Raw genomic sequence first — 236258 nt, forward strand, 5'->3', positions numbered from 1 at the left:
TTGCCTGAGCCCAGCCCTGCGGCTCTGAATCAGTGGGAGCAGTACCTGATTAAGGCCTGCAGGGTCAGACCCCAAACGTTGCTCAGACAGTCTATGACTCCAACAGGTGAGAGATGGTTTCATTGGGGCACCTAACTACACTAGGCTCTGTGGACAGTCACAGCCTCTCCTAACAAATACTGTTCCATGACACAATGGCCTCAGCTGGGGTAGTCCATAGACTTCGCTGGAGCTGCCTGATTTACACTAGTTGGTGATTTGGCCCCTTGTGTTTTGACTGAAGCAATCAGGTAGCTGGTCGGTGTATCCTGGATTCTGTAACTATCTTCAGGGAATCCAGGCTTTATTAATTCACTGGGGGGTGGAGCTGGGCACTAAGCACAAATCCCCCAGCTCTTCTGTCCAAACTCCCACCAGGTTCTCACATTTGTATGGCAGTTTGCTCTGCCCCCTTTGCTTTAGCTACAAGAAGCTCCCCCCACCCCACCCCCTGGGCTCACTGATGTGCTCTAAAACACGGCAGGTCCCTTGCTCAGAGCTAAAAGTGCAAGGAAGGGTTAGCCCGGTGGCTGCAGGCCAGGCGCGATCAGCTGACTGGCACAATTCCTAGCTACACTAAGGAAGTTCAGATCCATCTTTGTGAAATTTCAGTCGCCTCCAGGTAAATCAGCAGATCGGAAGATCAGACTTGCAGTTATATTGCCCTCGGGGAGAAAACCACTTAGAATCTTAAGGCTTGAAAATGTAGGGCCTGGTCCAAGCAAACATACCCCTTTCCTTCCACGCAGCACACACTGAGGGCTTGGCTCTACAGCTGGCTCAGATATACAGCGGAAAGGTCAGCCTGGCTCAGATGGGCACAAATGGAGCAGGCTGCTGGTGAATGGAAGACGGCAGGTCAGTGGCATCTGTGAAATGAGTTGGCAGGTCTCAGTACATAGATCTGCTGAGCATGGTATAACAACCCATATAGAATAGAATACAGAAGCCAAGTAAAGCACCAGGTGGCACCATTCCTGGCAGTTGCTGCTCTTTCCAGGTGGATAGATTTTATTTTTGCTTAAACCTGGGTTCCCCCCACCCCCCCGAACCTCCCACCTGCACAGCTTTCAGTGCAGAATCAGAGCTTGCATAGCTCTGTGCCTCAGTTTTCCCATCTGCAAAATAAAAATAATATGCCACTTAATTCCCTCCCGGGGCATTGTGGGGCTTAAATCATTTCTGTTTGTGCAGCCCAACAGAAAGGCAAAGAAATAATAAAAGAAGAAGGAGCGAAGCTCTCATCACGAGGAAGAGCCTGATCCTGCATATTTTGCCTACCCAAAACACCCTGTGGAGTGCAGCAATACAGAAATGCAACAAGTATCGGTTTAGCCTGGGGCTGTTGTTCCATGCAGCATTGTATTCGATTTCAAGTTTTTTTGGATTGTCTCTTAATGATGTTTTCTGTCATGGTCCAGTCCTGCAAACGGAGGTGACTTATCTTCAACTGGGGCTCCTCAAATAGACAGCTTCCAGGACCAGCCCCTTAATGGGGTCAGAGGCTGAACTGGCATAGCAGGTTGACTACCAAAGTGCCCATGGCCCATTGAAATCCACAGGAAACTTTTCATTGGCTTCTCTGTGCTTTGGATCGGCACCTCAGTGAATCAGCCTGTACTGTACAGAAGAATTGCATTCAAGTCGAACATATCAGGAATCTGCATCAACATACTGCGCCCCCCGTAAGGTGGGTTCCGATACAATTTCACACACATGATTAATATAATGGTTTCAAATCTCACCACTTTTATTGCCCTTTAAAAATGTATTTGTTTTATGCATGTTAGAGAAAGGTTCCTTTAGCCCCACGAGCAGGACAGGGTCCAGTATGACAGTCCCGTCCAGTCCTATCTCATTGCAGATATAACCTCTGCATTACAAAGCAAAACAAAGTATTCAACACCAGCTATTTTGTTCAGTGTCTTCATCTTCTCAAGTGTATACAAAATTTTCCTGGAACAGGGGAAAGACACAAATACATCAAAGGGAGACAACAAGGCACTTTTAGCAGGTCCATCTGAACCTATCTTTCCAGGTTGCTGGGCAAAGCATATTCTCCGGAGCGAAGAGGGCCTGGCAGTTCAGAGCGTCAAGTGTCACTCCTGTTGCTTTTTTCTGGTGCCGCACGTGATCACATTTAAAAAACAAAACCAGATTAGCACCAGTAGACAACTGATCAGCTCTTGCATTTACTAGGAATCCAAATACTGATCACGCCATGTCCTGATCCTGCAATCAGGCCCACAGACCAGAGCACTGTGAAGAATCTTGATGTCTGGGCTAATGTAACCCTAATTTACGCCCCTCTCACCTGCTACACTAGCAGATCTGATTGCACAAGCAGGGTCTCCAGCTGATGAACCCATGCTTACCTTTGAAAAAAGGCCTTCTGTTTTTTTATTCCCCAGATGATGGACCCATTACACATTTCTTCTCTTTGTTAAAAGCTCACAATGTTCTGCAGTGCGGATCCTGCAGTGGTTTCACTCCAGGCTAACATACTGTAACTGAGAGCAGGTTGTGCCCCTCAGTGTCTGGCCCATTTCTATAATACCAGCTATTTCACTTATATTTGGGCAGGAATGGTGTCCCTAGCCTCTATTTGTCAGAAGCTGGGACTGGGTGACAGGGCATGGATCACTTGATGATGATCTGTCTATTCACTCCCTTTGGGGCACCTGCCATTGGCCACTGTCAGAGGACAGGATACTGGGCTTGATGGACTTTTGGTCTGACCCCACATGGCCGTTCTTATTTGTCAAATAAGGAGGGAATTTTCAAAAGCTCTCTGCATTGGCCTAACCCTACTCCCTTTGAAATCAACGGGAGTTTTGCCACTGACTTGAATGGAGAGTGGAGTTAGGCCAATCAAAACTGAGTGCATTTGAAAATCCCACCCTATATATCTAATGATGAGCCTGCCCCATTGTTACATGGTCACCTAATGACTGACCCTACTGCAGTGTACATGAGGATGGTGGAATGGTTCCTGTGGGAGTCTCTTCAGGCATAAGTGGCTTTCAGATCCCAGCTTTTACTGTTGCATTTAACATAGTTACTGGCTTTTAACTTCCCTAGTTTAAGATAAAAAAGAAAATATTTGAAAGCATCTTGAGTAATAAAATCTCATGCTTCAGGGCTGCTGCTGATCACTGATAGGGTCAGGAAGGACACTTCTCTCCTGATCTGGCACTGAACATATGATATTATGGGAGGGAAGGGTGCTTCCTTTATTGGATTTAGGGTACTCATAGACCTATGGCTTGCCCTAGTGTGGTATGGTGGGGATTACAGCTTGCTCAACATGTTGTCCTTTGCTCTGAACAGGTCAGCTTGTCATCGAGTCAGCATGTCAGGCGTTCCAGGATGGATGCAATTTAGAAGGCTGATCAAGCTTTTCCCTGGCTGCTGTCCATGATAAACAGCAAAGGGATGAAAAGTTAAGGTGGCTTAGAAGGCTGGCAAGGGCTGTTGATCTGTGTTCATCTACAGTGAACTTTCCCAAAAGCTCTGTAGTAGGCACAGAAAGGTGTTATCTATGATACTGCAAAGGTTTAGTGGGCTCATATGTCTTGCTTTCTGGCTGTAGATTTCCCTAGAGATACTCATCCCCACCTCTTGCCAGGCCATGATGGGCATTCCGCAGAGAAATACAGTTTAATTTACTTGTATACGATTCTTTTGCCCCCCCCCCCCCCCCGCCCTTGCATGAAATCCCATTAGTTCTGACGAGATTCCAGGATGTGACATCACAAATACCGGAAGTCGCACTGCAGCCTGGGTAATCCATGGTAATCCATTGGATGTCGCCAAAAGATGCATTCTGGAATCTCATCAGAGAAGCAGGAAGTACTGAGAGGCTTTCCAAGAGGGCTAGAAAGAATTTGTAAAGGTTTACTTCTTATTATGAATTTGTCCTGCAGTAGTGCCTAGAAGGCAGGGCCCTGCTGTGCTGGGCATCATTTCTGTGCTGAATGCCTCCCACGGCAGTGTGATAAATAATAATCACACTTACAGAATGCACTTCATCGGTAGATCTCAAGGCACATTACAGAGATGAGTCACTATCATAACCCTCAGATGGGGAAACTGAGACATGCCGCATCTGAGTGACTTGCCCAAGCTCACCCAGTGAATCAGTGGCAGAGAGAAGACCGACACCATGACTCTGTCACCCTATTCAGGTGCCTATGCTGCGTTCTCTCAGGGCGGGGGCATAAGGGATCGAAATCGCTGCTTAGCTCAGGTTTCATGCTTGATTTGCAGTTCACCTTTAAGCACCACTATTAAATTACCCCTTCCCATTTCGCACACACTATTCAACCTGCATCAACCCTCCTTTCACCTGACCAGATATCAATTCCAAGGAGCTAGAATGGCTGGACCTAACACCTCTGGCTCCTGCCCAGCCAGGACGTCCAAGCTACTCCAGGGCTGGCAGCTCTAAAGCATAGCAGTGTTGAGCTGTTAGCTAGAGATTCTCATTAAACCTTGTTAAAACTCGGCACAGGGCCCTGCCTACACTTTGGCCTCAGAAAGGCAAATATCCCCTCTAACTCCGTCGCCCTTTGCTCTCATTCCACCTCCCCCCACATCACTTCTGCTCCCCTCTTCCCTGAGCCAGCCACGTGTTTCTCCCCACTACACACTGCTGAGCAGCCTCACTCTCTGCACCCCAGACAGTCCTTCCCCCTGGCTGACTCTGGTCCCTGAGGGCTGCTCCGGTTTCCTTTCCTCTTGCGGTGCCGTGGCTCCTAGGAAAGGCAGCTGAGCTGGTTCTGCCTTGTTTCCAGCCTCTCTGGCTGCTTCCTTACACTGAGCCTGACACCTGCAGAACAGCTGGAAACCAGTGAGCTGGCACGTGAGCAGGGAGCTGTCTGTAAAGCAGCAGCAAGAGCTCTGCACCACTGCCCTGGACGCTGAAGCTCAAACACCCCTGGGGCCCGATCCTGTGAGGCACGTTCAGATGCACAGTTCTTCACCCGAGCCATGCCCCTGATGTCAGTGGGATTCCCGCGGGGGGCAAAGGCCACTCGCGCTGAGAAGGGCTGCGCGATCGGGCCTGCAGGCTGGGTCTAGCACCGAGCTGGAGCATGTGATGTGCTTTCTACACTAGCAGACTGCCTGCATTTTGAATGTGGACAGAGGCAGGACCTCCCCTGGCCACAGAGGAAGGTTTAGACCATGTTCATACACAGTTTCTGTACCCAGGTTACCAGCAGCAGCTCTGATCGTTTACACTGGAAGAAGTTTAATAATTGATTAACTCTCTTCTCACGCTTCCTACTGCTTGCTTATTTTCCACACGTCCAGTGGGGTTGGACTGGGTCCCTTTGTTCCAGTACTGACCATCTGCTGAGCACTAAGATGCAACTTACTAAATACATCACTAAATAGCCATTGCCTTCCATGCTGACCCATATGAACCTCTTGTTTCCTTGTGCCCCCTTGTCTGCCTGCCTGTCTGTCTCCACCTGTTGTCTTTTGTTATATTTAGATTGGAAGCTCCTTGGGGCAGGGACTGCCTTTTTGTTCGGTGTTTGTACAGGGCCTGGCACAACTGGGTCCTGGGCCATGACTGCAGCTCCTTGACGCTGCCACAATGTACATAAATACATTAATTATCCTAATAGTTATTAACAGACGTGCTTTGGACATACTGTAATTTTTCTTTTCTATACAGCAAAGGACAAAAGCGCCAGATTCCTTAATTATTTCTCACTCAGTTCTTTGGGCCAGGACCTCAGCGGGGGAAAACAGGTACAACCTCATATGATTTCAGTGGTACCAGTCTGAGGATCTGAGCTGGTGTGGGGCGGGGAGGTCTGACTACACTGCAGTCACGGGGCATGAGTGCAACTTGAGTTGCAACTTGCAATCTTTTAATCTAGCCTGGGTAATTACTTGCTGGGTTTGCCCAAACTGCCGTGGGTTTACTGCTCTCGCACCGGAGCTAGCTAGCTCGAATCTGTCTCATCAAGCTGCGACCAACCCTACTGCAGTATAGACATACCCTGGGAGCATGTAGGCCAAAGAAACCAAAGGAATAATGATGCAGTGAAAAATATGTCAGAACAAGAACAAATTGCAAAAAAAGGCAAAGCCAAGCCCAATAGCAACTGTTTGCAGTGTCAGGTAAGAGGTTAAGCAGGCAGGTAAGAGCCTTAAGAGTTTAAGCAGGACTTACGTGGTGTACCTTTCCTCTGCAGGGCTGCATTTCACTCAGCCAGCCCCGCAAAGCAGCCAAGAAACAGCTAAGATTTCCCACAGGTCTGAGAACCTATTTTTAAAAATGATTATTGACCCTTTTTGCTAATACTGAAAATACTTGGACAAGTTCCATAACAGCTCTCACAGATTCCCAAGCTGTCACACATGACCAGCCAGGCTGCCCTCCTGCAGGGTAGAAAACTTCCCTGAAATAATTTTACAGTCAGCTTCCACAGCCAGTGACCATAGCCCATAACGCAGCATGCCCTCCCCTTTTCACAGACTCTTTGCTTGACAGGACAAAACAAGCTGGGAGGTGGTATGCATTCCAGCCTTCATGCATGCAGCCCCTTGAAACAGCGATCTTCACAAATAAAAACTAGGCTGTGTGGGTAATTTTTGTAATGCTGACTAGTGGAAGTTTTGTCTTTCAAAGCGAGAGAGTGGGTTTCTCCTGGACAGCATCCGACCAATACAGAGTAAGCAAAAACCAAAATAAAATGATTGTTACCTGGCACAGGGCCCGATCCTGATCCACTTAGTGCTGAGCACATATAACTCTGGTGGCTGGTGAACAGCACCTCCCAGGATCAGGCCCAGCATTAGAATAGTTTGTTCTGTGCATCAAGAAACAGATCAGCAGTTATGGATGAGAGGCTGCTAGGCTAAATCCTGGTCCCTTTGAAATCAATAGCAAAATTCCCATTGACTTCACGAGCACCAGGATGGTCAGGGCTGGTTACATTTAATTAGTCTGGCTATTGCATTCTTCATTCTCATTAGAAACCAATGAGATGAACCAGAAGTGATGTGCCCCGTGCTGTCTTCTTGGTGCACTGTTACCTCTGATTTGCTTTGGAAGCCCAAACATCTGGACAAGGGGAGCAAAGTGTAACCAGCAGGGTCAGGCAGTGGGTCTCTCTCTCCTTTTCCACCACATCTTGGGGACTGGTGTAGGCTTGACTTGTTTTCAAGTATGAATGGTCAGAAATAAATACGCAGTACACATTCATTGAGGGGAAACCCACCATTTTAACCCTCCGTGTGCTGCAGGTTCATTTGGGTGAGGGTCTCACATCCGGAACAAGGGCCCTTTCTCCGGCATGGAAGGACTGAAACTTGCAGCTGGGGAGAACAAAGACTGATTAGGGCTAGGACTTGAATTCATCCCAGTAGGAATATAATATAAACTCTCCATGTAGTTGCAGTCGGTGGCTTGAGTAGCTGGTGGAGCTTCGCCTTTTGGACCAGGGCTGAAGATTTCAGTAACATTTGTATTTTCTTGACCAGGCTGTTGGTTTGGCAGATCGGGGTGGACGGATGGCACAGCCACAGGAGGAGGAGGAAACCCTGGGAATCCCGGATATGGTATGTAGGGCGGTCCATAAACCCCTGGATTCATGACCAGTGGGTTGAAAGGAGTTGGGTAAAGCCTACTATGTGATGCCAAGGGGACTGGTGGTATCAACACTTCAAGGTACTGGCCTGTCTCTGGGTCATAGAGCATTTTCAGCTGCGGCTGTCTGGGAGATTCCATGTAGTAGCACTTCCCGCTGTCTGGATCAACGAGCATTTTCCTGTGAGCCTGGGGCTGGGGAGCAAAAGACCTGGTGGGGCTAGGGGCACTTCTGCTGCCCGGTGAAATGCCATTGTTCCTCCTCAGGAAATTGGGTGAGTCGTTGACTCTGCAGTGGGGCTGGACATGGCTTGGCTGGTCATGCACGGCGTGGTCCGCGGCTGTCTTGCCCTCTGGTGCTTTCGGCTGAGGAGACTCATTGCTCATTGTGCTCATGGGTGCTTCCCTGCCTGGCTGGAAGGACACGTTGGAACTGACCAAAGTGTGGTGTGGATGGGAGGGCACCAAGGGCTTAGGAGCTGCTTCGGGTTTCTGGGCTTTCACAGGAATCGTTAAATAGTTGGCATTCTCAGCATGGGTGGCTGTGAAATATTGCTCGTTTCCTGCCTGCTGTGTGTTCAAGTGATCCCAATTCTCCCTCTGATCTTGGAGCTTTCCAGCTGGGGGTGATGGTGCAGCAGAAGGAACTCCTGGTAGTCTGGTTCCTTTGCTGTATTCCTTTGATCTCAAGGGGGTATTGGAATTGGCACACTCTGGAGACATGCGGGTTGCTGGCACAAACACTTGGCTATCCAACGGCCTGGGGGCATCAAACACTTTGTTCTGGGCCTTCTGCTGATGCGAACTGTTAGCAGACTGATTGTTTGCTGGCGTGTTTGTGTGGGATGTTTGGGTACTTGTCACTGTTGACTTTATGGGCTGTAGATGTCTGTAGCCTTCCTTGGTCGGTTCGGAGACCTTGTTTTCTTCTTTTGGACTGACAGAATAGTCTTGACTGTTGCTAGGTGTCAATGAGATGATCTCAGTGGATAAATGCTTCTGAAATGGCCACTTAGACTCCTTGTGACCTGGCCTGGCAGTGTTGTGATTGATGTCAGTGTGGTTCTTGGTGTCCTTAGGAGAGGCTGAAGATGGAAACAGAACAGCTTCACTTTTTTCTAGTGAGTTGCAATTAGCTTGTGTCAATGAGTCTTTCGTAGCCCTTCCATTCGAAGCGGAGTAAGTTGGAGCAGGGAAGTGGTCAGCTTGTGTTCTATGTGGATGCTTGGAAAGAGAACTGTTGACCTTGATATTAAGCTGGGATTCCATCTGAGGTGCTTTCCTCGTGGCTTTGGAAGATGGTGTTACATTTAGCTCACTCCTCTCATAATGCACTTGTTTATTTTCAGGCTTTAGTTGGGGTTCTTCATTCCCAGCTACAACCTTCTTCTTGGACTGAATTTGAGTGATGTGCATTGAAGATTCACTCACTGCAGTGCATTTGCTTTCAGTAAGACTGGCAGGTCCATCCACGTGGGGCTTAGTGATGAGGTTTAAAGTGGCACTGTGTTGCAGGTCACTCGCTCTCTGATCTGGTATGGAAACCGCTGACACATCTAAGTTCAGCGGCTGCTCCTGGTTTTTTCCATGTGAATGGGTCTTTGTTTGCACATCATCTTTGCGACACACCGAGGTACAGTGTATAAACAGAGGGGAGGTTGCAGTGGACTCCTTTGTTGATAGGCTTACACTATCCCCACTGTTGGTTTCTTGGTCTATATTGAAGCTGTCTGAAGATTTAAAGCACAAGCTATAGGTGTTCTTAACTAACTTTCTGACATCCCTGGGCTGATGTATCCGCCCCTTCCCTTTATTCTCTGTCTTCTTGGCTTTCTGAGTGCATGATGCTTCAGGGGGTCTGCTTTTCTCATCATTGCGTGATCTGCAGGAAGTGGGCAAAATGAGAGCAGAATGCTTGGTGCTCTGCACTGCTGCTGGCCTCTTCTCCTCAGCACCTCCCTCCGGAGTCAGCTGCCTGGAGACATTCAGTATCTTCTGTTGCTGCTCGGGTTTGCTATGTGGGATCAGTTTCATCTCCTGCGTTGTGGACGTGAAGATGTTCCTGGCTGGATCCCTGGGCACCACGAAGCTTTTTGGCTTGAAAGGGACCTTCTCCTCTTTCCGTGACACGTGTTCGTTCTTGCTGATAGCTCGCTGCTTCAAACTGGGCCATGGCTTTTGTGCTTTGGAAAACGTCGGGGTGACACCCAAGCCTTTCACCTCAGCCTGCTTGGATTCAAACAGGGCACGAGCTCTCCAGTATTCTTTCCTCTCTCTGGCAACCTGCTTCCTGCTGTCACCTGAATCCCCGTTCATATCATCTGCCAAGATGGGGAGTGGCTTGGACTGGGTGGCTTCTTGAGACTTCAGTCTTTCATTCAGCTCATTGAATGTCTTTTTCAGCTTGCAGACATTTTCCCTTTGCTGCTCGTTCAGCACTACCCCTTTGGTAGGCCGCAAGGCATCTGTACTTTCTTGGCTCATTGACTCAGACCTTTCACTCATTGAATGACTCTGCAGATCTTCAGCTGAACAGCTGCAGTCGGACTTGGACAGAGAACTTGACTTCCCTTCCGTGAAATCCCCCACAAGGTCCGTACTTACGGAGGATGGTACAGAAGAAGTCAAGCTGCCCTGCATCGATTTCTGCTCCATTCTGATCCTCTGTTCATACTGCATTTTCTTGGCCAGCACATTTTTCACCAGGCAGGAGGCCATCCTGGTTTTGCTGTACGAGTCGTCTAATGACGCTGTTCTCATAAACTGTTTGTAGTTTATCCTGAATTCATCGCTGATGGTCCTGCCCTTCAGGCAGGGGTTATTCCTGGGTGCTGCAAAGGGCTGATGAGCAGTGCAGTCCCCTGCTCTGAGGAAACTCATCTGATTCCTGTCTCTCTGCTTTAGCTGGATCTGCCTCTTGGGCACGGTCCTCTTTTTGGAGTGGCCCTTTTTGCCGTCGGCACTTTCCAAAGCCACATCAACACACTTGAGCGGGTCCTTCCCGAATGAGTAACTGGGCGGATCTTTTTCTGGAACTTGGCTGCCAGCAGGGAATTGTCTGCTGCCCTTTGCCTGGCTGACCACCTCTGCTTTTCTCAGCTCATTACGTGTTGACCACCTGTTCATTCCATTACTGTCTTCTGACAAGGAATTGGACAAGCTAGATGATGTCCTGTTACTAGAACTATACATATGTAGGGAACCACCGTGAGGGCACGAGAGGCTCCGGAACGACAGAGCAGTGAGCTTCTGAACTTCATTATCAGCCTCTTCGGAGTCGCTCCCAGCGCTGGAGTTCTCAGCGCAATACTGGGGGTAGGAGGCCTTGCTAATCACAGGAGCTCTGCTGCCCTTCGTATTGCGCGCTTTGAGGAACATCTCCCTGGGTTTCGGTGCATTGAATCGTAAAGGTGGATCCAAATATTTAGACCCACCGCCTCCAGGCTGCAGCTCTCTTGTGGCTAGACCCATCCTGCTGCTGTACCCTGGAGCAGAGCTATTCTTAGCAGGGCCTGTGATTGACATCTGAACCTGTTGCTTCTCCTTGGCACTGAGGTAGCCTCTGTATCTGCAAACTTGATTGCTTGTGGCACACTCCCTGCCTGCCTGGGGGCTCAAGGTCCTCTCAGCTGTGGCTGTTAAACTCCCCCCTGAAGCCCGGCTTCTATTTAAAGCTGAATGAACTACGGCTGCAGAGGCAGCAGCACAAATATCACCAGCATCTTTGCTGTTCTTATCAGGCAGCTCCCATGTGGCTTTGTCAAAATCGCTTAGCGTCCCATGTAGTTGCCCCGCTGTGTCCTCAGAAGCGCTTGGCCAGAACCCTTTCACGCCAGCCGGGCTCCGTTCAGGAAGGCTCACCGGTGCAGTTTTGTTCTTGCAATGCAGGTCGCTTTCATCATCTGGGTCACCATCAGGCGGCTGGGTTAACAGAGCGTCCCCTTCGTCTTCCAGAGACTCCGTGCAGTCCTTAAAACTCTCAGCCCCCTCTGAGCACAGAGCAGTGTGGTAAGAGGAGACAGAGGAGTCCGATGTGTCCTTTAGGGGGTCTCCTGGGGACTGGCTAGGTGTGTGGCTGTTCTTTTCTGAAGCAGCTTCTTTGCATTCAGAGTCACTGAAGGTCCCCTCCCCACTTAATCCATCAGGCTCAGGGGGCTGCCCCGGCCTAGAGAACTGGACAGTATTTCTTTTCACTGCAGGGATCATTTTTTATTCCCTGCAGCACATGCTAGGTTCAGAGGAGTCCATTTGAAAATGCAACTCAGGCACCTCTTTATATTTGTTGGAGCTGGTGCTATTTCCCCTGGGACTTGAGAACCTGATCTTCTCCGGGGGCGCATTTTCCATCCCCACCGTTTGATATGGTCATAATAAAGAGCAAAACCTGTTATAGGTTGCCAGCCTAGGAAAGGAGAAACAAACAGATATCATATGCTAGCAGCACAACTGACAATAACTGCCCAGAGCCAAGGTATCAGTGATTTATTTTTGTTTTCAAGCAAGGCAACAGAATGAAAAGTTCAGCTCAACAGTATGTATTCAGGAAGCCGTTCCGAAATGCAGCCAGCTATACACTATGCTCTGAGAAACAGCTGTGAGATGCAGTCCTAACAAAATACCCGCATGGTTCTCATGCACGGACTGCTCAGCTGGAGAGGTGCTGTGAGAGGCAGCACCCTTTCCATAATCTAACAGGTCTCTGCCTAGATTGCCCCTTTCATGTACGGCGATTTAGTAGCCGCTCTCCCAAAAAATGGCCAGGATGATGAGAACAATACTAAACATCCATGAATAAATCAGAGATAAAGATCATAATATTATAGAAATGCAGGGCTTGAAGGGACTTTGAGAGGTCTTCTGGGCCAGCCCCCTGCACTGAGGCAGGACCCAGTAAAGCTAGACCATCCTTGACAGATGTTTGTCCAACCTGTTCTTAAAGACCTCCAGTGATGGGGATTCGCAACCTCCCTTGGAAGCCTATTCCAGAGCTACACTAGCCTTCTGGTTAGTTTTTCCTAATATCTAACCTAAATCTCCCCTGCTGCAGATCAAGCCCATTACTTCTTGTCCTACCTTCAGTGGACATGGAGAACCATTGATCACCGTCCTCTTTAGAACAGCCCGTAGCATATCTGAAGACTGTTATCTGGTCATCCCCTCTCTCAGTCTTCGTTTCTCAAGACTGAACACGCCCAGGTTTTTTGTGTTACAAACAAGCATTCACAAAAAAGTTCCCTTTATTATGAGTATTAGATACTCAGGTCCAAGCGGTTTGGATGCCCAATTCCCATTAAAATTAACAAGAACCAGGCATCTCTCAACCCCCCTAGACTGTTCGGAAAGTCTTAGCCTCAAAATTCATTCTGTAACAACACAAGCCCCTTAAAGCTGGATCATTTCCAGCTGTACTTTTCACGTAAATTATTAAAATGTTTTATTAGTGAAAAAATCCGAGCCCTGTTGGGCAGCTCTTGTGCCGTGTAATATCACTGCAGGGTGAAATTTTCCAAAGCACCTAAGTGACTTAGATTCATACCCAGATTTTAAAACCAGAAGGGACCGTTGTGATCACCTCATCTGACCTCCTGCAAAACACAGGCCATAGAACTTCCCAGAATTAATTACTTTTCAAATCCAGTAGCTGTGGCTGATCTAGAGCATATTTTGAAGTATTGAGGGCTGTATGGGAATTTCAAGCTATCACTTTAAGACTGTGGAGGGCTTGTTAGTCCTGCTGGCAGGCTAGGGGGCTTGGTAAGGAAGCCTCAAAGTGTACATTCAGAGTCAGTCTGAAAAGGTCCAGTTTAAAGAAAGGTGGGGTGAGTTGTGCTTCTCGCTGCCTTACAGAGCAGCCTGTTTTCTCTCTCTTGGGATCATGGTACTCATTCTGGATTTTAAGACAGAAAGTAGTGGTATGTTGCAAGCTTCCAGCAAGAGTATGCATATTTTTTATCTAACTTCTCAGTATGTGTGTCATGAACATAACACACAGCTTTTAGAGAAATATCCAGTCTTGATTGAAAGATTTCTAGTGATGGAGAATCCACCACAACTCTCTCCAGAGGACTTAGGCACCTAGGTGCAGATTTTTAAAGGGGTTTAGGTGCCTAACTCCCATTGAGAATTAAGGGCCTAAAAACCTTTGAGGACCTGACTGTTAGGTGCCAAAGTGCAATTGACTTTTAATGAGATTTAGGCCTTGAAGTCACAAGGTGCTTTTGAAAAAACCTGAATGTAATTATAATACTAATGATGGTTAATCACAGATAAGCACTTTCATTAATCAACAGGCTGGGTTTCATTTTTTCCTTTCAAAAGAACTCCCAGTAGGGGAAAGACCCTCTCACAAGCAAGCAGTGCCATTAGCTTTTATCATTTTCCTCCAGGCAAATTGATTTTACTGGGCGTCAGCACCTTCACAGGCATGTCCTCCTCATGCTAATCTGTAGCCCCAGGGTTCCCCAGTGCATATTTATTTTGCTACTATCATTGTGGGATTGCACTCAAAACTGCAAAGACAGTGAAGAAAGCAATTGCAGTGTGAACGGTTGTTATTGATTAATAAGAATGTATTTATACAGCTCAGGATTATAGAGATCTGGCCTTGGCCTGCCAAACTTCACTCGGGCAAGTAGCGGTTGCTCATGCAGGCAGGCCCTTTGGAGTGACTGGATTGTGTGAAAGGATTATTTGTCTGAGGAGGGATTTTTTAGGCTCAAGCCAGAGGCAAAATTTACAGCAAGTAGAAACAGGCCCTGTGCTGGGAATGTGACAGATCCCTTTACAAACAGCAGTTCAGAACCAGCTTCTCAGGGAGGGCCTTGATGGCATTTTAAAATTACAGATGCTTGGCAAACTGGCCCCCCAGGATCACTGACTCAGTGTCTGGAGACAAAGAATGCAGCTATCGATTATATATGGAGGGAAGGTTTCATCTGGAAAGGAGATATTTACTCAACACCTCTGGATTAGCTCATACCCATGACCTCCCCTAGCTGCTCAGGCCCAGACCCTTCCTGGCCCTACAGGGTCTGGATTGAGGGCAGGGTCCAAGGAGATCCCGAGTGAGGGCCAGGTAGAATTATACTCCCTGAGTGCAGGCCTGAGCCCAAAGGGGTGGGGACACCTGGAGAAGAGGTGGTGCCAGGGCTCTGTCTCCCATCCCCCACTATTTTGTGTAGCAGTGGGCACACTGGCTGTGTGCAGGGGCATTCTTCTTACTTGAGGCAAAACGCCTCTCACTCCGCGCTTAGAAAAAACAACAATTATTTGTCATGGGAAATTTTGAAAATTTTTCATTACAATAGTTTTTTTTAAACGAGTGAAAGTTTTGTTGGGTTTCCAACAAAAAACGGGAACCCCCTGCCTCCCAAATGTGCGGTTTTTGATACACAATTTTCAATAAAACATGTTCAGTTTTCAAAAACAAACATGAGACAATCTCTACCAAAGCCCACAACATTTTCTACTGATATTTTTTTCAATTTCCAGGGTTCTCAATGAAAAACTGGCCAACTTTGAGCAAAATAATTTTTTTTAATGCAAAAATATTTTAATGAAACAATGTCCAGCTGCTCCAAAGGGAGCAGTGCCTGTCCCTTGCTGTGGATTTTGCTTACAAGCCACATCAAATCCTCCATTGTTCTGTGCTGCTTCCACTGAAGGCCGGGGGATAGTTTGCCATTGATTTCAAGGAGAGCAGCAGTAGGGTCATTAGTTCTATAGTCTGGAAAAACCCCCATTGTTTGCAGTGGGAACAGAATCGGGCCCTAGGAGAAGAGCATAGGCTCTGGCCCTTAGATAGCTCAGAACAGGATAAAAGTTGGACTCGAAGCCTCAGTCTGAACCCTACTGGGCGTTGAGGTAATTTGGATCAGATCCAGGGCTGAACCCTGCAGTTCAAACCCATCTCTAAACCGAAGGGTCACTTTGCATGGCATTTATTTCCCTTTCTCTAAGAGATGAAGGATAACAGAGCAGCTGCCTTTTTGCTGCCCAGGGCACCCTTGGCAATATTTACAAATGTAAGTATTATCACTACAGATCCTTTGGTTCCATCTTGCCCCCCCAACCAGTAATGGCCTGACAAAAAGCAGGCCTGAGACTCTCCCCAAACCACCCCCCTCCAAAAAAAAAAAAGAAAAAAAAAATAGCCGGGCAATAGATGTTTTGCAGCATGCAAGGGGCAACATATATAGATGCTTTTGGACCAAGCTCTCAAGTTGAGGGCCCTTGCAGACAACACCCTGCTTGGACCCCCCTCTTTTTTTATACATAGGGGGCTCCAGCTTATTTTGCCTAAGCACTGACAGAAGGAAATCCACAGTTAAAATCAGTTGCACCAGGATCATTTATTTAATGTGGCTTTTCTGCATCCCTCATTTCAGAGATGCCTCTCCCCCCCCCCGCCCCGCCCCTCCTCTGAGGACAAAACTATTCACAAGTGACTGCTAAATTAAGAAAGTTTAAATTACCTTTGGAAGTACTCAGGGTACTGTGGCAAGTAACCTGTGTTCTTGTGAGCATTTCACAGTTTCCAAATGCCAAAGGCTTTACCCAGCTCTCCGAACATCAGTGCCATAGTGAAATAAAGCTGAGACTGTTAAGGGTACATCTGACACTGACTTAGACAGTCATTTCACAGTGGAGGGATCCAACCACACCATTCCCAAAGTGGGTGCCAAACTTGTCTCAACGCCAAGAATGAATTCTGTCTCTGCAGAGCTTGAAACCAAATCTGCCTTTGGAGCTGACAGCTCCGAGCTCATCCATGTTTAGAAAAAGTTGTGTGAAGAAAGATCTTCTTGATTGGGTTCAAAGCACGTGGATCTGCATCTGAACATCAATGAGATGCAGAAGTGTCAGCTTCATAGCTATAAAATCAGATGCACTAGGCTGGTCTTACTGGAGATTATGGTCTGGGTTGTTGTTGGTTGTTAATATAGATCAGCAAAATAACAGCGGCAGGTGCTGATGCATCAGAGCTGTGCCAGGTTCAGAAGTAACTGAAGACTCCTGTTCAATTGGGTTCACATAGGGGACTAAATATAACCCTTAGCAATTAAAAAAAGATGTTACTAGAAATAACTCTCAGGGCAATTAACTCTTCTGCGTTCAGACAACCTGAAGACTGTTTGCTTTGCTTGATCACCTGGTTATTTTAGCTGCAGCCTTTGGGGCCTGACCCTCCAGGGTGCTGAAGTCTAGGGGAGTTGCCGGAGGTCATCAATTTGCAGCAGAATCAGGGCTACATACTCCTCAAACTCTTACTGGAGGAGTTGCCTCCTGCAGTCAATTCCTTCACCAGAGACATGCCTGGAGCCCGACAGACATGCTAGCTGCAGTGAACTGTATTGTATGTTTGTAGGAAGGGATTTTCAGACATCTGAGCAATTTGGGTTTGAAAATCCCTCTTGTGAAGCATATGTTTGGGGCACCTGGGTCCTTATGGGTATGTCCTGTAGATTTTAACAAGGAATTAAGAAGTTTCTATAGAAAGGACTCTCAAACCTACAGAGCTTAATAGCGAATAAGGTCCTTTCCATAGTTTTTTTAAACTGTCCTGTAGAATTCTGTAGCGGGGATAGAATTCCCTATTAAAGTCTATAGGATGGTATGACAAGCACTATAGAAAGTTGATTTTCCTCTGTGAAACTCTGCAGGAGATGTCCAGAAAGGACAATATGCTAAAGCAACCAGATCGTTATTGACAGTTCTTTTGGTATTTTTCACCCAATCATTATTTTACATCCAAATAGTTGTATTATTTTTTGAGACTAGAGAAACAAATCCTGCAGGAGCTCAATGCACTGAAGGCCTGCCGTGGGTTGGGCCTATGATGCATAATGACAGTGGGTTAATAAAGCTAAATCACAGAGCAGCATTACTATGCCCTTGTCTTACTCAGCCTAGCACAGGAGTAAGACACCTCATGGCTTTGCTCAGCCTACCTGGAGCTTGGGTCCAGGGTTTCTGAGACTATGGGGATGAGGGCCGTGTAAGCACACGACAGACAGATTGATTAAGCCTGGTGTGGTACGGAGCCCTTACCCTCTGCAATCCTCATGGGTGAGGAAGTGTGAGAGGAGAAGCAGAGCCAAAGCTCCCAACCACTCCCCCCAGAGTGGCTGGTCAGACATAATGGGGGAGTAAGCTGCAGCCTGAGGAACCAGGAAGGGAATTGTGCCTCTGAGGGATGTCTCTGCAGCATAGGACCTCCCTTGGATGCTCCAGGGGGTGCGGTGTGGTGTCATTTATAAATCTCGCCTTGCTCAGGTCTCAGTCTGAAGGTACAATCTAGCCCACAGTAAACCTGCCATAAATAATAAACACCTATTCTGACTGGCCATCAGTCTCCACTCACAAAACAGCCTGGCATATGAGCTGCTGGAATCCTTCTGGCTTTGGAGGACACAAGTCTATGAGAGTGTGGTGAGCCCATATGACCATCTAGCTTTATCAAAAACCTGCAGAGGCTCTAACCATGGGAGTGCCAGAGTGAGATGTGTAAACCCAGGCTCCAGATGGCAGCCACTTTGAACGCCCCAAACTCACAAAGCCCTTGCTCAGGGAAACAGAGGAAGCGCCTAAGCAGAAGGCATATGAAAGGCCCATAAACCACCAGAGGCTGTGCCACACAAGGATGCATGTACAACTAAATGAGTTGGTCGCAGGATCTGTCCATGCAGTTTGGCCCTTTAAAGATCTCGACTATTCTGGGGCAGCCTGGGGCAGCCAGCTAAGCATAAGACAAAGAGAGCCATGCTGGAGTTGAAATAAGAGACAAGCTTGGAGGAAAACCACAGGCCTAAATCCTGTTGATCTCTGCTGCATCCTAGTAAAGAAGACACCTTAAAAAGGCAGCTCTGAGACTGAGTGCCCTGCACACCCATTTCCTTGGGTTTCTTTCAGAGCCAATTAACAAGGTGTCACGCCCGTTCTAGGATCTCAAAGCCCCTTGCAAACATCCAGTAATCTTTGAGAAGGAGGCCAGGCCGGCATCAGTAAGACCCCATCCCTAGAGCAAGCCCGAATGCACCTCAGCACAGGCAGAAAGGCCCATCTGTGCCCTCAGGCTGGGCCGGAGCGGGAGTCTGGCGCCTGCTGAGTCACTGTTGGGCCGAGTACTCGGGGCTTGACGTGGTGCCAAGGAAGCTGTGCTGTGTAAAAACCGATGCCTGTGCCACTAGAGGCTGCAATGGACACAGCTGATACCAACTAAACAAGCACATAAAGAAGTGGGCCTGACCCTGCTACAAGTTGCCCGGGCTTCACTGCGGCGCTGCCAGCACCTGAGCGCTCAGGTGCACACACCTCCGTGCACGGTCAGGGACTATGGTTTTCGCAGCTGCAGGAAATGCAGCACAGAGTGCGTGAGTGACTCGCCCAGGCTTGCACAGCGAGTCTGGGGCAGAGCTGAGCACAGCCCAGGAGTCCTAGTGTCCAGTCCTCTGCCCTAACCACTCGATGACACAGGCAGCAAGGAGTTGTGGCGCTAGCCTGCAGGCCTTCTGGGCATGCCAGGTAGGGCTGGTGGGCAAATGCTTCCCTCAGTCACACTGATGGAAATGTGGCATACAGTGTCCCATAGGCATTGCCAGCATGGACCAGACCCACAGTCCAGCCACTCCACCGCCAGCAGCAGAGGAAGGTGCAAGAATCCCCCTCGTGGAAAATTACCGAATAACCTGCCCCTGGGGCAAGTTTTCCCCAACCATTAGTGCCTGGCTCATATGCTGAAGTCTGGGGCTGAGAGCCTTCCAGCAATGCTTTATGCTATTGTGTGTACCTGTGAATGTCCCCCACCAAATGACCAGAGAGCGTAACTCTGACAACTAAGGGATGCTGCTGGGGGTGGGGCGGGGAGAGGGTCTGGCCTCCGGAAGGTCCAGTCACTGACGAGAGGAGGCAATCAGTTCTGGTCAGCGCTGGAATGTCACTGAGGGAGCCGTATACCTACCGTGTTGTTCAACGTGTATTACACACAAAGAACTTTGACACTGCAGCCTCCTGCCCTTAGCAATTAGGAAGTAACCCAAGTCTGACCCCGTCTGCTCCTGGCCCCTCCCGCCTACCCTTGTCCCAGTCCCAGTCTTCTTCCCAGCCCCCTCAGTTTGTTGTCCTAGTCCCAGTCTCCCCTTCACCCCTTCCCCCTTGGCTCTGTGTCCCACTCCCAGATACCCTCTGCCTCAGCCCAACTTCCCAATTCGAGACCCCACCTCAGCTCCATAGCCCGGGCCCCCATCCTACCTCCTTCAGCTCCTTTTCCCAGCCACTCCCCTGGCTCTTTGTCCCAGTCTCCTCCCATCCCTCTGGCCCCTTGCCCCAGTCTCCCCACCCTTCTTCTCCTTTCTGCCTGGGCACCAGCCAGGGGCATAGACACCAAGGAGACAGGCTTCCAACTCTCACTTCTAGTGCCCAGCCTGGAGCAGCCAGCCGCTGTCATTACAGGGAAAGTCCTGAGTCCTGTAGCCCTGGGCTGGGACATGCTCTGTCACTCTGTGGGCTTGGCACACGAGCAGCCTGGTCACATGCAGGGACTGAGTGTGCTGGAGCACGCTGAATTCCCCAAACATTCTGTCCCCACTGAGTGTGCTGGAGCACGCTCAGTGGGGACAGAATGTTTGGGGAATTTAGCTGCCAAACTCAACCACACCCAAATGGGCTATTTAAATGTAAGAAGAATCATATGACTGCCCAGCAGCCTTGCAGCTGTGGCCTTCGGGGTGACCGAGCCCTTGTCAATCTGTGTTACCTTGAGCTCATCAGACAGTGCCATTGTGAAGTAGTCTCTTGTTCAGCACAAAAGGTGATTTCATGTCACCATCATTGGGGTGGGGAGAGCTAGGAACCCAAAAGTGCTACTGAATGTGATCTTTTATAAACAGCCCTAGAAGAGTTAAGGGCAGAGGCAGCATGGCTCTCACAAGCTTTCAAGGTGGATTCATTGCTTTGTTCAATTCCCGTTTGCCTCTCCAGGATGAATAACATCACGCACAGAGTGCAGAGGAAGAATGAAAGTGGGAGTGGGACATATTTGGGCTTGGGACATACAGCCTGTTACACCAAAAAGGCCCCAGCTGGCTCAGCGCTCAAGCCTTGATCCCCAGCATTTGATTTCTGAACTCAGTGCCAGAAAAAGGGAGAGCATTTTAGAATCTGGCCCTTTTCATCACAAGCCGCTTTTATTCAGCGCTCATGCTGGTATGGTGACCAGACAGCAAGTGTGAAAAATCGGGACAGGGTGTGGAGGGTAATAGGAGCCTATATAAGAAAAAGACCCAAAAATCAGAACTGTCCCTATAAAATCGGGACATCTGGTCACCCTACATGCTGGAGGAATGCAAAATACTTGTCCATAAAGATCTCTCTGTTGCCCCGTCCTTGCTGTGTTAGCAGGACAGACCGTCTGTAACTGGGTCAGGTACTTCTTCGGTAATTATATGTGTGAGCTCATCGCAGCTGGCCATCTGTGAGCGCCTGCTTATGTATTAAATAGTCATCAATGTTCCTTTCTCTGGGGCGTTTCAGCAAAGGCTCTCATGACATGTTACAGACATTAATGAAGAAATCCTCACAGTGCTCCAGGAGGTAAGGCAGGGACAGGCCCCTCTGAACAGAATCTCCTCTGGAGTGGATGTGGTAGCTGTTAACAGCATCTACAACACCACAAAGCCATTTTAGGAATAGTGAGCCAGAACCTCGGCTACTGCATTGCTCCCTTGATGTCCGTGGGGCTACACAGTTGGAGATTTGGCCCCATCTCCAAATGAAAGTGCAAGACTTCAGGTAGCAGATGGGAATTAACCAAGTGGAAATCTGGCCAGGACACTGTTTGTACAGACCCCATATCACATAAGCATGTGCTTAAGACCTAAGGCCCAGATCCTCAAAGGTACTGAGGAGCCCAAAGACCTTTCAGCATGTGGGGGCTATATCCTTTTCTGAACTGGGCCTTAAAGGGCTGGTCTATGTGGGATATTATTGTGCAGCAAGCTGGGGTGTGACTTCCAGTGCACCAGCTTGCCGTGCAGTAACATCCCGTCCAGACCCTGCTACAGAGCACTGAAAAGCCGGGAGTGCGGCTACTACTTGTAAAGTGTTATAAGCCGAAGTCCACTCCAGGCCTTTCAGTGCATTCTAGCCATGCCCACACAGACTGTTACTCCTCAGCAAGCTAGTGTGCCATAGCCTCACAACCTGGCTTGCTGCACAGTAACGTCTCATGCAGACAAGCCAGAGTGCCGCAGGATTGTAGTGAGCACAAGGGACCAGGCTTTGGGGTTTATATTTCTTCTGAAGGAAAGCAGCACAGTGCCCTCTACCCTCCTGCTGGTGCTTTCGTGACTAAGGGTACGTCCACACTACAAAGTAAGCCCATGCTTGAACCTGGGCTCAAGCCTAACCCCCCTCGAGTCTACACTGCAATTGCACTAACCAAGGGCTCAGACCCAGGGTCCCAGGACCCTGCAGGGCTGGAGGGTCCATGCTTGAGTTAAGCTGGGACCCAGGGTCCAAGCTCTATTGCTTTGAAGTGTAGACACTGCCCCGCTTGACTCACGTTCCAGGAGTCAGCTAGAAGTATCCCACAATTCCATGGGATAACTTCCTCAGTCCTCTCTAGGCAAACAATCTGAAATACATGCTGTTGATAACAGGAGCCTGTTTCCACCCTGTGAATGACAGCCACTCCAGTCAGCATTAACACTCTCCTGAGCACCAATCTCTCCTGAGCACCAATCTGCAAGCACACTACAGAGAGCCTCTGGGCTTTGCAATAGAGAGTGAAGGCCTCAAACCTTTTGCAAAGGGAGCTGCTTCAAACCACCTGTGATGCGCAGGGTGGGCAGTAACGTTTTCCCACAGTGCATCACTGTCCTAGGACTAGAATGACCATATTTTGGGGGGAGTGAGAACGCTAGGGACTCTGGGATATGGTTATTTTGACTCTGGTCTGCGCTCTGCAGTGTGGAGGCCAGAGCCCTAGGTTCGAGCACAGGTTTAAAATGTCTTAATGTAGGGTTAAAACACAATGTAGCTGCTCAAGCCCCGGGTTCGCTAATGTGGGTCAGCTGACTCGAATCCGCTAAGCCTGGGCTCATATTGCGGTGGAGACATAGCCTGAGGAAAGTGCTCTGTGCACTGACTCACATGCGTGGCCAAGCCTGTCTGCTGTGAACTCTGCAGAATGCCCTTTGCAGCAATGTGTGTTAGACAGGGCCCTCTGCACAGAGTCTGTCAGAGAAAGAGGGTGACATTATTGTGCTCTAGGTAGCCCAGGGTAATGCTGGAATAACACCACTGAAGTCACTTGTGTAAAGGAGGTAGCCCAGTGTGTTTATGTGAAATACAACCAGTGTGGCAAGGCTGTTTGAACATGCAAGACTCTCCCACTTCTGTGCTGCATGTGTGCAAAGGAACTCAGGCTCAGCCCCCTCAACAATGGAAAGCCCTCTCAGCTGTCCAGTGTTTGTTCTATTAGTTCTATTAGTATTTGCCTCACAGTCACAATATCGCTTCCATTAATTAGGGTTCAGAGCCTACTGGTTCCACCCCATGCGACAAACAGCTGAATTTGGTCCAGACCAGAAACAGTCGATTAGCCTCAGGATTTCTTTATAGGCTGAGCTCTGGCAGGACCTGCAGCGAAGCAGTTTAAGGTATGTCTACACTTGAGCAGCCGAACTACAGAGCTGTAGCTGTGCCCCGGTAGCGCCATAGCATAGACGCTTCCTACATGGACAGATGGGGTTTTTCTGTCAATATAATCTACTTCTCGGAGCGATGGTAGCTGTGTCGCTGGAAGAATTCTTCTCTCACCCTCCTACATCAACAGTGGGGGTTAGCTCACTCTAACTACATTGTACAAGGTACAACATTTTTCACAGCCTGAGCAATGTAGCTAGGTTGATCTAATTTTCACCTGTAGACCATTCCTTAAGGCTTATGCCATAGTCCTCTGTGAGATGGGATCAGCAAGGCAAGGCCATGGTATAACAACAAGCCTCCCTGTGTGGTTAGTCATGTGCTTATCCTAATGGGGCTAGAGTAGGAGGCAGGATGAGGGGGCACTGCCTTAAGAAAGTGCTTTGTCCCACGAGAACTCTGCCCTCGGATACGTGTGTAACCCCCATGGGGCTGGACCTTGCTCTCAGTGAGCCTAGCGCACAGCAGGGGAGTCACTACAGATTTACACAGGGGATACACTCAGATGCTGCTTCCTTAGTGTAAGATTCACACTTGCAACTGATGGCCAAACTGTGTCTCCCCTGGGGAATTGAGACTGCTCCGGAACCATCACCCTTGGGAAAAACGGAAGTAAAATGTCTACTTCCCTCAGCTTTACTTCCCTAAACCATGATCAACTGATCATGTTGCCAACTACCCGCTGCACACGACACATCCCTCAGGGGCTCTGCAGCCATCACCTACGGAGGACCCTGGGTTTCGTCTTACTTGAGCTACCAGGACTCCAGCGTAGCCCCATCTGGTACATCAGCAGCAGTCCCTTGACATCCAGAGTGTCCCACTATAGCTCAAGCTCAGACGGGGGCGGGGGGGGGGAGCTAACAAGCTCCCTGGCCATGAGTAGGGCAGTAGAGGGAAGAGGAAGGGAGGCATTTGTCCATGCGTGGAGAGTCTCAGTTTACTGGGTGTTTGCCATTCCCCTCCACACCCCATCTGCACACTCCAGGGGGGTGTCACTGTGTTCGGAGGCGGCACCTCCGGCTGTGACTGGCAGGAGAGCAGGCACCTGCAGGGTGGAGTTTGTCTTTTCCTTGTTCTGCTCTTCTCCCGCTTCACCCATCTCATCACCCCGCACGGCTGCTCCCTCTCTAGCTGACCCCTCTCAGTTCTTCTCCCCAACTTTCCGCCCCCATCCACCCCAAATCAAGCAATGCAGGGGCCCCTCTGGCTAGGCCACACCATTATCCCATGCAGCTTGCTGCTCCCTCTCAGCTGCTCCTTATGCAGCCCCCCTATCACCACAGGCTTCCATAGGGACTGCAGGGTCTAGGGCAGCCAAAAACACAAGGTTCAGGCAAGGGAGGGGAGTTTGGGGAGCTGGGTTTAACAGGGGTGAGAAGGAAACTGAGAGGGCTCCAGTGCAGCACAATGGAAAGTATGAGGGTGGCAGGGGACAAAGGCACAGCCACGGGAGGCAGGAGCTTAGGGAATGGAGGATGCAGGGCTCTGTGTGTCACCAGGCTTGAACGTGATGCAGAAGCGACTGGAAGGCCAGGGCGATGGCAGCAGGAGGCTGCCAGGAACTGTACTTCAGGAGGAGTATGGGGCAAGGCTTACCCAGAGCATTACGCACCTCTGGCCAAGCCTTTGGGGCTGAATGGATGCAGAATACAATGCAGCTTCTCCTGCCCTCCCATCACAGGCTGTTTTAAAGCAACAGGCACCCCTCCAGCATCTGTCCATCTTGGAGGGAAACTCTGGGGTGTCTCCCTGCTGGGGGCAGGGGAGTCAGAGTCTAGTCACATCCAGCCCTCCCCCCACTGCATCCTGGGTACCTGCACCTGCAAGGCTAGGAGCAGGAATGCAGTGCCAAGAGTCCCAATTGAGTCCAATGGGTCAAGAAGGAAATTTACCAGCAGTTCTTGAAGCACTGAGGAGTCCCATCCTCCCCCGAGAAGCGGCATGGTGCAGAGATGCCGGGTTCAAGACTTCAGCCAGCAAGGGACACATAGGACTGAACTCAGATCATGACAGGGCAGTAAAGGGGAAGCTGATCTTGAGGTATTTAGTATAAAACCATTTATTTGAAGGCACTTGGTCTGTACATGCATCCTGTCACCCTTCTGGGGTCTAACAGTATTTACCAAGCTTCAGGGGACTGTCCCTGCCATTTTCTTGGTGGGTACAGGGGGTCAGACAGGGGAAGCTGTGAGACACAAACAGCACTGGCTAGGAAGGGGCAGAACATGGCTAGGCAATGGGAGCGTTTCCATATAAGCCCCTAGCCCACAGCAGCAGTGACCAAGGAACAGCCACTATTGCAACCCAGGGCCTGCTCTGAGCAGAGACCTAGTTGAGGTGGTGGCTTTGTGAAGCACACAAATGCTTAGAGGACAAGGGGAAGCCCCTCTAATTAATTTCACTTGCACCAGGCTCCAGGGGTGAAAGACCATTGTATTAAACCACACCTGCAGCAGCCTGAGTCTGTCTCTGCACTCAGGTTTGGCCATGACAGAGGGGTAGCTGGGCCAAATTTGAGTGAGCGGCAGCAACGCAAACCCCATGTGCCAGGTCGCACTGCCTGGAATGGGGAGTTGGGCCTAGTCCCACAGGACAGGAGCCGCCAATGAAGGATGAGTGCAGGGTGGGCTTGCTTTCCAACCCCCGCCCTGACCTCCCCCCTGCCCCGGGGGCCTCCCCTCTGCACCAGGCCAGGAAAAGTATGTTTGTGTAAGCCAGGGCCCACTGATGGGTTAACGTGGCGACTCATCTACAACCTTCCTGAGATAGTGATGGATATTGCTAGTGGTCTTGTTGGCCACCAGAGTAACTGTGAGCACCAGAATCTTTTTGCAACAGCGGTTGCATACTGAGGGGATACACGGACGGTAGTGTAATGTCTAATACATTCACTTTAAACCCTTCTTCTGTTTCTTTTCCAGCACTTGTGCTATGTAACTTTCCTGTTGTTTCTGTATTTTTAAGTCTGACACTTGAGTCCTGCAAAAAAAACAACAAAAACAAAAAACAAACCACCTATCAGAAAGTTGCACTGGCAGACATCACACTGCTAATTTATCACCAATTCTCCTGGTTGCTTCCTGGGCAGGTTAATCAGGGATCTTTTAAGCACTTACTAAGGAAATGGCCGCATTAACAAGGATGCTCCATTAACCCAGAGCTAACGGCTACCCAGGTGGTACCACTCAGGAGTTTTTTGTCACTCTATAGCCCGGTGTGTTAGCAAACCAGGGTTACACTGATTTCACTTCTTGGCATTGGCAACGTAACTTTCCTGTTCCTGGCAATCAGTGTCAGGTTGGTAAATCAGACTCCAAGTGTGAAAGGTGAAGGGAAGACTCACTGCTCAGTCAAGAGGTAGCTCAGGCCTGGTCCACACTTAAAAGTTATGTCTGCATTGCTACATTGGCCAGGGGTGTGAAACCCCTGCCCCCCCCCCCCCCCCCGAGCGACACAGCTATGCTGAAAAACCCCCCAGTGCGGACACAGCTGCATCGATGAAAGAGGGCTTCTGTTGATGTAGCCAATGTCATTCAGGAAGGTGGTGTTCCTACACCAACAGAAACCCTGTCTGCCAATGTAGGCTGTGTCCATGCTTGGTGGGTGACACCAGCATGGGCCCCAGGCTGTAGATACACCTGAAGAAGAATGCAGTGCTTTTTATTAAAGAGAATTTCATGCAGATGAAAAGTGCAGGGCTGGCAGCCGCAGAGAGGGTTCGTTCTCCATTTATCCACAGAGCAGGTACAGCATGCACACAGAATGCAAACGTCCCCCAATTAACATGCCTGCCCCTTGATTTGGAGGGACAGTCCAGAGGGGAAGTCTCCATGGACAGCTCAGTCCTTAGCTGCTCTACTAAGACAGCTAGCAATGGGGCCGATGAATGGGTTTCATAATGCAGATACCCATTCCCAGCCACTGGGATCTGCCTGCGTGAGAGATGCCTTGGCCCTTGTGCCATGCTGCCTTGGTTGCAATCTGCAGAGGCACTTGAGCTAGATCTCTCTTGCTTTACACGTTGGGGGTTGACAGGATGTTCTCTGTGAGCGGCCCTCAACTTTGGAACCTACTCCCCTCCCACCTGCTCTGAAACAGCACCAGCCTGCTGACCTTCCAGGCATGCTGCAAGGGCTCTGAGGTGGAAAGGGACTGACAGGGCAAAGGGTCAGTGTGGAGGCAGGTGGCTTCTAGTTGGAATGAATTTAACGGGATTACTTTTGAAGTGACATCAGAGGCTGCTAGAGAGCCAGATGGGTAGATTGTTAAAACACTGAAACAGACAAAACAGACCCCATATTCCCACTGAGGTCAGCGTCAAACTCCCACTGGCTGCAGCGTAGGGCCGATAACGATCTAAGGAGGTAATACTTACTTGAGTATTTGCTTCTGCTTGGTGATGAACTGCTGCAGCTCCTTAATTTCATTCTCTTTGTCATTGAGAAGATCCTCCTGTTTCATAATATGGCTCTCAATTTCTACCAAAAAAATGCGGAGGCGGAGTTGAGGCTTAAAACTCACTTGAGATGCAGCTAATCTTAGGTGCATCTCTATTTCCTCTGGCATCAGCACGGCAGCTGGGGTTTTTTTGGCCTTTGTTTTAAGAATTTCTTATAGTAACAGCTACAAACACAGACACCGAAAACATGGGGAAAATGTTCCCACACCCCCCAAAAATGGAGATCAGCTTTGCAGCAGGTGCTGCTGAAATGCTGACAACAGTGACGTTCGGCTACAGTCAGTTCTGGATTGGTTTCACATAAACACAAACTGTCTGCAATGGCGGCATGAAACCTAACTAGGGCAGCTAAGGTGAGAGGACAGCTTGTTAAACAGAAATACACCAAAAATAAAGGTTATTGGGTCTAACCCCTTCCATCTGCAGGCTTCAGGACACTGCACGGACATCTGTTGGCTTCACCACACCCCCGTGAAGCAGGTATTTATCACTAGCAATATAGTACAGCTAGAGATGCTGAGGCACAGAGAGGTTAAAAGGCTAATCCTATGAAATGCTGAGTACCCCCTGAATGCCCTCAGCTCCCACTAACTTCAGCTGCAGGCACTGGGCACCTCCCAGGAGATGCCTGGCACATCCCAGGATCAGGCTCTAAGTGACTTGCCCCTGATCACATGCTATATCTGTGGCAGAGATAGGCCCAGGTCCCCCTGTGCCTTCAACTCCAGGTCGTGCTTCCTGAAGCTAAACAGTAAGGTGCTTTCATTACAGATGAGAAGACACTGAGTGGAACAAAGCGTTGCCCTGTTAAATATTTTACTGCTCAAACCCTGGATTGGGCCATGCATGGCTCTGACTGCCTGGCCTGGGATTTCAGCCTAATGCCCTGGGAGCACCTTAACCTGACTGGGGAGGAAAAAGTGGGTAGATATTTAAAATGTGCTGTCTGCTTGCGGAGAAAGCCAGCTCTCCTTAGCAGTCAAGCAGGGCCACTCCGAGACTTTGCTCAGTGACTCAGAGAAGCATGATTCCCTCCTTGCTCCTCCCTTTCTCCAGGAGGGGCCAGTATCTGCACCAGGCTTTTCCCAGCCGCAGATTCCTTCCCTCCTGCACCAGCTCAGCTGATATACTAACGGGAGAATGGAACTACGGCTCCACCAACTCCCTGCCCTGCTTCATGCCCATGTATTCGTAGGTGCCTGGGAATAGTGACTACATGGAACCTGCTCCCCCATCCCCTACACCTGGATCTACGGTTCAGAGAGACCCCGTGGCAGGTGGCATGTGTGTGTCTGTCTTACTCCCCTTTACACGCCTGTACAGAGTCTTGGCGGAGTACAATGTTAAGTCACATCACCCTTCCTAATTAAAGTAAATCCTAGTTACTGGGCTTTTGTTTCTAAGCCAGTAGAGCAATGCATAACAGACTTTAGCCTCTGGTAAACTTACCATTGCATTTGCTTATTAGCTTGTCTTTTTTGGTGGATTCTTTTAGCGCTTTGCTCTTAATGTTGGAAAGTCTATAATAGAAGCAACAAAAATGAAGACAAGTGACAAGAGTGTCAGTGTAATTTTAAATGCTGAAGAACCTTCCCATTTTCAAGGGCTGATCTTCCTTCTGCACCCACATGGCATGCAACCCCCTTAGGCAGCTCTGAACATCTCCACCTCCACAGCATTTAGAGATCTCATTACCTGATGTGCACTCGCATGGCATCTACTCTGCTTAGCCTCTGTTTGACAGACTGGGAATGGGTGACAGGGGATGGATAACTAGATGATTACCTGTTCTGTTCATTCCCTCTGGAGCACCTGGTATTGGCCACTGTCAGAAGACAGGATACTAGGCTAGATGGACCTTTGGTCTGGCCCAGCATAGCCCGTCTTGTGTACTCAGGCATCCAAATGACACTGATTGGGACTACATTTTAAGCCCTGATCCTGCAAAGTGATCCACTTGGGCACACCTGTAAGACCAGGCAAAGGCCCAGTGGCTTCAAAATGATCTCCACACACAAATCACTTTACAAGGCTGGGGCCTTAGGCAGAAATGTCCTTTAAAAAACGCTGCTGAACCTCTCCCATCACAAAGCAATACATTTTAGAGGCAATCTAAAGAGTCTTGTCTTCCAAACCCTAAATTCCAGGCCTCACAATGTTGAACTTGGGTCCAGATTCAGCAAAGCATTTAATTACGAGCTTCAAATTAAGCACATGCTTAAGTCCCATTTAAGTCAACTGAATTTAAATATATAGGTAAATATAGTCAACAAGGGAGTTTGTTGTGATGAAGATTTTATTACTTGTATTATTGTAATGGCCAGTTGCCCCAGTCCCTGACCAGGGAGTGCCCCATTGTGCTAGGGGCTGTACAATCAGAACAAAAAAAGCTAACAGCTTTTGGCTCCGATTCAGCAAAGCACTTTAGTATGTGCTTAACTTTTTTCCGATCTCTAATTCTATTAAATTCAGGTAAACACACTCCCCCCCCCGTGAGAATGGAGTCCCTAATTAAGTACAATGCTGTCATACCCAGCCTGGTTACTAACGAGACAAAATACTTGCTGCCTGTTTTCAAATATTAAACACAAAAATCTCTCTCCCCTCTCCCCCAGCCAAACTTACGCTTTTTCAAAGACTTGTTTCTCTCTTTCAAGCTGCTTGGACAAAACCTCAATCTCCCCGAGCGCAAACTGCAGCTTCTCAGCTTCCTTGGCAAGCAGGATTTTGGTCTTAGAGTGCTCTTCCTCTTCTTTCTGTAATACACACAGCATCCCTCTGTTCTCTGCCAGCCCCAGACCAATACAGAGTGTAAATCACAGACTCATAGAAATGTGGGGCTTGAGAGGTCATCAAGTCAAGCCCCCTGCACTGAGGCAGGACTGAGTAAACCTATGCCAGCCCTGACAGGAGTCTGTCCAACCTGTTCTTAAAAACCTCCAATGACAGGGATCCCTTGGAAGCCTGTTCCAGAGCTTAACTACCCGTAGAGTTAACCCTTAACTAGCCTTAAAGTTTTTCCTAATAACTAACCGAAATCTCTTGCTGCAGATTAAGTCCATTACTTCTTGTCCTAACTTCAGTGGACATGGAGAACCATTGATCACTGTCCTCTTTCTAACAGCCCTTAGCATATTTGAAGACTTATCAGGTCCCCCCACCCCCTCAAAATCTAACATGTGTTGATCATTATCTTACAGTTCCAGAGGATTTTTCACTTCAGAAGTTGCCAAAGCACTTTACGAACACTCTAATCATTTTGCCCACTAATGAAAGGCAGCCATGGCTAGGATGGAAGGTGGTAGCTGGTTAACAGTGCACAGCAAAATTACAAAGCAAGTTAGGACAGGATGTGTTAAAAAAAATTACTATAGTCAGTTGAAACTGCAAGGGAGTTGAAGGAGGCAGAATGCAAATCCCTACAATGGCCAGGCCACTGGCATTAACACCCAAACTCTAAGGAAATGTGTCACTGGATCTTTAATGATCACAAGTGGACAAGTCCACCATTTTGTCTTCTCCAAAAGATACCACCTTTGGCAGGACGGTGCCCCTAGCATCACTAAGGAATATTAATTCAATATCTACTCAGAGAGATGAGTGCCACTTACTGAATTATCCAGCCACAATTCTTTAAATGTAAATATTGAAAGATCTTGACTGACCAATTTCATCCTTCTGCTTACAAGCTCTTGAGTAATCAGGGGGTCTATTAGTTACATCTTTCCTGGTGAACCTCAATCAAAGGATGGAAAAATCCATTAATTACACAATATATGTGGGCTACCTTAGCAGCTATGGACTGGGTGTCCCACTTCACTTGCTCCTACCATACACAACTTACCATTCAGGCTAAGTGGCTCTCAACACAACACCTTTTTTCCATTGTTAGATCCCCTCTATCTATCTATGAGCTATCCAGCTCCCACTCATCCTTGACATCTGAACATGCACTCTGCTGTGATCTCCCAGTTACTATGGAGCTGGCATGGAAGAGGCCAACATGTGGCAGATTTTTTGGTGTATTTGATACTTTGGAAAAGTGCATTTAAAATTCACTACTATTTTATACCCATTGGAATTGAAATTATTTTTTAAAATGAAGTAAATGGATTTGTCATTTTAATCACCTTTAAGCAACATCCTAACCTTCATCTTCAACCAGGCATCACATAACAGACAAACTGCTCACAGCTCCAAAGTAAACAGGGTTATTTTCTGTTCTGTTTTTCACAGGTTCTTATATGGCACTCATCATGGTAGTATCTGAGCACCATCCAGTAGTAGAAATGCACATCTCACATGTGTTGTTTGCTCTCTCACCCTTGCCCACTCGGAGCGTTTTTTCTTTTGTTAAAATATACCTGTTGCTATGTATTTATATTAAAGAAGGCAAGGTCAAATAAATGAACCTTGCACTTGGAGTGGAAGGTGGTAAGGTTTGTGATAGTTCTTAGTTTGAGGGAAGGGGGAGGGGAAAGGAGTTCAGTGACCAGCTCCCAAACACTTCCACTGGCTGAACAGGTGTGTGTTCCTCCCCAGATCCATGCTCCATGGGCCTCCTAGTACCCTTTACCCTATATAACCTCAGGAGCCACAAAAAGTTAAAATGTCAAACATCTAAGCAAGCTCCAGGGCACTGACCTGGTTCTTTAGACAGCTCACCACATATGAATCAAGCATGAGCCCCTAGTACAGCACCACTGAACACAAAATAGCTAGACACAAATATTCAAAAAGACAGGAAAAGGGGTGGGGCCCAGGGGTGGTAGAGAGAATACACACCCAGAGAAGACTCGTTAGTGGTACTAAGACAGTTTTTTTATTCTGTTTGTGCCACATGTAGCCCCATGGAATCTTAGTCCACTGACAATTAATAGTCCTTTCCATGAGCTTCACTCTCTTTGGTGTCTAATTAATGTGGTACTCAGCAAGTTTTTTTTAGAACTGCTAAGCTGCATCAAAACTACCCTTGAGTCCAAATGCAGCTCTCCTACCTTTCATTAAGCACTGCAAGGCTAATTTCAATCTGTTTGGCCTAGTTTCCAATAGAAACAGAAATATTACATTATTCATTGAGGCCTCCACCAGGATTAGAGCCCCATGGTACCAGATACTGTTCAAAATGTATGAAGACGTAGTCCCTACCCCCGAGAGGTTACTTACCTCCAACTTCTTCACAACAGCCTCATAATCGTCTTTACGGACAAAATTATCCTCCTGTATTACTATCTGCAAAAAGAATTTGAAGTTCAATAAGTCAGTTACATGCACAGATAGAGTTTCAATGTATGTTGGGCAGACCACCAGAGTCACTAGTGATTTTGACAGGTTTCAGAGTGGCAGCTGTGTTAGTCTGTATCCGCAAAAAGAACATGACAACTTGTGGCACCTTAGAGACTAACAAATTTATTTGAACATAAGCTTCTGTGAGCTACAGCTTTTGAGTGCCCAACTTCACACCCTTCAAAGAAGGCTGCCTTTCCAAGGGCAAATGCTCAGCATCTTCTGATCATCAGCACTTTTTAAGGTGTCTCAACCTGGACACCCAACAACAGACACACCCAAATCACTCATGTTTTTTTAAAGGCCTGGCCATAAAATCCAAGTGTGGTACAAAGACCCTACTGCCTGCCAGCAGCTAGCCAGTCGCTGGGGCAGAGGTGTCGCAAGAGGAATTCACTACCTTGAACACAAACAAAACTAGGGAAAAGGGGGCAGCTGGGGCCTTGCATGCCTGTGAAAACAGCACTGGCAGAGGCAACACAACACACCTGCTCACGTGCAAACATCATAGAGCGGGGGGGGGGGGTGAGCACATGCACCTATTGCTCAAACCCCTGTATCGGGTGCAGCCCAGCGGGCGCCCTACTGCGGGATGAGGGGCCGCAGGAACCTTCTAGGACAAAGAGCAACAAGCACAGGGGTGAGGGGGCGGGGCCTCTAAATGGCCCCACCCACCAACGCTCCAAGCCCCGCCCATCCACGTCGCCGCTCCGCCCATGGGCCCCGCCCGCACCCGGAGCCGCAGCCGCTCTATTAGCGCCTCCTGGGTCGCGACGAGGTCCCGCAGCTCCCGGAAGGCCAGAGCCCCGGTACCCGGCCCCGGCTCCGCCGCCATCTCTGCGCTCCCCGCGCCGTTGGAAATGGCCGCCGCCGCTTCCCCCCGGCCAATCACAACCCAGCTCCCTCACCGCCCCCAGCAACGGGGACAGCGAGGCACCGCCCGCTGGCAACCGGGCGGGGGACACGCCCACTCCTGAAAGGAGCCACGTGAGGGTATGTCTACACAGGGAAGAAAAACCCCTGGCCTAAGGGGCTGTTTAATTGCATTGTAGCCATTCGGGCTGGAGTTGGGGGCCTGCCAGGGGGGAGGGCCCCAGAGGTGGGGCTGCAGCCTCAGCCAGGACATCTACCCTGCAATTAAACAGCCCCTTGGCCAGAGTCAGGTGGCATGAGCTAGCCCATGGCGTCTAACTGCAGTGTAGACATATACAGAAGGAAACACAAAGGGGGGGGGGGAGAAGAGGACAAGGAGAGGGAGAAGGGAGACAGCAAGGGGGGTGAGGAGTTAGAAAGGAGGAGAGAGGGAAGCTGTGCGGGCTGACCCATAAACCCAGGTGTGGGGCAGCCCCAGCTTTGGTGTGTGACCTGTGCACCGGTGGCTAAGACAGATGGGGAAGGGAAGAGTCTCTCTCCAGTGCAGCAGCATTGCTGGGACTTTGGGAACTGGCTGCTAGGAGAGAGGGCCGGGGCATGGCTTGGGGTAGCACAGGCAAGGTGGCAAAAGGCCTGCAGGACAGGCCAGGTGAGGAATGGCCAAGGTGGTAGGGAAGGGAGGCCACGATAAGCCAGAGAGGCCAGCACAGTATCAGCTGCAGGGGCCTGCAAGCCAGAGGAGTAAGCATTCCTGCTAGGCAGCCTGCTCCTGGGAGCACTGACACTAAGTAAGGGAAGCCTGGGCAGAAAGAGAGTGAGTCAACCCTAGGCATGTTGGGCCTAAAACCCATTAACACCTGTCAGTAAATTCAGTGTGGATTCACCTTCCTTATGCCTGTGTAAAGCAAAAGGAACATCAGACTCATGGAGCTGACACTGGAGCCATCAGACAGGTTCAGATGTAGAAGTGAATGGAGGATAAATGGTTATCTGCCTAGATTATAAACTCTTTAGGGCAGGGATCATCCTTGCTGGGTCTGGGTTTGTACAGCACCTAGCACAATAGGGTTCTGGTCTGTGACACGGGCTCAGAGGTGCTACAGCAACACAAATAATAATTAATGCCAATATCTAAGGTAGCATGGAAGGTGCTTCCCCCCTGGCTGTCACACAAAATTACCAGTCAACCAAAAGCACAGTGATATCTCTGGCTTTGTTAATGGAAGCATTGGGTTTTGTTTCTGGCGATGGTTAAAGGCACTGTTGCTATAGGAAAGCATCTTCAAAAAGGTGGATCTTATATTTCACCTGTACAGGAAGCTTTGGGCTTAGTAAACGGTGGGAAAATTGCTAAAATGTCATAGACAAGGCCCCTCCCTGTGATTTCTTCTTAGGATAGGCAGGGCTCTGCTGCTAATAATATTCTGCTCTGATACCTGGTCAAATGGTAGCCATTGCTGTATTGGTGACAGTTGAAAGCATAGCAAGAGATGAGCTCACATGCAGGGGCATTATCTATACAAGACTTCAGCAATTCTCCCACTGCTGGTGCAGAATCCGCGCTAGCACTGATCACAGTACAGGTGTTCTAACTACTGGTCTGAGCAGGAAATATAGGAGAGGAGCTAGGGAACACTGGTGTAACTCTGGAAAGATATGTTAAAGGAGCAGTTAAAAAGCAATGAGAATCTTACAGCAATAAGGTGACATCAAAGAATGTGGGTCTCATAGTCTAAATAGTTGTCATTCTGCTTAAAGCATGTTTCCCTCCCATGTTTCCCCAAAACTCCAGCCCCTGCCCCCAGCTGCATTAATGGCACTGATTCTGTTAAGGAAATAAAGTTGTATGGTGTCTGTTTATACTGAGAATCATTCTCCTTGTTTATTCAGTAGTGACCCACTGGGAATGAGTCCAAGTTCTATGGAAAATGTAGTTGCAAGGGTGCTGATTTACTCATGTTAAATATATTTTTGATCTGTAGCTGGGCTGTACACAATGGATAACCTCTGTCAGCTGCTGATTAACAGGACTATTAAAAGCAAATGGTTTACATTTATGACCTTTGATGCCAAAGCACTATACAATGAAGTATTGGGGTACAGATCAGCAGCCAGCCCTGGCACGTCACACGACAGGGAGTAGGCAATTTTGCTAAGGAGCCTGGTGCAGTCAGCTACTTTGATCATGTGTGATAGGAGAGAGAGCAAGTAGAAATTCAGTTAAAAAGGTACCTTCTGAAAGCTTCCTCCACATAGTAAACTCCAAGGTACACAATTTATCAATATTGGAAGGCTTAAGGGACAAGTCAGTCCTTTGGGACTTAAGCATCTGGCTGTATGGGGGTTTAGGAACTTCCTTATGTGATGTTTCCAGCTGATGTACTTGAGTCTGCTAATGTTAACAGTTTACTGTGTGACAGTTAACTGTGAAATATTTCTCAAAGATTTGGGAAGAGGGAACAGATCAATTATCTTTATAGAAAGGCTAGATTGTTCGTTAGGAGTACTGGCCTACCTGCAACTGGCTAACATCATTACAGCTGGTCAGAAAATTTCCAACAAACCAAATGCTGATTCATTGCAGTGAAACGTTTTGTTGAATCTATTAAATATTCACAAAAACTTTTGCCTCAATGCAAGCAGGTTTTTACTGGACAAGTGCCAGCATTGTAGGGTTCACAGCTCTGGCAGGGAGCCTACCAGTCCCCGGAATCCTGGCAGGCATCCCATGCCACAGAAGGAAACGTGCCAACCCTAAGCAGTACAATGGGTTTGGCTGTTTCTGCACTTCAAACTCCAGTGAGGCATAGGGATAGGGTCAGAAACACATTAAGCACTTATTCAGCTGTTTGGTACTCAGATCTGGTTTTAGGCTTGGCCTTAGCACCTCTTTTTCAGGCCTGACTCTGGCACAGACATAAGCACAAAACCGATGGAATGGTAGCTTCACTTACTACTTCCCATTGATAACTTTTGATGGCACTAGCTTTAGATATAGCCTTGTTAAATCTCATAACCCAAAGGAGTGCTTCAGGGAGCCCAGTAATAGCTCAGATCAACATTCCAAGATGAACAGCGTGACTCCATTACATTTAATACAAAAACTTCATCTTCTGATTAAGAGTACACAAGTCAAAACAAACTAAGGTCTCAAGAACTGAGCTGATTATTCAGACCCAACAATCAAGACAGAATTGATTTTTCCAGAATTCTTACTGTAGTAAGGACAGAACAGCTTATTTTCTAATCATCTAGTGTAACAATACAGAGAGGAAATATACACAAATATACAACTTATGTAAATTAGAACTGTACAGTCAAGGTTCAATGGACTGATACACTATTACAGTATGGCCAATATGGATTTACTTAAGGTAAATGGAATATACATTCAGAAAATAAATACTTTAATATCTCCTACTGAAATAAGTTAAATAAATAGGAATACTAAGATTGCACTTTCCATTAAACAAAAGTTTGAAACCAACAAAATAAATGCTGCATCTTTTGATGCATCATGCGTGCTTAGGTAAGAAATAATTTATAATATCAGGAAATGCAAATCTTTCGTTTACATTACCACCTATATTTACCCACAAAGTGAGCATCTCTTTAGTTGGACAAATATTGAAGAAAATACATAGTTAATCCTGACTATAAATCTGTACGTTGTAACATTACTGCACTTTGCAATTTATCAAAGTGGAAAAACTGTTTCTAGTATCAATTAATTGATTACCGTGGGCTGCTCCTGTCAAAATCCAGTGCATCAGAGAAGATCACACAATAGAGCCATGTTTCCAAAGCACAGGGCCAAATTCTCCCTTTGGATACACGTATGAAACTGCCATTGGCTTAAATTATATTTGTGTGAGTACTCTAAGGATAGAGTTTGTACCTTATGTTGTCTCGGGGGCTGGCAAGAGGAAGAGAGATTGGGACTTTCAAGTGGATCATAGATAGGAAGACAGCGTTAATGGCTTGGTCTGAAAAGGTAATCTAGACTCTCCAAGGACAGCCTTCAAAAACTGCTTTGCTTTCTCTGCTTGGAAGAAAACAGGCTTTTCAAGTGGCAATGCTATGCTGCCCTGCCTTGTTCCCCACCTCTCCCGCTGCTTAAGAAGCCAAGAGTGTTCCATCTTCACAAGAAAACTGAAGAACCACTGCCTCAGGATTATGGCCACCAGTGGGTCAGTGATTAATTTTTCATTACAAGTCTTTGTGGAAACCATTGCACATCATCAATTTCACATGATAAAGCCCAAAACTCCACAACCATGTCTCTTTTCATATTCAGTATCTTTTCACCCACAGTATGTACATAAATTAGAATGTGAAATCCTTCATTTCTAAAAATATAATCATATTCACAAATCTATTGGAATTCTCATAGAAACAGCCCAGAGGGCTTACAAAGCTTCAAGCACCTTCTTAAAAGTAATAAATATCCTTACACAGCTCACATTTATATCATGGCAGGAAATATTAGAAGCCTAAATAAAAATGAACACGCCCTACTTGCTGCTCAGAAAAACACTCTAATTTAGAGACCAGGAAATAGAAGTTGATCACAATTTGGTAAATGCCTTCTGGTTAAAGAAAGCAGTTCATTTAACGAGTTACTGTTACCTTAAGAAATATTTGACTAGATTTGATCTATTTTATCTATTTCCTAGCAAAAACAGAAGTAGCGACAAACATTAGAACAAGACACTTTATGTTGCTAATTGTTTTTACTCACATTCCCTAGAATACTGGCATTGAAGTAGTCTCGGAGAAGGATTTTAATCTCTGATATGACTGGCCATGATTCTGAATACAGAACATCTTACTGTTTTTTAAAACATCTCTTTACTTTTCAGTCTTGTTTTCCACTTAATCATGTTCTCTTCTTGAGTCCTACAGAAGACTCCTAAAATGATGGTGCTTCTTGTAGATCATGTCCTGCCTCTATAAAACACTAAGATTGTTGGATGAAAGGCGAAATATACTGTAAATACAAAATATTATGTAGGTATTCAAGTTATATACAGTACATGTTATATGTCTAACCAGCTCATAGCATTCAGTTTTCCTACCACATTTTTGATAGTACTGGGAGCGTAAATTAGAAATAACTGGAGGATACTAAACTCGGTGTAAACACTGACCTGCTGTTCACATAAAATCTATTGTGGCATATATCAAATTACATATACAATGCTGTTTATAAAGTTTTTTAATATAAAGTCAAGTACAGCACTCAGATTAGGAAAACAGCAGAATTAAGGTCGCCTGTGAAATGTTAATTTGGCACCCTTGTGAGCATGCACGATGATACAATCTTTAATTATATGAGGACATACTATTTTTTCCCCCTGCAGGATCCCTGCCTCATTCAGAGCACAGGATGGATGTTGCTCGCTGAATAAGCAGCTACTCAATATTTTGTTTTATCCTCATTGAGCAGTCTGTGGCGTCCATCCTTATTTATACTGCACGCCATCCAAGCCCTGCATCAAATACAGATTTAATTTCTTTGTGGGTTTTCTATAGAACTCATCACTATAGTATTTGAGTGCTTCACAACCATCAATCAATCTATCTTCACAACACCCTTAGAGAAAAGGGGGTATTATTCCCATTTCACATATGGGGGGGCTGAGGCAGAGAGATTCCTGTCAAAAAAGTGTCCAAGGTGCCTGTAGTCTGATTTTTCAGAAAACTTCGTATTTTATAACACTTTATATGTTCAAAACACAGACTTCATCTACAGTTGTGAGTGCTCAGCACTTCTGCAAATCAGCCCCCAGGTGTCTCAAATCAGACACTCACAAGATGACAAACAAACTAGTGGCCACCTGTGAAAAAAGTTCGGCATAAGTGACTTGCCCAGCACCACACAAAAACTTTATGGCAGAGGCAGGGACAGAATCCAACCTTTCAAGCGCGGAATTCAGTTACCTTAACTATCAAACTATCCTTTCTCTTACTGCAATCCCATTTCATTCCCCATGCACCTTCCAATTTCTACAATAAACAGTCTTACAGACAACTGTCTCTATACAACACTGATTCATTTTTCCTCAGCACTGCATCCTGTACACTGAACGAGGCAGCAGTCCGGTGAGGGAAAAAAAAAAAAAAGTATGTGATCATGTAATTATAGACTGCAAAATAACGTACGCAGAGGCTGCACTAAAGCTGCATGGGCAACCTTAATTCTGCCATTTCTTAATTTTGGAGCCCATGACTTTGCAACCTTAACGTTATTCTCAGGTAGTATTTTGTATGTGATATCTTAGATTTAAAAAAAAAAAAAAAAAAAAGCAAATTGTGGCTACCTGCACTACCTATCGTGAGGTTTAAAAGTGGGTGGAGTATTGGATTAGTTCTTAGTGGAGAGGTGTCAACACATTACAAGAGTCACTATTACTAACAAGATCTGGGCTGAACATGGAGAAGCCTGCACTATCACTACAAGTAATGTACCTAGTCCGTGGAAAAAGGCAATTTCATCCTCTAGAAGAGTCTGTTCAACAAATTTGTAGACAGAAAAAGAAAAGAAAAGTATGATGAGTGCCTACCCCTTCTGCTGTTAAGTCAAGTCAAAGATTAAATACAACAGTCCAGAACATGGGGTGCAGCTAAGCTGCAGAGTCCTATTAAGGGTATAGGCATAAGTGGTTTAAAACCCACCTTTGGACAGCCTTGATCCTCCTGCAGCTGCATGCAGGCTGGTCTCTTTGTACTGTTAGAGCAGCTGAAAGGAAGCTCTAATTTACACCAGACTGAAATAGTTATAAGGGGCCAAAATGCAACTGAGGATTGAAATGTTGCAGAAGCATCTGGGCCATGCCCTCTTTTCCCAGCTACATTGGCTGCAGGGTGGTTGTGTGGAATAAGAGCCTCTACATCAGATCTAGTCCACTGGAGGATCAGCCTTACAGTTCTTAGGCCAGTTAAACTAGATTATAATGGTAATGCAGTACACAGTAGCTGCCCTGCACTAGAGGAACACAGCCAGTAACTTGATTATTTGTAGTAACATTTTGTTCTCTTAACATAAGAGCATAAGAATGGCCATACTGGGTCAGACCAAAGGTCCATCCAGCCCAGTATCCCGTCTACTGACGGTGGCCAATGCCAAGTGCCCCAGAGGGAGTGAACCTAACAGGTAATGATCTAGTGATCTCTCTCCTGCCATCCATCTTCACCCTCTGACAATCAGAGGCTAGGGACACCATTCCTTACCTATCCTGGCTAATAGCCATTAATGGACTTAACTTCCATGAATTTATCCAGTTCTCTTTTAAACCCTGTTATAGTCCTAGCCTTCACAACCTCCTCAGGCAAGGAGTTCCACAGGTTGACTGTGCACTGAGTGAAGAAGAACTTCCTTTTGTTTGTTTTAAACCTGCTACCCATTAATTTCATTTGGTGGCCCCTAGTTCTTATATTATGGGAACAAGTAAACAACTTTTCCTTATTCACTTTCTCCACACCACTCATGACTTTACATATGAGTACATCTCTTCCTCTGCCTTCCATTAAATGTCAGATTTTATAAAAGAGAATTATAAAACAGGAGAGTAATAAATTAGTATTACAAAGAAAAAAATTCAATCTCTAGAGTGAAACATGCATGACAATTGCACATCAAAGCAAGAATGTGTTAAATAAGAACTGTATCAAAAAACTGCCTGGAGAATCTCTGTTGGAGCAAGAAGAAAGAGAAGGCTTGGAGATAAAATCAAACTAGACAATAAGCTTAAAAATAAAAATACCGTGCCACTGAATAGAATACACGAGAACAATGTATCTGGCTGCATCCTCTTCTCCAGTGGCTTGGCAGTCATAAGAATCCACCTAAGATTCCTTTCCTACTGTAAAGTTAACAAATTATCACCTCTTGTAAGTTTCTGATTACAATGAAACTCTCAAAGTTTGAGCTTGTTTTCTTAGTTAGTTGGGGGAAAGCTTCTCCCACTCATTGCAAAAGAGATGGGATACACCTTTGCTTAATTAGATCCACTGGCATCCTTCAAATTTAGCTAAAGAATAGCTGTAATTTTCACAATGAATGTTATCATTGCAAGTTTTCCACGTGAGAGAAAAGGATAAATGGGTGAGTTCAAATGACAAGAGCAGGGACTCCAGGAATGCATCCCACATGCACAGAAATGAATGTTAGCAACTGAAATATGCTATTACAGAAATAAACAATTTCCAAATTCCTACTGGCAATCTGGGTTAATTACATCACTAATTATAAAAGAATAGTATAGGTTTGGATCTAAATTCAGCAAAGCACATAACACATGCTTAATTTTAAGCACATGCTTAAATCTCACTGACTTCAATGAGACCTAAGTACATACTTAGGTATTTAGCTGAATCAAGGCTTTGATGAATACCTGAGGTAAGCACTGGAAAGTAGAATGGAGCAGGGAGTATGCCCTCTCTCAATTTTTTTTCACAAGCCATTTTGGATGCAAGGACATCAGCTTCAGATGAATATGGGAATGCCAGCATATAACTGAAAACTACATCGCCTGAATGACTGAGTGTGGTCTATGTCCAAATAAAATACAGGGTATATGAGATATTATGTACACTTTCCTGGGAAGCAAAGTTGCTTGGGTGGGAGAAAAACTATATCAAATGAAGACTGGTGCCAAACTAAGCTACATTTTAGGGAGTTAATTTACATTGAATACCATTGGTTTTTGGAACCAACCAGAGTATACAGTATATTAGAGCAAATACTGTGTCTATGGCTCAGGGTTGCCCAGTTCGGTGAACATTACAAAGTTACCAATTATTAAAACTCTACATTAGGCTCTTTTTCTTTTCTTTTTTTAATAAATACAAAGGAAAATAGAAACAAGTTAAAACAGCAATAAATAACCCAGGATTTGTCTGGCCTACTCAGCCCCCCTTGTGAAGTCCAATAAGATTGGAGAGCTTTTCACAGTGCTCAAGTTTCAGTGACTCCGCTTTCTGTTTTAATCGCTCATCTCTGTATAATCTGGCCAAATTCGACAAGTCAGATTCTGAAAGATGAAAAAGATAACATTAGAACAAAGCTACTGAGCCTGATGTGTATAATCATGTTTAATGCTTCATTTTCCTCAATACATTTTTATAAGATTAATAAAATCCTATAACTTTTTAGCAGTTATCTTTACGGAGACGTTGTCAGCCCAAATTGGGCTAGGCATTTAGGAAAGTAAAAACAAATATTTCCATCATTATTTAAAATTTTAACTGTATGAAATAAACCATCTCCTGCAGTGTTTGTAATCCAAACACTGCAGCCTTGTGCTAGTGTATGAGAACCAGAAAATGAAACTGAGTAGACATCAAAAATGAAACTGATTGTCTATTTTCATTGTCCACAAAGAAAAATACAAAATGTAAACAAACAGCATAGTGTAGTAGTGCCCAAACTGTGGGGCGTGCACCTCTTGGGGGCATGGAGGAACATTGGGGGGGAGGGGGGGGAAGGGAAATGAACAAGGGAGCAACTACACTGCCTAAATCCTAAACTGCCTAATTCCATTCACTGAAAAATTATTTTTAGTCTTTCTGATTTGCTCACTAATATAATTTTTTCCTTAAGGAAATTACCAATTGAAAACAGTTACATGTACCTATGGAGAATGGCAGACACGGATTTCTGAACAGGTCAGAAAAGTTTCCTTATGCACAAGCTACCTGATGTCATTCAATTTGTTTGAAGAACTTCACACAGCTGTCAGATATCACAGCCAACAGGCTGATTCAGTATGGAAAGAACCTCACAATGGGACAAATCTTGTAGTCGCTACTCTGTCCCATGAAATCTATGGAAGTTTTGATTGAGTAGTGACTGTAGGACTTTGTTCTTTTATTTATTGAATGACTCTATACACTGACAAGCATCAAGGATTTTTATTTTGAATCAGGAACCCATTCCTCCATTCCCAAACACTAAAATACCATCCACTGAGTACAGCATGCACCTGACAGACACACATGGATTTGGAGCAGGCACTTGTATAAGAACATGTTTTCAGATGTCAGCCAAGACTAGGCTGGTCTCAGCACAGCGGGACTCTCAGTCAACTAGTTTTAAAATGAAAGCTTATTGAAATGAAGTCTCTTTGTTACAAGTTCTCTCATGGGGGTCAAACTTCTTACTGTGGGATGTTTACACCTTTGCTGGTATGAATTTCATCATGTAAATCTCCTATACTTTATCTGATTCTTTATGCTGATTTGTCCTTATACCTGTATCTTTTAATATCCAGTTAAAATTTATAAAGGAAAATAATGTAATATGGTATTCATCAAATATGTTGTTTCAATGTCATATTTTAACCCTCTATTTTCAGTTGTCTTTATTTGGTGTTCTTGGGTCCTGAATTTTGTTAACTTCAGTCTTACACAGAAATTGCTCTACCACAACAGACTAACGGTCCATCCAAATCTGGTATCCTTCCTTCAGCCTATATCAGGTGTTTTAAAGGACAAAAAGCCACAGCACACCCAGGCTATTGTGCAATATTAAGCCACAAGAGGAGAAACACTGCCTGCAGCTGGCAATCAAATCTTTTAAAATAAATAAGAGGCACCAAAAAAGTGACCGGCCGACAATGTGCTTTAGTGGACTAGCAGGCTGTTGAATGACTACTTTGTAGTCTCCATTAATGAGGCAGACAGACAGCAGACAGAAACCTTTTCAATGGTCAGATCAAAGACAATACAATATCCATTGTTCCTGTAGTTTTAACTTTGCAAAATTGTATATATCTATATCCATCAGCAACGAAGTAAACTCCAGTAAATAAAACAAACTACCTACTATCAATAAGTACTCATTTAACAAAATGCATGGCCCAAATGAGGCTAAACATCTGAACAGAAAGGAATTAATGGACCAAAGTTACAAAACAGCTAATTAAAGGTCTCCAGAGAACTTTTCTCCATGACTGTGTTTTGCATTCAAACAGTTTATTTTTACAAACTTGGCTGTCTAAAGTTAGCACAGTCTCAGCTGTACTCATTACTGGCTCACCGGACCAGATGATAATCATTCTTAAACGGTTTTTAATTACTGTGGTGTCCTCAGTCAACTGCTAATCTCAAACACTGTAAATATAGTTGCAGATGTGTTTCTAACGTATACCATGGCTAATTATGGGAGCATATGTTTTTGCTCTTTAGTTAACAGAATGGCAAAATTGTAATGTTTTCCTTTGCTGGGCACAATGGTCCTAGGAAACATCTCTCTTAAATTTGTGGATTTTAGAGAGGTCCTAGATCCTCAACTGCTATAAATCTGCATTGAAGTCAATGGATCTCAACCATTTACACTAGCTGAGGATCTGGCTCCTATTACAACCATATGTTATCAAAGAGAAGGTTTTGGAGTGACTTGATGACAGTCTATGAATACCTATATGGGGAAAAGAAATTTTACAATCAATGGCTCTTCAATCTAGCAGGCAAAGGTACAACAAGATCCAACGGCTGGGACTTGAAGAGGGGCACATTCAGACTAGAAATAAGGCACACATTTTTGACAGTGAGAATACTTAACCACTGGAACAACTTAACAAGGGTTGTGGTGGATTCTCCATCACTGGCAATGTTAAAATCAAGGTGAGAGGTTTTTGTAAAAGATAGCTGTAGTTGAACTAGAGCATATTGGACTTGAAGCAGGAATTAATTCAGGGAAGTCCTATGGCCCTCATCATGCAGGAGGTTGGACTAGATGATTACATTGGTCCCCTCTGGCCTTACAATCTATTAACCTTAAATATGGAGCAACCATTGCCATCTCATAATACATACAGCCCTACTAGAGTCTGAAGCCTTGTTTACACTAGCACATTCCATGTCAGCAACAGGCATATTCCTTCTCCCCATGATTGTGCAGTGTACTATCCACTGGCTGGCTTCCCCTCCCCACCTCACCTTAAGATGTGCTTTGGGCTGAAAGCTAATGTACAAATGTAAAATGATGAGTGGAAGATTATTTGCATTTATGAACTTGGATCTTCTCCTCCCTCTAACTCTCAGACCCTTTTAGACTTGCAAACTCTGGGGCATGTAATTTTAGAAATGTAGGGTTAAAAGGGACTGCAAAAGGTCACTGAGTCCACCCCCTCAGCAGGACCAAGTATACCTAAACCATCCTTGACAAGTGTTTGTCCAATCTGTTCTTAAAAACCTCCCAATGATGGGGATTCCACAATTTCCTTGGAAGCCTATTCCAGAGCTTTACCATCCTTACAATAAAAGTTTTTCCTAATATCTAACCTATATCTGCCTTGTTGCCGATTAAGTCCACTACTTCTTGTCCTATCTTCAGTGGACATGCAGAACAACAGATCACCGTCCTCTTTTTAAACAGCCCTTAACATATTTGAAGACTGTTATCAGGTGCTTCCCTCCCAGCCCCCCAGTCTTCTTTTCTCAAGACTAAACATACCAAGTGGTTTTAACCTTTCCTCATGGGTGAGGTTTTCTAAACCTTTTATTACCTTTGTGGCTCTCCTCTGGACTCCCTCCAATTTATCCACATTTTTCCTAAAGTCCAAAATTGGACACAGTACTCCAGCTGAAGCCTCACCAGTGCTGTGCAGAGTGGGATAATTATCTCCCATGTCTTACATATGACACTTGTGTTAATAAATCCCAGAATACTAGCCTTTTTTGCAACTGCATCCCTTTGTTGATTCATATTCAATTCACTATAACCTCCAAATCCTTCTAATCCATACTGCCACCAGCTAGTTATTCACCATTTTGTATGCCTTTGATTTTTCCTTCATAAGCTTAGTACTTTGCATTTGTCTTTATTAAATTTCATCTTGTTGATTTCAAACCACTTCTCTAATTTGTGATGGTCATTTTGAGTTCTACTCCTGGCCTCCAAAGTGATTGCAACCATTTCCAGCTTTGCATTCCTTGGCTCTGGAGACCTTTGTAGAACTACATGAAGGAGATCAGCTATGTGCTTAATGTAAGTATCCTGAAGCCAACTGAAGTATTTGACAGCACAAATTCTATAAAACAATTATTCGCTGAAGAAGAATGTTCACGTAAGGAAGATACTGTTCTTCTTCGTTTAAAAACTTGAAGGTCCCAGGGTGCTGGTTAAACAAGAAATTGCATGGTGCAATGGCTCTAAATCTTAAGAGTATGAGAAATGATAATCCCAGGATCATCAGCACAAGATAAGCAGACTAAACTAGACATTTCTTCCACCCTATGCTGTGAAACCAAAAGTACCATTTCCTGTCCAGAGACAGACAGACAGACAGGATTGGACACAGCTAGGGACTCAATATAGATTCAACTGAGACAAAGGACTGAAAGGTGCATGCAGACTGACGTGTTCCCCTACCCTGAAGCACAAGACTGGAGCAGACTGTGGAAGCTTGCACTGCCACAACCTCTGGTGTAGCCCATTCTGTGCACAGGGATTTCGGTCTTCAGCACAGGGCTCTTCATCTGGCACATTTCACCAGCACCAAGTCATTTTATCAAATCTTTTTATGTAAAAGGAAAAGACCCAAACCTGTATTCAAGTATACAACTGAAATAATTTGCAATGCCTTATAAAATGCCATAGATGCCTAAAGTCAATAGTGGACCAGGAAATGGTAGGCCACCATCAAATAAGCCAACAGCCAATAGCAACCTAGAGAGACATGTGATTGCCCTTCCAAAAGTAACTCTGGAAAGGTGGAAGACTCACAAGGGGCCAAGGACATTCACTAGGAGAAAGAACTCAAAATGTAAACCTGCATCCATGTTTGTTGCGCTTACTCGTTGCAATTTCTGTACCAGAACAGCACATGGCTTGCATGGACAGGAGAGTGGGACGGGAACTGCACACACCTTTCCCTCTAGACCCCAATCACAGTGCAGGTGATTCAACAAGGCAATAGTGACTCTGCAATCTCTTAATCCAAGACCTGTAGTGAGGGGGCATGGCAACAGGGACAGGCAGAGGATGCTGTTGGAAGTCCTTAGTCACAATCCTGCACACAGGTTGAATGGGAGTGATTGCCATTAGTCATAGCTGGATGCCACGTTTGTATCCTTCTCAAGTGTCAGAGCAGCCCTATCTAGGAACAGTGCTGCTCGTTTCAAAGGGGGAGTGGGATGGAGAAAGGACCCTAAAAAATGCTTGCTCCACCCAAACCTGTTAGTGTCCCACATGACTGGTCACCCAGCTTTTCTGCAGTCAAAATATAAGGAAGACAAACAACGTTTGCAACTTGGAATATTCACATGCTCCTCAACAGAGGCGATGGACCTGAGCATAGGACCACTGTATTTGGCAAAGTATTGGTGCAGTACAATACAGATGTTGCTGGGCTCAGTGAGACAAGACTTACTTCTTCTAGCTGCAACTCACCAGCGAGCGCTAGTTACACTTTTTACTGGATTGGCAAATCTGAGGATGAATGCCGATGCACTGGGTGGGATTTGCCATCCAGACTTTGATTGCCTGCAGATTTGAGTCACTGCTGGAGGGTGTTAATGACACATTTATGCTCCTTTGCACTGGCTTGCTAACAGTCATGCTACTGTCACCAGTGTATAGGCACCAAACAATGATCTACCCAGATGAGGATACGGAGGACTTCTATCAAACCCTTGATAACGTTGTCAGGTTGGCCCCACAGAATAATAAACTGATGGTTCCAATCATGCCTGTCATTAAAATGGCCCAAAAACTATGAATCATGGGGAATGTATAGAGTTCGCATTGCCAACTCCATGACGACCTAATGGTTTGCTACTACTTTCCAAATGCACTGAATACAACCTAATCATCACCAACAACGTTTCAACAGGCCCACAAGTATATGACCTGAATGCATCCTTGTTCAAAACACTGGCACATGATTATGTTACTATATGGTGAAGAAATCTCTGCCATGTCAGGCTCACTTGCATCATGAGAGGCGCCGACTTCTAGTCAGCCCATAGACTCATGAGAAGTCAAATGTTCCTCTGTAGTGTTCTCAGCAACACTGATAGCAACTCAAGCCAGCGAAGAATATCAGTATTTCAAGCCTGGAAAACCGTGACAAACAGTCTGAATTCCAACAGAAACTCATGGGAGCATTTCCCTCAGTTACAGAAGCCTCAGTGGACATTGAGGCAGTCTGGAAACATTCTGGGGACACAATATATAACATGGCTGCTAAAGTTCTCTGCTTCATTAAGAGGAAATATCAGGACTGATTTGTTGAGAAAGACCCCAAAGTATGTCAGCTCTTGAACTCACTGCATGCTACCCATCAAGCCTACATAGAGGACAAGGATTCAGCAGCTAGAAAAGCTGCATCCCACCAAACAAAAACAATGGTTCAGACCAGAATTCGGCAAACAACAAAAACAGTGATGAGAAAATAAAACTGCAGAGTTACAACTGGCAGCAGACTGCAAAGACACCAAAAGCTTTTTTTGCTGGTGTTCACGTTATATACGGCACCATGTGCAACAAGATAAGCCCTGTATGCAAACTGCACTGCAATCGACCCTTAGCTGGAAAAAAAAAAAAAAAGAAATTCTTGAGTGATGGACAGAATATTTCAGTTTGCTTCTTAATCACCCTTCCCAACATTTCTTAGGAAGTAATTAATGCTCTTACACAATGCTTCTTAAAAGAAAAAACTAGCAATAACCCCCACTTTACATGAGACCACCACAGCCACAGGAGATGTCACAAGGGAAAGCACCTGGACCAGATGACATTCCAACAGGGTGGCTATCACTATGCAAAGCACCTCAAATGGCTCTTCCATATTATCTGGGAGCAAGAGTTGGTGCCACAGACTCTCAAGGCTGCCAACCTCATCTACCTCTATAAACATAAAAATGATAGGGCAAATTGTGATGATGACTGTGGCATTTCCCTACTCTGTTGCTGGGAAAACTCTTGAACAGGTCATATTGAAAATATGATATCGGACCCCTTTCTGCTCACCAATGCCACCAAAGAAGGTTGCATGCTGGTGCCCATATTCTTTTCCATTCTTTTTTGGCTATGCTTATGGATGCATTTCATGACATTGACAGGAGTATTTATCCAGTTCCATGCAGATGGGAAGTTGTTCAACCTGCAATGCTTCTGTGCTCACACAAAAGTGGCAGATTTACTTTTTAAAGACCTTTTAATTGCTGATGCTCCCTCGGTTGACAACATTCAACTTATATCTGATCACTTTGCTCATGCAATCATTTTGATTTCACCATCAGCCTAAAGAAAACTGACATACCATACCAATTTGTTCTGGGACATGTGTAGGTCTACCCAATTGTTAGGATCAACAATGCTCCTCTCAAGTCCATGGAGAAGTTTTGCTACCTTAGGTGTATGATTTCACAGAATGCCACATTTGATAATGAAATTACCCACTGCATAACCAAGGCCAGCACTGCATTTGGAATGCTGTCACACCACCTATAGAACAATAGGAATGTCAAAATAAACACAAAGCTAAAAGTCTATCAAGCAGTCATGCTTACAATGCTTCTATATGATTGAGGGACATGACAATATAGTGCTGCCACATTAGGTCACTTGTTCAGTTCCATACATGCTGTCTTTGGTCTATTTGCAGGATCAAGTGGTTGGACAGGATTCCCAACATTGAAATCTTTAATTGTTGTTGGATGTCTGGCATTCAAAGCACGCTCATAAAAACTCAGCTGCCTTAATCTGGGCATCTCATTCGTATGTCCAACTTGAGAATACCCAAGGCCATATTTTAGGGCAGGGGTAATCAAACTTTTTTTTTTCGCAGACCACTTGAAAATTTTGCTGAGGGTCTCGGCGGACCACTTAATGATCTTTTCAAATGTTGTTTGTACCAATTTGTTCTACAAATTAAAGCACACAACTCATATGTTAATATCAGTAGTCTTACCTTTCTAATGCAATAGATGTGCCCTCTCTCCCCCACTGCAGCAGCCCCAGAGCTGGGGCTGGGAAGGAGAGGGGGTCTCTCCCCAGCAGCCGCAGCCCTGGAGCTGGGGAAAATTGCCTCTTTCTCTGGCCGACGCAGCCTTGCATGTCCCAAATTCCCCACACCTCTTCTTCTCACCCCCCAACTTCTTTCTCACCACTGCCCCTTACCCCTATTTCCCCCAAGGCCACCACCTCACCTTACATGTGCGTCTTCTCAGGGTCCAGGCACCTAATTAGTGGAGCCACGCCTGCACAGCTCCACTAATTAGGTGGGTAGGCCTTCATTTTCTCGTGCGCGACTGCCCAGGCGCGCACCTTAGAGGGAACTATCTGAGGACCACCTGAATGGAGCTTGTGGACCACTGGTGGTCCGCAGACCACAGTTTGAGAACCTCTGTTTTAGGGTCAGATAAAGCAAGACATCTGTTCTCCTGGTGGTCAGTATAAATTATATAAAGACACACTGAAGTCAAAGCTGAAAGCATATCAGGTTGACCTGAGCAACTGGGAAGGAAGAGCCCACAACAGAGCAAGGTGGCAGCAGATTTGTCATGTCACTGTTATATGCTTTGAAGCAAGGCCCATTAACACCTTATGTGAAAAACAAGAATAGCACTAAGCAAGGAATAAAAGCAATGGTATTGGATAATCCTGTGTGTCTCATATGTAACCATGTTTGTGGTTCCTGTATTGGTCTGCCTCACATATACGTGTTCACCTACAGTGTTTGCTGAATCCTTGTATGTAGACATTGACATGAGACTCCATTATCATTGTATTCAAGTTCATAGACAGCCATGTTGTATATACAGGCTGGTATTGTGTCCACAAGTACCCAAAAATCATGAGTTGGGCCTCTCAAAATCATGAGTAGCAGCTTAAAAATCATGATATTTGAGAAACAAAAACAAAAAACAAACTTACATGCCTCTTGGGTTCTTTCAACTTGATTTCTGGTTTTTGGGCCTTCAAGATTTTCTCTGCAGTCAAAACGGCTAGGTTTTTGTTTGTTTTTTAAGGAAAGCTGAGAGTCTCACATAAATCACCTGAATCCAGGAGCTGGGGCTTTTTAAAACACCAAATATTATGAAACTTGTGAGAAGATTACCAGAGTTGGCAACATTGTTGTTGCCTCTTTGTTGATACAGCAAATATTGTTTGGACAAGGCATGTGCTCTACAATGTTTGTGCCATATTGACCTGATTGCTGGACATAATAGGAGATCAATCAAAAGCAAAAAGTTTGTTAAAACATGTTCAGGTTGACATTTATAGGGATACTATTAACTTAAAAAGAAAAACTTCTATGTGAAAGTGGTTTAACTTACTATTACTAAAACACTTATGATGATAAATGTTTCTCTCTTTTTTTCAGTATACTATGCACTTTGTCTAGTTATTTCAATTATGGAAATTCAAACTTGTGATTCCACATATAACTTGGTCCCCTTGTGTGTGTATATTTTGTTAAAATGTAAGAAAGGGACAAGGACTGCATCTTTGTTCTATGCACATCAATTCAGATATCAGTACTATACGGTGTTAAAGTTTATGCCTTAATATATATGTGCCATGTAACCAAGTTAAGGTTGATGTGAGAATAATAATTTTGAATTTCCTAACTTTTTTGTGCATTTTAAAGTCTCAACATTTTATTGGATTGTCACTTTTTGCATTGCATTTTCTTAAAGTAAAATAAATGCTTGACTATGGTAAAAAACATGACCTCAGACTCAAATAGAGGTGGCACATTCAAATAAGCACATGCTTTCTGCCTCTCTCTTTTTAAAATGTGATACAAAGTAACATGGTATGTGAATGCCATTTTCAAAAATTTTCTGAATCTGTCAAAGATTGGATGAATAAATGTGGTGGATTTCATGTTTAAAACATTACTATCCCGAGTTATTCAAGTGTAAAAGAAAGCACCTGAAAAAAAAAAAAGTCCACTGGTGAAAAACACTTCAGACTCATCTCTTAAAATTAGCCAAAGAGAACTGTGTCAAGCTTTCAACAACAAATTCACCAGGTGACAAAAGAGAGCAGGTGTGACAAAAAACAGTGCAAGGGTAATTTAGGCTGAGAACCACTGTTCTAAACATTTACCACCGTGGGTAGCATATGCAGCTCTCTACGTGTTATGTGGGCCGCATCCACACCATATATATACTACCTGTATGGCCCTGAGGATGTCACATGGGCCACAGCTCTGTTCTGATTGGGCCGCAAGTTGAGAACCAATGGTTTAGGAAGTTATATATTTCCATAAGCTAGGGCTTATAATAGAAATACCTGCTCAAGCAAAGCCACGCTCTGGCTTTTATGTGATGTGTACCTATACACTTATAAACAACAAAGATTACTTACTTTGTTGTTTCTCCTTCCAGCAGCTGGTCTGGATATAGTCTATATAATCCTTTTCAACGGTTTTCTCTAGCTCTTGAAGTTCTGCTCCTTTATAACTATTTTCGAAGTTTTTATCAACATAATAAGGCACCTGCAGGTTTTGTGTTTCTCTAGGAATGGTATGGCCTATGGACCTGTGAAAAAAGCATAGAGACAAATGTGTTCAGAAATATCAAGGAATGTTAAAAAAAGGCAAGGAGAGAGAAGTGCTCGTTCATTCCAATATTCCCAGCAGGAAATACTTGTAACTTCTTTACAGCAGCTATTGCAGAACTACAGCGCCCTCAATCATTCACTAAAGAAATTACACTTCTCCCTGCTCCATAATCAACCTTACACCTTCCTAACACAGCTGATGAAACGTGACTGGCTAGAAAAACACAATGAAGACACACTATCTAAAGAGATTTAACATGAAAAATGGAATCTAAAAGGAGCAACCTCAGAATTGACACTGCCCAAACTCAAGTACAGTATGCATTAATGAGACTGCATTTTTCTGGGGAGTTCTTGGTAACTTGGTCAAGTCACTTCCAAGACAAAAAGGCCCAAACACAGCTTTGTTTGTTTGCCTGCACTTTCCAGCAGCCTCCTGTCAACATCAGTGGGAAATGACTGGACAAATTTGAAAGGACAGCAGTCTTCAGGGTGCATTTAGGGCACAGGGCCAAATATCTTAGGGTGCAATGTGAGTGTAGTCATTTAGCCCATTCCACGTAGATTTCCACTGCCTCACATTTTAGGTACCCCAGGGCAAATTATAGAATGTGGAATTCTGAATAAGGGGTGATCCTGGTTCCACTTTCTTCAAATGTTTTGAAACTGCCCTGCAGTCAGGAGAGCTGTGTGGAGCTAGCCTCTCTGTCTCCTCCGCTGGTTTAAACCATATTCTTCTTTCTAATCTCCTTGGCTCCTCTCTTTGCATCTTTAGAATTGTTGCCCTGGATGAGGAGAAAGCAGCCAAGAAGGGAGGGTCACACTCCATCTGACATGCCTCTCCCTCCTTCCACAGTTCAGTTTGTCCCTTCCTTCTTGGTTTATTAAAAACCCTCTTTCCTTCCTCTCTTAAGGTCTGGGGTTTTTATTCTCTGCATTAAGAACAATGAAGTTTGTAGAGTTTAATTCCTAAAGATAAGGTTTAGAGGCAGAGCATATGTGCCTATGTGCAGGACTGAAGTGTGAGTCTCTTGGATCAAAGGGCACAGAGGCAACAGGAAGGACTGCCTATTCTGGGAGCAGCCAGTTTCACTTGGGATTGACACAACTCAAAAGACTCAGTGGGGGAGTCTCTTGCTGTCTGCCAGACATGCAGGCTGACATCTTGTAGTAACAGTGATAAGAATTTTGGGGCAGCTTGAAAAACAAACGCCCCATGGAAAAGGACAGAATGCGAGTCCAACCTCAGCGAGTTCCAATTACTCTACCCCCAATAGGGGTGCCATTTAGGAGGGGCAATTTCCTCCTTCCCCCATGAAGCGCCTCAGCCCCAGCTGAAGATAAAGGAAGCATGTAGCTGAGGGCAGGCAGAGGCAGAAAGCAAAGCTCTCCCACAGCAGCTCCTCCTTGGCATCATTGTCCTTCTGCATTGCACTGGGGAGAGACTAAGGACTAAAGCTCATCCGCCTGGGCTCCCGACCATCGGGCTTGCCAGTATCTTGGAGCAGGAGCCATCTGCTGCTGGCAAAGCCTGTGCGGTGGGTACCTTCCTGCATGCTGAACAGCCTGTCTGCCAGGCATCTGTCCCGTTGAAGGGGTACAAGGGAGCAAGTGCTGGGAAAGGCAGGCAGCAAAACCCCCAGAAGTTCACTGAAAAGTCTGGAAACTCCACCCCACAGGCAGCAGGATAGGGAGCAAGCCGCCCACAACAGGAGGGGTGGTGAAACCTTATCCTGCCTGTTCCTGCTGAGCTGACGGGGAAAGCTGTCTCTGCTAAGGAGGTGGGAGCAGATACAACCCACAAGAAGCCTGACAGTCGCCTTGTGGCACAGGATTCACGTATTCATGTGATGTTCTTGTGATCTCTCTCTGAAGGAGTCCCTCAATCTCACCACTGCCTCTGTTCCAGCAGTACAGTGACTGGATTCGTACTCCTACCTCACTAGCCCCTAAAACATGCTTTAATCAATATGTGTTCCCTTTTGTGACCAACGCCAGACTGCTGGCCCCTCACTTGGAGCTTGCCAAGAAATGGATGGCAATGCAAATGCACAGCCTCACGTTTTTTTCTTTCCTCCACCCCCAGTTATTTTATCATTAGATCTTCACTTTTGTTATCTTGTCAAACAGCAACTGAAGTTCAAGTTTTTCTGTCACATTTTTCAAATGAAAGCACAATATGTTTTATGTCAAGGGCTTAAGACGTTTGTTTTTTGTTGTCGTTGTTGTTGGAGTCTTGCACTAAGCCAGGAAGGTATTGGGATGAAAAGAAGGTTTTAAAAAGTATGGTGTGAGCACTAAATTTCATGCTTTTATGTTTTAAAAACTGAAGATGGGTGATCCTGCATAGTCATTGCAGAGATATCTGGCAAGCAGCTGTAGGAGTAGACTGCTGTGTGACTGCACTGCTATCTGGAATTAATAATATTTTACTGTATTTGTAGCCTGTATGGTCTGAACTTTGCTGCTTTATAAGCTTGAAAGTTAGGTTTTATTTGGCAGTGGGTCCTAGGTGCAGATTGCTTAGCTTTAAAAGTTTCCTGTTTGTCCTGTGTTGATAATTTTGTTTTAGAAAGCCTATATAAATTATTATTAACAATATAGGAAATAACCACAACAAATGAAACAGACTGATTTTTACCTTTTATCCTTCAAAACATCCAACAGCTGCCAGGGGCCAAAGCAGCCCCTAGACTCCTGCAAGAAGTTGCCCCCCCGAAATCTGAAATGACCCCCGTTCTTTAAAGGGAGCAAACCCAGACCTTTCAAACACTGGATTTCATCCGAAGTGAATGCTTTGTGACTATGCCCCTCCTCTCACACATGCTCCAGTTTGTCACCTAACCAACAACTCTCAGCATTGGGAAGGCCCCAGTGAAGGAGGAGACAACGTGTGACAATGCCCCAAAAGGAGGGGGGAATTTTGTTGCAAAACAGCTATTTGCTTTTTAAATGACAAAACTGCAAGGAGGCAAATGCCTAAACCCTCAAACTCAATTTATTCCTGATTAACAAAGCAGAACCCCCGTGGGCTGAGCGTTCAGTACTGCTGGTTTCTTTCCCACCTACTTGTTCCAACTCCCCTTAAATATTCCTCCACAGTCATGATAAGCCTTTTGAGCCAGCAAGGATTGAACACCAAGCTAATACTATTCCAGTACCGGCATGAGAGAACTGCTTTGGATTGAAAGGAGGGTTTGCAATGTTTCCCTGACACCTATTCATCCAACTGAAAAACACCTGCAGTCCACAAACCCAAGCCCATGGATATCGAATTTACACTGGTGTATAAATCAACCATCCACATCCTACCATTCAAATCAACAATACCTTCGCAACTCCAGAACTTTTGCAGGTTCCTTTGCTGCTGCCATCCTGAGGACACAGGTCTCATGCCTTACAGCTCCACCTAGCTACGGCTCCTTTCCCCAAAAAAACAACTAGCGGTACTTGGGGGGCTCTACTCTCCCACAAGGGAAAATCCCCCACCAGCTCTCCATCCCGAATTGGCCTGCTCTCTTGGACAGCATTTCTGCTTGCGCTGGATGAACAGGCAAGTGGGTTTTCCCCAAGCCCTGATTAGAACAATGCTAGACATTCCCCACTCCTTCCAGGGCTAACCAGGTTGTTCTGTAATGCTCCAGCTCCTGCTGGCTTAGAAGGTGCTAATGCTACTAGCCCACTCTATGAAAGTGTTTTAAACCAGATGGTGAGCTCTCTGGGGCATAGCCTGTCACAATGGGGCCCTGCTCCTTGATGGTTTTGTATTATGGTAGTGCCTAGGAAAACCAACCAATAAAAATTGAAATAGCCCTAGTCCCTTAATTCCAAAATGATAATGCTTTCTGCAGAGAGCGGATAGGAAAAGTTGGTGAATTCTTTATTAAGTCCAACATCCCTCTACCTCCCCACCCCAAGTAACCTAGATCAGATAAACAGTTTTTTAAAAATTGGACTTACGATTTGTAGAACAGGCTGTACGGTGGATTAGTGGCCATCAGCTGAGTTATAACTGACACAACTATGATCACCAAAACCGGCAGCAACTGAATAAATGCAGAGTACGTATTCTGAAATGGACAACCATAGTGAGTGGATGATAAAAGTTAGAGATGGGAATAAGACCTACTAGCTCATAAAAGGCAGGATGCAATGCTGTCTCTAGGTAGAGAACGTATCAGATGTTAAACAGACAACAAGAACAGAGACTACACTTGAGTTTACAGAAGAAGTGTGACATTTACATTTCAAACTAGTTAAATTTCAGAATTACCTTTATTAGAAAAACACTTTAATAACTTAAATTTCAAATAAATAAGTTTTCTCCAAATCAAATTTTTGCAAAGTTTCTTTAATGCACAATTCCATTTATAAGTCAAATATCTTTTCCCTCATAAAGTATGTGCACACTGTGCTGCCAGGCGGCAATGCAGTTCCAGGAACACCCTGCTTGGATACAGTTTACATCTACCCTGTAGATGCCCTGTAGTTTCTAAAATTTACAATTTTTTTTCTCAAATCCCATAAAATACTTAAGATTTATTTTCTACCCAATGACTGAAACTTTTAAGAATAAGCAGGTATAAATACACCACATATAGAAGATGGGAGTTGCCTTGCCGGGGGGGGGGGGGGGGTCAGTGAACGAGCCAATTCAATTAAGGTGGAAGTGGCCCATTCTCAACAGTTGGCAAGAAGGGGTGAATACCTAGGGAGGGAAAATCACTTTTGTAGTGCTAATGAGGCCAATGCAATCAAGGTGGCCCATTTCAAACAGGTGACAAGAAGGTGCGAGTATCAGCAGAGGGAAATTAGTTTTTGTAGTGACCTATCCACTCCCAGTCCCAGCAACTACATACCACAAAACAAAAACACTAACCCAGGAACCAATCCCTGCAACAAACCCCATTGCCAACTCTGTCCGCATATCTATTCAAGGGACACCATCATAGGACCTAACCACATCAGCCACACCATCAGGGGCTCGTTCACCTGCACATGTACCAATGTGATATATGCCATTATGTGCCAGCAATGCCCCTCTGCCATGTACATTGGCCAAACCAGAGAATGTCTCTACGCAAAAGAATAAATCGACACAAATCAGACATCAAGATTTGTAACATTCAAATATCAGTAGGAGAACACTTGAGTCTCCCCGGACACTCAATAACAGACTTAAAAGTGGCAATTCTTCAACAAAAAATATTCAAAAACAGACTCCAACGAGAAACTGCAGAACTAGAATTAATTTGCAAACTGGACACCATAAAATTAGGCCTGAATAAAGGCTGGGAGTGGATGGGTCACTACAAAAACTAATTTCCCCCTTCTGATACTCACACCTTCTTGTCAACTGTTTGAAATGGACCACCTTGATTACACTGGCCTCATTAGCACTACAAAAAGTGATTTTCCCCCCGCCGTTGGTATTCACCCCTTCAACAGTTGAGAATAGCCCACTTCCACCTTAACTGAATTGGCTCATTAACACTGACTCCCCACTGGGTAAGGCAACTCCCATCATTTCATGTGCTGTGTATTTATACCAGTCTACTGTATTTTCCACTCCATGCATCTGATGAAGTGGGTTTTAGCCCACGAAAGCTTATGCCCAAATAAGTTTGTTAGTCTCTAAGGTGCCACAAGAACTTCTGGTTGTTTTTCCTGATACAGACTAACACAGCTACCACTCTGAAACTCTTAAGAATGTTACAGGTTAATAAACAATACACAGTGTAGTTTGGAATTATATACGTGTATTTTCTTTTATTTGTTTGAATATGTTTTTCAAAGTAAGTGAATTTAGTGCAAGTGAAACAGTGTTGGCTCTAGGGACAAAAGTCTTCTGTTACTCCATAAAACAAACCGCCCAGACAGTAACAGCATAAGTTTCTTTTTACATTGTCTTGCCCACCTGCCTCAACTTTGGCCCTTACGGGGAAGAGCAGAAAGCAGTCTGTAGCTATTCAGTCCTTGGTGTCTGTATCAAGATTACCAACAAGAATGCTCACTGCAACTGCATGTGATATGAACACTTGTCTGTCCACACCACAAATGTATTTTCCATTAGGCTACACAACTGACATTGGATGGTAATGATTTTCAGCCACTACTGATCCATTTCAACTGATGAAAGACTGTAGCTCTTTTCTGAGCCCTCTCGCAATAAGATACATGTTGGAAGTAGCAAATAAAGAGACAAGTACAGTGGTCCCACATAAAAAGTCCTTTCCGATTGTAAAAATATTACTGGTTCTAGAGACATTCCCCATTTTAAGAACTGTAGAACCTCAGAGTTACGAACACCTCCAGAATGGGTTGTTTGTAACTCTGAAATGTTCATAACTCTGAACAAAACATTACGGCTGTTCTTTCAAAAGTTTATAACTGAACATTGACTTAATACAGCTTTGAAACTTTACTATGCAGAAGAAATATGCTGCTTTTAACCATCTTAATTTAAATGAAACAAGTACAGACACAGTTTGCTCACATTGTCAAATTTTTTTTTTAAACTTTCCCTTTATTTTTTTTGGTAGTTTACATTTAACACAGTAGCGTACTGTATTTGTTTTGTTTCTGCTGCTGCCTGATTACATATTTCTGGTTCCAAAAGAGGTGTGTGGTTGACTGGTCAGTTCATAAGTCTGGTGTTTGTAACTCTGAAGTTCTACTGTATAGGGAACATTGCTGAAACCAATATGATCTTGAAGTGCACCCACTGTAGCCATGATCAATATTTAAAGCTAACAGCTTCCTCCCACGGTACCTGAGGCCTGTTCTCGTCCTCCTCTTTGTCCTGCATCCAGGCTCTCTCATTTCGGTGTCGTCGCTGATAATAGTGGGTGTCTGGTGTCACATTTGAAAACATATGAATATTTCCTGTTTTAAAAAAACCCAAAGAGGTGAACTAGCCATTTTCATTCAATTGCAGGTATCTAATATTCCTCAGAAATTCTAGCTGGCTATACCATCTTACAGTAAATGGCCTGAGTTACCAGGCATAGTCATGAAAGGCCAGATTGTAAACTTCAAATAATACAACTCAGAACTGAAATTCCAAAACAGCACATGGGAGCTAGCCAGTATGCAGCATGTTGGTGTATTGGTGTGCCAAGAGAAAATGAATGTTTTTAAAAAAAAAAAAAAAAAAAAAAAAAGGAAAAACACCACCACAAAAGGCAAAGCAAAACTTGGTGCAAAACCATCTCAGTTAATTTTCTAAAAAAAACCAACAACCAGAGACTCATTAGGGTTTTTATACTGCAACTCTTGCTTTCACATGAGTTTTAACATGTCCCATTGAGAGACTATTTTGCGTGGGAACCTGAGGCTCCAAATATAAGAAATAGGCTTTATCATTCAGTCCATAAATTAGGCTGCTCTTAATTACTAAATTTGCCCTTCTGTAATCATTTCTGTTCTCTTTCTTTGAGCTCTTTATTGCCTCATTAAGGATTTTGTAATGAGAGAAGAGATTAAGGAGAAGTACTACTTGATAAAGAATACAATTCAGGATTTCCTTTTCTTGTAGGCTAAAGAGAGACACAGTATATAGCTGATTTATTTTAGAACTTCTAAGATGGGGGAAGAAAGAAGCACAAGCTATTTTGATCAGAATGATGCTGTTAAAAAGCTCTACCAATTTTTAAAGCTATGAATTTTACATCACATGAACACCGGAATAGCTATGCTCTTTCCTTTTTAATTCAGAACTGTTTTGTAGTAGAGGCTTCAAATTCAAAATGTTTGTCCTAATCAGAATCATAGAAATATGACTCCATCTTTAAGCCCGCATGAAATTAATATAACTTTACACTTCTATAACATCCCTCATTCAAGATTCTCAAAGTACTTTACAAACATGGACAAGATAACGTTGTTCCAAGACACTGAACTTAAAATAAATTCTTGACTTTTATTTATTAAAGTCTAAATAACAAAATGCCCATACACAAAGCTTGAGGCACCCTGCCAATTATTTACAACAGCATAATGACCATCCAGCAGTATTAAAAAAAATCCCATTGATACCATAAACTCAGCCTACTTGCAGCATTCAAACAAACAGTAACAAATTAATTCAGGGCAGGTCTACACTCTGGGCGTTACAGTGGCACAGTTACGTAGACGCTTCCTATATCAGCAGAAGGGGTCTTTCTGTCAATGCTGGTAATCTGCCTCCCTGAGCGGCAGCAGCTAGGTTGATAGAAGAATTCTTCCGTCAACCTCGCCGCATCACACTGGAAGTATGGTCAACTTAACTATGGCATTCAGGGGTTCATCTAAAAGTGTAGACCAATAGGGCTCAGTTGGCCAGCAAATGGAAAGGAACAGAAATGTTCCTTTCCATTCCCTTATGCCTCTGGGTCCATATCTTCAAAACCCGAATGGCTTTTGTGGCATGCACAGAAGGACATCAAGTTCAGAATATTTCAGACAAAGTGGAGGGAGCAAGTTCCAAGATCCCAGGACCCTCACGCAGAATGCCTTACCAGCATAAGAAAAAGTTAGGTATGGAACTTTAGTTTTGCTCATCTCCAAAGGTTTTCAACTCCGATACCCAAAAAGACTATGCTGCAGCTTACAACCGTTTTGGTGCACATGGGGTTTGTGCATGGGCACCAAAATAGCTGGATGGATTTTCCTCAATTAAAGAGAAAAATAACCTTTGAGCTAGGAAAAGGTACAGAAAGTTCATCTCAAAAGTGAGGTGGAAGTTACGATTTGGTTTTAATTTAATTTAATTTGGTTGGAGGAAGTTATGATTTGGTTTGAATATCAAAACAATTTTAAACTTTAAGCTTGAAGTAGGCAAAGCATACACAATTTCTGCTTTGCAAAAGAATTGCAAGGAAGATGTTTAGTTGTATAGCAAACGGGAAGAAAAAAATGTTCTAAAATCATAGCTATTTAGTTTTAATAGGGAGTTGTAATGAAAATCCCTGTGCTCCCTTATTTTTCTTTGCCACAGAATCTGTAACACCCTCATTTAGGCCTTGTCTACACTAGAGTTTTTTTGATGCAAGTTACACCAATGATCAAAAAATGGTATAGTTACATTGCTTTTGGATGTTCACACAATGTTCCTTTTGTTGGTGGGGCACATCCACAGCTTTAGCATCCACAGTGAAAGCAGTGCTCTGTGGGTAACTATCCTACTTGCCACCTTCTGCAGCTAGGAACTGTGGAATGGTGGAGTGGATCACAGTGCATCATGGGTGCGGGCTCTATGTCCCATGACTCATTTTTCCCTGTCCCATCATTCCATGAGGTTCATAGAATCACAGAATAGCAAGGTTGGAAGGGATCTCAGGAGGTCATCTAGCCCAAACCCCTGCTCAAAGCAGGACCAATCCCCAATTTTTGCCCCAGATCCCTAAATGGCCCCCTCAAGGATTGAACTCACAACCCTGGGCTTAGCAGGCCAATGCTCAAACCACAGAGCTATCCCCTCCCAGGTTCTGACTGTTTTTCATGGCATTTTTCAATGGCCCCTGTTTACTGTGTGCCCAGAGCCTGCACTGCTCTCTACTGTTGTGGTCACTGTTATGACCACATCACCGCTGGTCATGCAGTATATCATAAGCACCCAATCTGAACAGGAATCAGAGGTACCTGACCTGCTGTGCGCCATGGAAAGAAACACCACCAGACTACTTTTGGCATTAATGGAGCAGCTGCACACAGTGGACTGTTGCTTCTGGGTTCAGGAAACAAGCACTGACTGGTGGGATCGCATCATTACGCAGGTCTGGAATAACGAGCAGTGGCTGCAGAACTTTCAGATCATAGAATATCAGGGTTGGAAGGGACCTCAGGAGGTCATCTAGTCCAACCCCCTGCTCAAAGCAGGACCAATCCCCAACTAAATCATCCCAGCCAGGGCTTTGCCAAGCCTGACCTTAAAAACCAAAAAAGAAGGAGATTCCACCACCTCCCTAGGTAACCCATTCCAGTACTTCACCACCCTCCTAGTGAAAAAGTTTTTCCTAATATCCAACCTAAACCTCCCCCACTGCAACTTGAGACCATTGCTCCTTGTTCTGTCATCTGCTACCACTGAGAACAGTCTAGATCCATACTCTTTGGATCCACCTTTCAGGTAGCTGAAAGCAGCTATTAAATACCCCCTCATTCTTCTCTTCTGCAGCCTAAACAATCCCAGTTCCCTCAGCCGCTCCTCATAAGTCATGTGTTCCAGTCCCCTAATCATTTTTGTTGCCCTCCGCTGGACGTTTTCCAATTTTTCCACATCGTTCTTGTAGTGTGGGGCCCAAAACTGGACACAGTACTCCAGATGAGGCCTCACCAATGTCTAATAGAGGGGAATGATCACCTCCCTCGATCTGCTGGCAATGCCCCTACTTATACATCCCAAAATGCCATTGGCCTTCTTAGCAACAAGGGCACACTGTTGACTCATATCCAGCTTCTCGTCCACTGTAACCCCTAGGTCCCCTTTTCTGCAGAACTGCCACCTAGCCATTCGGTCCTTAGTCTGTAGCGGTGCATGGGATTCTTCCGTCCTAAGTGCAGGACTCTGCACTTGTCCTTGTTGAACCTCATCAGATTTCTTTTGGCCCAATCCTCCAATATGTCTAGGGCCCTCTGTATCCTATCCCTACCCTCAAGCATATCTACCTCTCCTCCCAGTTTAGTGTCATCTGCAAACCTGCTGAGGGTGCAATCCAAACCATCCTCCAGATCATTTATGAAGTTATTGAAAAAACCGGCCTGAGGACCAACCCTTGGGGCACTCCACTTGATACCGGCTGCCAACTAGACATGGAGCCATTGATCACTACCCGTTGAACCCGACAATCTAGCCAACTTTCTATCCACCTTATAGTCCATTCATCCAGCCCATACTTCTTTAACTTGCTGGCAAGAATACTGTGGGAGACCGTGTCAAAAGCTTTGCTAAAGTCAAGGAACAACACGTCCACTGCTTTCCCCTCATCCACAGGCCAGTTATCTCGTCATAGAAGGCAATTAGATTAGCCAGGCATGACTTGCCCTGGGTGAATCCATGCTGACTGTTCCTGATCACTTTCCTCTCCTCTAAGTGCTTCAGATTTGATTCCTTGAGGACCTGCTCCATGATTTTTCCAGGGACTGAGGCGAGGCTGACTGGCCTATAGTTCCCAGGATCCTCCTCCTTCCCTTTTTTAAAGATGGGCACTACATTAGTCATTTTCCAGTTGTCCGGGACTTCCCACGATCGCCATGAGTTTTCAAAGACAATGGCCAATGGCTCTGCAATCACATCCGCCAACTCCTTTAGCACTCTCGGATGCAGCGCATCCGGCCCCATGGACTTGTGCTCATCCAGCTTTTCTAAATAGTCCCGAACCACTTCTTTCTCCACAAAGGGTTGATCACCTCCTCCCCATGTTGTGCAGCCCAGTGCAGTAGTCTGGGAGCTGACCTTGTTAGTGAAGACAGAGGCAAAAAAAGCATTGAGTACATTAGCTTTTACCACATCCTCTGTCACTAGGTTGCCTCCCTCATTCAGTAAGGGGCCCACACTTTCCTTGACTTTCTTCAGATGCGGAAAGCCACCTTCCTGGAACTGTGTGCAGAGCTTACCCCAGCCCTGCGTCGCATGGACACCAAAATGAGAGCTGTCCTCTTGGTGGAGAAGCGTGTGTGGATTGCTGTGTGGCATCTGGTGACTGGGAAGTCCATCGTTGGGGCTGCATTAATGCAAGTGTGCAGGGTCCTTAATCACATCCTGCTACAAAGGACTGACACTCTTGGCAATGTGCGTGAAATACTGGATGGCTTTGCGGCAATGGGATTTCCTAACTTCAGTGGGGCGACAGATGGCACACATATTCTAATTTTGGCCCCGGACCATCTTACGATGGAATCATGGTGGATATTTCACGGATGTCAATGTGGGGTGGTCCAGGAAGATGCATGCTGCACACATCTTCAGGAACACTTGTCTTTACAGAAAGCTCCAAGCTTTCTTTCAAGACCAGAATATTCCAGTGGGGAATGTTTAAATGCCCATAGTGATCCTGGGAGACCCAGTGTACCCCTTACTCCGATAGCTCATGAAGTCATACATGGGAAACCTGGACAGCAGTAAGGAGTGCTTCAACAATAGGCTGAGCAGCTGCAGAATGACTGCTTAATGTGCCTTTGGCAGACTAAAAACACACTAGCACTGTCTTTATGAGTGGTTAGATTTAAATGAGAAAAATATTCCCATGGTCATAGCAGCCTGCTGTGCGCTCCATAATATTTGTGAGACTAAGGGTGAAAAATTTCCCCTGGAGTGGAGCATGAAGGTGGATCACCTGATTTTGAGCAGCCAGATACCAGGGCAATTAGAGGGGCACAATGAGAGGCTATTCAAGACACCATTTTGATATACTCCTGGCGCAAGTGCTCGAGGAGCCAACTAGGGGGGGCGCTTTTCTTGACCTGCTGCTCACAAACCGGGTAGAATTAGTGGGGGAAGCAAAGGTGGATGGGAATCTGGGAGGCAGTGACCATGAGTTGGTTGAGTTCAGGATCCTGACACAGGGAAGAAAGGTAAGCAGCACGATACGGACCCTGGACTTCAGGAAAGCAGACTTCGACTCCCTCAGGGAACGGATGGCCAGGATCCCCTGGGGGACTAACTTGAAGGGGAAAGGAGTCCAGGAGAGCTGGCTGTATTTCAAGGAATCCCTGTTGAGGTTACAGGGACAAACCATCCCGATGAGTCGAAAGAATAGTAAATATGGCAGGCGACCAGCTTGGCTTAATGGTGAAATCTTAGCGGATCTTAAACATAAAAAAGAAGCTTACAAGAAGTGGAAGGTTGGACATATGACCAGGGAAGAGTATAAAAATATTGCTAGGGCATGTAGGAATGTTATCAGGAGGGCCAAATCGCACCTGGAGCTGCAGCTAGCCAGAGATGTCAAGAGTAACAAGAAGGGTTTCTTCAGGTATGTTGGCAACAAGAAGAAAGCCAAGGAATGTGTGGGCCCCTTACTGAATGAGGGAGGCAAACTAGTGACAGAGGATGTGGAAAAAGCTAATGTACTCAATGCTTTTTTTGCCTCTGTCTTCACTAATAAGGTCAGCTCCCAGACTGCTACGCTGGGCATCACAAAATGGGGAAGAGATGGCCAGCCCTCTGTGGAGATAGAGGTGGTTAGGGACTTTTTAGAAAAGCTGGACGTGCACAAGTCCATGGGGCCGGACGAGTTGCATCCGAGAGTGCTGAAGGAACTGGCGGCTGTGATTGCAGAGCCATTGGCCATTATCTTTGAAAACTCGTGGCGAACGGGGGAAGTCCCGGATGACTGGAAAAAGGCTAATGTAGTGCCAATCTTTAAAAAAGGGAAGAAGGAGGATCCTGGGAACTACAGGCCAGTCAGCCTCACTTCAGTCCCTGGAAAAATCATGGAGCAGGTCCTCAAAGAATCAATCCTGAAGCACTTGCATGAGAGGAAAGTGATCAGGAACAGCCAGCATGGATTCACCAAGGGAAGGTCATGCCTGACTAATCTAATCGCCTTCTATGATGAGATTACTGGTTCTGTGGATGAAGGGAAAGCAGTGGATGTATTGTTTCTTGACTTTAGCAAAGCTTTTGACACGGTCTCCCACAGTATTCTTGTCAGCAAGTTAAGGAAGTATGGGCTGGATGAATGCACTACAAGGTGGGTAGAAAGCTGGCTAGATTGTCGGGCTCAACGGGTAGTGATCAATGGCTCCATGTCTAGTTGGCAGCCGGTATCAAGTGGAGTGCCCCAAGGGTCGGTCCTGGGGCCGGTTTTGTTCAATATCTTCATAAATGATCTGGAGGATGGTGTGGATTGCACTCTCAGCAAATTTGCGGATGATACTAAACTGGGAGGAGTGGTAGATACGCTGGAGGGGAGGGATAGGATACAGAAGGACCTAGACAAATTGGAGGATTGGGCCAAAAGAAATCTGATGAGGTTCAATAAGGATAAGTGCAGGGTCCTGCACTTAGGACGGAAGAACCCAATGCACAGCTACAGACTAGGGACCGAATGGCTAGGCAGCAGTTCTGCGGAAAAGGACCTAGGGGTGACAGTGGACGAGAAGCTGGATATGAGCCAGCAGTGTGCCCTTGTTGCCAAGAAGGCCAATGGCATTTTGGGATGTATAAGTAGGGGCATAGCGAGCAGATCGAGGGACGTGATCGTTCCCCTCTATTCGACATTGGTGAGGCCTCATCTGGAGTACTGTGTCCAGTTTTGGGCCCCACACTTCAAGAAGGATGTGGATAAATTGGAGAGAGTCCAGCGAAGGGCAACAAAAATGATTAGGGGTCTGGAACACATGAGTTATGAGGAGAGGCTGAGGGAGCTGGGATTGTTTAGCCTGCAGAAGAGAAGAATGAGGGGGGATTTGATAGCTGTTTTCAACTACCTGAAAGGGGGTTCCAAAGAGGATGGCTCTAGACTGTTCTCAATGGTATCAGATGACAGAACGAGGAGTAATGGTCTCAAGCTGCAGTGGGGGAGGTTTAGATTGGATATTAGGAAAAACTTTTTCACTATGAGGGTGGTGAAACACTGGAATGCGTTACCTAGGGAGGTGGTAGAATCTCCTTCCTTAGAGGTTTTTAAGGTCAGGCTTGACAAAGCCCTGGCTGGGATGATTTAACTGGGAATTGGTCCTGCTTTGAGCAGGGGGTTGGACTAGATGACCTTCTGGGGTCCCTTCCAACCCTTATATTCTATGATTCTATGATAATAAGCACCAGTAATGTGTTTTTCTATACACAGCACTCTGCCATGCTTTATTTATTTGCCACTTTGCATGAAAATGTTGATGATTCCTGACCAGGATTTGTACTCAGCAAACGATCAAATTGCACTGTGTATTAATTCCAGCTGCAACAACCGCATATAGGAGACAAAGACTGGTTATCTTTCAGAGAGTATGTTTTTATTAAATACCAATTAAGTAGATAACAGTGAAGGGCAGTATAGGTGTGTAAGTCCAGCTATAATTCTGGAAGCTGTCCGAAGGGATGAAGTAAATAGGGTATTGAACACAGGCCAGGAAGTTGCAAGGAACTTGTGGAAGGCATTTGGGAGAACATGGAACACAGTTCTGTTATATCGACAGTGTGTAGACACTGTGCTTGGTTATGCAGGGAGGGCGAACACGCATGTGTTCTGCCTGCAGCGTGATTATGGACTTCAGCATCTCTGTTTGCTCCTCCATCAGTTTTATCATCTGCTCATGGCCCATTAAAATTTGCTCCTGGCTCTCCTTTCTGTCCTGTCTGTCTATTTTAAAATTTTCCTTTAAAGACTCGCTCTATACCCTGCGTTCTTGTTTTTCAGTCTCCGAGTATTGGAACACCTCTTGAAATATGTCCTCCTTGCTCCTCCTTGGTTGCGTCCTTATCTGGCGGAGGTGCTCCGCCAGTGTGTAGGGGGTTCCCCTGACAGCCAAGTCTACAGAAGCACAACAAACAGAAGCATGCACACACAGCATCGAATCATTGTAGTAAAATACACCTCTTATTACATATGAATGAGTTTCTCACTGTCCCTTGGCAAGCACACAGTTCCACTAATACCCTAACCATGGTGAGTTTGGCTGGGGGGGGAGGACGTTCAAGATGGGGCAAAAGATCTAGGAAGTGTTTTTTTAAGGGGATCATTGCAGGCAACTAGGGACAATATTGTAAATTCTGCCACCATTTTCCACAGGTGGGGGGTCACTGAAGCAGTTATCTCACTCCTGAAGTTAAGCAACAATGCATCTGCTGCATGCGTGTGGCTTCAGACTGGGTCCATATGCTGCTCACCTGTGTGCTGCTTTGGTCCCTGCACAGTGATTGCTGATTGGCGCAAGAAAGTTTCCTACAATGGGGGAAGGAATAAAGCACCTCTGCCAAGGAACCTTCGGCAGAGGATTGAAGGGACCTCTAGGAAAGTTTCCTAGAGAGTTCTCTGGAGGCTTCTCGTGATGTTTCGGTGTGTATTAACACAGTGTTCCACCACCCTACTTAGCTGCACTGGGGAATGTGAAGCACACACAAACACAACTAGCCTAGTACATTGCTATCCCTTCACCCACTTCTGGAATATACAAAGCAAAGGACAGCTCTACCTCATATAACCAAGCAGCAACAACTCAAGAAGATCACTCACCAGAGCTCTCCTCTCCTGCATCATGTGCACCAGAGACGGACTGCTGGGACTGGCTAGACCTCTCTGGAGTGGAAGAGAGGTCCTGACTTGCTGCACCACCGGATGACCCTGCCGTGTGCTCCACATTGTTCTCCAACTTGACCTCCTCGTCCATGACTCTGTCCTCGGGGTTGAGTCTGCTGTCTCTAGCCCCACTGAAGTATCCACAGGGCTCTTGGGGTGGAGGCAAGGTTGCTGCCAAGTATGGAGTCCAGCTCCTTATAGAAGCGGCAGGTCTCCAGTGCAGGACCAGAGCGACGGCTTGACACCCTTGCCTTCTGGTACGCCTCCTTTATCTTCCCACGGCACTGATGGGTATCGCATTTGTAGCCCTTATCCAACATGCCATGAGAAATCTGACTGTAGGTATCCAAGTTCCTACAGCTGGAGCGGAGCTGGAACCGCACAGTGTCCTCTCCCCACAGAGCCAGCAGATGCAACAACTCAGGTGTGCTCCAAGCGGGAGAGCATTTGCTGCATGGTCTGCTGGAAAGAGGTGATGTGAGCTGTCCAGGCCGAGCAAACAGGAAGTGGAGTTTCAAAAATTCCTGGGCATTTAAAGTGGGAGAGACAGGTGCTTGTGTACCTGAGTTCAGGCAGCAGAGTTTGAACTGCTGACCAGAGTGGTCAGGACGGGCATTGTCGGACACCTCCTGGAGACCATTTATAGTGACATAACCAAGCACAGTGTCTACACACTGTCGATATAACTTTGCTGCAAAAAGCTCTATGCCTCTCACTGAGGTGGTTTTATTTTGTCGTCAAAGCAGGAGAGTTTTGTTGGCAGAAGGAGCATTCTAGTGTGTACACCTCCACTGTTTTGTTGATGAAAGCTGACTTTTGTAGACAAAACTCTGTAGTGCAGACAAGGCCTTTGTTATCTGTCAAGAGCTTAACTCGGTACTCTGTTTCACCTGTTATATCACTGACATCTAAATTCCTCCTGCAGTTTCAAATGCTGTTCCATTTCTTGTTCTAAACTGCTGTATAATGTTGCTGGGTGCTGTTGAATAGCTGCCACATGCCAGAAGTGGTTGTTTTTCAGTAGTGGATAAAGTGATTCGTGTAAGCAGGTGCAACTTTCAGCAAAATCAATGGGAATTGTGCCAATACTGGGTTTGGCCCAGAGTTTGTAAATTTGCTGGTAATGTTTGTTGAGTACTTTAGGATTCTTTTAGATGAATGAGGCTATATTAAATCACCATAATTATAATCAGTATAAGTAACATAGATCCCTCCTCTGCTTTAGGTGTTAGTGATCACTGTGATGTTTGTATGACACTTTGAAGGTGAAAAACACAACACAGATGCTAAATACTGTGTCATCAAGAGATCGCTGAACTCCAATCTTAGCAGGGAAAATACCAGGGCATCTTTAAAATGTATTATTTTCTACCCAAGTCCGCATGTGTATTCCACTAATCATTTGGAAATCTCCGTTTTTAGTTATTTTAAAAATGCAGGAGCCCAAAAGATTTGGATTCAGATACGCACACAGCACTGCTACAAGTCTTGAATCTACGGGTATGTCCACATGTTGAACAGGAGGTATAAATTCTAGCTTGAGACACACCCGCACCAGCTCTGATCAAGCTAGTGTGCTAAAAACAGAAGCATAGCTGCGGTGGCGCAAAGGGCTAGCTGCCCTGAGTGTGATCATGTCCAGGACCCTAGGTATTTACTTGGGTAGCTAGCCTCTCCCCAAGCTCGAAGTGCAGTTGTATCCTATGCCCAGGTATGTAGAAGACATGTGGTGACGCCTTCCAGTGAATCTGAAGGTAGACCTATGACCTTTTGTTCTTTATTTCTGCAGTTTACAAGCCAAATGTATGGAGCTTTTCCTTTCATATGCATCTGTGGTTATGGATCGATGCAATACTCTATTGTACCTGGAGCGCTCACAGCAGCTGTTGTGGCACATCTGCATTTACTCAGTGTATGTCTACACTGGCAGAGTTACAGCGCCGGCAGTTACATCGCTGCTCAGAGAGCGCTGAAGGGAAACCACTGTTATGTGTTCACACTGTCAGTTGCCTGTGCAATAGTGTGTTCACACTTGCAGCACTTGCATCGGTATTCAGAAAGGTGCATTCTGGGTAGCTATCCCACAGAGCATCTCTTCCTCTTCTGCCGGTAGGAGTTGTGGGAAGGTGGAGGGGGTCACGGGTCATCCTGGGTCCTGTCCAAATGCCCCGTGATGCATTACTTCGCATCCCAGCAATCCCTGTGCTTCTGTCCACATTTGGTGCCATCTTTCAGTGGTTTGTGTACTGCACGCTCTGCAGGAATGGATCCCATACTGTTGTCCAATATGCTGCTCGCTCTCACTAACAAGACATGAGTGGCAGTGGAGTTATTCCTTAAACTACAAAGGCAAGAGGAGTTCAACATTGACCTCGCCATGCGTACTATCTATAACATGAGATTGCTTGTGGCATTCTCAGAGGTGTTGATCACAGTAGAACGCTGGTTTTGGGCTCGGGAAACAAGCACTGAGTGGTGGGATCACACTGTCATGCACGTCTGGGATGATGAGCAGTGGCTGCAGAAATTTTGGATGAGGAAAGCCACATTCATGGGACTGTGTGATGAGCTCGCCCCATCCCTGCGGCACAAGGACACGAGAATGAGAGCTGCTTTGCCGTTGGAGAAGCGGGTGGCAATTGCACTGTGGAAGCTGGGTACTCCAGACTGCTACCAATTGGTCGCTAACCAGTTTGGAGTGGAAAAGTTGACTGTTGGACTTGTGTTGACAGAAGTGTGCAGGGACATTAACCACATCGTGCTACGAAAGACTGTGACTCTGGACAACGTGCGTGACATTGTGGATGGCTTTGCACAAATGGGCTTCCCTAACTGCGGAGGAGCGACAGATGGCATGCATATTCCAATTCTGGCACCAGACCACCTAGCCACCAAGTACATTAATCGGAAGGGGTATTTCTCTATGGTTCTCCAGCCGCTCGTGGATCACCGTGGCATTTCACGGACGTTAACACAGGCTGCTCTGGAAAGGTTCATGACTCACACATCTTTTGGAACACTGGCCTGTTCAGGAAGCTGCAAGCAGGGACTTTCTTCTCGTACAGAAAGATCACCTTAAGGGAAATCGAAATGCCCATTGTGATCCTGGGAGACCCTGCCTAGCCCTAATGCCGTGGCTTATGAAGCCATACATGGAGAACCTTGACAGCAGCAAGGAGTGGTTCAACAAAAGACTGAGCAAGTGCGGAATCACTGTTGGGTGTGCTTTTGGCCGTTTAAAGGCCCTCTGGCACTGCCTATATGGGAGGCTGGACCTGGCCGATGACAATATTCCTATGCTTTTAGCCGCATGCTGTACACTCCATATTTGTGAAGGGAAGGGTGAAAGCTTCACTCAGGGCTAATTGCTGAGGCTCAGTGCCTGGAGGCTGAATTTGAACAGCCAGAGACAGGGTTACTGGAGGGGCGGGCAGCGTGGGACCATAAGGATCAAGAATGTCTTGAGGCAGCAATTTGAAGCTGAAAGCCACTAATATTTGTTGCTATGCTCGGGAGTGCAGTGCTTGTGAGGCTAGGAGGTCATTGTGACTGGTGCAGATGATGCGCTGTGAAGGTTTAAGAAAATTGCCTGTTGCTTCGCAGGGCTTGGTTTGCTTTCAATTAATGGAATAAAGATTGCTTTCAAACCAAAACAATTATTTTATTAAAAAGCAACAACGGGAAGGGAGAGACAAACAAAAAAAACCACATCAGCTGTAGAGAGTGGGGGAAGGGAGGGTCCCAGGAAAAGGTGGGGTCCGTGGATGGTGAAAGATTTGTGTATATCCAGGTGTCATATACAACCTTGTCTTTTGGAGTATAGCGCAGCGGGTACTGTAGTTCAGCAGGGCTAAACTGCAGAGGGACGGGTGTTGTCTGCAATGGGTACTGGGCGTCCGCAGGGCTGGACTGTGACAGGGCAAGAGTGGAATGCAGAGGGTACAGTCTGGAGCCAGGAGGTTCATAAAACTGTGTTGGCAGCGTCTGGGGGTGCATGGGAAAGAGTTTTGCAACAGTGGTTGCAGGGGAGGGTGGGTGCACAGCTGCTTGGCTTACAGTGCTAGTAGCACCTGGAGCATGTCCGCTTGGCATTCCATAACCTTTAAGAGCCGCTCCGTGGCTTTGTTCTGGCGCGTCGTGTTCTCCTTTCGGTTCCTCTTCTCGCTGTCCCGCCACTCCTTCAATTCTTGTTTTTCGGCCATGGAATGTGTCATGACATCACAGAAAATCCTCTTTAGTTCTTCGTGGCCACTTTCTAATTCTGCGCAGCTGTTCAGCTGGCAATAACAAAGAGGGAGGCTGAGCTCCCAAGGTCATCTCTGTGAAGCCAAAATGCAACATTTTACAGAAACATTTATTGTTTGCAATACACAGACCACTGATTCAGTCATTTAAAACAACCACTATTCACGTACCTGTCACTAACTGGCTGACGCCAGGCAAGCACACTTGAGACACAAGACCCCCAAAATGGTGAGTAACCTCAGGGGCAGGGAAAATCAGTGTTCCAGGACCATACTGTAGACTGGGCATGTGGCTCTCGGGGAGAGCCAGCATTGTAGCAGGGGCTTTACAATCATTACTGTCCCCACATTTTCCACAGGCTGTGTTCATTATGGAAGATATCTCACTGCTTAGGGTGAGCAGGGATTCAAGGGAGGATCTTCGCCAAGACTGCGGCTTCCGGCCTTGGCCCTTATGTGGTCCCACAGTGACGGCAGATTGGGGTGGGAAAGTTACCCTTAATGGGGCAAGAAACAAAGCAGCTCGGTCAAGGAACCTGTGGCAGCGGATTGCCCAGTATCTCCATGAGAGTTTCCTGAAGAACTCTGAGGCAGATTCCTGTGAAGTGAGGGAGTCAATCAACACTGTTCCATCACTTAGACAAGGCCTGTGGTGGTATGTGCATCATAGACACATGCCTGCTTTCTGCAACCCTCCTGCCCCCAACAACTCGCTTCAGCAATTTCCAAAATCAAAGCCACTTACCAGGGGCCTCCTCTCCTGTTTGCGCTTCGCCAAGTTTTGACAGCTGTGAATGGTTAGCTTACTCCAGAGTAGAGAAGAGCTCCTGGCTGCATGCATCTCTGACTTCTGAGTTGTCCTCTGCCTCTCGGTCTCCCCGCAATACATCCTTGTCCAAGATTTCCTCCTCCTGGCTCAGTCCACTTTTGACTGGCATGCAAGCCACCGAAGTATCTACAGTGGCCTTTGCAATGGAGATGGGGGTCACCACTGAGTATCGCGTCCAGCTCTTTGCAGAACGGGCAGCACTAGAGCAGCGGTTTGTCTCCCACGGCTTATGGTAGGTACTCCGCAGCTCCTTCACTTTGACCCTGCACCGCAGTGTGTTCCGCTCATGGCCCCTTTCTGTCATGAAATCTGACCGTAGATCTCATAATTCCTATGGCTGCAGCGCAGTTGGGACTGGACAGCCTCCTCTCCCCAAATGCTCATGAGGTCCAGCAGCTCAGCACTGCTCTAAGCAGGGGATAGCCTAGTGCGTGGAGCAGGTATGGTCACCTGGAAAGATGCGCTGAGACCACTGTATGCGTCACCGAGCAAACAGGAAGGGAACCTTCAAAATTCCCAAGGAATTTAAGGGGCAGGGCTCATGGTTGGTCACCTGAGGGCAGGGCCGTACAGTTCAAACTGATGACCAGAGAGGTGAGAACACGCGTTGTGGGACACCTCCTGGAGGCCAATCGCAGCAGTGTAATCGACCAGGGTGTCTACACTGGCACCGCGGCACTGTAACCCTGTAACCGGTACGCCTCTCGTCGGGGGTGGTCTTTTTACAGCGCTGCAACTGCTCAGTTTCTGCGCACTAAGTGGCTTGGCAGCGTGTGCACCTCGGGAGTTACACTGCAAAAAGCTGCTTTACTGCGCAGAAACTTGCCAGTGTCTACAAGGCTTCAGTGAGCTGTCTATGACAGTAGCACTACAGTTAATGTGGTTGGCAAGCACACTCCTGATCCCTGGAGATAAATACCGCCTCCCCATCTCCAAACCATTTCTGGCTTCAAGCAACAGGGAGAGAGAAGAAGCAGTTTTACCAACTACAGCTGGAGTTAAAAATGTGGCCCACAAGGAATTCAACCTGCCTCAGCCCTTCCTGCATTAGTGGTTCTCACCCCTGGAGCTCAGCACTGGTTAGGAACTTTCAGGAGAGGCAAGAAGACACAGGCAGGGGTTGGTAGTGTGCTGGCTGGCCACACCAGAGCAGCAACAGCATGAGTGGTTCACTGAACCATGTGGGAATGCTGTTGAAGTAGCACATGTGAAGAAAGCAAGGTTAGGGTAGGTTTTCACATTCTGAAAATCTGAAGTCAACAAACTCAATTTAAAATTGTGTATCTCAGGAGTTTTGCTAGACGTAAAAAGGAAGAAGTGAGAAAAGTAACAGCAACTGTCACTTTAGTTATCAGGTTTTACTATTCTGAAAAGTACAGTTAGGCTATGTCTACACTACAAAGTTAAGCTGACGATCATCCACCGCTGTAATTAAACCGCTTTTGCACATCCACATAATGCTCCTTGTGACAGCAGAAAGTGTCCACAGTTAGTGCTATTGCATCAACAGAGAGAACAGTGTATTGTGGGTAGTTATCCCACTGTGCAACTCACCACCAGCCGTCACTCAGTGGTCCATGATGCAGTTCTCTGTCCAATCATTCTATGGGCTTCCTACTACATTTTGCACCACTTTTCAACAGCCCCTGTAAACTTCCTGCTCATCTCTGTCTGAAAGCAAGGATCCTGGACTGTTCTCTTGTATTGTAATGAGCATTATGAACACAATGTGGCTGATCCTGCAGTATTTTATGAGCTACGAAACTGATGACACCGTGGTGTCTGCCCCCGTGTGCCATGGAAAGAAACAATTCCAGGCTGATGTTGGCATTCATAGAGCAGCTGCACACAGTGGACTGTTGGTTCTGGGCATAGGAAATAAGCACTGAGTGGTGGGATTGCATCGTTATGCAGGTATGGGATGACGAGCAGTGGCTGCAGAACTCTCAGATGTGCAAAATCACTTTCCTGGAACCGTGTGCGGAGCTCGCCCCTACCCTCTGGCACAAGGATACCAAAATGAGAGCTGCCGTAACGTGGGAGAAGCAAGTGGTGATCGCTGTATGGAAGCTGGCAACTCCAGACTGCTACCGATCAGTTGTGAAACAGAGGTCTACCATGTGGGTTGTAGCGATACAAGCGTGCAGGACCATTAATCTCCTCCCGCTACAAAGGACTGTGACTCTTGGCAATGTGCGGGAAATAGTGGATGGCTTTGCGACAACGGATTCCCTAACTGCAGGGTGTGATAGATGGCACGTATATTCCCATTTTGGCCTCAGACCACCTTGCAACGGAGTACATCAACAGAAAGAGCTATTTTTCTGTGGTATTGCATGATGTGGTGGATCATTTCACCGACATCAGTGCATGGTGGTCCAGGAAGGTGCATGACACACATGTCTTCAGGAATACTGGCCTGTACAGAAAGCTGCAAGCAAGGACTTTCTTTCCAGACCTGAGGAGTCTAACTGCGGATGTGGAAATGCCAATAGTGATCCTTAGGACCCAGCCAACCCCTTGCTCCCATGACTTATGAAGCCATACACCAGAAACCTTGACTGCAGCAAGAAGCACTTCAAGAACAGGTTCAGCAGGTGCAGAATGACTGTTGAATGTGCATTTTGCTGATTAAAGGGTCGTTGACGCTGCTTTTTTGGCAGGTTAAACCCGAAAGAAGAAAATATTCCCATGGTCATAGCAGCCTGCTGTGCTCTGCATAACATTTCATAGAATCATAGAATATAAGGGTTGGAAGGGACCCCAGAAGGTCATCTAGTCCAACCCCCTGCTCGAAGCAGGACCAATTCCCAGTTAAATCATCCCAGCCAGGGCTTTGTCAAGCCTGACCTTAAAAACCTCTAAGGAAGGAGATTCTACCACCTCCCTAGGTAACGCATTCCAGTGTTTCACCACCCTCTTAGTGAAAAAGTTTTTCCTAATATCCAATCTAAACCTCCCCCACTGCAGCTTGAGACCATTACTCCTCGTTCTGTCATCTGCTACCATTGAGAACAGTCTAGAGCCATCCTCTTTGGAACCCCCTTTCAGGTAGTTGAAAGCAGCTATCAAATCCCCCCTCATTCTTCTCTTCTGCAGGCTAAACAATCCCAGCTCCCTCAGCCTCTCCTCATAACTCATGTGTTCCAGACCCCTAATCATTTTTGTTGCCCTTCGCTGGACTCTCTCCAATTTATCCACATCCTTCTTGAAGTGTGGGGCCCAAAACTGGACACAGTACTCCAGATGAGGCCTCACCAATGTCGAATAGAGGGGAACGATCACGTCCCTCGATCTGCTTGCTATGCCCCTACTTATACATCCCAAAATGCCATTGGCCTTCTTGGCAACAAGGGCACACTGCTGACTCATATCCAGCTTCTCGTCCACTGTCACCCCTAGGTCCTTTTCCGCAGAACTGCTGCCTAGCCATTCGGTCCCTAGTCTGTAGCTGTGCATTGGGTTCTTCCGTCCTAAGTGCAGGACCCTGCACTTATCCTTATTGAACCTCATCAGATTTCTTTTGGCCCAATCCTCCAATTTGTCTAGGTCCTTCTGTATCCTATCCCTCCCCTCCAGCGTATCTACCACTCCTCCCAGTTTAGTATCATCCGCAAATTTGCTGAGAGTGCAATCCACACCATCCTCCAGATCATTTATGAAGATATTGAACAAAACCGGCCCCAGGACCGACCCTTGGGGCACTCCACTTGATACCGGCTGCCAACTAGACATGGAGCCATTGATCACTACCCGTTGAGCCCGACAATCTAGCCAGCTTTCTACCCACCTTATAGTGCATTCATCCAGCCCATACTTCTTTAACTTGCTGACAAGAATACTGTGGGAGACCGTGTCAAAAGCTTTGCTAAAGTCAAGAAACAATACATCCACTGCTTTCCCTTCATCCACAGAACCAGTAATCTCATCATAAAAGGCAATTAGATTAGTCAGGCATGACCTTCCCTTGGTGAATCCATGCTGGCTGTTCCTGATCACTTTCCTCTCATGCAAGTGCTTCAGGATTGATTCTTTGAGGACCTGCTCCATGATTTTTCCAGGGACTGAAGTGAGGCTGACTGGCCTGTAGTTCCCAGGATCCTCCTTCTTCCCTTTTTTAAAGATTGGCACTACATTAGCCTTTTTCCAACATTTGTGAAGCTAATGTTGAGATGGTTTTATTATGTCAGCATAGCAAGAAAGTTAAATCAGCGGGAGGAGCATTGCAGTGCGTAAACCTCAACAGTGAGGTTGACGTAAGCTGCCTATGTTGAGTTAGCTGTGTAGTGTAGACAGGGCCTTAGGTTCTTGAGCAGTATCAAATAAAGCTAACTTTCCAACTCTTTACACTTCAAAAACACTATAGACAGAACACTGACCTGTAGGGAAGTGCCCGCCAAAAAACATGTTGAATATTTCTTCTGGTGTGATGTCTGCTTCAAATTCCCTGTAATAATCATAGTTCCTAGCCCGGGGAGTGCTGAAAGTCTCTTGCTCATCCCCAAATTGATCATATCGTGATCGTTTTTCAGGGTTGCTCAGAACGGCAAAAGCAGTGCCTATTGCTACAGAATAAGAGAGAGCAAAATTACACATTTATGTCATCCAATCTTTTCAAGTCATGCCTTTCATAAGCTGAATTTTAGAAGATGAGTAGCAACAAGTTGATAGAGACACATTTTCTGTTGGACAAAGTATAACACAAAACCATCTGGACAGAGAGACTATGTCCATTGGAGATGTCATTCTTAAAGCAAAGTGAGTGCTCCTTTCAGTTATTCTTGTGGATACTGGTATTAGCACTGATGAAAGCTGCTCACTCATCGTGGATAGAAGCAGGAAGTTAAAACATTTCCTATAGCATATGGAAAGGTTGAAAATACTCCGAAAACTGGAGAAGAGACCATTCTGGAAATCTGTTAAAGGGCTGAGTGACAATACAACTTTTTACCAAGTCTGAAACCAGTTAGTGACATGGTAGGTATGAGTGTGTGTGTCCACACACCATATGGTTAATTACATGACATTGCATCCTTCCTGTAGGATGTACACTTTTAACTTTTAACTGCTATTACCAGCAGGACAGTGGGGTGGGAGGAGGTATTGTTTCATGATTTCTGTGTGTATATAAAGTCTGCTGCAGTTTCCACGGTAAACATCTGATGAAGTGAGCTGTAGCTCACGAAAGCTCATGCTCAAATAAATTGGTTAGTCTCTAAGGTGCCACAAGTACTCCTTTTCTTTTTGCGAATACAGACTAACACGGCTGTTCCTCTGAAACTTTTAACTTTGTATTAAGTTAACTTGAGTTACATTCCTACGAGTTGGACAAGATAAACACTATGCTTCTCCTAGGATTTACCTCAATCAGCTGAAAGGTTACAACTGCCTTGTCTTCACTAGACTTGTAACACAGGTTAGCTTAGCATGGGTTAAAAATATATCTTTTTCCCTAGTGAAGACAAGGCCTTAGTTAAACAAGTGCAATTGCGTGTACAGCATACCACAGAGAGCTAGGTGAGAATGGCAGCAATGTTAGAGTGATCTCATGCACCAGTGGAAAGAAAGGAACTGAGGGTGGGGGATGGCCATTATCTTACAAATGCCCACTTGCTGGCAACACCATTCAAAGGCACAGTAGTTTTGAGCTAAGGGAGTTCCACCAGTCGCCTGAGAGACTATCAAGAATAGGGCTCGATCACAACATTTGGGGAATGAATTCTCAAATAAGGATCAAGGAATTTACAATAATTGCCTTTATATTAATAAGTGGTAGCTTTCAAAATTATCCAATATGCTTTTTAATGCCAAAGGCAATCCACTAACCATATTATGTTTTGCACTGAGATAGCCCTGGAGAATGAAAACCTCTCTTCATAGAATAAATACATCCCTGGCAGTTTCCCCTCTCCTCTACACTCGTCTCAATTCTGACCTGAAAGAGCCACCGATAGACCAGTTTGGTGTCCATGGTCATGCCTATTCAATCTGTAGCCACTTCGCTGAGACTGAAAATACAGGTACAAACTGATACACTTAGGTGTCTACCAGGACCTGAAATAGGAGAATTGTTTCACACTGGCCACCATACAGCTAGTCAGCTGGCAATGACCTCATCACTAGCCACCTGAGCTGGCTCTAAACTAGTGCCCCAAAGATGAAAGACCCCAGATTTTATTACCAAACCCTTCAGCCACCATGTCTCCCAGAACACACCAACATCTTCAGATATTAATTTCTGAGAGTCAAATAGCTGCAACAAACTCAAGTATGCAACAACTTTCTCTTCTAAAGTTGTGTTCATATAGTTTTTTCAAATGTTCAAGGTATCTAAATAATAACGCAACTAAAGAACATTGAAGTTTGATTTTAAAATTTAGAACTTTTGTATCACCTTAATGCTGTTTGAAATATATTTTTCATAGGCAAATTGACACTGAAAACCAACCCAAAGATGAAAAAAAACAAACAAACAAAAAACTTTGCAACTTCATGTCTTCTCTCTCTTAACACTAGCTAATTGAAAGCAAGGCTTTGCCAAGCTCTGTGTTAAGATAGTCCTGGCCATAGCTGGAAGATAAAAAAGAGAAGGTATAACAGATTTAATTTAAGTCTTTAGATACTGATTGTTGATACAGTTAATATAATCTTAGTATAAAATTCAGAGAATCAGAATAATACACTCAAAAACTTTCAATGTTTTCATGATTTTTAACTCATAATTAGGGCCCTACCAATTTCACGGCCGTGAAAAACAGGTCATAGACAGTGCAATAAGCCCTTCCCCGTGAAATCTGATCTCCCCATTCTGATCTGGGAGCACCACTGCTTGGGGGCTCCTAGCTACAAGGCTGGGAAGGAACAGGACTTGTCCATCCCCTCCATGGCCGCGGGGGGGTGGGGGAAGAGAGGGAGGGAGGGAAAAATCAGACAAAAATCAGAAGCCTCCCCCTGCTTCCGGAAGCTCTGGGACTGGGCAACAGCCCTGAGATTGCTGCAGCTAGAGGAGGCTTGTGGAGGTGGGTCCCATCTCCCCCTGCTGCTGGTAGCACCCCAGCCATGGGGCTCCTAGCTGCAAGACCCCAGCAGGCTGGGGAGGGACAGGATTTGTCCATTCCCTGCAAGGCTGATTGGGGCGGAGGGGGAGGAGGAGGAGGAGGAGAGATCAGACCTACCTCTGGGTACCTTTGGGTTGGGACCCCCACAGTTACAATACCATGAAATTTCACATGTAAACATCTACAATGTGAAATTGACCATTTTTTAAACTCTCTGACCATGAAATTGATCAAAACGTACTGTGAATATGGTAGGGATCTGCTCACAATCTAGTACATAGAACACACAGAACAACAGGTGATTAGACAACCAGGGAAACTGTTGATCAAATGGATGAGGGCTATTCGTTACAAACAATACTGCTTAAACACCACCGTGAAAATTCAAAGGGATTTAGGATGCCTTTTCATTTTACTACCATCCTGCTTCTCACAGAGGTCTGTACTTTGAAACTCCTCCTAACAAAGGCAACTCTTTGTCAGGCAGCTGTGGGATTTTATGAAGAAAACTATATGCAACCTACCATCGCCTATGAAAATTATAAGCTTCTAATTATAAGTTTCTATGAAGTCTTCAACCAGGGTGCATTGCCATAGTCTGAAACAAGCCTTGCATGAAGATTCTTTTTAAAATAAACCATACTTCATCTCACATACCTTTAAAAGCTTCTGTTGCTCCAGGAGCACAGTTTTTGTCAGGGTGAAATTTAAGGGCCAGTTTTCGATAAGCTTTCTTCAAATTCTCCTCATTGGCATCTCTCTCAACTCCCAAAATTTCATAGTAATTGCTACACTTCTTTATTCTGAAAAGAGACAAAATTGTTTGTTTTTTTTAAGTCTGCATGCCTCCTCCTACAATACAGTTGAGAGAAAATTTTACAAGAAACCAAATAGACAGCACTTAACATAGGTGAGGAAAAAGTAGCAGCAGAGAGAGATTGTATGTTGATAAGATGCATGAGGAATCAGAGCACTGTCTTAGGAATGAGGTCATGTGTATCACTTAAAATTCACTTAATGAAAATGTAAGTGCTGAAGAAAGGTGCCAGGTTGTACACCCTATAAACTGAAGTCCTCTGTTTAGTCAAAAAGCAGTTACAACACAGGCAGATGTAAAACAAGCTTCCCCACCAATCCAGCTCAACCCTCGACTGAAAGGAGCCGATCTAAAGGGCTGGTATGTAATTTGGTCTCCACGTTCATCCATCTCTTGCCTGCCCTGGTAAGAAAGCCATTAGTGTGCCCATTTGTACGATGCACATGACTTCAGAACCTGAACACCTGGCCAGCAGGAACTGGACACCACAAGGTTCATTTCATATAGGATATCAAACCAGGCATATGCATCATTTGCAGTAGAAGAGCTTATTTAAATTACTTTCACCTGAGAAGACTACATTTAAAATCCTGACATTGATCAACAAGTGAAAAGGAGCCTGGTGGGTCCCCCATTGTTATCTCTATTTGTGCAAACCACAATGTTGGTCTACCTATCTCAGATACTTATATAGCCTTCATCCATGTTGTACGTGAGCACCTCATAATCTTTAATGTGCTTATGCTCACAATACCTCTGTGAGGTAGGGAAGTATTATTATTTCCATTTTACAGATTTGGAACTGAGGCACAGAGAGACTAAGTGACTTGGCCCCGGGTTACACAGCACGTTTGTGGCAGAGCAGGACCTGAACCCAGGTCTCCCACAACCCAAACTAGTGATCTAACCACTGAACCATCCTTCCTCAGTCTCTACTCAAGCACTCAGGGCTAGAAGAGCTAAAACTTAGATGCACTGACAATGCAGGAGGGTGAATAGTACTTGACTGTACTATCCTTTGCCTCAGCCACGCCTCATTTTCATGTGAAGCATTACATACAGAGCCACTGAAGTCAACAGAAACAGGGGTCTTGCTCATGCAGAGGTCCTTGTAGGAACAAGGCCTAAATTTAAACACATAGTTATGCTTATTTTCGTCAAATCCTTCTTTTCATGGAGGCTGTTTCAGCTGGAAAAGCAAGCTTGGGCTGAAACTTAGAATTTCAAGTCTTACCTAGAACTAGGTCTCCTCCCCACAAAAAAATAATTAAAAATGGTTCTACCTTTTAAAGTTTAAAACCTAGTAATCTAAAAAGGAAATGTTTGTGCTCCTCTAACTTTAAAAAAAACAGCTGCTTTAAAATGATCTTTTGCAAATTCTTTAGATTACAATATGGATAAATTGGTTGCAGTATTTTTAGTAAACATTCACAGTTAAATTTAGGAAGGCACAGTGACTAATATTCTGTTCATATATAGCAACTTTTGTTAATTACCTACTATTATGCATATTACTCCTATGATTATGATGGCTCCATAGTTTAAATTGACTAGATACTAAATACAGATATTCATAATAGACATAACTGTTCGTTAACTGTGACTTAAACCCATAACACCTCAAGGAAGTTTAAGTTAGGTTCAGAATATAGTTGATACTGTAGATTTCACCACTCAGAGATACTTATAATAAAAGGACCCAATTTTCAAAACGTGCAGAACACTCACAACTCCCATAAAAGCCATTCAATCAAACCACAAGTGCACATTAGCTGCTCAGGACTACAGCAGCTTTGCAGTTGACATCTGGTTACTAAAAGATCACATATGTGAGACTTTTCCCTCCGCCAATACAATTTAATGTAGAGTCTACTGAAAATAGTTTACCTTTGTACCCCATACAACTGCTCCTCTGTGTAAGTCATACTAGCTTCTCCAGAGCCCGGTTGACCCCTCTCATTGTCACACTTCTCCTTCTTCCCTTTCATACAGTCGCTGCAAGCACAGAAGTCAGAACTCTCACTGTTTTCCTCTGTTGGGCATGCATTCCTTCTGAGTGCATCAATTAAGGCTGCAAAGCAACATGTCCCCATTATGAATGTATTACCAAAAATGCAATGACATATCATTGCATGTTTCACTGCACAATAAATATAAAATTAGAGAATTAAAGTTAGCATAAATTTGGTTAAAGAAATGTGTTGCAAAGGAAGGCCCTAACTAGCAAGTAAAAGAAAGATCTTAAAAGTAACAAGCTATAAGGCCAGAAGGAATGAAGGAGGGAGGATACCTTGTTCAAAGAATGAAATAAGGGAAAGTTCCTAAAAAGGCCTCTGACCAATAATGGTGACTGCAGATGATAAGACAAAGAGACTGTCTTAAAAATAACCAACACTGACCTTCCCACCCCACTTATCAATGTTCTCAAAAATTGGGGCCTATCTGAATTCATATGCAAAGGAAAAACTGTTAGTCAGCAAGGAGGAAAGAGAGAGACATGAGGAAAGGCCTCTGGAAGAAAGAAGGTTGGAAACTTTATCTGGATCAAGACTGCAAATAAGGGAGAACTGCCTCAAATCAGTTTTTCACTGAAGTCAGCAATTGGCAAGGACATCACTGGTTTGTTAAAGGGTATAAAAAAAAGTAAGCTCTTAAAGGGTTCATTGTTAATACCTGCCTGACCACGTTGGAGTGGCCCAGTATTGGTCTAAGCATCCCTGGGTTTAGCCCATTTGTAACTATATCTTGAGCAAATGCTTATAAATATTTTGTTATTGTTTGGAGTAGTACATTGCTTATTATTTAGGCATGTTTAGAGCAACTGTATAACTATCAGTCAGCCTTCGTATTTAATAAAGTAATTTATGGTTAACTTAGTGTTGTGATAATATCCTGCATAAATAATCCCAATATTCAGTCTAATGGAAACATCTTTTCACATACAAAAATCCATGAAAGAAAAAATTCATCTTTCATCACAGCATTATCCGTGGATTATCCTTAATGGGGGTCTTTTCTGTGTGTGTGCTATACCTGAGAAAAACATTACACAAAGCAAGTAATAGAGAAAACAAAGGAGAAAGTTCACCAGTTATATCAATAAAGCAAGAACCAAATACACATTGCAAATTAATAATAGTGCAGAACGATATAAATGCTGCATGGACTGAAAACTACAGCTTCAGGGCTAGATTGCAGAGAAAAATGCAATGCAGCTTCAGGCCCTAGGCCCTTCCTCAACCCCCATAATAACCTCATCCCCACTCTCTCCCCAGCCCCCAGCACCTCCTCCCCACTCCTCTCCCTGCCAGCACCCTCCCCTCCCTGCCCAGCCCAGCCCCCACAGTGCCCCTCCCCGCTCAACCCCCCTCCCTGCCCAGCCCCCACAGTGCCCCTCCCCACTCCCTCCCCGCCCAGCCCCCCGGGCTCCCTCGGCCGCTGCCAAGTGCCGCGGCGCTCGCTACCTTCGGCCCAGCGCTCCCCGCTGCCCAGCCCCGCCATGTTGTTCGGGGGGAGGAGGGGGCTGGGACAAGAGCGGGACCCGGCGTTACTGCGGCGCAGGCAGAGGGGGCGTGGCGCGGGGCCCCCTGGGTATTGTAGTCCTGCCGCTGGATTACATTACCCAGAGGCTCCGCGCGGCTGGGGGCAGGGAGGGCGTTAGGCGCGTGGGGTGCGAGTCCCCTGCCCTCGCCGTGAGCGAGTGGCGACGTCATCGAAATAGGCGATGGCGTCACGGGAACGGTCAGTAACGTCATGGAGACTCTGTAAAATCAACCCCCCAGCCAGCCACCAGGTCTGTGGCAGCAGGGCAACAGCCCGCCTGGTGCTGCCCAGCGCCTGTCCCTCCCCGCCGCTCGGCGAAGGCCTCAGCCCCGCGGCTGGCCCCGCCATGCTGGGAGACCTGATGTGGGCCTGCGCCCTCCAGGGCAGCTCCTCGGGGCTGGCTGCGGCTGGTTGTTCGGAGCATCCCCTCCGCTGGCACTGGGCTTTAGGACAGGTTTAGTCTCGTACAGCTTGGCTCAGAGGAGGCTCTGCCCGGCAGCTCTCAGGAGCCGAAGTGAGCTCCGGTGTGGTAGCAGTGCTGTTATTGTCACTGTGTACACCCGCAAAGCACACAAGGCCTAGGGGGCCTCACGGTACTTTGTCTGAATGGCTGACATCCTGAAACACAAGTACAACAGGAGGAGGGCGGGGGGAAGGCGTCACAGGTGACAAGGGCAGTGGCTGGCACATATTGGTAGATCCATTTGCTTTTGGGGTGGGGAGGTGCACAAACTCTTTTCCTCTTGCAGTCTTCATGGCAAAAGTGGATCTTGAAGGATCTACATGATGAGAGGGTAGGGTGGCCACTGGTGCCTCCACAGAATACAGGACATCCCCTTGGCTGTCCCTGTTGCCACCTGCGTGATCCCCCCTCACCAGTGTGACCTCTCACGCACAGTGCATGTGAGGTCATGCTGCAAGGAGGACACCATTTTGCAGAATGCCCTGCTCCCACCTGCGTGACCTAGCATGTGGCTTGCTGACGGGGGCAGAGCAGTGTGCTCTGCAAAATGGCGTCCCCTGTGCATGATACTGGAAACAATCACATCCAGTTTTATATCAGTGCTGGACAGGGCAAAAACAGGACTGGACAGCTTGAACCTGGACATGTGGCTGCTTGTGAGAGGATAGTGTCATAGGCCTTGTCTACACTACGAAATTAGGTCAAGTTTATAGAAGTCGGTTTTGTAGAAAGCGTTTTTATACAGTGGATTGTGTGTGTCCCCACACAAATGCTCTAAGTGCATGTAGTTTAACTTGGATTTAAACTTGGAGAGTGGTCAGTTTAGATGAGCTATTACCAGCAGGAGAGTGAGTTTGTGTGTGTATGGGGGTGGGGGGGATGTGAGAAAACCTGGATCTATGCAGGAAATAGCCCGACTTGACTATGTAAAGAGTTGTCACTTTGGATGGGCTAGCACCAGCAGGAGAGTGAATTTGTGTGGGGGGGTCGAGGGTGAGAAAACCTGGATTTGTGCTGGAAATGGCCCACCTGTTGATCACTTTAGATAAGCTATTACCAGCAGGACAGTGGGGTGGGAGGAGGTATTGTTTCATATTCTCTGTGTGTATATAAAGTCTGCTGCAGTTTCCACGGTATGCATCTGATGAAGTGAGCTGGAGCTCACGAAAGCTCATGCTCAAATAAATTGGTTAGTCTCTAAGGTGCCACAAGTACTCCTTTTCTTTTTGCGAATACAGACTAACACGGCTTTTCCTCTGAAACATGAAGGGACAGGTTTTCAGAGGTACATGTGCACATGGTTTAGGGCAGGGGTGGGCAAACTTTTTGGCCTGAGGGCCACATCAGGGAATAGAAATTGTATGGCGGGCCATGAATGCTCACAAAATTGGGATTGGGGTGTGGGAGAGGGTGAGGGCTCTGGTTGGGGGTTCGGGCTCTAGGGTGGGGCTGGGGATGAGGCGTTTGGAGTGTAGGAGGGTGCTCTAGGCTGGGACCGAGAGCAAGGGGTGGGGATCGGGGCTGGGGTGTGGGAAGGGGTGCAGGTTCCAGCTGGGGGTGCGAGCCCTGGGGTGGGGCTGGGGATAAGAGGTTTGGGGTGCAGGAGGATGATCCAGGCTGGGATCGAGGGGTTTGGAGAGCAGGAGGGGGATCAGGGCTGGAGCAGGGGGTGGGGGCGTGGGGAGAGGCTCAGGGGTGCAGGTTCTGAGCAGTGCTTATGTCAAGGTTCCTCCCCCACTCTGAACTCTAGGGTACAGATGTGGGGACCTGCATGAAAAACCTCCTAAGCTTATCTTTACCAGCTTAGGTCAAAACTTCCCCAAGGTACAAAATATTACACCCGTTATCCTTGGACTGGCCGCTACCACCACCAAACTAATACTGGTTACTGGGGAAGAGCTGTTTGGACGCGTCCTTCCCCCCAAAATACTTCCCAAAACCTTGCACCCCACTTCCTGGACAAGGTTTGGTAAAAAGCCTCACCAATTTGCCTAGGTGACTACAGACCCAGACCCTTGGATCTTAAGAACAATGAACAATCCTCCCAACACTTGCACACCCCCTTTCCTGGGAAATGTTGGATAAAAAGCCTCACCAATTTGCATAGGTGACCACAGACCCAAACCCTTGGATCTGAGAACAATGAAAAAGCATTCAGTTTTTTACAAGAAGACTTTTAATAAAAAAAATAGAAGTAAATAGAAATAAAGAAATCCCCCCTGTAAAATCAGGATGGTAGATATCTTACAGGGTAATTAGATTCCAAAACATAGAGAACCCCTCTAAGCAAAACCTTAAGTTACAAAAAAGATACACAGACAGAAATAGTTATTCTATTCAGCACAATTCTTTTCTCAGCCATTTAAAGAAATCATAATCTAACACATACCTAGCTAGATTACTTACTAAAAGTTCTAAGACTCCATTCCTGGTCTATCCCTGGCAGAACCCAGCATACAAACAGACACAGACCCTTTGTTTCTCTCCCTCCTCCCAGCTTTTGAAAGTATCTTGTCTCCTCATTGGTCATTTTGGTCAGGTGCCAGCGAGGTTACCTTTAGCTTCTTAACCCTTTACAGGTGAGAGGAGCTTTCCCCTGGCCAGGAGGGATTTCAAAGGGGTTTACCCTTCCCTTTATATTTATGACAGCTTACCTCAAGCGTCTCCCGGAAGCAGTGGCATGTCCCTTCTCCAGCTCCTACACAGAGGCACGGACAGGTAGCTCTGGACGCTGCCCCATCCACAGGTACCACTGCAGCAGCTCCCATTGGAGCGCCGGCGGGGGCCATTGGAGCACATAGGATCTGGAGTGGGCCCATGCTGCAGCTTCCGGGAGACAAATGGTGCGGCCTCCAACCCTGTGCCCTGGCTGGAGTGCCAGAGCAGAGCCAAGCTGTGTGGTGCAGCCCCCGACCCAGCGCTCCAGCTGGAGTGCTGGAGCGGGGCAAGCTCCAGACCCTGCTCCCCCGCGGGAGCTCACGGGCCGGCTTAAAATGCCCCACCGGCCGTAGTTTGCCCACCCCTGGTTTAGGGGCTAGAAGGAGAATTCTTGGAATTTGACCCTCATATTATTCAATATTGCAAACATTTTTACACTTTTCATTTTCAAGGTGACCTACAGAGATGGGGGTCTAAGGCAGCTGGGCAGCAGAGTCTGCACCCCAACAATGGGTGGCAACACAGGGTCTGCACCCAGGAGAACTAGGAACTAGGAATAATGACCCTGTTCTGCCCAGACCCAGTTAGTTTAAGAGCACATGGAATCCAGGCATTGGGGTTCACTCACAACAGACTGATGTCTGTCCAGAGAGGGGGACTGGATCAGACTGTGACAACCAGAATTTTCAGTGGGACAGAAGTTCCGTTTTCTCATCAGCTCCAAACTATATGTTTTTCCCTTTCCTAATTTTAAAGAAGAGTTTGGCAGGTTATTTAATAAACATCCTTTGTAGTCCACCTTTCACACACTTTTAAATTATGAAACTAATGGACATATTTAGAAACTCAATCAATAGTTACTTGTAAAAACATTGCATTTATTATTCCATACGCTTTATTATCTTCTGTAAAACCCAGCTGCAGGTCCATAATTGGCATCAGCATGTTTCAATCCTGCATTCTCCAGACTACATTCTTAAATCACCCTATGAAATTAAACCAGGCTAAATGATTGTGCCTGATTGATTGGTGCAATGGAGTATATGTAAGAATACATATATTAATTCTGTCAGTGAAAATGAGATTTATTTTTCTTTCACTGCCATCAATGTTTATTTGGAGGATCAATACATCTTGATGTTCACCTCAAGGGAAGTCAAGATTTGCCTGTTGTGCCGCATGTTAAATAAGGCATTTTGAAAAGTCTGTTCCTTCAGGCTACGGAGCAAGTTAACTTTGTTAGAGCGAGTCATGAGCGTAGGCTGGGCAGAGAGGAATGTACAGTTATCAGTCCTGGAATCTGGGCTTTAGAATGTTACCTTGCAAAATATAGTGCCTGAGATTTTCAAAGCTACCTAAGGATTTGGAGGATAAATTCCCCTTTCAATCAAATGGAAACTGGGGATCCAGATCCCCTAGGTGGCCTTGGGAATCTCAGCCAGTGTAGGTGTGTTTTCTTAACTCAAGGGATCGGCACCCGGATCTGGTCACCTGTGTGAGCAACCTGGCATGCCAAGCCATACCCCAGCTACTGCAATGCATCCTCAATCATGCTGCATTCACTGCATGTGTAGTTAGAATTGCTGGGGGCACAGCACTTGGTTCTTTGTGCTGCAGGAAGATGAGCTGCTCTATGATTCTGTCCCAGTGAATTGTAGGAGAACTTGCCTGTCCTGAGCAACTGGGGAGAATTGTGAGAAGGCATTGGAGGACTATCAACACTGGAGTTATGGGCGCTGGCCCACTGAGCACCAGGGCCTTGGTCTGGGCAAACCGAGCATCAGGCCGAGCCGCCGGACCCCCTTCTTTTGAAGGCTCTCCCGACCAAGCTGCTGGCCCCCCGAGCACTGGGCCGAGCTGCCAGTCCCCACCACACTGAACCACCCCCTTCCAGCACCAGGCTGACCCCAGCGCCCATCCGAGCCGCCTCACTCCCTGTCAGATGCCCCCGCTCGCCCACCGCTGGCTTGCCGCATCCCTCTGCACTCCCCCCCCCAAGAGGAGGAGGGATGTGGCGAGCAGCAGGGACTTCCGGAGGGCGGTGGTGTAGTGGAGGACTAACCGGCAAGCAGCAGCAGGGGGCAGTGAGGACCTTGGGGAAGGGGCGGGGCCACCACAGCCCTGGTGTCCAGCCACGGGTCAGCAGCAGCTGTCCAGCGAAGACTTAGCCTTCCCTGGCCTATTATACCCACCGCCCATGACTGGAGTGATTTAGCCTGCGTCCTCGCTGCAAAGTGGGTGGGTGACCAGCCCAAGTGAAAGCCTCACTCAGGCTTTAGTCTATAGCCCAGCCAAGTCAGCAAGCCCAGGGTGAAAGCACCACTATACCTGGGTATGGGAAACTGGCACAATGCTCTTCTGCTGACAAGAGCAGCTCTGTGGCGGATGGAAGGAGGGAGACGTGCAGGGAGCTGGGCACAGAGGCAGTGAGACTTGGATGCTGTAACCCGGGGGGGCCCTGTACTGACCCAGGGCGCCTTTCTGATGACCTAGTGCTGGTGCAGAGTGTCTGCAGCGTGGAAGGGTCAGCTTTGTCCCCAGGAGCGGGTAGGCTGAAAAAGGAGCTAGCCCTAGAGGATGGGGAGGAAATCCCTCTCCGACAGCCTGCTGTCCGCCAGCTGCCCCACTGAAGAGGAGGAATGCCCCTCCAGAGCAGGGGCAGGGCATTGGCTGCAGGACATCGGACTGGCTCTGGGCTGATCGCCGGCCACGGGGTGGGGCTAGAAAGAGCACACTTGCCCTGAGGCCTGTGCCTGGCTCTTGGTTGTACTATTGCAGGGATTGGGGAAGTTGTGTGCGTGCCCTCCAGAAAACCCCCCAAATCATCTCTGGTGCTGTTGGAGGGCTTGTTGTTTCATTGCTGAGTGCAGTGCTTGTTCCTGGGGTTAGTTCCTGCCTCTTCAAGGTTGCAGAAGGGAACCAATGTGTTTAGGCCCAATCAGAGGCAAGTGCAGAGGGGTTTCAGGATCCATTTAACCAACTTTGGGGTGCCCTAACTCCACTGGGGTAGGTGGGTTTTGTCTTATCCCCTACCTGTTTATAACCCATAGCCACACAGTGCCACTTTGCTGAGCTAGGGCCTTTGTGAGTTCTCTGCTGGCTACGTTGAGTGGAGGTGCTGTCTGGCCTCAAGGGGATTTCTGCTGGGGTTACCTCAGGCACCTTAGTCTGAGACAGGGGTCCATTAGTCATCTGGGTATTCGTAGGTTCTGTGGTGCTCACCCATGAACCTTTTTGATGTCTTGGCTGCAGGAACCTTATCTGGATTAGGCTGGTGTGCTACCCAGGGAGCCAGTCACAAGAGTCTGGGCTATCCTCGAGGATTATCATATGTTACCTGGCTGGAGGATTCCTTAGACAGGCCAGGAACCAGGGAACAAACAGGAATGGGACCAGGAAGGGAGCAGGACACAATAAACAGGAAGGCAACACGCATACCACATGCCAGGAGACAGCATACTTTTGTTATTTTCTCTCTTCTATATCCCTCAGATCACACTGGAGACTGCAAGGGCACTGGATGTACAGCTCAGCCTTAGCCAACACAAGCAACAAAGGGCGAGACCCTCTTGTAAATAATAGTAATTCCTGTTATTAAAGGTGAACTAACAGAACTTTTGAAATTAACCCTATCCAACTCTCCATATACATCACACAGGAGCCAAAAAAAAAGGAGCAAGTCTGACTTACAAAGTTCTTTGCATATCACCTTTAACAGTGCACAGTGGATTAGGTTGTAGAACATCCCCAGATCCCTTTGAAAGTGAGGAAAATGTAGGAGGTAGGTACAATGTAATTCTACCACACCAGGAGGCTGGGAAGTTGAACAGGTCATCTGTGCTATTACCAAAAGTGTCCCAGGATCTCTGTTCTATGTCTTGCCCAAAGGATACCACCTCCAGCATGCTCAGTGTTCAGCACTGACTGCAGGTGGAAGGAGCAGCCATCAATATAATTTCCTGCAGCACTTTTCATCTTCCTTGGAGGGCTCCAATCTACATACTACCCTGGCTCAGCATCACTTAGCTTTTGAAAGTTCAAAACTCTGGAGGTGGTCTGGTCACAGACATGTTAGCAAAGAAATGTCTGTGTTAAACCTGAGGTACCAGTGCTCAACCATCACAGTGATGATCATGATATAAATGCCTAGGCAGAGAATGTCATTGATGTTTCCTGTTAAGTGTTGTATAGAGAGTGTAACAAGGGTGTGGTGTGTTGCTTTTTGGGCCAGGGAGCACCTGGCCCTGTTGTGGAGGGAAGCCCAGCAGGCAGGTGCCGCGGATCAGCTGACCCAGCTGGACAGCAGCTAATGATTGGGTCTGATTCCCAGCTGAGGGATATCACTGAGGGCCCAGGAGAGAGTTCAGTATACCCTCTCTGGTGGCTACAGCAGAAGGCTCTGAGGAGCAAGCAGACCCCCAGGTTGGAGGAGATTAGACCCATTTGCTACTGGAGGCCAGTCTCAGTCAGAAACAGGACTTGGTTGTGTTGTTATTCCACATTTCTTTTTGTGGGCTGAAGAATAAATAGAGCCCTGAAGAAAGGGCTAAAATGTAACTACATGTGGCTGATTGTTTGTCCCAGGCTGGTGTTCAGGTCGACCAGTGTATAATGATTATGTGCCAAGGTCTCTCTGCCTGTGGTCTGGGTCTACGCTGAAGTTAGGTTGACCCAGCTGTGTCACTCAGGGGTGTGAAAAAACTCACACCCCTGAGCAAACTAGTTGAGCTGTAGCCAGTGCTAGGTGACGGGATTCCTCTGTTGACCTTACTACCACCTCTCAGGGAGGTGGATTAACTACAGTGACAGGGGAATCCCTCTGGTGGTTGTTGTCAGTATTGTCTACACTGAAGTGTTACGGTGGAGCAGCTGTGCCACTGTAGCATTTTAAATGTAGATATAGACTTAAGTATGGTGGATTGTTGGAACTGTTAGGAACCAAAGACTGGCAGAAAAGAGAGCGCTGCATTCTGTTAAAGTAACTTTACTTCTGTTATTCCAAGTAATTGAATCCTTTTATCTGAGAGATGTTGCTGTCCCCATTCAGAAGGGATCAGAGCACAGGCCTGTTAGAAGCATCATATACTCCAAGACCACATTTGCTATCAAGGAAAGGTTATGGCTATTCCCTGCAGGGAGCATACTGTAGTCATAGGAACATGCTAATCTGCTGGCTGAAGTTTAATTTGTAGTAATTTATAATAAAAGTACTTTGCACCTCTCCAGCAGCTTTCATTCATGGATCTCCAACTGCTTTCAAGGCATTAACTGATGTAGCCTCACAACATCCTTGGGAGGTAGGTAAATATCATTCCTGTTTTAGATAGGAAAACTGAGGCATGGAGAGGGACTTTCAGCAATTATGCCTCAATTTAGCAAAAGCACTTCAAGCCTGATCTATGCCTGCTGAAGTTAATGGGAGTCTTTCTGTTTGTTTCAGTGGGCTTTGGATCATGCCTTTCAGTGCAAAGCTGAACTGGGTCATTTGTGATCAGCTGTGGGGCAAGCCAATGATTGTCTGGCATGGATGCCAAAGGGTCATTAAGGGAGTGGTCTGTGTCATCAGTGAAGCTGTAGGTTGTTTGGCTCTCCTCCCCCTAAGAGCTGCTAGAACACGCTGCAAGTTTGTGTGCCTATCAGAAATATAGTTAGAACATGAAACATTGTGAGATGCTGGCTCTGGCTGGAGAAAACTCTTATAACCCACATGGGGTTACTGTGCTTGATTTTAGAGTACATATATTGATTGGAAAGGATGTAATAACTTATAAAGGAAATGTCACCCCCTGCCAAAATAGAAAGTCAGTGCAGATTGGCTAGTAGTGTTTCCTCCTGGCTCCTGTCATGTCACTGTCTTCATAACACCTACAAAAGAACCAAAACATGATGCATCAGCAGGCTTTCTTGGCAGGCAAAAGAAAACAAGCAAAGTATCCCTAGGGACTAACCCTTGGAGAGCCACTTGGGAACTCTGTCCATCCCTCCAACAATCCCAAATGCTAGACCAGGTGTCAAATAGTAAGCCCTAGGGAAGTGATGGCCCAGCTGTTGTGGGAGGGCATATATGTTAATGAAACAATGTACTGCAAACACCAATCACAATACATCATACCCACAGTGGGAGCTGGGAGAACAGTGGTCCTTGTCTCTCAAACACAGATCTCTACCTCCAGCTAAAGAAGACCTTTTTTAGCCCATAGTGGTAGTCCCTTTCCAGTGTGTTGTCAGCTGGCCTCTAGATGGCAACGTAACCCTCACTTATACCCACAAAGACAGACAGTACATTCCAATGGGGCTTCATAGGACTCAGATATTACCAGCAGGAGAGTGGGGTGGGGGGAGAGAAAACCTTTTGTAGTGATAAACGCCCATTTTTTCATGATGTGTGTATAAAAACAAACATCTTCTGTATTTTCCACAGTATGCATCCAATGAAGTGAGCTGTAGCTCACAAAAGCTTATGCTCAAATAAATTGGTTAGTCTCTAAGGTGCCACAAGTACTCCTTTTTCTTTTTGCGAATACAGACTAACACGGCTGGTACTCTGAAATAGGACTCAGATAGTTCAGGTAAGCTTTGGATAAGCACCCAAATTCGTCCATGCTCATCTGAACCAACTCAGACCTCTGGAAGTTTGCATGAACCTGTTTATTACTACCTTTCTGGTGGATTAAGAAAGCAAAGGGATCTTCTGTCCACGGAGAGAAACAAAATCTTAAGCAATTCTCTAAAATGCAAGGCTAGAAAGAGAAACCTTTTCCGAAGAGGGGTAACTCGTACTGTTGTTCGTGCTTAAGTTCTTCATGGAGATCAGAGTGATGCTGTCCTTGACTGTAGCAGCAGAACAACTGCCAAACAAGAGAAGGTGCAGGCCAATTACTGTCTTTGGAAAATTAAAGCAACTGTCATAAGAGGAGAGGTTTCTCATCACAATCAGAAAAGGCTAGGGAAAAGGATGGCTCAGTGGACCAGGACTAGCTGCTAGAGCTTTCCCCGTCTTGGTTGCTGGTTCATTTCCAATCCACAAAGAAAGGTGCCCAAGCTATAGAATTCAAATCTGGATCTGGCACTCCCCATAGTTATGGGTAGGAAGCAGAGGTGAAAGTAAGCCGGTATGCCCCCATATGGCGTACCGGCAAGAGCTGGTGCACTGTATTGGGGTGGATTGGCTTCCCCAGGCGCAATTTAAAGGGCCTGCTTCTCCTAGCAGCAGTTGGAGCCCCTGGCCCTTTAAATTGCTGCCAGAGCCCTGCTGCCGGAGCCCTGGAGTAGCGGCGGCGGGGCTGGGGCGGTGATTTAAAGGGCCTGGGGTGGTAGGGGTGGCTGAGCCCTGGGCCCTTTAAATCGACCCTGGAGCCCCGCCGCCGCTTCCCCAGGGCTCCAGCAGGCTCCAGGGACTGATTTAAAGGGCCCTACGTGGTAGTGGTAGCCGGAGCCCTGGGGAAGTGATGGCAGGGCTCCGGGGACGATTTAAAGGGCCCAGGGCTCGGCCGCCGCTACCGCCCAGGGACCTTTAAACCGCTGCCAGAGTCCCCGGCTGCTGCTGTTGCCCCGGGGAGGGGGAAGGAGGCACTTGCCGGTACAGGGTGGGCCAGGGCTGGCTCTGACCTCCCCAGCCCTGCCCTTTCCGCCTGAGGCCCTGCCCCTTCCGGGGGCCAGAGCCGGCTCCAGCCCAGCCCCGTACCGGTAAGTCCCTAGACTTACTTTCACCCCGGTAGGAGGCATCTGGATTAATGGATCCAAACTGGATCAGTGACAGAGAGCACAGTCCTGTGAAATTTCTATCTGAACTTGGAATCACTGTTCTGGTTTTGACTCATCTCTTCTGCTATAAATGAAAGTTCTTCTCATCCGATGTCTCCTCAGTGGTCTCAAGTTGTGGTTTGAAACCAATTCCTAAGTCGATAAATGTTCGTGTAACAAATCTATCAGCACAATTAGCACCATCGTTGGCAGACTCCGTGAAGAGGCCAAAGACACAATGGATAGAGTGCCTGAATTACCCTTTCACTACATGGTCCTTCAACATTGTGGTTGAACACATTGCTAGGCATGGGGAGTCTTGCCCTGAGTGTCGTTCATGCTGTGTCTGTTCTGGGGCTACACAGTGGCGTTCAGCCTCCAGGGCTTTGGCAATCACTAGGTCAGGGGTAGGCAACCTATGGCATGTGTGCCAAAGGCGGCACATGAGTTGATTTTCAATGGCACTCACGCTGCCTGTGTCCTGGCCACTGCTCTGGGGGGCTCTGCATTTTTAATTTAATTTTAAATGAAGTTTCTTAAACATTTTAAAAACCTTATTTCCTTACATACAACAATATATATATATTATGGACTTATAGAAAGAGACCTTCTAAAAACGTTAAAATGTATTACTGGCACGCGAAACCTTAAATTAGAATGAATAAATGAAGACTCAGCACACCACTGCTGAAAGGTTGCCGACCCCTGCATTAGGTACTGATTGTGTTGTACAAAGAAGCTCCAGGAACATATGGTTTTAAAGTAGCAGCAGCATTCAAGGGTATTTCTATCGTTTGTGCTGTGGAGGAGCGTGAAAAAAGTGAGTCAGGTAGAGGCATCCTTTACCTTTACTCTGTTGATTCATATTGGATTGTCAGACCGTTTAGAGAAGGGTGGTCCAGTGTCTAGGGCACTAGCCTATGACTGGGGAGACCTGAATTAATTCCCTGCCACAGACTTTCTGAGTGACCTTGGGCAAGACTCTTAGCCTCTCAGTCCCTCATTTGTAATCTGGGAGTAAATACCTTAAAGAATGTGAGGTGCTCAGATACTGTGGTAATGGGGCGTGTCATATAAACTTAGTCTTTAGGACCACTCCTGTCTCAGTGAAGATGCTTTCACATTTGGGGGCCTAAACGTAGGCATCTAAGTACAGGAGTTAGATACCTAAATATAAGTAGGCTGATTTCCTGAAGGTGCTGTGCTCCCACTGGCCTCAATGCATCTCAGAAATTCGGTACCCATATACGTGGCTCGAGATCCAGTTTTTCCACTAACTCCATTGGGGGCAGGATCAGGCTCAGTGTCACTTTTCACCTATCCCAAAGAAATATCATAACATCCCCCTGCACTCCAAATGCACTAAACATTTCCCCTCCCTTGCTAGAGTGAGTTTTGAAAAAAAAAAAAAGAGATCGGTCCATGCTTAGAGCTTGCAGGTGCTATGGCAATACGAATAAGTGATAATAATCCCTGATGCTTCATAGTGGCCATGAAGAAAGCCGTGATTGCCGAGCAGCCTTACCTTTCCGATACGACGGAGCTCCCCGGTTTCTGTTTATCTGTTGGGGGGGGGAAAAACAAAGTTGATGCTGGGTGAAAAAAAAAAATCTATCAATGAGCAAAGCGAGAGTTATTCAGAATGACCCTAGTAGTGTCGTAAATGGCCATCAATGGAATGCAAAGCCTCTGCCAGGCATTTCAGCCCTGGTTAGAGAAAACTGTATAAAGCTGAGTGAGCTGAACAGCGTGCTGATGTTTGCCTTACTGGTTTCTTTTCAGCCTTTTGGCTAAGATGATGTGTCCTGTTGGTTGAGCTGCTTTGCCCCCTAGTGGACAGTGCTTGAGCTGGAATATAGGCTTCACCAGGAAATCTTATTAAGATGATCAATTTATTTGAGCATAAGCTGTAGCTCACGAAAGCTTATGCTCAAATAAATTGGTTAGTCTCTAAGGTGCCACAAGTACTCCTTTTCTTTTTGCAAATACAAACTAACACGGCTGCTACTCTGAAACTTATTAAGATGATGTTGAAGTAAAAAGAAAACGGTACAGAGTTTAAGCATAGAAGTTTCTGGTTATCAGGGAATAAGGTATCAAGGGGTGCAAAATTCGGTTTAGGAACAGGTGGTGTAAGGAATACATAATCTGCAATCTCCCCGATTGGGGGTAAAAGTTAAGGGGTCAAAGTACAGACATTGAGATATGGGGGTATGTTGTCCATATAATGGCTGTGTTCAGGTGTGGAGTATAATGAGTGGATATGAGGATGAGGATGGATTTACCCTCATTTGGTGGGATTTAATGTTCAGTGAGTTTATGGTTCCAGGTCATATGGTCCAATGGAAAAAGTCTCTCAGTCCCTTTCCTATAGTTGATGCATGATGTCGTACCGGCTCATGCCTCCTGGTACTGTCGGTGGCCGGTAATGTGTTCGATGTAGATGTCCCTGGACCATCGGATGGTGTCTGAGACCATGAGGCGCTGCATGAGCCGTACGTAGAGTCGACTGATCCCACAGGTCCGCAGCACACGCTCGTTGCAGGGGTCCCAAGCGCCCTGGGCTCCGACGATCAGGGCATCCATCTGCACCTCGTAGCCCTTCGCTCTCAGGGTGTCGGCCAGGGGGGCTTATTTTTCCAGCTTACGAGCTCGGGCTTCGCGGAAGGCTGGGGTCCTGTTCTCAAAGGAGACCGTGATGTCGACAAAGATGATCTTTTTCTGGGCCTCGTCGGGGACTACCACGTCAGGTCGCAACTGGCTGTCAGTACCGGGGATGGCGCAGTTCACAGCGACCTCCCACAGGCGCGGTGCGATGGCTTTCACCAGGTGGTTCTGGATGGTGTTGTGGCGCAGCTTTCAGGCTCTGGAGTGGGGCTTGCAGCTGCACAGGACATGGGGCAGGGTCTCATTGGAGTAGCCGCACTTCCTGCAACGCTTGTCTCGGTTCCCATGGTGGACGGCTCCGTTGAGCGGGACGTAGTTGAGCCGGGCATGGTGGATGAACTGCCAGTCGGCGAAACGGGTGAAGCCGCCCCCAGCGAGGAAGTGGTTGCTGGCATCCCACTTACTGGTCAGTTCGAAGGCTTTACCCTGGTCCGGTTTACGCTTCAGGGTTTCCATGTACAGTGAGTAGACGGCTGCCTTCAGGGTCCTTTCCAGCATGCCCCTGGCGCTCGGGGTGACGATGGTGTTGTCGTCGGACCTGATCTGCGGCACCAGGACTCCCAGCTCCTGGCGCTCCTCGCACCACCCCCAGTGGCAGCCGATGCGCTTCCCCAGGCGAAGCGTGGCATTGCGAGCACGGGACCACAGTGAAGCGATGTCGCGCCCGTCCCGTCCGAATTCGCCATCCAGGGAATCGCTCAGGAAGGTGGTGATGTCTTGGTTGTATGGGGCTCTGCCGATCCACTTCTTTGTTGCGTTATGGACGGCGTTTGCTGCGATGTTCCATACCATGGCGTCGGGACACATCAGGAGGCGGAAGGCGTGGGTGATCACCGCAATGTCACACAGGTCACCCATGCGGGGGACATTGGCACCACCATGCCTGTGGGTGATGTAGACCAGCTTGTTGCTGGCTTTCTGGGGAAGGAACAGCCACTTCTTCACCAGCTGCCAGACGATCTTGTCTGCCTTGTTGAGGGGTACCTTCGCCACGGCGAATCCCCTTAGGGTGAACGAGATGCGGGGGATAAGGAAGGTGTTCAGGGCGTTTATCTTCTGCCACAGTGCTAGCAGGGAGGCGTCAATCTTGGCGGCATCCTGCAAGATCTCCTGGATGGTGTCCTCGGGTGTCTGCCAGACACGGAAACCCATCGGCGTGCCGAGGTGCTGGTACGCCTGCCCCTCTGCCAGGGGGATGATGGGCTCGCCCTGGATCTGGAATCCTGTCGTCTGCACCGAGTCCCTTTGCTGCCGTCGATGTGGAGAGCTGCGCACTTCTTTGCATTGAAGCGAAGCCCCATCCAGTCGGCAGCTCGACTGGTGGCATCTAGCATACATTGGAGGTTCTCTGGGTCGTCCGCCGTCAGGACCAGGTCATCTGCGTAAGCCAGGATGCTCATCCTCTCACCGTGGAGGTTGAAGCCATCTGTGCCATTGGAGGTTGCTCACAGCAACGGCTCCATGGCGAGGTTAAAGATGACGGGGCTGAGGGGACAGCCCTGCTTAACTCCGCTCCGGATCGGGATCTCGGTGGTCTCCCCTTTGACCGAGCGAATGGTGGTGCTGCATCCCTCGTACACCTCTCGGATCACACGAAGGAAGTTCTCTGGCATCCCAAACTGCAGGAGCGTGGCAAAGATGTGGTGGTGGGGTGTGGACCCAAAGGCATTAGCCAGGTCGAGCCATGCTGCCGTGCACTGCCTCCATGCCCTTCTGGCCATTTCGATGGTGGTTTGGAGGACAAAGTTGTGTTCATAGCAGCCCTCGCAGGATATGAAGCCTTTCTGGATGGAGCTGATGGCTCCCCCGCTCACCGACCACTCCGTGATCCTCGATGCCAGGCAGCTGGCATAGAGCTTGTACATCATGGAGCAGAGGGAGATGGGCCTCCAGTTGCTGGGGTCATCCTGCTCGCCCTTCTTGTACACCAGTACCATCTTGGCCTTCACCCAGGAGCTGGGAGTCGGGCAGAATCGTTTGCACTGGTTGAAGAGCGTGGCAAGGACCAGGCAGCCGGGATCTCACTTTTTCAGGAGGCTGTAGGGGATGCCGTCTTTCCCAGGAGTGGTGTTTTTTGTTTTTGAGAATCTGGCCATTACTTCCTTGGGCGTATAGTCAGTTTCCAGGACACCTGCTTCGTCGACACGGGGCAGGGGGCGGAGGCACTCTGGGCGCTGCGTGTCATTCTGGGCTATGCGGTCAAATACATCCTTGAAGTAGCTGTAGAGACGCTCAGATGGGATCGTGCAATAGGGGAGGGCCCATCTAGGATCTCCCTCATGGCCTTGGAGCAGTTACCCGGTACAGCTTTTGCATCCTTGAAGCCGCTGATGGATCGTAGCGGCGGCTGGCGTCTCTACTTCTGGTTCCCCTGGTGGTGGTGGTGTGGTTTGGAGCAGGCGTTCTGTGGGCAGGCGGGGCGTTCTCCTGGTTCGAACTTCTCCTGGGAGTGATTTCCTCAGACAGTTCTTGGGTGAGCCTGTCTATGAGGAAGTCAAAGTCGTCAAAGGAAGCTGCCGCTTGTAGCTCCTCGGTCCAGGCAGTCTGCCACGGAGTGGCAACCCTCACCATCGGCTGCTGGCCCTCATGGTCCTCAACCTCGTCTGGTGCAGGCTCAAAGCCTGCGTGGTCGGCCTGCTGTCTATCTCGTAGGTCAGGATTCCCTTCGGTTGGGTGCTGGGGCAGGATCTCTGGTGGGATGCTGGCGTTGCTAGTGGTCGGAGAGACGCAGTTTGGCTCGGGGGTTGCTGGGACACCGCTGGTCCTTCTAGAAGTGGCTGCTGCCTGGGCGGTTGCTGCTGGAGCGTGAGATCTCTCATAGGCAGCGTCCCACAGAATGGACTTGGGGGCCGTGCTGGGCCGTCTGGCGATGAAGACTAGGTGCTTTGCTGTGGCTGCGGGGCTGGTTCCTCCAGTAACGTCTGGAGTTTGTAGGGCGATCTGGGGCATGGTGCTGGCTCCTCCGGTGGCTGGAGCTCACAGGGCGGTCTGAGGCTTGGCACTGGCTTCTCTGGCTGCTGGAGCTCATAGGGTGGTCTGAGGTGTGACTCTGGCTCCTCCGGTGGTTGGAGTTTGCAGGGCGGTCTGAGGGGCGGCACTGACTCTTCCGGCGACAGGATCTCGAGCAGCTATGCGCGGTGGGACGCTGATCCTTCTGGGGACCGGGACATGCTGGACAGGTGGCAAGGTAGCACTAAGTCGTCTCAATATGGAGATTTGCTTGGCAACATGAGAGGGTGAGACGGGCCTCCTGCTGACGAGGACCTGGGTGATGTTCCCCAAAGCAGCAGGTACCTTCTCGATCGCAGCCTCCTGTTCCATTGGCCTGGCGACGGGGGCAGGCTTCTTGATGGCAGCTCGCAAGGTCGCTTTTCTTTGTTGAGGCTCTACAAATTCAGTGCAAAAATCTGTGCTAATGCAACGTGGAGCAAGAGGTTTAAACCCAGTAAAATCTGCAAATTGCACTGAGGCAGCTCCAGACTTACCTCTGTCCCTTATATGTGTAGGGTAGGACTTGGTCTTTCAATATACGTTCACACTGGATTGTTTTATTTACATAGGCAAAAATGACTCCTCTCCACTGCATTATGTTTGATTTTGAAAGACAAAGCCATTTTTAATAAAAGCATCTTAAGCTCATTCCCCACCCCCTCTACTCAAAGTGGCCAGATCAATTTTTTTGCTAATTAGTGGGGGTAAAGCGGAAGAGGGAAAGGAATAATTCCAGGATGAGACCAAACATGGACAGTTTTGGCCTACAAAGACTTTTTATACCAAAATTACATCGGCCCAGTTCTGAAGCCCATCTGTGACTGAAAACAGGGATCTGGACCAGAAATGCCATTTAGCTCTGGATACAACCACCCTATAGAACTGCTGGAATGACTGTAACAACACAAGCATATGCAAATACCTTCTGCATCTTTGGAACGGTTACACTTGAATCTCAGACTGACCACGCTGGCCAGGACGATAACAACAACTACCAGAATGACTATGAAGCTGATGACACCTGAGCAATGGAGAAAAGAATAATTAGTCAATGTTAATGTAACGGGTCTGTTTGGGGCCCAGTGTAACTCCTACTGAAGTCAATGAGTTAGTCCTGTTGACTTCTATGGGACTTGAATTGCATCCTTAAGGAAAAACATTAAGCAGATTTTTATTTCTGTTGTAATGAACACCAAAGTGTATTGACCAGAGAAGTGATATTCCCTAGAATGAGAAACCTCTTGCTCTTTTGTCTTCACTGGTATTTTCCTCAAATGACAATACATCTTGACTTCCAATGAACCTTTAACCCAAAAGGCTGAGTTTACTCCTGGTATAATCCTACCAGGGTTGAAACCAACTGCATCACCAAGCTTCGCCTCCACGTCACCAAAAGACAGGCCCTTACCAAATGCTGCCATCGTCAGGGCCGATTTCTCCTCCGTCGGGGCAGGGTCTGGGAGGGAAGGTCCTGTGCTCCAGTCAGAGGCAATGGTTGTAAAGGTCACTTGTTTCGAAGTGCCTGTGGAAAAGGTAGTTTTACTTAAAGACTTTCTACTCAGAATCCAGGGAGAATGTAATTCCAAGGCCACATTGGCAAGGTGCCTTCATTCCCCCAAAGAACATTTAGCCTTACTGCAGAGAAAGACTGAGCTGCTCCCAGTGAAGTCAATGCAAAATTCCCATTAGCCTCAATGAGAGCGGGACTGTATTTTGCAGTTCTGTGCCCCTTTTCATCAAAAGATCTACATGAATGAGCGAATGCTCACAACCTACCATTTACAGCCGGCACAGAGAGGCTGAGGGATTTGCGGCATGACACGTCTGCAGCAAGAGCCAAGTATAGAGCCCATACTTCCCAATTTCCATTTGTGTGCTTTAGCCACAAGACCAGCATTCCTCTCAGAGAACCAGCTTTCCTGCCTAGCTCAACCAACTGACCTTCACGCCTGAACAGTTCATCCCAAGGAAGGGAAACTTCTGTTGTGTTTTCAGGTTTTCCAGAGAGCATATGGGAACTATCAGACACACTGGTTAGCTCTCAAAGCCATTGCCATAGGCAGAGGCAGAGACACAGTGATGTAACAGCACCAATCCAGGATATGCTGTGCAAAGGGTTGTAACACCGTCTTTGGGCTTCTACACTGGAGCACAAACAGATTTAACAAGTGGAAACCAAAGGAGCTAGTCAGAAAATGGAATTTTTGTCCTGTGGAACATTCCAATGTTTAAACATTTATTTTCGTCCAAATCAAGACAAAAAAATGTTCACGGAATGAAAAATTCTGAAAAACTTCCATTTGGAAGTGTTGAAATAAAAAATGTTGACTTTTTAGTTGAAATAAAATGTTTTGGTTCAAAATGTCACTTTGGAAAAGGGAAATTTTTAATGCCGACTGACATTTACCCATGGAAAATTTCAATGTAGACAAAACGTATTTCCCAACAACGCATTCCCCCGCCCCCCCCAAAAACCCCCAAACCCAAAAACACGCCGCCTTTTTGACTGAAATTTTCAAGCAGCCTTCAACAGCTGCCTCCCAGAGTAAAACTGTGCTGGAGGAACATAACTGGTAGTGGGATTATCCAGATTGCAGATGTTGCTGTACAATGGTTCTGTTAGTCATCAAGTTGTTTGCCTTGTGCTGAAATGCTGCATCTTCTAATTTATCCAGGGTCACTAGACAACTGTCTTATAGGACTTTCTTTGCTACTCTGCTTGCTGAGCCTGGCTTGGGTACTTAGTATTTGGGAAATGTTAGATCCCACACCAAAAGCCTGGAAAAATGGAAATATCAGTAGCAACTCCATACTTAAAGTTGCACTGAGCTTTTACATAAAGCAGGATTCAAATTAAAACCAGGCTCTGTGATACCCTAAAGAACTATTAGCTTTACTGAGCACAAACATCTACAGAGATAGAACTAATTTACACATGCACTGGGTCTTGTGTAAAATCTGGAATGGATCCTTAAGAGGACAGGGGTGGACTTTGGTTGTTCCACAGTCTTGGGTTCAAAGCCCAAACTCAGGATTTAGAGCTCAATCCAACTCCCACTGAACTTAATTGGAGTATTTCCACTGACTTCAGGGTTGGATCGAGCCTTTACTCTGGGAGAACTCTCCCTGAAGTCTACAGGAATCTTGCTCTGAAGGGACTGCAGGGTTAGGGCCTATGTCAGAAGCATGGCAAAGGTCTTTCCAAGACATTACAGGGGGCATTTTACTCTCAAAGTGAGGTCATTCTTTTCACATTCAGACACAGTCCAGTCAGGGTGCATTGGTTGGATTTTGTCATCTGGTCTATACTGACTGCTAGGAGGACACCCCTGTTTATTCCAGGTGTTATGGACAGCAGAACTCCAAGGTCAGACTATATTTAGAGCACTGGACCTCATAAACCAACTAGTTCAATCGTAATGAATTCTTGTTTAAATTAAAAGTTGTTAAATAAAGGGACACAGCCTGTGCTCCCAATTCCCCTGGACTCTGGATCTGGATGAGGAAAACACAAGACACGAGACTTGTCAATGGACAGTTTGTAGCGATTAAAAGAATTCTAGACCAAGATGGAGGTAAATACTGGTTTTCCCTAACCAAGGTGGCACCCAGTGAAAAAGGGCTTTGTTTTTAGGCTTAACACCTTCCCCACCAAACAAAACGAAACCCCTACTGTGGTTGTACCCCATCCCCACCCCCTATTCCATGCTTTGAAGTTAGATAGAAACCATGGGGAAACAAGGAATTAAAAATTCCCCTGTGACTGATCAAAAACTTATCTAAGGCGTTTGCCAAGGATATTTGTGCTACTGACTGATCAGAAGGCTCAACTTTAATGCTGGCTGTGTGCCAGCTCACCAACAAAAGGCCGGGGGGAGGCATATTTTCATAAGTGTTTGTGACTAAGAGCACAAGTTCCACTGATCTCTCAGGATCATAAGTCAATTGAGGTGCTTTTGAAAATTCCACCCCTCGGCTGGCCAGCTGCCACCACCCTCCACCCCAAAGAGCTTCCTGAGCCTCTGCAGTGCCACAGTCCCCACCCTGCCACGCTGAATGCCAAGGTTGGGAACAAATTAGTGCAAACCCTGAACGCAGCAGTGTAGGAGAACGTGGTCTGAAGAGGCACCAGACAATGCGTGTCAGCGCAGGGGAGTCAACTGTAGGGCTGCCCTTTGTTTTTTAAAGTTCCTTGGGGAAACTGTCGCTTTCACTGAAACCTCCCACAAAAGTCAGCTCACAAGAGAACACTGCAAGCTGGAAAAAACTCTGCAGTTGTTACTGCATTCTTTCAGACGATTTATTTTTCAACCTGAATTTAACCACAAACTTTCTTCCCAGTGCTTAATTTGTGCCAGGGCTTGCTTGGGCTGAGCCTTGGCACCTCTAGGCTTGGCAGTTCATAGTCCTGGCACCTCTAGCTTGGCAGTTCATAGCCCCGGCACTCCAGGGTTTCCTGCTTCTTTTAGGAAAGTAAAAAAATTGCTGCAGCCTCCGTACCTCTTTCTTTAGAAACTAAGCGCTGTCTCTTCCTCATCCCTTCCCCCCAATATCAGATAGCCTGCCAATAAACCCTCCATGGCATGCATTCGCTTACCTGTGTGACCATCAGCGATACCGGCCGAGATGTTACACTAAAGACTCAGTGCTCTACTCGGCGCTGGTTAGGCCCTGGCTGGAGTACTGTGTCCAGTTTTGGTCACTAATGTATAGAAAGGATATAGCCAAACTGGAAAGGATCCAGAGGCAAGGGAGGTGATCAGAGGGATGGAATGCAAGCCATATGAGCAAAGGCTGAAGGAACAGGGTATGTTTCATTTGGAAAAGAGGAGAATAAGGGGGGGACATTATAGTGGTCTTCAAATACTTGAAAGGCTGCCATAAAAAAGATGGAGAAAAGTCATAGCTCTCTTACCACAGAGGGCAGGACAAGAGGCAAGGGGTTCAAACTACAGCACAGCAGATTTAGATTAAATCTCAGGATTTAACAGTAAGAACAGCAGGACAATGGAACAGACTGGGAGGTCATGGAAGCTCTTTCACTGGAGGTTTTCAAAAGGAGGCTGGATAGCCATCTTTCTTGGATGGTTTAGACACAACAGATCCTGCATCTTGGCAGGGGGTTAGTCTAGATGACCCTTGTGGTCCCTTCTAATTCTATGGCTCTTTGATTCTATAACTCTTCTGTCTAACTGAACAGCCACACAGGGGAAAGTTGTGTGAAACTTCCTGAAGAGTTTGAGAAGTTCCTACACAGTATATGAGCCAGACTGCATGGCTCATACTCCTGTTGGTGAGCGCTTAGAGCCTGCTATTCCAAAGGGATACTGGGTGCTAGGTATGCAACAATCTGGCCTTTACTTACACAGTCTTCCTGACACAGTCTTCCTGGCATCACTTGTATTTGGAAGCACTCACTGACAGGAGCATGGGGTATACAATCTAACTCTCTTTGTATGTCTACACTGCAAGGGAAGATGAGACTGTAGCACAGTGTAGATATGTCAGTGTAGCAACTAGCGTGCATCTTTCTGGTGTTACCCTGCTAGCTAGATTAAAGCTAGCACCGATATGCCAACCTGTGCTACAATCACCCTCCACATGCAGTGTAGACATAGCCGGTGTGTGCAAAGTCCCAGTGTGACTACAATTAAGTGTACCGTACCGTGCTAGGAACACAGCAGGCACTTACCAACTGCAGCTGATCTTGATGCCGATTTTGATTTTCCCTCAGCTGGGCCAGACAGATGGCCTTTTGTTGTCTGCTTTGAGGGCATGGGAGTTGGTGTAATTAAAGTCAACACATTTGAAGCTGTGGAATAAATGTAGGGTTATTTTTGATTAGCTCTCGTCACCCATGTTCATTTAGAAACAGCTCAGCTAAAGGCAGTGCCCTTCCCAGGAAGTCCTCAGGCCTCCTGGGAGTTATGGGTAATCTGTTAAAAAGAGCACAGAGTTGAACAGCCAAGGACTGTTGGGTATTTCTAAGCCAGGACAACTTGTTTTGCTTGTTTGGGGAAAAATTATGTTTTTAAAGGAATTTTTCAGACAAAAGGGGCAGTATATTTCCAGAGGAATCTACCCAGATAGCAAACGTGGACCCGAAATAGGAAAAATTCAGACTTGCTTACCATATGGGTTTATATTTGCAGACTGAAGCTTGTAGCTTTCTGTTGACAGCCTTTGTCTCCCGTCTCCTGGGGAGGAGTCCTTGCTTCTAGCCACCTGCAGCAGCCTCCCTGAGCCGGTTTCAGTGGAACCAGAAGGCAGAGAAGCAAAAATAAGGTAAGGGAGCACTTTTCGTTTGAAAATCCATTGATTCAATCCTTTGCATCATTCTAAGTGATTTGACAGCTGCTTCCATGGAACTAGACACAGGAACCCTCTACTGGCCACAGGGTTCCTCTACCAATTTTGCTGCCCCAAGCAGTCGCTGCCGTATTGCTGCCGCCAAATTGCCGCTGCGCCCGGAAGAGCGGCGGAGCTGACGCCTAAAAGCTGCCGTGGCGGGAAGAGCAGCAGAGCTGCCACCGAACTGCCACGGCAGGACACGGACGGCCGCCCCAGTCTGAATGCCGCCCCAGGCACCTGCTTGGAAAGCTGGTGCCTGGAGCCGGCCCTGACTAGCCAGACCTGCATGGGCTAATGGATTAACCCTGGGACTGCGAGCCTAGAGCGTGCGTTTAGTCCCAACTCTCACAGGGCGGCTCTGGTTCAATGTCCCTCTCAGTAAAATGGAGATAACAACCCAGCAGGGGTGTTGTAAAGAGTGTTTAGTGGGTGTCAAGCACCACACATTGTTAATAGCTTGTTTGAATGAAAAAGTGACACCTGTGTAACTCAAACTTAATTTTTTGTAAAGTGAGCGTGGTGCAGGGAAGCCTCTTCTAATGAAGGATGTGATTGCTATCCTTATTTCTATTGCAGTAGCACTCAGAGGCCCAGGCCAGACACCAGGGACACTGTATCCTTCTGGCCCACATGCCCACACCAAGTCTCCTCCCTGAAGAGCTCACAGTCAATACATATGGTGAACCAGCAGGTGGATAAAAAAAATCCTCAATCCTGGGGGAGGAGAAGGTAAGCATTGAAAGCAAGACCTGCACCAAAGTTAGGCACTCAGCAGGCCATAGCAGACAGGCCTCCTGAATGCAGACACACAATTGGCCCGTTCACCTGCCTGCTAAATGGCTTCTGTTTTCACTTGGCTGAACACAAAAGCTGCCCAGCAGGCTACAACACAGGCCAATTACTGGACAAGCCAGCCAGGATGTTCCCTCTACTACTGCTCTGTGGGTTCTGCTGGCATCCAGTGCCACATGGGCTATACGTCCATAGTATCCCTCAGGCTCTTCCCCTTTGGCCGACTTTACCTGAGCTGTGGTTCTGGCCTGCGGGGACTGGCGATGGTGAGGAAACACTAGCTGAAACAGGAGCAAAGTGATGAAGTTAGATCCTTCACACCCCAGCAGCAGGTGTCATCCTGCTGGGCCCAAGCCAGGCTGCGATGGGTCGATGGGAAGGGGCCTTCCATGCAGCATAGGGTTCAGAAATTGATGTGGTGAGGAGGAAGCAGCAGTGAAGAGGACTTCATCCATCACCAGGCCTAAGACAGGCTGATGAAGCTAAGGGCAGGTCCAGCCCCTGGACTGGGTGGGGGCCCATTGCCAGAGAGCACAGAGGTCTGCCCCAGGGAGAGAGGGGATTGGTGAGCTTTGGCAAGGCACAGAGCCAGGAGGGCCACCACACAACCACTTGTAGGCCCTATCCCTGCCTCACAGCTTCTTCTCCTGGCTCACTCTCCTCCCAGCTAGCAGTCTTCCCTTCCACAAGCAGCCAAGCTAAGCCTCCCACTCACTGCTCCTGGGCAGACAGACCAGGAGAGGAGGAGCCAGACTGGGGCCATGCTTCATGTCCCCATTAGGGGTCTGCTCTTTCCTCTGACCCCAGAGACTTGAGGGAGGAGGGGTTGCATTGCACAGCAGTCAGCACTGGAGAGGAAATGCAGTCCCATAGGAAAGACAGAGACCCTTCAGCAGGAAGGGGGCCCTCAGGTTGTATTGGATCTGGGCCCCATTTATTCTCAAACCACCACCGGCTAGTGCTGGATGTTGTAACTGGATCGAGACGCTGACTGTACCTGCTGTGACGCTGGCTGTGATTCGTGGCTTGGCCGTAGTATCTGAAATGACATGACCAAGGTAGTTTGTGCAGAGTCACGGCTGGAGAGTCAAGCTACCCCACTTCCCATGTTTTTCTCTGCTAATCGTTTGGATTGTGTCCTCTGTCCCATCTTCTGTCTGGTCAGGCTTCAGAAGACACTTAATCCCACTTCCCAAAAGCAGCAGATAGTGAGAGGTGATGAACTGTTTAGAATGCGACACCTGTTGATGGTATTGTTTAAGGAGCTATATGTATATGTAGTAAGGTGTAAATTTATAACAGGGAGAATAATTAACCGTTGGAACAATTTATTCAGAGTCGAGGTGGATTCTCCACCACGGACAATTTTTAAATCAAGATTAGAAGTTTTTCTAAAAGATCTGCTCTGGGAATTATTTGGGGGCAGCTCTCTAGCCTGTGTGCTACAGGAGGTCAGACTAGATGGTCACAATGTTTCACCGTTGGAATCTATCTTATTTTTATTCTCTATTTAATCAAAAAGTGCAGATATGATTTCACTCATGCGGAAATTCATTTAAGTGGTGCCTAGGTCTTGTGCCACACCTCTGCCCTGGGGTTAATTCATCCCCCAAGAACAAGGCCCACAGGTACGTATAACTCAGCAATATAATCAGTCAGGTTCCTAATGGTCAGGGCTACAAGAGGAGGGTATAACAGTGCTTCATTTTAGGGTAACTGTTTTTTGTGGGTCTCTTATTGTTCTTGTGCTGCTCCTTGGGGTGTTTCCAATGCTTGGCATCGTGCAATAATAAACTAGTGCCCATTGCTCTATCTTGGTGGAGAAAGGCCATTTGAGAGGTTTTCTGGAGCTGAGGCAATACTTAAAGCACTTTGTTAAATTAGGATCTTAATGCTGTTGAGCACCATGGGTCAGATATTTAGGGACCTAAAGATGCAGCTGGGTTCTCAATGGGGTTTTCAAAAGCAGCTAGGCATCCCATCTGGTGCTTTAAAAATCTGCCCGTCTCCTCAGAGTTTTCATCTCCGGACTGGACTGCAGATGCCAGAATTACCTTGGGCCCTAGTTAGAGCGGTTTTCCAACTGCAACTTCTCAGATCCTTTCTTTCCAGTAATTCATTAAAATATAAACCTCAGGGGACAGGAATAAGCATATGAAAATCAGCAATATTTCATAGAAAAGCCCCTTGGAGGGCGGGGGAAGAAAAGTATTTCCAGTATTTGGGGAAGGGCTTGCGTGCCCTTGACCAGTTCTGGCAAGGACAGGTGCCATTAACACTACTGAAATCTAATCCCCAAGCCTCTCTTTTGTGCTGTCACAATCACCTTTCCCACCTCTATGATGGTGGAGCAACCATTAGAAAGAAAACACAGGGACAGTCAAGCAAGAGCTTGTCCTCCAGGGAGGATGTCCTTCAGTGGAAATCAACTGTAGTTAACACAAGCAAAAAAGAGTAACATCAAAATTGTGAGCTGTAGCTCACGAAAGCTTATGCTCAGATAAATTGGTTAGTCTCTAAGGTGCCACAAGTACTCCTTTTCTTTTTGCGAATACAGACTAACACGGCTGCTACTCTGAAACCTATCAAAATTCCCACTGATTATGATGCAATCCAGCCCTCTGCCTTTAGGGGAGGAACCCACCTTCCCATTAGCATTCCCTCCTTTCCCCAGCAGCCAAGTTATGGGTCTTTTCCTGAGCAGTGTTGCAAAGGGAGGGGGAAGCTGAGCTGAGGTTAACCCCTTGTTCTCGAGGGGCCAGGGAGTGTCCCCGTACCCGGATTAGACTGGCCGGAACAAAGTAAGGCCAACATTTGGCTGTCAGATCCACCCTCCCAAAGTTCCATGTGAGCAGGGACAGAGGAGTTGAGATCTGCCATGCGGGGTGGAGAATGGGATCCTACCCTGTGTGTGCAGAAACCTTTCAGGCAAATCTGTTCTCCGGGGGGCGATGGAAGAGCGGAGCCATTCCTGACTGGGAATCTCAAGAACAATGCTCACCCCAGAGCCTGGGAGAGCCCAGATCCAGGTCAGGCCCATCTCTGCTAGAGAACAAGCATCCATCTTCTCTTCTTTCGCATTCTTTCCAGGAATGAAACCCCCCCCTTACACAGCACACAGAAGCTGTTCCCTGGGAGCCAAACGCCCATCTCAGTGCCTGTGGATGTGGCAGTGGGAGGAGGGGGCATTCAATGTAGCTGCATCTTTCACGCTGCTGCTTGTGCCAACAGCAGTAAAGGCTGTGACCTTGGTCCCTATTGGCATGCAAAGGGTTTATGCGGAAGCTCTGGGCTCCGAGGGCTGCATTAGCACCTTGCTACCAAAGAGCTCCCCACTCCCTGAGCAGCTCTTTGTGGTTCCTGGCCCCTTTGTCTCAGCTTTGGGAAGCCTACTGCAGCCTTGGGGTTGGGTTAGCTCCCACAGCGTGAGCTGTAGGGGAAGACTAAAGGTATGTCTCCACTGCAACTACAAACCTGTGGCTGGCCCGTGCCAGCTGACTGGGGCTCAGGCTGCGGGGCTGTTGAATTGTGGTGTAGACTTTTGGGCTCAGGCTGCAACCCAAACTCTGGGACCCTCCCCCCTCATGGGGTCCTAGCTCAGACATCCACACCACAATTAAATAGCTCCTTAGCCCAAGTCAGCTAGCACAGGCCAGTCACGTGTGTCTAATTGCAGTGTAGACATACCCAAAGAGGCCAGGGGCTTAGGGAACTGAGTCAGAGCCACCCTCTCAAAAACTTATTGTAGTGGATGGAGTGTGGGGGCAAGGGGCCCAGCCCCCCAGGATTGTCTGGGGTAGGGGTGTCTTTGCCCCAGTGGGCCCCTCACCCACTGGACCCAGTTCTGCCTGGCTCAGCTTTAACTCTCTTAACTATGCTTTAGGGCAGGGGTGGCCAACCTGAGTCTGAGAAGGAGCCAGAATTTACCAATGTACATTGCCAAAGAGCCACAATAATACGTCAGCAGCCCCTCACATCAGCTCCCCACCTCCTGCTCCCAGCACCTCCCAACTGCCGGCAGCCCCACCAATCAGCACCTTCCCCTCCCTCCCCGCACATCCCAATCAGCTGTTTCGTGGTGTGCAGGAGGCTCTGGGGGGAGGAGCAAGGGCACAGCAGTCTCAGGGGAGGGGGTGGGAAGGGATGAGGTGGGGGCAGAGCCAGGGGTTGAGCAGTGAGCACCCCCAGGCACATGGAAAGCTGGCGTCTGTAGATCCAGCCCCGGAATTGGTGCCTATACCAGGAGCTGCATATTAACTTCTGAAGATCCGCATGTGGCTCCAGAGCCACAGGTTGGCCACCCCTACTCTAGGGCCTGGGTGGGACAGGGAGCTGGGGACACAGTGGGTTCTGGTAACCCCAATTCCTTTTCCTTTCTTCTCTTGACCATGTTGTTCTTCCCACCTGATAGCTCCGTTCTGGATGTGTGAGAAGCACCATTTCCGACATCTAGCCAGTCTTGCCAACTCTCACGATTTTACCATGAATCTTGTGCTATTTGGTGTTTGCCTTCAACCCCCAGCTCTTGGAATCCTGTGATTAGGGCAGGGTCTCAGCTTCCATTTTTTTAAAAAAGTAAGTTTAGTCCTCGTGGTTATAGAGAAAAGCTGAGTACCCCCTAAAAGCTCAGAAATCAAAGGCCAGATAAATAAATCCAGAAGTTTATTATTATTATTTTTATAATATTTGGTTCAAATCTCATAATTTTGGGAGCCTAACCCATGATTTTTGAATGCATGAGTTAGCAATACTGAGTCCAAGTTTGCATCCACTGCTCCTAACTCGATGGTGCCTAGATAAGTGACAGCAGCTTTCAAATGTGCAGCAGAAGCTCAAAACAAGGGACACAACAGGAATTAGTCCCCAGCCAGGGAGCTTGGGGGCACCATTCTTTTTTTACAGATAACGTTCCCCAGAGCACCGGTTTCCAGATACAACATTTCTGATGGTAAACAGGGAGATAACATCTGGGGAGGGGAATCTGGAGTGAGGTAGTGGGAAAACTGATTGCACCGCTGTGGAGAGAGAACCAATGGCCTTGTAAACTTCCTTATGCACAGCACAGCCAACACCCACCAGTGCTGAGTCCCCAATTTCTCCTGCATTGCACAAAGCTCGTTTTAGTTTGTCCCACTTCTGGACCTGCCTTGCTCTCCTTGGAGCTCCAGTTTCCCTCGCCCTTGCGGGTTTTCATGCGTGGAATTTTTAAAGGTCCGCAGTTTCAAAAGTTTCCTTTTCTTTTTGCGAATACAGACTAACACGGCTGTTCCTCTGAAAAGTTTCAAAAGTGTTCGCATTAATGGGGGAAAACAACCCGCTTTGTTCCACTGGGTGCCTGTCTGCACCTCTCAATGTCTAAATACTTATACAAACCTGGCTCTTAGGCCTAGACCCTTAGAAGTATTTAGGTGCCTAACTGCCATTGGTTTCCATGAAAGTTAGGTACCTAAATTCCTCTGAGGATCTGGGTCTTAATGCTGGATTTTCAGGTGAGCCCATCACCTACAGCCAGGGCTAGGGTTTCTGACATGCCTGGCATGCTGACTGTCGCAATGGGAGCTGCTGGGCACTGTACTCCCTTGAAAGCCAGGCCCTCGGTTTGCAAACTGAGGGCCAGATTGTTCACTATGATGCCTTCCGTGCCTCAGCACAAAGGCAGTGTAAGTAGGAACCTACGTGGGGACAGGGGATGGATCCTGCATGTGGGGGCAGTTCAAGTAATATAGCTCTTTGACAGACTCTCCACCCCTCCAGTTGGGCTCCCAATGGCTATGCCCCCATCCCTCCCCACATTCTACATGGTGGGCTTGGTGGAGTTGGTGCAGAGCTCAGCTCCACCACAGGCGGGGTGGGGTGGGGTGGGGTTGGTGGAGGGGGAGCCAGTCCACCTCCATGTGCCTGCCCCTTGGATAGCAGAAGTACCCCACTATGCTGGGGACCTTATATTGCCCCTGCAGCCAGGAGTGAATTTCATCCTAAAGCATAATCCCAGCTATTCTCTAGTTAGTGACTGTTCTAAGAGACACATATGAAGAGGGAGGGGCTGAGATCCTAGGATGATTTGTTTTTTACCTGCTGGGCCTCCTTCAGTGAGAGATGCATTTATGTTCTCAGCATCTGAAAGAGAAAAAAGGCAGCTTGTCAATGAAACAATGGGCTGGTATTTTCCTTGAGGCTGGCAGGGAGGGAATTTCTTTTGGCAGAGCCCCTCAGGCCATTCTGACAGGTTTCAGAGGAACAGCCGTGTTAGTCTGTATTCGCAAAAAGAAAAGGAGTACTTGTGGCACCTTAGAGACTAACCAATTTATTTGAGCATGAGCTTTCGTGAGCTACAGCTCACTTAGCTGTAGCTCACGAAAGCTCATGCTCAAATAAATTGGTTAGTCTCTAAGGTGCCACAAGTACTCCTTTTCTTCAGGCCATTCTGGCTCCATTTGTAACAGGTCTCTATAAATTCACCCCTAGGCACCTGGCTCTGTGTAGGTGGGAAAGCCCCCAACTGCCTAGGCAAAGAGCAGCCTCATAGCCTGTGGGGCATTCTGTGGATCAGGTCTGGCGAAGCGGGTGCAGCCAGGAATACCTCGCCCCTCCCTATTCCCAAAGGAGTGCTTCATCCCTTGTTCTCATCCCCATTCCCCACCCTCTGGGTTTCTGCTAGGGGAGTGAGTCTAGTTCCCAGTGAGGCTCTGTAGATGGGAGGCAGTGGAGCAGCACATCCCCTATTCACCCTAGCCAATGCTCCTTTCCTCACACAAGCACCGTCTCCTTGGGTGTAACTAAGGTTACAGCTGCTTTGCACCGCCATAGCCAGGGAACTGTCTACAGCTGGAATGTCTTGCTCATGATCAAAACCCCCATCAGCTCAGTGGCAGAGGCAGGACTGCAACCCAGGAGTCCTATCTCCCCTTCCCTGTTCTCTAGGCACAACCTGGCCTCCCACCAGACCAGAGAAGTAGAAGAAGTTGGAGGGAGTAGTCACATATAGCTCTAAGAGCAGTGAATCCTGCAGGGGAAGTGATCCTTAGGCTCCTACAGCTCCAATCAGTCCCATGCACGGCAGTATCATTGCACGTAATATAACCTGAAACAGGCCAAGGCCATAGAGACTTTGCACCCATTGTTCCAGGTCAGTTCTTCAATACTCAGGTGAAAACTGTTTTGCAGGTGCCGAGAGACAGCGCCCAGAGGTTGAATCAGCCCCATCACGACACAGGCTCTGTCCTCACAGTGCAAGCCCAGGATGTACCCTAGCGTTGCTGTTCTCAGGCACATACGTGTCTGTGTGCTCACACAGAGCGTATCCCACCGTGGTTGCTATTACACACAGACGGAGCATATCCCAGGATTATCGTTAAGCACTCATATGCGCGCACGCACGCACGCACACACACACACACGGAAAAATACAGAAGGAATGATAATGATCCCTTCCATAATTCCTCTGCCAAAGCATGGTTATAGAATGAAAACGTTGGGCCTCTCCTCCCATGCAGGTCCCGTGGCTGAAAGCCAGAGAGTAGCCCGACAAACGGGCAGCTGACACCTTGTTCTTGTATCGTCTCTCTGCAAACCACATTACTGACGTTGTTCCCGCTGGTTGGAGCCCGGTGAATTATAACAGCCCAGAGAGCATGGACTGAGTGCAGGATTCGGCGATGTGCACACCTGTTCGCTAGGAACTGACCTTCCACAATGCCCCCAAAATGTGAGTTCAGACGTAATAATAATTAACTAACAATTTTACCATGAGTCCCTTCCCTGGATTCCCCAGGGTGCCTGGCCTCTCTGCACTGTCCGTTAGGTGTTTGCTTTTTCATTCACACTCCAGCTCCTGGACACTTGTGCTTACATGAGAATCTCCTTTCATTTGACAAAAAAAAAAAAAAAAAAAAAATCTAGCCCTCCTGATTGTGGGAAGATGCTTGAAAATGACACTTGAATGTACCCTAGAACAGGGGTGGGCAATCTGTGGCCCGCGGGCTGCATGTTGCCCGTCAGGATAATCTGCTGGTGGGACGCCAGACAGTTTGTTTACATTTGCACGGCCGCCCGCAGCGCCCAGTGGCCGCAGGTCGCCATTCCCGGCCAATGCAGAGAGCCACTGGGTGCTGCGGGCGGCCGTGCAAATGTAAACAAAGTGTCTCGCAGCCTGCCAGCGGATTATCCTGACAGGCTGCATGTGACCCGTGGGCTGTAGGTTGCCCACCACTGCCCTAGAGGCTCAGAAGGCAAACAAAAGAACTCCAACTCTATTTATTTTGCAATCTTGTGATTTTTAAGATAATCTCATGATCTTGGAGGGGTCTAACTTGTGAGTTTTGAAAGTTTAGGGTTGGTGATACTGGGGCTGACTGCATTTTTGAGCTTTGTACAGTGCTGGGCACATTTGAAAATTTGACCCAAAGTACCTAAGTGATTTAGGACCCTAAAGTCAATGGCATTTAGGCCCCAGGGGCAGGCCTAAATTCTATTTAAAAATGGGATTTAGGCCCTTCTGAAAATTTGACCCATTGTCATCACTGAATAATTAAGACCACCCAATCCCTTTCAGACAGGCCAGAGAAATCGTTTTGGAGGCTTGGACCTCACATTTGGTTCTCCCTTTGCCCGTGGAGAGAAGCGATAAATCAGCCTATATCCAGGGCCAGATTAACCCATCGCTGGGCCCTAGGCAGACACACATGCCTGGGCCCCTATCTGGTTGGAGGAGGAAGTGGTTTCTTTACTCAGTCCCCTCCCCTCTCCTTGGCAGGGTTGGAAAAGGCAAAGTGAGTCTCAGCTGTGAGTAAGAATTATCTGCCCACTCATCCACTGGTGCCGATTGGTTAGTCTCTAAGGTGCCACTAGTACTCCTTTTCTTTCTGAGAATACAGACTAACACGGCTGCTACTCTGAAACTGCACATTTGAACAGCTTTACAAGGTCACAATGCCATTCATCCAGGGGAGTGACGGTCTTTCACTTTGCATGCAAATCTGCATCAGTTAAATAAAATAACTACATTTTTAAAATGTAGGCAACCCCCATTAATTTGGGCCATAGGCACGTGCCTAGTTTGCTTATCCATTATTCTGACCCTGCCTATGCCTGCCGCAGATTAATATCTCCTCCACAGCAGCACAACTCTCTGACCAGCCCCTAGGGGTAGGAGTGGAGTCAAAGTTCTGGTCAGTCCCCTTCCCCACCAGCATACCCCCCCTCGCCCACCTGCATGGGAAGGGAGCAGTAGCCAAGCAGACCCTGATCTCCCACAAGTAGCTCATGCAAGGGAGTAATGGAAGTGATACCCATACAGGGCAGTACTAGTGGGTGTGGATGTGAAATCACACCCTGGCCCTGCTGAACCCAAGCTTATGGGGCTTTCATAGTTTACAAGGCCAGAAGGGACCATCCGTCTGACCTCATGTATAGCACAGGCCAAAGAACTTCCCTGGACTGATTCCTGGTTGAACCAGAGCAGATCTTTTAGAAAAACATCTAACATGACCCTTGGTAAGTTGTTCCAATGGTTAATTACCCCCACTGTTCAAAATGTACACTGTATTTCCAGTCTGAATTTGTCTAGCTTCAACTTCCAGCCACTGGATTGTGCTTGTGTGGCCCCTGGGAATTTATGCTTAGTACATATTTTTCAGATGGAAGTTCCTCAGCTAGAAGGTTTTTTTCAAAGTCATTTTAAAAGTATCCCAGCCAGATGAGGAGCGTAACAGCACGTACAATTCGATGAATAATATTAAGCCATAGTTTTCTTTCCAGCTAAAGTTTCTCCCAACAAAACACCCTTACCCAGAAAATACTCCCCTGCTTTTCCGTTCCATGGCTGCAAAACAATTTGCGTCAATCTCAGTGGAAGTTAGTCTGCACTGACAACAGCTGCTGGGCCACAATCCCTCCCACACCTCTTAACAAGCATTGATGCAATATTAATGCCCTAAACATCAGGGTTTGTAAATATCTTACCTGAAAAATACTCTGCTGCAAATGTACCACAGAAATTTCCCCAAAAACAAATAGCTCTTCTTTCCCCAAACTATCACTTTTCCAAACCGAGGGCACCATTCTGTCACCCTGCCTGGAGGACTAACTGCCTGTAACATCGCATTTGCTTTTTTAGATTAAGCCATATTTTTTAGAGCATGCGTGTCACTCCAAGCACCTGGAATTTCTACAATAGCTATTGTTTATGCTTGGTAACTTCCAGACAGCTTAGCTGGGGCCTAATGCACTTTTAAGAGAATTGGCTTCTGAGTTGGCAATTGATGTATACAGTTTTCAGCCCAGTTGAATAGAACCTTTTGTAGTGATAAACACCCATTTTTTCATGATTTGTGTGTATAAAAACAAACATCTGCTGTATTTTCCACAGTATGCATCCGATGAAGTGAGCTGTAGCTCACGAAAGCTTATGCTCAAATAAATTGGTTAGTCTCTAAAGTGCCACAAGTACTCCTTTTCTTTTTAGTTAAAGGAAGGTCAGTGAAGGGCTTGAGAGTTCCCAGAGACCTTTGTAAGATTGACGACTGCAGAACACCAGTGAGACTGAGCTAGCCAGGCTCCTGGCCTCACTTAGGAGCTGGCCCTTTAAAGCAGGAAAGACACAATGGGATTTTTCATCCAGTCAGCTGACCTGTTGAGCAGTGGGCTGATCAGCCCTACTACCTGATGGAAGTACCATGCACTCAGACAGGGAGTCATGACGAGTGGTCTGCCAGGGGGAGGGCAGAGATCCATAGAAGGGACCATTAGATCTAGTCGGACCTCCCGTGTAACACAGACCAGAGACTTCCATCCAGCTACTCCTGCACTGAGCCCAATAACTTGAGTTTGAATAAAGCATCTACGCCAGTAAGGCAGCCTGTCTTGTTGAGAAGTCTTCAAGATGGAGAATCTGCCCCTTTCCTTTGTAGTTTGTTCCAATGGTTAAATCAACCTCACATTAAAAATGTGCAGGGCCTGATGAATCTTTTGTGGGCTCTGGTGCCTGGACCGTGGCCTGGCCCCCAAAGGCCCCACCCACGCTCCACTCAGAGGCCCCACCTTTGTTCAGCTTCTTCCCCCCGCCCCCTGAAGCCCTGCCCATGCTCTGCCCCAAGGCCTTGCCCCTGCTTGGTGTCTTCCCCAAGGCTCCGCCCATGCTCAACCTCTTCCCCTTGAGGCCCTGCCTGCCACTCGCACAGGTGAGAGGAGCAGGAGAGGAGCAAGCGGTGGGTGGGGCCTCAGGGCAGAGTGCAGGCGTAGCGGGGATCAGGGACACTATCCGGGGGCCGGGGCCCCTTCTAAGTGTGGGCCCAGCACCACAGTGCCATTGGCACCATTGTAAGCCTGCCACTGAAAATGTGTGCTTTATTTCTAATTTGAATTTGCCTTTAATGTCCCGACTTGTTTGTTCTGCCTTTCTCCTCTAGATTAAAGAGCCCTTTAGTACCCAGTATTCTCTCCTGGGGAAAGTATTTATATGCTAATCAAGTCATACCTACAGCTATGTCTACACTGGAGCTAAGGTTTAATTTCCATCTCGAGTGCACGTACCCCAAGATAGACAACTAAACCCTGAGGCAGGGAAGCCGGCCCAATGAAAGCTGGCCCAAACGACGCATGGGAGTGAGACACAAAGGGTATGTTTAAAGGAAATGCCAAGCATCCAGGCTCACTGTTGCCAGGCTTGCCACGTGGTGAATCCTTGTGTGCGGGGAGGGGAATAATGCTGACAAAGAATGTGCGTGTTGTACGCTGCAGGGGGTGGGGCGGAGTGACTCGGGTCATACAACACATTCTTCTATGTGTTTGGAGAATGCCTCTCAATCACACCACAGTCCCAACCCTCGAAAACAGCCTTAGGCACTACTGAAATAGAAGTAAGTAACAATAATAGGTAGGTCGCCTCCAGCAGGGCTGCAATTACAATAAACCTCAGAGCAATTCAAATGACTTGCCACTGAATTTAAGTGCTGCCCAATTACCCTTTTTTTTGAGGCTGGAGTGATTTACGGTTAAATGGTGCAGTTTTAGGTGGGGGATGGGAGGCTGCTGAGTGAGTCATGACGGGAAATATTGCAGTTTCTGGCCCTGCTGTAACAGGAAAGTCCTGATAACAGTGATCCAGGCTTCCCAGAGGGCTACAGACATGTCACCTCCCTCACTCATGGAGCACTTTTTTTAGCCCAGAGGCAGGAGAATTTTGGATTCTATATATATATATACAGAGAGAGAGAGAGATACACACACACACACGTTAAAACAATGATGTGGTGGGTTTTAGATATTCCCGGTCGGTTTTTATTTTTGGAACTTCAGATGTTTCAAGAGTTTTTGCTCTCAGGCATATTTCCCAGCTGCTCTGCTGCAGCATAAAGAGAGGCACTTGATCTCTTTAAGAAGGTTACAGTCAGTGGCAGGAACTTAACAAACAGCTGTGGTTCATTTTCTTCTTCAGGACCAGAGGCCTGATCTTTCCCTTGACTTCACTGGGCTTTGAATCAGGCCCCAGAAGGCCACTGCTCAGTGACACATGCTAGCAGATTGCTGGATTCCTCATGGGGGGAAATTCATGTCACCCATAAAAAGACGCAGAGCTGGGCTTTATGAGGGCAAACTGTATGGGGTTGGAGGGACAGAACTCCATCCCATTGCCGCAGGAGGGCTGTGTAACACCCTGTGCCTTGGCATCACACATATAGGGTGTTATGCCACTGGAGTCACATAAGCAGCCCCTCTCCTGGCCTGATTCTTGCCTGTTTGGGGATGGGGTGAAATCCTTCCTTTCTCAGTGTGCAGAGAGCTCTCCTATTCTCCCCCCCACTCTGCTCTGTAAATGGTAAGTACAGGGCCTATGTTACCTTCTAGCGGCCCTCTGCCCCGAGATCCACACCCCCCCTTTGTTTTTTATGAGGTACAGAGTACATGCTTCCAGAGAAGAGAGTGGAATCATCAAATAATACTTTGATCTTTCATCTCAGTCTTTCAAAGCACTTGAGCCAAGATTTTCCTAATTACGAGCCTAAATTTAGGCTTCTGTGATGTTTAGATGCCGCTTGTAATTATTAGAACTGGGAGCACTGGCTGTTGGGAATCTGAAAGGACAGGAAACAGGAAGGGGAGTGGGAAGTTAAGAAGGCGGAGCGAGAGCTACCAAGGGTGCAGCAGCAGCTTGGTAAAGAGGTTTCCACTTTTATTTTTAAAGTCCTGTTGAAATTTGTTAGTACCTTGCCTGGTTGCTACAACATTTTGGTGCTGAGGATGGATCTTCTGCCTCTGAACCCACCTGCACCCTTTCTGCAAAGCCCAGCTGAGCCTCCAATTGCTTGTACTGCCTGGATCCATATGTTTGAGACTTATCTGCTTGCAATCAGTGCTACAGAGATTTCTGAAGTAAGAAAGCGTGCTATGCTAATCCACTGCCTTGGAGCAGAAGGGCAGCGTATATTTTACACTTTTCCCCTTGCAGATGATAAATATGAGACTGCACTCTCTGCATTAAAGAATTTTGTGCCAAAAGTGAATGTAGTAGCTAATTGCTACAGATTTTGCTAGCATCAGCAGAAAACAGGGGAGACTATAATGCAGTATATTGTTTCCCTGAGGAGTTTGATTGTAACTTGTGACTTTGGGAATATGGCAGATGAGATGATTAGAGACCAGCTCATTGAGAAAACAACCATGCTTCTTGTAAGAGAACGTGTACTTCTAGAACCACAACTTACACTAGAAAAAGCAATAACCATTGCTACCCAGATTGAGTCAGCTACAGCTGAAGCCAAAATAATGAGCATGGATACAGGAGGCACAGTCTGGGCTATGACTCCTTTGCAGAAAAGTTCACTATCGCTGCAGACAAATGATTACAAGAGGAAAACTAATGGAAAACCACTGAATCAGCAAATTCAAAATACAGTAAAAGTATGCTTTCGTTGTGGATCCTCACAATACCTTGCAAGCTACACAGGATGTCCAGCAAAAGTAGTTCAGTGCAATCATTGCAAAAAGATTGGGCATTTTGCTAAAGTATTTCGCAGCAGCCAGTTCAATCAACAGGTGCATGCAGTTACAATACCAGATGTTACTGTGCTGAGCATGGACATAATCACTACTGCACATATTCCAGAACAAATAAAGTGCACTGTAAACGTTTCCGCCGTACCCTCAGGCAAATCACACTCTATTCAGCTAATGTTGGACACTGGCTCAGCAGTATCTATTACTACCGGATTCCATCTATTTGCATTACTTTAAAGATGTGTCTCTTACTGAACCCAAACTCCACTTGGTGTGCTATCTGAAAAAAACATATTCTAGTACATGGCTGCCTGCCAGCAATAGTTACTTTTGGTGATTGCTGTGTAACTGCAGAGTTCTTCATTGTCCACAAAGGCACTCCTATCCGTGGCAGAGATTTATTGGCTGCTTTAAATCTCAGGGTAGTTAATGGATGAATTGATCTTCCTCAGCAAAGCACTCTTGCAGTATACACACCAGTTTCAGCTGGGACCCAACACCAGGTTGAGGAGAAACTTGGCTGTGCTTATGGGTTTCTGCATAAAGTTAAAATATGGAATAATGTGATGCCTGTACAACAGAAGTTATGGCGCTTACCATTTTCAGTCAGGGAAGCTGTTTCAGAGGAACTTAGAAAACTTGTTCAAAAGGACATTATTGAAGAGATTGACTCCTCGGAATAGTTTCACCTATAGTAGTGACGCAGAAGAAGGGTGGAGGCTTTGTGTGGACTTAAGGGAGCCAAATAAAGCTATTGTGATTGACAGCCATCCTCTTCCTCACACAGAAGAAGTATTTGCAGAACTCCGTGGAGCAAAGATGTTTTCCACTCTTGATTTGGAGACCGCATACTACCAGGTTATGTTGCATGAAGATAGCAGAGACCTCACAGCATTTATTAAACATGAGGGGCTATTTCGTTTTAACCATGTTCCGTACGGTCTTGCATCAGCCCCAAGTGCCTTCCAAAAAAATGATGTCATTGATTCTGAAGAATCAACGTGGAGTTCAGTGCTATCTGGATGATATTATCATGTTTGGAAATACTTCTGAGGAGCATGACAACCCGCAGTCTGTACTAAACTGCATCAGCAAAGCAGGCCTCAAGCTCAATATGTCCAAATGCAAATTTAGACAAACTGAACTCTCCTTTCTGGGGCATACAATTTCACAGGCTGGACTAAAATCCTGATCCAGATCATATCCTGGCAATTTCAAATGCTCCTCCTCCAACAGATTTGCAAACCTTACGTTTGTTAGGGAAAAAGGGTTTCCCTCCCGTCTAGGGTTGGGAGGGTAGCCTTCCCTGGACTTCTGTATTAGCCAAACAAACACAGAGTCAGGACTCTTAGATAAAATGAGGCACTTTAATGCTAACAAGTACGACAGCTGAAGGGCTCACCAATTCCTACACAGAGGAATATGGTGAAGCCCAGAACAAAGAACAAGGTAGAGCTTTTATAGCTTGGTTCAACATACTTTGTGATATCTCTTCCAGTTCAAACCGGTCAACCCCTGTTGGTCTGAGTCCTGAGGTATGAACATGGAGGCCCATCTGTATAAGGAATTCCTTCCCGAAACGGGGAGTACAGGTTACACATAGTTCAAATTCTTTCTACCCATAAACATAGGGAAAGGACAGATAAGCATAGAAAAAAGACAGAAGCCTAGCTTTACATGATTACAGGGTTGTTTTCTGGTTCTTTTCTTTATCACGTTCCTTCTTAGGTCTTACCTCCTGGTATGCAAAATTCATTCCCAATTATGCTTCTGTCATTGAACCATTACGAGAATTACTATGGAGAAGTTCAACCTGCGTGTGGACAACGGATGCACAAGCTAGTTTTGAAACGGTGAAAGACTTGATTGTACATAGTCCAGTACTTGCACTATTCACTCCTGCATTACCCAGAATTGTAACTACTGATGCTTCTGATTATGGACTTGGGGCTGTCCTCACACAACTTCATGAGGACAACACAGAGAGGACTGTTGCATTTGCTTCAAGGACACTAAGTATTGCTGAGAGAAAATATTCTACAGTTGAAAAAGAAGCACTTGCTTGTGTCTGGGCTACTGAAAAATGGAGAACTTACCTGTGGGGCCACACATTCAAGTTGCGCACAGACCACAGCCCTTTGATGACGTTGCTCACTACTAAAGGACTGGGAAGAGCAGGATATTGTTTTGCTAGATGGTCTGCAAGACTACTCTTTCAATTATGAACTGGAATATAAGCCTGGAAACCAAAATGTCGTAGCTGATTGCCTTTTTCACCTGTCTTTGCCTTCACCAGATGGTCCACCGGAGGATGAGGATGTAGTAGCTGCGCTTATTACAAGCACTCTTACTGCAGTTACAAAAGAACAATTTCAAGCTGCTTGTTCAGCGTGTCCAATTCAACAAAAACGACAGGAATTTCTGACAAAGAGATGGCCCAGTAACCCTAAAAACCTTGACCCAGTTTTGCGGCCTTATTTTAGGGTTCGGGATGAATTTTCTTTGCTTGATGGCTGTGTGCTATGAGGTACACACTGGTGACTTGTGCCAGAAGAATTACAGTCAAAACTCAAACACCTGGCACATGATACTCATCAAGGAAGTGTCAGAACCAAACAACGACTATGGGATCTGTATTGGTGGCCAATGTACCCTTCCATTGTGACACGTACCCTTCCATTACAGCCTGTTCCTCTTCCTGAATCTGCATGGGAAAAAGTGGTGATTGACATTAACGGACCCTTTGATGCTGCTCCAAGATAGCTCAGTGGTTTGAGCATTGGCCTGCTAAACCCAGGGTTGTGAGTTCAATCCTTGAGGGGGCCATTTAGGGATCTGGGGCAAAAATTGGGGATTGGTCCTGCTTTGAGCAGGGGGTTGGACTAGATGACCTCCTGAGGTCCCTTCCAACCCTGATATTCTATGAAGTGACTGCTGTTATGCCATCACTTTAATAGACTATTTCAGTAAATGGCCTGAGGTAGTGTTTACATTGCAAATCTCTTCTGCTACAGTAATTAAGTTCCTCTCTCCAGTTTTTAGCAGGGAAGGTAACCCCAAAGAACTGGTTTCAGATAATGGTAGTCAATTTACTTCCCTGGAGTTTGAAACTTTTCTAGCAGAGGGGAACATTTTACACAGAAGGTCATCCCTATATTACCCTCAAGCCAATGGGGAAATCAAACAGTTTAACAGAAGTTTGAAAGAGAGTTTGCAAACGGCTAAACTGGAAGGGTGATTGTGTATAACCTTCACTACTGATTTCTTGCAGGCATACTGAGCTACACAACATGCCACAATGCAAAGATCACCCGCAGAGTTACTGCATGGGAAACAGATGAATACTAAACTGAACATTGCTGGATTGTTAAAGGCATGACCTGATGCCCCAATCGAGGATGATGTGAGAAAAACAGTTGAACAGAACCAAGCAAAGTAGAAGGCTTTCACAGACAAGCGGTAGGCTGCTAAGGAACCAAAGTTTGAGTGTGGTTCCTTTGTTAGAATACGAAAATCTGGAATTTTACGTAAAGGGGACCATAAATTCACAGCTCCTCTTAAAATCAGAGAAGAAGGGACTTTACATCTATCGACTTTCTGATGGGCAGGTATGGAATGCTTCTTATCTTGCACCTGCCTATGCACCAAGAGGAGATTAGGCGAACACCCAGTCTGCATTGGATGACTTCACCGTAGTATCAACACAACAAGACATTATACTGGAACCAGGGCTTGAGAGACTGCCTGTCAGACCCAGACGACCACCTGTCTGGACTAGAGACTATGTTATGTAATATCTACAGTGTTTTCAGTGTAATATTTCTGCCAACAGTATAGTGTCTTGTTTCATATTTGTTCCTGTGATTAGAACAAGAATGTTTATTTTATTGGGAGAGTTTCTTAAGAGAGGAGGGAATGTGGTGTTTAGATGCTGCTTGTAATTATTAGAACTGGGAGCACGGGCTGTTGGGAGTCTGAAAGGACAGGAGACAGGAAGCGGGAAGGGGGAAGTTGAGGAGGCGGAGTGAGAGCTAGCGAGGGTGCAGCAGCAGCTTGGTAAAGAGGTTTCCACTTTAAAAATAAAGTCCTGTTGAAGTTTGTTAGTACCTTGCCTGGTTGCTACAACACTTTCTAAATTATTTAGCCACTTAAGTGACCCAATTTTCAAAAATGTTGATATGCACTCCTTGGGTGAAACATAGCAGCTGCTAAACAGCACACAGTAACAGTAAAGAACAGTTTATGATGGCAATGAGGGAAAATCCTCTCTCTCATTGAAGCTGCAGGTGGAGATTCTGCTAAGTAGAATTTAATTTGATGGGTGGAATCCTGTATATAATTTTTGTAGTTAATATCTGTCACAGCAAGTGAAACCACATGCAGGATCTTAGACTTGGGGGACCATATTGTTTTAAGTTTATAAATCACTAAGGGCCATGGATTGTAGGCAACTCCAGGGTGGTTAAGCACTGGAATAAATTGCCCAGGGAGGTTGTGGAATCTCCATCATTGGAGATTTTTTAAGAGCAGGTTAGACAAACACCTGTCAGGGATGGTCTAAATCAGTGGTTGTCACTTTTTTTCCTGCGGACCACTTAATGATCTTTCCAAATGTTTGTATCGTTAGCTAACTATTGTCATGCACTTTGGATAAAAGTGCTATATAAAAAAAAAAATTTTTTTTTGTCCTACAAATAAAAGCACACAACTCATATTTTAATATCAGTAGTCTTATCTTTCTAAAGTGATGGATGTGCCCTCTCTCCCCCACCACAGCAGCCACAGAGATGAGGCTGGGAAGGAAGGCCGTCTCTCCCTGGCAGCCACAGCCCTGGAGCTGGGGAAAGTCGCCTCTTTCTCTGGCTGCCGCAGCCTGGCATGTCCCAAATTCCCCCCACCCACTCTTCTCACCCCACTGCCCCCTCCCACCTATCCCTTATTCCCCCAAGGCCACCACCTCACTGTACATGTGCATCTTCTCCATGCGTGGCTCCATTAATTAGGTGGGTGGCCCTTCATTCTCTTGTGTACAGCCGCACACCTCAGAGAGAGCCATCTGCGGATCACCTGAAGGGAGCTCGTGGACCACTGGTGGTCCACAGACCACAGTTTGAGAACCTCTGGTCTAGATAATACTTAGTCCTGCCACGAGTGCAGGGGACTGGACTAGATGACCTCTCGAGGTCCCTCCTAGTCCTATAATTCTATGGGAAGGAGGGCTACCACAGCTCCTCCAGGCATTAAACAGAATGGGAGCTGATTGCAGGAATCATTCAGGCTGTAAACAACTCCAGAGAAGTACAGTCAGCTGGGGGAGCTTGCAGAGACTAGTTCATACTGGGGTTTCAGAGACAAGCAGAGAAAAGAATTTTTCTATACACAGCCTGAGTTTAAACTGATCCAGCTCCGGGGCAGCCTGAACCCCAAACCCCTCATCCCCAGCCCGCACCCCCAGCTGGAGCTCTCACCCCCCACACCTTAACCCTCTGCCCCATCCCTGAGACCCCTCCCACACGCCAAACCCTTCAGCCCCATCCCTGCCACACATCAGCTCCATATTGGTGCACATAACAAAATTCATTCTGCACATGGATAGGAAAAATTAGAGGCAATGACTGCCTAGGAAGTAGTACTGCAGAAAGGATCTGCGGGTTTATGATCCACTAGAACTAAATAGGAGTCAACAATGTAATCGTGTTGTGCAAAAGAAAAAAAAAGTGAGCATCATTCTGGGTTGTATTCGCAGGAATGTTTTAAGTAAGACACGAGATGTAATTCTTCCGCTCTACGCCGCGCTGATAAGGCCTCAGCTGGAGTACTGTGTCCTGTTCTGGGCACCATACTGTGGAAAGATGTGGACGAATTGGGGAAAGTCCACAGGACAGCAACAACAACAAAAAAATGATTAAAGGTCTAGAAAGCCTGACCTACAAGAAAAGATTGGGAAAAAAAAATGGGTTGTTCAGTCTGGAGAGGAGAAGACTGAGGGGGGTCACGATAACAGTTTTCAAGTACATAAAAGTTGTTATAAAGAGACGGGTGCTAAGTTATTCTTCTTATCCACTGAGAAGAAGACACGAAGCAATGGGCTTAAATTGCAGCAAGGGAGATTCAGGTTAGACATTAGGAAAATCTTCCTGACAGGGTAGTTAAGCTCCGGAACAAATTGCCCAGGGAGGTTGTGGAATCTCCATCACTGGAGCTTTTTAAGAATAGGTTAGACAAACATCTGTCATGAATGTTCTACTTAGTCCTGCCTCAGTGCAGGGGACTGGACTAGTGACCTGTCGAGGTCCCTTCCAGTCCTACCTTTCTACGGTTCTACACACATCGTAAGAGAAAGTGCTAGCCCCAAGGAGTCTGCCATCTAACGCAGAACGTGCAGAGGGGAAAGGAAGAAGTATTGTCCCCAGTTCCCAGACAGGGGGCTGAGACCTAGAGAGATCAAGTGACTCGCCCAAGGTCACACAGTAAGTTGACAGCAGAGGCAAGAATTGAGCCCTGATCTCCTGAGTCCCAATCAAGAGCTTTAACCACAACTCCATGTTCCTAGCAGTGGGCTGGTTGGTTCTCATTTGTTCACTACTCACTGGGTTTGCTTTCTAGCTGCTCATACTGGAGACAGATCAGTGTTCTATGGGAAGTCAATTAAAAACCATTTGACTCTTAAAAAAAAAAAAAGAAGAAAAAAAAAAAAAAAGCAGCAAGCCGAAAGCCAAACAATGCGGGGAAGTGGCACGTGTGGGACGGGACAGTCATGTTACGGTATTTGTTTAATCCTGTTTTGCCAATTCCATTGAGTCAAGTAGCTAGCAGTGAATCATGGGCATGTGCTTCCCTCCAGCGCCAACCTCAAGTCTGGGCCTAGGAGAGCTGCCTCCTGCGTTTGTCCGCCCCATGCCAACATTCCTTAACATTGTCAGCTGTCCAAGCAAAACAGATCCGTTCTGTGAAGCAGTGTCCTCAGAATAGGTCCCTGGCTGCTGCCAGGAGATCCCCTGCCCTACTAGTGCTTCCAGTTTCCTAAGGACACCTCTGTTTGGAAAATGGTGTGTTTGCTCTAGGTTTCCATGGCAGTGGTGCTCTCGGCCTCTTGGGTCTGTCTGGGATTGGCCTGGGGAAGGATCTGCTGCTTGCCATGCTTGAGTGAAATAGGCTGAGAAAAACTTCTGTTCAGGCTGGGACCAGAAACCCACTGCAGGCTTCCAGCCTAGCTAGCTGATGGCTATTGTCTAACCCAAGCGTTATCCACGAACAGAGCTATCGTGCAGGGTTCTGACACTGTTCACTCCGAAAAGGGTGCATTTCTAGCTAATAAGATTCCAGGATTGTCACCTGTCTGTGTGTCATTCTGAAGTCTGGACTGTCTGTTGACTCAGGGTGAAGCGATAGAACGGGTACAAGCATGTCTGAGAGCACTCTTTGTTCAGATTATCCCCAGGGTCAATCACCAGGATTTCATGGTCTGGTACGGTCCAGTTTTTAAGTTCTCAGCCATTTTGACTTTATGAATTACACCTTTGCGGTGTACAGTTGCAGCAAGGCATGTATCTAGGCTGTGCCAAGAGTCCTAGACCGTTGTCAAGTATCAGGGAGTAGCTGTGTTAGTCTGTATCCACAAAAACAACAAGGAGTCCAGTGGCACCTTAAAGACTAACAGATTTATTTGGGCATAAGCTTTCATGGGTAAAAAACCATGCATCTGAAGAAGTGGGATTTTTACCCATGAAAGCTTATGCCCAAATAAATCTGTTAGTCTTTAAGGTGCCACCGCACTCCTTGTTGTTTTTCTAGACTCTTGTGATATTAGAGGTACTCAACCAATCAGCCTCTTTACGGCTAATTTTCATGCAACAGTTTCATTGGTTCTATGAGGGAGACTGCACACATGGTGGATTACTTGGCCCAGTTGCTACACCAGTGCAATAATACAGGTTTTCAGCTACTAGTTATTTTGTACAAAACTTTCTCTTTGTACTGCACTTTTAAATTTCAAAGGAGTCTGCTGGCATCAGGGCTGGCTGCCATTTTGTTCTCAGAGCTGCTGCAGCATGTTACAGGGAAAACATACATTGTGCTCTCTCCTGGAGACTTGCGTTTGTTTTTTTCCCCTCATTTTATTTTGCCTGGCTCAGCATTAACTCCCACCCTTAGGGTTAGGGTTAGGGTTTGGGTTTGGGCAGGGAGATGGTGCAGGGTGGATTTTTGTAATTCCAATTCCTTTCCCTTTCATTTCTTGAGCACCCTGTTCTTCCTGGCCAAAGCTGAGGGAGGAAGGGAAAGTATCTGATGAAGCAGGCCTGTCTGAACTCATCCATTTCACTCCCTGGGAAGTTGTGTAAACACTTTCACCGGCTTCCATCTGAGAGCAGCCTCAGTCTGCCTGCACTAAGGAATGTGCTGGGACATAGCTGTGCTGTGGTCCCTTACATTGGGATTAGGCAAAGGCAGGAGGAAGGGGGAGAAGGCAGGGGGCAAGTCCAGTCATCCAGGTTACTAGCTTCCTGTTCCACATCACGGAGACAAAGGATTCACTGTCACCTTCCCCAGGCTCACCTTACGGCTGCTGCTGGGGTGGGGGCACACACTGCTCCTACTGTTCAGGCTGGCTGGTCTGCAAGGCTGCCAGGCCTCTTTGCTTCCTGCTGCTTGGCCTGCCTGGGGAGTACGATGAATGCGCTGCCCATGAGAAGCCAAGTGTCAGCGCACAGGTGACTCATGCAAAGTTCCACCCAGCTCTCTAACCCAAAAGTTCAATCCAGGCCTTTCAAGTACTGTCCAGAGGTGCCTTTGCCAGCCAGCACCCTCTCACCACAGTGCACACACATCATCACAGTGACCCTGCCTCAGTTTCCCACACCCCACCCACAATCATTTGTCTCCATGCCAGAGGAGATTCCTCCTATGACTGCAACCAGGTTATTTATAGTCTCCCCTTCCAGGGCAGTAAGAAGTCTGATACACTGGAGCCCAATAATCTCAGGCCCCTGCAGTGTCCTCTGGATTTTACTATCCCCTTTGCTGGGGGTGTGCTGGCAAGGGAATCCCCCCCCGAGTTCCAGTCCCAGGACCCTACGTTAAGAAGCTGGGACCAGCTCCCCACAATTCCTTGCTGCCTCCCATCTCCCCTCTCGCATAGGCCCTTTGCAGACTCACATTCTCTGATTCTCCCTTGGTGAGGGTCTGACTTCCTGCCAGGTTGTTGCTCAGGGTGGCTCCTCTCTGTACCTTGGGTCTCTAGTAGCCTGCCCTCTCCTCTGAGCTGCAGCCTCTTATCCCCCAGCTGGATATGTCTAACCTGCCCGTTAACCCCTTAGTTCCCGTGGTAGGATGGGTCTGTACACCCCTGACAGATGGTGTAAACATAAACATAAAATGGGCTAAACATTCCAGTTACTGGGTCTGTAATTCCCAGCCATTAGCTTTAGGGCCACACAACCCCAAGAAAGTGATCTATGATTTCTCCTGTTGCTTGAGGACCTTTGCTCCTGTGGATGTCACTCCAGTAGCAGCCAGTTCCGTGCCCCAGTCTGCATCTCTAGCACATGTGCAATGGTAGAGTCCCAGGGCTCTGCAGGCCACGCTTGTTTCTTGTCAAGATGGGCCTGGACCAGTCCCCCAGCCTGGAAACCCCCAGACTCTGGGGAATCTTGGATGAGAATTCTTGTTGTGACATTCCATGCCTCTTCCTTCACTGCTACTGGATCAGAGCGCCCCAGTCACTTGACTGCCCCACACAATTGCTGGGTCTAATCCAAAAATAAAACTATTCACCAGAACATCAGTGTAAAGATGGAAGCACCCCCCTAAACGCAGGAGCTGAGCAGTGCATCAAACCCTACAACTAGCCACGTGGCTGCCCGGCGAGGTATAGGGCTGGAGGCCAGGTGGCCAAGTGCTTGAAAAGTGTGGTCATCTCACAACTACTGCAAGACGCAGTCTGGTGTACCAAGCACCCGCAGCCTTCCTAGGCTAGAGATGCTAGACAGAGATGCAGATGGACCTGGAAAGGCCACGTGCTCTCCCTTGGTCAAAGCACTGTCTAGCTAGAGGAAACAATCCTGCACTGGAGATGAGATCTAAGAGATCTCTGCCACTCTTGTGTTCTCGGCTCTGATCCCTGAATGTCACCATGTTGTCCTTAACCTTGAAGACTACCACAGGCATGTGGTGCTCAGACACTAGGCTGGATTTAACCCCTCTGCCAAGCCATCTGTGTGTGCCCTTAGTGCATACCCTGCACGTTATTGCCAGCAAGGCTGCAGCCAGGACCCTCCTAGTTCATAAGCAGCAGCTCTACCACATGAGCCAAAGGGGCGGGGGGTCCATCTCACCAAGACAGCAGCAGCCGAGTTAAGCTTGTCCCAGCCAGTCTCTTGCATGGTTTACAGCAGAGGTGGGCAACCTACGGCCTGCGGACCATATCCAGCCCGCGGAACCATCCTGCCCGGCCCCTGAGCTCCCAGCTGGGGAGGCTAGCCCCAGCCCCTCCCCTGCTGTCCCAGCTCGCCATGCCGCCAGCACTCTGGGCAGCACGGTGGCATGGCTGGCTGTGGCCGGGCAGCACGGCTGCCAGTCTTGCCGCTCTGAGTGGCATGGTAAAGGTGTGGGGAGCTGTGGGGTTGGATAAGGTGCAAGGACACCCGGGGGGGTAGTCAGGGGAGAGGGAGCGGGGGGGGGGGTTGAATAGGGGCTGGGGTCCCGGGGGGGGGGTGGTTAGGGGTGGCGGTTCCCAGGATGGGGAAGTCAGGGGATAAACACCAGGGGCCATTGGATGGGTCAGGGGACGGGGAACAGGGTGGGTTGGATAGGCATCGGAGTCCAGGGGTGTGGATAGGGATCGGGACAGTCAGGGGACAGGGGGGCTTGGAAAGGGGGTGGGGTCCCAGGGGAGTGGTTAGGGGTGGGGAGTCCTCGGAGGGGGCGGTCAGGGGACAAGGAGCAGGGGGGATTGGATGGGTTGGGGATCCTGAGGGGGGCAGTAAGTGGGAGGGGCAGGGGCCAGGCTGTTTGGGGAGGCACAGCCTTCCCTACCCGGCCCTCCATACAGTTTTGCAACTCCAATGTGGCCTCAGGCCACAAAGTTTGTCCACCCGTGGTTTACAGCCAGCAAATCTTAGAGGTTGGACCACCTGGCCCTGAGGCTAAGCCTCAGCAGTGATGCCTCTTGCTTATGGTGTGTACAGGACATAGTCCTTCTGCCAGCTCCGGGCTTGGGGTTACAGCAAAGATCCACTTTCAAAGCAGAGATGTGCTGGTATTCAGTTACTGGAACTATTTCCCGTAAGGACACCTGCTGCTGACTCAGCTACCGTGACACAACAGGATTCCTGGATGCACAGCCTGCAGGTCGTTGCTAACAGTTTTCAGAAGCTCCCTGAAGAGTCCTCTGGGGAACTTGAAGCATGTACTGTAATTATGTGTGGGCGGGAGCTAGACTAGTTCAGGAAGATCTGCTTAGTAAGCAAACTTTTTGGAAGGTGGTTCTCCTGGGATCCTCCTGTTTTTCACCCTCCCCCTTCCTTCTACACGTCAGACTGGCCTGGCTTTTTTGGTCAAGGAGTGGAGGAGGATCTTGCTGTGTTGGTCAAAGGGGGTGGCTGTTAGGGCTGGGTTGTGGACAGCCAGACATAGTGGTTGGAGTTGGAGTCCAAAGTTGGGAGTCAGCTGGCTCAGAATACTGGGAGGTCAGAAGCCAAAGAGAGACTGGAGATCAGAACTACAAGTCGGTAACCAGAGTCAAACTGAGTTGGGATACCAGGAGGTCAGAGGCAGGAGACAAACCAGAGATCAGACCCATAAGTCAGAGGTTCAGAGCCAAACCAGGTCAGGATGCCAGGAAGTCAAGCCGGGGAAGCAGGAGGCACAAGGTACACAGTCCAGAGTAGGGTGGATTGGTCCTGCTTTGAGCAGGGATTGGGTTAGTTGGGGATTGGTCCTGCTTTGAGCAGGGGGTTGGACTAGATGACCTCCTGAGGTCCCTTCCAACCCTGATATTCTATGATTCTATGATCCCAGTTGTTCTGACAGCTTTCCATTCCTGTTGCTGGCTTAAATAGGGCCAGCAGTCCAATGGCTGCTCTGGGACTCTGCCAAGGGGGTATGAGGGGCGGAGCCTCAAACTGGGGCTGGGCTTCATGGGTCCCGGGTCAGCAGGCTGCCAAGTGGAGGGTTGCAGCGTGGCTGCTCCTGTGGACTCACGTTCGAGGCCTGTGGGTCATGATGATGGCCAGGGAATAACCCTGGGAGCTCCCACCCAGGAGGCAGAGAAGGCCTCTGCAGCAGCTTTGGAGAGCAACAGCTGGGATCTGAATGTGGTCCCCCTTGGCAGTGCAGTGAGCTAAGGCACCTGCCAGTGGGACACTATACTATGAGCCGGGCTGTGATTCCCCTGGCGCATACACAGACATACTCGCACGAACTCTCAGTGCGCCAGCCAGTGTAGCTGCTAGAGTTACCACCTTTGAAATGCACCCACCCGCAAGTCAGGCCCGCCACAACCCCAACCACAAGGCAACTCTGTGATCCCCGCCCTTTCAACAGCCACTTATAGTTTCTAGAGAGATCTTAGATATAGACGAGACTGGTAACATTGCACGTCTCCTCACTCTCCTGTGACTCAAACCCTCTCTCACACACCTGCACCGTGCGCTTGCGTGTTGGTGGGCAGCCAGCTGCTGTATTTTCAACAGTTTAGATCTGTTATCACTTAAACTACAGAAGTGGGAACACTGCAGCACCTTTAGCTGGATATAGACACTTTGAACATTCGATACCCCAGTGCATTGTGATAATAATGTAAATCTCTAGACCCACGGAAAAGAAAACCTGGCAGATTAAATTATTTTTCTGGTAACTGGCAAATCCATAAAAAAATGGCCAGGCTGGTCAAATACCAGCCACGTGGTAACCCTACTAGCTGCAGGAGGAAGGGTGGCAGGAGCAGAGGCATGGCTGAGCCATGCCAAGTACAAACATGGTAAAACCAGTTGATACCTACTTGGCATGGTACAAACTATTTTACCTTTTGTCCCTGGACCTTATTGCTGCCACCACCAAGCGTCTAACAAATATAACAGGGAAAGAGCCTGCTTGGAAACGTCTTTCCCCCCCAAAATCCACCCAAGCCCTACACCCCCTTTCCTGGGGAAGGCTTGATAAAAATCCTCACCAATTTGCATAGGTGAGCACAGACCCAAACCCTTGGATCTTAAGAACAATGAAAAAGCAATCAGGTTCTTAAGAAGAATTTTAATTAAAGAAAAAGTAAAAGAATCACCTCTGTAAAATCAGGATGATAAATACCTTACAGGGTAATCAGATTCAAAACAGAGAATCCCTCTAGGCAAAACCTTAAGTTACAAAAAGACACAAAAACAGGAATATACATTCCATCCAGCACAACTTATTTTATCAGCCATTTAAACAAAACAGAATCTAACGCATCTCTAACTAGATTGCTTACTAACTCTTTACAGGAGTTCTGACCTGCATTCCTGCTCTGGTCCCGGCAAAAGCATCACACAGACAGAGAGAACCTTTGTTTCCCCCCCCTCCAGCTTTGAAAGTATCTTGTCTCCTCATTGGTCATTTTGGTCAGGTGCCAGCGAGGTTGTCTTAGCTTCTTAACCCTTTATAGGTGAAAGGGTTTTTCCTTTGGCCAGGAGGGATTTAAAAGGTGTTTACCCTTCCCTTTATATTTATGACAACTGCTATTTACGCCCACGCTAGCTCGATGAGAACTAGCACAAATATGTCTATGTACACGAGAAGGGGAACCACAGCCCTAGGTTGTAGTGTAGACATAGCCTAAAACTAGCTTTAACTCCTCCTGTCCCCCACACTGCTCCCTTGGCCAGCAACATATTGTTCCCCAGACTGTTCAGCCCAGTTTGCAATGGCCCATGCAATGGGGTTGCCACCATTTCTCCTCAGGAGCATAGGCCACCATCTAATACATTTCACTGCTAGGAATTTTTTCCTGATCTTCTTTCACGTCCTCCCAGGACTTTTTAGTTATATACTCTTGTGACATGCTAAGCACAGTCTCTCTCCCCATGGTATTCCCACCCTCCTATACTGGTACATACAGCTCTTCTGTGGTATCTTTGTTTCAAAAGCAGAACTGAGCTGCCCCCTGCAAGCTGATGAGTATCTGATGACAAACAGCACTGCTCTCAGTCCTCTGCCATTTGCGCTAAGCCTCATACAGCCGTCACACAGAGACCCTTTCACCAGCTGCGAGGGAACTGAAATAAAGTGCAGCACACACATCCGTATGAATTTGCTCTGAAATTAAAACTGACAAGCCGGAAGAGTTACATTCTGAACGGTCATATCAATGGAAGAATAACAGAGTGAGACAAAATATGCCAACATATTAAATGGCCGGCTGCTGACCAGAGGCCGTAACTGAATCCTACAGTAAACCCTACAAACTTAAAATGAGTGTACTCGTTAAACAGACAAAGGGAAACCAGCACAGAGATTTACCTAAGGTGACAGGACTAGAACTCAGGTGTCCTGACTTAATTGAGGCCCCTACCTACTCGGCCAGAGTGCCTCCCAACACGGTGGATAAGCCCGGGGAGGTAGTCCAAGAATACAGGCCTTCTGGAGAGAAGTAAACAGGCAGGTGGATTTGAGTTTAAATACCAGCCAAGGGATCCAAAATGCAGCTGGAGAGCTGGGTGACACGGCAGGTCTGTCAAGCCACAGGAGAGGTTTCTGTGGAATAACCAGCATTGTTGCTGAGAGGCCAACTTCTCCAGAACTGCTAGAAAGCTTAATAGCATACTAAGGAACCCCTCTAATTCGGTTAAAATCATTTACCTAGTTACTGGGCAAAAATCCCTTCTTCCCCTGAAGCCAGGGGTGTTACATCTGGAATGAATTTGGTCTAGTCATCATCTGGATATAATTTCAAAGACATAGGCTCTTGCTCCTGAGAATGACATGATAAATGAACAGCTAGCAACTGAAGAGTCAATAGCATTATTCTGTGTGACCTGCACAGGCTTATTCTCGGCTTTCTGATCTGCATGCTGTAAACCCTATTCTCACCACACCGCAATTCCTCGGCCTCATGGACAACTTTTCATATGGTTTCGTTATATAAGAAAAACCTCTCATCCAAAAAATGCAGGAAGAGTTTGTTTTTTTTTATTATAGAAACAGCAGTAAGTAACTTTGCAGTCCCTTCTACTGCCTCCAGTTAAATAGAGAAACAAACACAGCTACTCCACACTCTGTCAATACAACGCACGCCCCGCTTGCCTACAACAAAGGGAAAAGCAGCAGGCCACACTTCAAAACATTAATCGCTGACTCTGGATTAACACTTGCTCTGCCCCTGCATCCAAACATCAGGTGTTAACAAACAGTTAAAATCTGGAATATTAAATCTCTGTCTGCTTCCAAAACTTCAGTTGGATAAGGATGGGGATTCATGTTCTTATTTCAGTGTTTTGTCCACAGCCCTACATTATTTGTATTTACAGCTAAAGGAAATGAACAATCAAGAGGAAGGGGCAAAATACTTTACAGGACAATAATATTTTGCACATTTCAAAATGCAGTAGTTCTAGCAACTATCTCTATACCAAAGTGGTGTATTAAATACTATAAACCACCTCAATGTCCCTACGTTATCACAAGATAGGCGTTCTTTTATCCCAGTGTGATCCCTCTGAAATAAACTTTAGAAGTGCTAACATGGCCAGATTTTCTAAAGAGCTGATCTCCCAATATAAGCACTTAAACAGATTCTGAGATTTTCAATTGGACCTGCTGGGGGTTGGGAACATTTGAAAAGACAGACACTTCTTGTAGCTGCCTAAATGGGAGCCAACCTCTTTTTAAAATCTGCCCCTCCCCTCTGCAGTGTGATTTAATTGCCTTACCTATAAAATGAACGCAGCCAAATACCCACAAGAGCAGATGGATATTCAGGGCCAGCATCTTCTCGGTAACTTGTGCCTGCACAGCCTGCTCTATCCATACTGTGAGTGAAAGAGGTGCGAGGAGAAATTTGCTGGCCTGGGTTGATTCTTTTGGAACTTCCTGTTAAATAATAGAAGGAAACAGACTGAATCCACAGGAGAGCTCATGCCATGGAACTCTGTTTTCGCCCATTATGGTTTAAAAGGATATGAGACATAGTTTACTGAATGCAAAGGAAACCTTGGCAGCATTTTTGTCAGGGAACTCTTCTCAGGCTGGAGGTGAACAGCAATAAATGTACACAGCGGGCCCAGTTTGCTGTGTGCTTACATAGCTTCTTTATGGTATCTATTTGTGTAACAACAATACCAGTGCTTTGGTGGTGTTACCTAGTGGGCTAAGCACAAGGCTAGCAGCCTGGAGGTCCTGTGTTCTAATCCTGCCTCTGACGTTAGCCTTGAGTAATTTACTTCTGCTGCTTATCTCAGAGGGTGACTGTGTATGGGAAAAGTGCCCATCATGGGTGCGAGCACCCACTGCTGGGGTAAAGGCTATTGTAGGAGAAAGTCTCCCCAACGATCCCCCACCTGAGGGTTATAAACTGTAATCAAGTCACCTCTTTGTCAAGCTAAATAGATTGAGTTCCTTAAGTCTGTCACTATAAAGCATGTTGTCTATTCCTTAATCATTCTCATGGCTCTTCTCTGAATCCTCCACAATTTATCAGCATCCTACTTGAACTGTGGGCACCAGAACTGGACATGGGATTCCAGCAGTGCCAAATACCAAGGTGAAAACCTCTGTGCTCCCACTCGAGATTCCAGGATCACATTAGCCCTTTTGGCTACAGCGTAGCACTAGGAGCTCATATTCAGCTGATTATCTGCCAGGAAGCCCAAATGCTTTTCAGAGTCCCTGTGACGAGGACTCAAACCCCAGATGGCATGGTTCGTTGTCTGACCGGAGAGAGACAGGCAACACCAGCAAGGTCTGAACACAAAGCTCTTTACTGAGGAGTGCACACAACAATAGAGAGCAGCCCGTCTCCAAAGAGAACCAGCAGCCGCTAAGTAAAACTAATAGGTTTTTATACACAGTTCCGTCGCGTCACAGATTTATTCATAAAGCAGCCCACCCCTCCCCTATGTTAGTTAAAATCCTCTCTCTTTATTATGCATGCACTTCTACCCCTTATTGTAGATAACTTTTAGCAAATCGTAATGCTTCACTAACTTTCTTATCGGTATGGGTGTCAACCAGGAGACAAGGAGTTAAGAACAGACATAACACAAAAACAGGGAGTGGAAAACAGTGCCTCCTATCTCAACAAACTGTTCCCAGAACATTTGGTACAAAAATGCAGGCCTCCCCTTTTTTCTTACTCCCTGCAACTTAAACAAGTATTCTTTTATTCTATTTATCTCGTTCAGGGACTTTCCCAGCAACCTTTATTGGCCTGACTTTGGTTCGGTTGGCATAACTGCTTCATATTTAATTTTTCTCACCTAACACCTGCTTCCCAGGATAGAGTCCCCCGGCTTGTAAACGTGGCCTGCATTCTTTGGTCCTAGATGTATACATTGACATTTAGCCATATTAAAACACACATTGTTTGCTTATGCCCAGTTTACCAAGCTCTATATCCCTGCAGAGGGCCTGTGCCTCTACAACGCCCTGGCAGCCTGTCCCCCTACTCCCATCCCTTGTCAGGGTGGGCCCAGTGGAGTGTGCGAACTGGGATGGAGTCCCTCTGAATGGAGCAGAGCCAGGGGGAGGGAAAAGAGCTACACAATGAACATCCTAAGGTTGGATAAGATGGGGGGGATGGTTTGCATTCTCCTTACCCCAGTCTAGCCACCCCTGTCCCCATGCTGCATGGAGCAGGCTCCTTGGGAGGGTGGGGCTGAGCACCCCTTCTGCATGGAAGGGACAACTCCAGCATGCACAGATCTAGGTCCCTGTTCGGCAAAGCACTTATGCATGGGCTTAAGCCTCTTTAACTTCAGTGGCACTTGAGCACCCGCTTTTCAAGGGAAGTGCTTTGCTGACTCAGGGCCTTGACAGAGGCTGATCTGGCTCAGTTCTGCACTAGCTCATGGGTGCTATGGGGATCCAGCTGGTTCATATCTGGGAAGCATCTGGAAGCTACAGCATAGGCGCCAAGTTTCTAATCTACTGCGGGGTGCTCCCCACAGCTCTGCCCAGGCCCTGCCCCTGCCCCCACTCCACATCTTCCCCCCCAAAGCCCCACCCTGCTTATTCCCACCCCCACTGTGGCCCACCTCTTCCTGTTCTGTCCCCTAGCACACTGCACCCTCACTCCCCCCCCCCCCCGCCCTCCAGTGTCTCCTGTCGCTGCAAAACAGCTGATCCGCAGCAGGCGGTAGGTGCTGGGAAGGAGGGGGAGGTGCTGATCTGCGGGGCCCGCCCGCGAGCAAGAGGCGCTGGGGGTGAAGGGGAGGTTCTGGTGGGGGGGTTGCCAGTGGGTGCTCCGCACCCACCATTTTTCCCCCATGGGTGATCCAGCCCTGGAGCACCCACGGAGTCAGCACCTATGAGCTACAGCATGAATATTAGCAGCGATTTAGTGCTCGGCAAGGCCAGCGTGAGCCCTGCGGCCTGCTGAGCCTAAACTCTGCAGCAAGGTCACCAGCTGTGCACAGCTAGGGCAGCTTCAGGCAAGCACCAAACTAGAGGGTTGGGGCAGAGTTAAATGTGAATGGAGCACTGCACTCAGTGCAGACACTGGTGTCGTTTGGGTATTACATTCAATCTCTAGCCCCTAGGGATTAGGCTGAGGCCTTCCTGGAGGGCAGATTTTCCTGTCTGCTGTTTGTGGGGGGGTTTACACCTTCCTCTGAAACAGTTGATACTGGCCATTCTCAGAGACAGGACTCTGGGCTAGATGGACGAGGACTCCGATCCAGTCCAGTGTTGCTGTGTTTATTTCACTGTGCCCCAACATTTTCAACGTGCCATAGATTTTTGTATTGATAACAGCCAACCACATGCTAGAAGTTGTCAATGGGGAAGCAGAAGGTTTTAGCATCTGGGTAAGAAGCAGCTGGAGATTCTGGAGACTGTTTCCTGGCTAAGAACATCAGCTGGAATTGTCATAATGCTGTCATAATGATGTCATAATGAACGGTGAAATTGTTAACAATGTTGACATTGTAGTATCATCATTATGTACCAGAGTTAATATCCTGAGACAAATGGGAGGAGTTTGTGCCTCACAGAGCTATTGTTGCAGGCTGTCTGCATGCTCAGGCAGCTCATGCTGCAGTGCTTGATGCATAGGTCACATTTGGAAGGGTTACTCCATACCCGGAAGAGGTAGAAACATAATTTTTAAAAAATGAAATAAATTCTGGAGCTGAGTTCTGTGACAAGGAGTGTCCTGTCCAGCTGCAGGACTGGGGAACACTGGACTCTGTGCTCTGAATTCTACCCAGACCGTCAGGAAGCCCCCATGGAACTTACAGGTGGCTGAACAGGTTTGGATTCAGGAAGAACCAGCCCAGACTGGACATTTCTCAGGTATGGTGTTAGGATATAGATATTCAGGCCTGTCTGCAAAGGCCTGTACTTTAAGAATTTAGGTGTATTCTTATCGCTTGGCTAGTTCTAGAGGTATAAAAGAAAGAATCAAAATCACTGTCTGCCGGTGTAAGGGCCTTCTCTTACTGTGACAGTTTGAGGCCCTGTTCTTAGGCTAAGGCCTTTGGCTAAGCAGCAGAGGTAGCCATAAGCTGGGAAGCGAACAGTCACATCCTCACATTCCAAACTAGTCACACTGAAATAAGGTGCTATTCGGCTGTTAGGAATACAATCCTGTCCTGATAGTTCCTTTCACCTCCAGAGAAAGGGAAGTGCCTAGAAAATGTAAAAGGAAACTTAGTTTGATAGCATCCTGTCTGGCAAGAACTCACTTATCAATAGCTGGGATGTGAAATCCTCACTTCTGTGTTGTCTTGTCATTGTAGTTCCCACTTTGCTATTGTTTGTCTGTATAATCTCTGTCTGGTTCTGTGATTGTTCCTGTCTGCTGTATAATTAATTTTGCTGGGTGTAAACTAATTAAGGTGGTGGGATATAATTGGTTACATAATCATGTTACAATATGTTAGGATTGGTTAGTTAAATTTCAGGAAAATGATTGGTTAAGGTATAGCTAAGCAGAACTCAAGTGTAAAGAGTTGTCACTTTGGATGGGCTATCACCAGCAGGAGAGTGAATTTGTGTGGGGGGGTGGAGGGTGAGAAAACCTGGATTTGTGCTGGAAATGGCCCAACCTGATGATCACTTTAGATAAGCTATTACCAGCGGACAGTGGGGTGGGAGGAGGTATTGTTTCATATTCTCTGTGTGTATATAAAGTCTGCTGCAGTTTCCACGGTATGCATCCGATGAAGTGAGCTGTAGCTCACGAAAGCTCATGCTCAAATAAATTGGTTAGTCTCTAAGGTGCCACAAGTACTCCTTTTCTTTTCAAGTTTTACTATATAATCTGTAGTCAATGAGGAAGTGACTGGGTGTGGGTGGGGGTGGGCATGGGCATGTGGGTGAGGGAAATGCGAGCAGGGAATGGGGGTAAGAAAATTGGAATCATGTTTTGCTAAAGGGGGAGATGGGAACAGGGAATGGGGGTAAGAAAATTGGAATCATGTTTTGCTAAAGGGGGAAATGGGAACAGGGACACAGGTGTAAGGCTCTGTGGTGTCAGAGCTGGGAAGGAGGATACTAAGGAAGGAAACTGGAATCATGCTTGCTGGAAGTTCACCCCAATAAACATCGAATTGTTTGCACCTTTGGACTTCGGGTATTGTTGCTCTCTGTTCATGCGAGAAGGACCAGGGAAGTAAGTGGGTGAAGGAATAAGCCCCCTAACATATGGAGGAAAAGGGGTTAGTTTAGTTGGTTGGTTCCTTGGCCCAGTCAGGTGATGGCAGGCCTGGGGCCTTTTGTTTGTAATGGTCCCATATCCCTGCGCTTCCCACCGAAACACCCTGGGAAATGCAGCTCTCACTCACCATATTTCCCAGCCCGGCTGTGGCCTGAGACATCTCATTTGAGAGCCTAGGCTGAGGATCTCTGCAGGACTGAGGCATGCCCACATGCGAACCTTGGGAGTTCAGGGTCTGGGCAGGAGCTCGCCACAGAGATCACACAGACTCCAGGACTGCAGCATGCAGGGGAGCTACTCCCTGCAGCTCTCACTGCTTTGCAGGTCATGTGGCCCAGCTGCCCTCCGGCTGACAGCCGAGCTCCGCTCCTGCACCCCTCTGTAGTTCTGCTGCGAGGGAAGGTGTTACCTGAGATGACTCCCTGTGCTCTGCCAGACCAGAAGCTTGCCCCAGCATGGCTTAGGGCTCATCTAAGCAGGTGCCTTCTCCTGCAGGGCTCTGCTCACTGGTGTCCCTTTGGCACTATCTGCCCCCTACCACCAGCATCCCAGTCTCCGAGACATCCCCGGCTCTCCTCCCTGCCCGGAGGTACCATCCGTGTTTTGACAGAGCTCAGGACTGGCGCAGAGGGGTGCTTCCCCAGCCATGGGGTGGGGAACACTCCTGTGCCCCTTGGGGTCTCTGCCACAGTTAGGCTGGCTGGTGGCAAGGCCCCTGCATTACAGAGCCCAAGGCTGTTTGTGGCAGCAGCTGGGGAGTAGGGATGGAGCCAGAAGCTTCCATCGAGGTTGGCAGCGTTCCAGCAGCAGCTAGCCGGGCAGCTCTGCTGCCCTCTGCCCTGTCACAGTGAATGAAATGGGCATGGCTGGCTGGCTGGCTGCAGTAGTGGATTAGCCAATAGGCCCATGGAGCCTGTGCTCAGGGGCCCCGGCCAATTGTGGGGACCCCGGAAAAATGGGCGCCCCACCCTCTGCAGACAAGTGCCGAGGCAGGGGAAATCTCTGTGCCCCAACCCCACTCACTGGCAGCAGCGCCAGGCGGGGGGAAGCCCCAGTGCCCTGACTCCATCCCTGGGAGAAGAGCTGGGTGGTGGGGGAAGCCGCGGCCTCAGGGCTGGGGAGCTTTCACACCCCTCTGCGGCCCCGGGACTTTGGCGGGGGGACAGAGCTTCTCTGGTCTTGGGGCTGCAGTGTGGGAGGGGCAGAAAGCAGCAAAGAAGGGGTGGGGGGGGCAGAATGGGGCGGGACTGTGGGTGGAACAGGGGCGGGCCAGGGAATTGGCAGAATGGTGTGGGGCTTTGGGCAGGTCCGCAGGTGGAAGGGCTGGGAAGGAGGCCCCCACTTGCTCTGGCCCAGGGCCCCACAAAACCTTAATCCACCTCTGGGCCTGGCTTCCCAAAATTATACATAGAAGATGGGAGTCAGGGTCTTCCCCACACACAACATGGCATCTTTCAGAGCAAGGCTGAAGGCCAGTCGTTCCCTTAGGAGGAGGCTTGTTTTGGGGAGGTGGGTTTCTTTCACTCCACCAGCTCCTGGGCTTCATATTAGGGAGGGGCTAAAACCAACCCATGGGTTACAAACTCTCTCTAAGGCTTGCAGTGGAGTTGGGACAGAGGTTGGAATCCGAATCTAGATTTGCCGTGCACACCTGGACCACAGCTGTGCCAAACCCCTGCATCCTACCACCCCAGACTTTGAGGGTTCTGCTCTCTGGCTCAGGATCCAAATGGTCCTTCTTGAAGTTTATAGGTGTGATGGGACAACCTGAACCCTGGTGAAAACAGGTGAAGCTCTGAGTGAAGTCAATGGCGTTGCCCCTGTTGACTCCACGGTCCAGTTTGGCCCATTGCCTCGTTTCCAGCTGAGTTCGCTAAAGTGCCTGGGAGTCTCCATGCCTGGGGCACCCCCAAGTCCCAGTGTATTGTTCTCCATCATCACTTTAAGAACTGCCCCATCTGTTGGCATGTGCAAGGCGTCTGGTCTCTGTGCCATTGGCAAGGCTGCAGCAAGAGCACGTCACACAGGGGCTGCATGGTGCTTTTGGCGTGGCTGGCATGTGCTTTCCAGTTCATTACATTTCAATGGCCCACTTTAAAGCTATCCAAACAAACAAACAAGCACACACACACACACACACACAGAGGAGCTAGCTAGTTCCCCAGAACTGCCTTTGCAAATGATTAAGGCTGCAAATCATTCACAGAGGTCATGGAAGTCACACTTTCCGTGTGTGACAGGTTTGGCCACAGAAACTCCTTGTAGCTCACAAAAGCTTATGCTCAAATAAATTGTTAGTCTCTAAGGTGCCACAAGTACTCCTTTTTGCGAATACAGACTAACACGGCTGCTACTCTGATCCCTCTAGAGTGTCCCTAGATGTGCTGGGATGCCACTGAGAACAAACCCCCCCTGTCAGAGGAGGCTTCCCTCCACTCCAGTCTTGCTGAGCTAGACACACCAGTGAGCTACAGCGCAGACCAAGAGATTGGGCCATGCCCCCTTGCAGTTCACAGAAACTAAGATTCACTTAGCCCAGGGGCTTCTCAGTTAATGGGGACTTTCCCAGCACTCAGTCTTTCTGGGAGCCTAAACCCCAAATGAATCTGTTTTACTCTGTATAAAGTTTAAACAGGTTAAACTCATAAATTGTTCACCCTCTATAACACTAATAGAGATATGCCCAGCTGTTTGCTCCTCCAGGTATTACTTACTTACTTTGGGTTAATTAATAAGCAAAAGTGATTTTATTAAGTACAAAAAGTAGGATTTAAGTGATTCCAAGTAAGAACAGACAACAAAGTAAGTTACCAAACAAAATAAAACAAACAAGGCAAGTCTAAGCATAATACAATAGGAAACTGAATACAGGCAAATCTCATCTTCAGAGATGTCCCAATAAGCTTCTTTCACAGACTAGACTCTTTCCTGGTCTGGGCCGATCCTTTTTAGACCAGCGTTGTGATTTATAGCCTGGGTCCAGCAATCACTCACACCCCCATAGTTACAGTCCTTTGTTCCAGTTTCTTTCAGTCAGCTCTTTGTGGTGGAGAGGCCATCTCTTGAGCCAGCTGAAGACAAAATGGAGAGGCTTCCAGGGCCTTTTATATTCTCTCTCTCATTTGGGCGGAAACCCCTTTGTTCTTCTGTGCAAAATCACAGCAACAAGATGGAGTTTGTAGCCACCTGGGCAAGTCCCATGTCCATGAATGATTCAGCTTTTTGCAGACCTATGCCATTGTTTACATGTTTGTTCGAATGTTCCCAGGAAAGCTCAGATGTGGGTTGGCATCTCCCAAAGTCCATTGTCAGGTACATCTGATGAAGTGAGCTGTAGCTCACGAAAGCTCATGCTCAAATAAATTGGTTAGTCTCTAAGGTGTCACAAGTACTCCTTTTCTTTTTGCGAATACAGACTAACACGGCTGTTCCTCTGAAACCTGTCAGGTAAGTGTTTCTTGATTGGGCACTTACTCAGAATAGTCCTTTCTCAAGAAGCTGACCAAATGCTTCACTTAGGCTACTTAGAATCAAACACATTGAGATACAAGTACATAGCCAATATTCATAACTTCAAATACAAAAATGATACACACATACAGACAGCATAATTATAACTAGCAAATTACAACCTTTCCATAGACACCTTACTTGACTTCCTTTGTACAAGATTTGGTGAAACTGTAGGACGTTGGTTGCAACAATGATCTATACAGTCACAGTTCACGTCAATAACATCACACCATGACTTCTGTGAATTTTGCAGTGCTGGTGCGGCTGACCTCAAAACCACCCAGCAGCGGGGGAAGCCTTGGGGCCAGCTGCACTGGCTGGTGCTCTGGCAGCCCCAGGCAGCTGGTCCCAAATGCTGCCGCAGAGCAGCGGTCTGGGACCAGTGGCAGTGGCGGCGGGGCCTCGGGCCGCCCCTCCCACCCAGAAGCAGCGGGGCCCCGGGCCATATCCCCCAGCAGCGGCAGGGGGCCTTGGGCTGTTCCCCCCCGCCCAGCGGCACGGGGCCCTGGACCGCCCCCTGCGGCAGAGGGGCCCCATGATGCCCCTCCCCAAGCAACAGTCTTCAGGAGAGCCCTCATCCCAGCAGGTAAGATTTAGTCACAGGTATTTTTAATAAAAGTCATGGACAGGTCACGGGGCCGTGACTTTTTGTTTATTGCCCGTCCTCTGTTCATGACTTTCACTAAAAATACCCGTGACTAAAACGTAGCCTTACAAATTATCCATTACAGCCCTTTCTGCACAGATGTGGCACTCAGAGATTAATCTCTAGATTAAGGTTTTACTTCATTCTGAAATGAGTACAAATTCCAGGTCACAGCAGCCCGCAACCCAGCTAAATCTCTGCATTAAGCCTTTTGGGCTGGGAAGGGACAGAGACATATCCAGCCCCTTCCTCTCCATAAATATGAAGTCCTGAGTCGATGTTTGCCTGAGCTCACTCCTTTGAAAGCCACCATCAAGGTAAGAGCAGTTGAACTCTAATCATTTGTGTAAGAGGGGGGAGTGGACAATTCGTGGACTAGTTAGCAGATTGCTTTCCAGTGAAGGGGAAACCCCAGTTTTCCCATCACTCTGTGTTGGGATGTCAGGATGTGGAAGGTGTATCCGGATCTGTGGAACTGGAGTCAGAGGGCCCATGTTCCCTGGAGTGGCTGTTATTGACTGGTTGTTACGTACCAGTTGTATGTCGTGTGGCCCTTATGACTCCCTCTGGAAAAGGCAGGTGTCATTGGAATCTCAGTTGCTGGTCAGTGTGAAAAGAGAAGACGGGGCCAGTGGTTGGGGTACTAATATGGGACTTGGAAGACCTAGGTTCAAGTCCCTGCTCTGCCAGACTTCCTATATGACCCTGGGCCAGTCGTGTAGCTGCTCTGTGCCTCAGTTTCCCAACAGTGATGGGTATAACAGCCCTGTCCTGCCCCACAGAGGAGTTGAGACACTCAGATAAGTACCTGAGAGAGGGGCAGCCATCATACTGGGTGGAATAACACAGGTGAGATATTAGTACAAACAGTTCAGGACAGGGCTGTGTTATAGAGCCAGTTAGAGGCCTGCAGTGTGCTAATAAATTGTTCAGTCTTTATGGCACGATGCCTGCCGTAGTTACTTCTGCCGTCGTGCTGGCTGTGTCCTGCCATCCTTTCCTCAGTTTCAATGGGAGTGAAACTGGATCCAGTGACCATTCAGAGAGTGGGGATTAGATCCATGAGCACATGCAGAAGCATGTTAAGAGAAAGGGGCGGGTGGATTGTGCAGTGCTGATCATGTGCATTCTTAGTGGGTTTCACCCGGCGAGACTAGTTGTCTCCAGCATAGAACTATTCTGAGCTCTTGTACGAGAGGGTGGCATTTCAGACAGAGGTATATCAGAAGTTCCACAGCACTGAGTCTTTCTCCCCTATAGAAATCACATGTGAGTTCAAAATAAGCCCTGAATGGACTAAATCCACTTCCCCATTGTGTTATAACAGGACCTAGTCCTGCTAGAATATCAAGGCTACTGTTGATCTCTTTATATACAGACAGGTGTTTTTCATTGATAAAACTGCAAGGGAATAGCCTGTATCGGGAGCGTATATGCTGCATGGCAGGGATTGAGCCTCCTTTTGTGTTTGTCCAGAGCCAGGCGCCTTGTGGGCACTGCTGGAAACAGGCAGTGACACTCCACTCTCTCCTAAATGGCTTTCCACAGCAAAGTACTGAGAAATTGACCAGAGGGAACACACAAGGAAACTGACCAGAGGGAACACTCACCCAAGAAAAGGGACCCACTCAGGGCATGAGATCAGCAGTGCACCTCTTGTGCTCACCAAAAGCTCACCTGCTGGGGCACTTTTTGCAATGTCTCAGCTGACTCTGATGAGTTTGCTTGGACAAACTGGCCAGGATCATGGTGCACAGAGAGAGAGAGACTTGGCTAGTTTTGTACTTTGTTTATTTAAAAACCCAATAACGTTTAAGGAAAAGTATAAAAATGGGGAGGGGGGAAGGATTTTTTTCCCAGGAAATGAAGGAAGATTGGGTGCAGGAGACAAACTTTTGGATCTGTGTATGTGCTGTGAATGCACACATGTAGCTGCAGTGAGGGGGTATTTTCCTGGGTAAAGGGATATAACTCTGGCATGTGAGTGAAGAGGAATGCTTTGTGTGATAAACACCCATTTTTTCATGGTCTGTGTGTATAAAAACATCCTCAATGTTTTCCACTTTGTGCATCTGATGAAGTGAGCTGTAGCTCACGAAAGCTTATGCTCAAATAAATTGGTTAATCTCTAAGGTGCCACAAGTACTCCTTTTCTTTTTGCGAATACAGACTAACACGGCTGCTACTCTGAAAAGAGTAATAATGTGGCATTTCCCTGTGTGATGCAGTGCCTCTCTCCACCTCATGTGTGTACATAAGTGTGATGTGGCATGGCACAAGTCGAGCATAAGCGCACGTGAAAAGACATTTCCTCTTTCCCGGATGAGTAGGTGTGTGTGTGTGTAATGATGTGGCAGTTTCTTGGGTGAGTCCGGTTCCAGTAAAGCACTTTCAGTCCCCATCTGACCTGCCGGGAGCCATTTCTATGGAGTTCTACCCTGAGGCTCAGAGCTTCTCCCCAGAGATGAATTGGACTCCCACCGGGACTGGAAAGCTAAGGTATTACCTAAGCTGCAGGGTACTCTTTCACTTTGCTTCCTTTTCTCTTCAACCTCCCTCCCCTTCCCTGTCACTGAGTCACTTCCTCCCCCCTCAGCTCACAACCTCCCTTCTCACATTCATTTATGACACATTTTCTCAGTGATACTCTGTGTCCTGGTCACAAGCTGCACACAAATCCTGGTGCATTGTGAAGAGACTGGACTGCCCTGACTGGGGAATTTGACAGAGCAGGGGCAGGGTATAGAGCAGTAGTTCTCAACCAGGGATATGTGCACTCTTAGAGGTATGCAGAGGTCTTCCAGGGGTACATCAACTCATCTAGATATTTGCCTAGTTTTACAACAGGCTACATAAAAAGTACGAGTGAAGTTAGTACAAACTAAAATTTCATACAATGATTTGTTTATACTGCTGTATATACCGTACATTGAAATGTGAACACAATATTTAGATTCTAATTGGTTTATTTTACAATGATATGGAAAAACGAGAAAGTCAGTAACATTTCAGTAATAGTGTGCTGTGACACTTTTGTATTTTTATGTCTGATTTTGTAAGCAAGTAGTTTTGTAAGCAAGTTGTAAGCAAGGTGAAACTTGGGGTACGCAAGACAAATCAGACTCCTGACAGGGGTACAATAGTCTGGAAAGGTTGAGAGGAAGGGAGCTGAGAATTTTTCAGTTTCTACTCTGGTTGCAGAATAAGTTCTTTGCTCAAATGTAATTTACATCACCTGAAATTAACGCAGCGTGCCCTGGCAGGAGATGGGATATGGTAGCATTGGGAGACTGACCCAGGCAGCTCAGAAGAGCTACAGTCCTCATTCCCTGCTTGATAAAGACAGGCAGGCCTCCCAGTTCAGGCTGACTTTGCTGTGGAGCAGTTGATTCCCTGAGAGTGCTTCAGCGATTTGCACTTTGAGTGAGATACACAAGTGGCTGGAGGACCGTGGGGGGAGGGGCCCTCCAGTGGATTATTTAGAGCAACTCACACAAGCTCTGCACGGTCTGGGTTCAGTAACACATGTAAGCACACACGTAACGTTAAGCACATGAGCAGCCCCACTCACTTCACGCTAACTTCAGCTGGACTACACATGCTTGACATTAAACGTGTGCGTTGCTGAGTCAGAGCCCATCCTTCCGTTTCCCTTTCCCCCTCCTGACTCCTTCCCCAAACTCCCTCTAGGGGTGGCTGCTGGGTGTTGTGTTTACTCGATTTACATGGAGAGTTGAAGCTAGACACATTCAGACTGGAAAGAAGGAAAACATTGTTAACAGGGAGGTAATTAGCCATTGGAAAAACTTAGCAAGGGTCGTGGTAGATTCTAAAGCTGACAGTGTTTTAAATCAAGATGTTTTTCTAACTGATCTGCTCTAGGAAATATTTTGGACAAGTTCTCTGGCCTGTAAAAAGAAAAGGAGTACTAGTGGCACCTTACAGACTAACCAATTTATTTGAGCATAAGCTTTCGTGAGCTACAGCTCATCACTGGATGAATGCATCCGATGAAGTGAGCTGTAGCTCACGAAAGCTTATGCTCAGATAAATTGGTTAGTCTCTAAGGTGCCACTTTTCAGAGTAACAGCTGTGTTAGTCTGTATTCGCAAAAAGAAAAGGAGTACTTGTGGCACCTTAGAGACTAACCAATTTATTTGAGCATGAGCTTTCGTGAGCTACAGCTCACTTCATCGGATGCATACCGTGGAAACTAGTACTCCTTTTCTTTTTGCGAATACAGACTAACACGGCTGCTACTCCAAAACTTCTCTGGCCTGTGTTACACAGGAGGTCAGATCAGATGACCCCCAGAGTTCCTTCTTCTCTTGGAATCTATGAAATTAGTGACACAATACTGGGCTAGCTTCTGGTTTCCCCTGAGTAGGGTGACCATATTTTCCCAAAGGGAGAACAGGACACCCAACAGGCCAGCCCAAGACTTCCCTCTCCCTCCCCCATGTGGGGCACCCTGAGGTCTCCCTCCCCCGCAGGGCCAGCCCAAACCCTCCCTGCCTCCTGCTTGCACAGGGCTGGCCTGAGGTCTTCCTTCCCCCTCAGCGCCCTGGGCCTGCCTGAGCCCCCCGCCACCCTTGCACGGGGGCTGCCTGAGGCCCCACTCTTCCCCTGGCCTAAGCCCAACCTGAAGCCCCCTGCACATGGGGCCAGCCCCCTGCCACCTGCCCGAGCCACTCTCCCTAGGCCTCCCGCTGGCACGGGGCTGGCATTGCTGCTCCCCCTCCACATTCCTCTGCGCCGCGCTAGGGGTTCCACCCCACTTTTTTGGCAAAACTGTGCCTTTGTCCAGTTTGCTCTTGCCCTGATCAGTTGGTAAGAGCAAATGGGACAAATGCCCAGTTTCGTCAGAAAAGTCGGGGCTGCCAAGAGAGGGCCAAAAAAGGGACTGTCCCAGCCAAAATGGCATGTATGGTCACCCTACCCCGATGAGCCACTAATCACTCGCCCCTGGCTCTAGACCCAGCACTGCCTGCAGTGCTAGACTTTGGGCTGGCCAGCACACTGGATGGGCTGGGACCTGGCCATGGCTCCAGTCCCAGTTGTGCAACAGGCCCTGAGGGCAGTGCTTGCTGCCAGTAGCGGATTAGCCACTGGGCCAACGGAGGGGGGGAGCAAAGGAGTAAACGGGTTGCAGGGGGTGGGGAGCAGAATGAGATGGGACCGTGGGTGCACAAGGGCTGGGCTGCGGGGGGAAGGGGCAAAATGGGGTGTGGCTGTGGGCAGGGCTGCAGGCGGAAGGGGTGGAACAGGGGTGGGACAACAGGCAGAAGGGGTGGAGCGGCCCCCTCCACTTGCTCTGGCCCAGAGCCCCACGAAACCTTAATCTGCCTCTGCAGATCCTTGATAAAGAAGTGGTAGGGAAAGGTGTGGCTATACTGCCTTTGTAGACCCTGAGAGAAGCTACCTGCCTCTGCCCTGTGCAGACAGAACGCTGCAGGGTACCAGTGACCCAGCACTACCCCACGAACAGAATTTGGGCAAATGGAATGAAAAAATGATCTGCTAGCTTGAGCATCCTTGTGTGTTTAAACACCTCACTCAACAAACAGCCACTCCCACCCACAGGGTGGTGAGCTGGCAGCCATTGTACCAGGCATTTAAATAATCCCTTTCTTCAGATAATCTGCTGGCAATTGGTGTCAAGTTGCCCGTGGATAATAATGGCACATCTGCTGTGCTGCTCTAGTTTTACTGTCAATGTTGTTTATCCAAGATAGCTTCTGCAAGGTCGGAGAAAGCAAACTGCGCAAGTCTTAGCCCTTCCCTCACAGTGAGGGCTACAGGGTTCTTCCTTCTTGATAACCCAGGATGAATCCCACCCCTATCACAGAGGATCCAGAATGCACCATATTTCAGAGCAGCATTTCGGTGTTGCCCAGGTACTTCACAGTGCAGATAGCTGCAGGTAATCTGGGATTATCGGCTCAGTCAAAACACGCATATCCTAAACTCCTTACAGTAGGCCCAATCATCCCCCTTAGATCCATGTGTATAGGAGACCCTCCATGAATGGATCTCCCTCATCCTGGGCCCTCCGGCACGATCTCCCTGCTCTGGAGGATACCATGGAAGGGTCATTATGGGGCCGGGATCCACAAGTGCCAGGGGAACAGGAGGGCAAGGGCTGGGTTCCACACCACAGTTCAGGACAGGAACGGAGGACCCATCGCACTGAAATTGTATTGAATGACACAGTCAAGTGAAGTGAACTCTAACCCTGACCCTCCCCTGCCTCTCCCCTGTATCCAGAGTGATCAAATGGTGATTTTAGTGGAATTCAGACTTTTCCAATGTTCACCCAAACCAATAGGGTTCTGCTTGCTGATGCCTAGAACATCCCCGGGAATTTTGCAATTGATCAGCTGCAGCATTCAAAAGTTACCGGGTTACCTCCAAACAGAGAAATGCCATTGAGTTGCAGGTGGGTTCTCACTTCACTTAGCCAAGTGACATCTGGGCAGTAACAGACTAGAATGGTTCAAATGACATGCTACATATGTCCAATCTGCTTTACTTCTCCACAGGTGAGGGTCCATCCTTCAGCAATGAATATCTCCAGCCTGAGCAGCCAGCCAAGGCAACACGAGCCTCCGGACTTGGCTGGATTCACTGCAGGCTCTGTTGTCCCGGGTGTGACCAAGAAGGCTGATGCCCTTCCCATGATCACGGTCATTGTGATCATGTTCGTCCTCTTGGCTGTTGTCATCATTGTGCTGGTGCGCTACGGCCCGCAGCTGTGCACATTGCAGGTCACCCTGTACCATGAGCCCATGCCGCAGGATCTGGAGAAGGGGGTGCACCTAACAGATTGGAAGAAACTGGGCTCCAAAAGGAAAAGCAGCATGATGCAGCCTGCTCAGAACTACCAGGGAGAATCGGGCAGCAATGACACTGCTGCGCTGAGTGTCCAGTGCTCCTGTAAGCACCAACTGCCCTGCTTAAACGTGGAGCCTAATGTCATAGAGATCACCTACCTGTGAAATGTATCGTGGCGGGGCCGGAGGCCAGCTCTGGTCAGACAGTCGCCAGGGGGACAATGGCTCTGTTGGAGAATAGCAATGTTGGGAGTTGAGGATTGCCAAAGACTCACCAGTATTCCAACACTGTGGTTTTATTGCCTCATGATCCCCAGCGGCTCAGACGCACCCAATACTCAGTTGTGTGTCCCGGGCGAAAAGCAGCTTCAAATAAATAGATTTGGGTGGCTGTCACAATGTGCGTTTGAAACACACTTCGGTTCTTTCAAATGTGCACCCTGGAGGGACCAGACAGTGCCTGTTCCCAAGAGCTGATGGGGACCTGAGAAGGGCAGAGACAAGAAGGTAGATGATCCCTGCTTCTGCCTGCATGATACACCTTAACGATGCTCAGCGCTCATGAAGCACTTTACAGCAGCCCTGTCGGATAGGTAACTGCTGTCCCTTTCCTAGGCCATCAGCAGCAGTGGGAGGACTAGGACAACTCAGGAATTAATGACACAGAGTGCCCTTTGGTGCTGAAGGCAGAGAAAGCCCTGCTCCAACTCTAACCCCTCACTGGGAGCTCACTGCCTCACCCCCTCTATCCAGAGTGAGCAAACAGGGATTTTTGTGGAAATCAGGCTTTTCTGGTTTTCCAGTTGTCACCCAAATCCATAGAGCGCTGCCCACTGATGCCTAGAATGGCCTCTGAAAGTCTGCAACAGATCAGCTGTGGTTTTCAGAAACTGCCACATGACAGATGGGCTAACAGAGAAATGCCAGCAAGTAGAGCGTAAGGCCTTGTTTTGCCTGGCCAGCTCTCACGTGGGCAGCAACAAACTAGAACTGACCAGCACAATGGCACTAAGCCCAGCCGAGCAACCCATTTGTAATGAAGCCAGCTGGGACCGAAGCTGGGCCCAATGGAAGGGTCTGAGCGGAAAGCCTGGGAACTGCTTTGGAACTGCCACCAGGGGGGCAAAACCCGGGTGGACCTGCTACATAGTCAGGGCAAAACTCAGCAGAAACACCAAGAGAGCTCCAAGAAAACATGTGTAAGACTCTCTGCTCCTCCTAGCCTAGCTCCAGGGCCGTCCTGAGGATTTATGGGGCCCTTCGCAGTATCGTTAAACTAGTGCCCCTTTGCTTCACTGAAGGCGGTCCCCAGCCAGTGCCACTGACCCCAGTGCGTCGAGAGGGCACAGCCACCACCCCCGGCCACAGACCCCCCCCCAGAACTGTCCCCCATTGCTGACACACACCGACCTTTGTATGCCGCAGATGCTGCGGCAGTGGTTCAAGGCAGGCTTCACGCTGCCACATGGGGGCTGCATCTTGCCAGAGCCCACGGACCTCCTGCAGCCCCTAGCCACTCCTGGCTCACCATGAGCATTTTGACAGGAAGTACCTCTTAGTGGGGGTTATGAGGGAGAAGTGGGTGGAAAGATGTGTATAGCAGGAAACCATTGACTGGGAATGGTTTGAGGCAGAAGCTCAGTGGTGAAGCAGGCACAGAGGGTAGCTCTATGCATAACACTGTTGGCTTTTTCCCAATAAAGCTCCTTGGTCAGTGTTAGAAGGTGACTCTGTATTCCTTTGCCGCTGTTGCACAACATGGTGACCTCTCTGGGAGCCTTCTGAAGGCAAAGCTGGGGGTGGGGGTCGACAACGCAATGACCAGGCTTCTCCATCTCTGCCTGGGACACAGATGCTGAGGCTGGATTTCTGTAGCAGGTTGGTTCCTCACAGGGGAGACAGCAGGGAAAGCTGCTCCAGGAGACACAGTCCTCATCCATTTCATACATGGGGGGTTGGATGGCCCCAGCCCAGCCATGGTTACACTCACTAGGTGCAGGACTCCTGCGGGAACTCACCCACCACCAGGTCACAGGCCCCAGATCACAAACTGCTTCCTCCTCTGCACCCATGACCCTGCCACCGTCCCCTCAGCACTCTGGCTCTGGGCTCCTAACCCAGCAAACACAGAAGTACCTTTGCTGTCAGTCTCTCACGCTGAGGTGTGCACCACGCCCAGAGCATCTGAAAGGGGCTGGACTGACATCCTGGAGAGGCCAATCCACCTACATAACATGGCCAGCAGCAATGGAGGGCAGGCTCCGGGGCCTGTTTAGGCCTTGGCTGATCTCCAGGGCTGGTGATGTTACTCTGTTGAGATGTGGCCACTAGAAACCAAATTGAACCACCAGGTCAGTTCACAACAGGCACTGAACAAACATGAGGAGAGCAACTGAGTCACTGGCTGCACAGCCACCTCACGGGGTTGTTGGGGAAGCCCTGCGTCCTCAGTAGCTTGCCTGGACGGTTGTAGAGGAGCCAGGACGCGCTGGCTCCCAAGCTCCGTGGGTCCTGGCTCAGCCATGGTTCTGAGACCAGGAATTCCAGCCTCCTGCCTCCTCTTCAGCCCAGCGGGGGGGCTGCTGAGGCACCGGGACTCCCGTGGCTCCCAGGCCAGCTGAGTCCCAGTCAGCAGCCCAGGGAACCAGCTGCCCCAGGCGTCTGGAAGCTGTGGGGTCCCCAACTCAGAAAGAATCTGCACAGCACCACAGACGTGGTAAGCCCGGGGCTCTCCAACAACACACCAGGTGAGTGCCGAGGAGTCAGGCAGTTGGCAGGAAACCTGCCTGCGTTCCGTCCTAAATCCAACCATTGCCACAAACATTTTCCATTTTCATCAATCAACAAATTCCAAAGCAAAACTGTTTTTTGGGAACTTTTCTGCCCAGCTCTGCTATCAACACTTCCCTGAGCTGCCCCATTCCCTATGGAAACTTGTCATTACCTCAGTTTTCTTATTATTATAAATAAATACAGCAAAAGAGGTGATACTGGCCAATGTACAATCTGCCAAGTCCTGCGGATCTTACTCAGGTTTTACTCTTTCCTTACTCAGACAGAACCCCCTGATGCTGACGTGACTGGGTGAAGCCAAGAAGTGCTCATCACCTGCCCTTCTCATTGATTTCGAGGGGCTCTTTGCCTGGGTGTGGAATGAGTAAAACCTGAGTAAGGACGTCCGGAACCAACACCAGGGGAATAGCACAGGAAGCATTGCAGACAGCTCTCTGACAGTCATCAGCTCTGCTCAACCCAAGTGATCGGCCTTCGCTGTATATTATTCCTAAGTGCAAGTCTCCCTGGAAAGCTCATAAGGAGACACAGGGAGAAGAAATGGGGGTGAAAGGCAGAGGAGAAACAGACAAAGTCTGATTAACTCTGTTTGTAAGATGAGACATTGTGACGTTCACAGTCCTGGGCGGTGCAGATACCAGCCAGTCACACTTCTCATCCAGGCAGGGAAGGGGTGAGCCAGCAGGTAACCCAGCAAACACAATAAACAAGCAGGAGAATGAGCTCAGGAAGTAACCAGAAGCAATCCCTTTTCCTCCTGAAAGATAATGCCTGAGAGCAGCTAGGGCTGGACATTGATTGTAGTCTGACACGTCTGAGTTCAGTGCTGCGGGATCCAATCAGCCAGCGTTTCTCAAATCTTTTACCATCAGGCCCCACTTCCATCAAAGCAGATGAACGCAGCCCTCCCCTTCCCTGCACTGGAGAGGATATTCACAGAGATGCACTGCTAACCAAATGCCAGGCTACTGATGCACATGCCGAGATAACAGCCTTTGCTGTGACACATGGCAGTGAGCTGGAGGCACTGATCTCAGGGCCCAGCAGTTGCCCAGATGGGGAAGGATCAACCCAAACTGGAGCCAGAAGGGATCTGCAAATCAACCCAGGGAACTGGGGCTCAAGGGGGGAAGAGAATGGGGAGGAAGGCATTAAGGGGAGAGCTCCAGGCCTCCCTGGCCTCTTCTCCTCCCCTCACTGCTGGCTGCTGCCCAGAGGCAGCTGGCTGCTGCCCCCTCCTCCTGCCTGGGGGCTTCATGCTGGCTGGATCCCCTTCACTGGGCTCTGATGCTTGCTGGGTTCTGCTCGACCTCAGTGCATGGCTGGGTGTTGCAGGACTGGCAGCCCCTTCTTGGGGCTGAGGTGCCCCCTGGTGTGGGCTGCTCCCTTCGGGCTGGTTGGCTCCCTGGGTCTGAAGGGGAAAGGAACTAAGCAGCGACATCTCCCCCACACGGTCCAGCTGTAGCACCAGAGCGAGCTGCTGCTCCCAGCAGAGGGTGCCAATCTCTGGTACAGCCCCATCCCGCTCCTTTCTGACACATTGAGATCGGCAGTGAAATGGTTAACAATGATGACACGGTCATCGGCCTCATTAGGCTACAGAGTTGAGATGAATGTGGGGCTGTTCCCTGTCACCGAGCCATCCTGCCAGGCTTCCTTCAAACTCAGGCAGACTGCAGCAGTCCCACACTGCAGCAGTTCCACTCGGGTCCTCTTTTGGGGGTTTTCTTCTTTTCCCCCTGAAGGTCTAGAGGCCGATTTCTAATCAACTTTCCAAGTGTGAGCCAGAGTGCAGTCAAGGGTAAACAGATTTCACTCACTTCTCCATTGGGGCCCATTAGGTTAGGTTAGCCACTTCTCTTTTACTGCTACACCATGGAGAACCAGCTTGCTGCCTCTGTGGCTGAGTCCCCCATATGCCTGCAGGAGGAGCCCTCCTGACCTACATGCAGCTTGGAGGGAGCCGTCTATGTCTGAGCGCCCTGAGAACAGAGAGAAAAGGCAGCCAGCAGGGGCAGGTACAGATGTGGGGACTCATCAGCCCAACAGGCTCTGGAATAGCCAGTGTCCAATTTGGAGCAGGGAGCCAACAGATGTGAGCAGGAAGATGGAGCCACTTACTGCCTCTCCATAGTGCCAGGCCTGTGCCCTGGGTCCAACCTCTGCTCCTTGAACCTGCAGGGTGTAGGGGTCTGTGGAGGCCACATGCTCAGCCCTGAACAGGAAAGAGTGGCAGCTTAGCTGGATTCACTCTCCAGTTGATACCTGTCACAGTTCAAGTCAGCTGCACCCATATTCCTCATCTATGTTCCAGCAAGGGCACCACTCTTAGCTCTCCAGTTTCCCAGCTGTCACCGCTCTTGGGCAGAGACCCACGTCTCTTTCCCTCCTCACTGGGGTATTTCTGGGCTGCACATTTCGCTGCCTACACTGTGAATCCCCCAAGAGGCAGGTGCCTCAGCAGGACTGCTTTTCTTCTCATCAGAGACTGGAAACAGTGTATTTGCTCCAGTTAAGGTACCACTCAGCTCTTTCTAAGCAAGCACATTTACTCTTAAGGTAAAAGCATTACAGAGAAAACCTATTAAAAACAATAAGAATGTACATGCATGTTAATAAGTTTACCAGAGATCACCCCTAGCTCCAGCAAAGGCTCTGGCAGCAGAATGGGAGGACCCAAGTAAGATGATATAAGTGCTGCAAAAGCATTTTCAACCCACAAAACGTGTCAGGTACCTTTTATATCTTGTTAATAAGTGCTGTCAAGAATCTGTCAAAACAATAGATCAGTATATTGCCAAACTGTGCAAAACAGCTGACTCACATGAGAGTCAAATCTTAAGAGAGTAACTAATTTGTGATAGATTAGTAATAAATTGTGACAGTCTATACCCTTATATTCACCCTTTTTACAAGACTATGATACATTTTGTACAAAGCATGCCTTGTGAGGCATCATTTGAAAACCCATAATTTGCTGATCATGATTGTCCTGGTAAAATATGTGTGGCAACATTGTAAGTAAAGTTGTTAAATTCTACTGTATAAGACATGTTCCAAGTCTGGAGAAACAGCTTCAAACCAGTCTGCTGGAGACAAAAGGCTAGCCAACACCTCAGCAAGGTGTCAATATAATCAATTGGTCTATCACCTGGTTAAGTGATCATTCTTTGGCAGGAAGAAGGGTGTGAGTGAGAAATTTACATCTTAGCAGTGGAACAGCTAGAGGTTCCCGTCCAGACTTTCTGCCTCCTGAACCTCAGCTGGAGATGATTTTCAAAGAAGTGAGAACAGAGGACACAAATAATCTTTCCCTTCATCTCTATGCATGGCATTGACAACACTTGAAAGACAAAGAAAACATCTTTGGACTGGGGGAGATCCTGGCTGGAAGATTCAGCCAGTAAGACTGTTAGAACACGTGGTGAGAGAGACTTTTGCTTTGACTTCACTTAGCTTGTTAAGCTAGGCATTGGTTACAAAGAAATAAAAGGTAAAACACAAACTAATTCTGACTTTCATGCCTCATTACTTGTCATCACTTACCATCTATATTTCTGTGGTTAATAAACTTGTTTCATTGTTTTATCTAAACCCATGTGTTTGGATTGAAGCTTTCGGGAGCTTCATTGGGAATAACAAGATTTGTGCATATCATTTTCTATTAATGACTTTCTAGGAGCTTGTATTGCCTGGGAGGGTGCTGGGCACATTTCTGGGGATGAGTCTGGGACTGGGAAGTGGTTGGTGTTACTCTGTAATGTAATTCATGGGTGGGTGGCTGGCTAGCTATAGCACTTGTACAGTATAGCTGGGGGTGATTTACATACTGGAGGCTGGGTATGAGCAGACCAGGAGCGGTTGCTCTCACAGTGAAGCAGTGTAAAAGGCACCCCAGGCTGGAGAATTGAGGGGACACAGCTGTTCAACAGTCCAGATTGTGCCCTGGGTAATGTCACATAGGGATGAAAGATGCAGCACCTTGAATGAGAAGGCTCAGAGCCCCACCAACTCTATTGTGAGCTAGAGATGTGCAATGCTAGTGAACAAACTCCCATCCAAATGCGAAACATAAGTGGAGCAGACACAAATAATTCACCTAGAGAATCAGAGGAAATTATAGAGTTCCTGGTCCTCCACAGTCACCAGACTGGACTAGGTTGTGTTATAGCAGGGAGCTTAATAAACATAGGAGCTTCCTGGAGAAGGAGTTCTGTAGCTGCTCAAAGCATGGTTCCTTGTGTTTATGCCCTCACATGACCAAGATTTTGCCCATATGAGACATTAATATAATACAAAACAACAATATTGAATCGTTCATAAAGCTCAGACTAACACCAGCAGCATCACACAAACAAGCAGGAAATTAAATGCAAAATAGACTGTGGGGGATCAATGAATGTGCTACAAAGACTTCCTCAGCATTGTGTATGAGAGGAAAGCAAAATTGCAAGCAAGCATTAATTTAAACAGAAATTATTTTGGGGAAGTTCTGTGGCCACTGACGCATTCCTAGAATACCGGATATTCTGGTACTTCTGGGAACAGCATTGGCCTACCCTTGCTGGCATGATCCTGCTTTGGTTGGCGTGACCTTACACGCATGGTGCGTGCAAGGTCATGCTGCATGGGGGATGCTATGTTGAAGAGTGCACCATCCTGCCCCCGCTGGTGTGACCTCAAATGCACCATGCATGAGTGGAAATATCTTTACCAAGCAGCTGCTGCACCCTCAGTAGCTCTCACTCCGCCTCCTCAACTTCCCCCACCCCCGTCCTTCCTGTTTCCTGTCCTTTTTTTTCCATTTCACGACTTTGATGCACGATTTGCACGCATGATTTATCCCTGTCATATAAGACGATAAATTTGCACACTAGGATCTGCAAATCCGTATTTATTCATGCCATATATAAGCAAATAAAAAACAATTCGTTTCCTCTATGCTTAAGGAAACTTTTTAATTTTAAGAATAACTGAAATGTACTAACATCAAGAAATTGAACTGTGCACCGCCATTGGGTGGACCAGTATTAAACAGTGTTACAGCAGGTGATAGCCTTAGAATGTTAACCTTAGTCCTTTAGTTCATAAGGTCACTTTTCTTGCCTTTGTCCCGGCGAATTGAAACACAGCATCAGAGAGATCCAGAGACTGGCCAATGGCATTTTCAAGGATAAAATAGCAAGCAATGGCAGTCTCTCATCGGCCATCACCAATCCAAGGTATGTTTTAACGAGCCTGAGCTTTGAAAAGCTGCGCTCACGAGTCATGACTGTGACGGGCAGTCTGAGCAGAATCCTCAAAGCTATCCACACATGAGGAAAAGTGTCCTTCAGCTCTGCATCATGAATGAATTGGAGAACTTGGAGTGGAGAGTGCTTCTCGTATGGCAAAATGTGATGGATATTGTCCAATTCGACATAGAGGTCTGTGTCACTGAGGTATGAACATTCCCCATGTGTCAGCATCCAGTGAAGGTCCGTACAATTGTTCAAGAGTGTTTTCCTGTCTGCTGGCTGCTTACTAAGGTCATAGAAATGCCTCTCCTCTCCCCCCACCCCGGTCTTTTCATGATGCTTCATTTATCTAAATCTTTCTTCGAGCAGTATCAACGAGTGAGCAAAAAAACTCCCTCTTGAATTTTTCTTCCCAACTTTCCATCACCTCATCTCTGCCCTCGTAACCAAACTGTCTCTTCTTCTGATGAATATGAGTTTCCTTGAAGACAGGCTCAACTCCTATGGAATACCTGAAACATTTTACTTCAAACATTCTATTTTCCCTTTTGTCACTAACAACAAAAACAGCACCCCAAGTCTGGAACCTACCAAGCCCGGCACCCCAAGGTCACCTGCCCCTAAATCTGGCCCTCACTGTGGCAGATCCTGACCACCACCTCATCTGTCTGCAAGAAAGAGCCAGGGAAGTAAATCTTAAATTCAATAAAAACAAGAGGAGACTACAGGTGACTGCAGTGCCATGCATGGGATACTTGCTGATCTCGCCAGGGCTACAACCTGACCCTGAAAAGGTAAAAGCAATTCAGCAGATGCCCTCACCTAAAGATATTAAATCAGTCCAGAGACTATTAGGATTTCTCACCTGGCTAACAAATTTTTTTCCAAGCCTCTCAGATGTATGCAACCTTCTGAGGCAACTACTGGACAAAGTTGCAGTGTGAAGATGGTTATGCATGATCCAGCAGCTGGTGTCCAGCTATCCTAACCTGACATTCTATAAAGTGAACAAAGAGGCAATGTGATGCCAGTGAGATGGGCTTGGGGTATCACTCCTGTGCCAGGAATAGCCAATAGTATTTGCATCAAGGTCACTATTGCCAATGGACCAAAGATACACCCAATCAGAAAAGGAATGCCTTACCCTAGAGTTTGTGTTTGAAGAGTTCAACCACTATGGTCAAGGATGGGAAACCATCTGCGTACAAAGTGACTATAAATCGTCTAACAGCATTTTTAAAAAGCCACTGCTAGTGGTCTCAAACATCTCTAGCACATGCTTTCAAACGGCAAGGTTACAACTTAGATGTACGATACAAGACAGGGACTGGGATGAACACAGCTAACTTCTTACCCACAGCAGCCTTGCCGAAGGAAAATATTGCAACTGAACAAGAATGTGAGACTCTCACCATGATAGAAAAGATCAACCAAGCCAGTTAAGTGCCAGTTTCAAGGCATAGTCTAGAACATTGGTCCCCAAACTTTTTACCTCGTGCCCCCACTTACCGCTGTTCGTGCCACCCCCTCCCGGAGCTGGGGCTGGGAGGGGGGCCACAGCTCCTGGAGAGGAGGCCACAGACAGAGGAAAGGGGGCCAAGGCTGGGGCCACAGCTGAGGGTGGGCGCAGAGCCCCAGGCGCGGGGCCAGCAGCCAGGACCCAGGGCATGGGGCCGGGAGCGGAGCCCTGGGCGTGGGACTGGCAGCCGAGACCCTGAGCACGGGGCTGGGAGAAGAGCCCCAGACACGGGTCCGGGAGTGGAGCTCTGGGTGCGGGGCCAGGAGCCAGGACCCCACGTGGGGGGCCAGGAGTGGAGCCCTGGGCGCGGGGACGGCAGACAGGGCCAGGGGCAGAGCTGGGTGGCACTCCCTCCCTCCTGTCGGGGCTGGGCCTGGCCCCAGCTGCGCCCCCCAAACATTCCTTGGTGACCCGCTAGGGGGCTTGCCCCACAGATTGGGGACCTCTGGTCTAGAAAGAATCTGAGAATGAAACAAGACAAAAATTTTCAAGTGCTCATATCCATCATTCTGTCAGGATGGCCTGACAGCAGGGGGAGAGGTGGGCCATTTCCAGCACAAATCCAGATTTTCTCACCCCCCCTCCCACACACAAACTCACTCTCCTGCTGGTAATAGCTTATCCAAAGTGACCACTTTCCCTACAATGTGTATGAAAAGCAGGAGGAGAGTGGGTTTGTGTGTGTGTGTGTGGGGGGGGGAGAAAACCTGGATTTGTGCTGGAAATGGCGCAACTTGATTATCATACACATTGTAAGGAGAGTGATCACTTTAGATAAGCTATTACCAGCAGGAAAGTGGGGTGGGGGAGGTATTTTTTCATGCTTTGTGTGTATAAAAAGATCTTCTACATTTTCCACAGTATGCATCCGATGAAGTGAACTGTACCTCACAAAAGCTTATGCTCAAATAAATTGGTTAGTCTCTAAGGTGCCATAAGTACTCCTTTTCTTTTTGTGAATACAGACTAACACGGCTTCTACTCTGAAACCTGTCATATTGTAAGGAGAGTGATCACTTTAGATAAGCTATTACCAACAGGAGAGTGGGGTGGGGGGAGAGAAAACCTTTTGTAGTGATAAACACCCATTTTTTCATGGTCTGTGTGTATAAAACATCTTCTGTATTTTCCACAGTATGCATCCAATGAAGTGAGCTGTAGCTCATGAAAGCTTATGCTCAAATAAATTGGTTAGTCTCTAAGATGCCACAAGTACTCCTTTTCTTTTTTCATGTTTAAGTACTAGATTCCCTCAGAAGGAAGACTTACAGCAGCCAGCTGTGGTGGGAGCCTGCAGGAAGGGTCAGAACAGGGATAGGAAGTGGTGGGAGGGTGGACATTAAGACCCAGGGGTGCACCAAATTTTTGGGTGCCCTACACAGCTGCTGCCTATGCCTAAGGAGGGCCCTGACTGTCTTGGTCCTCTCTCTTTGTATGCTTGAAGAGGGAGTAACCTGACAGTCCTATCCACACGTTTCAGAAGCCATCGCTCCGCAGAGGCCCAGGTAGCTCCGAGTCACTGATCAGGATGCTGGGCTCTGTTGAGAGGAAGGTGGTGGGCTCGTGATTCCCCTCGCACATGGTGTATTCCTCCAGGTGCTGCTGTCTGATGTGCCTTAGGATCTCCTTTGACAGGAAATGGCTGTCGCTGTCTCCTGACTCTGGAAAATAAAACAGAAAACAAACCCCGCTGGCTCCAGTGGGCTGGAATCCAAGGCAAGCTGAGTCTCCAGCAAGCAGAGTCTCCAAATCCTTCAGCAAGAAAAGGCACCATTGCTGCCCATGCATCTCACACCTACACGGTGGGGCACTCTGGTGCCTTTAGTGGTGACCAGGCCACAGCTAGAGATTGCGGAGACTTTTACACTATGGGCTAACAGAGGTGGGTTTGTACAGACCTAAAGGTCAGAGGTTCAAGCCTTGCAGCTGCTAACACAGTGTCTGGTATTGGACTTGCTGAGTGTTGGAAGATGGGGTGAAATGTAAAGCTGCTGGATGCTCTTCTATCCAAACATTTTTGGGGGAGGGGAAAGAAAATGCCTTTTGACCAAAATGAAAATTTTCTCTTCCCCCGCCCCCACAAAAGTTGGAAACATTTAATTTATCAGCGACCCTGAGCCCCCCCCAGTTTAACATTTTTCCCCCAATGGAAAACGGGGGAATACACACAAAAAAGAAGGAGAATGTAGGGGGAAAAAACCCACTCTCACACTTCTTAAACTTTTCCCGCCCTTTCTCCAGTGGAGAAAAGTGAAAGAGTGAGAGTGAGTGGGTGTGTTTTTTCCCCACCAAATGAAAACTAAAAAAACGGAAAAATTTCACTCAGAATTTGAGCAAAATGAGAAATGTTCCTCTCCCAGTGTTTTTTTTTAGGAAGTCCTGCTGGGGTTTTGTCGTCCAACTCCAGCCAACTCAGGAGAAACAGGCAGATGGTAAGGGCTTTCCTACCCACAACATCAGAGTCATTTCTGAGGGATAGTGGCTGTGTTCTGGGATCCCCTCTGTCTTAGAGCCTGGGGAGAGGCATTGGGGACCCCATTAATCAGGAGGCCTTGCACATAAAAGGTCCCCAATGCACTGCAGAAACCTCCCTGTGGCCCAAGGAGCTGTGGTGTGAGAGGGCTCAGCCACCCATGCCACAGGAGCCCATGTGCATTAAATGGCCCATGCACCATACAATGGGGACCCTGAGCCCCTCTTACCCAGCACAGTGAATACCAGAGAGCACCCGTGAGACGATGGTATAATCCTGATACTAACTGCAGTGCTGAGTGTGCACCAGAGACCGCAGTGAGCTCCTGTGCCTGAGGATCAGGGTATGGAGAGGAACCCAGCACTTCTCCTCCCCTTCTGCAGTCCCCCACTCCTCACCCTCATATACAATGAGCCGGTAGCAGCCTGCGCACTCCTTGGAGTGCTGTAAGATCTCCCCCAAAGTCCTGCAGAAGAGCTGGGCTTGCTCCAGGCGATCCTCCCGGCTGAAGGTGGCGCTTTCATCCTGGGACATAGCATAGAGGGCCTGCAGCGGGGGGGCGTACTCCACAATGCAGTAATTCAGCTAGAGGGATGGGAGAGGGAGAAACGTGGGCATTACCCCAGCAGTCCTGAGACCACGGCTAAGGCATCCCTCCCCAGGCAGCTGGCCCCAGAGAATCCCAGCGCTGCTGGCAGAACCCTTTGGGGCTCCCTCTTATGCACAACACAGCAGCTGCCAGAGCTCTGCCAAGCATGGTCAGACCTAGGCTTTCGGGGGCTTTGTGCAAATTCATCCATGCAAGGACCACCACAGCTCCCTCCCCACTGAACCCTGGCCCTGCAGCCTCTGGGCAGCCAAGAGACTCCCCACAGCTGCTTTCTCTGCCTGCTCATGAGCATGGGGGTGAGTCTGCCTCTATGCTGGGTAGCCGGACTGGTGCAGTCAGCACTCTGCTGTCCAAGCGGGCAGGGGGACAAGGCACTTTAGTGTCTGCCACGGCCTGATAGTGCCAGTGACAGATGGGAACAGAGAGAAGCAATCAGGGATGGTGATCAAACTGGCAGTGTGTGTATGGGGGGATGGAGGGAGGCTGGAACAGGGAGGCCTTATCCTGCTGCATGGGGTAATATGCCAAAGGCTGTTGTTGCTCCCAATACAACAGGGTCAGTGCTGCTCTTGGGTGTAGCTGGATTTAGTGCAGACCGGAGCTTTGCTGCGTAGAGGTAAGTAAACTGGGATTTTCCTGCAGAGGTTTATGGCTGCAAGGACAGGCCTTGTGTGAATCCCAGGACTGTGCAAAGGCATGTGCTTCTCTTCATCCCAACTGCTGGATGCTGTTCTGAGCTGGCCCTTTGGAGGCTCTACAGCCCTATCTTAGAGCGAGGCCACCTTTACACTACTCACGTTTCCTGGCTAGAGATGGGCCCAAGCCAAAATCCTGCACCTGAATTTCTCATTTGTATCCACAGCTAAACTTTGTGTTCCAGGCCTGTCTCTGCTCACATCCGTCTTTCCCGTGGCCCTTCAGCTAGAGAAGTGTGATGTTAAATGTACCTTTTTGTCTTCACCCAAAATTTTATAGATGCTTTGTTTGTAGCTTCTCCATTTAGTGCCAGCCCGGTCGAGCTGCAGCGCCGGGAGATCCTTCCAGTACTGGATGTGGCTGTCAGCCTTCTGCAGATCATCGTATATCTCACAGCTCACTGGGAGAAGGATATGCAATTTCCAAGTCTCCTTGCACTTCAGCAAATTGTTATTGGCTCTGTTAAACTCACTGATCAAGTCTTTAAGGCCTTAGAGGAAGAGAACATGGAGCAGAGACAAATGAATTCAGGGCAGCAGCTTTCTGTCTGGCTATTTGGCTCCCCCTTAACGTGTGCAAAGGAGGAGTTTTATTATAAAGGATTTTGTATTCCTATACAAACAGGGAAACAACTACTTACGTGGCAGAACTAACTTTAAATACCCCACATAGTAAGACCAGGCTAGTCCATGTGCTACGTTGCGGTTGTTCTTTTCACAGATTTCAGACATTTCCACTGCGGAGGGACTCTACAGATTGAAGGAAGAAATGCCATAAATAAACCATCCCATAAGCTAAGCGGGATTTCCATCCATGCACACTGGTGACTGTGTCTCCCGCTGTCTCTCTGAATACACCTGAAAGCCAAGCAGCCATGCTTTCCCCTGCATGAGCTGTACGCTGCAGGTCTAGAGTTCCTCAAAGAACTTTACAAACTCAACCCTAGTCAACTCCCGCAGCAGCCCTACAAGGCTGGTCAATCATCATCTTCCCTTAACAGGCCCACCAGTGTTAAGTGTCTTATCCCAGATCAAAGAGCAGGCCCAATTCTGATCACACACACATGTATAACTTCCAGGTCTGCTATACACCACTATGAGGCCGAAGGTTTCAGTGGCACAGTTGGGCCCAGAAATCCAGCCTGCAAGTGCCCTGCTTGAGATGCTCAAAGAATCTAAGGGTCCAAAAATTTTATTGTGGACCAGTGGCTGGAGGCCCATGCTGTCACACAGGTGTGGGAGCTGAGACACATGATCTATCATCTGCATAGCTTGCCTCTACAATCCATGAAACTACTGCATGCAAATTAGCTATAGAATAAGAGTGGTGATTGGCTGAGTTACTTCTGATATCATCAGGAGGCCTGGGATTATTTTAAATTAAAGCTGCAGAAGCTATCGGAAGCCTGCATCCCAAGAAAGGGGAAAAAATTCATAGGCAGGAGTTGTAGACCAAGCTGGATGAGCAAGCATCTTAGAGAGGTAATTAAGAAAAAGCAGAAAGCATATAGGGAGTGGAAGAAGGGAGGGATCAGTAAGGAAAGCTACCTTATTGAGGTCAGAATATGTAGGGATAAAGTGAGACAGGCTAAAAGTCAAGTAGAGTTGGACCTTGCAAAGGGAATTAAAACCAATAGTAAAAGGTTCGATAGTCATATAAATAGGAAGAAAACAAAGAAAGAAGAAGTGGGACCGCTAAAAACTGAGGATGGAGTGGAGGTCAAGGATAATCTAGGCATGGCCCAATATCTAAACAAATACTTTGCCTCAGTCTTTAATAAGACTAAAGAGGATCTTAGGGATAATGGTAGCATGATAAATGGGAATGAGGATATGGAGGTAGACATCACCATATCTGAGGTAGAAGCGAAACTCAAACAGCTTAATGGGACTAAATCGGGGGGCCCAGATAATCTTCATCCAAGAATATTAAAAGAATTGGCACAAGAAATTGCAAGCCCATTAGCAAGAATTTTTAATGAATCTGTAAACTCAGGGGTTGTACCGTATGATTGGAGAATTGCTAACATAGTTCCTATTTTTAAGAAAGGGAAAAAAAGTGATCCAAGTAATTATAGGCCTGTTAGTTTGACATCTGTAGTATGCAAGGTCTTGGAAAAAATTTTGAAGGAGAAGGTAGTTAAGGACATTGAAGTCAATGGTAAATGGGACAAAATACAACATGGTTTTACAAAAGGTAGATCGTGCCAAACCAACCTGATCTCCTTCTTTGAGAGAGTAACAGATTTTTTAGATAAAGGAAACGCAGTGGATCTAATTTACTTAGATTTTAGTAAGGCGTTTGATACTGTGCCACATGGGGAATTATTAGTTAAATTGGATAAGATGGGCATCAATAGGAAAATTGAAAGGTGGATAGGGAATTGGTTAAAGGGGAGACTACAACGGGTCCTACTGAAAGGTGAACTGTCAAGTTGGAGGGAGGTTACCAGTGGAGTTCCTCAAGGATCAGTTTTGGGACCAATCTTATTTAATCTTTTTATTACTGACCTGGGCACAAAAAGTGGGAGTGTGCTAATAAAGTTTGCAGATGATACAAAGCTGGGAGGTATTGCTAATTTAGAGAAGGACAGGGATACCCTACAGGAGGATCTGGATGACCTTGTAAACTGGAGTAATAGGAATAGGATGAAATTTAATAGTGAGAAGTGTAAGGTCATGCATTTAGGGATTAATAACAAGAATTTTAGTTATAAGCTAGGGACGCATCAACTAGAAGTAACGGAGGAGGAAAAGGACCTTGGAGTATTGGTTGATCATAGGATGACTATGAGCTGCCAATGTGATATGGCTGTGAAAAAAGCTAATGTCATCTTGGGATGCATCAGGAGAGGTATTTCCAGTAGGGATAAGGAGGTTTTAGTACCGTTATATAAGGCACTGGTGAGACCTCACCTGGAATACTGTGTGCAGTTCTGGTCTCCCATGTTTAAGAAGGATGAATTCAAACTGGAACAGGTACAGAGAAGGGCTACTGGGATGATCCGAGGAATGGAAAACTTGTCTTATGAAAGGAGACTCAGGGAGCTTGGCTTGTTTAGCCTAACTAAAAGAAGGTTGAGGGGAGATATGATTGCTCTCTATAAATATATCAGAGGGATAAATACCAGAGAGGGAGAGGAATTATTTAAACTTAGTACCAATGTGGACACAAGAACAAATGGATATAAACTGGCCACTAGGAAATTTAGATTAGAAATTAGACGAAGGTTTCTAACCATCAGAGGAGTGAAGTTTTGGAATAGCCTTCCGAGGGAAGTAGTGGGGGCAAAAGATCTATCTTGCTTTAAGATTAAACTCGATAAGTTTATGGAGGAGATGGTATGATGGGATAACATGGTTTTGGTAATTAAATATTCATGGTAAATAGGCCCAATGGCCTGTGATGGGTTTTTAGATGGGGTAAGATCCAAGTTACCGGGAAAGAATTTTCTGTAGTATCTGGCTGATGAATCTTGCCCATATGCTCAGGGTTTAGCTGATCGCCATATTTGGGGTCGGGAAGGAATTTTCCTCCAGGGCAGATTGGAAGGCCCTGGAGGTTTTTCGCCTTCCTCTGTAGCATGGGGCACGGGTCACTTGCTGGAGGATTCTCTGCTCCTTGAGGTCTTCAAACTACAATTTGAGGACTTCAATAGCACAGATATAGGTGTGAGGTCTTTTTTAGGAGTGGTGGGTGAAATTCTGTGGCCTGCATTGTGCAGGAGGTCAGACTAGATGATCATAATGGTCCCTTCTGGCCTGAATATCTATGAATCTATGAATCTATGAATCATGGCCTAGGACTCTTGGCATGGCATAGATACATGCCTTGCTGTTGCAGGGGTGAAATCTGAGAAGTCAAAATGGCCTAGAATTTAAAACTTGGATGGTAACAGACGGTGAATCCTAGTGGCAATTGAACATGGTGACATTCCAAACAAAAGAGCTCTCAGCCATGCTTGTAGCTGTGTCCATCACTTCAGCCTGACTCAACAGAGAGTCCAAGCTTCAGCGTAACACACAGACTGGTGATAATCCCAGAATAGTATTATATAGAGTAGGTGTTCAAACCCCTTGAGCATCCTAGATCCTCCTTTTACACCAAAATCCTCTCAGTTCAAAATTTCTGTAAGGGTCTCTATTTCTCACCATAGGCCAAACTTTGCTCTCAGTTTTAGTGGTGTCGTAGATTCCAAGGCCAGAAGGGACCATTGTGATCACTAATCTGACGTCCTGTATTGCACAGGCCAGAGAACTTCCCCAAAATAATTCCTAGAGCAGATCTTTTAGAAAGACACCCAATCTTGGTTTACAAATTGCCAGTGATGGAGAATCCACCATGACCTTTGGTAAATTGTTCCAGTGGTTAATTACTCTCACCGTTATAAATGTACGCGTTATTTCCAGTCTGAATTTGTTTAGCTTCAACCTCCAGCTTTTTAATCTTCAATCTAGCAGAGAAAGCTATAAGAAGAACCCATTATTAAATATTTGTTCCCCATGTAAACAACTCAACACTCAATCCTCTCTTTGCTAAAATAACTAGATTGAGCTTTCTGAAGTCTATCACTGTAAGGCATGTTTTCTAATCCTTGAATCTGGAGTGTCAATAATGAAGTCATTAGAAATACCCTGGATTTATACTGGCATTATCTAGAGCAGAGGGTAGCTTTGTAAGCCTGCAGCACTCCCATTAATTAACCCTTTGGAGACAGCAGCTAAATATACCCCTCCTCCCAAGCATTTCCTTGAGTGCCAGGTTTAAAAATGCCAACGTTCTAATGCCAGTGGGAGTTCTGCGGGTGCTGGGGATGGTACTGGAACCCTGAGGTGGTAGTGCTCATTAAAAGCTAGTTGGATTGAGTAGTTCGCTAGCTTCCCTGCTGAGACGGATGGCGGCATCAGGACGATGATATCAAATAGTAAGGGGTTGCACTAATGAAAGGAAGTTTACTGCATCGTGGCTTCTAAAACAGTTCAGTTGGAAGAAGAGCAGAATGTGCAGACAAGGCAGGGTGCATCAGCAGCAGCAAACATGGTGAGGTTCCATCTTAGAATCATGGAAATGTAGGGCTGGAAGGGACCTTGAGAGGGCATCAAGTCCATCCCCCTGCGCTGAGGCAGTACCAAATAAACCTAGACCATCCCTGACAGGTGTTTGTCCAACTTTTTCTCAACAACCTCCAGTGATGGGCATTCCACAACCTCACTTGGAAGCCTGTTCTAGGATTTAACTACACTTAGAGTCAGAAAACTTTTCCTAATAGCTAACCTATATCTCCCTTGGTACAGATTAAACCTCCCTAGGGATCAGAGATGGGCCTGACCTAGCAGCTCAGCTCTCCACCCTCTTTGTGATGCAGGATCGTTCCCTACAGCGTAATCCTCAGTGCTTGCCCCAGTCCAGATGTAAAGGACCAAGGAATGTCTTCCACAGATATCTCATCCTGAAGAAGCATCTCCTGTTATTAACTATTACTAGTGGGAATGATTACTAGCGCTGGTGATTTTTATAGCCTGGACAGGATACATAGCACCAGTGTAGAGCCCCTTGCCACGTGAGCTATCTTCATTCTCAGTTTTCCTTTGCTCAGTTTCATCCCACTGCTCCTTGTTCTACCTGTAAGACGACAAATGACACTAGACTGAGATGAACGGTGCTCCAACCCACTTCAGAGCAGCCACCACAGGAGGTCCCAATGAGTTCACAGAATTGATTGAGAAACTGATTGGGTTCAGTTGGTGCAATTCCCATGTGCAGCTGCAATGAGACACCTCGGGATGGGTCACCATTTGTGGGGAATTTGGGACCTTAAAGCATGAGTCCATGATGTGAACTAGAGAACCCAGGCTCCTTAGCCCAAAGGGTGTAGCTAGAAGACTCAAAGTGTTATACGTGGCCTGTCCACTAGTGGAGGGCAGAGCACCACATAGCCTGGGTTACGCAGGCCTGGCCTATGCCCGCCAGGATTTCTGGAGATTCTCTGGGGAGCAGAGGGTTGCACTGCCAGGCTGTGGGGGATTGGGTTGTCCTGCCCTTACCTGAAGCCCAAAGGCGAAGCTGAGGAGCTGGCAGAGGCAGCCGAGGTTGAGGTTGAGGAAGAGCTGCATCCCGGTGTCCCTGAGTAGGGCCATGTAGGTGCAGACGTTGACCAGCAGCAGGAGCGTGTAGCAGCGCAGACTCGGGCTCAGGCAGGCCTTCACCACCCTCCACCAGCTGCTGTGGTGTCTGAGGGACAAGGAGACAGGGCTATCAGTCTGCACCCTGCAGATCGGCGTGCTGAGCAGCCTCCAGGCCCAGCACACCCCTGGCCCTGAGAAGGAGAGACTCCCACTGTATTGATAAGAACATAAGAATGGCCATACTGGGTCAGACCAAAGGTCCATCTAGCCCAGTATCCTGTCTTCTGACAACGGCCAATGCCAGGTGCCACAGAGGGAATGAACAGAACAGGTAACCATCAAGGGATCCATCCCCTGTTGCCCATTCCCAGCTTCCGGCAAACAGAGGCGAGGGACACCATCCCTGCCAATCCTGGCTAATAGCCATTGATGGACCTAACCTCCATGAATTTATCTCATTCTTTTTTGAACCTTGTTATAGTCCTAGCCTTCACAACATCCTCCAGCAAGGAGTTCCACAAGTTGACTGTGCATTGTATGAAGAAATACTTCCTTTTGTTTGTTTTAAATCTGCTGCCTATTAATTTTTATTTGGTGACCCCTAGTTCTCGTGTTCTGTGAAGGAGTAAATAACACTTCCTTATTTAATTTCTCCACATCAGTCATGATTTTATAGACCTCTAACATATTCCCCTTAGTCGTCTCTTTTACAAGCTGAAAAGTCCCAATCTTATTAATCACTCCTCATACGGAAGCTGTTCCATAGCCCTAATCATTTTTGTTGCCCTTTTCTGAACCTTTTCCAATTCCAATATATCTTTTTTGAGGGAGGACGACCACATCTGCACGCAGTATACAAGTTGTGGGCATATCATGGATTTATATAGAGACCATATGTTATTTTCTGTCATATTATCTATCTCTTTCTTAATGATTCCTATCATTCTGTTTGCTTTTTTGAGTGCCGCTGCACATTGAGTGGATGTTTGCAGAGAACAATCCACAGTGATGCCAAGATCTCTTTCTTGAGTGGTAACAGCTAATTTAGATTCCATCATATTGTATGTATAGTTGGGAATATGTTTTCTAACGTGCATGACTCTGCGTCTATCAACATTGAATTTCATCTGCCATTTTGTTGTCCAGTCACCTAGTTTTGTGAGATCCTTTTGTAGCTCTTCACAGTCTGCCTGGGACTTAACTATCTTGAGTAGTTTTGTATCATCTGCAAATTTTGCCACCTCACGGTTTACCCCTTGTTCCAGATCATTTATGAATATGTTGAATAGGACTGGGCCCAGTACAGACCCCTGGAGGACACCAGTATTTACCTCTCTACATTCTCTCCCTCCCCAGCCCAGGGGATCCCTATAAAAGATGGGTGGGGACTCAGCCAGCAGGGAGCAGGTGGGCCCATGCTGGGGAAGTAACAGCTATGGCAGTGCCTGCCGCCTCCCCAACCAGCACTGTAGAGTTTACTGGGGAAGGCAATCAAGCCCCAGTGTGGAGTGCTGTTGTTGGGGAGCCTTCTGCACTGGAGGCCCTGGGATTTACCTCAGCCCAGGCAGGCCCAGGCAGCCTGGCTCCACTGGGGTGATATGGCACCCAGAGAGATCTGGTGGGTTTGGATGTGAACCTGCGCCAGAGACGAAGCAAACCCTGACCCCACATAGGACAACGTGAGAGAACCCCCTCAGAGAACATCCTCCCACATAGATCCCATGGGCTTTAATAGGTGTGTGGGACATGGGCATGAGACAGCCCTAAGTTGTGACTTAATAGTCATGCATCTTCCTGCCTGGGCATTATGGGTAATGGGCAATCTGCAGAGTTGTTCCCAATAGTAAAGGCACAAAAGACTAGAGAGAGAGAGAAGAGGGAAGGATTGAGTAGAAAAACCCAAGGGACATCAACAGACAGGAGAGTGGGGCAGATGGGAAACCACCACAGAGACCAGATTGCAAAGCCTATGCCTCTTTGGATTCCTTTACAGCTCCTGTATAGCGAGTAGGAACCATGCACCTGCGTTCGCCCACCTCCCTCACAGGGATTAGTTCTCTTACTTTCTTTTCTGGACCATTTACAAGTACCACCCTGAGTGTGCCTCTCAAGAGCAAAGGGCTGTAAACTCAGTTACCTGGATTGCACATGCCAAATCTCTTCCACGAAGTTGCAAACCCCTTTGAGCAGCACTCCGATCTGCAGGGTCATTAAGGAGAAGGTGAGGTTCTCTGCGACATGGTGCCAGGACTGCTCCATGTGATACAGGGCAAAGACGCAAAGAGCAATGAAGCCCCAGGTTGCATAGTGAGCCCGTTCCCCCCGAGGTTTGGGGATGATCAGGGGAGTTTGGATGCTGGGTCTTTCCATTTCATGAGACATCTGCAGCAAACAGACACACCCAGACATCTTAAACACTGATAAAAACAACAGCCCAGAGGACAGTCCCAGACATTGTTAAAAAGCAGCTAGGAATAAGGCAAATAAGACAATAAGATCTTGGATTTCTAGAGCATCGTGCAGAATCCCAAAGCACTTCATAAACCTACACAATTTATTCATTGACCACTGACATGCAGCCACCTCTGGGGTGGTTTAGCCCTGCATGTTGCAGGGCACTGCTCTAAAATGGCTCTTTCCAAGGGACCGTGGCACGGGGGTATGTAAGCAGGCTGGTGAAGCAACAGGGGCATGGGCAATCAGGCTCAACACAGAGCAGATCCAATGGCCCCAAATCCAGGTGGTGTGGGAGGTGGGGAGAAGGTGCAGCAAGAGGTCACTGCTAACCCAGCCTAGCCTGGATGAGCAGGTGCCCTTCATCCCAGCTGTGTCCTACCCAGACTACTTGTCGATCCTCTTTGCAAATCTATCTCATGCAGACTTCCCACAAAGGGCTGGAATTTGGCCTACGTGCACTGATTTGGTGGGGTGGTTAGTCAGTCATCTTCCTCACAAGGTCTCAAAATTGGCCCTTAAAATGCAAGTAGTGATGTTTGAAAATCTAACCTCGAAGCTTTCTTAGGGTCCTCTCTTTCCTGCTTCAGGAGCTCTTTAAGGTCAAGTGACCCTCTGTTACCATGTTGAGAGAGGATCAGACTGTAGGGAGCTTGTTATGGCTTTAGAGAATTCATGACCAGCTGGGCATTTCGTGAGACTCTGGGACAGATCCTCAGGACTAGCTTTTGGATGCTTGAGGTCATTTGGGGGGAGGTGGCACAAAGATGCCTCTAAGCCACCTTTGCAGCTCCTTGATCCTGCGGCTGCCGAGACTGGTCTAGTCCCAAGGCACAACTTAGAGCAGCCTCAGGGCTTCTCTAAGTTGTACTGGCTGCCAATGGCCCCAAGGGATCATTCTTGCAGCTGGGGAGTCTGAGGACAGAAGGACATCCATTGCCCCAGATGTGCACCCAAGGCTGGGTGGTGAGGTGGACTGAAGATGCTAAGTTGGCTCTGTGCCAGCCCAAGGAGAGATTTACGGAGGAACAAATTAATGAGAACCTCCATCATCAGCCTCAAACATCAGCAGGCAGCAAGCAGCTGCCACAGAATTTTGCAGCGTTCGACTCAGCACTATTCCCAGGCAAGCAGCACTGAGGGGGCCAGACCAGCATCTTGAACCTTGGATTCCTTTCCGATCTGCATGAACCCACTCAGGATCCCATGGGGGAAGTAGCAGCCTCGTTTGATCCCCTCTGAGCTAGGGGTATCTGAAAAGACCAAATGCCAAAGGACTTGGTGAGGTCTGTTGTATTCATTTAGATGGACTATGTGGGTCAAAGGTGTTAATATCACCCCGTCACTGTTTAACCTTAAACAGTGTTAAGCAAGGTTTGGTATACAGAAACATTACTTTGCTTAGTATCATGGCAAACACCATTCAAGGTCTTGTTAATCTTTTATTAAAAATATAGAGAAGAAGGAAAAACAGTTAAAGCATTTTAAATATAGAATAGTAAGTAAAACTTATTTCAGCAACTGTTTCTTTTTTTCTTATCTGGAGAGAGATTTTAGAAGGAAGAAAAAACGTTATTTGAGATCGGTTGGAGCCGTCATTGTTGCTTTTCCTGTTAAAGTCGAGTCCTGTTTCCTAGAAGACAAAAAACGACAAAGACACACGAAGGGGACAAAAAAGAACAGCAAAGGTCGAAAATGCAGCTTCTGGCTCTTTGGGGTTGATATTTTTTTTATAAAAATTACAAAAAAAAGTTTGCTGTTGCAATAGCTTTTGGTGGTTTGAGATTTAATGTGTAGTTAATGGGGTAGCAGCTTTTTATTGAGTTGGCATTTTGTTAACAAGAGGGCGGACATTTAAGTTGTCATTTTAGTAAAAGATTGCTTTAGCAATCCAACAATTTAAAACATTATTTTCCTACTTATAGATAACTAGGTCAGAAGGGACCATTATGATCATGCAGTCTGACCTCCTGCACAACGCAGGCCACAGAATTTCACCCACCACTCCTGCAAAAAACCTCTCACCTATGTCTGAGCTATTGAAGTCCTCAAATCGTGGTTTAAAGACTTCAAGGAGCAGAGAATCCTCCAGCAGGTGACCTGTGCCCCATGCTACAGAGGAAGGCGAAAAACCTCTAGGCCCTCTTCCAATCTGCCCTGGAGGAAAATTCCTTCCCGACCCCAAATATGGCGATCAGCTAAACCCTGAGCATATGGGCAAGATTCACCAGCCAGATACTACAGAAAATTCTTTCCTGGGTAACTCAGATCCCACCCCATATAATATCCCATCACAGGCCATTGGGCCTATTTACCATGAATATTTAATTACCAAAACCATGTTATTCCATCATACCATCTCCTCCATAAATTGATCGAGTTTAATCTTAAAGCCAGATAGATCTTTTGCCCCACTGCTTCCCTTGGAAGGCTGTTCCAAAACTTCACTCCTCTGATGGTTAGAAACCTTCGTCTAATTTCTAGTCTAAATTTCCTGGTGGCCAGTTTATAACCATTTGTTCTTGTGTCCACATTGGTACTGAGATTAAATGATTCCTCTCCCTCTTCGGTATTTTTCCCTCTGATATATTTATAGAGAGCAATCATATCTCCCCTCAACCTTCTTTTAGTTAGGCTAAACAAGCCAAGCTCCTTGAGTCTCCTTTCATAAGACAAGTTTTCCATTCCTCGGATCATCCTAGTAGCCCTTCTCTATACCTGTTCCAGTTTGAATTCATCCTTCTTAAACATGGGAGACCAGAACTGCACACAGTATTCCAGGTGAGGTCTCACCAGTGCCTTGTATAACGGTACTAAAACCTCCTTATTCCTATTGGAAATACCTCTCCTGATGCATCCCAAGACCGCATTAGCTTTTTTCACGGCCATATCACATTGGCAGCTCATAGTCATCCTATGATCAACCAATACTCCAAGGTCCTTCTCCTCCTCCGTTACTTCTAATCGATGCGTCCCTAGCTTATAACTAAAATTCTTGTTATTAATCCCTAAATGCATAACCTTACACTTCTCACTATTAAATTTCATCCTATTACTATTACTCGAGTTTACAAGGTCATCCAGATCCTCCTTAATCTTATTAAAGACTGAGGCAAAGTATTTGTTTAGATATTGGGCCATGCCTAAATTATCCTTGACCTCCACTCCATCCTCAGTGTTTAGCAGTCCCACTTCTTCTTTCTTTATTTTCTTCTTATTTATATGGCTATAGAACCTTTTACTATTGGTTTTAATTCCCTTTGCAAGGTCCAACTCTACTTGACTTTTAGCCTGTCTCACTTTAACCCTACATGTTCTGACCTCAATAAGGTAGCTTCCTTGCTGATCCCTCCCTTCTTCCACTCCCTGTATGCTTTCTGCTTTTCCTTTTAAAAAATACTTTTACATTAAACCTTTAAAGTTTTTACTGTTTATAAAAACTACAAACCCTAAAATAAAGGGGGGGGGGGAGAAAACAAAACAAAGCCTTTGTTAAAAAATTTTAAAAGAATGTATGACTTTAAAACAACCCCCTTTTTAAAAACAAAAGCATTAATGGTTTGCTTTGCAAACCAGAATAACACATGTAAAATTTTAAAACAAACTGTTTTGTTTTAAATCAGCTTTAAAAACCAATTGCTTATTTGCGAAGATATTAGCTAGTCACTAGTGTGTATATATTAACCCTTTAGACCCCATCTTGGGTGCCAAAACTGTTGCATTAATTTAGACAGACTGTATGGACCAAAGGAATGTAACACTGTCACTGTTGAACATTAAACAAGGTTTTGGGTTGGGTCTACAGAGACTTTAGCTTGCTTAGTGCCATGGCAAACAGACCATTAAAAATCATTTTAACCTTCTATTAAAAATATAGAAAAGAAGGAAAAACAGTTAACACTTTACATTTCAAATGGTTTAAGACAGCCTTATTTTAACTACTTTTTTTTTTTTGCGCATTTTAGCTGGAGAGAGGTTTTTAGAATGAAAAAAACCCTTGTTTGACAGTCTTTTAGGTGGTGTTAAATATGATAATAACTGGGTTTTTGGGAGTGGGGTGGTGAGAAAAGAAGTTAGTTGAAATGGGCTGGAGCTGTCATTGCAATAGCTGTTAAAGTCCAATCCCATTTCCTAGAAGACAAGACAAAGATACATGAAGGGGACAGAACAGGGCATCAAAGATGAAAAATGCCACTTCTGTCTCTGGGGTTGATTTTTACTTGCAACTTTACTGCTGGAGAAACACAGGCAGTTTTATTAGCTACTTTGGGACTCAGCAAACTTGTACCAGCGTTGGGCTATTTAGGGCATTGCATTTAGCTGCCTTGGTTTGATCACAGGGTACAGCCATGTTGCAAAATGTACACTTTTGGCTGTCTAAGCCAGACTCTCACTAGACAGGAGGAAAGGTGGGGAAGGAAAAGGACACACTGGAGGGGAGGGGCAGGAGAAAAGCCTCACAGTGTCATTTGGCTTGGTTTCTTCGGCCTGGTCAGGACATTTTTTAGACTTAGGATGACAAAGACCCGGGTTCTCAGGACATGGCAGGGGTGACAGCCATGAAGGTGAAGATCATGTAACACCGACAGACCGCGGTCTTCAGCAGTTCCAGAGATTTCCCTACACCCCCCCGGTGGGGGGGGAGGATGTACACCCCCCCCCGAATTTCCCCAACATCCCCCCCAGTTTTGTGAACTAGTTACATTCAGTGTTGCCAATTTAGTGATTGTTTGGAAAACTGAATTGAAATTGAAACATTAATACACTTTATATGGTTTTAAAGTGTGTATGATAAAATACGTGTATCTGAAAAAGTATAATAGATTTGAAAAATATGAACATAGACTAACTTCCTTATACAGCTGTTGGTTTTTTATGACAATGTCAGTGCATTCATTTCGGTGATGTTAGCCAACCTAATAATTTCAAATGATGATTTGTAAGCAAAGTCTAAATGAGCTCTCCCTGACAGCTAGTGATGAGCTGGGGGCTGGGGAGAAAGGCTTCAGAACCGGATTGTATTTACATTCACACCTAATCTACCTAGGTGTCCAGCAAACAGAGCTGAGTTGTCCAAGTGATAGATTTTGGCTGGGGTTGGGTTACAAATCACTTGAATGTGGTGGTGGTGGTGGTGAAATGAAATATTGTTATTCTTACTGTATGAGTAAAGGGCAGTAGAACTGTACTTAGCCTGTGCTGATTGAGGTTATCAAGAGAGAGGGTGGGGACAGGTATTTTGCTTGATGGTCTGCCTGAGTCACGAGTACTATTTGACCTGCCCCTCTCCACTATTTAAAAACAGAGCTGATTAGGCTCCATAGATAGTCTTATTTTGTTAAGTGACCACTACAGTTGAAATCACTGATAACCAGGTCTAAGTGCTTAGACCTGCTGAGGGACAGTGTTTCTGTGGAAGGGATGGCCCAGTCTGCACTAGCAGCGAGGTTCCCCCACTGAGAGCTCAGCTGAAATCACTGAGAGCTGGGTGGAATCTCAAGAGACCAACTCCACAGAGGTCACAGTGGCAGGTGGCAGCAGAAGGTGATGGCGCAGAGCCATTGGCAACAGATGGATGGAGTGAACGGTGGCACAGTGAACAACAGTGGCCAGAGTGAACAGTGAGCAGTTGGAGGAACGAACAAGGTACCTTCTTGCCCCCCACCTGGGAGGTGAACTCATGTGAAAGCACCTCTGAACTCTGAGTCTCCACTGATCAAGGACAACGCCGGTGAGTGCTAATGAGGCTGTTAAGAATACTAGAGACACAACACAGTTCATGCGAACACACATGGCTGTGGCATCACACTTTCTATTTAAGCAAGAGATACCACACACTACAAATTGGAGGCCAATGTTAAGTGCATTGTCACTTGTTCATCCTGAAGTTGAACACTGGTTCTGAACAAGACCAGCAAATGCTCATTATTTTTCTACAAGAAACTCAACTGACTGGCTAGAAGCATGCGGTGCAACAGTGAAAGACTCAACAGTTGAAAATGTGAAGAACTCTCTCACCACGTTCAAAAAATTTGCATACATGGCTGAAGAACGCACCAATGCAAATGGGCATCAAGTATTAAGTCATTGTGTAGTTATCTTGATGTCAATGGTAGGCCAGTAGATGCATTTCCAGATGTTCAAGTTCTTGAAGACACATCGGCTGCATCTGTGACAACCCACATCTTAGAAGAGTTAAATGCTCGTCAATTGGACCCCAAACAGATGGCTGCTTGTGCATTTGATGTAGTTGCAAACTTCTCTGGAAGACGAGGTGGAGTACAAGTTTTGCTCAGAGAAAAGTGTAACCCTAATCTCTCCTATACACGCTGCAGAGGCCATCTACTCCAACTAGCACTAAGTATGAGCTGCAGACTCTTCAAAAGACATTAAAAAAGCTATAAATTTAATGTCTTCATTATATTCTTTTTTCAGCAAGAGTCCAAAAAGACTGAATATCTTGGAAAATATAGAAGATAGACTGGGACTGAAGTTCAAATTAGTCCAGCCTGGGAAAACCCTCTGGCTTTCTCATGAGCGATCCTTGGCTGTTGTCTTAAAATTACTCCAGCCGTTATTACTGGCTTTGGGAAGTATCTACCAAGATGGGATGGATCTAAGTAGTGAAGCTGGTGGATTACTTTTGCTACTACGTTCAGAGAAGACTATTGCCATTCTCTCTCTTGTAAGTCTACTGTTGAAACCACTTCGGTCATTAAACAATGCCATCCAGGCATCTACTACAACAGTAGTAGATCTTTGTCCAGCAATAGATGCTATATTTGGATCAATCAGAGAGCTATCAATTGAAAAAGTACTGGAAGAAGCAAAGACTTCAATCCAGAAGTTGACTAATGAAGGCATTTATATTGAATCCTTAAGTGAAGAGGACAAGAAGTGTTTGTTAAGACAACTGAAAAAGTACATAGATTTGATTCTTAAAAATCTACAACAGCGACTTCCAGATTCTTCTCAACCTCTATGTAGCTTTTACGGATCCCTGTCCTATAAAACTCCAAAAGTTGAGTGGAGAGAGGCACTACCAGCAATGGGGCTGCCATGTGCTCAGGACAGAATAGAGAATTTGAACACAGAGTAGAATATCATACAATGAATGAATGAAGATTTGACTTCAACTTCTTTTTTATCATCACTAGTGGCTCGACCCGATCTTTGTGCTCTGTTTCCTAGGATGAAAGAAGTAGGAATTCATCTCTTGCTACTCCCAGTCACAACAGCTACAGCTGAGCGTTCTTTTTCATCACTGAATAGAATTTTGTGTTCTGAAAGAAGTCGCTTTCTGCCTGAGCATGTGAATGAACTAATGAGCATATCAGCTGAAGGAATGGAAGTACCAGACACATGAGAAGCCACCAAAGATGAATGCACTGCATTCAGGAAGTTCATTAACAGAGTTGTGCAAAATTATAACAAGAAACCAAGAAGGATGTAGATGTAGTGCTTCACAGAAGGCTTGAGTAGCCAACTTTAATTTGTGTGATGATTTTAGAACATGAGTTAAATCTAATAAAATGGTCATGAAACATTTTTCAGTTTTTACTATGGTGCTGTACAGCACACCTTCATGCTCACGGTCTCACCCTTCATCGGCCCTGACCCCCTCCTCCCCCCCCTGTAAATTTGAACACCCCCGCCCCCTTTCAATTCCTGGGGAAAACACTGACAGGTTTACATAGAGACTGTCCAGTTTGACCAATGTACATGGCAGAGGGGCATTGCTGGCCATGTACATTGGTCATACTGGACAGTCTCTACATAAAAGAGTAAATGGACACAAATCAGATGTCAAGAATTATAACATTAATAAACCAATCGGAGAACACTTCAATCTCTCTGGTCACGTGATTACAGACATGAAAGTCGCTATTTTACAACAAAAAAACTTCAAATCCAGACTCCAGCGAGAAACTGCTGAATTGGAATTCATTTGCAAATTGGATACAATTAACTTAGGCTTGAATAGAGACTGGGAGCAGCTTAGTCATTATGCAAGGTAGCCTATTTCCCCTGGTTTCCCCCCCCCCCCCCACGTTCTTGTTAAACCCTGGATTTGTGCTGGAAATGGTCCACCTTGATTATCATACACATTGTAAGGAGAGTGGTCACTTTAGATAAGCTATTACCAGCAGGAGAGTGGGGTGGGAGGAGGTATTTTTTCATGCTTTTTGTGTGTATATAATAAGATCTACACTTTCTACAGCATACATCCGATGAAGTGAGCTGTAGCTCACGAAAGCTTATGCTCAAATAAATTGGTTAGTCTCTAAGGTGCCACAAGTACTCCTTTTCTTTTTGGGGAAAACACTGTCTCTCTCTCTCTCTCTCTCTGCCACTAGATGGGACAGACCACCACATGCTGGAGGTGTGTGGGTTACACTCACTCCAGCAGTCAATTTTTCTTTTTCTTTAAGTCTTTTTCTTTAAGAACCCAAAATGCGAGTGATGGGTGGAATAGCCCCTCCCGCAGGAGTGGCAGAAGGTCCCTAACAGTGTAGGGGGGGGCCACCCCCACCCTATCCCTTCCACCCAAGCCCCTGCCCCCATGCTGCCCATTCCCCCAAAACCCTGCCCCCGCTTGCTCTTCTCCATCCCCTCACCACCATCGCTTGCCCTTATGGCTAGTAAAACATGGGAGGGCATGGCCTCCTGGCTCCCCCATTCTGGCACCCTTGCCCTCCCCTCATTATTTTGTCTACCAATTACAGTAGCCCCAATTTCTGATTTTGGTTCACTGCTTGCTGGTTTTACACTTTTCTTCTTTACCAAACACAATTTTAAATTATATTAGTGCTTGAGTTATATTAGTAGCCTTTTCGTTTGGACTGATTTAGTTTTTGTGTGTTTCTTGTGCAACTTCTCCCATTTACACTTATCATTACAGGGTATTGTGACATTTTATGAATTTACATATAGTTTTTCAGTTGAGCTGACAATTAAGTTAAATTTCTAGGCCCAATTATTATAAAATTATATTATATTATTATATTATATTTATTATAATAAAATTATTATATAATTATTAAATTAATCAGTTCCCCATAGGATCGGACCTTTGTTTTGGTTCATAAAACCACAATTATAAACAAAAACCTTATTTTAGTTTAAGCCCATAGAAGAACTATTTGGTTGTATTTTAAGGTTTGCAAATTTTTTATTTTAAAATTGGGATTTACAAATTGTATTTGATTAGATGTTATAAAAATACAGTTAAACTTTTTAGCTGTTAATAAAGCTAAAATCTTATTTTACCCCTCTGCTGGGTGGAGTTGGCACTAAGGAGGGCTGGGTTCAATATCTAGGGGCTCCTCTTAACACAACACAGAACTGGCTCAAGCCCCCACCTAGTAATCTGGGAAAATTTACCACCACCCCAGAGTGCCTCTAAGAGCCAATACTTCCCCTTTCACAAGCACTGAGTGTGTAAAGAGAACTTTCATTAAAAGGAAAAGGGAACCAAGCATTAGTTTGGGAAAACACAACCGCCACATTCACCAGCACACAACCCTAAGCGAACCCACCCTCACAGTAGATGAGGCAGTGTCTTCCGCATCAGTTTCCCACCTTATGGTGGGAAAGTCCTACAAAGAAATGTCCCTTTAACACATCACCCCCCATCTCCCTCCGCTGCACCCTACTCACAGTTGGCTGTCCTTGGTTAGCAAAGACCCAGAGTTCAGAGGTGGGTTCACAAGGGTTCACCTCTCACCCCAGAAATGGGGGAGGGGCACCAAGCAATGTGTGCAGTCACTTTGCGCCTCTATAACTGGCTGTTTGCTGTTGCCTCTGCTGCCACTGCTTTACTCATACAATAAGTAAAACAGTTCATTCCCCGGCTCTCAATACTGAAGCGATCTGTAACCCAGCACCAGCCAAAAGGGATCATTTTGGCAAAGCAGCTCCATCATCATGCCGCATGCCTAGGCAGATTAGGCATGAATATGCAAACTAGGTCTGTTCCTGAAGTGTCTTCCCCCAGCTCATCACTAGATGTCAGGGAGAGCTCATTCACACCCTGCTTACACTTACAGCTTATTTTATTTGTTGCTAAAACAAAGCGCTAGCTGCTGTTATATTTGTAAGATGTTTAATAACAAACCAGTTTTTGTTACTTTTTTTTGTCTGTGCACTTAGAATGTGTAAAGATGGAAAAACATTTTTCTTTTTTGCTGCTGATACATTTAAAGCTACACATTTATACAAATTGTGAAAACCTCATGCACTAGTGGTTCGGTTTGCTTACATCAAGTTGCAGTGGGGGAGGTTTAGATTGGATATTAGGAAAAACTTTTTCACTAAGAGGGTGGTGAAACACTGGAATGCGTTACCTAGGGAGGTGGTAGAATCTCCTTCCTTAGAGGTTTTTAAGGTCAGGCTTGACAAAGCCCTGGCTGGGATGATTTAACTGGGAATTGGTCCTGCTTCGAGCAGGGGGTTGGACTAGATGACCTTCTGGGGTCCCTTCCAACCCTGATATTCTATGATTCTATGATCTGGAGAAAAACCATTAGTGCTGATGGTATTTTTACCCAAGTGTGCTGCTTTTAAAAAGACAGCAGCAAAATGATGATTTTGGGAATTATTTTTGTATTTGTGAGCTATTTGTGACACCTAAAGGCAGTCAAAATTTGAAGCAGGGCTGTCAATTAATCACAGTTAACTCAACCGATTAACTCAAAACAAATTAACTTGATTACAAAATTAATCATGATTAATCACAGTTTTAATCACACTTTTGAACAATAATAGAATACTAATTTAAATTTATTATAAATATTTTGGATTTTTTCTACATTTTCAAATATATTGATTTCTGTTACAACACAGAATACAGTGTATAGTGCTCACTTTATATTATTTTTATTACAAATATTTGCATTGTAAAAGAAAATAAAAGAAATAATATTTTTCAGTTCACCTCATTCAGGTACTATAGTGCGATCTCTTTATCATGAAAGTGCAACTTACAAATGTAGAATTATTATTTTTTTACAAAACTGCAGTCAAAAACAAAACAATGTAAAACTTTAGAGTCTACATGTCCACTCAGTCTTACTTCTTGTTCAGAGAATTGCTCAAACAAGTTTGTTTACATTTACGTGAGATAATGCTGCCCACTACTTATTTACAATGTCACCTGAAAGTGAGAACAGGTGTTTGCATGGCACTGTTGTAGCCGGTGTTGCAAGGTATTTACATGCCAGATGGGTTAAACATTCATATGCCCCTTAGTGCAATCTGCAAGTTGAAACATGATCTCTTTCTCACAATCATCTGGGACCATTTGCTCAAGTCTCAGAGAACTATCCTTCTTGGTTTTGCTCCCATCTATCAGAATCTGCTTTTTTGCAGCATGCAGCGGAGAGAGAGGCTGGTCCAGTGGCTAGAGAGCTAGTCCTGAGAGACCTGGGTTCTACTTCCCCCATGGACTTCCTGTATGGCCTCAAGCCAGTGCCTTAGGGTCAGAGTTTCAAAGGTTTTTAGGCACCCAAAGATGAAGCTAGGCATCTAAGCTTCCAGGTGCCTTTGAAAATCCCGCTAGGTTCCAAAACACCTTTGAAAATCTGGCCCTTAGTCTCTCTGTGCCTCAGTGCTCCACCTGTACAATGGGGATAACAGCACTGCTCTACCTCACTGGGGGACTGTGAGGAGAAATAGGTTAGGGCTTGTCTACACTTGCAGCTGTAGAGCGCTTTGGGTTAAACCAGCCTTTGGAGAGCGCACTAGGGAAAGCGCTCCAGTCTGTCCACACTGAGAGCTGCAAGCGCACTGGCATGGCCACATTAGCAGCACTTGCAGTGGCACTGGGAGCGGTGCATTATGGGCAGCTACCCCAGCGTTCCAGTGGCTGCAATGTGCTTTTCAAATGGGGAGGGGCTGGGATGGAGTGTGTTGTGTGTATGTGCAGGAGAGAGAGTGGGTTTTTGGGGTGCTGAGAGTGAGTCAGCACTGTCTTGTGAGTTCAGACCACTGCTCCTTCCCAGCCTCTCTCTCACTCACTCACTCAAAGCAAACATTAGCTGTTTGTTTTTTCCCTTGGAGCAGAAAAGCAGTTTGAAAGGGCCACTTCCGCATTCCTCCCGAGTTCACAACAAAGACAAGAGAGGCCACTTCAGTTAATGGGATTATGGGACGTTTCCGGAGGGCAATCAGAGCGCTGTAACTGTAACTCCTCGTTTACACTGGAGCTGCAGCGTCTCACCCAATACACAACAGCCGTTAATCCTCTTGGGGAGGTGGAGTACCAGGAGCGCTCCAGCCAGGGAGTTAGACCGCTCTACGTGCCTTGTCAGTGTGGACGGGGAGTAAGGTAGAGCGCTCTAGGAGGCTTTATTGCAGTATAACGTGCCAGTGTAGCCAAGCCCTTAGACATTGTGAGGCGCTCAGATACTACGGTGATGGTGTCACATGCTATCCCTTCCCTTGGCAGGCCCGTCCCTAGCTATTCTGGGGCCCTACGCAGCCCCCCTGCAGGGTGTGGGGGGGGGCCAGGCCTCCGCGGGGGTGGTGGGGGCTGGCCCCAGGTCTCCATGGAAGGGTGGGGCTGGCTTGGGGGTAGGGGGGAACCACCCCCCAGCACTCAGCTATGGCGCGGCTGGGGCCAGGTCCCTGCACTTCCCACCGCAGGTGAGTGCAGGCCCGACTCTGCTACAGTCTTCAGGGGCGGGAAGAGCTGGAGCTGGGGTGGGAAGAGGTGGGGCAGGGACAGAGCAGGGCGGGGGCTTTGGAGAAGGGGTAGAGTGGGGGCGGGGCTGGGGGGAACAGCAGTGGGAAGAGGCAGGGGAGGAGTGGGGGGCCTGGGGAAGAGGTGGGGCGGGGAGCTGGAGCAGCTGCCCAGGGCACCAGAAAATTTGCATAGTTTGCGTATGGGTAAGGACGGCCCTTGTCCCTTGGTTTTGGCCCCTTCTTTTCACCTATCCCCCTCACATTTCCCTCTTTTCTTAATGTAATCTTGGCTGTACTTCTTCCGAATCCCCTGTGTTCTGTCTTAAACCTCACCCCCGGCAGAGGCATTTCTGTTTTACAGGCTCAGCTGAGGACTTCCAGATCCTTAATTTAATTACCAGCCCTTTCTTATCTGAATCACTCTGCCTGTTTGTAAACGAAATACTGACTCCCTGCCCTAGGGGCACAACCTGGGAGCCGCACCTCCCTGCAGAACTCAGGATGCACAAGTCTTAGCGGCAAAAGAGAAAGAGGGCTCGGCTACACTTGCACGCTCCCTCCCCCGCCTCTCTCTCATTCACTCAAAGCAAACATTAGCTGTCTGTCTGTTTTTTCTCGGAGCTGACAACGGAGCTTTGAAAGGGCCACTTCCGCATTCCTGCCGGAGTTCACAACAAAGACAAGAGAGGTCACTTCAGTTAATGGGACGTTTCCGGAGGGCAATCAGAGCGCTGTAACTGTAACTCCTCCTTCACACTGACGCTGTAGCGTCTCACCCAATACGCAGCAAACCTTATCCCTCTGGGGGAGGTGGAGTACCAGCAGCGCTCTAGCCAGGGAGTCAGAGCGCTCTACGTGCCTTGCCAGTGTGGACGGGGAGTGAGTTAGAGCGCTCTGGGAGGCTTTATTGCGGTATAACGTGCACGTGTAGCCAAGGCCAGAGATGCTCTCTGGGATAGCTGACCAGAGTGCACCGCTCCAAATAGCACCGCAAATGCCGCACATGTGAACGCGCTATTGTGCAGGCAGCTGTCAGTGTGAACACACAACAGCGGTTTTCCTTCGGTGCTCTCTGAGCAGCACTGTAACTGCCAGCGCTGAGACTTTGCCAGTGTAGACATGCCCTCAGTTAAGAGCTCTGCCTGGGGCTAGGAGATATGCCTAAACTGAGGAGAGGGGGGCAGAAGCCCTGCCCCCTTTAAATGGCACCCCTGACACTGGCGCCCGAACCATGGCCCTGCCCCCATGCTACCCCTTCCCCCTGAGGCCCTGCCCTTGCACTACCCCTTCCCCCGAGGCCCCGCTCCCATGCCACCCTTCCCCCCAGGATCCCCCATTTTGGCACCCCTGGCCCAGGATCACATTGGAAATTGGGAAGCAAGGACATAAACCCAGGTCTTCCAAGCGCTAGGCTAGTGCAGATCTCAATTCCTAGCTACCTACTGAGCCTTGCCCCCTTACAGAGAGTGGCAACTGTACTTGCGGCACTGGCCATGACCTGATGTCCCAAACTGGGTCCTGTCTGTCTGGGTTTGGTACTAGTGCCTGTCACTGTAGCATCAGACTGTCCCTCATGTTAGCCTGACAATGGCCAGGGCCCTAGTGGCCATATAGAGAGCTGTGCTTGGGGGGAAGAGATGCGGAGTATGGGCCAACAGGCTGTGGGAGGAAAGCTGTGTCACCTAGAAGGTCCTGCAGGGCTAGTTGGAGATGGTCAGATTCCGTTGAGTCTAACCTCCTCAGGTATCAGGGGGTAGCCGTGTTAATCTGTATCCTGTTGTTTTTGTAAACTCCTCAGGTCTCCCAGTGCCAAGTGGGCCGAGTGGGATGTAGTTCTGTCAGGAGGGCAACTGCTGCTCCGGTGGGCTCACAGGACAACATTCTGGGGAGCGGTTTAAGAGAGAGATCCTCCCTCCACCAGACACCTCCCAACCCTATTCCCTGTCTCCTCCTCTTCCCAGGTCAGCATGGACTGACCATAGGCTGAGAACCACTGCCAGTGGGATCAAAGAGCCATGGGCCTCCTAAGGCCTGGCTGCCTCCAGCCTCCAAAGCACCAGTGAATAAGAACAAGGCAGAGGCAGGGTTCAAGCTGTCTGTCGGCGTTAGGTCTGGACCAGCTACCCTGGCACTGGAGGGCGGGAGCTGCTCTGCACCTTCTGGGGAATGCTGTGCTCACCTGTGCAATTAACAGCCCGTGATTCTTGAAGCTGCTGTGATGTCTCCTTCTCCGGTGGTTGGCTCCACGCCCCGGCCAACACACTTTGCTTTCCGAGGCAGGTCAAGAGCAGAAACTAGAACCCGTTGCTCTGCCACAAGACAACTGAAATCTCTGCGTGAAGATACCCAGAGTGGGGGTTTGTGGAAATTCATTCAGAGCCGGAAGATTCATTGAGAAGAGCAGCCCAGAGAATGAAAATGAAACCAGCAGCCTGCATGCAATTAATTCCTTATATTCCTCCCGCCCAGGCTGAGAGCTCTTGTGTTCTGTGGTCACACAGGCAGGGCCGGCTCTAGGCACCAGCAAAACAAGCAGGTGCTTTGGGCGGCACATTTCTAGGGTGGCATTCCGGCACCGGCCCTGCCACCACTAGAAATGTGCCCCTGCCGCCCCAGCTCGCCTCCGCCTGCTCCCCTGAGCGCACTGCCGCCGCGCCGCTCCGCTCCTCCCACCTTCCTCCCAGGTTTGTCGCGCACGAAACAGCTGATTGGCGTGGCAAGCCTGGGAGGGAGGAGAAGCCGAGCGGCGGTGGTGCAGCGGGGGTGAGCTGGAGCAGGGAGCAATTCCTCTACCCCCCCCTGTTACTTCCTACGCTCCCCCCCAACCCTCGCTCACCTCAGCTCCGCCTGCTTCCCTGAACGCACTGCCTCTCCCTTGCCTGAGAGGGAGGGGGAGAAGCCGAGGGCCAGCATGTTCAGGGGAGCAGGTGGAGGGGAGGTGAGCTAGGGTGGCGGGTTGCAGGGGGGGAGCCACAGGAAGTAATGGGGGGGCAAATGCGGCACGCCCTGGGAGGGAGGCAGGGCTGGGGATTTCGGGAAGGGGTTGGGAAGGGGCGGGGTTGGGGCAGAGCCAGGGGCATGAAAAAAAAGCGGGGGTGGCCCAAAATTTTTTTGCTTACGGCAGCAAAAATCCTGGACCCGGCCCTGCTTACAATCCTCCGCCCAGGCTGAGTGCTCTTGTGTTCTGTGGTCACACAGGCAATCTGCAGCACAGGGACTGGGTTCTTTGCAAAGCTGAGTGGGAAGCTGCAGGTGTCTCTGATATAAACTGATACTGGCCATTCCTAGAAGAGCCTGCATCTCAGCCCTTTCATCAGCCATGGGGCTGTACCCTGGTTTAAAAAAAAAAAAAAAGGAAGTCAAACAGGGCTGGAACTTGTGGAGGTCAGCAGTTTGCTTGGGAGGAGTTTAACATCTGGCAGATAATGCACTGACAATGAGGAGCATTTATAGGAAAATGGTGTCACATGTATAGGTGCCCAGCCACCGGCGCCCCCCCGCCCCCCTCCCAGAAGCTGTAAAGGTTGGGGAATTCCAATGCACACAAAATAGCCTCCCCAAACATACTGGAATAAATAGTACTTGAATATTTCAGTGCGGCTTAATTACCTTATACAGCTTTGAAAGTCCCAACGTTAATCATTAAAGTCACTAATGAATCATATGCGAGGGAAATAATCAAAAGTCAAAGTCCAATGAAGTCCCTGGGTGTCTTCACTGGGCTTGGGTCAGGCCCGCAGGCAGCAAATAGAATTCATAGTTCAAAAATAAAAGATAGGCAGTGGTTCTCAATCAAGGGTACACGTACCCCTGGGGGCATGCCGAGGTCTTCCAAGGGTACATCAACTCATCTAGATATTTGCCTAGTTTTACAGCTTGCTACATAAAAAGCACTAGCGAAGTCAGTACAAACTAAAATTTTGTACAGACAATGACTTGTTTATACTGCTTTATATACTATACACCAGAGGTGGGCAAACTACAGCCTGTGGGTCACATCCGGCCTGCGGGACCCTCCTCCCCGGCCCCTGAGCTCTTGGCCCAGAAGGCTCACCCCTGGCCCCTCCCCCGCTATTCCCCCTCCCCCGCAGCCTCAGCACGCTGCCCTGCCGGCGCAACGCTCTGGGCGGCCGGGCAGCGCAGTTGCAGAGCTGCAGCCTGACCCGGTGCTCTGGGGGTTGGATGGGGCAGGGGTCCCGGGGGGCAAGTCAGGAATGAGGGGGGGTTGGATGGGGTGGCGGGGGAAGTCAGTGGTGGGAGGTCCGGGGGCGGTCAGGGGACAGGGAGCAGGAGGTGGTGGATGGGGTAGGAGTCCCGGGGGAGCCATCAGGAGGCGAGAAGCGTGTGTGGGAGGTCGGATAGGAGGCGGGGGCCGGGCCACGCCTGGCTGTTTGGGGAAACACAGCCTCCCCTAACTGGCCCTCCATACAATTTTGGAAACCCGATATGGCCCTCAGGCCAAAAAGTTTGCCCACCCCTGCTATACACTGACATGTAAGCACAATATTTATATTTCAATTCATTTGTTTTATAATTATATGGTAAAAATGAGAAAGCCAGCAATTTTTCAGTAATAGTGTGCTGTGACACTTTTGTATTTTTATGTCTGATTTTGTAAGCAAGTAGTTTTTAAGTGAGGTGAAACTTTGGGTACGCAAGACAAATCAGACTCCTGAAAGGGGTACAGTCATCTGGAAAGGTTGAGAACCACTGAGATTGAGGCCAAGATTTTCAATAACTGGTGGTAAATGTGAGGCTCCTGAATCTGCAGCCCCGATCCTGCAGATTCATTCCTACTTAGCTTGACTGTGGGAGTGGTCACTCAGGTTAAACTAAGCCTGTGAGTAAGTGTTTGTGGGATCAAGGCTAAAATATGGACCTGTATGCCTAAAATTAGCAGTATTGCCAACCCCAGGCACTCAAAAACCATGAGTCAGGCCCCCTATGATCAGGAGATTGGCTTAAACATCAGGAGGATTTTAAAAACAATACATCTTGGGTTCTTTTTACTCGGGGTTTTGAGCCTTTGCAATACTTACAGGTCATGTTTTGAAGGTTTTCTCCACACCGGGAGGACTAGAAACGTCCTGTTTTTAACGAAAGTGAGATTCTCACATATTCACATGACTCCAGGAGGTAGGACTTTGAAAGCCAACTATCAAGTAAGTATCCTGAGACTTGCGATAATATCACAAGAGATGGTGACACTGAGTTAGGCTCCTATTTTAGAAAATCTTGGCTCTGACTAATATTTCAATAGAGAAGTGCCTTCCTATTACCTTGAGGAGCTTTATAAAACCTGCTTTATACAAAAGCCCCAGGTCGTGAACAGGAAATAAAGCACTGTATGCCCGTGAGTATCGACTGACGTCAATCACATATCACAGACAAACAATCGCTAGAACTAAAGCAAGTCCCAGAGAAGAAGTCAACAGAGGCCATGCGGTTTTAAAAGTTCAAATAGCACCACAATCTTTGAATAGAATAAATCAGCATATTCCAAAGTGTGTGGTATCCCCACATCCCAGGAGGAGAGGGAGAGGACAACTGCCTGGCTGATGCAGCCTGCGCAGACCTCTAAATAGTTCTAAATCTAAACTTTCACTTAAAGAAAGTAAGGACCAGATCCTCAAAGGTGCCTAACTCCCATTGAAATCAATGGCAGTTAGGGGTCTTGACAGTGTTGAAGATGTGGGCTTGAAGTTGCTAATAGTTAATGAGCTGAGTGTAATGAATGCAGTACCAGCTGCCTGAGTTTTCAGAGAATCTGAAACAATAGCTTCATAGTGTGAACTGCTCCATTCATTTCAATAGGTGCTAGCTCAGATGCCATTGATAGTATTTTAAGGGCCAACATTAACTATTTCACTGCCAATCGAAGCAGAAGGGAAAAGAGAAGTAGTATATTATGAAGATCTACACTATCTACTCTGATTGACAGCTCATTTCAGAAAGGCCTTTAGCAACACATGATGGGGCTGCAGGGGAGGGGAGGTCATAATTGGTTTCATTTTGTTGAGGGGAGGGGTTTCAACTTGCTAAAGTCTAGGAAATGCTGGATTACATGAAAACACTAGTCTGATGGTCCTTGTCAAGGGGAGCGTTAACTGACCAACACCAGGGGTAAGGGCAGAAAGAATGGGGGAAGGGATGTTTTACATCTGTGGAGTGGTTCTCATACAATAGCAATGCTGGGGCAGCTAAGGCTAGCAAATAACAAATGTTCCCAAATGACAAACAATAGTCAACAGCAGCAGCAACTGGGGCCAATGAACTGATCACCTAGAAGAAAAAGGCCAAGGGCCAAGTTTTCAAAAGAGTTCAGCACCCAGCATTTCCCATTGTGACCACGAGGGATAGGTCATCCAAAGAAGTTCCAGGAAGCCTGGGCCATCAAATGGAAAACCAGGACTGTCCTGGGAAACTGGGGACATAGGGTCACTTTACCAATGCCCAAAAGAATAAGCCTCCCTGGTTGAGAAGTCAAGGACTTGTATATTTCAGGTAGTGTGCACAAAACAGAATCCTCTAGAACAGAACAAAACTGCTCTCCTAGGAAGCTGCTGAATCAAGTTTTCAGGTGCCCTTGATCATCTGCAAAATCCCATGTTCAACAGAGGCTCAATGTCCGTATAATAATTAAAAGTGAGATACATAGCTGATTTCGACTAATAAGCTTGGTCATTTATTTGTTGAGAAATCTCACTCCTTTATTTTTCACAATGCATTCTGATACTGCAGCGTCCTTCATATCCATCTTTTCCAGGAGTGAGTGTCCATAGAAGGATCTCCTTTCTCTCAACTGAGAGTATCACTTATACTATGATACAATCTCATTTTAAATATATCCCACTGAACTAATTTACCACTGGCTACAAAATGATTGGATGGAGCAGAAATAAGCCTACTCAGAAAATGGGATTTTGTGCCTTCTATGGCTTGCAGTAGCCTCCAGCTCAGAAGAATCCCATGGATCCATTTGTAACACCTATCCAGCTTTTCACATGGTTTGTGAGTCGCTACACTAACGTCAGACCTCTTGCAGTTGGATTCCTTGCAATAATTTGATTCAGTTCTATCGTCAGAACACAGCATAATATATGAGCTTTTTACATCTACTTCACTTCTGTTTTTGGACGGTCTGGCTCCCAAAAGCCTCAGACAACACTAGTCAAACATCAGCTCAGTGTGCAATAATTATTACTAATGATCTGCATGAAAGAAACATTTTAACTACTGCAAATGGCAGAAGAAAAGTGCAATCAGCAGAGACATGGAGATGGAATACAGGATCCAGAGCAGCTGTCTTTGTAATGCAGAAGGAAATTCCATTTGTTGATTACAATCCAACTAACAAACGCTAGGAAAAGCAACTTTAGGCTCCAGTTCCGCAAACTATTCTGTGCAGGCAAATCTCTGTGGGAGTCAGCGGCGTAGTCTGCAGAAGTGGAGTAGTTGCAAGCCTCAGCTTGCATAGTGTCTCTCCTGGAAAAGGCAGTGCCTGAAATACGGTTTGTCTGCATTCCATAATCTTCCCTCTGCCCCATGGCTCCTTGGCGCCTAAACATTTCTCATCACCTGTTGTCACATTCTGGGGTGCAATCCAGACAATTGAGAGGTTGTGTCACTGCCTGTCCTGTAACCCTGGGTTCCTCAAAATGTTCTGCTGCTGTTGTGGTTCTCTTATTTGGACGCTTCCAATCTCCTGAGTCACTGTGTATTGTGCAGCCCCAGTTCAGCACTCTGACCCCACCAGCCTGCCCACAACACAGCAGCCCAGCTCTAGTCTCTCTCATTCAGTTACCTTGTGCAGGGGTGATCCCCCCCCACCACTCCCAGCCCTGAATTTTCTCAAAGCTGTGTGCTCTGCAATATCCATCCCTCTCCTGGACCACTCAGAGAGATATTAAGGTTCATTTGTGCCTTTAAAGACACAGTACTCAGCAGCTTGCCTCATTAACTGGAGTTAACATTCACTTTACCTCCAACGAGCACTGGGCTGGTTTAGATTACAAAGTAAAACCAGTTTATTAACAAAGGGAGGTAGGATTCTAAGTGAGTTCAGGTACAAAAGACAGAGTTAGGAATGGTTTCAAGCAAATAAAAGTGGAAAGCATATCCTAGAGGCTAAGACTTAACAAAACAAGCTACAGCCTGTGTTCAAGGTAGTTTCCTTACCACTCTACCTCCCAGCCAGGTGATTGGTCTCCTCTCTGTCAGGATCGCCCACAAAGTCCAACAAGATTGGTTTCTTTGTCTTCTTTGGTGAGAGATGTCTTGGGGTTCTTTGCCCCTCTCTTTATAGTGCAATGAACCTCTGAAATGGATCCTTCAGAAGGTCCCCCCCCAATGTAAAGTCCATTTAATCTCCTCCCCCTACTGTCTTGATGGCCCTGTTTAATTTGCATTCCTATTGTCTCTCAATGGACCATGGAGAGGTCTTCCAGGTGGCTGAACCACAGTCCTTTGTCTAGGATGGGGTAACTTTAGTCCAGCCTGGCAGACCCACTTGTCATTTTGAATATGTCCTCTGTATCTTCACCACACAATAAGACTAAGGATCAGTATGTTATTAGCTGCCTATTGATATCTTAGAGGGAACCTTTTAGATACACGGCTGACATTAGTTATTTGGGGTACGCTCAACTGGTCAGGCCATCTGAAACTCACTTCCACGTACTAATGAGCCCCTTGCCCTCTAGCAGTGGGATGCAGTTAGGGTCACAGCTGTGTAGCCTATTTCACTCCTGCACACAGTTTATTCTCATAGAGCCGCGGTAGGTTTTCATATGAGGCTGTGTCCATATTGCTGCAGGGTACCATAGGTTTCCAGTCAAATGTATGTACTGTTTGTTTCCATCATGGTATGTGTCACTTTCAGTCTGTGCCTTGATATTTTATTTGTCATTAGAATTTCTGACTTAAAAGTAAGGCAATAGGTCAGTAGGAGGAATTTGAATTTCTCTTTAAGGTGAGTGTCATGCTGGCAAAAGGCAATTGCCTGAGAGCCCTGGAAAGTGGAGTCTTAAGTGTAAATAAGAAGGGACTTCAGTGAGCTCCCTGGGCCAGCTCATGGCTCCCACTACAGCACCAGAAAATTTGAATGAAAATAAAATGTAGATGAAAAAATAACAAGTCTTGAAAATGTTTGTGATTTCCCCACCCACAGCAAATTTCCACACAGCACTACCATGTCGGGAGCCTACACCTACTCTCAGATGGGGAAACTAAGGCACAGAGCTGCGACGTGACTTTCCCCGCAGTGAACGAGGGGTACAGCTAGAAAAAGGACTTGAGTCTCATGATTCCTAGTGCCCTGTTCTAGCCACTAGACAATGCTGCCTTTTCCCTTCTGTCTCACTGGCTCATATCAGTGATACCAATATCACAGCAACAGCACTGCCAACTCATGATAAGTGGTGTTTTTCTTAAAGTCCCAGGCTCCTGGAATCCTGTGATGACATGAGAATCTCAGCATTCATTTTTTTTAACACGTAAGTTTCTAGTCTTCATTGTTGTGGAGAGATGGTTGAAAACATGACCCCAGTGCATCTTAAAGGCCTAAAAGCCAGAAGGCAAATAAAGAGAACCCAAAATGTTTTATTTTTTTTAAAAAACTCATGATCTTTAAGCCAATCTTGTGATTTTTTTGGAGTGTGACTCATGATTTTTGAATATTTGGGGTCAGCAATGCAGCAGCAGCTATCTAGAAATATACCATAAAATCAGCAACAGGAAACACCAGGTTTTAGCATCACCATGACCATGGCAATGAGCTTTAGAGCAATGACGTGACCAACAGCTCCAGAGAAAAAATACCAGCAACTGCACCATAAATTAGCAACTGCACCAGCCACAAATAAAGAGCAACAAAATCAGGGCTGGGTGTGGTCCCAAAGACCCTAGGGAAGGTGGTGGAGAAATGGTTCCAGCTTTGAACTATCCCTACAAACCATCTGGGAGCAAAACCAGACAGCTGAGAGCTAGACATCATCTAGAAGTAAAAGCCTGGATCCAGACACCCAGGACTTGGGGAAAGAATGGATCGGGATCTGAACTTTGCAGTTGGCTCCAATCTCTGTAATGGGCCAGCCCAAATCCCTGGATCTCAATACCAACAAAATTGGGGAAACTTTGGATCTGGATCTAGATCTGAGTTTTCTAGCTTAGGCCCATCTCTAGTGAGAAGAGGTGAGGAGAAGGAATTAGCAGACTAGGATGGGAACGCTCAGTGTCTCTTTACTTGTCAATTACCTGAGCTGGAAGAGAGAGCAAGAAGACACACTAACCTCTGCCAGCCACTGACTGTAAAGAAAAATCCGGTGCTGCCTTGTGATTTACAGCTGCTCTGGAGCTAGCTAGCTGCGGTGTCTGCTACACATTGCAAAGGAATGAACTACAACTAAATGGACTTTGTGAAGTGGCACTGGCTTCCACTAGTGGGAGTCTGACCCACAGGTGTGAAAAACTCATGAGAGAAAAGATCAGTGTAAGCCTCTCTGAGCCTCCAACAAAGCTTAAGATGTGGAGATCCTGTTGCCAGGGAGGTCTTCATTTTAAATGACCAAGATAATGTCTCCCTAAAACACACAGGCCAAGAAAGAGATGCTTAAAAATCTGCCTTACAATGAGTCCCAAAGGAGATGATCTCTCCAAATGAGTGAGTCTTGGCAAGGTTGCATTCCAGCAGAGATCAGATGCCCAGGCATGCAATGACCTGACTCAGCTTTCAGGGTAGTCCTTGGTATAATTTGTGTTCATGACACATGGAAAGAGGAAAGGAAAATGGATCACAAGCCATCACAAGAATGGGGATAGGATCCCAGCCTCTAAGTGACAGGCAAACACCTTTAACCAACAGGATCTGGGTGTCATTGTGACTTGTCCCAGTGGCACTGATGACTTTCATCTCTCCTGTGGATATGCACAGAAGCACATTCCCACAGTTCTCTGCAAGTTCTAGCTATCCCCTGACTTCCCCTTTCAGTAAGTATGGTACTGACAACAATGATGTGTCTCTGAAGATGACTCTCTGGCTCCCTCTGCTGGTGAACACATCTCACAAACCCATGCCACTGTTTGAGATTAAAAATAATAGCATAGCTCAACACCTCAACAAATGTTTTGCCTCCGTTTTTAATAAGAATAATGAGGAGCTATGAGGTAGTGGCAGAGTGGCTAATGGAAATGAGGATATGGAAGCAGAAATTACCACATCTGAGGTTTCAGAGTAGCAGCCATGTTAGTCTGTATTCGCAAAAAGAAAAGGAGTACTTGTGGCATTTTAGAGACTAACAAATTTATTTGAGCATAAGCTTTCGTGAGCTACAGCTCACTTCATCGGATGCATTCAGTGGAAAATACAGTGGGGAGATTTATATACATGGAGAACGTGAAACAATGGGTTTTACCATACACACTGTAACCAGAGTGATCACTTAAGGTGAGCTATTACAAGCAGGAGAGTGGAGGCGGGGGGGGGGGGGAATAAACATGGGGAAATAATTTTACTTTGTGTAATGACCCATCCACTCCCAGTCTCTACTCAAGCCTAAGTTAATTGTATCCAGTTTGCAAATTAATTCCAATTCAGCAGTCTCTCGTTGGAGTCTGTTTTTGAAGTTTTTTTGTTGATCTTTGTGATCTTCCTTAAAACACCATCCTGGCCACTATGGATGTAGAAGCCCTCTGTACCAACATTCAACACAAAGATGGACTACAAGCCGTCAGGAACAGTATCCCTGATAATGTCACAGCAAACCTGGTGGCTGAACTTTGTGACTTTGTCCTCACCCATAACTATTTCTCATTTGGGGACAATGTATACCTTCAAATCAGCAGCACTGTTATGGGTACCCGCTTGGCCCCACAGTATGCCAACATTTTTATGGCTGACTTAGAACAATGCTTCCTCAGCTCTCGTCCCCTAAAGCCCCTACTCTACTTGCGCTACATTGATGACATCTTCATCATCTGGACCCATGGTAAAGAAGCCCTTGAGGAATGCCACCATGATTTCAACAATTTCCATTCCACCATCAACCTCAGCCTGGACCAGTCCACACAAGAGATCCACTTCCTGGACACTATGGTGCTAATAAGCGATGGTCACATAAACACCACCCTATACCAGAAACCTACTGACCGCTATTCCTACCTACATGCCTCCAGCTTTCATCCAGACCACACCACACGATCCATTGTCTACAGCCAAGCTCTACGATACAACTGCATTTTCTCCAACCCCTCAGACAGAGACAAACACCTACAAGATCTCTATCAAGCATTCTTACAACTATAATATCCACCTGCTGAAGTGAATAAACAGATTGACAGAGCCAGAAGAGTACACAGAAGTCACCTACTACAGGACAGGCCCAACAAAGAAAATAACAGAATGCCACTAGCAATCACCTTCAGCCCCCAACTAAAACCTCTCCAACGCAACATCAAGGATCTACAACCTATCCTGAAGGACGACCCATCACTCTCACACATCTTGGCAGACAGGCCAGTCCTTGCTTACAGACAGCCCCCCAACCTGAAGCAAATACTCACCAGCAACCACACACCACACAACAAAAACACTAACCCAGGAACCTGTCCTTGCAACAAAGTCCGTTGCCAACTGTGTCCACATATCTATTCAGGGGACACCATCATAGGGCCTAATCACATCAGCCACACTATCAGAGGCTCATTCACCTGCACATCTACCAATGTGAAATATGCCATCATGTGCCAGCAATGCCCCTCTGCCATGTACATTGGTCAAACTGGACAGTCTCTACATAAAAGAATAAATGGATACAAATCAGACGTCAAGAATTATAATATTCAAAAACCAGTTGGAGAACAGTTCAATCTCTCTGGTCACTCGATTACAGACCTAAAAGTGGCAATACTTCAACAAAAAAACTTCAAAAACAGACTCCAACGAGAGACTGATGAATTGGAATTAATTTGCAAACTGGATACAATTAACTTAGGCTTGAGTAGAGACTGGGAGTGGATGGGTCATTACACAAAGTAAACTATTTCCGCTTGTTTATTCCCCACCCCACCCCACCCCCCCTCCCCTGCTCTCCTTCTGGTAATAGCTTACCTTAAGTGATCACTCTGAATACAGTGTGTATGGTAACACCCATTGTTTCATGTTCTCTATGTATATAAATCTCCCCACTGTATTTTCCACTGAATTTATCCGATGAAGTGAGCTATAGCTCAAGAAAGCTTATGCTCAAATAAATTTGTTAGTCTCTAAGGTGCCACAAGTCCTCCTTTTCTTTTTGCACATCTGAGGTGTAAATCAAACTCAAACAGCTTAATGGGGCCAAATTGAGGGGGATGGATAATCTCCATCCAAGAATATTAAAGGAACTGGCATATGGAATCACAAGCCCAATAGCAAGGATTTTTAATGAATCTATAAACTGGGGAGTCGTACCTTATGACTGAAGAATTGCTACTATAGTGTATGTTTTTAAGAAGCGGGGCGGGGGGCGGGGGCAGGGGAGAGATCTTGGAAACTACCTGTTAGCTTGACCTCAATTGTATGCAAGGTCTTGGGACAAATTTTGAAAGAGAAAGTAGTTAAGCACATAGAGGTAAATGGTAATTGGAATAAAATATAACATGGTTTTACAAAAGGTAGATCGTGCCAGATCAACCTGATCTCTTTCTTTGAGAAGATTACTGCATTTCCTTTGTCTAAAAAAATCAATTGATCTACTCGACCTGGATTTCATTAAAGCATTTAATATAGTTTCACATGGGAAATTATTAGTTAAATTGGAGAAGATGGGGATTAATATGCGAATTGAAACGTGGATAAGGAACTGGTTAAAGGGGAGGCTACAAAGGGTCATATTAAAAGGTGAACTGTCAGGCTGGAGGGAGGTTACTAGTGGAGTTCCTCAGGGCTTGGTCTTGGGACCAATCTTATTTAACATTTTTATTAATGACCTTTATTAATGGCACAAAAAGTGGGAGTGCGTTAATAAAATTTGTGGATGACACAAGTTAGGAGATATTGCCAGTATGGAGGAGGACCGGAATATTATACAAGAAGATCTGGATGACTGAAAACTGGAGTAATAGAAATGGGATGAAATTAACTGTACACTTAGGCACTAACAACAAGAATTTTTTGCTATAAATTGGGGACATATCATTTGGAAGTGACAAAGGAGGAGAAATCTCTGGGTTTATTGATTGATCACAGGAGGACTATATGGTGCAAATGTGATGTAGCCATGAAAAAGGCAAATGTAATCCTAGGATGCATCAGGTGAGGTATTTCCAATAGAGATAGGGAAGTGTTAGTACCATTATACCAGGCTCTGGTGAGACCTCATCTGGAATACTGTGTGCAATTCTGGTCTCCCATGTTTAAGAAAGATGAATTCAAACTGGAGCAGGTGCAGAGAAGGGCTACTGGGAAGATGAGAGGGATGGAAAACCTACTTTCCAAGAGGAGACTCAAAGAGCTTGGCTTGTTTATCCTAACCAAATTAAAGGTGAGAGGAAATATGATTGCTCTCTATAAATACATCTGAGGGATAAACAACAGGGAGAGAGAGGAGTTATTTAAGTTAAGTTCCAGTGCTGACACAAGAACAAATGGATATAAACTGGCCATCAACAAGTTTAGGCTTGAAATTAGATGAAGTTTTCTAGCCATCAGAGGAGTGAAGTTCTGGAACAGCCTTCAAAGGGGAACAGTGGGAGGAAAAAACCTAACTGGCTTCAAGACAGACCCTGCTAAGTGTATGGAGGGGATGATATCCTGAGACTGCCTACAATGGCATGTAGCCAATCTGCTACTGCTAGCAGCAAATATCTCTAACAGCCAGGGACAGGACAATAGACCAGGAGGGCTCTGAGTTATTACAGATAATTCTTTCCCAAGTGTTCAACTGGTGGGTCTTTCCTATATGCTCAGGGTCTAACTGATCACCATGTGTGGGTTCAGGAAGGAATTTTCCTCTGTGTCAGATTGGCAGAGACCCTGCGTTTTTTGTTTTTTTTTCTTTTTGCCTTCCTCTGCAGCCTGGGGCCTACGTCACTTGCAGGTTTAAACTAGTATAAATGGTGGATTCTCTGTAACTTGAAGTCTTTAAACCATGATTTGAGAACGTCAGTAACTCAGCCAGAGGTTATGGGTCTATTAGAGGAGTGGGTGGGTGAGGTTCTGTGGTCTGTAATGTGCAGGAGGTCAGACTAGATGATCATGATGGTCTCTTCTGGCCTTAAAGTCTATGAGTCTGACACAAAACTGGATCCTGTATACAAACTGCATGATAGGCCATCTGAAGGCATTGTGCACGTGTGGGTGTGTGCTTGCTTGTGGAAGTGTCATCCGCCAGCCGGTGTGCATGTACATAATGCTCGCGTGTGCCTGGCTGTGATTGGTTGAGGTTGGTACCTGCCCATCATTATTAATCATGTTTATCACAGTACCATGAGTGACTGGTGCACTTGTGTGCATTGACACGTGGCACTGACATGTGATATGTGTACCTCTCTGCACACACGTGCCCAAAGATATGGGTAAATCCACATGTGTACAGTTGCCAGCACATACATGAGCGTGTATGGATGGCAGCCTGCATACACCACCTGTGTATGTGGGATTCCCTGTGTGTTTGCCTGCACATATGTGTATTCCTGTCTGCTAGGGTGTCTCTGTGCTTAATTAGGCAGCCCTCCCCCAGCACACTCTCAGCCTGTTTCTTTGTGCTAAACATACATCACACATTACAGACCCCATCCACAGGTGAAATGTATGAACTGATTTCTGTTCATTGTGTAAGTAGCTGCTGCATCCTTCCATCACTCTGCCCTGTAAATACAGAGCTCTGCATCTTATAGCCTGGTCCGCAGATGAACTTCTGTACCCCTCGAATTTCAGCAGACGATTTAGAAGTGCACCCCAGTTCCAACCATCCCCTACAGTTTTGCCCAAAGGGGCACAACTTCCCCCACCTCCCTTGCTGGGAGCTGAATTCTGATTGCTTCTTGCATGAGTGTGCTTGTGTGGGCTGGGGAGAAAGGGCCCGTGCACCCATCTCTACTTCACCTGAGTTAAGGAGCTTATATAATCTGCTGATTTTCCTTAGCACCATGACTGTGCTTGGTGCTTTGCAGGTGAGAAGCATAACACGGTCCCAGCCCCAGGAGCCTACACTCTATGGTAAGTCAGAATTCAGGCATGATCCCAGAGCAGACTGGGACAGGGGATGAAGCTGCAGGTATTGTTCAAGGTAGTTACTTTAAAGTTTAGGGGCTTGATCCACTGCCCATGGATGTGAATGGAAAGAGTCCCACTGAGATCAATGGACTTTGGGTCAGACCCTGCGTTACTAAATCTATAGGCTTTGTGTAAAGAGGAGGGAGTACATAGGGGGAAGCAATAGGCTGTTGGATGTGAAGGGGAGATGGGCTCCAGCGACTTTGCAGCATCCATCAGTGCAGAGGGCAACGCGAGGCTACTCAGCACCACTCAGCCCAATGGGAGCATCGCTGCAGAAAGTGACAGCCCCTGTGTGTCCTGGGTAGCCATTTGCTGGCACCAGTGACATCCAGTGGGCAGATGGGAAACTACAAAGCAAATTGATGCCTGTCCACACCCTTCACTGCTCCTTTAGGGTTCACAAAGATGGCTGGAGGAATGGCCCAGAGCCAGAGACAAAGCAAACCCAGTTTCAGCAAGGGAGGTCTCTGCCCCACTGTCCAGCCTCAGCGTTTGGGAGCCAGATGTAGAACAAGAACATAACAGAGCTTAGCAGAGACACAAATAAAAAGAACTCCCCTGCCCTCAGACCCAGGACCCCTGGCTGTAGAACCTGCCCTTCCCAAGGGTTTGGGGGCCAGATTCTGGGGCCCCTTAACATTGCTCCAGATGAAGTGAAGGGGGCAGAAAGCTCCCTTGTGGGATTTGGCCAGCACAGGAGCAGTGTAGGGATGGCATACTTAGCCCTACATCACTCCCTTCCTTACAGCCTCCAGTGTAGGGGCATGCCAGGGCCAGGAGGGGGTGGCCAGAGCTTTAGCTATTCTGGTCTGCAGAACCGCCCATACACAGCTCCTGTAAGCTAGAACAGATGCTGGGGCCGCGCAAACTTGCCACAGGGGTCACATGTAAATCTGTGAGGCACAAAGGTGGCTGAAAGGGCCTGAGAGGTGCAGCACAGCACCAGGCCCATTCTCTTCCCCTCTCTCTGGTTGCCCTAATCACCCATGCAAGGAGATGGAGGAGATTAAGTTAACCCCTTGTTGACTAGGCACTAGGCAGTGCCTCAGCCTGCTGACCCACCGGTCCCAGTGTATAATACCAAATGTCTTTCCCCTCCGGATTATTCACATTAGACGTATCAAGTTCTGGCTTCCCTCTTGTTCCTGGAGCATTGTGGTAAGACCACGTCGTGACGCCACGTCAGCCAGAAGTGTGAGTGATGCTCTTGCTACCCGCCCATGGGGTGGGGTGAGAGATGCTATGAAGGAAAGGTCTCCTTTATCGCTGATGAGTAATTCAAAAATTTAGTTAAGTATCTATGGCAACAAATCAGTAGCCAAGCTTACACAGAGTTGAACAATCAGCTGGTACTTGCTAGGTCCTGTGAAATTAAATCACAGAGTCATAGACACTAGAGCTGAGAAGCCCTGTAGGTCACTTCTGGTCTCACTGTGGAGGGCAGGGTGGCCTCAGCATAGTGACCAATGCCTTGGCCAGTCTAGTTCGAAATGCCTCGGCCGATCCTTTGGGAGACTCCTTTGCAATCTAATAAAGCTCCCTATTAGAAACTTCCTTTGGATTTTCATCCACAACTTCCCTTTGCTCAGATCACCCTATTACTCCACCAGAACACCTTGAACCTCTGATTGAAAGGCAGGCTCCAGGTAGGGTTGTCAGACCTTCAGGATTGTCCTGGAGTCTCCATGAATTAGAGATTAACCTTTAATTAAACAGTATGTCATGTGATGAAACCTCAAGGAATACATCCAACCAAAACTGACAACCCTAGCTCCAGGCACTGGTTGCAGATTGAAATGGGATTGCCACAGACTTGATGCCATTGGCTTCCTAGCCTGGAAGCACTGCACCCATCACTCCACCTTGCCAGGCCCTCCCATCACTCCACCTTGCCAGGCCCTCATGGAACTTGTCAACTGGAGAAACCTTGTGATCAAGGCTGCTTCCTTACTACCCAAGAAAATCAGGGGAAAGGGGGAGAACTCAACAAATGGGATTTTATGTTTTTTTCCTGTGGGACTGTGAAGGGTTGGACTAGGTTTGGAGGCTGCCTGCTGGAGGCCTCATGGCCCTGCTGCACCTTGCCCCAGAAAAGAGCAATAGAGAGGTCCTCCAAGTTGCCTAGAATGGCTGTGTGGGACACAGCCAATGAGAGGGGCTGCAGGGAGCAGCCAATCAGGGCCCAGCAGGCTCATATAAAAGGAGCTGCAGGGCCAGTGTGAGTTCAATCTGCTTGCTGGGACTAGGGGAGCAAGAGGTGCTCCTGGCTGCAGGAGCTGCATGGGACTAAGCAGGGAGTTGGAGACAGCAAACAGAGCTCAAGAGGGGTGGCTCAGCAGAAAGGCTGGGGTCAAGTAGAGGCAAGCAGTCCCCAGGGAAAAAGCCCTTGGGATGCTACTCAATTCCGGAGTAGGAGCCTTCCAACCTAACTGAACCAAGCGAGGGTACCCTGTTGGACTGGATAAAGACTGAGCCAAGGGGGGGACTACAGAGAAGGACACGCCCAACTGAGGGTACCACAATTGGCCCTGTTGAACTGGTTGTTTTAGAAGACAGAGCCCAGGAAGGGCTGTAGGATATTTTGAATTGTGTACCCTGAAAAGGGTTGTGTTTGTTTCACACATGGACAGAGTGTGACTTGACTGGAGGGCTGAGTCACCGAAGACCCACCGGACAAGCACAGGGGCACCGTGAGCAAAGGAAAATGAGGAAAAACTGCAGGTGTACACACACTTCACGAGGAGGTGCTCTTGAGAGGTGAGTGCACCCCATTACAGGGCCAATTGCTGCATCCTTACTCGGGCACCTCCGGACTTGTAACATAAAAGGCACAAAGCACCATTAGAAGAACTACTCGAAGGACTAGTACTCTCATAGACTTTAAGGGACCATCATGATCATCTAGTCTGACCTCCTGCACGTTGCCGGCCACAGAACCTCACCCACCCACTCCTGTGATAGACCCCTAACCCCTGGCTGAGTTACTGCTGTCCTCAAATAGTTATTCCAATTCCTAGGCACTACAGCAGCCATTCCTCCTCAACTGGAGGTACAGTTTGGTGCATGAGGCATTGCTCAGTAACAAGGGCTGTGAACTACAGAGGGATGACTGGAACTGAGAGTCCTGGTTGCCACGTCAGTGCATGATTTCCTAAGCTAGTGTCTCAACTGTGAAAGCTGCTCTCTCTCATTCATGTCTGTGACATATCACCTGCCTTTGCAGTGCAGTAGAATGGGCAGCTTGATTCAGCCAAAATGCAGAAGGTCCTTCAAAATCAGTACACTAGAGAGGTCAGCAAGGAGGTGTTGTGAGGCTGCATTCCTGAATATTTGTGTAGTCCCTTGGCTGGAAGGTGCTGTAGATAAGCAAATGATTACTCTGCTAGTAGATTCTGGTTCCTGAAGGTGTACTCTTAGGGTTCGCCTAATCTGCACACAACAAAAATGAGGTGTTGCAATGTAATTATGTGGCATTGACAACAAATTCGCCAAATCACCAATCTATGTCACAGGTGCGTCACTGGGCCAGACAAAATCTTACAGAAGACACGAGAAGGCCAAAAGAAATGTAGCTTGTGCAGTAAATACATTTCTGGGCTCAGCAAACAATGCACATCAAACCAAATTTGCTGGATATCCTGGTAGATGGATGTGGTGACCCCCACTGTGGTCATGGTGGGGGTAAAAGTCCTTGCCTTTCCTGCAGGCTGCTTTGTGCAGAAATTCCCACTGCTGCACGCTTCTTATTCACGGGAGCTCTTTAGCAACAGGGAGAAGAGACAAAAGTGAAAATAAAGCAAACCCTGCAGGTTTTTGGATCCACCCCAGCCCAAAATGGGCAGCGCTTCAGGTTTTCATTCCCTGCTAGGGAAACCCACTTTGGAAAGTGACACTTCCCCTGGGGCTGCTGTTGGCCAAGCAGATCCTTTGTGTCACACTGTACATAGCTCTTGGCCCACTCAGCAACAGCAAGTTAAAATGCTGACTTTCAGCTATTCTCTGTGTTTCTGGATCATTGAGCCTTGATGGACAGATGTGCAGTTGTACATTAAGGTCTGCAAGATGCTGAGTACTCTGGACCCAGTCCTGCTTAATTTAAAGCATCTGTGTAAGCCCATTGGCTGCAGAGCACATACTTAATGGTCAGCACCTTGGCAAGATGGGCCAGAATGCTCAGTACCTTGCAGGATTGAGTCTATGGTAACAGTGTGCCAACACACTTCAGCTCTAACCAAAGCAAACATTCCTACAGCCCTGTCCTTATTCAAATTAAGGAGAATGCTACTTATCATAAAAATTGCAACATCCAAGTTTGGTTACACTCATGTGGAGAAACAGAGTTGATGCTAGCTATCCCAGTTCTGCACTACTGTGTGTATCAAATGCAACCTATTCTGAATACACCCCAAACATTCCTCTGCTTCGAATTCAGAGTTAGTATGCATGGAGCTGGAGTGCTGGGGCTGGAAAATGAAGGTTGCTGCTTTTCCATTTCTCAGGTATATTGTGATTGTGTGTTCAACCTTTAGCTTTCAAAATGTCCCCACATTCAAAATGATCTGGACAAACTGGAGAAATAGTCTGAAGTAAATAGGATGAAATTCAATAAGGACAAATGCAAAGTACTCCATTTAGGAAGGAACAATCAGTTGCACACATACAAAACAGGAAATGACTGCCTAGAAAGGAGTACTGTGGAAAGGGATCTGGGGTCACAGTAGATCACAAGCTAAATATGAGTCAACAGTGTAACACTGCTGCAAAAAAAAAAGCAAACATCATTCTAGGATGTATTAGCAGGAGTGTTATAAGCAAGACAGGAGACGGAATTCTTCTGTGTTGATTAGCCCTCAGCTGGAGTACTGTGCCTAGTTCTTGATGCCACATTTCAGGAAAGATGTGGACAAATTGGAAAAAGTCTAGAGAAGAGTGACAAAGATGATTAAAGGTCTACAAAAATGACCTGTGATTCAAAGGAGATTGGAAAAAAAAAAAGGGTTTGTTTCTTCTGGAGACAAAGATTGAGAGGGGACATGAAAACAGTTTAAGTAATTAAAAGGTTCTTATAAAGAGGAGACTGATAAATTCTTGTCCTTAACCTCTGAGGATAGGACAAGAAGCAATGGGCTTAAACTACATGTTAAGAGTAACAAGAAGGATTTCTTTAGGTATGTTAGCAACAAGAAGAAAGTCAAGGAAAGTGTGGGCCCCTTACTGAATGAGGGAGGCAACCTAGTGACAGAGGATGTGGAAAAAGCTAATGTACTCAATGCTTTTTTTGCCTCTGTCTTCACGAACAAGGTCAGCTCCCAGACTACTACACTAGGCAGCACAGCATGGGGAGGAGGTGACCAGGCCTCTGTGGAGAAAGAAGTGGTTCGGGACTATTTAGAAAAGCTGGACGAGCACAAGTCCATGGGGCCGGATGCGCTGCATCCGAGAGTGCTAAAGGATGTGATTGCAGAACCATTCGCCATGAGTTTTCAAAGATAATGGCCAACGAGGGAGGTCCTGGACAACTGGGAAAAGGCTAATGTAGTGCCCATCTTTAAAAAAGGAAAGAAGGAGAATCCGGGGAACTTCAGGCCAGTCAGCCTCACCTCAGTCCCTGGAAAAATCATGGAGCAGGTCCTCAAGGAATCAATTCTGAAGCACTTAGAGGAGAGGAAAGTGATCAGGAACAGTCAGCATGGATTCACCAAGGTCAAGTCATGCCTGACTAATCTAATTGCCTTCTATGACGAGATAACTGGATCTGTAGATGAGGGGAAAGCAGTGGATGTGTTATTCCTTGACTTTAGCAAAGCTTTTGACACAGTCTCCCACAGTATTCTTGCCAGCAAGTTAAAGTATGGGCTGGATGAATGGACTATAAGGTGGACAGAAAGCAGGCTAGATCGTCGGGCTCAACAGGTAGTGATCAATGGCTCCATGTCTAGTTGGCAGCTGGTATCAAGCAGAGTGCCCCCAGGGTTGGTCCTGGGGCCGTTTTTGTTCAATATCTTCATTGATCTTGACGATGGCCTGGATTGCACCCTCAGCAAGTTTGCAGATGACACTAAACTGGGAGGAGAGGTAGATACGTTGGAGGGTAGGGATAGGATACAGAGGGACCTAGAGAAATTAGAGGATTGGGCCAAAAGAAATCTGAGGTTCAACAAGGACAAATGCAGAGTCCCGCACTTAGGGCGGAAGAATCCCACACACCACTAGAGACCAAATGGCTAGGCAGCAGTTCTGCAGAAAAGGACCTAGGGCTTACAGTGGACAAGAAGCTGGATATGAGTCAACAGTGTGCCCTTGTTGCCAAGAAGGCCAATGGCATTTTGGGATGTATAAGTAGGGGCATTGCCAGCAGATCGAGGGGGAATGATCATGTCCTCTACTCAATATTGGTGAGACCTCATCTGGAGTACTGTGTTCAGTTTTGGGCCCCACACTCCAAGAAGGATGCGGAAAAATAGGAAAATGACCAGCAGAGGGCAACAAAAATGATTAGGGGACTGGAACACATGACTTATGAGGAGAGGCTGAGGGAACTGGGATTGTTTAGTCTGCGGACGAGAAGAGTGAGGGGGGGATTTGATAGGTGCTTTCAACTACCTGAAAGGGGGTTCCAAAGAGGATGAATTTAGACTGTTCTCAGTGGTCGCAGATGACAGAACGAGGAGTAGTGGTCTCAAGTTGCAGTGGGGGAGGTTTGGGTTGGATATTAGGAAAACTTTTTCACTAGGAGGGTGGTGAAGCACTGGAATGCATTACCTAGGGAGGTGGTGGAATCTCCTTCCTTTGAGGTTTTTAAAGTCAGGCTTGACAAAGCCCTGGCTGGGATGGTTTAGTTGGGGATTGGTCCTGCTTTGAGCAGGGGGTTGGACTAGATGACCTCCTGAGGTCCCTTCTAACCCTGATATTCTGTGTAGCAAGGGCAGTTTAGGTTGGACATTAGGAAAAAATTCCTAACTGTCAGGGTGGTTAAGCACTGGAATAAATTTGCCTAGGGTCTAGGAGGTTGTGGAATCTCCATCAATGGAGATCTTTAAGAGCAGGTTCGACAAACCCCTGTCAGGGATGGTCTAGAAATACTTAGTCCTGCCTTGAGTGCAGGGGATTGGACTAGATGACCCCTCGAGGTCCTTTCCGGTCCTATGATTCTATTGCAGTCAGGCCCAGGACTGAATGGGCTACGGCTACTCCCGGCTTCCCTGGAATGCCAGCATTCCTGGGGTGGGCATATATCCGGAGGGAATGGGAAGGAGATCAATGTTTAGTTTTGGGGGTTTGTACATATTGAAGTTGGGGCACCATCAACTTAGAAATCGCACATTTGCCTGGAAATGCTTTATCTCCACTGTTACAAGTCTCACTTACGGTAATTATCATTAAAGAAAAATAGTTCTATTTTCCCCTATGCATTGGACAACTCTATGGCTGGAAGTTTTAAAGGAGCCCAAGGGAGTTAGGCCCAGATCCTCAAAGCTGTTTAGGTGCCTAACACCTATTGAAATCTAGGCCCATCAGCTACCCTGGCTGTGATCTCAGCCTGCAGAAAAGCCTCAGGACAGGATAACCTGCTCCTCCTGCCACTACCTGCAGCCTGCTGGCCCTGCATGCAGCCCGCACCAGATCTGGGATTTTGGATCCAGAGAACCAACCTGTTTACAACTGAACCCATGATTTCCAAGCTTTAAAAACTGTGTCACCACCATTCCAGGGAGGACCTGCTGGCCAGCACCACTCTTCTGACTGCTCAGCCAGAAAAGGAACTGGAGTGAGTACCCTGTATTATAGTTAGGGTTTAATCTTGCACGATTAAAGCGCATTGGATCTGCAAAAGGACTTTCATCTGCCTGGATCATCACAACCTGCACTACTAATTCCCAGCATAATACAGTGCTTCTCACAGCATCTCCTTACAGGCCTGCAGTGGGTCTCTGTGCGCACCACCTTAGATATGGGGACAGATGAAACTGGGGTGGGGGGAGGGGATATTTTTGTATAGGAACATTAGGCATGTGTGGTCATGTGACCTAGCATACTTGCTGGCATAGCCTTTAAGTAAAATGCATTATTAATATCTCAGATAATTTTACTCATTTACTATTTTTACTGATTCGTATATTTATCTTTCATCAAATCCTGACCTAAAGTGTATAGTTACTGTTTGTTTGCTTGTGTGACTTGGAATTATTTGTGAGTGTGGTAGCCACAGGCTTAGTGTGGTTAGCCCCTTGTCTCCTAGGAGGCACTACCAAGTAGCTTTATTCTTTAGCACACTAGGAGGAGGAGCCAGGCTGGCACCAATGAGCAACACCATGAAACGTGCCTCAATGATGGAAACTTTGGAACAATCCAAAGACTAGGAGGAACCCCTCTCCTGCTTGCACATCATACGGGTACTAAGCCAGTGCCGAAAGGGGTATTACATATGTGTAAATATCCTCTCCATCAGTGGGTCTCAAACAGGGGTCCTGGGCCCCCTAGGGAGCCGCGAGCGGGTTTCAGGGGGTCCGCCAAGTAGGGCCAGTGTTAGACTTGCTGGGGTCCAGGGCAGAAAGCCAAAGCCCCTGTCAAGGTTCCTTCCCCACTCTGAACTCTAGGGTACAGATGTGGGGACCTGTATGAAAACCTCCTAAGCTTACTTTTACCAGCTTAGGTTAAAACTTCCCCAAACTATTTTACCTTTTGCCCTTGGACTTTCGCTGCCACCACCAAGCGTCTAACTGGGTTTATTACTGGGAAAGAGTTTGGAAATGTCTTTCCCCCCAAAATCCTCACCAAAACCTTGCACCCCCCTTCCTGGGGAAGGTTTGATTAAAAATCCTCAACAATTTGCATAGGTGACCACAGACCCAAACCCTTGGATCTTAAGAACAATGAAAAAAGCATTCAGTTTCTTACAAGAAGAATTTTAATAGAAGTAAAAAGAATCACCTCTGTAAAATCAGGATGGTAAATATCTTACAGGGTAATTAGATTCAAAACATAGAGAATCCCTCTAGGCAAAACCTTAAGTTACACAAAGACAGGAATATCCATTCCTTTCAGCACAGTTTATTTTCTCAGCCATTTAAAGAAATCATAATCAACGCATATCTAGCTAGATTACTTACTAAGTTCTAAGACTCCGTTCCTGTTCTGTCCCCGGCAAAAGCATCACACAGACAAACAGACCCAGACCCTTTGTTTCTCTCCCCCTCCAGCTTTGAAAGTATCTTGTCTCCTCATTGGTCACTTTGGTCAGGTGCCAGCGAGGTTATCCTAGCTTCTTAACCCTTACAGGTGAAAGGGTTTTTCCTCCGGCCAGGAGGGATTTTAAAGGTGTTTACCCTTCCCTTTATATTTATGACAGCCCCACTGCATGAGACTGAAGCCCAAGGCCCGAAGTCCCGCCACCCAGGGCTGAAGCGGAAGCCTAAGTAATGTAGCTTCGTGGGAGGCCCTGTGTCATGGGGCCCCAGGCAATTGCCCTGCTTTCTACCCCCCTAATGGCAGCCCTGGCTTTCCTATGCAGAAAATGAGTTACTGTGGCACAGGAGGGCCGTGGAGTTTTTATAGCATAGGGAGGGGGCCTCAGAAAGAAAAAGGTTGAGAACCCCTGCTCTGTCTCAGTCCTCCTCTCCCAGACAGTTATAGGGAATTTGAAGGCACGCTCTTGGGTTATGCAGCCAGGAGAGATTCCTTGGAGCCTTCACAGCCAAGATTCATAGGACCCCATCTCGGCAGTAAAGACAGAGAGGCCTGGAGGGTGAAGTGATGTCCTTTGATTTACTGGGGGACATTGGAGGGATGTGCATATTGGCTGGCACATGGTGGGGCATTCAAGCAAATACCCTCATCCGTCTTAATTTCTAAGGAGGCTCATGGCTTGGGGTAGAAGAAGGTACAAGATCCTGCAGATTTAGGGCCTGTCCAGGACTCTTGCTGTTCTCGGCCCAATCTGGGCTTTTATTTAAAAGTTCCTAATGGTTCCTGTTACCATATGAAGAGCCTTCCCAGTTTAACCATAGCCTGGCTACCTTATTGCCATCAAAGCCTAGCTGGGATCATTTAAATAAGGACCATACTGAGCACAGCAGTCTCTAGCACTCCACTGGGAGTCAGCCATAGGTTTTGTGCTCACATTCCCCTCTCTTTCCAGGATGACACTTTCTTATCACACTGCTGCATGGGTGGGGCAGGGGGGTGTCTATCCGTTCTGAGGTGTCTTAACAGAAGTGTTCCCTGTAAGACATGGGAGGTAACTGTCCCGCTCTGTTTGGTACTGCTGAGATCTCAGCTAGAGTATGGTGTCCAGTTCTGGGCCTGACACTTTAGGAAAGATTTGGATAGATTAGAGAGTCCAGAGGAGAGCAATAAAAGTTTTGGAAAACCTGACCTATGAGGAAAGGTTAAAAAAACTCAGCATGTTTAGTCTTGAGAAAAGAAGACTGAGGGGGACCTGATAAAAGTCTTCAAATATGCTAAGGGCTGTTCTAAAGAGGACAGTGATCTATTGTTGTCCATGTCTACTGAAGGTAGGACAAGAAGAAATGGGCTTAATGTGCAGCAAAGGAGATTTAGGTTAGCTATTAGGAAAAACTTTATAAGGGTAGTTAAGCTCTGGAATAGGATTCTAAGGGAGGTTGTGGAATCCCCGTCATTGGAGGTTTTTAAGAGCAAGTTGGATAAACACCTGTCAGGGATGGTCTAGTTTACATGGTCCTACCTCAGTGCAAGGGCAAGACTAGAAGACCTCTTGAGGTCCTTTCCAGCCATACATTTCTATGATTCTCTTCCCTTTTTTCTACATTCTGCCACCACATGATGTCAAGACCTGAGATGACAGCCACCAGAAGCAGTGAGTTCCCCCTCCTATTATCAGCTTTAACAGAAGACACTAAGTGTAGCAGAGAAGAAGGGCTCAGTCCTGATGGGAACTGGTTGGGTGCATAGACCTACATAGTGTCTTTGGGAGTGATGAATCAAAATTCAGCAACTTCATTGGCCAGCAGCATTTCAAAGGCAGTCTGGAGATGATATCACGGGGATATCACAGTGGAGAGATATCATCACTTTCGCTCCTGCCCATTCACCAGGACTCAGGCTGGGGGAAGTTAGAGGCTCAGCCGACACATAGATCAATTCAAATTTTACTGCAACAGAGAAGCTTGTTTCCATGGGTTCAGAAGGATCTTCGCATGCAGCATTTATCCAGAGAGAGAGAGAGAGAACTACAGCAAGAGCATACGATCTCTACGTTCATTGCGCCTGACTTGTTTCTGCGTCCTGAATAGAAATTAAACTCTTCCCCAATGTGTTGCTTCCATGTCATGGTGAAAAAACAAAACCTTCCTTTTTTCAACCTTCTCTTGGACACCATGGACAGAAAGTGTGAACCTCAGCTCCATCACACTTCCATGACATCTGTAGCTTATGAGGTAAGATTCGTAACAAGGGATAATCTCTTCTCATACCTCAGGATGCCAGCTGCCACTTGTGACGCATTTTCCCCCCTCCTGCACTCAGGGCACTATGTTGAGGTTTTTACCTTTGTCTAAAGCTTCAGATATTGGTCAGCTTCAGGTGTTGGGATAGGAGGCCAAGCTGGATGGACCAATGTTCTACAATGCTTTGCTAACATTCAGGGGGTTAAACTGATCTGTCTGAAGTCTGGAAGGAATTATCCACCAAGGCACATTGTCAGGGACTCTGATATTTTGTTACCTCTTTGGAAGGAACATCTGTTAGGCTCATGTGGCCGATTCCTATACAATCAATTTCCTGTCATAGCATGGCAGCCTCAGGCAGTGGTGGCTCCTTGGCCCTGCCTGATTTCTGTCTCCTTTTTTGACCAGGTAATTTGGCCGTGCAGGGTTCATTATTTCTATTCATAAATGTTTTGAAATTTCACATACTTTATAAAAATCAAATGAGTCTAATGCTACTAAAGCAGGTTGTGTTTTCTCCGTAGTTCTCATCCCTGCACACCACTAGCATGTTCTTACAAGCTGCAAACATCTTTTCCGGTGATATGGGCAGAGACTAAAAGTGCTGCTATCTCTACATCACTTCACCTAACGGGGGGTTTAAAAAAAGAGCGCCTCCCCACAGCCCTACTGTCTCAGTCCAAGCGCTCAGAGTGCACCACAACAACACATACATACAATCGAATGAGAACAAAAGTGGACCCATGATGTAGAAATCATCCATACATCCTTCTTGCTTTTGTCTGTTGGATAATGCCCTTGTTTACTATTGCCCTGGGCTTTGGCTTATCTGGTCCATCAATAAATATAGTACTATTTGTAAGTATCTATCTATATACTTCTATCATCAATCTGTGCTAGGCTTTTCTAGGTACCTAGCATTGTGATCACTAAGCACAGGTAAGTACCGTGCTTTCTGGGTGTGTCAGGGAGTGAAGAAATAGTATGCCTTGGCTGTGCATTTTATATAGTAGAAGTCTCAGAGGACATATTTCTATATAAGATAGATAATAATTATTATTGGTCCAGGATGGTTTTGAAAGACTTTGCTATTGTGACTTAAAAGTCTAACCTGACAAGTGACTGTAACAATGGTGTCATGGAGTTCCATGCTCACCAAGTCTGTCTCTCTAAATTGAATTTGTTCAGTAAACAAGACGGCACTTCTAATTGCTGACCCTGCAAACTCACTTCAGGAGCTGAGAGTCAAACCAGGTTCTTTTCTGGCTCTGAAATCCAAATAATGAAGATTCTACAATGGAACTTTATGAAGTTAACAATTCTATTGATGATGCATGAACCAGAATAGACTCCAGCTCACTATTGCATGGCTGCGTTGGCGCTCCAGAATGTAACAGGATTAAAAAGTAGTAAGATCTTCCTATTATTATTCTACATTTATATTGGGGTAGTACCTAGAGGGAATCCTGACCAGGGCCCTATCATTCTAGGAACTGTACAATTAAATAGTGAAGATTGTCCCTGCTCCACAAAGCTAATCTGGTCAGCAAATATGACTTGGAATACACAAAGATGACACACAGATGAGGATAAAGAAAATAAGAGTGGCTGATATGAGAGCCATTATATTTGATTTGTCTCATACCCCTAAAGACATAAAACTTGAAGTTACAGAAACAAGTAAAATCCTATCAATTCCTGGCTTCTGAAGGAAATGCAAACTGCTTTGGTGTCTGTCTCTGAGCCTCAGAGAGAGAGAGCTCTCTTCTTGCTAACCCGTAGCTCCACTTTCACCACCATTTCATACCTATTGTTCTGCAAGTGTCTTTGAAGCTGATCACCTCATGTGTGCACAGAACAGAGGTAACTTTTTCCAATTGTGTCTTATCGCTGCATCTCTTTTCTTAGCATTCTAACAATGGCCCTGCAGGTTGCATAGGCCCATAAAGATTGGCTTTTGCCCACTAGGTTGAGAAGTTCATCCTTTTTATATCTATGCATATAAGCACGTTACCATTTCCCCCCAAATATCGCACAAAATCCAGATCTGTTGTGCAGAGGTGAGCTGAAGGAGAAGAGTGTACAGGAGTAGGTCAGGATATGGATTCTGGGCTCTTTGAGCACCAGGTAAGGCCCAGCTAACACAAATTCTGGGTTTGGCTGAGTCCTCGTAATCCCAGCAAGGCTGGGCCCAAGATTCCTGGGGGGCTTGACCCCCAACCTTGTTGGGGTCACTTAGGACAGGGGCTAGGGTGTCCCCACTCCAGAGTGCTCTCTCCACACTGGACAGTTTCCTGACCCACTGATCATTTGACACAGTTCAAAGCAAATACAATTTATTAAACAGCAACCAATGTTTAAAAATCAGGAAAAAATGGGAAAGGTTAAAGGAAAACACATCACCCCACTCTGTGGCAGGGGGACATCACAACCAGCGTCTCTGGAATGTAAAGGAAGTTCACAGTCTGTTCCGCACATGTCCCAGGCCTCCTGCTCAGGCCCTGGCTGTGCTGCAGGGATGCTGCCGGTCAGACACTTGCTCCAGTGGTGGCCACACTCCTTCAGGCTCTAGGTGGCAGGACCCTTCTTCCCAGCGTCATCCCCCCCACGCTGCGATTATGATCCCCCTCAAGCCTGCCCTGCAAGACTTCTTGGCTGGTGCGGTCTCCCTGTACTGGGCCTTCTGCCCAGGGTCCCCCCCTCGCTCTTGGCTGTGCATTTTATATAGTAGAAGTCTCAGAGGACATATTTCTATATAAGATAGATAATAATTATTATTTGTGGTTGCTCACCACATCTGGACCCGGACTGCTCCAGACCCAGTGTTGTTGCTGCTCTGCCTCCAGCTCCCTGGGCTACTTCTCTGGCCCTGGTTGTTGCAGCTTCTCTCCCAGCACAGATCTGCTCCCTGGGCGGCTGCTTCTCTGGCCAGGACAGCTCAGCTCCCAGCTCAGCATGGGTCCCTGCTCTCTCCTTAGCTCAGCACCAGTCATTCCATGAAATTCCAGCTCACACGGAGGATGGGAACTTCCCCTGGCCTACTTCCCCTTTTCTTTTGGTACTGGGAGCTAGCCAACCAAAAAGCCCCACTGAGTTTTGGTAAGGGTGCAACAGTCTCCATGCTGTCAATGGCTATCCCACACTGCTTTGCGGTTGACCATTACTGATGTCTATCTGTGTGCCCTCCCCTGCTCCGGTGTCAAGTTCCCAGGATGTCCCCTCCCCTGTTTAAAAGCTGGCCTAGGGCCATATTTTTGCCCATTTGCTCCTGAATTCGAGTGTCAGTATTCTTGTGGTACTACAGCAATTCTACCCCACAACATGCCTCATGTTGCTGTCTGGAACCATGCTGACACCCTGGATCTCATGTCCATCCCGGGACAAGCGCTGGTGCAGAAAGCTCTTGCTGTCTGCCACAGTAATAAAGACCTGTTTGTGGAAATTGTAAAGCAGATGTGGGGGGTGTGGTTGGGATGCCCACCAGTGTCAGACAGAGACCAATCAGCTCAGGTGGGCTTCATTAAAATGAGGGATGCAAGGAAAACATTAGGCAGGGGACATGGGACTAGTCTGTTTTATGAAGAATGGGACAAGATTTTAGTTATACAACCACCCATCCCAGTTTTTAGATCCTGCTACCAGCTCTCCCTGCCAGCCCCCAGGACAGCCAGCAACACTCACTGGCACATGAGTGGGACAAGGCCAGAGAACTGTCCCCAGAGAGCAGATCTGCTTTGGACTCAGACCAGCTTGAAAGCTAACCAGATTCCTGTCCTCGCCCAACACAGCCTGATTCCTGCCCTGCATTGGCTGAGCCCAAGTCCCAGCCAGCAAGCCAGGCCAGGACCAAAGAGGAAGATCCTCTGGAGGGAATCTTTGGCAGGCAAGTACCTATCTTTTTCCAGTGTATTATTAGGATTAACTGTGCCAGCTTCTGCTGCAGATGCCCCATGCCTGCAGTCATTTTATGCAGATGTGAGCTAGCAGCCTCCCGATGCTCAGTCCCCCAAGATGGCAGCTGCTCCATCCAGGCTTCCGGCCTCTGTTATGTGCTAAAGTCCCACCCACCAGCCTTTGTTAGGCCCACAGCATTGAGGGCACATACCCATCGACCCCCTTTCCTGTTCCCTTCCCTCAGCTGCCCTGCCCAGCAAACCCCTCCCCTGTCGTATAATGGTTGCCGGCAGCATGGCGCAGCCACCATCCCTTCCCCTGGCAGATCCAAATAATGAAAACATACATTTGCTCAGAAATCAACCCTTCATGGAGACAGCAGTGTAAGTGTGCCTTAGTGGGTCACAACTGAGGATGCCAAATTCAGGATGAACTGCTGAGAAATAGGGCAAACACAACCCAAAACTGGTGGTTTATTCTTTTCTAAGATATACCAAACCAGCCACAAAAGTAAACTCCTGTTTCACCACACTGGCTAACAAGAAAACAAAGGCAGTTTCCTCAAGCATTCCAGTTCTTATATCACCACCAAAAACACTGGATTCAGAGATGAGTGGTTCTTTACAACCAGTCTCATCAAATAATAGGTTCTTCTGATCCTAAAGGACCAGCCACACACCCAGGTCAATATATAACTTAGATCTTACCCAAAAATCATGCTAATGCCAATCCTTCAGTATCTAAAATCTAAAGGTTTATTTATAAAAAGAAAGAAAGGTGAGAGTTAAAATTGGTTAAAGGAATCAATTACATATAGAATCATAGAATATCAGGGTTGGAAGGGACCTCAGGAGGTCATCTAGTCCAACCCCCTGCTCAAAAGCAGGGCCCATCCCCAATTAAATCATCCCAGCCAGGGCTTTGTCAAGCCTGACCTTAAAAACTTCTAAGGAAGGAGATTCCACCACCTCCCTAGGCAACGCATTCCAGTGTTTCACCACCCTCCTAGTGAAAAAGTTTTTCCTAATATCCAACCTGAACCTCCCCCACTGCAACTTGATAGTATAGTAATGACAACTACAACATATAGTAATGGCAAAGTTCTTGGTTCAGGCTTGTAGCAGTGATGGAATAAACTACTGTCTTAAATAAAATCTCTGGAGTACATCCATACATTGGATGGATCATTCAGTCCATTGTTCAGAGCTTCAGTTTGTAGCAAAGTTCCTCCAGAGGTAAGAAGCAGGACTGAAGACAAAGTGGAGGTGTCTCCAGGGCTTTTTATAGCTTTTTGCCATGTGGAGGACATCCCATTGTTCTTCCTGTGGAAAATTACAGCAACAAGATGGAGTTTGGAGTCACATGGGCAAGTCACATGTTCATGCTCCATTTCCCTCAGTCATTGCAGGAAGCCATTACCTACATTCCAGACAGCAAGTTTACATGACTGTCCACTCAGTATAGATGGGTGTCTCCAATGGTCCATTGTCAACCAAGTTTCAGAGTAACAGCCGTGTTAGTCTGTATTTGCAAAAAGAAAAGGAGTACTTGTGGCACCTTAGAGACTAGCCAATTTATCTGAGCATAAGCTTTCGTGAGCTACAGCTCACTTCATCGGATGCATACTGTGGAAAATACAGAAGATGTTTTTATACACACAAAGGAAGATGATGTCTGTCTGTATCTGTACAAGTTTTTTCATGCAGTTGATAGATTTCCACTCCATACGCCTAAATGCAGTGCCTTGCATAATGACAGGTTTCAGAGTAACAGCCGTGTTAGTCTGTATTCGCAAAAAGAAAAGGAGTACTTGTGGCACCTTAGAGACTAACCAATTAATTGTTTCTTGATGAGCTACTTAATGTGAACAGTCTCTCCAAGATGTGCTGGCTAGCTAACTTGTGGGTGTTACCCCAGGAGCAAACATTTGAAATCCAAGTATAGAGCCAATACTTATAACTTCACATACAAAAATAATACATGCATAGAGATAATCAAAACCAGCAAATCATAACCTTTTCATAGACACCTCACTCAATAATCTTTGTACATATAACAGTGGTTGCAACAATGATCTATATGATTATATTTTAATCAGATAATGTTAAAAGCATTATGGAAAAAAACATTTGGTCAGTAGTCGTAGTTTACATGAGGCATACATGCATATTGTGTTGCCCAGTGCAGGTACACACAGATCTGCTCCCCACGGCAGTATAAATGTCCTGTAACACGCACTCTACCATTCAAACACAGGAGGACCCTATTGATTTTTTTCCCTGCACTCACTCACTCTCTTTCTGCAGGGGACACTGAGCAATTTCTCTGTCTGAAATTCTGCTTTATCTCTGTTCTCATTATAGGCAATAGCTGGCTGGCCTCTTCCCCCACTATAGCATGAAAGTACCCTCCTCTTCTCCGGGGGGGATGGGGGTGGAGACCATGTTGGTGAATAACCTACTGTGCTCGTCTACCCTTTGCCTTTTTGAATAAGGCCTTTCTCTCGCTGAGCCAGGTCCACCGATCCTCAGTGAGGGATAGTTGCCAGGCTGTAGAGGTAGGGGCAGAATCAGAGTTGATAGGACTGCTGACGAGAGAATAGCCCCCATCTTTTGGAGCTCCTCCCTGTTTTCTGCCTCCTGTAGCTATTGGCAGGGCAGTGGAATCCAGCAACTATCATGTGTGAGAGAATTCATAACAAACAACAAACCTTGAAGGGGTTGTTTGTCTCCTACATGAAATTACCACAGCACCTCCTCTGCTCTCCCCTCACTCACTGCTCAGATAACAAGTGAGGAAGATGGTGGAGAAAGGTCCAAACAGGAGACCTAGGCTGTGTCCCTCCAAAGGAGGGGTGGGGAAACTATGGCCCGCAGGCCAGATCCGACCCGCCAGCCATTTTAATCCGGCCCTCAAGCTCCCACTGGTGAGCAGAGGCTGGAGCTTGCCCTGCTCTGACGCTCCAGCCGGGAAGCAGGGTCGGGAGCCACTCCACACAGCTCCCTGAAGTCCCAGTGACATGGCCCTCCTTCAGCTCCTAGGCATAGGTGCAGCCAGGGGACTCCTCTCCGCACGCTTCCCCCACCCCAAGCACTGCCCCCAAAGCTCCCATTGGCCAGGAACCATGGCCAATGGAAGCTGCAGGGACGGTGTCTGCGGAAGGGGCAGCGTGCAGAGCCACCTGGGTGCGCCTCTGCATAGGAGCTGGAGATGGGGCCTGCCACTGCTTCCAGGAGCCACTTGAGGTAAGCACCGCCCAGAGCCTGCATCCCAAGCCTCCCCCCATGCCCCAACCTCCGGTCCCAGCCTCCTGCACCCCAAAATCCTCATCCCCAGCTGGAACCCTCCCTTGCCCTGCACTATGCCCCCCCAGCCCAGAGCCCCCTCCCGCACACTGAACTCCTCATTTCTGGCCCCACCCCAGAGCCCGCACCCCCAATCAGAGCCCTCACCCCCTCCCACACCCCAGCACCAATTTTGGGAGCATTCATGGCCCACCATACAACTTCTATTCCCAGATGTGGCCCTCGGACCAAAAAGTTTGCCCACCCCTGCTCCAGAGGGTGCAGGAGTGGTTTGTGCCTTGTGCACTCCAGCTGCCACATCTGCTGGGCCAGAAAGGTTTTGCTTTGGCTACCAAATCCTGACCCAGGAGCCAGTTCCCCAGGAGTTCCCCACCAGTGGGGATCTCACAGCTGGACCACAAATATCATGAAGGATGGTGGAAAGATGGAGAACCCATTGGGCACTGGAGGTAATTACATCAAAGACCAGTGGCCCAATGTGGAGAAATCATTAGTGGGATGGCTGAATCCTCCAGAGACAGAGCAAAGAGCAGCCCCTAACACCATTTTGCAGCACTGGTCTGATCGTTTGCCTCTCCTATTCCTCACTGGGCAATTTGGTTCGTCTCCTGCCCTTAGCCCCAAGGGAAGTCAGGAATTCTGAATGGGGGGGAGAAGAAGGGACTCTTCCCCTGAGGAAGAAATTCTCTCTTGGCTAGGGAGCTCTTGGATTTAGTGTGAAAAGTGCCTTTATGTCAGAGGCCACCATCTAGTGAGCCCCAGGCAGCAGCTGTAGTGTCCCCTTATGGGCCTTCTACCCACTCTCAAAGGAGCAAAGATAAAAAGAGATGTCTGTTCACAGAAGAGGTTCTCAGGACTTCCCAATCCCCGTGTCCCCTAAGGAGTAAAATTAAAAAAGGGAAAATGGATTCAGGAAGTTACCTCAGAAATTTAGGAGAAAACTGGCCTGTTCTGGGAATAGTAGTTCCTCTGTCTTCTCTCCAGCAGGTGCCAGAGCTAAAAGCTCTGCTGACAAGGTTTTTATACTTGGAAAGAAAAAACATAAAAAAAGAAAGATGTTTGTGACTGGTTCTTCTTCGTCATCAAATTTATGTTCATCTTTGTCTTCATGGACATCATCAATGAAAAAGAAAGCTAGGCAGTCTGTTCAGTCCAGTTCCAAGAGTGGAAAAAAGTCAAGAGGAAAGTCAGGATCTTCTTCATAGGAGGAAGGTAAACTCTCAGTCTCAGAGTCAATCACAGGATTGAGCTAAGCAAGAGGATCTGTTTCCAACTGAATCTTTTGAGAAGATGTTCTGAAAGGGGATTAGATACTTGGGTTTTCCATCAGATGAGCTCAGTAGAAGAGATTCTAAGGGAGGAAGAAAGAGAATTGGTTCAGAAATTACAAAAATGTATTTTGTAAACTATTCAAAATCTGAACCACACATTCACTTTCTTGTCTTTTTGGAAAAAGTAATTAAGGCTGAATGGGAAACATGAGCAAATGTAATTGTCCGGGCGTGCCAAAAAATTCTATAAACATGCACCATAGAAAAGTAGATTCTGTGTCTCTTCCCAAAGTGGACAGGGCAGTTTCACTATTAGTCAAAGAAACTGCTATCCAAATGGAAGGGGAATTTTTCCCCCCAAAGAACCCAATGACCGCAGAATGGAAATATCATTGTGCTGTATGTCTGAGGCTTCATCTTTCTCTCTGAAGATGCAGCATGTTTTGCAAGAGCAGTACTGGCCTGGCCTGACAATTGGGCAGCTTGACTGAATGACAAAGGCTAAGAAATCATTGTGGTTAGATTCAGAGTTAAAGAAAATCTCTATGGTTTCAGCATTCATCATGAATGCAGCCAGGAATGCTTTGATGTTTTCAGCACATGCCATGGGTTCCAGGGAGGAGACCAGATGGCACTTCTGATTAGGAGCCTGGAAGGACGATATACAGGCCAAAATCATGTTAGCGGCTTTGAAATATTCAGAACATCAGTTATTTTGGGAGCCATTACACAAACTGGCGGTGGAATCCTTACATAAATAAAAAAAGACCGTACAGAATACTCTGAACTCCAAATCCGGGAAAAGGGACAGTTGGCCTTTTTATAGGAATAGATATCCTTTTTGTAGTTACTCCTCAAAGTACAGAAGGCAAGATTACAGCAAAAGCAAATGGAACAACTCCAACCCCAGAAAGGGGAGAGACCAGTCTTCCGGCAATGCAAATTCCAACACTAGAAACCGTGCCTGACTATGGTCAGGAGAGTTCTGACACAACATCACAGAGGGAGGCTATTAAAATTCAAGGATCAATGGCCTTCCTTCACATCTAACAGATGAGTCCTGGATGCAGTTCAACAAGAGTACATCATGGGATTTTCAAAGATTCCAAATTGTCACTTTCTCCCTTCTCCAGTATCCTCAAATTAAAATATGCAAAAGAGGTGAAATATGCTAAAGGCCAGAGATCATCTTTTGTGAATTGGTGCAACAGAGAGTTCCCAAGGTGGAGATGTTCTGAAGGCACCATTCAAGTCTTGCTTCTGGTACCCAAGTGATCCAGGGAGGACTTAAAACACCTGAATAAGTTAATAGAGAGGATTAGATTCAAGATGAAGAACTTTAAGTCCATAGCAGTGGCAATCTTATGACAATTGATTTGAAGGATGCCTATCTTCAGGTGCCAATTCACCAAAGCACACAGTAGATTTGTGATTTGCTCATAGGATTGATCATTTTCAGTACAAAGGGCTGCCTTTCAGACTGTCATCCACACCTCAAGTGTTCACAAAAGTCCTTGTTGTTGTGGTGGCTTTTCTCAGGCAAAAAGGGATACAGGTATTCCTTGTCCTGAAATGCATTCTAGTCAGAGGAGGGGTCCAGCTGAATGACCCAGTGAATGATTGAAATCTTGCAACAGCATGGATTTATAGTAAATTTTGGAAAGAGTCACCTTCAACATCTCAGCGCCTATTCATCTTGGTGTGTTGACAGATAGAGACCCACAAAATCTGTCATCTGAAGAATGGTTCAAGAACAGATCAACAATTACCCTCCTGAGGAGGTGCCTGAGGACATTAGATAGGCACCCTCATGAGCATTCTAGGGATGATCATGTCCTGTACAGGGATAGTGCCTTGGACAAGAATGCATATGGGACTCTCCAGAGTTTCCTGCTGTCCCTTCCCCACCATTTTCTGATTTTTTCCATACTGGATAGTGACTGTTCTGTCACGTGTGTTGAGATCTCTGGTTTGGTGGATGGGTCCACAGAAATTCCAGGGAGGGATGGCAGTGGTGGAGCCAGAGAGGTCTGTAGGGAAACATGTGGAGCATTCTCTGAGAAGTTGGTAGCTCAAGGGACGTGGTCCTTCTTGGAATGAATTTTTTTTTTCTAGAGCTGAAGGCAATAAAGTATGTGTAGTGAGGAGGAGTGCCCTCCCACAGACCCAGAGAGGGAGCGACCACTCACTGAGCCGTGGTAGGCAGAATCAGACCATGCTCACTGCTCCCACTGGAAGTCAGTGGATGGGACAGGAAGTATAAAAGGCAGGTCTGGGAGCTCTGCTGCAGCTGCCGAAGGAGCCAGACACCTCCCGAGCTGGGAGACTGCTTCAGGCCCCTGCAGAGCTGAGAACTGGCCAAAGCTGCCAAAGCCATCCACTGACCAAGCCACAGAGGAGTTGCCAGGACTACTGTGGGCCTTCTACTCTGACAACCCTCTACGGATCTAAGTACACCCCAAAGGGGAGGTAGGAAGTAGCCCAGGGAAACTAGACAACAATAGACACCCCACCTGTGGGGTGGCAGTACTCCCCCTCCTTAGGCCAGGAGGCCTGCATCAGCCTACAGTCTGCCAAGCTAGGACATTAGGCTCTGTGAATCCTGCCTGAGCCCCTTTGACTGTGTTTGGGTGCTCCACCCTGCCTGAAGACTTGTTGCTCGCTCTGAAAAAGGGCTTTGGCTCCAAACTGTTTGGTGCTTGACCCTAAATACAGGCGCGAGCTAGAGACTCTTGTTACCCTGCCCCGACTAAGGGCTTGGACTCCTAATGGTGTTTGCTACTTTGCCCTGACTGCAGGCCAGAGTCCCAGGCTGTGTGTTGCCACGCTAATTCCCCAACGGTGGGCGACACACAGGGAGGTACTGAGGCCTAGTGGCCTCCCATGGACCCAGGGCAGTAGGCACCACCACCTCCAATCCACTACAGCAGAGGTGGGCAAACTATGCCCCGCAGGCCACATCTGGCCTGTGGGACCATCCTGCCTGGGCCCTGTGCTCCCCGCCAGGGAGGCTAGCCCTCGGCTCCTCCCATGCAGCCATGTGGGCAGCACTCTGGGTGGCGGGGCTGCGCAGTCCTGCAGGGCAGCGCATCTGGCTCTGGCCAGGTGGTGCGACTGCCAGACATGCTGCTCTGAGTGGCATGGTAAGGGGGCCAGTCCCGGGGGGAAGTCAGGGGACAGGGAGCAGTTGGATGGGGCAGAGGTTCTGGGAGGGGGAGGAACAGGGGTGTGATCCCAGGGGGCGGTCAGGGGTGTGGCTCCTGGAAGGGGGTTTGGATGGGTCGGAGGTTCTGAGGGGGCAGTTAGGGGGCAGGAAGTGGGAGGGGTCGGATAGGGGGTAGGGGCTAGGCTGTTTGGGGAGGCACAGCCTTCCCTATCCAGCCCTCCATACAGTTTTGCACCCTGATGTGGCCCTCGGGCCAAAACGTTTGCCCACCCCTGCACTACAGTATCCTAGTCAACAACTGGCCCCAGCATTGCCAAAATGGTTATGTTCTGATAATGACGGACAATACATTGGCAATGACATATGTAAACCTTTGGGGTGGAAGGTAGGAGGAAGAGGTTAAGGGATCTAAAAAAAGGAAGCAACATAATTGATGTAGTGGGTGGAGGCTCATCTACAATTTAGGGCCTGACATATCAAGGGCACTGGCAATGCGAAGGCCAACTGGCTGAGCAAAAAGAAAAAAAAATCACATGGAATGGACTCTTCAGGATGCATCCCTCTGAATGATCATCAAAAGTTTTGGAGCTCCAATTCTGGATCTTTTTGTATCAGAGGCAAATCAGAAGGATCACCAATACTTTTCAAGAAAAAGGGAGCTGGGAGCCCTCGGCGTAGATGACCTGTTGCTCAAGTGACCAAAGGGCTTACTTTATGCTTTTCCTCCAGTGCTCATCACCACCAGGATAATACAGAAGATCAGAAAGGAGGTATGCCAAACTCATCAGCATGTCAGTGGATTCACTATTGTTCCCAAATCCAATGCCAGGGAGGGATGGCGGTGGTGGAGCCAGAGAGGTCTGTGGGGTCCCAGTGTCTAGTTCTTCACAAAGATCCAAGCAAGTTAAATATAGCAGCTTGGCATTTGGAAGGCGGTTTCTAGAACTAAAGGGTTACTTTTCTAGTCTCATTGAAACTCTGTTACCATGTAGGAAAGAACAAACAAAACAGGACTTACACAAGGATCTGGTCTAAATTCAAAGTCTGGTGTCGAGACGGACACATTTAGCATCATGTAGCCAAAATAGCTTATGTTCTGGAGTTTACAAGAGTGTTCGATATCAGGTTGCAGGCTAATACCTTCAAAGTTCACATTTCTGCACTGTTTTCAGTTTTGAGTGTATGCAGAAAATCTTCCATTTCCCACCATAAGGACATATGTTGCTTCATTAGAGCAGTTCAGCTATTCCACCATCCTAAAGGTACATAGAGCTTGGTTTTGGGATTTGAATGTTGTGCTCAATGCCTTCATGCACATGCCCTTTGAACCCATGAAATCAGTTTAATTGTATTACCTGACTATCCAAATGACCTTTTTGAGTGCTATCAGTTTGGCAAGAAGGGTGTCAGAGCTGGAAGCTTTGTCGGTTGATCCATCCTGCTGCATCTTTCAAAAAGAAAAGATGGTTTTGGGAATGGATCACACATTTATTCCCAAAAGTAAATTCAGTTTTTCACTGAGCACAAGAGAGCTCATTGGCTTCTTTTTGTCTGCATCCTTCTCACCCAAAGCAGAAACTGGGGCATTTGTGGGATGCGAGGCAAGCCTGAATGCTTTATCTGAAAGGAACAGAGCATGAGCAAAACAGCCTTCCTGATCTTATTTCATCCGAGGAAAAGAGAGGTGCTAAAGGCATCTAGATCATCAGTCTCCCAGTGACAGGTTTCAGAGTAACAGCCATGTTAGTCTGCATTCGCAAAAAGAAAAGGAGTACTTGTGGCACCTTAGAAACTAACCAATTTATTTGAGCATAAGCTTTCGTGAGCTACAGCTCACTTCATTGGATTCTAGTGCATTGCTGAGGTGTATAGAGCAAAAAGAACTCAATCCTCCAGTGAGCACCAGAGCTCACTCAGTACAAGTGGCAGCAGCATCCTGGGCTGAGAATGGGCAGGGCCCTTATGATATCTGTAAAGCTGCAACTTGGTCATCTCTGCATACATTTATCAAGTTTCACAAGATAGTCTTTGGCTGATGCAAGCTTTGGCAGGCAGGTCCTGCATGCTGTGGTAGTGCCTTCAAGTAAGGAAATCCTTTCTCTCTGGGTATATGTAAAGGTGTGGCACCCACCTCTCGCAAGTGCTCCTTCTAGCCAGGTGTGTCTGCAGTCTTTAAACAGTCCCAGTATAGGGCCATATCCCCAGGGCTTCCTCCCTGAAGGCAATGGTTTCGCCTTCTCTGTGCCTCGCCTGTCAGGAATGGCGCTATGCGGACCACCCAAGTAGACTCTTCCCATCTTGATGCCTTTGCCACCTGCTCAAAGGTCTGGAGAAAAGCCTTAGGTCATCATCCAGTCTGGCCTTTGCCAGGCCCAGAGCCAACCAACTACCAGATCCAACACCAACTTAGTTCCCAGGTGTGGCATGAACCAACCGCTTCTGTATAAAACACTGAGGATCTGTGGACCTAGCCCTGAGAGAGAATGGGAGAATTTGTGGTTGTTTACCTGAAAATTTTTCTTCTTTGAAGGGTTAAATTCCATAGATCTGGCCCTACCTGAAAAAAGGAGATCTGCTCAATTTATGGCTGAAGTTCTGAGGTAGTTAATTTTTTTTTCTTGTTGTTCAGAATATCTCTTGTTGAGTATTATTTTTGCAGCATGAGGACAAGAGATTTGGTTTTTGTTTCACAGTCTAGAGGGGCTAGCTTTGGAAGCATCTCAAAACTAAGGGGGTCTCTGCATCTTTCTGTCCCTGCTCTGCCTCAGCCAGGCGGCAGTGGGGGCCTCAGGGAAGAGTCCCTCCTCTCCTCCACTCCACCCTCCCTCTGCAGAGGTCTCCACTGCTCACCGAGTCCCTCCTCTCCTCCACTTCCCCTCCTCTGTGAGGCCCCCTCCCCCCACTCGCTGCATGTCTCACGGGGGAAGAGGGTATGGAGAAGAGAAGGGATGTGATGGGCAATGGGGTCCTTGTGTGAGAAGAGGGTGGAGGAGAGGAGGGATGTGGTGGGCAGCAGCAAGCGGGGCCAGGGCCGCAGGCGGAAGAGGTGGGACAGGAAGCTAGCCTCCCCCAGGGGAAGCTTCACCTGCTGCCCAGGACTTGAGAGTTCTGCCTCTGACATGCCAGGGTTGGGATTAGCCTTTGGCTCTGAACATCGTGCTCTCCCACAGGGGACAGCTGAGACTCCTACCTGGCAATTGTGAACTTTCCCTGCTCCTGAACTCCTCCCCCTTGGAACAATGGAGAACAGGGAGCAGCAGAGAAGGACAGCAGATACTCATGCCATCCAATGGGGCTGCAAGCTAGGGATGAGTGTGATACACGGAGAAGTCTGAGTGAGGCTGTTGTCTTCCCCTTTTTCAGGGAATAGGGTTCGTTCCTTAATGGCAATGTGAAGAGGAGGAAAAGGCTAGAGAACTGGGGTGAAAAGACAGCAGCAAGTAGCCATAAACTGAATCAAAGAGCAGAAACATCCCAGGAAAGGGAAAAAATCTTTTTTATGAGGGTTTTTTTTTTTAAGTCAAGTATCAGGGAGGTAAGGGAAGGCAAAACAGGGAATGAGAACATGGTTTCCATAGAGAGAACCCAAATGCAGAACAGAAGCACAGGAATTAATTGCAAATTCACCCTAAACTCAACCACCCAAGAAGAATTTCTAGAACATTCTTGTAGGAAGGATGGGAATTGAAGGCAGCAAGAGAACAGCTGACTACTACAGTTCAGCATTCAGTTCAGGTGACAGTTACCAAGCCACAGTATCAGTTTAGCTACTACCTCCACCAGGACTAGCTGCTTCTTCTGTCACATTGGTGACAAGTGCCATCAGAACTTTACTTCACATTCGGAACTTGATAACCAGAAGGGCTGGGGTGAATAATAAGTGATCTATTGTTTTGGGAAGGAAAAACATGATTTTATTTCTGAAGACACCATGCCTGCAATATTATGGAGCTTACAGCCCTTAACAATTCCAATGGATGGGGCCAAATTCGTCCCCAAATAATTCCATTGACTCCAGGAATTCATCTGGTCTGTTTTGTTAATTAACAGAATTTTAAAGGTGAAGTGTTGCAGAGGTTAATGGTATAGACTGATTAATTTTACAACTACATTGTTAGCAAACTCTCATTGCACAAACCCCAGGTTATATGCAATTCTAGAGCCTGTGTTTGGGGGTTAAAGTTAACAGTGGGTGCTCATTGTTTTAAAATTCAAATTTCCCTTCTCCAGTTTGGAGGGTCTTGTCTGATTCCTGGCCTCTCCAAAGTGAGATAGCGATTGGGGTGTTTATATCTGGGACAAAAGCTGGTTGGGGAAACTACCCTAGAAGCTGGGAAATCTGGTTTCAATTCCATATGCTGTCAGACTTCCTTGGTGATTTTAATTTATTTCAATAGAAGTTAGGAGCCTAAATACCTTTGAGCATCTGGGCCCTAGTGTCTCTGTTTGTTTTCCATCTGTAATTTTCTTCCATCTGTAAATTGGGGATAATAGCACTTGCTACCTCACAGGGTCATTGTGAGGAAAAATATATTAAAGGTGTGAGGTGCTGAGATACTATGGTAATGGGGGGCCATATAAGTAAATTAGGGTGCTTTATTCCTCTTACCATTTCCCATCTTCTCCACAATTCCAAGTCAAACTAAGTGAAAGTCCATGCTGTCATACAGCTGTAATTGATAAAGTGTAAAAAAGCAGAAGATGGCTAAGAACTTAAAAATTGGATGGTGAGAGACTGCGAATCCCAGGGATGATCCTTCATGATATTCTTAACAAAAAGAGCTCTCAACCATGCCTGTAGTTGTTTCCATTGCTTCACAATGACTCAACAGACATTCTAGGCTTCAGAATGACACACAGACCGAGTGACAACACTGGAATCTTATTAGATAGATAGATTATATAGATGGGGTGTATGGAGAGTGTGATGCGGTGCTACCAGCAGCACCCCGATCACTGACATTGCTGCAGCCTGGGGAAGGCTGCAGGGTCCACTGAGGGCAGTTACACACTTTCTGGTGGGGGACTGTAAGTATCTGCGTGACAACCACTGGGCTAACAAGAATTGGGGAGAATATAGGGGGAGAAAACTTGGTCAGGTGACTAGGGAAGAGTGTAAAAATATTGCTCGAGCATGCAGGGGTGTAATCAGGAAGGCCAAAACACAACTGGAGTTGCAACTAGCAAGGGATGTGAAGGGTAACAAGAGGGTTTCTATAGGTATGTTAGCAACAAGAAAAAGGTCAGGGAAAGTGTGAGACCCTTAATGAATGGGGGAGGCAACCTAGTGACAGATGATATGGAAAAAGCTGAAGTACTCAATGCTTTTTGTGACTTGGTCTTCACAGACAAGGTCAGCTCCCACACTGCTGTCCTGGGCAACACAGGAGGAGGCAAGCAGCCCTCAGTGGTGAAAGAACAGGTTAAGGACTATTTAGAAAAGCTGGATATGCACAAGTCCATGGGTCTGAAATCTAACGCATCTGAGGGTGCTGAGGGCTGATACGATTGCAGAGCCGTTGGCCATTATCTTTGAAAACACGTAGCTATCTGGGGAGGTCCTGGATGATAGGAAAAAGGCAAATATACTGCCCATCTTTAAAAAAGAGAAGGAAGAAAACCTGGGGAACTACAGACCGGTCAGCCTCACCTCAGTCCCTGGAAAAATCATGGAGCAGGTCCTCAAGGAAACCATTTTAAAGCACTTGGAAGAGAGGAAAGTGATCAGGAACAGTCAACATGGATTCACCAAGAGCAAGTCATGCCTGACCAACCTGATTGCCTTCTATGATGAAATAACTGGCTCTGTGGATATGGGGAAAGTGGTGGACATGATATATCTTGACTTTAGCAAAGCTTTTGATATGGTCTCCCACAGTATTCAAGCCAGCAAGCTAAAAAAGTATGGATTGGATGAATGTACTATACATTGTAATAGAAAGCTGGCTAGATTGTTGGGCTGAACGGATAGTGATCAACAGCTCAATGTCTAATTGGCAGCCAGTATCAAGCGGAGTGCCCCAGGGGTCAGTCCCGGGGCCAGTTTTGTTCAACATCTTTATTAATGATCTAGATGATGGGATAGATTGCACCTTCAGCAAGTTCACCGATGACACTAAGCTGGGGGGAGAGGTAAATACGCTGGAGGGTAGGGATAGGGTCCAGAGTGACCTAGACAAATTGGAGGATTCGCCAAAAGAAATCTGATGAGATTCAACAAGGACAAGTGCAGAGTCCTGCACTTAGAACGGAAGAATCCCATGCACTGCTACGGGCTGGGGACTGACTGGCTAAGCAGCAGTTCTGCAGAAAAGGACCTGGGGATTGCAGTGGATGAGAAGCTGGATATGAGCCAGCAGTGTGCCCTTGTTGCCAGGAAGGCTAATGGCATCTTGGGCTGCATTAGTAGGAGCATTGCCAGCATATTGAGGGAAGTGATTATTCCCCTCTATTTGGCACCGGTGAGGCCACATCTGGACTATTGCATCCAGTTTTGGGCCCCCCACTACAGAAAGGATGTGGACAAATTGGAGAGAGTCCAGCGGAGGGCAACGAAAATGATCAGGGGGCTGGGACACATGACTTACAAGCAAAGGCTAAGGGAACTGAACTTGTTTAGTCTGCAGAAGAGTGAGGGGGGATTTGA

General features: G+C 47.0%; 6 protein-coding genes and 1 long non-coding RNA gene across 11 annotated transcripts; 2 read left to right on the forward strand and 5 right to left on the reverse strand.

Annotated features, from left to right (window-relative positions):
- Nucleotides 1-7324: 7324 nt before the first annotated feature.
- PROB1 (proline rich basic protein 1) lies at nucleotides 7325-11854 on the reverse strand. The gene has a single exon (XM_048862668.2). The coding sequence runs from the start codon at nucleotides 11852-11854 to the stop codon at nucleotides 7325-7327; it is 4530 nt and encodes a 1509-aa protein (XP_048718625.2).
- A 13545-nt stretch (nucleotides 11855-25399) lies between these two features.
- SPATA24 (spermatogenesis associated 24) lies at nucleotides 25400-33992 on the reverse strand. 2 transcript variants are annotated; one of them, XM_048861272.2, is made up of 6 exons: nucleotides 33835-33992; nucleotides 32982-33047; nucleotides 30441-30571; nucleotides 29265-29335; nucleotides 27732-27834; nucleotides 25400-26335 (listed from the first exon to the last, which is right to left on the reverse strand). In XM_048861272.2, exons 1-6 carry the CDS (start codon nucleotides 33934-33936, stop codon nucleotides 26245-26247), a joined length of 564 nt encoding a protein of 187 aa, XP_048717229.1. In that variant the 5' UTR covers nucleotides 33937-33992; the 3' UTR covers nucleotides 25400-26244. The 2 variants fall into 2 exon arrangements, with proteins under 2 accessions (XP_048717229.1, XP_048717230.1); XM_048861273.2 differs by lacking the exon at nucleotides 33835-33992 and adding an exon at nucleotides 33590-33768.
- Nucleotides 33993-37045: 3053 nt separating this feature from the next.
- DNAJC18 (DnaJ heat shock protein family (Hsp40) member C18) lies at nucleotides 37046-86233 on the reverse strand. Its single transcript, XM_048861259.2, has 8 exons — nucleotides 86129-86233; nucleotides 84552-84735; nucleotides 82505-82650; nucleotides 79169-79354; nucleotides 60272-60384; nucleotides 57460-57569; nucleotides 53305-53477; nucleotides 37046-43009 (listed from the first exon to the last, which is right to left on the reverse strand). Exons 1-8 carry the CDS (start codon nucleotides 86163-86165, stop codon nucleotides 42885-42887), a joined length of 1074 nt encoding a protein of 357 aa, XP_048717216.1. The 5' UTR covers nucleotides 86166-86233; the 3' UTR covers nucleotides 37046-42884.
- Nucleotides 86234-92770: 6537 nt separating this feature from the next.
- On the reverse strand, nucleotides 92771-139878 carry ECSCR (endothelial cell surface expressed chemotaxis and apoptosis regulator). 4 transcript variants are annotated; one of them, XM_048861269.2, is made up of 11 exons: nucleotides 139767-139878; nucleotides 115945-115989; nucleotides 110870-110911; nucleotides 110103-110153; nucleotides 108861-108968; nucleotides 108422-108541; nucleotides 104138-104251; nucleotides 103652-103750; nucleotides 98597-98633; nucleotides 96109-96176; nucleotides 92771-95193 (listed from the first exon to the last, which is right to left on the reverse strand). In XM_048861269.2, the coding sequence occupies exons 1-11, from the start codon at nucleotides 139822-139824 to the stop codon at nucleotides 95171-95173; spliced, it is 765 nt and encodes a 254-aa protein (XP_048717226.1). In that variant the 5' UTR covers nucleotides 139825-139878; the 3' UTR covers nucleotides 92771-95170. The 4 variants fall into 4 exon arrangements, with proteins under 4 accessions (XP_048717226.1, XP_048717225.1, XP_048717227.1 ...); XM_048861268.2 differs by having other exon boundaries at nucleotides 96083-96176; XM_048861270.2 differs by lacking the exon at nucleotides 110103-110153 and having other exon boundaries at nucleotides 96083-96176.
- An 11328-nt stretch (nucleotides 139879-151206) lies between these two features.
- SMIM33 (small integral membrane protein 33) lies at nucleotides 151207-157427 on the forward strand. The gene is made up of 2 exons (XM_048861280.2): nucleotides 151207-151370; nucleotides 155414-157427. Exon 2 carries the CDS (start codon nucleotides 155435-155437, stop codon nucleotides 155867-155869), a length of 435 nt encoding a protein of 144 aa, XP_048717237.1. The 5' UTR covers nucleotides 151207-151370; nucleotides 155414-155434; the 3' UTR covers nucleotides 155870-157427.
- A 5949-nt stretch (nucleotides 157428-163376) lies between these two features.
- Nucleotides 163377-192959, reverse strand: STING1 (stimulator of interferon response cGAMP interactor 1). Its single transcript, XM_048861257.2, has 7 exons — nucleotides 192475-192959; nucleotides 177295-177539; nucleotides 175077-175263; nucleotides 169673-169781; nucleotides 169284-169522; nucleotides 168125-168311; nucleotides 163377-166914 (listed from the first exon to the last, which is right to left on the reverse strand). The coding sequence occupies exons 2-7, from the start codon at nucleotides 177537-177539 to the stop codon at nucleotides 166730-166732; spliced, it is 1152 nt and encodes a 383-aa protein (XP_048717214.2). The 5' UTR covers nucleotides 192475-192959; the 3' UTR covers nucleotides 163377-166729.
- Nucleotides 189783-192504, forward strand: LOC125641399 (uncharacterized). The gene is made up of 2 exons (XR_007358039.2): nucleotides 189783-189939; nucleotides 192094-192504. It is a non-coding gene; the product is annotated as an uncharacterized LOC125641399 (long non-coding RNA).
- Nucleotides 192960-236258: the final 43299 nt, after the last annotated feature.

Source organism: Caretta caretta, chromosome 8 (genome assembly GCF_965140235.1).
Source record: "Caretta caretta isolate rCarCar2 chromosome 8, rCarCar1.hap1, whole genome shotgun sequence".
NCBI classification, from domain to species: domain Eukaryota; kingdom Metazoa; phylum Chordata; order Testudines; family Cheloniidae; genus Caretta; species Caretta caretta.

Excerpts from the sequence above, each read along its gene's own strand:
- SMIM33 (XM_048861280.2), top strand. The coding sequence starts at position 155,435 with ATGAATATCTCCAGCCTGAGCAGCCAGCCAAGGCAACACGAGCCTCCG.
- SPATA24 (XM_048861272.2), bottom strand. The coding sequence starts at position 33,936 with ATGGCGGCGGAGCCGGGGCCGGGTACCGGGGCTCTGGCCTTCCGGGAG. Across the intron at positions 30,572-32,981 it reads CTGTTGTGAAGAAGTTGGAG|AAAGAAGAGGAAGAGCACTC; the intron begins GTAAGTAACCTC and ends TGTGTATTACAG. Across the intron at positions 29,336-30,440 it reads AAACAAGTCTTTGAAAAAGC|ACTTTCCAACATTAAGAGCA; the intron begins GTAAGTTTGGCT and ends CTTCTATTATAG.
- ECSCR (XM_048861268.2), bottom strand. The coding sequence starts at position 139,824 with ATGCTGGCCCTGAATATCCATCTGCTCTTGTGGGTATTTGGCTGCGTT. Across the intron at positions 110,912-115,944 it reads CACTGAAGGAGGCCCAGCAG|ATACTACGGCCAAGCCACGA; the intron begins GTAAAAAACAAA and ends ATGTCATTTCAG. Across the intron at positions 103,751-104,137 it reads CCTGACGATGGCAGCATTTG|GTGTCATCAGCTTCATAGTC; the intron begins GTAAGGGCCTGT and ends TCCATTGCTCAG.
- PROB1 (XM_048862668.2), bottom strand. The coding sequence starts at position 11,854 with ATGATCCCTGCAGTGAAAAGAAATACTGTCCAGTTCTCTAGGCCGGGG.
- STING1 (XM_048861257.2), bottom strand. The coding sequence starts at position 177,539 with ATGTCTCATGAAATGGAAAGACCCAGCATCCAAACTCCCCTGATCATC. Across the intron at positions 168,312-169,283 it reads TTTTGGGTGAAGACAAAAAG|CTGAATTACTGCATTGTGGA; the intron begins GTACATTTAACA and ends CCATCCCTCTAG. Across the intron at positions 166,915-168,124 it reads CCGGCTCATTGTATATGAGG|AGTCAGGAGACAGCGACAGC; the intron begins GTGAGGAGTGGG and ends TTTATTTTCCAG.
- DNAJC18 (XM_048861259.2), bottom strand. The coding sequence starts at position 86,165 with ATGGCGGGGCTGGGCAGCGGGGAGCGCTGGGCCGAAG. Across the intron at positions 60,385-79,168 it reads TGGCGGGCACTTCCCTACAG|GAAATATTCATATGTTTTCA; the intron begins GTCAGTGTTCTG and ends TTTTTAAAACAG. Across the intron at positions 43,010-53,304 it reads CTGGAAGGAGAAACAACAAA|AATCTGACTTGTCGAATTTG; the intron begins GTAAGTAATCTT and ends TTCATCTTTCAG.